At 38.2% G+C, this 288358-nt stretch overlaps 7 protein-coding genes across 15 annotated transcripts in view; 5 read left to right on the forward strand and 2 right to left on the reverse strand.

Moving 5' to 3' along the window:
- Positions 1–7229: 7229 nt before the first annotated feature.
- LOC113042227 (neuropilin-1a-like) lies at positions 7230–67351 on the forward strand. Of its 2 annotated transcripts, none has more exons than XM_026200887.1 (17): positions 7230–7842; positions 9844–10018; positions 25675–25856; positions 33948–34175; positions 37569–37724; positions 40396–40562; positions 48251–48406; positions 52196–52340; positions 55479–55810; positions 56824–56968; positions 58773–58874; positions 60770–60826; positions 62835–62978; positions 63053–63330; positions 63721–63817; positions 64634–64687; positions 64943–67351. In XM_026200887.1, the coding sequence occupies exons 1-17, from the start codon at positions 7776–7778 to the stop codon at positions 65227–65229; spliced, it is 2772 nt and encodes a 923-aa protein (XP_026056672.1). In that variant the 5' UTR covers positions 7230–7775; the 3' UTR covers positions 65230–67351. The 2 variants fall into 2 exon arrangements, with proteins under 2 accessions (XP_026056672.1, XP_026056673.1); XM_026200888.1 differs by having other exon boundaries at positions 7231–7842; positions 58773–58853.
- Positions 67352–70818: 3467 nt separating this feature from the next.
- Positions 70819–107494, forward strand: LOC113042228 (integrin beta-1-like). Of its 2 annotated transcripts, XM_026200889.1 has the most exons (17): positions 70819–71065; positions 92527–92593; positions 92897–92982; positions 94721–94934; positions 95029–95199; positions 95740–95978; positions 96098–96253; positions 96344–96439; positions 99174–99263; positions 99337–99477; positions 99571–99773; positions 100941–101179; positions 101293–101515; positions 102729–102958; positions 104082–104248; positions 105318–105395; positions 105793–107494. In XM_026200889.1, the coding sequence occupies exons 2-16, from the start codon at positions 92527–92529 to the stop codon at positions 105393–105395; spliced, it is 2400 nt and encodes a 799-aa protein (XP_026056674.1). In that variant the 5' UTR covers positions 70819–71065; the 3' UTR covers positions 105793–107494. The 2 variants fall into 2 exon arrangements, with proteins under 2 accessions (XP_026056674.1, XP_026056675.1); XM_026200890.1 differs by lacking the exon at positions 105318–105395.
- Positions 107495–111757: 4263 nt separating this feature from the next.
- LOC113042230 (F-box/LRR-repeat protein 7) lies at positions 111758–152166 on the reverse strand. Of its 2 annotated transcripts, XM_026200891.1 has the most exons (4): positions 151568–152166; positions 141591–141680; positions 117182–117775; positions 111758–114518 (listed from the first exon to the last, which is right to left on the reverse strand). In XM_026200891.1, exons 1-4 carry the CDS (start codon positions 151602–151604, stop codon positions 113782–113784), a joined length of 1458 nt encoding a protein of 485 aa, XP_026056676.1. In that variant the 5' UTR covers positions 151605–152166; the 3' UTR covers positions 111758–113781. The 2 variants fall into 2 exon arrangements, with proteins under 2 accessions (XP_026056676.1, XP_026056677.1); XM_026200892.1 differs by lacking the exon at positions 141591–141680.
- Positions 152167–167012: 14846 nt separating this feature from the next.
- LOC113042231 (ras-related protein Ral-A-like) lies at positions 167013–177055 on the forward strand. Its single transcript, XM_026200894.1, has 5 exons — positions 167013–167219; positions 174117–174305; positions 175269–175477; positions 176168–176342; positions 176562–177055. The coding sequence occupies exons 2-5, from the start codon at positions 174204–174206 to the stop codon at positions 176682–176684; spliced, it is 609 nt and encodes a 202-aa protein (XP_026056679.1). The 5' UTR covers positions 167013–167219; positions 174117–174203; the 3' UTR covers positions 176685–177055.
- Positions 177056–180077: 3022 nt separating this feature from the next.
- LOC113042232 (cyclin-dependent kinase 13-like) lies at positions 180078–192527 on the forward strand. Of its 3 annotated transcripts, none has more exons than XM_026200896.1 (14): positions 180079–181631; positions 182747–183181; positions 183889–184044; positions 184123–184262; positions 184406–184576; positions 184653–184842; positions 185188–185244; positions 185360–185461; positions 185537–185614; positions 185754–185870; positions 189206–189337; positions 190137–190336; positions 190503–190847; positions 191166–192527. In XM_026200896.1, exons 1-14 carry the CDS (start codon positions 180784–180786, stop codon positions 191591–191593), a joined length of 3399 nt encoding a protein of 1132 aa, XP_026056681.1. In that variant the 5' UTR covers positions 180079–180783; the 3' UTR covers positions 191594–192527. The 3 variants fall into 3 exon arrangements, with proteins under 3 accessions (XP_026056682.1, XP_026056681.1, XP_026056680.1); XM_026200895.1 differs by having other exon boundaries at positions 180080–181631; positions 183886–184044; XM_026200897.1 differs by lacking the exon at positions 191166–192527 and having other exon boundaries at positions 180078–181631; positions 183886–184044; positions 190137–190358; positions 190503–190830.
- Positions 192528–193456: 929 nt separating this feature from the next.
- napga (N-ethylmaleimide-sensitive factor attachment protein, gamma a) lies at positions 193457–201367 on the forward strand. 2 transcript variants are annotated; one of them, XM_026200902.1, is made up of 11 exons: positions 193457–193629; positions 193819–193886; positions 193987–194071; positions 194194–194211; positions 194306–194336; positions 195103–195212; positions 196276–196342; positions 196439–196509; positions 196613–196691; positions 196762–196971; positions 200158–201367. In XM_026200902.1, the coding sequence occupies exons 1-11, from the start codon at positions 193577–193579 to the stop codon at positions 200281–200283; spliced, it is 918 nt and encodes a 305-aa protein (XP_026056687.1). In that variant the 5' UTR covers positions 193457–193576; the 3' UTR covers positions 200284–201367. The 2 variants fall into 2 exon arrangements, with proteins under 2 accessions (XP_026056687.1, XP_026056685.1); XM_026200900.1 differs by having other exon boundaries at positions 193466–193629; positions 194194–194336.
- The window catches only part of LOC113042233 (piezo-type mechanosensitive ion channel component 2-like), a 101086-nt gene continuing 13965 nt past the window's right edge, over positions 201238–288358 (reverse strand). The window contains exons 3-54 of one of the 3 annotated variants that reach the window (XM_026200898.1): positions 282608–282703; positions 273952–274077; positions 263276–263318; positions 254731–254875; positions 246701–246983; positions 245672–245885; positions 241606–241774; positions 241198–241329; positions 240607–240642; positions 240406–240517; positions 239653–239804; positions 239333–239563; positions 237915–238029; positions 236982–237175; positions 236199–236347; positions 235942–236115; positions 234638–234837; positions 230752–230912; positions 229815–229991; positions 229606–229728; positions 228713–228913; positions 228311–228515; positions 227640–227741; positions 227405–227570; positions 223995–224238; positions 223049–223145; positions 222449–222614; positions 221610–221699; positions 221369–221460; positions 220499–220570; positions 219813–219916; positions 218343–218463; positions 216805–216864; positions 216451–216617; positions 215227–215393; positions 213989–214090; positions 210893–211111; positions 209699–209957; positions 208494–208676; positions 208258–208420; positions 207540–207687; positions 207304–207451; positions 206211–206425; positions 205971–206129; positions 205743–205890; positions 205470–205658; positions 204761–204853; positions 204500–204669; positions 204107–204223; positions 203945–204024; positions 203648–203861; positions 201238–202149 (exon numbers count right to left, since the gene is read on the reverse strand). In XM_026200898.1, coding sequence (XP_026056683.1) covers positions 201897–202149; positions 203648–203861; positions 203945–204024; positions 204107–204223; positions 204500–204669; positions 204761–204853; positions 205470–205658; positions 205743–205890; positions 205971–206129; positions 206211–206425; positions 207304–207451; positions 207540–207687; positions 208258–208420; positions 208494–208676; positions 209699–209957; positions 210893–211111; positions 213989–214090; positions 215227–215393; positions 216451–216617; positions 216805–216864; positions 218343–218463; positions 219813–219916; positions 220499–220570; positions 221369–221460; positions 221610–221699; positions 222449–222614; positions 223049–223145; positions 223995–224238; positions 227405–227570; positions 227640–227741; positions 228311–228515; positions 228713–228913; positions 229606–229728; positions 229815–229991; positions 230752–230912; positions 234638–234837; positions 235942–236115; positions 236199–236347; positions 236982–237175; positions 237915–238029; positions 239333–239563; positions 239653–239804; positions 240406–240517; positions 240607–240642; positions 241198–241329; positions 241606–241774; positions 245672–245885; positions 246701–246983; positions 254731–254875; positions 263276–263318; positions 273952–274077; positions 282608–282703 — 7946 coding nt within the window. In that variant the 3' untranslated portion in view covers positions 201238–201896. Of the gene's footprint in view, positions 202150–203647; positions 203862–203944; positions 204025–204106; positions 204224–204499; positions 204681–204760; positions 204854–205469; positions 205659–205742; positions 205891–205970; positions 206130–206210; positions 206426–207303; positions 207452–207539; positions 207688–208257; positions 208421–208493; positions 208677–209698; positions 209958–210892; positions 211112–213988; positions 214091–215226; positions 215394–216450; positions 216618–216804; positions 216865–218342; positions 218464–219812; positions 219917–220498; positions 220571–221368; positions 221461–221609; positions 221700–222448; positions 222615–223048; positions 223146–223994; positions 224239–227404; positions 227571–227639; positions 227742–228310; positions 228516–228712; positions 228914–229605; positions 229729–229814; positions 229992–230751; positions 230913–234637; positions 234838–235941; positions 236116–236198; positions 236348–236981; positions 237176–237914; positions 238030–239332; positions 239564–239652; positions 239805–240405; positions 240518–240606; positions 240643–241197; positions 241330–241605; positions 241775–245671; positions 245886–246700; positions 246984–254730; positions 254876–263275; positions 263319–273951; positions 274078–282607; positions 282704–288358 lie in introns of those variants that run through there. The other 2 variants (XM_026200899.1, XR_003275553.1) reach the window with 2 other exon arrangements.

Genomic DNA, 288358 nt, shown 5'->3' on the forward strand with positions numbered 1-288358 from the left:
CAGGTTGAGAATTGACAAGAATTGTACGGCTCTTCACAACAAACTGTTCTCGTTATTTGAAATAAACGCTAAATTTAATATTATTCATTTGTATATTTATTAAAATATTTTTTATATATTTTATTTCTATATAAAAGGAATAAAATACTGCATTATATTTAAACACCAGTTATTTTAATGTAAAATATTACTTGTAGCAGATATTATTATTATTATTATTATTATTATTATTATTATTATTATTATTATTGTGATTTTACACACACAAACATATATCAAATTTTTATGTAAAATATTATTAAGAAATGCATATGAATTCACATGATAATATATGATATATAATATATTGATCTATAATAGTTAATTATTTACAGTATCTATATACATATATATTTAAAGATATAAAGATACACCTCTTCCACAAACACTTATCACGTCCTAAAACACTAAGCTGTTTTATTTATGATTTTGTAGTGCAGCACTTTTCAAGTTAATGTTGCTTCATTTGTTGCTTTGGATAAAGGCATCTGCATGAATGATGTCATATATTCCAGCACAAGTCTGGCTTTCAAGGGTCTAGTGTTGGTCTGGGTCTCGGCAGGTTTAGTCTGATATGAAGCTAAAATACTTTTTTTTCATAGTGAAGGAGAAGTTGAGTTTCTCTGTTTCCAAATATCATACCCATTTCTCTCTCACTTGAAGAAAGATCAAAAGGGGATGCATCTCATTTGCAGCCGACTCTGTCTGCGCCACGAGGGAAACGTTCAAATGCCGATGCTCACAAAAGTGATGCTTGACACTCTTGAGTCGGACGGATTTGCAACAAAAACCCAGCCATCCCCTCAATCTGAGCAGAAACTGCTTCGTCTCAGCACAAATTCACAGACAGAACATTTCTCTCCGAGTCTTCTGTCAGGTGCAGCTCTCGCGTTCCCATATTTAAAAGTTCCTTTTGAGTTCTAGCTCTTGCATATTGATGTTTCATCCCGTCTGCCTCTTTTCACATGCAGAAAATGTCGACGAGTATGCTGAAATGTGGTGCAATGAAAGCAGTCTCAGTTTCTTGTGAGGTTTTGACTTGCTGTGTCTGCAATCCAATTAAAGCGAGGGTGAAGCTTCTGCTGTGTAATCCTGGGATGGATCCTTTGAGCGCTGATCGTTCCTTTCAGGATGAATCATTTGATTAGGCATCAAAGTTTGCATGATGCTGACAACCTCCATGACAAATTCGGGTCATTTGAGTCAGTATTTGAGAAGCATTACTGCAGTGAAACGTGTATCTTTTACATCTATGCCTCTGTGAGATCCATAGGAACAATGCATGACAATGGCACTGCTCTGCGATGTAAAACTAAACAGATTCCGCTCACACTTCCCTTCATTTTGGCTGCTTTTCTCTCAGGATGCCCTGATTTTGCGAGCACCGCTCTTCATCTTGAACTGCCGGGGTCCCAGTGGATCAATAGACTCAGGAAGTGTTTTTTTTTTTCCTTCTTGTTTCTAATCAAGGGATTCTCAGTAGACTTTGCATCTACGCTAAGAGCAAAAAGCTGAAAGGATGAAAGGGAACAGCAGCCACTGTGTGGATTTTACTGATAGCTCTGATGAAGCACTGGGCCTTAAAATAGCTCTTGGAAGTTTGTGATATTAAATGAGTTTTGGGGATGTTTGCTGTACTCAGATCACACAGACACGCACATATAAACAAACCTCTCACCGAAATGTAATTAGAATCAAATGAAGTGCACAGGACTGAAGGAAATGATTCTTGTTTCCTCGAGACATGTCACAATTTAAGCTTTAGCCAGTACGAAATCAGTCCAATTTTAAGATTCCCCCAATACAGCAACATGAACGTTTAGGGGTGACATTACAGGTCATGCATTTTTCCTAAAAACCATGCATTTTGGGACATTTTTATACAGTCAGCACACTGTAAAATAGTTATGTTTCCAATGAAATCAGGTTGGCCATAAACTGCATACACACTGTATGATGGAATGTCTTTAATATGAAATATCCAAGTATCAAATTAGTATTAAAAACTTTTTACTTAAACTGCATTGCATGTTTTTTATATGTGGTTTCATTTGTTCCTAAATGTTTTGTACATTTAGAAGAATCTTCAATACGAAAGATATTGATGAGTCATGATTTGTTTGTGAAATTGTTCATGTCACATTTCATTCACAAAGACTCGTTGGCATTGCCAAATGTGGGTTTTCATGTCATTAAACAGCAAGAATCATCTTTTAAAGCTACAAGGCAATTTTTTTAACATAATTTCATCATAATTTTGAGCAAGCCAAAGGCGATCACGTAGGGTTGTACTGTGTGTGTGTGTGTGTGTTCTGAGGCAAATAATCACCTACAGCTGGCAAAGGTGTGAATTATGTAACTAAATTTTGACTGGTATTTTAGATGCATAATTACTTTAACAACATGTGCAGATATAAAAATGGCCTTTGGTGCAAAATTTACAAGTCTAACATAACCTCAATATGATATCTGCAGCATTTGCCCTTCCCACGGTAACAGTTTCTGCAGAATGATATAGTTATTGGATCAGCTTCAAACTGTGTAAAAGCATTTAGAACAATTACCGATACTGCTGTTTGATTGGAGCAAGAGTGACTGTGGTGTTTTGTAATTTTATGAAAGATTATGAAAAGTTATTAAAATTGTAACATGTCTGAATACACAGAGGTCATGCTTGCAGATCCAGCTCATGCCTGTGCCGTCTGCCAGTCACTTACATTAGCTTTTATGGTGGCGTTTCATCCCAGAACATTAGAGACTTCATGCGGTAAATGCTATTTTATTAGCAATAGCCGTCCAAAACCTCAAAAATAAACAAACCCAGTCTTTCATGTGGCTTCAGCTTTGGCAGAAACGATATGAGAATCGGCACACCCTCTCATTTAGAGGCAAGGCTAAAATTATCATGACTTATTAAGTCATTGACAAGCTTTCCAATTGGGTGGCCGTTTTATGGTAATGCCAACTTTTCCAAATGTATGTCACCACACTTTCAATTAATATGCAAAATGCTATATTAATACTAGGTTCATAATCATCAAATGAAGGGCTGTTTTTGCCTTTCGAGTGGTTGAAAATGAAAGAAAAGATGCATTAACGAAACCCAACTGCACTCAGACAAACGTAATGTGTGCCTTTGTTAGCTGCTAATTATTCTTCAGGAATGTATGAAAGATAACTCAGGACAGGAAGGAACAAATTTGTTAAATGGACTGTCCATTGTTCCCGCAAAACCACCATCCTTTAAGATATGGCAGCCGTAGACTCTGTGAAATTACTCAATCTCATTGTTATAGAGCCTTATTACCCCCTAGAGAATAGAGTCTAGTCAAATACAATTTTATAGAAAGGCTGCCTCGCTCTCCTTCCTTCTGTGCCATCCACAGAAGTGGCAGGGATTCCTAATAGTGATTGGTCATAAACTGATGAGGTGCTTTGGTTTTTTAAGAAACAGATCGTTGCTGAAGCCTGAGTGTGGAATGCGTAAATTGAAGTGCTCTCCCACATTTTATCATAAAATGGACTAAATGGACATACTGTGTGTTTTCCCACTTAAATGCATGTTGTGTTTCTGCAGAGAACGCATTCAGTATGACCCTGACTGACATAATCACAAAGAAAGCTGATTTGTTTATAACAGCGCAGTTCCCTTTAGTGGCACGTGATTAGCATATGCTGAGCAATGCATTTACACTTCCTTTCTGTCAGAACAACAATAGGTCAGTGAACCGGACACACGAGGTCACATCTGATCTTTATAATGGGTAACCAGTGAGGTCAACACTTCTGCCAAACATCAATGATAACCTAATTATATTAGGTGTGCTGCATGCAGCATATATGAGACGCTGTGACAGTGTAGTCTGTTTGATATTAATATTTATTAATGAATAACATGCACTCTTTCATGGAAAATTTTCAAATCACTTTTATCTCATAATTATGATGTTCCATCTTAAAATTTGGCTTTAACCAATATTTTCAACTTTTTTCTATATTTTTTTACTGTTTGTAACACATAATTTCACATTTTAAGATCATAATTATGATTTAGTATCTTAACATTATGACTTTTATCCATATATATATATTGTATATCTTAAAATTACTTTTTAACCGATAATTTTAACTTTGTACCTCATAATTTTGTCTTAATATCTTAAAGATGTCTTTTTGACCTATAATTTATCTCATAACTATGAATAAGCATCTTGAAATTGTGTCCTTGAATGATGAATTTAACTTTTCATCTTGTAATTCTGAATTAATATTTAAATTTTCGAATCCATAATTTTTACATTTTATCTCATAAAACTACTTTTTTAAATCTTTAAGTTTTGGTTTGCTGACCCATAATTTGGGCTTTTATCTAATAATTCTTACTTAATATCTTAAAGATGTCTTTTTGACCTATAATTTATCTCATAATTATGAATAAGCATCTTGAAATTGTGTCCTTGACTGATAAATTTAACTTTTCATCTTGTAAATATGAATTAATATTCAAATTTTCTAATCCATAATTTCTAATTTTTATCTCATAAAATTACTTTTTTAACATCTTTAAATTTTGCCTTTTTAACCCATAATTTGGACTTTTATCTCATAATTATGACTTGATCTCATTAATTTGACTTGTTACGTCCTTATTATGATTTACCAAAGCATGGAGATATATATATATATATATATATATATATATATATATATATATATATATATATATATATATATATATATATATTCATAATACGTTAGAAATTGGCTTCTATAGTAGGCTACTGTACAAGATACAGTGGCAGTAAGTATGCTAGCATTGCTTCTCGAACATAGCCTTGTCATGTTGAAGGTCTTGACTTATAAATATTAATTAGAATACGTGACTGGACACTGCAGAACGGTTACCAAGCAACGTCAGCGTGACCTAGTTAATATTCAGAAGCTAAGCCCTTCCCCACAGTAGTGCATCGCTGTGGTCTGTTAGCAGCGGAGACAAAGCAAAGTTGAGCGGCTTGAGCCTCGGTCCAGCAGCACGGGGTCCCTCTGAGAGCTGAAGCCCGCTTAAGTGCTATATGTGGTGGTCAGGGGACGCGAGGAAGGCATGTGTCTCTAGAGGTCTGGTCTCATATGAAAACACTGACACTGGAGCGCAAATAATTTTTTCCAGCGTTTGAAAACTTCTCATACAGACTTGGGCTAGTGGAAAATATAAAATCCGATTCAATGAATTAACATTGGATGCATTTCAATAGGATGCAATTTAATAGACTCGGAAAAGAGAAGTTTAAATTGACTTGCCAGTCACATAAAGTTTGTAGTTAACAAAAAAAGAAAAAATAAATAAAAACACAAAGCTTGCAGTTGATCAAAGTCACTTTCATGTCCCTGAGGAGAACACTGCATGGTGAATGGCGTCAGGAAATATTATGCTCTGAATCTGTGGTATATTGCTTTATGATGATAAAACAACCAGCAAAATATAGACAGAAAACACTGAAAACCAACAACAACCCACAGAGCAACTTCTAGTGCCACATGTGAACGCCTGTTTCCAAGTAGACTGGAAATATCTAAACGCTGTATGTTTTTTGATTTATGATCATAAGTCTTATGTGAGATGATGGTTAAAACGAACCTTCACAAGCAAGTAACCTTAATGCAGTTTGTCAACAATATAAACCTTTTAGTCCTCCAATGATATCACTGAAGAAGCACCATAGAAGCATGTGTAGGGAGGGTCTTCCATCATGTGCTCGCTCGGAATCACAAAGAACCTTGTGACATTATTATGAATGACTGTTACATTTGATTATCTCCTGATAAGGGCAATCTGTCATAAAACCTCTTTGTCCCACTTTAATTGATGGTCCACTTTTGCTAATGGTTCAGATCAGGCAATATCACCCGAAACAAAATGCATTTTTAGTATAATCTCCAGGCTTTGTTGAAAACAAGTTGTGATATGATCTGCAAAAAAAAAAAAAAAAAAAATAGGATTGTTTTGCAAGAAACGTCCATGCATTGTAGTGCTATAGTGGATGGAGTGGATGGTGTAGGCGGCTCGCCGGGGCAGTCTCGCGGAACAAGGCAACCTCTCTGAGATTCCTCAAGAATGAAGCGCGCTTTCTTCCTTCTCTCCGGACCCGTCCCTTGTCCTCGAGCTCTCTGACTCTGTGGGCTCCGTCTGCTCTCGGTGTTTCCTCGCGGTGGCTGGTTGCTGTACAGAGCCGATTGAAGGATACAAGCGGAGCTGGAAAGGACTGACTGTGTTTGGAGTGGGAGACACGATCGGATCCGAAGCTGATGTTTATGAGGACCGTAGCGCAGCAGAGCACAACGGGCTGGGCGATCGTAGCTACTGTACAGGCTACGGGACGTTAACGGATTTGACAGCTTGTAGGCAAGTGCTGATTGTTTGTCTAAGCAGAAAGGATTCGGTTGAAGTGACCAAATGAGGACACCGTTGTGCAAAGCGAAGTCGATGCGACTATGCAACTTGTCCATCCATATACTGCTGCTGCGTAACGCGCAAGTCCCCTCGCTCAACGCTCCTGCTGATGGATGAAACGCGCGTTTTAACGCACCATGCAGCGTAAATGGTTGCAACATATTTCAGTGTGATAAACCCTTAAAGAAAAAAAAAAAACAGGTTGCCCCTATACGGACATATTTCCATATTTGTGTAATACATCCTCCTGTTGATCAGAATTGTGCAATATTGAACGAAGTTCTGGATTGCATTGTAACAACAAGAATAATAATGCATACTCATGCTGGTGGTCACTATAATGTTTCGTCTTTAATTTTGTGTTTGCATGCATGTGTACAAACAGGCTACGCAAAGACATGCAAATGCATACTAAAATAATATAGATAAGATAGAAGCGATTCATATAAGAAGCTATCGATTGAATAAAAAGCTGTGTTAGAATACGCTTTTGCGCTTTATTTGTGTGAAATATATACAGCGGCTTTGTGCTCTTCTCATTTTGAGAGCTAAAAGTGGCTGGTGTTAGTTATTTTATTGAATCTATTTATTTATTTTGATCAGCAACCCGTGCCACACTTCCACGGCGCGCGAGGGCTGGACAGTGTCTCGCAGAGGTCTTGGGCTCTTATACGAGAGGTTGGGCTCCGTATAGGTCGGGCTTTGCATATGTGTAATCAAACCAATGAGAAAGCCCTGCGCGTCTGGCACACGGCAGAGCAACACACTCTGGGAAGAAGGGAAGCGTAATTTAGGGGGTGTATCCCTTGTTTAAGACGCTGTTATGGCAAAGCCAATCGCCAGATGTTTGTGCTCCTCACTCAGATTTTGAGACGAAGCAGAACGCCGGGTTACTACGCGCAGGCTGATTCGCGTCTCCAAGCCACTTTTAGCCAAAGTCTATCTACACGCGGTCTCTCTCTCGCTCTCACTTTACGCACAGGATTACGCACGTCTGCTCGTCTATTTCGCGGAGCTGCAACGTCTTTTCTGTCATTCTTTAACAGGCTGAAGGGAATGGCCAAGGAGAGAGGAGCGCGGCTGGGAGAGCGCAGAGGAAACCAGAGCTGAATGGCAGGATGCACGCGACCTGAAGACGCACACAACCCCGCAGTTCAGACGCGCTCAGACCCTTTTACGCCTTCTTTTGGTTCCCTTCCCTGCGAACGAGAGGAATTACCCCTATACGACCATTGAAGGATTTTATTTTTTTCTTCTTAAATTTTCTTCAGAACTCAAGGAATCGAGGATGCATTGTGGATTAGTGTTGATCCTCTTCACGGGAATCTTTCTCGCCGTCAGTGCTTTAAAAAATGGTGAGTGTTGACTGAAATTCAGTGACCGGGGTGTTTCCTGACTTTTCTTAGGAATTAGATGGGGAAGCCTAAAAATGAGGGGTTGCGACTGTAGACCGGTCACCTGCTCTCACCTGCCGCCGGTTTCTGACACCGGAAGAGCGGTCAGATCTGTTAACCGCTGCGATATTCAGTTGTTGTTTTGCGCTGTACAACACACGCACCGACTGTGGTCAGATGTGTTCATGTGGTAGATATATTTTATAATAACTTCAAATAATAGCATTAATTTTTATCAAATGGCGAATATTTATTATATATATATATATATATATATATATATATATATATATATATATATATATATATATATATATATTATTTTACATTAATATTTTTACATGTAATATAATAAAAAATTATAAGATTATTGTGTTATATTTCTTAATACATTAAGCTAACCTTAATGTGCGTTCAAATATTTCAAAATATAATAAACTAAAACAAAATCTTATTTTAATATAGATTAACTACGCATTAGTTGAGTATTATCTTATGTTGTTATTAAAAAAAATAAAAATAAAAAAGTTATTATAAAGTGCTACCTAAAGTTTTCTGTTCGCCTGAAAAGTTTTGTGTTGCTGACTCTAATCTCGGCCACATTTGAGAGACTGCATTTGAACATTATTTCAGATAATCTGACGCCTAACTGTAACATTAAGGGTCTGGTATAATGAACTGCAGTCATTAATAATATCTGTGTCCCATTAGTCGTGTTCGTGAATAAGTTTGGTTAAGTGTAGGTGTAATTATCTTTATAAACTTCGGTAAAAGTGTTGTTTAGTAGGCCATGCTCGATGTTTTATCGTAATCAGTCCTGTATTTTTCAGTCCTGTTTGCGCACTCGTCCGCCTGTTTTGTTAATTCACATAAAGTCACATAAAGGATCTCATGTCTGTCCGGAATGAAGTCTAGAAGTCTTCAAGCGAGATTTCATCGGGTCACTTGCATGTGGTTTTGTCACTTCAGTTTTTATGAGCTCATGTGCAGATAATCATGTGTTTACTGTACAATTATGAATTTAAATAATGACTGAGCATTACAAATTCTGTTTTTAAGAGTGATTTAAGGGTCATGATTCGCTCTCAACAAGATTAACCTCGCACAAAATCATCTTACAATAAAGTTTTTTTTTTTTTTTTTTTTTTTTTTTTTAATGCAATATACTTTACTAACCCTTATTTAAAACATTTAGTTCGTTCTGTTTGCCTAAAATATCTTGAGTTGTTTTGGCGTATATTTTATGCTGGCAGTTTTTCATTGAAGCCCTTTCATATTTCTGTCTGAATGTGTTGTTGTTTATTAAATAAAAAGTTGTTGTTTACATGTAAACATCTCCGTTAGACTGTGAGCCATGTGGTGCTCCTTGAGTTTGTTTGTTGATGGATATGATGAAATCCAGTGTTGATCAGCTGAAAAGTGTTTGAAAGAGCAAACAGATCAAATATGGGAGACACACAGGTCATGCTTCCCTCCCACATAATGACATTAAATATAGGCGAAAATATCAAGCCTTTATTTAGTGCTTGGAAATAGGTCAGAAAAAACTAGAGGAGCTTTTCTCTGTTCTAGTGAATGCTTGGAGAGAAACGGCACAGTCATTCTTATGTCAAACTATACAGTAGTGGTATTGTATTATGTGTTTAAAAATAAAAAAATTCAGGACAGTGTCACAATGAACATGGAATGCATTTGCACCATGGGAAACCATGTTAAAACTGTTTTCATTTTCTCATCACTGGAAGTGCTCAGTGTATTCACTGTATATATAGCTGTAGCTGTGTATTGTTGGTTGGTTAACTAACTCGGATTGAGCAGCTGGGTGATCAGAAGGTTATTTCTTAAAAACCTTCTTCAGGTAGTTCCACACTGGGGACAATCTTCCAAAACACAGCATGGTGTATGTTGGTGACCAGATTTACTGCATGAATCAAAGTTTTCTCTTCTTTTCTTTTCTTTCAGACAAATGTGGGGACAATATCAGAATCACTAGCGCAAATTACCTCACTTCACCCGGTTACCCGCTGTCTTACTACCCGTCTCAGAAGTGCACATGGGTGATTACAGCTCCAGGTCCGAACCAGAGGATTTTGATCAACTTCAACCCACACTTTGACCTGGAAGACAGAGAGTGCAAGTAAGTGTTCAGTGTGCAGTATTTGGTGTGGAGGTGCGCCACCTGCTGGTGCTGCTTGAGTGTGTGAAGACGTTCAGCTGGTGTGGAGCAGACACCATCATGTGTGCTTGGCTTCCTTTAGTGCTGATTTCATTTACAGTTGGTTTTCCAAAAGCATTTATTTTTTACTTTTGTGTAAATGTGTTAAAAATAACACAATTTAAGTCAACACTTGTATGTGTTGGAGTTTGCCCTACACATTGTGCTGGCAGATGCCAAAAGGTGAAACAATAAGGTAGTTTTATATTTTAACATCATGATTCAACAATGACATGTGGTTTGGTTGGTGCAGCTTGTTTCCACTGAGTCCAGTCCTCTCTCTCTCCTCTCTTTCTCCTTCTCCATCCGTCTGTTTCCTTTGTTTGTGCTGGCGGTCTGAGGGATGTCATTGTACTGTCAGAGTGTGGCTGACTCTGTGACTGTATCCCCTCCACCCAGATAGTCTTCCACCTGGAGTCCTTTGTGTTCGCTGAATGCCGCTTATTAATGACACCGTTTATCAGGATCTTTACCTTTTTATGTCTCTGTAAACCTACAGAGATTTACAGCCCCAGATGACCCCGTGCTGTCTGCTCATAGGGGGTCCGTCTCTTCTGAGAGTTCAGGTTTCGCTGCCCAGAAACGACCAGACCCCCCTCCAGTCACAGATACGCATACGCTCGCAAATCTCCAACCAGGGGATACTTAGAGTGAATGGAGTGTGGATAGACACATGGTGAGGACATAATGAGCCCTCCTAATGAAATTATCCAGCACTGGTTTGCCTGTGTTCGAACAAGCCAAGTTAAAGAATGTGCATGTTTAGCTCCCGAGGCAGTCAGAGGATAGAAACGAGTTTAACGTGAGCTCTTTAAAGTGTGCTGGGAACTGTTTGGGATTATGAAGTTGTAGGGAAAGCAATTGAGGATTATCGAGTGCTTCTGGCCTTTGGTAATTTTTGCACAAACCAGCTTTTTTCTTTGCTGATTAAACCTAATGCCTTTAAAATCTATAAAAATATATTAGCTTGCTCCACCCCTAAAACAACTTTTATTTTTGTTTTTATTTTTTGCCCATGCAAACCACCAAATTAGCAATACAAACGGATTGCTAATGTCATTTTGTGCTTTGCTGTTTTATTAATTTTTTGTCTTTGCAGACATTTTTTGCCTTGATCTGTAACTCCGAAATGCTTTTTGTATAATTTGGTTTTGCATTATGCCTTTCCATGTGGTCATGGTTCATAAAATAGCAGTACCATTTAAGTGTAAGTGCTAACTTGAAGAAACACTCAGTCCCCTCAGTAGTGTGTTTTCTGCTAAAACTCTGCTTCAGCGCTTTCTTCCCCTCCTTAAAATGTGTTGCGGTTGTACCCCCCACCCACCCCCGCCCCCCAAGGCAGCCACTTGCATTAAATGGCACTATAATCTACCCACTTCAATCTATCATTTTAAATTGCTGTGGAGAACAGCCATTTAAGCAAATATAAAGTTGTTTAGTAATTTCGTTCGTGATTGGCCGAAAGTTATTGGCCAGAGAGATAGAAGCCCCACCACCTCTATCGCTAATTCAACTCGGAGACCAGATAGACATCTGTTTGGTGGATCTGGTTTCTGCAGATTAGGGGGTGTTTTCTTGACTCCCAGATTCAGCTGGACACACATTAAGGGCCTCGTGCATAATGGGAACTGTTGATGGCCGAAATGGCTTCTTTATCAGATGGACTGCCGAACGAGGGAAGCTACAACGCACGCTTCAGTGCGCCGCTAGCAATCTAATTAGCAACAAATGGAATGCACATGCTCAGCATAACATGTCCGTTATCAACAAAGCAAACAAGAAATGCTTCGTGTCCACTTGTGAAAAGAAACAGCTGCCGGATCAGAGTCAACACTGGGTGTTGCATGCATGTGATGATCTCTGGCATGTTTTGTTTGTGACTGGAAAAATTGACAGATTAAGAGAGGATTTTTTTATTTACTTTTGATTGTATATTTAGATAAATATGATTATTTTTATTTAAATTTTTTTATATTTAAATACATTATTTATTTTACAGTTTGACCAAATAACTGGATTGCACATAAAAAAGGGATGGCAGCATTGTAGGTTGTCACACTGGTGTATTTAATGTTATTAACGCAGATGGACTTCAGTGAGGTCATAGTGTGTCTCTGTGTGTGTGTGCACTGTGTTGTGTCAGAGGCCGTCCTCTCCTGATAACACATTCCTCTGACAGTACTATGAATCATTGATGAGCCCCAATCCGCTGACCAAACAAAAACTGGAAACATTTCCTCCCGATTGTTACATTCCTGTCTTGAAGTGGTGAGGGGATGCATTGGATGGAGGAATTGTTGAAACGTGGCAAAGGACAGAGTGTAGCTTTGCTCTCAAAAGGGATAAGCTTTACTGATTGAAGCAATATTTTTTGTACATAGTCATAGAATGCACAACAATGGCCGGTCTGTTTGGATTTGTGCATGTGTTTGCACTTGTGAATAGTCAAGATGGCATTCAGAGAATGCTTGCTTAATATTGGTCCCAGTGGAGGCCACTAGAAGGCCCTCGGCTAGTGTGAAAGCACAGCTTTGCAGTGACCATCCTTCAGCGCCGCCCTGCTGGGTCAGCCCACAAAGTGCCACATGTCCTGCGGAGAGAGCAACTACATCTTGGCTTTCCAAACAAACCACACATCCTGTATCTGTGTTGCTCGGAGACTGGGACAAAGCTGATTAGTCATGGAGACTTTAATCTAGTAGATGCCTTTGATTTAGTTATGGGTTTAATACTCAGTAGCTGCGCTACCATTCATTTGCTCAGATGCCCTGCTGTTGATTTGAAATAATGTTGTGGCTGACAAACGGAGGTGAGAAGAGAGAGGGTAAAACAGTAGATCTCACCAGTGTTTAAATATCAACACAGCCTCTGGGACTCTGGGATGGACTTGATCCATTGTTTGCGTGGGCTCCATTGGAGCAGGGGCCCATGAGTCTCCTCTCCCCCACTGAGAGCTTCCATAGCCAGGCTGGGAATGGCCGTAACTCTCCCTGCTTCTTCCAGACACCTAACGCTGGCCCTCTCCACTCCTCCACAACGAGTAAACACAGAGAGAGCCGTATGGCATGAACATTCATCAGCGGTTGTCACGGAAGGGAAAACCAAAGAAGTATGGAATGCAATGGACCTCCTTTCATCCTAAACGATGAGGTTTTTTAAAGGGTTTAGGGAATGCTTTGACCTCTGGGCTGTGGAGGAGGCTTGGGCTGACAGAGATTGTTTTAAATACTTATGGCCCCTGTTAACAGACATAAACACGGTGATCTGTTCTAAGGGATGGTCAGGGAAGCAATCGCACGATCAAAAGCGTGCTGGGCAAGGCACAGAGGCAGAGTCGAACTCAGTGCTCCTAAAACAGGTGTAACGCTCCTGTTTCATCTCACAAAGATGGCATTTAATGGTAGATGTGCTTTGTGTCGCCCAGCAGACAGAAAGCAGATCGTAAAGTAGGGGCTTTTGCCTCTGCACTGAGCAGTTTGCTGTGTTGGAAGGTTGTTTCTTGTCCCTAGACTGCTTCTAAATCACATTTGTTCTGGCTCTGTGCTGGATTCTGGGTACAGGGAAAGGAGGCAGCAGCTGTCATATGGAGCAAGAGCGAGGTGGTGTTACTAAAGCCATTCCAGACGGAGAATGAGACACAAACATTGAAAAACATACACAACAGTGCCCACATACTGTTGAGAATAGAAGATTTCAAAAACTGAGCTGTAAAAAGATGATGTATGTAATTTCTCTCCTGACGGTTGATTGCCTGCAGGTTCTGTGGTGCATTCAAAACATTGCTGTTTGTTTGAGAATCCTGACCAGTCTAACAGCAACAGTTTAACCAATGACATGAGTTTGGGGTGTGGCTATTAGTTGTTTTCACCAATAAGGTATTTTTGAAAAACCTGTTTGAAAACAGTTATTATTAGACCATCTAATGAAAAAGGCCTTCTAGAGGAGACCTCAACAATGTTGCATATTATGTCCAGTAGCACATCAGAGCTATGCTATCCACATTAGTTTTATAGTTCTGAAACAATTGTTGTTGTTCTGTATTTTCCACAGTCCCTAACCCTAATGCCTTTTTCACTTTTTGGCACACGTTTCCTAACCCTAACCTAACCCTAACCCTTATTTTCTCTTTGGCCCTCTAACCCTCTTGCATGACACTGAGGAGCCTAAGGTTGTAAAGTGCTCCGGCTAATGAGAAAGATTAAAGCGGTGTGTATATTCCTGCATGTGTGTGTCAGGGCAAGGGGTTTTCCGCCACTGAAGCGCTTCACCTTGGCCCGTGTGTTGGAAGGACAGGCTGATTGAAACTCTCTCTCTCTCAGTGACATCTGCTGTCCTCCCTGCTGTTCTGTCACTGGCTTGATTCATGTCCTCCTCGTTCTCTTGCGCTCCGTCTCTCTCTCAGAAAGCCTAGGCACTTCGCCGCTCAGCGTGAGCTTATCTATGAGGGGAGGAGAGAGTGATGGAGTAGGGAAGTAGGGAAGAAAAGAAAGGGAGTGTTAGAAAGTGAGTAGATGAAGAGGAGGCAGAAGGGCAGACAGGATAAAAAAGTGGAATATTAAATAGGATGTTTGAGTTGTATAAATGGTGCTTAGAAGAAGGAATAACCAAAATCAATTAGAAATTAAGAAAGTTGTAGCAAACCTCCACCATTGTTGCAGTAAAGCACAGAAGCAAATCTCAAAATTTGCCCACTGACAGAAGAACGATGAGAAGATTATTAAGAGAACCTGGCAAACATCTCTCCCACTTTCCTTACAGAACAGGTTTCCTGATATGGAAGTTTTTTTATTAAAACTAAAGTTTCAATTTTCTGCTGGGATCCATGAGTAAATAAGCTGAGTAAATCTTGTTTTGTTTTGTTCAAATCTTGTTGTTCATTTCTGTTTTGTTACAGCTCAGATGTTCCTAAATAGAGGTTTACAAATTGCATGATTAAAGAACAATTTGTTAATCTCACCTCTGGATTAGGATGTGAAGATATGACTTTGTAATGCGATAATCTAACATAAGAAAAAACGTTGTAAAGGAAAACTGCATTTAGATAGCTTTGAGGCCATATGTATTTTAGTGCACACCTAAAAATTTTAAATTTAAAGTCACAAATATTGATGACTTATCTTGCATGCATGGACAGGGCGAGATGTTTCAGTTAAGAGGCCCATATATGGAATCCGAGAATTTACGAGAAACACACAGAGAGAGTGAAGGAGGGATAATTTCCATTGCTCAGGAACCAAGAGTTGAGGTTCTCAGCAAGACTGGTTAAAGATCTGTTTTGAGACAACCTGTTTTTTTAAGATCCCCTAGAGAACATCAGAAGGGCTTATGCTTTTAACTGATGTGGTCCTGTTGGAGAGCTAATGCACTGTCATGTCTGCACATGCTGGCCTTGTTTAGTTTGCTGCCAGAGCCGCAAATGGCCCTTTATTTTTGATTGATGGGGCTCCTGCACAGCTATAGTTCAGCCCACACTGCACTGAGCTTAAGGGACCAGTTGGACTGGGATTTAGGTTTGACAAGGTTCAGCTCCACTTGGTCCCCATGTTAAAATGGCAAACTGCGTTTTTCAGCTTACGTTTTTTTTTTTTTTTTTTTAGGCTGTGAGATCTTGTTTTAAGAACTTAACTTTCATCTCACTATCATTGGTTTGCTCCAGTTTAGGTGCAGCCGAGGGCTGTCCATTTTCATTTTCACTGCGATACTGTTGGTAGTGACTTTGATGGCTGGAAAAGAGACATTGATGAATGGGGCAAAGGCTCTCTGATTGAGAGCCTTTGCCTCATTCGCCTGCCCATTTTGTTTGCTTTTCTCTTGGCCTTGTCTTTCAGCAGGCTGGTGTTTATTTTAGGGGAATTGTTGGAGTGCGAATGTGGTACTTTTCTCACACTATAATTCACAATTAAATATAACATGTTCCAAAAGCAGCAAACTGACCTGTTTTTAAATCAACCCCTTGGTGAGATGTTTGTGGTGTTGTAATGTTTCAGCCTTTATGCCAGCTTAAGTCTATCAGTCCCTCCTTACCTTTCCTCTCCTCCAGTTTCCAGCAGGTCTGCTGGTCATAGCATGCATACTGAGCTAATTATCTTTCAAAAGGTCTCCAAGTTGGCAGTGGCAGTGTGGATTTTTGAATGGAGAGGTCACTTTGCCCTCCAAACATTGGCATCAGCGCTTTGATCAAACTGCCGCACGAAAAGACACCACACATATGCGTGCACACACTTTGATACAAGCACATTGCCCAGGCCACAGCAGAATGCACAGGAATTGCAATGGAAAGAAAACAACACACCACCTGGCTGTCTCAGTGTGTGCCCTATGGAGTTTGTAATTCCAGGAACTTGCTTTTCTTTTTAAAGATAACGGAAAGGAAGGAGATAAAGTGAGAATGTACATGATAATAAATTAGGACACAGAATGAGTAAGGAAACAAATTGCGAAGTGTTGAAACAAATGTCTCTTTTTGAATTATCTTTTGTGCGTCGTCTTCCTCTTATGTAATCTGAAATCGGCATCTAAAGGGTGTGTGTCCCAATTCCTTGTCTCACTGTTGACCATGACACTGTTCCCATGAGATATGATGCTGACTTGGTCAAAGGCAGCACTTTGTAAATTCCCTGCCCCCATCTGCTGTCTACATTGTACAAGCCTGCAGGAAGGGGGCAAGACACGCAAGGAAAGCAAGTTAATTGAATTACTCCCAGTGCAGTTATATGCACAGTTTTCCTCTAAAAGAAACACAAGACATTAGAGGAAAACTTCAAGTGACCCATGACGTAGACCTGGGGGACCTCCCGCTCTCATCCATGAGCCTGTAGCACAATCTCTCTCAATCTGTCTCTTTCTGTCTTCCTTTCTCTTTCCCTCATGAATGCCACCCACTGGTTTACCTCTAGTTGACCCCCTTAAGTATTCTGTTAATTACTAACTTGAGAGTACATATTAGACTGCAGTATGCATTTGGGACAGAAAATTTGGTAATAGTTGTTTTCTTTACAGAAGCTCATTGTCTCATTGCACAGTCTTCATTTGTGCCTGATTTTAACCCTACTCTGAAAGTCACTAGAGGGCCTTTTGCACCGCTTTAGTTCCAGAACTAAATGTACAGTACTAAAATACCGGGGCAATTTTGTGCAGTACTATTTCCCAGTACCATTTAATGGGTTGCATTTAAAACGACCGTGCGTACTAGGATGTGACAGAAGCCAGTCGACAGTGACACTATTGAATTGTTATGTCACAGTTTGTATCCTAATCCTAAAGAGTAGGAGCTAATTTGGTTCTTTAAAAAGGCAGTCTGGTACTAAAACCGCACCTTGTTCCTGCGGTGCGAAAATGCCCAAAAGTGGGTAGTTCCACAATTAGTTCTGGTACTATGAAAAGGTTCCTGCGGTGTGAAAGGCCCTTAGGTCATACTCTTGCCATCAGTTAAACACTATGCCAAATTTGATTTGTGGGTTATTTTATTGAACAATGCATCAGAGATACATCTATAATAATTGTCTGTTTTATTTGGTTTTTGTTGTTGGGATGGTGACATGGGTCAGACATCCTAGCCTGCGGGATCTTGTTATATACAGGTATCTCAGAATAATTAGTATTGTAATTAGCATAGCAAATGGTATTACCTTTAAGCTGACCCTGATTATCTTTGCAGATAATAGGAATGCATTTAGCCCTCATTAGCGGAGGCTCACTTCACCCTTTACCATTGCAGAATCAGCAGCAGCCCAAAGGTGCGAGACACTGGTTGAATGGGTGCATTTTAGGTGTGTGTGTGTGGGGGGGGTATTTTAATAGAGGATAGTGCACATCTGCCCTTGACCCCCACCAGCCACCTTCCTCCCTCAAACTCAATCCACGTCTTTTTCTATAGCTTGACTTTTCATCTTCTTAACCATGGACCCATCTCCAGAGGGCTGGGGCCACTCTGGCTCAGTAATAATACCCCCTATCAAATGTCAAGGTGGGACAAATGGTGGCTATTCTCTTAGTAATGGCCAGTGAAATGGGCTCCTGACAAAGACCGAATGAAGACCTGTGTCCCTTGTACACCATATAGTGCAATTTCTTTTTCCATTGTCCTGTTCTTGTACTAATGGGGATTTTTGTTCGCTCTTTCTCTCCAATGTACAACAACAGAGACTATATATTATTTAAATTGTATTTTTAGCTGAATACTATGCAAACATTTTATATCACACAGCACTAGTTCTCAAAACATTAGACATCAACACGTCAAGTGGTGACCTAACCCAAAATTTAAGTACTGCCTTAGATGTATGGTTATGCATTTTGTAAAAAAAAATAACAAAAATAATAAAAAATATATATTCCTCCACCATGCCATTGCTACACTCTAGTTAAACTTTTGAGGAGAAGTTAAGCCAGTTTTAGTGCAGTTCCTCATCATATCCTGTCAGTGGATGACACACAGATATCCATCCTGCCCTGCTGGTTGAATACAAAACTTCCTCAAGCTCCTTCATCTGTGTTTATATTGAGTCATTTGGGAATTGTACATTAGCGAAGAAGTGAGACACTCCGATGTAGACTAACTGAGCTCTGTTCTGTGGCTCGCTTAGTGTATGTGTTTCACTTAATCAGTAAATGCATATTAGCCATTTTGCCTCCTGGGCACAACTCTAATTAATTGCTCTTGCTCCTTCCTCCAACGAGAACAGGATGTTAGATTCTAAATGAGGGCATTTTATGGTCTAATATGCCTTCTGTGTTTCTTCGAATTCTAACCCATAAAGCTTTCTGTTTTCCAGCAAAATTGCTTTAATGGATAATGACAGATGATGGAAAGAGGGGAAGCATAATTGTTTGCTGACGTGCACTGTTGTAGAGGAGAATTAATAATGTAGTGGTAGCACAGTGGCCTCTTTGTCTTGTGGTCCTCTCTGCTTTTTCCTGGCAAACATAAATCTCCAACAAGTTTGGATTTGGTTAAGAGGAAGAACAAGTGCTTGTCTCAGAGTTGTAAACAAAAAACTGGAAAGCTTGCTAATGGTGTTTCAATTTTTAGCCAGAGCAATCTTGTATCTTATGGTATACCTTTTCTGCATTTACTGTAGCCTCTTTCATCTGATTATTTGCCTATTATTGAAGACTATAGTGAAACTGCTTGTAGTGCAGTTCGCAATAATTCCCTCAAAATACTGGAATTCATTAATTTGATTGTTGGGAATCTGTGTCTCTCCGAACAGCCTAATTAGCAGTGCTAATGAAAGCAGACACGCTAAATCCATCAATGATAATCATAATTGCCATTTATGAAAGCGTGTGGTGCGATCTCCTGCACTGCACCCATTCAAAATTGATTAGCATCTAAAAATATGTCTCAAAGATTAAGCATGATGCTTAAGACCTCTCTGCAATTGTGGCCACTGGGGCTGGGTTGGAGTAATTTACTCTCATGAAACTGAAAAGTATTGAACTGCTTGACATGTCCACACCCTTCGCCAGCCCTACACCACATGCACTGTGTGCCACCCATTATTAAATGGTTCTACTCTAATCACTTGGGTTTAGGGATGAAGGGTGGATGTTTGGATAGACACATATGTCACTGGGGAACATCAGGCATTCATTCTGATGTTGACAAGAACTTGGGAACAGATCAGAAGACAAAGTCTATTTGAGGTCAACAGCATACATGCATTTTGTAAAAGTGTTTTCCCACCTGAGATTAAAGGGTTTTGAATTTGTATAAAGACCCCCTGTAGTGAATCCATGCATTTTTGTAAGATAAATATCCAGATTTCAAATGTAGTAAACTGTTTTTTCTCACTTCTGCTGACTGTATGGAACCGAAACTATACTGTATTCTTTCGAGACAAAGGATAATGTAATTCTTAACTTGTTTCAACCAGTCAAAAGATATAGTAAAAAATAAACAAAAGCACCACTAAGCCGTTACTCAGTTATCATAAAACTCAGGGCTAACTTCTTAGCCATAGCCTCAAGTCATGGGCCCTTCCTCTACACACTGCAACAGCCGCATGTAAGCTAATAACTCCATCAGGGAGTGTTTTCATTCTCTGTACTATTGCAATGGACTCTGGTCCCAACCCCATCTCCTTTTTTTTTTTTTTTTTGTCTGTCTCACCAACATTTTGAGTGACAGCAGTGAGGTTATTATCGTTCCAAATGTAGCTAGTGGCTGCAGAGCCCATTACAGAAGGATTGGTTAACGCTTGTCACATACTATGGAGAACGGTGGATCGTTATGGTGAGCGAGCTGCTACCTTGTCCCCTAAAGGCTGAGGATGTTAAAATAAAAAAAAACCCAGCTTCCTTCATAGGGAATTTTAACCTTGTTCGACATGGGCATCTTTGTGACAGTTTGTTGGTGTTATTTTTTGCACATGATGTTTGGGTCAGAGTCCCTCAACAGCTTTACTTGTTTACACTTTCTTGAAGACAACGATGACTTAAAGATCCTCTCAGCCATCTCCATCTCAAAAGATGAAATAAAAAAGAGTGATTGTTTTGAAAAGGGCACGTCAAACCTCATCTTTCTCTATGGCGATGGGTAAAGTGTATTGCTCTATTGTAGACCACGCCGAAGATTGGTGTCACCTCTGTCATATTTATTTATATGATTATGGGGGGTGTAAGTAACAGACACTATCAAACCCTGAGTCTGCAGTACATTTTTAGCTTGTGGTTGATTGTTTTAACCATTCTGAATTGCGTAGCCATTACTATCCCCCCGGACTGTCTTGTCTGTTAACATAGCAAGGCAGTGAAGTGAAGGTCTCTGAGAATTAGATTCATCCTTTTTGTTTTAATTTCCCATTTGGATTGGTAGACTATTTTCACCACTATTATGGTTGGATGTGTGTGTGAGTGAAGGGGCTTCAGAGACTTCATGGAGGTTCACAATCCCTAACAACAGCCCAGTGGTATAGGCCCAAAGATTTTGTAGAATTGAAGAGGGCAAAGATAGACAGAGAGAGGAGGGGAATGCATTAAAACAATCTGTTCGCTGTCTCTCCCGGAGTGGTAAAATGAAGCAGGCGGAAACCAGGAGGAACGAGGATATGGTTTAAGTCCTGGGGCAGGTGGAGAGGTGTCTGGTCTGAGAAATTGGGACTGTATACTTGGTGAGAATGCTTTACACCTCTCTTCTTTGCTTCAGGGTCCAAATTCCATTTTAAAATCGGTCCCTGCTGTTTTTTCTTGATCTGTTAACGGCGAATTCCGTTTCGCATTTTCAGACCCCCGCAAGTTCCCAAAGAAATAGATTATCAAATACTGCTCTCCACAGACCTCTCTGGGAAAAAGTCTTGTAAAGTCTTGAATGTAAAATGGCCTCTGCAGTCAATCCCATAATGCCCTGCACATGATTAGCAGGGCCAAGTTGGCACTGAGGATCCACTGAGCTTGTGGAATGGTATGAAGCTGTGCACAGTCTGTGTAGATTCGTTTTTAAAAACAGAGATGAGAATGTGGCTAGAATGTTTTTTTACCTGAGCAGCACTGGCCTTGAGGCGACTACTGCAGTTCCATCTGCATCTTATTCTAATACCTCCCACTCCATCTTTACAAGGTCCATCTGTGTTAGGGAACAAGTGCTGTGCCTGACTAAAAAATGCAATAAACACGATTTCTGAAGGTGCTAAGACTTTATGTGCAGGCAGGAGAAGCCTGCTGTTTTTTCATAGCCGCAGCAGAAAGGATGTTTCGAGGAGAGCTTGTAGTACAGTATAATGTTACCTCCGTTGTGACTATGGTTGTGAAACGGTGACTGTGATTCTGTGACAGACTGCCGAGATCCGATAACACACCTTTGATTCTCACGGCACCACTGAAGAGGAAACAACTTCTTAAACCCCCAAATCTTTGGATGGATAACGCTTGCATCAATTTTTCAAAGGTCTGGTCACGCTTGGCTTTACCTAGGTGGGATTTAAAGTAGAGAGAAAATCTGTGCTTGCGTGTGTGTTTCTCTCTAGGTGGAGGTATCATTCAGCAAGACATAAGAGCAGGGAGAAATTACCAGCTGAAAGAGGAAGGAGAGAGAGCAGAACAGACAAATCTGAACAAGACCGATGCTCTCCATCTTGAGCTTGAATGCTACTGTCAAAGATCTTCACACATTACCGCACCAGAAAGACCAATCCAGAACAAAATCTGATTTACGACAAAGTGCACTCCCTTTTTTAAAAGAGAGAATTTGGTTAGGATTTTCCAGCAACTTGGTCTCACATCTGCCTATAATAATAATGTGTTTTACTCAAGTACAGCATGTTACTGAAACAGTATACTGGTTGAAACTGGAATAACATCCCTATCAAACAAATTGAAAACAAATCTTACCCCAGCAATAATCTAGGCCTAAAATCTAAAAGAAAGTTTTAATCCCAGTCCTTACCCATCCCAAACAAAGGCCCTGTCCCGAAAGTCACCTTAAGTTATTTCTATTTATGACGTGCTGAGACAAATTTCTAATGATTTTCAACAGTTTATTTTCACGTCCAGTGTAGAAGTCTTTAGCTGATGTGGCACGGCGCCACGCGACAACTGTCATGTCTGCTGTAGACACGGTGTAAGGAGATATGACAGATGCTCAGTATCACAGACAAACATATGATCTTGTAAAATGTGTGGTAAGTACTGCCGCTCCATAGTATGAATGAGTAGTGTATTCAAAAGCGGGGTGGAATCACGATGCCGTCTAAACATTGTGATATCTATCAGCCATCTGCAATGGACAATGGCATCGTCTATCGGCCCAACCCTACTGTTGGGTAATGTGGATTAGTGTATTCCCAGCAAAAGGCCATAACATTCTTATTATGGCTGCGAAGAGACTGTTATGAAACATTTCACAAATGGGATGAAATGCATAATTTGAGGCCTAAATATCAGGTTTTTCTGCCACTAGGAAGGAAAGTAATGTCTATGTCGAGAACAACCATTCTATCAACCAATCAGTTTCTTGTTTTAGAGTTAAGGCTGGGGCCTTTAAAAAGATTCTTACCAAATAATGTTATCCCTCTGTGTTTTAGGGATCGAGTAAGTCTAAGTTTATTTTGAGGGCAAAGGATGTTGCTCCAAGAACATGTTTCGACTTGAGTACAAGGGTCTATGTCCAAACTGCACCAAAATGTTGTTGACGGTCAGCATAACTATCACTCTAAGCATTTCTTCTTTTCATCTTCCCCTCTTATCTTGACAAAACAGTCTATCAGAACAGCATTTGGCCTAACTTAAGTAAGTCAAGCTCACCAGAATGCTAGGCAAGCCAAAATGATGACAGAAAACAAAAGAAGTCTTTGGGAGAGTTAATGCCTGCTTTTTATGGCCTCTGTGCTGTAAAGGCAGTTAGTAAAAGCATAAGTGCATTGGCAGGATTCCTGTGTAAATGTACCATGATGGGGCTGAAGGTAGACTGAGGTCTCCTGCTCAGACTGATAAAGAAGAAGAGGAGAACAGAGCGTGTTTGTGTGGGTGCAGAAGTGCTGTTTCCACAGCTGGCCTTGAGAGGAAGAGGGCAGGGAATGAAAAACAGAACAGGGTGCAAAAAAATGGCACCAAGCACATAACAGTAGACCCAAGCCAAATAGAGTGAGGTCATAGCTCTGCAAACGTCATCTGTGAACAACAAAGATTCTGTTTATGTGTTTGCACATGGTTTTATTTGTATTGTGTTGATATTTGTGCCACTTACAAATAAAAAAGGCAAAATACTTAAAAAATAATAATAAATTCAAACAATAAACTTTAATCATTCAAATATTTACGTGACAGTAAAGTTAGTGTTTTGGACTTTGGACTTTCTTTACCTTTCAGTTTCAATGCATTTTCAGTCTATATGTAGCGTTACAGCAGTTGCACTCTCTTCTGCTGTGACTGATGGAGTTCTAGGCCTCTTCCATCAGGCCAGCCAAGCGAAGAGACACGGGTGAAGTCATCTCTACATTACCGCCCCCTCAGGGGACCCGATTTCAGAGAGCGGCATACTTCTCATATTCCGTCCCTTCCATTCGCACACATACGGTATCATGCCACCCCCAATGATGTGAAACAAACCAACCTTTATATCACTGAACACTAACACACAGAAACACATTTTGCTGTCTGCGATACCTATGTTAAATTTTCACCCATTTCCTCCAATACGTGGCAGGAGCAGAAGGCCATTGTCTTGAGTGGGGAGGTCTTCTGTTGCATATTTCAATACTCTCAAAATAATGAAATTAGATTATGCTCAAGCAAGATTTTGGTTATGCATCCCTAACAAGCTTGGAGAAACCAAACTGCGATTCTTTGAAAAGAAATAGAACGTTCTACTCCCCATGATGCTTTGCTCTCCTTTCCTCCCATCGTTCCCGCAGTTTATAGTGTCAGGGGTGATTAAATGCCATGGAAACAAGACCCTGCTGTCAGTCATATTCCACGCTGAGCCTATACCCAATTGAAATTCAGCATTATTATATCAGTATGTGTAGCGAATTGTCCAAACAGACTTAAAACAGTGGAGAATTCACATCAGCTTTAGTTTTTTCATCCCATCTCAATTGCTAGCTGAGGCAGGACCACCCACCCACTCTCGTCTTGTATTACAGACACAATATTAGTGTGGTTGTGTGTGTGCACATGGGTTTTTGTGTGTGCATTGCTGCCATTTTTGCAACAGTCTTCCAAACTCTCGCAGACTCAATTATGTGGTGGCACAAGCCAATAGCTTTAGGGTTGAAATTCTATTTTGAGGAGAATTGGAGCGTGCATGTGTTTGTGTGCGCGCGTGTGTGTGTGTGTGTGTGTGTGTGTGTGGAGGCTACACCTGTTTTTTCTCATACTATAACTGTTGTTCCACTCACATACTGTCAAACCGACATGTAAAAGGTATCACCATCTTCTGTCATTCATATGCAGCAGTTTGTCTGCCCCTTTATTAGCTCTATAACATGCACACTTCATGATACATTACTCATCATTAGAGCACAGAAAAAGAAACAACAGGACACTCTTGTGGATGTAGAGTATAATAAGTGCATAATAAGGCTAGTAAGGTTGTCCCCTTGGCATTTGAGATGTGTTTGTGCTTAACTCCTAGTATTGATAATTTTACTTGGGCAAATCACACATAAAGCTGGCTATTAATTCCCGGTGATATATAATTTAACATAATAATATTACATTGTTTTATTTATTATTCTTATATTGATTCAGTGTAACTGATTAACAAAGTCCTTGATAATTTAATCAAAATTGATGTTATTTTCCTCACAAACTGCATAGAATGCCACACAGGAACACCTCCTAAATCAAATGATTCTTTTGAATGTTTTTTTGTTGATATTTGTGTGATTGGCAAAAAATTATAAAATGGAAAAAAATCAAATACTTTTAGGTTTAACATACGCAGACATTCATATAGTTTCTTTTTTAAATGCTTTTCATTTTTTTAAGTATAAATATTTATTATATTTTAAATGCAAGTAACAATATTCAGAACCTGGCAGTTCATTGAAACAAACTGAGTGAACTGACTTTCTAAAGTACACAGAGTTAATGTTTAGTTGACTGATCATTGTCTCTTTCGCTCTCTCTCTGTTTAGATATGATTATGTGGAGGTGAGAGATGGAGTGGATGAGAGCGGCCAGCTGGTCGGGAAGTACTGTGGGAAGATCGCTCCCTCTCCTGTGGTCTCCTCTGGGAACCAGCTCTTCATCAAGTTTGTGTCTGACTACGAGACTCATGGCGCTGGCTTCTCCATCCGCTACGAGATCTTCAAAACGGGTGAGTAGAAAGAAAAAGAAAGTGATAGGTGAAAAGAAGCTACAACTACCCCACAGTGGATTTTAGAGCCATAACTATTGTGCAAGGTAGGAATTAACAGTAGGAGAGCACAACAAACATATAAGGAGAGATGTAAGCGAGGGAGAGCACTTTCTGTTTTCTCTTTGTCAGTCCCTGTGGGTGAGCTGCTGAAGGGGAAAAGATCAGTAGATAATGTGGACTTGTAGACCTTCAGGGTCTATCGTTCTGGCATTGTCTGGCCTACAGAGACACACACAGATACACACTGAAGTCTTATCTGGAGATGTCACGGCAATAAGCAGAAATTTCCTGTTGTTCGGATCTGTTTCCTGTGTTTGAGGTTGGAGGCTGGAGACTCAGAGAAAGCGAGAGAGAAAGCATGTTTGCGTAACCTCGGACAGGTGCAACACACAAATACTGACCCTGTGTGTGACCTAAGGATGAGATGGATGATCCAGGGGGTTATTTTAATCTTTATTGTCCGTTTGTGTCTAGTCATTCCCATATACAAGACAAATCATAAAGGAGATCTCTTTAAAATGTGATAAAAAGCATGAAAAATACAGTAAAAACAGTAATATTGTGAAATATTACTACATTTTAAAATAATCATTTTCTGTGTGAATCTGTGTTAAAGTGTAATGTATTTCTGTGATGCTCCGCTGTATTTTCAGCATCATTGCTCCAGTCTTCAGTGTCACATGATCTTCAGAAATCAGAATAATATGATGATTTACTGCTCAAGAAACATTAATGATTATCATCAATGTTGAACACAGGATGCTTAGAAGCGTAGAAAGTTAATAAAAACTGTTTTTGAATAAAGTATAAAAAATTGACCCCAAACCTTTTTTTTTTTTTTTTTGCAGATGTTTTTTATATATATATTTTTTAACCTAATCAAATAACCAAGCTTTCGTTTAATTGGATTAACTGGAATGCACAATGAAAAAAGCATAATAAAAAAAAAATATATATATATATATATATATGTAGTTAACAGTTATCTGTTTTTGGAAATTAACTCTTCATACATTAACATATTTGAATTTATATTTTTATTATTTATTTTACTTTCAGGATAAAAATCTGAGACAAAGTTGATAGGTCATAGAATGCATCTGAGAACTCCTGGGCTATAAAAGAGTAACCCCGGAGTAATAGACGTTCCTCTGGGTTCCCATCCCACTGCTGCACCTCCACACACTTTGCCTCATCAATAACATCAATAAGTCTCCCACAGTATTCCATTATCTCAGTGCTGCTTTTCCTAAACTCGTCTTCTTGATGTGTCTGATTGGAAATGAGGATCCTCTGGAGAGAGCAAAGACGTCTGAAACGTATCGACTCAGTGCAGTCAAGGGGTCGAGCAGACGCTCTCGGCCGGGATGGGCGTCCTCGCCCTGGGTGTGTTCCTCCAGAAAACCCTCTTAGTGTATCAGCATGGGTGGGCCACAGGATCCTGTGTGAACAACAAATACTGTTGTTTGCAGTCCAGGACATGGGAATTTGTTGTGGCTACGCAAACTCTGCAGAGCGTACGTCAGCCTTATCAATTAAAGACAGAGAAGGACGGTGAGAAAGCAAAGGAAAGAATGTGAAAAGCAATAGGAAGAGTAATGAATGGTGAATAAAGAAAGGGAAACTGATTGGAAAACCTTGTCAACACCATCTGATCTGCATGTTTAAGACACAAGCACAAGTCATGATTACACACAGGTGTTGAAACAGGTGTGCAGGTATTCAAATGTTGGATGATTATAAGAATGTAACATTGTTTAAAATGAGATTATACTCATTTCAAGCTGCTGCTGCTACATTTGGAGAGGTAAGCTGTGGATTAGAGCAGGTTTCACACACATCCGCAGCGTGTGGGCTGAATCGCTGGAAGCAGCAGTACAGCACAATGTCTAATTATCTCTAAGGTACACAGTGTATTTTGTGAGTTTTACAGAGCTCTTAGATGGCTAGACTGATTTCAGAATAGGCATCTTCAACTTCAGCTGCTTATATATGTTTTTAAAGCAATTAGCCACGAGAGACCATGCGTTACAGTAATTTTACTCTGCCCTGTCCTTAAGAACACCACTTAAGTGTGCTTAAATCTCTTTAACATGCATATTGAGTGGCTTATTGCTTTTATAAAATGCCAGCAACAGCAATATGATAAAAATAGAAGTATTCAATATAAACAGTATAGATAGATAGATAGATAGATAGATAGATAGATAGATAGATAGATAGATAGATAGATAGATAGATAGATAGATAGATAGATAGATAGATAGATAGATAGATAGATAGATATTTTTACTCAAAGTGTGGTTACAGTAATGCAAAACAATGACGGATGGAGTAGCAGAGTAGTGAAATGTTCCCAATCTTTAATATTTAATACTCATTCTTTTGGAATGCATGTAAAGAATAATGGGAGAGATTTTAGACAAGCAAGGAGAAAAAGAGAGAGAGAGAGAGAGTACTGTAGAGAGCTAATTCAAAGACTACAAGAGAAAGAGAGAATAAACAGAGAACACAAAAGAAGAGAAGAATCTATTCAGGGAAAAAGTGTGAAAGTGACAAAGAAAGTGAGGGAGAGAAGATGAGGTGAAGAGAGGGCGAGAAAGCCTGGGAGCTACACACACACACACACACACAGATGAGAATCTCTCCACTGCTATCTATGAATGCAATCAAGCCTGACCCAAGCACTAACCCACACTGGACAGCATGGATCTCTAACGAAGAGCTGTCCTCAGGGGGCTTTCAGTTTCACAGACACCGTGTTCTTTCTCTCAGAGTTCCCTTACACCATCCTTAACAAGGGGCTTTTAGATGATTTTTAGAAACTTGTGTATCCCATCCGTAAAGAAGAGGAGTCTATAGTTATCATGTCATCCTGTCTTGCCGTGGCATCCCCGAAATGGCCTTTCTTAGGGTTGAAGGAGACATGCGTTTTTAGTTAACAGCTCTGCAATTTTCAGAGCCACATCAAGTGAGAAGAGAGGCTGATGTTTCACAAGTGGGGCGGAAGACGTGGGTGTGGGAGAGAAGGATGGAGAAGTAATTTATCCTCGCTCGGAGACAGTGTAGAAGGAGGGGACTGTGGAAGCCTGTTTCCACCTCGGAGTAAAAAACGTAACGTAACTGTGAGAATACATTTACATAAAATCGCAATTGCTAGAAATAAGATGAGATAAGAAAACGGGCTTCCATATGTGATGCACCACTAATAGAAAGATGAATGCTTCATGTCGCAGTCAAAATGTATATAACTGTTGCAGATTTTATTGATCTTTTGAAACAGGAAGTCTTCTTGTGAATCCAACCCAGGTTCATTGCAGAAAACATGCTAATGGTGACATTTCTGCAAAATGATATTACACTGGTTCTCACAACACTTTTAGAGTGGTTTTAATATTCTGAAAGTCTTTAGTCTTATGTGAAATAGATGAATGTGAATCTGGTAAAGCGCTTGCATTTGAAAATATTAAACACATAAAGTAGCAACCATGCTACTTTATGTTAAGGGTTTTCGGTTCATAAAATAGTATTGTGCAACAAATCGTATTAAAATATCTTTGTTTATTAACTGATAACCTGCACCTGTAATTATTATTATTATTAATTTGTGTGACAAGGTATAAAAGTTGTTGATGTTTTACTGCCACTGGTGTTAATTTCAGTTGAGAACTTCAAAGAATTGTGTGTATAAAGTATATAAGTACGCTTTTGGTGTGCTACATTTTCAGAAATGTAGATAGAGGCACATTCATGCAATAGTTGCATAGCCGTTACCAGTGAACTGCCTTAAAGTCATGCTGAAAGTCTGCCTCGTCATCGCTAACTCATGTCTGGCTAGGACATTCATCACCGAGATGTTATCTGAACGTCTTTACGATGGCACCTGTGTCAACACAGTAGGACCAGGCTGTTTTTTTTAAGGAGGGAAGCTTGTTCATTGTGTCCAGTTTAGTTGTCTTTTACAAGTTTAGTTGCTTTTTACAGGCCAGTGGCATAGGTCACATCTGGCAAGGCAAGCATGTCTCTCTTCAAACCCGTCTTCTAAATAAACCCCTCTACATTAACACTCAGAGCTAATGAAACCCTAGGCAGAAACTATCTTTCTGTGCATTGCCCATTCTCGTTCTCTAGGGGAACCATCAGCCGTGCTGGCTGGCTAAATGATGTGTCAGCAACTGTAGATTGTAAGTGTGTGTGTGTTTGTGTGTTCAGGGTAACCCCACAGCTGTGACTCCAGATTAATGTTTGTTGGAAAGTGTGGCCAAATTTTGCTTCTCAAACTCTCATCGCGCCCATTAACCTGTCTTAGCATAGCGGCAAGGAAAGGTGTGTGTGTGTGTGTGTCCAGATTAATTACTCTCCCTGCAGATATATGCAATGTAAACAAAAGCGATTAGCTCACTAGACCCAGAACACCTCCAGCCATTTCATTTCTGTTTCAGCATTACATAAATATTTGTGCTATGCCAAGGGATCTAGTAATATAGATCTCTTAGCGTTAACATAGCTGTGTCAGCTCAGTTTCAGTTCTGTGTATAGTGTAGCTAACAAACTACGAAAAAGAAAATAACATCGTCTATAGAGAACCCTTAGATAAAGTAACAAGAATGGATACAAATGTATTTTAGTTTTATTTAATACTATTATAGTATTTAAACTTGTATTTTTTTATTTGCTATTGAAATTTGAATAGTGTTTATTTATTTTAGGTATTTTTATTTAGATTTATTTTTTTTATTTAGGTTTTAGTTTTAGTAATTTTAGTACCTAAACTTAGTTTATTTCGGTTGGTTTCAAAGGCAAGGTATAGAATATCAGCTTTATTTAAATTAATTTAAACTATAGATATTATTAACAAAAGCAACATTGATTCGAAAATATAATGTCTAAAACAGAGGGATACAGCTTCAGTAATATCTGGTTTTGATTATGTCAGAAGAACTAAAGATTAAAGGTTCATTTCTAAATGACGGCAATGTGTAGACATGTTGTATTGTTAGATATACATCACTGAGATCTCAAGGGGAGACCCCAAACGTAACAAGAGTAAAGTTAATCTCAACGGAACATGGGGATTAAATCTCGGACGCTTTGCTGGGTTTGTTTGCACTAAGGGGAGACCTGCAAGCGATCATTTTAACAAGCATTGCCTCTGGCCTGTTAAATAAACAGCATATTCCACAGAGGCGAAGACTTCAGCCACTTGAGCGCATTGAAAAGATAAGCCCTGTGTATATACGTTAGGGCGGAAAAGCAAAATAAATCGTACAAAAACTATCCGTTAATGTCAGAATTAGCGCTTAGCTGCTATGAATCAAGCCTGTGTTTTTTCAATACCACTTCACTCCTCTCTCATAAATTCTGGTGTTTAAGTGTAAATTTAGCTCAGAACGACTTGAAAGTATTTGTGGCTGTGAGCGGGAAGAAACTGAGAGAGAAAGCTGGATGACTCTCACAAAGCTTTATTTGTTTGGCTTGAGTTTACAGGCTTGAAGCTCCCTCTTGTAAAGATTTTTTTTTTTCAACTACTTGCAAATAACTGCAGAAACAAACCAAGAGACATGGAAATGTGTGGATGTTTTAAGCATTTGCTGTTAGCAACAATAGCGACTGTCTCTGAATCAGTATGAGACATGCATAATTGCAAATGCACACACACATATACAGTACACAAACCCTAGCATCCCACCGCAATCTGTAAACAGCAGTGAAGCATTACAAAACCAGTCACAGTCAAGAGCAGCAAAGCTACACAGTTAGTGGACCAACAACTCTCTATTATACATAACACTCTATATTTAAGTCATCCGCAGAGGCACTAAAACTACACAAGTGTGCCAATAACACATTGTAAAAAAAAAATAATAATTACTTAATGTGTATTTTTGCATTAGAATTCAATGAGACGACTGTCATGATGTCATCGAAAATAACTAAACAAGCAAACTGAGCAGTTATACCAACTATAGTGCCCCTTTATGGTGATGTTGTCAATAGAAATGGATTCTGACATATTTCGGAACTCAACGCATTTGTTTTCATGTTCTTGCTTCGAGTATGTTCTGGGTTGTTTTGCTAAAAAGATAATGTCATAGCATGCACTTTATAAATAGAGTAAGAACTGATGCAGAGGAAATGTGCTCTTATCTTGCTAAAGGAAAACGCAATTCCTTCTTGCCCGTGGAACAGCCACGGAATTTCTTCCTCTGTGAGAAGATTATCTTAAGAATAGTCTACAGAAATTGAGTGTGTCTATCTGCAGAAACTGCTGGAACTTATGCAAACTTTCAAAAACTTAAGATGAAAGTTGAACGTTTTTGGCTCCATCATCAAATCGTTCCTTTGAATTTCTTTATAAGCCTGCTAAGCCTAGTAACTTTTATTTCGACTTGGAAAGTTTCAGAGATACTGATTGTTCACCATTCAGCTGACAGTTTTCAATCCTAAACCCCAAAGTGTTTGTGCAATTGCCCTGTCCTGTCCATGTGACACCTTCTCCTCGTGTGACACCCAAGGCTTCAGTAGATTAGAATGGAGGCCTGTAGAGTTTGGGAAGGCCACGTTCATTGACTGCAACAGTTATTTTTTTTTTACAAAAGAAACTGTAATATTAAATGTCTGGAATTTTAAAGCTCTGTGAAAGGACTAAAAGTGTGGAATTTATGTCCTGCTGTTTAAAAACCCACCAAGTAGTGCACTAAATGTCAACTCACTTTAGCTTCAAATTCCCGGGCTGGCCATTTTCTTTAGAGCACAGGAAAAATGGAAAAGAAAGATAAAAAGAAGCAGTTAACAGGTTTTGTGGTAGAGTTTTTGATGACATTAAATTATGCACCTAAGTTTCCAAAATAACTGGAAATGTTCTTCAACATTCCTTTAAAGCTGTGCAAAATACCTTTTTGTTTTTTTCAATAATTGTTCCGTCCTTTCAAGAGTTGTTTGTTAGACTGTCCATTCATAACATTTTTTAAAAAGGTGTAGTTCACCTAACAATGGAAATTCTGACATAGTTTACGTTCCATTGTGTCAAAGCCCATATAACTTACTTTCTGTCATAGAACAAAATAGGAGATATTAGTAGTAATATGTTCAAGTTGCACTCTTAGACATAAGAAAAGTATGTTTTTCGATGAGTAATGAGTTTTGATCTGTGGCTTGAGAAGATGATGTAGAACAGAAGTTGTACAGACCATTTTAATGATGCACCCTGGTCCCCATCTAATTTTTAAGCAAGCAAGCACTTTGAAAGTTCTTCAAGAGTTACCCTTTTGTCTTCCACTTTTAGTTAGTTTTTTTTTTTGGTTTTTAGCCACAGTGACATCCTTATTTGTCATCTCTGCTCTGGTTCATGATCTTTAAACTTTTGCACCCACAGTAATAACCTGGAGATCCCACACTTCATTAGGTGCAGTGCTGACTTAATGTTGATATTTCAGCGTTGACGATCCAGAGGTGATCCTTTATGCATCACTCTGTAACAAGAGCATATTTACTCTTCGAGCTCTGACCCTATTCATCACACAACAGCTTTAGCTGAGCAACCGTTGTGTAAGTGCAAAGTAGTGATGCATGTGTGAACTTCACAACACACTGCATCAACAATATAGTCCACCAGGGAGTTCTGGGTAAATGTTATGACTTGCTGCATGATATAAAATGTGTGTGCATTTATAAAGAGTGTATAGAGTGAGTTTTTTTAAAGTATGATGGCCACATTTTGCTATTTCTTAATTGTGTTGTTTTAAGCACCAACCATACAGCAGAGAGTGCATATGAAACATTTAATAAGCACAAGCTCATATGTGCTTTACGTTCTTTTTGGTCTTGTTTCGTCTTCATTATTAGCCCACACACCCAAGACATCATGCAGCAGTCGTATCCCGAGCAGGGTGGGCCTCCACCACGGCCCATAAACCATGCAATCATTGAGCAAAACAACACAGACCACCATGTTCTTTCTTCAATGCTTGTTTGTTCCCCCTACTCCATCTGCGTCAGTGAACAAACAAAATATCCTAACTTTTTCCTTCCTCTCGGTGTCCACCTCAGGTCCAGAATGTTCCAGGAACTTCACCTCCAGCAGTGGAGTCATCAAGTCGCCGGGTTTTCCAGAGAAGTACCCCAACAACCTGGATTGCACGTTCATGATCTTTGCTCCCAAGATGTCGGAGATCGTTCTGGAGTTCGAGAGCTTTGAGCTGGAGCCAGACACGCAGCCACCCACTGGAGTGTTCTGCCGCTACGACCGCCTGGAGATTTGGGACGGCTTCCCTGGAGGTGAGTCATTGGAGAGATCTGCTGCTCCAAACAGGAAAATGTTTGAAACAAAAGATCATTTAGCGAATAATGTTTGCACAAATGGTTCTCAAATACTCACACTTCAAAGGACCAGAAACAATAAACTTTAATCTACAGAAACATGACATAACATCAGATAACAAGAATGTACTAGATCTTTACCTTGTAAAACTACTCTTAAAAGTGTCAATTTTGTTTAAACTTAGATTTATACATTTATTAGGAGGATGATATTTGGCTGAGATACGGCTATTTGGAAATCTGGACTCGAGAGCAAAAAATATCAACATTTTTAAGAAAATCACCTTTAAAGTTGTCCAAATGAAGTTCTTAGCAATGCGTATTACTAATCAGAAATTACATTTTGAAATATTTACGGAATAAATTTACAAAATATATTCATGCAACAAAAACTTTACTAAAAATCCTAAAGATTTTTAGGCATTAAAAGAAAAATCGATATTTTTGACCCGTGCAATGTATTTTTGGCTATTCCTACAAATACACCCCAGAGACTTAAGACTTGTTTTGTTGCCCAGGGTCACATATAAGGACTTTAGAGTAGTAATATGTACCCTTAAGGTACAGCTTATGAATCTTAAATATATTGCAATGTCATTCCTTTAAGCATACTGCCACAGTAACAGGCTACTGCAACCCTGAAGGAACTATTTTTGCACATTTTATCTGAGATGGCACCAGGTTCATTTCAGGATTGTAAATCTGAACGTATAGAAAAGTAATAGCAAACATTTCCTCAACAAGCTGCATAAATTGAAATAAAATACAGTTCAATACTTAAGAAGGCAGTCTGGAAAATGAAACTAAAGGATGGAGGTACTCAGAGCAGAGGTAATTGGGAGGGTCTCATCTTTGGCCTTCTGGAAATGGTCTTAAACAGATAAGCCAGATGCTATGACTACAGTAAATAACAATGGCGTATGATTGATCTCTAGGGGAGAACAGACGCCTGACCTCGAACACAAGCAAAACAAACCTTTCCTAGGCATGGCCAAAGATATTTGGACTGGCGCACATACTCTTACATCCCCAAACGTAATGCATAAGTGTATTTGAGAACATGTTGGTATGAGCTCTTTATCCCATCTTTATCCCATCTTTATCCCATCTTTATCCCATCTCTCTGGACATTAGACTGTGGTTTGTCTCAGGCAGTTCAGGGTGAGGGACTTTGGAATGTAGACTATTGTCATAACACCAGAAATATTCTGTTCTCCAAGATAATTACTGTTTTTATTTGTGTGTGTGTGTATTTGAACTGTATATACACACCTAGAAGCCCAAAAGGAAGACTTCAGCTCAAAGCAGGAAGGAAGTCTGCCAGGACCAGAGGTCTTATTCAGTTTCCACTTCATTATCGACTTTGTTCTGTCTTGACGGAAGAGAGAAGCCGTGAACAAATGACACCTTTGATCTGAGACCGAGCCTTTTTAGCTTTCTCATCAGTTAAATTTTTTTAAATTAGTTTCAGCATTCTTCTGAGGATGTTTATGATTAAAAGAAAGTCTGTTTAAATAATTGTTATTTAAAGTATACACAAAGTCTTTTGTGGACAGGTCCAGACATAATTTGCAATCATTTTTGGAATTTGTGGAATTTTCGGGATGGAATCCTATGCTGTTTGTTTATTTTAGATTTCCTTAATTTTTGTTTTGTGTTCCACGGCAACAACATGTAGGTTTGGAACAAGATAATTGTGATTAATGCTGACAGAATATTCATTTCTGAATGAACTTTTTATTTGAAAAGTGCTGAAAATCCTGCACTCTTATTGAAGTCTTAAGCAAACTCAAGAAGTAAGGGGTGTGTAGAGCTTTTTGTGAATCCAAAATCCATGTAGACCTGAGGAAAATGTAGAACCTGGGACAAAGGTTAGACCCAACACCCTCTGTTGAAACATCTACAATGAAAAAGATGTCCCACAAGTACACGGCGAGAGAGAAAGAGCCAAGAGGGAGGTTGAAGACAAGACTTTAAAGGGAGGTCCCTGGTGCCTTAGGGCCTCAGAGTAACTCCTCTCTATGGTTCAGACACTAGCTGCATTACCTGTGGAGCCACACCAATCAATAAGTGCATTAGTGTGGAAAGGCTGTGAGGCGTGAGACAGAAGCCTCTATGCCCACCCCTCCATCACCCACTGGCGGTCCACTTTGAGGCAGTCACAGCCTGGCAGGGGTTTATAAAGCCCCCTCCTCCTCCAACAGGGCAGACATGCTGAATGGGTTCATGGAGAGGCTCTTTAAAATTTCATAGCCCTGTTGAGTCATGCAGATAATCCGGACGCTTCACCATACCCAGCTCTGTCTCAACACACAAGTGCACAAATTTATGCACACTTGGATGCACCTGTTTCTATGAATTCTTATGAAGATTAAGATTCGTGTAAACCCAAAGAGCTGCTTTATATAATCACACACACACACACACAAAGCTGTCAGATCTGTTTAATCTCTTGTGCTGTAATGGGCATCTTCTCAGAGAGCCAATCACAGTTTCTTCTTAAGTCAAAATTTCAGTGATTTGTGGTCAATTTTAATATAATCCTAGATTTCGTGTGGTTCTTATTTTGCATTGGGTCAGTAATTAGACCTTTTACTCAGGTTTTGAGATTTCGTGTATATTTGTAAACCATGGGTTAATCTTGCTATTTGCATTTTTACGAGGTTATTTTTATTTATTTATTTTTTGACGGTGTGCAAAAAAAAAAAAATGCACAAAAATGTGTAATTTCAGTGTAATTTCTGTCAACTCGTACATAATTAATAAGGCAAGCACTGGAGCTTTATAATTGGTTGTCTGTTGCCAAACAACTTGCCTTTACATTTAGCCCTATAATCTATAATGGTACAAGTTTGCTTAAACCAAAGTGCCCTAAACCTGGAAAGGGATGTACATATAGTATGAAGAGCTCTTTTTCAATACATCTTTAAAGCATTTCTTCCTCCCAGCTGATTGCATTGCATACCTCTTAATTTACAGCCTTAGTTGTGTTTGGTTCCTTCCTTTTTGTCCCCTTCAACTCCTACACATTTCTTTTAAAGTGGCTTCTGGGAAGTCACATTAAAGTGGCCCTGGAATAAACAATAAGTGCAGGAATTTATGGTCGCCACTGAAAACAGAAACCCAAGGTCATAGACACTTACAAAACAGACACTGCCCTTTTCATTTCCATCAACAACAAGGTGTAAGAGAGAGAATGTTTTGTTCAGTCAGTGTAGTTACACAAGGCCAACCAATCACACTGTCCTTGACGTTCACACAGGATCAGCTGTGATAGAATGGCTTGAATGGTAGATTATTAAACTTATCTAATCATGCCTCTCTTTCCTCTATCTCTGTCTCTTTCCACAGTTGGTCCATACATTGGGAGATACTGTGGACAAAATACTCCAGGACGGATCATATCCTACACTGGAATCTTGGCTTTGACAATCAACACAGACAGTGCTATTGCAAAAGAGGGATTCTCAGCTAATTTTACTGTGCTGGAAAGGACAGTACCAGATGGTAAGTCAATACTGCAATGTTTAAAGCGCATGAAATAATTCATGAAATGAATACTAAATTCCCATGAGTTGAAGTCTCCAGTAATATAAGCATCCTAGAAGAGGTTGTTTATTGTGCATAACATGGATCGCCATGTTAAGATCACACAACCATGCTGTGTGATTAAATAATTCAGTATGTCAATCTTGTGTTCAGGATTTAAGATTCTGTAGTTAATAAACACAAACTTTAGATAACCTTGTCTTGCCAAAAATGTATAATTTTTTAAAAATAAAAATAGATTTTAATTTTATGTCAAAATTAGCATATTAAGTAAAGATTATGTTCCATTAAGATATTTTGTAAATTTTCTTAACTTAAATACAGTATATCAAAAAATCAAAACTCAGATTCCAGCTTTTTTTTTTTAAATGTATCTCCACCAAATATTGTACTCCTAATAAACCATACATCAATGGAGAGATTATTTATAAAAAATTCAGAGAGATTGACCCTTATGACTGGTTTTGTGGTCCAGGGTCACATATGTTACAAACCAAGCAAATGTACAGTTTTCTTAACCAAAGTAGTATAATAAAAAAAAAAAATAATAATAATAATAATAAAACTTAATTTGTGAGCTCTGATATCATTTTAAAAATCTAATTCTAGAAAATCAAAAAAAAAAAAAAAGGGTTAAAGGACATTATGAGAACTTTACCTTGAGAAAGTTATTGAAACACACCCTGTTGATAAGGGTATAAACCCATATACAGATGTGTACCCACATTCACCTCCAAATACAACATGATACGACATGGGAAGTTATTAAATCAGCTCTTCCCGCTCAGCTGTGGCCCTCTTTCATTAAGTGATTGTGTTAAGAGTCATGACCCATCTGCCCTTCTTTATGGGGATTGGTTTACTCTTTTTTTCCAAACCAGGTCCCCCCCAGATGATTCACCTCTTCACCCCAATTTAAGAAATGCTCCAACTAAACATTTAATTTCAGAACACACCCCCAACCTCACCCGCAATCACGTTATGCATTCAAAACTCTCCTTAGACACTTTGTTACTCCTCCTCTGGCTGTCTACCTCACCTACCCTTGAGAACATACCTGTTCAACATGACAAGTAGAGGTGCTTGTGATTCGACACAAATGTCCAGTATAATTGCAGTTCATACCAGTTTAAGGTGGATACATATTGTATATTTCATAAAGTGCATATTAAGGTTGTGAACTGGTGTACCATGTTATATTTCAGCTTGAGCTCTCAGAACACATCAAGGTGTGTACTACATCTCTGCCATCCCGGCTCATGCTCAAGAATACATTCAGTGTGTTCACAGCAGGGGCTCGCCGAACACTCGCAGTCTATCAATTATTTATTGGCTCCATAAATTTACATTCTGTGGCAGCTTCTCTCGCAGTTCGACATGTTTACCAGTATATTGTGCTTTGCAGGAAGGAAGGAGATCGCCATTGGCAATAAGTCTTTATGCGAAGGATTTTGTCAGGGATCCGTCGTAGATTTATGATCTGTGCCGAGTCGGACCGAACAGTGACGGATGCCAGATGTAATCAGACGAGAGATCTGGTTGTTTTCAGTCATTGTTCTAAAGAATGAAAGGGTGGAAAGTGGATAGATGGCTGGAAGAGATAGATAAAACATAACAAAAGAGAATGAGTAATGTGAAGATTAAGTTGAGCTGAGGTTTCAAGGGTAAAAGAGAGACATTCATGAGAAGCACATAAAAGACTCAACAATCACTTTTGATTTTGAGTTTAGTGTTAACATGAGCTGCTAAGCTAATTAAGTGATTTTTTTTTTTAATAAGCACAAAAACCACTGTCTATCTAACATCCATGTTTTCTCCATCTGGTACATGTTTATTCCTGGATGTTTGGGCTGTGTTGTGTGTGCATGTGCATATCTGACCTGCTTGAACCTTACAATGTAACACGAGCTCACCCTGTTTCAACAAATTTTCTTACATTTAAAACTGTGTTTGTTTGGAGTCTGTGACCTGTTGTAAATAGATTAGCATTTCTCCCAGCTCAGCCCTCAACATTTCCCTATCCTTCACTGTCTCAGAGTCATAAATTCTGTGCAGAAGCGTCTGGAAAAAGACCCTTGGGGGTCAAAGCATGAACTTTGCTTGTTTCAGACACACGGACAGCATGCCTCGAAACTAGTGCCCCATAACATCACAAAACAATCAGCAATGCCCTTATACTGGGTGGCATGGCATGAGAAGTGATATACAACCTGCTCTCCTTCCATCTAAAAACACAGACATGCTAGAGGCGTCTCTGACTTCCCATTCCTCCAAATGCTGACGCTGGGGAAATGGCCTTACCGCGTGCCATTTAACTGTGCACCTTCAGAAGGCATTTCTTTTATGAACCTCAAGACTTCTCTCGCTGTTCGACTTAAGAGCTTAAACTGAATGTTTTATGAATAAAGGTTTGCGTCCTAATGTGGTACACTTCCCACAGTGCTTCCATTAAACTGTGGGAAAGAACAGTGCATATGTTTTATTCTGGTGCTAAGAGATGGAAACCTATGGTACCATTCCTGAAAGGAAGGCCTTAGTTTGGGTCATGATCTAATGTATTCTTTATTTAGATTGTGAAATGACATTTTAACAGCTCCCCCACCCCTATTTTTCTCTGTGCTTTCCTCAGACTTTGACTGCACTGAGCCTTTGGGTATGGAAACTGGGGAAATCCATTCTGACCAAATCATGGCCTCATCCCAGTACAACCCCAGCTGGTCCCCAGAACGATCTAGACTCAACAACCCTGAGAATGGTTGGACCCCTGCAGAGGACTCAAACAAAGAATGGATCCAGGTACTGTATGATTCCCATGCGTATACTGAAAATAGCAGTCTATTAATCGAGAAATGATTCTGCTTAAATTCTGAGATTTTCTCAAGGCATCGCAATTCTCTCTCGAATCTCCACTTCTCCACTTGAACCTAAATTAATCATTCAGAAAGTTTGAAAAGGTTGAAGCAAAAACACAAGGATGTTCACAGTGGGCTGTGTTTACATAAATCTTGCATCATAAAAGCCGATGTGCAAGTACAGTGAACGTACAATCACTCTTCTTCATGAGCATTTGAGTCTGCAGTTAAAAACTAGTGTACAGCGCCATCTGCTGTTAAAATCTAAGCTCAGAATCGATTCGAGAGAGAATCACGATGCATTCCGAAAGTCTCAGAATCGATCCACAAATCACCATGCAGCGATTCATTGTCCCAGCCCTATAATGAATGAGTAATGGAGGGATTTATCCTTGGAGGAGAATAGAAACTTCTGTGATATTTTTTTGAAGAACGGAGAAGTCGAGTCTACAGACAAAAACTTTGAAACTCCCTCATGCTTTTAAGAATTTTGAGTTAGAAACTTTGTCTAGATGAATTCGAATTCAACTCGATCAGGCAGCCTTGCAGATGCATTTGCCCTTGGTTCTCTTTCGGAGACCAGCAGTAACATCTGTTGAAGTTTGCCCTTTTGTCGACAGCCATGGAATGTTAAAACCCAAATGTACTGGTTTGCTTTGGCAGCAGTGAGTCTTCCTGGCCAACAGATGCTTGTAACCTTAACAAAGACTGTCTATGAGATGCATCTGGGTGTATCTAACATGATCTTAATGTCCGAGAGACAATACGAAACCTGAAACTTATTCTAAGGAATGTGGCCACACACAAGGACAGTGGCATGGACAAAACATTATTTGCGCGTCTATTTCAGTCACATGCATTTGTGAAAAACTTTTGGCAGGAGTCATTGTGTTGATTTCACAAACATTGCAGCAACTCAGCATGCCTTTTCTTGCACTTAGGGGCTTTTCTGTGACCCAAACCTCAAGGGTACCCTCAAAACCCAGACTTTTTTTTATAATCTTTGCCTGACTGGAAAGTTTGGGCCAAAAAGACTCCTCAGGAGGCTAATAACAGATGTGACCCACGGCCAAGAATTTGCTAGGCTAGGCCTGTTAAGCAGATTTTCCTTATTGCTATCAAAATATTGTCTGTGTTCTAAACCAGAAACTAATTGAATTAGAGGACAGTCCCTCAACTTAGCAGAGAAGAGGAACCACAACGTTTACTTCTCTATTTCGATGTAAAAGCGAGACATACGCATTTCCTGAGGAACTGGAGATGACTTCCTCCCCAGTGGCTACAAATTTTGATCCACGTTTTAGGAAGAAATTCCACAAGGAGAGCCCTGAGGATGCAATGTGTAGTCTGATCCAGTTGAGGATTGTAACTGTTGCCGATTTCTTGAGTGCTTTTGATCATAGTTATTCAAAATTCTTCTCTGTTTAATGGACTCATTATACTTATAGATTACCAGTCTCTGTCAATATGGTATTGATTGGGAACTGTTGTAGAGAGCACAATGAACTATCTGAACACTCTACCAGGATGTTCTTTGAGAAGCAGTCGATGATTCCCCTCTACTCATTTTACAGACCATCACTTTAAGTGAAGGATTCTCATGTTTGTAAGATGACAGTATATTTATCAATGCTTGGTGTGCAGTTTTGACATGCTGTTGTGCTATTTACTTTTATCTTGTATCCAACCAATGGGAAGTCATCAGAAAAGGAACATTCCGCTTATGTGGCTTAAATGAGTCTGAAAGATCAGAGAAAATGTATTTTCTAGCACCCAAACCAATCGGTTCCACATCATTTCACAGTTGCCACTTCATATTTTATTTAGGATAATTAAGGAGACTCTGCAACTGTTCACCCTCTTGGCTTTGCTGAACTTGTTTAGTCATTTCAGATATTAATGAAACCCTAACAGACTCGCCTCCCACAGTGCAGTATCGAGCTGAAGAGAACACAATTTGGCAGCCGCCTGGAATTCTCTAAAGGGTATTGATTAGAGGAAGGGTACTCTTTTTGGTGGGAGAAATTTCAGCAAATCAAACGTATTCTGTTTCAGCCCCCATGTACCGTGCCCCTGTAAATCCCTTTCCGCCAATCAGATGTCAAAGTTGAACCCCGCACATCTGTTTCCAAGGGAACAAAGGCGGAACCCTGCCGAGGATGAATGATTTATAATTTGGAGACGTCCTGCGCTCGTTCTCTCTCTCGTGCCCAGCACTTGTGGAGGAGTTTAATTATAACAAGCGTTATTAAAAGAGTGGAATTCTTCATTTCGCTTCCATTAAGCAACATGACCCACCACAACAGTATTTCTCCATCTAATGGCGCAGTCCACTTGGCACGCACAACTCGCTCACTCCTGCATCCTCCAACGCATATTATCAGTTCATTATTTATTACATTTACACTCTCAAATGTAATTTGCAGCCGACATTTATATTATTCATAGAGGCTGGTTCTTCCTTGTTAAAAATCCCCATTTCTTGCAGGTTTTTTTTCTACCCAGAAGGTGTCAAAAAGACAGCATTTGTCATGCATCTTAATGCGGCTTCAAATTAGATTCAGGGTCTAATGCTCCCAGCTTGCCACTCCTGATAATTAGTCGAGGGTCAGGAGATCTTGAGCGAAGCCAGTGAGCTACAGAGGCTTGTCCGTTTACAAGGTTTTGTGCCATGCTGAAAATCAAATGTCCGTTAAGGTCTTTTTCAGACGTACTGTATGATGAATGAAAGAAGGGCCCAATCTGGCTCTGAAAACTTCCAGTCTACTATGTTTCTGGATATGGACTGGTTTAAATCGGAAGACTGTGTTGAAGCATGACAAACCGAGATACATACATCTGTACAACACATTTCACCTCTCTCTCAGGGAAAGACTTCCGATTTATTGAAGACCGTAACCTAAAACAAAAGATGCTGTGAAGGTCCTTATGGATGGCAGATTTTCAGTCCCGTGGAGAGCTTAGCATAACAAAGAACAGATCCTGTTTTGGTAGACATCAATGCAGTATGTGGCGTATTGCAAATGATGCAATAAATGCATGCTCATCCACTCCAGGAGCATCAAAGCACTTTTATGAATTATGCATTTTGATCTGGGAAAAAGTCAACTGTCAATAGTTGAAAGCCGCTGTCTAGCTCCTAATGGCTGAATAGAAGTTGCTCATTATAGATCATGTTCTGTTTCATTAATCTTAGCCTCACAATCTTTCTCGTCCTCAGGTCTACTGAAACGCATCAGCCGCTTGCGTTTATGCAGCGGTGCTTGGAATACGCAGCGATTCATTTATAAACCGCTGCATACGTCTGTCCTGCTGTTCTGCTAAATGCTTTGATCAGGGCTTGATTCACACGGACGCGAAAGGCTTTTCTCTTTCGCATCACTGGAGAGGATGTTTACCTTCATTTTGTACATTAAAGAATCTATGACAAGAGGTCAGAGTGTTCAAAACAATAAGGGCAATGTTTTCAAGTCTGGAACTGTAGAGTGCCAACCAGGTTTTGTGTCGGCAGTTCAACGGGAAGCTGTCGGCTTGATTGATAGAGGTGAGGAGGGAATGTGCCAGGGTCGTAGATGGAAACAATGACTGAGACACCACCCCACCCTCTTATTCTTGTCCCCTGTGCCACTGCGTTAAGTCGCCGACCCATTTTGCTACAAAAACAGGTTGGAATTGCAGGGCCTTCAAGCAGGCACTAATTACAGACTTCCTCTGAGAAAAAAGTTCCTCTCAGACCCTTGTATATACATAGAGCAAGGTAGAATGTAACGAAGGATAGAGACAGAAAGAGGGAGACTTAGGGGCAAAATGTCACTCCAGAAACAACGTTCTTGGCCATATCCTGTTTGCCTTCGCATGTCATCTACATATGCTTTCCATTAGCCATGGTCATCTAGACGCAGCTATGTCCGCTCTCCATTGTTTTGCTTAGATTTTTTTTTTCACTCTTCAATTAAAGGATTAGCTGCTGCTATTTTGAGACGGGTGCTGTTCTCCTGCCAGCTGATGAGTAATTAGACAGTGGGACTGTAATTAACATGAGAGTCTCTACTGACAAAGCCTGCAGAGCTGGTGTCAAGCTAGGCCACCCTGCTAGCATCACACCTGCGCTAGCTGCATTCTTAGGATTTAGAGTTTAAACTATCTTCAGTGCCTACATGTGATTACCTGGAAACATGTTTCCAAGTGAAACTGTATATTCAATGAGAAACAAAAAAATGTTCTGGGCGTGTTTAATCCGTTAAGTTTTATCCGTCTCTGACCGATTTGATTGTTAAAAGTATGCATTATATCAAGAATTTTTATTTGTATTTTTTATGTGAGTTGTTAGGTTAGGGTTCATCTCCTCGACTACATTACAAATTATATTAGTTTCTCTCTCTCTGTCCACTTTCAAACCATCCAACTATTAGATTAAGGTAAGGAAAGAGCAGCACATGATCATCATTCAGGCACATGCATAACTTTAATAATAAAATTATAAAACAGTTCTAAAAATAACTCCAGCTAATTCCACTTGGTAAATTGGGTGATGAATGTGAGGTCTTCGAGGGGCCTATAGATCTCTCAGCTGGCAGTAATACAATTTTCATGAAAATGTGAATTAATTATACCTGTGGTTAATGGAATTTTAAAGGAGCTTTCGGCACATCCAGGTGTCGTGGGATGGGATGGTGGGAGGAAGCTTCGGTTTGATGGATGAAGTAGAACTTTGCCCTGTGAAACCTGCCGTCCCACACTTGTGTTTGCTTTGATTGAGCCGTCGCGCATCTGTCTGCTCAACGTCTAAGTTCCTCCTGGCTAACCTGCACCAGATGGCTTTTGAGCCTTAGATACACAACATCAGTTGAGCTTTTAATGATTGACCAATTTGTGGATTTTTGTTGTCCACTAATATGCAAGACATGGGTGAAAAAGACAAGAAAATAGAGAAAAATATGAATGCACAATGCTTTATTTGTGCAGACCAGAAAACGAAGAACCACAAATGACAAACTGTTTTAAGAAAAATGCTGAAAAAGATCCTGTGTAATCAACTTCCTAAAAGCATACAAAGCAAAATAAACAGTGTTGAAACAGCCACCAAACACCATAACAAGCCCATGCTAGGATGAACACAACTGTCACAGCTTTAGGAAACAGGCAGACGTGTTTGACGCTTGTTTAATTCAATGCAATTAGCACGAGAAGCTTCAGTGAGTTTTGCACTAGGTTTAGGCAGATTAGATTTCTGCCACTTCCTTCCATGCAGGCCAAGAGCAAGACAAGAACTGTCCCCTCCAACACACACACACACACACACACACACACACACACACACACACACACACAGGCTCTGGTGTAATAAAACACACACTCTTTGTAAATTTAATTAGCTCTGAAAAATTAAGCTGAAGTCCATACTTCACAGATGGACTCTGGGCAAAATGAACAAGTGTTAACGTACCAGATTTTCCCATGACAGAATTATGAAAACGTAGTTACATTTGGGTTCTTGCCAGCAAGATAAATTCATGATTTAACTTCACATTTTAGATAATAGGATGTGATAAAATAAGAACTACATTATTTTATTAGTCTATTGAGTGAGATATATTCAGACACTTAAACAACATGCAACATTTAAAAAAAAAATAGAGATAGAGAAGAATTATAAATAACAAGCAGAGAATATGATTTGCAGAGTCAGCTGTCTTGAGGACACATGTTCCTCTGGAGTCGAATGGATTCCAGTTTGAACATTTTCTCACAGTGGTTGCAGCAGACTTTAAATTGGCTTGACTGTTATAAAACTGCACAGTCACACTAGTGACTAATATAATAATTTGGCAACTTCAGAAGTTCTCGAATGTCAATTCAAATGTCTGTGTGGTTGCAACTGTAAAAATATTTTCTTACCAAAAATGATATAATTCATCATTGTTTTTGCTTTTGTGGTCATGGTTTTTTCAGATGAACTGCCCACAGTCAAGTCTGGTGCGTCTCCTTATTAGGAAGTGTGATACACTTTTGGAATGGCTTGTTTTCTGAAAGCCAGAAACTGCAGTTTCTCAGCCAGGGAGTTCCCACGAGGAGCAGGGGCTTTCCCTTAATCTCCTGTTTGCTTCTGTGATTATTATAATTTTGTTTTCATTATTATTTTTTAATTTTTTTCATGATGTTAAAATATTCTTTCCTAGTCTAATAAGCAGAGACAGCTATAAGTAAGTCATTCGTAGGTTAATTTCTTTAGAAAGTATACACTTTGTGGATCTGTGTTGCATTCAGAACATTGCTTTGTTTGTTGAAGAATCTTAACCAGCCTGACATAGCAACAGCTTAACCAATGGCGTGAGTTTAAAGAAATTTGTCAAACCAATGGCAGACGGAGAGTATTTAGGAAACCTGTTTGAAAACAGTTACATTTTTTTGTAGAAATTCATGTTTGACTGGTTGTAATAGATACAAATATAAAATAATACATGATATATACACGTATATTAAATAAGCACTTGCATATTTGGGAAAACAGTGCTTATATTTTTTCAGTACACTGCAATATATGCCTGGACCATGCTGATACATAAAAAAAATATATAGCAATGAAGACAAAAACTATAAAACATTTTTACATTTAACAGCTTTATAAAATACTGAAGTAATTTCTCAATCTATATTTATTTATTTGTTTATCTATTTATTATCCATGTACATCTGTATATTATGAAGTGCATTAACATAAAATGTCATTACAATATATTAGTAAATATATGTAGAAGTGGCAATTCCTTATGCATCACACAATATGTATGGAAACCCATTTATGACACATAAGAAACAATTCATGTCTTAAAAAGTCCAAATTATGACCTACAAAGATACATTATGACAAGATACATTATGACTTAAGAGTGTCATAATTGTTACTCTTTTTTTTTTTTAGCTAGTTTTAGCTCTGACGGCTATGTGCCGCTGACATTGTCTCAGCAGTACTGTAAATGTTGGTTCACCAGTGAGATTTTTTGAAAATGTTGTATGCGATGACATCAGTTTCCAATTATGACAGGTTTTTTAGCCTCTCCGAGCACTAAAGTGTCTCCCCAAAAACCTCTGCTTGGCATTTTCAATGTCCATTTGCTCAGTGTATGCTGTGGAAGCAAATGGCTGAATCCTTCTGAAAGATCTCAGTTTTCTCCATAACAAAAATGAGATATTAAATAAGACACCCCACCACCACCACCACCCTATCCTGTGTATTACAGCTCTGATAATCCTGGATTTGACCAAATCACACACATCTCTGTCCACAGTGTTCACGGGAATGACATCACAACTCATGACTTCTTTATGAAGCATTCATTTTTCAATACGGCACACGTCTGAAATACACGTTTCCTTTCAAATGATATTTCCCCCAGACACAGGCTCTATGAAGTTAAATATCCTTCCTCATCCAATAAGCTCTTGTCTCCCGTTCAGGAAATTAAATAGTCACATCGAATATGCTTTATTAAATTGGGATTCATTAAAATTAATCTTTCATTCTTATATTCACCTCATGAGCTCAATATGTGACACCTGATAAGCCACTTTTAAAGTGATACTCCCTCTGTTCAGAGTAATATAGGAGTAATAATGTCCGTCTCTCCTCAGGTTGATCTTGGATTCCTGCGCTTTGTCTCGGCGATCGGCACACAGGGAGCCATCTCTCAAGAGACCAACAAGAGATACCATGTGAAGTCCTACAAGGTGGATGTAAGCTCAAACGGAGAAGACTGGATAACTATTAAAGAAGGCTCAAAACAGAAGGTGACTTATTTGCTTCATTTCATGATCCTCCTTAAAAGAGCAATGCATCCCTTTTCTGATTTAACCCAGTGCTTTTCAACCTTTCTGACTTCAAGATCCACCATCGTCCACAACAATATTCAAAGCCCCTTGACTTTTGTTCATGATTTAATGGATTGGATATTTAAAGATGTTTTTACTGTACATTTTAAAAATATTTTAGAGCTTGGCGTAACAAAATGTATTTAAAATGTCAAGAATTTGTTGAATTACATGACTTTTACAGGTCTACAGATGACAGTTTTCATATATCCAGGTTTTCCACGACAGTGGGAACCATGATTCAATCAATCAAACAATAAATAAACTCGTTGAGAACCACTGATTAAACCAATGTTAGCATGACGGGTCTCAGAAACAAACAAACAAACAAAAGTCATATGGAAGAATTGCTATAAGGACATCTATGCTTTTAAACTCACCAAAATTGTATTTGTTTTATTTATTTATTTATTTATTTTTATTTATCTATTTTTATTTTTTACTAAGCAACAATCGGAAAGGACTTCAGTGGTTTATTAAAGCTTAACTTGTTTTAAACCTGGAACATTCTGTTAACAGTTAAACGTTTCATTTTCATATAACAATGAAATGGTGTTAGAAAGTCCTGGTAGAAGATCAAGTTTGGTTCCGTACAGCTCACTTTCCGCTAAACGATAAAGAAGCTTTTATTTTCTCAGCCTAACATGGAAGTAATCCGTAACTAGGTACATTTCCAGAACTCCTTGGCAGGAAGCCCTGTAAACATCTTCCTGTATTGTAGCGCTGTCACCGTGTGCCTTCCGTTACACCAATCCATGCTCCAGATCCAGATGGGAATGCAATGCTCATGTGTTCTGCAGGGCTTGTGTTTCTCTGACTCCATTATGTGTCCACTGTGGTATGTTAATCCACTCTCTTAAAAGACTGAATTTGCAATCCCTGTAAAAACTCAAACTCCAAAGCCACCACAGTAGTCTGACTGATTTTCTTTTTTCCCTTTAAGGAATGATGTCAACACTTGTGGTAGGGCTTTTTTCCTTTAAAGGAAGAACAAAGGAGTTAATAAACAGAGAGTGGCAAATGGAGAGCGTGAGAGAAGGAGAGGGTTTACCAGGTTTAGAGTGTTTGAACAGCTGGTTAGACGCACTTGAGCACGTGAAGGATTGAATGAGGACCGAGGAGACGCTGATCGATTAGCCATCGGTTTAAATGTGTCCCTCAGCACAGAAAAGTTAACTAAAGGGAGACATGGCTATTAAATATGACACATATGATGGTCATATGATGCGATATCAGGTTTTCCTTTCTCTTTGGAGTTTTACAAGCTCTTGGTGCATAAAAAAGATCTGTAAAGTTGCAAAGACTAAAGTCTCAGATCCAAAGAGATATTCTTTATAAAAGTCAAGAGTCAACCACGCCTACATAAAATGGCTCGTTCTAACACACCCCCTCCCCCGATGTTGGAAGAAGTGCATAATGCCGGCCAAATGTTCATGCAAGAACAGCCTGTAAGTACGTTTTTATATTTAAAGAATTTGTCACTGTTGATTCAAACGCGTGTTTTGAGCAGTGTAGAGTAGCGCTTGTTGTTTGTTGTCTCTCTGATCACAAATGCAGAAATGTATTTTGTTTTTTTTATGCAACATGTATAAGTACAGTATAAGTTATTATAATAAGTAATTACGTCCCCACTGGATGCAACAAAAGTGCCTCATTTGTAATGGGTTTTATTGTTTTTTGTCTCATCGTACCGGGACACACGGCATCACAGTATATTTAGGGGAGTAACATTTCCGTCACACGCTTGAGGTATTCAGGCAATCACAACGCACTGTATAACTGGCCAATCAGCGTACAACTTGCTACCCAGTTACTTACCCAGACAGCATTTTGGGGATCATATAGCCAAGACAGATTCTAATGTGAACTGGGCATTGTGAGGTTTACCTGAACCAAAGAGTTTGTCTCTGTAGGCAGCTTCATAGATTTTGAGATACTTCCAGTGTATGAAGTTTATGACTTTGTTTTACTCATTTGTGAGTGCAACATGCGCTCATATGCATGTTTATGTCAGCTTGGCAGACTCTAACATTATACGTTTTGAAATAGTCCTGTCAAGCTCAGCAACCCAATTAGACTCTTGTGCGTGTTATGTGTGTGTGTGTGTGTGGGTGTGTGTGCGTACACATCTTCATGCCTGGAAGTAACAGTAAGCTTAAAAATACCCAAAGGAACAATTTCTGTGTCGACCCTCAACTAAAGTACACTGTTCTCTTTTTAGAGCTTGCATTTTTAAGGTGCGGTGCCTTGTTTCTGTCTGCCTGGCTCTAAAGTGCTTTTGTGAGGTGAGGGCCCATTTACAGACTGCTGAAACTGCAGTTTCGGCTGTAGGGTTGTTGCACAAAGGAAAGCCTTTTTACTACTTAGAGCAGTAGAGCAGAGCATTGGCGTGACATTTAAAGATAGTGGATGGCTCATCATGTGTCTCCCTCTCAGACACACACGTTTTGACAAGTAGTGACCAGGGACACGATTAGCAGCATGGATTCTGGGATAGACGGATGACTGTATGCCCTGATTCGGGCTTAGCAACACTTGGCCATGCTGTACAGCTTACAGTTTGACCTTGTCTAGTTTACAATTGTGTTGACCGTATTGATATTAAAGCAATATGCTAAGAGATAGGCTGTGCATTGCAGGTATTTTACCAATCTTAGATGATTAGCCCCCTTAACCAGGGTAAAATCAGTACCGTAGCAAGTGACCTGTTGCTGGCAACCGCAAAATGAATTTAAGTACATGAATACTTGAAAATCAGCTTTTATTTTTTTTTTTAACCAATTAAAATAAATGCAGAATATGCACGTACTGTATGTAGGAGGAACACAAGGAACACTGAATAAACAATAATACATTTTCCAGAAATCAGACTCTGGTAATGCCTAATTGTTTCTTTGAAGTAATGTCTATAAGGACACTGAATAAAAGACAACAATGCTCAAACAACTGTAAAATAATTGTAAAGCTTTATGAAGAATTGTGTATTGAAAATGATACATTTTTCTAATCACTAAAGACAAAATCTTACATAACGTATGGGCTTTTTACCCAACAGGTAAGAAGTCAAATTTGCATATCAGGGATCAGAATCAGGTGATAAAACAGCAAGGGCAATTCATTCTTAACTATCACCTCTGTTCAGAAAATGAAAAGGAAAAAATCTGAAACTGGGGAAGTAAAAGAGACATCTTTCATGATGTACCTGTTGACCTTTACATAGTGAACTGTGAAACAAGATACTATGAACAACAAGGTTGCCTTTGCTTTAATTTGTCTTTCTTGTAACAGTTGTGTCTTCCTTCAACACATTTCCAGTTCCTCCCTTCACAGAGAACATGTGCTAGCTGTCAGCAAGAATCAGTGCATGTGGACATAACACAATCTGATTCATCGCTATATCTGTTGTAACAACAGTAACCATTGTGTAACTGAAGCGTCAAAAACATTCAGCACTAGTTGTAACCCAGACTGTGACACCACAAAGCGGCCTTTGTATTACTACCAAGTTGGCTCCAGTGATAATCTAACTCAGCCTCTATTTAGGTTGTCACATTTGTAGCCACTGATCTAAACACATTCCTGTCATTTCACTCTTTTTCTGGGGCACAGTGTTTGGTGAGTCCCAGACCTCAAAGGTCTGTCCTTGGTGACTCTCCTAAACAAACCATGTCAATAATTAATGTGTTTGTTTTTTTGTTTTTTTGTCAGATTTTCCAAGGGAACACCAACCCTACTGATGTAGCGAAAGCCATTTTCCCCAAGCCCACATTGACGCGATACCTCCGGATCCGACCCTACTCCTGGGAGGCCGGCATCGCCATGCGGTTTGAGGTGTATGGATGCAAAATCTCAGGTTGGTTCCAACACAATCTCTCAACAGCACAACTGGCATACATCAAAATGTTTAGAAACAGAGTGTTAACTCAGATTTAGAAGCAGTGTTTTGTCAACACACAACTCCATCATGATCTTTCAATTAAATAGTTTACTTTTTGCTTGCTTTGGAGGCAGGCATATGGTGAAGTGTTTATTCATGCCCCTGAAAGCCATGTGCGAATCATGCTTGTGCAATATTGGAGGAGCTATTACGTTATAGACAAGTGTTAACGTCAATGGAAAGGACCGTGTATTCATGTTTCCCCATGTTTGGATGTACTTCATTCAAAATGAATGGCGAGCACAGCGTGCACTGCTGTTGCTGCAACCTATCCACTTCTACCCCAATTCTGCCTCTACCCTCCTCCCCCGAGCTCTAACCTCTCAGCCTCTCTTTCAAACACACACAGATGTACATATTGCACACGCTGTTGCACACGGCAAGATCTACACCCACCAGCCGCAGTCAGGCCCAGCTGGCCCTGTCTTCATTTGCATACTCATCTGCATGTTTTGGCATGGCTCCACCCTACAGAGCTTTGATTGCAAAGGCTTTCATATCATCAGCGCCTCCCCGCTGAGAACATTTCCTCATATGTGTAGGAGGAGGAAGAGCATGTTTGCCATCATGAGCCTTCTATCAACTTTACGTTCAGCATGCATAGGGGCTTATTTTTAGAGTCTGTGTGTGTACACAGATTAAGCACTGGTTGTACATTTGTGTGTGTGTACTGTATGTGTGCGGTTCACCGCAGTTCTGGAGCGCAGCTGTTGCAGTCATGTTTTGGACAGGGGAACAGACCGCATTCTAAACACATCACAAGAGCAGAGGCCTCCCAGTGACATCATCAGTGTGCATCGGGCTCCCTTATGATGATACTGCCAAGAATCTTAATAACAAGTACCATGGTATTACTACCGTATGTTTATTGGACATATTTATAAGACATACTTTGATACATTTGTGCACATTTACCATGGTACTACTAAGAATATCATGATACATGTCCAAAAACATTGAAATTACCCGATGAGTACCAAAAAAACACCATCATTTTAGATGCAAGGTACAAGTACTATTATCAAGGTACCAAAGTATTATCAAGTGATACTATTGCCATTTTACAATGGTTGCACCAAGGCATTCCTGGGCCATGTACATGATGTGATTTGATGTGATGTGATAACCATTCATTACCATGGTAAGTATTAAAAGTTCCATGGTATTACCATATGATACCACTTAATCAAGGTGAATATCACATTATCAAGGAATTGCTGCAAGCTCTATTCCTTGGCAATATGTTTGAAAGCGATGTACCTTGACACTACCAATAGAGGATGCCTGCTGGCAGTTAGGAGGTGGTCTTGTGCACAGTTCAGGTCTGATAGGCTTTCCACATCCATTAATAAACTTCCTCCCGCTGTTTGTAAATAAAACCATCTGTGTGTGGTCATCCAGCCTTTATGTGCTGTGCACAGACCAAACCAACAGAGGAAACACGCGATGCATATGGACCAGTTCACCCTCAGGGTGTGTCTGTCAGGGTCTACCACACCAGGAGCTTCTACCATGCATCCCCATCTGAGATCCATAAACACTTCCTGATGACAGTGCCAGCCAGTGGATTGAAAATAAACATGGTTGACTTCCAAACTCTGAGGTCCAACCACCTCAGTGGAGATCTTTTTCATTCAGGTCCCAAAACAATTTGGCATGCATATAGCAAAAATTACACGCAGAGATATTTTCCAAATTTGGCAGGGTTACAGTAAACCTAACCCCAGCTGTACATCTACAAACAAACAATGGAAAAATCAAAGTCACAAGCAATTTGTTGTTTTAGGAGACTGGAACTCACATTTGGATTCTCTGCAGCTTCTGAAGGGGTCACAGACAAGTGCTCTTTCCATTTCAAAACTACAGAGGAAGTTCCCTTCATCAGTACAAAGACATTGTTGTGAATGAAAACTCTGTTCTGGTGGTATTTCACGGGACATTTCACGGGTTCATCTGTGACTAGTCCAAGATTGTCTCTGATGTTTTCCTGCTGAACGGGTGCTGATCATAGATTATTTTATCGCTGGAAGGTCACAAATTCCACTGCTTCAGAGAAGGTACGAAAGTCATGACAGGCAACACACAGTCAGTGCTGCACGTCTGATCATTTCCCTCAAACTCATTTTTTTTCTTTGCAACACAAGTTTGCAAAGCCTGAAAAATCCTAGTATCAACCCTAAAACAAAGGAAGCCAGTTTGGAGAGATGAAGACAGATTACAAGATGGATGAAGGGATAGATTTGAGGAAGGTGAATAAGAAAGCATAATAAAAACAAAAGGTAGTTAAGAGTGGAGCAGAACTGAGAATAAGAGTGAGCAACTTTTCAGAAATGAAAGGTAGCTACACTAGTGAAAGGTTTTAATTTGGTACCTTGAGAAAAAGAAAGCAGAATAGTTAATGCACAAGGTCAGTGGTGAAAGGAAGATGGAGAGAGAGAAACAAAGAGAACAAGAGGTTTCTTATCTCTTCTGTCCACTTCATCTGTCTTTCCTTTGCAACAAATGTATTTCCTTCTCTCTTTGTTCAGCCTCTTTATGGCCCGTGACCTCTTTAGGTTGTTGGTAAGAATGTTTCCCAGCTCACTGAGATGTGACCGTTTCTACCAGGTTTATCAGCCAATATCATTTTTTTTCTTTCCCTTTCTTTCTCTTCCACTCAGACTTACCTACTCACAGCTAATCTAATCTTTTGTAGACACGTCCCTCAATTATCATTCAACTCTTCCACTATGTTCTCAAACAACCCTCTCTTTCTCGGCATCCATGTGTTTTATTAGCATGACAAATAAAGGTACATTTGTTTTTCCAGCAGTGGCAGGTTAGATAAAAGTCTAACCGAGGGATCAAGGTTTGACTTGTTAGCATGGCCCTGTTAGCCCCTGCTGGTGGGTGCCAAAACTACACAGTCCATTTACGGTTCTCCTTTGATGGCCAATACATTTGACTGCAAATACATTTTTCTCTGTCTGCTGCTTTTCACGTCACATCTCAGGATAGTGACTAGTGAAGAGTTCGATCTTCCTTGAATCTAAAACTCTCTTTGTCTTTCAACAGAGTACCCATGTTCTGGAATGTTGGGAATGGTCTCAGGCCTTATCGCAGACTCTCAGATCACAGTTTCGTCCCACACCGAGCGCACCTGGGTGTCAGAGAATGCCCGTCTGCTGACCAGCCGTTCGGGATGGATGTTGTTGCCACAGCCCCAGCCGTATGTGGATGAGTGGCTGCAGATAGATCTGGGTGAAGATAAACTCTTCCGAGGGTTGATCATCCAGGGAGGCAAACACCGCGATAACAAGGTATTCATGAAGAAGTTTCGGCTGGGCTACAGCAACAATGGATCTGACTGGAAAATGGTGATGGATGCCACTGGCAACAAGCCCAAGGTAAGATATAGGGAAGCTGGAAGGTGGTTCATAAACATAAACTGGTTTAACATTTAGAATAGTTTTGAATCACTTTGAGGTTCTTAAGCACTAATCTGAGATTAGTTTAGCCTGATTTTAGGAAATGTGTTAAGAAATGTGGAGCTATAATGTATTCTTTCCGATGCCTTTTAGATGGACAGAAAAGAGAATGATAATAAATAGACTAATTCTGTGAGCACATTATTGGGGAAACATCCCAAATGCATTAAAAAATACTAATAATAATCTTAATCCTAAAAACAGTCATAATAGCAAAACAGAATAACAGTATAGTGTTCATTTGCGATCATAGTGAAAACAGACAAATTTCTTAAGAAATGATACAGTATGTGAAATACATGAAATGCGTGACTTTTTTTTAGAACATAGCCTATGTGCCTTATCCCCTATCAAAAAGATGGATTGGATTATAAATCCTAGAAGAACCCTTTTAAAACCCTTATATCTCTACCTTAGTTTGAAGGACAAAAGGAGACGCATTAGCTCTGATGGCCATTAATGTTCTTTCATGACTTCTCATCTTGTTCTGTACCTTTGGTACCTCTGGCGAGTGTCCTTTCGTTTTTTTAGTTTTTTTTTTGTCTGTCTCCTGTGGTTCCTCGTGTCTGGGTTTTAAGGCTTCAGAAGTGTGAAGTCAAAGGCAGATGCTTTTGAAAGCCTGTGCATCCTGCTGTCGTAGACTACAGTGTTAGCCCGCAGCTTTCTTTTTTTTCAGCCATACAATGTCAGAAGTAAAGTTGAAGACTTTCTTTTCTCTAGTGCTTTGTTGCATTAGAAATACAGCAGTGCCCAAGTTAAGAAAGGTGTGAGCTGGGTGCCCTCTCACTCGTTCTCTTTCATTAAAGCTCTGCTCTTTGCTTTCCCAGTCTGTCGAACTTTGGAATACTCTTAATAAAGATTTCACTTTTATCTTTTTCCATTTCTGCTTGACTGCTAACTATTGTCTCTGACTCTGTCGTTGTTCTCGGCAGTTATTTGAGGGGAATTTGAACTATGACACGCCAGCATTGAGGACGGTGGAGCCTATATTGACACGCTTTGTTAGGGTGTACCCAGACAGAGCCACTCCTGCTGGGATGGGACTTAGACTGGAACTCCTGGGCTGTGAAATGGAAGGTAAGTTGAAAACTCATTCACAGACACACACATAACCCCACACAGGAGTACTCAAGAAAGGACGCTACTGACTTAAAGAGATATTTCACCCAAAAAATAAAACTTCTGTCATCAATTTCTCGCCCTCATGTAGTTCTAAACTCGTAAGACCTCAGTTTTATCTTCAGAACCCTCCATAGACACCAAGGGAACTACAACATTTAAAACCCAGACACATAGTAAGGACATCGTAAAAATAGTCCATCAGTGGTTCAACTGTAATTTTTTGTAGCTACAAGAATACTTTTCATGCACAAAGCCACCGTTGAAGAGAGTACCAAGATACGTGAATTTGTGTCGAAGACTGACACAGAAGAGAAGAAATAATTTGTCTTACATTAGGGTATTTAATGACAGTTAAAATTTTTGAGTGAACGATCCCTTTAGCTACATTTTCAGTCGCATTAACAGTTGCTCTGTTGTTTTCCAAATAGTGTAACTTTAGGCAAGTGTAGTGTGTTGCTTATTCCAACAATATTTTTCAAAGAAACCGTGATTCATACACATAATGGACACCCTTGCAACAAGCCAAAGACAGATTGTTTAAAGCAAGTGAACAAGAGGCAAACAAAATGACAGACCTTTGATCTAAACAGAGTTTGAAGGTCCTCAAGTGTGTGGTCTTATAGTACAGATGCTATATGATTGAATTTGGACTTATCCACTCAAGAGGACAGGATAGGGTATAGCTTAGCTTTCTTCATAATTACTTGTCCGGCAGATGCGGCATCAAAGGATGTCTCCAACCCAGAAAACCAGGGGCCTGTGACACTCCTAAGTAACAGGGCCCCTCACAGCTGGAGATAATCTTTGGTCCACCTGCCTTGAAGGATTACGAAAAGTTCCTTGATGTCTTCCCCTCTGTCTTTCTTCCTGAATTAGTTTAGCTCTGATGGGGGGTATGTGTGTTTTCTGTTGAGGCAGCGTTAAGTGGATTTACATATTGGATTTCTTTGAGACTTGCTTGTATAAGCCACAGCATCCCACCGGGAGCTTTAGTTGGATGATAGTGCTTGATTTTACTTTTAATGCCAGTACATGAAGTCCAACACTATGTATATAAATTTACCCCATTATTTCTCTTTCTTAGCTAAACCCTCACAATCAAACAACTGAACCCATACACATTCCAAACAGCAGGACACTTAAGTCCTAGCAAGAGTGTGCAATGCGATCAACAATGCTGTCCAGAGCCAGCACAGTGACCTCGCTGTGACCCCTCTGCTTTAGAGACTCTTCAAAATGCCCTCACCCGCACAACTTCCAGCACAGCTCCCGTTTCCCCCTCTCCCTCCCTGCTCATTTTTCCCTCTCCTTCTATCCCGGGAAAGCCCTACAGGCTTAAGGGCAGCTCATTACAAGCTGAGAGTAAACACAGGGTTTTAGGCAGATGTAGGCAAAGGCCACATCCAAAGGAGCACAGGCAGATAATGAGAGGATACAGCCGAGAGGATACCGGCCCAGGGTGGAGCATAACATCCTCAACCCTGCAGCCAGAGTCACGCACAGGCCCGTATCAAAGGGCTACAGACTTGGAAAGATTACAGAAAGAGCATAATCATTAAGATGATTTGTGGAATGACGTACAAAAAAAATATATACTATAGTACTACGTGGTTTTGGACTTTCAGTAATCACCTTTAAAAAATGATGAAAATCTACCTTGGTACCTTGGGAAGAAAGGTGATTCATCACTTTATTTTGTGAAAGCTGTGTCACAGTCATGAATAATGGGTATCTTTTTCTCTCTATCTCTGACTCACAGTGCCCCCTACTACACCCGCTTCCTCCACTACGCCATCAGACGAGTGTGATGATGACCAGGCCAACTGCCATAGTGGAACAGGTGATGACTACGACCAGACAGGTGCTAACACCCGCCTGCAGAGACTGCAACCTTACTTACTGCACTTGCTCCTTTTGCTATGCTAATCCCAAAAGACTAACTGCCTCCCTTGCTTCCGCAAATATCAGCTCTTCTAGCATTTTTTTTTTTTTTTTTTGGGTGCTAATACAAATCACTCCTCACACTATGAATCTCATTGCATATAACCACACTTACCACACTACTCCTACTAGAAGTGAAGTATACTGTGCATGGACTGCAAATGTTCTGTATGCATCTAATACTGAAATAACCTTCTACATTTGCCAAACGAGCTCCATTTGGTCTTCCATTTCATTACAAAAGCCAGACAGTGATGAATGAACGGCGAGCGATATCAAATGCAATATCTGCGATATCTACCTTGAGGACTGCCAAAAGTTAAAATCGTTTATACAAAATTGGATTAAAAATGCAATTTTTTTTTTGTATTTAGTTCTGAGATGGTTATGTGTCGAACTAATATAAAATGGCAAGGTCATGTCACAACATTGTAGCATACTACAGTAAAGTCACAAAGAGCTTTATTGACAAGTGCACACACAAGGAATTTGTTTTGGTGTCACAAGCTATAACAAGTTTTTGTATAAATGTAAAGTAAGTACAGTTTAAATAGTCCATTATGACTGATTACTACATACTGCTTCACATACAATACATTTAAAAAGCATTTAGCAGTATGCAGTATATAATGTATGGTATGCATAATTTAACATGTACATACTAAAATCAACTTATGCCTAAATTGCTAAATTGACTTACTACATACTGCTTTATTTTAAGGAAATAGTATGCAGAATACAGTATATACTGTGTAGTATGACTCACACTGTTTCACATACAATAAAAAAAAATGGCATCGGCTATTTACACTAAGTGAAAATGATATTTTCTTAGCAATATGGTATTTACACTAAGTGCAAATAGTTATAGATTATATTTACACTGTTAAAATAGCAGGATTTTGTGCCATTTATACTACTTATAGCAAATAGTGGCAATTTTTGCACCCCGGTATTGTTGTACATTATCAAATAGTATGCAATAATAACGTGTTGAGTGTAAATATTTTTTTTAAATTCAAATTATTAAATGGATTCCACCTTATTGGGATAAAATAAGCCCTCCTTACACCTACCCTAACCCTACCCAATACTTTATTTTCAACTTTTCGATTATTTCCTTCATTTTTATTGAAAATAAATGCCTTTCCGATGTGAAAAAAATATGTTGGCAAAAGGCGGATTCATTCCAGGGTCGAAAATGACTTTGGCACATGCTTTTCCAATCTGCGTCACTGGAGCTGATTTTATACAATCGTCTTTTGTAGTGTTGACTAGCCCAACCACACGTTGCTGGGTCGAGTTAGGGTGAATAGCTTCTACCAACAAGGTGGTGGGTTATATGCATTTAGTGTAAATAGACACTCAGAGAAACAGAAAGAATGGTTTTAAACAGTAACACTACCACACAGTAAGTAGTATACAGTAATATAATACTCCATTGCAATCTAGCTTGCACTTACCTTAAGTTATTCATGTGTGAAAATGTCTTCTGCTCTCCGGCTGTTAATACTAACAAAGCATTATAAATTCTGCCTCTAATCTCCTGTGTGTTGACTTCAGTGCAGTCTCACAGAGTGTGTGTTACACAGAATTGCACCCCCCTCTGCTAAATGATAAAAGTAAAGGTTCCAACGTTTCTGAACGTATTTGCATGTCTCATCCGGCAAAGCTCATTTTAAAAATGCTAAGCAAATACAAAGAGGGGAATTAGCACAGACAGATCCTTACCTCCTGATAATATCCAAATAAAATATTAGCCAGTGTCTCACTTTAACTTTTCATCTAATGGGCTTCTCTGTGTCCACACTACAGGTGGAACCGCAGCTCCAGAGACGACCACAGAGACCAGCACCGTTCCAGATGAGAAAGGTACTTACCTCTAATTCTACCCATAATTTCTCTAATTATTCAGGATTGTACTAATGCATACTCCCTTAAAGGTGCGGCGTGTCATTTTTGCAGTGTTAGCATACTTTCTCTATTCCAGTCCAGTGTGCACAGACAACTCTAAGTAAGCCAGTTATAGCTAATTTCCCCGAATAATGTGCACATTTAAAATATATTTTTTATGAGTTTCATTTAGGATTGCCTGTTTTATTTCTGAAAAAGAGGGAACTAGATGCACTGTGTCTGATGAGCACCAGTAAGCTATTTTCTTCTTCGAAATTTTTTTTTTGCAGTTATGTACATTTGCTGTCTCTAGCAGCACAGAAATGACGCACTGCACCTTTAAGAAAGAAAATTCTTATTGTATGTTTTCTTAGTTCTCTGTTTGATTATAAGTGTGTGAACTCAAAGATGAGTATGTAATCTCGTTTCTGTAGTGTTCTAGTAAAAATCTGTAAAGAGCTTCTTTGATTTGCTAATTCAGCGTGATGACTGATTAGCCATTCAAGACTGTTCACTAATGGGCAAACGAAAAATCCCCCTTAACTGACCTTGTCTAATTAGCCAGTGTGTGTGTGTGTGTTTGTGTGTGTGTTTGGCCCTGTCTGAGCTTCATCACAACAAGCAAAACAGCAACACAACTGAATAGATTGAAGGTCCTAATAAGCATGTGTCCTTGTGTGTGAGTGTGTGGTCTTGGCTGGTTAACATTGAGTAGATGTGTGCACTTTCTATTATTGGATGTGGTTTATTTGCTATGACAAGCATTCAAAACTGGTAGAACGTTCTGTACTGCGGTGAAACGTATCCGTGCACTGTCCTCCACTGCGACAGCCCCAATCCATTTACAGATGGAAAAGAAGAAATAACTTTTAATTGGAAACTGGCATTTTCTGAAGCTGCAGTGGCTGCGTGCCTGAGCTGCGGCTTTTAATGGGAAATTCTTTCCTTCGCATTCAGTGAGCAAATACCCTGTGAAACTCGTGGAGAATCCTGGCTTTATTAAACTGTCTATAAAGCAGCGCTGAGGCTGTGCAGGCACCGGCGTAGCTGACATCCTAGACGTGCTTCTGCTTTTCTGTCCGTCTCAATTCTCTCTGCTTTCTCTCTTTGGCTTTCTATCTCTCACTCAATCTAACATCGTTTAATCCCTCCCTCCTTCTTTCATGTCAATCTCAGTTTCAAAGCCTCATTGTTTCGTTTGTTCTGTATTCTCGCTCTAGATCTAGCTATATTTGGTGTATGAATTTGGCTTTGGGATTTGGAAATGCTCGTGCTTAAATGATGGTGTTTTCTGCTGCTTGTAAAATAACTCTTTGTTGCCATCAAGTGGACAGTAAATATAAAGCATGTAGTTTAGAGATTTGTGTAGTCCAATCAATAACACAGTAGCTTCAAAACAATTAAACAGTTACAATGTTACAAAAGATTCTGTTTCACTCTCATTAAAAAATAAAAAAAAAAGTATAAAACATGTCACTTACAAAGCGTACTTTAATGTGCTCTTTAGATGTGAATATGAGCATTTAAGGTAATAATATGCATATTTTAGGAGTAAATAAAGTACAAAAAGTACATTTTGGAAAGGTACTTTTATTATGAGAGTGTTCAAATAAATGCTGCAACATTGTTTCAACATTGATAATAATCAGAAATGTTTCTTTAGCAGTAAATCATCATATTATCATGATTTCTGAAGATCATGTGACACTGAAGACTGGAGGAATGATGCTGAAAATACAGCGGAGCATCACAGAAATACATTACACTTTAACACAGATTCACACAGAAAATGGCTATTTTAAAATGTAATACCATTTCACTGTTTTTACTGTATTTGTAATCAAATAAATGCAGTTTTCAAATACATGAAAAAAAAAGAAAAGAAACTTTCATATAAAAATAATAATTCTAAAATATAAATAATATTCTGTATGTGTCACTGCTTTGGCTCTGTTAATGATCTTCTCTGTGTGTGTTCTCTGTGCAGCGTTCCTGTGGTTCGCCTGTGATTTCGGCTGGGCCAGTGATCCTTCCTTCTGTGGCTGGATGTCCGAGGACAGCGGTTTCAGGTGGCAGATCCAGTCCAGCGGCACCCCGACTCTGAACACCGGCCCAAACATGGACCACACTGGTGAGAAACTGACCTCACAGCACGAAAACTGTGAGACACTGTGAGAAACTGTGGTTTCTCTCCGTCTGCTGCAGGCGGATCAGGGAACTTCATCTACACCCTGGCCACAGGTGCTCAGGAGACAGAAGTGGCTCGGTTAGTGAGTCCATCCGTGTCGGGCCAGGACTCGGACCTGTGCTTGTCCTTCTGGTATCACATGTTCGGCTCTCACATCGGCACGCTTCACATCAAACAGCGCAGAGAAAGCAGCCAGGGCTCAGCTGACGTCCTGCTCTGGACGGTCAGCGGTCATCAAGGCAACCGCTGGAGGGAGGGCCGTGTGCTCATACCCCACTCCAACAAACCCTACCAGGTGCTGAGACAAGTGTGTGTGTGTGTGTGTGAATAAGCTTTCCATTGATGTATGTGTTTGTTAGGATAGAACAATATTTGAAAATCTGGAATGTCTGGAATGCAAAAAAATTTAGAAAATCTCCTTTAAAGTTGTTCAAATGAAGTCCTTAGCAATGCATATTACTAATCCGAAATTATGTTTTGATATATATACATGGTAGGAAACTTACAAAATATCTTTACTTAATATCCTAATGATTTTTGGCATTAAAGAAATCTGGATGATTTTGACTCACACAATGTATCATTGGCTATTGCTACCAATTATACCCCTGCGACTAATGACTCATTATGTGCTCCGGGGTCACATATAGTTCAACTTTTATCTTGGTGTTTGTCTTTATTTCAGGTGGTAATTGAAAGCGTAGTGGAGAGGAAGAGTTGGGGAGACATTGCTGTGGACGACATCAAAATCTTAGACAATCTGAACGTGGATGACTGCAAGGGTGAGTCAGTTAACCCTTCATAGTGCAAAATACACTGAGATGAATTAAGATTGTGTTATTTTTGATATTTCTGCTACTACTTCTGTAATGACAAAGTTGCTCATTTTCAAGCATGTTTATGTACAGACACTGAGGATAGACCTAAGTCAGGTTAGACGCATTATTATACTTAATGCAAATGAAAATGAGGCTGTGAAGGACAAACGTACGGTTTTACACACTGTATGAAAGTCCTAGATATGTCATTTTCATAACTCCTAACTTTCAACAGTATTATAGAGTTTCATTTTATTTTATTTGTTCACCCACTCACAGCCTTGTTTCCATTCCTGCCAAATATTAAATATGGTGTGATCTATGTATTGGATATTTAAATAACATATTTATCAATCATTAAAATAATTATATTTAAAAGAAAATCCAGAATTTTCTTAATTCAGTAACTGAGTTTACAGTTTATTTATTTACTGATTACTTTACCGATTACTTTATTGTGATTACATGTATGAATGTATAATTAATACATTAATTTTATTATAATTTCATTTTTATTTATTTTACTCCTAAATAGCTATTTCTGCCCAGTAAAATATTATAGAGTTTAAAAAAAAAAACATGATTAAAAAAAAAAATCCAGTACTTATTAGTTTCTATACTATATCTCATATATCCAAAATCATAACAACCATGGTCTTTAAATGTAATGGCAGTTGAAGGAACAAATTAAAATTACAAATATAATTTTGACTTACAGTTTGATTTTAAGCTGTTAGATGAGATTATTGAATTATGTACATTTCCTGACTGTTTTTATAGACCCAGATGTCCCAGCAGAGCCAATTCTACCTGAAGACAACTTCAACGACATCAGTAAGTGCCTTTCTCAAATATAATGCATGCAGATGCTGAAAACATGTTGGTACCCATAACAACATTAGTGACTAAATAAGATGTATGCAAAGCAAATAAATAAATAAATAAATGTTTTGAGTTTTATCAGAGTATGTTTTACAAGAAAAAATAATATGCAAAAATATATATCTGGTGTCTGAATAATTTTAGTTTTGACTGCATAAAATCCTAAAGCAATATCTAAAACAGGTTTTCTGGTCTGTTCTCTTCCAGTCGTGGACATCACAGACTTCCCTGAGATCGTGGAGAACCACGAGATCAACGGCGCTGGAAACATGCTGAAGACGCTGGACCCCATCCTCATCACCATCATCGCCATGAGCGCGCTGGGGGTCTTCCTCGGAGCCATCTGCGGCGTGGTCCTCTACTGCGCCTGCTCCCACAGCGCCATGTCCGACAGGAACTTATCCGCTCTGGAAAACTATAACTTTGAGCTGGTGGACGGCGTCAAGTTAAAGAAGGACAAGCTCAACTCACAGAACACGTACTCAGAAGCGTGAGACCAATGAGAGGGGACCTCTCCTCAGGGAGGGCGGGGCTAAACGGACTGCCGAAGCCTTCTGATTGGAGGAGGACAAGGCTCTGTGGTTCAGTGAACCAATGGGAGGTCTGGACTGAGCCATGCTTTTCTCAGGAGCTGCAGTGAACAGAACCTACCAGTAGGGGACACTGTGTACAAAACATTGAATTCATGGGAAAACAAAAACAAAAACTAAATGAAAAATAAGAATATGTACAGATGATTGAAATTATTATTTTTAATTTTTTATTTCGTATTATTTTTGGTTGATCATTTTTACAATCAGATGCTGGTGTTGAGACCAATATATAATAATGTTATAAAGTATTTATCTTTTTTTTGTTGTTTTTTGGAAGGAGGATAAAAATCATTTATTTTTATTTTAAAAGAAAAAAATAACCCAAATGAACCATATATGGCCAAGGGAAGGTAAATACCCCGTGGGAGGGCAAGGATCAAACAGGGTGGAGAATCATCCAGCCCCGTTGCATTCTGGGTATGGTTCAGTCAGTGCCTTTGGTACATCTTTTTTTGTTTTTTTTTTTTTTTGTTTTTGGGGCCTCCTCTGTTGTTTTTACGGTGTTTTTAACCCTTTAGTTCTTGAAAAAGCTGTCGGTCGATTCTGCAAGTCAAATCCCGGTAAATTCATAGCGCTTTAACATTGAAATCCTGCATATTGTACATACATTTTAATATATTTTAATGCCCTTTTCAAGGAAACAAGTGAAAGGACAAAAAAGAAAGCTGCAGTATCCCTTTTTTCTTGGGTTGTATGTTGTAAATACAATCGTCCGACTGTTTTGTGAAAGTGAAACGTGTGCTTTTTCCGTCCTGTTTGGTTATTTTTTGCTACGTTTCCAAAAGATGCAGCCCTCGTTCAGAACAGATGCTGATACAAATCCAGCGCGCATTTCATCATGAAAACATAAATGCATTTCATAGGAGAGTTTTATTCACCTGGATTACAGATTTATAATCACCATATCCTCTATAATCACGTTCAGAATGTCTGTTTATCCAGCATACCAAAAAAAAAAGAGAAGAAAACATTGATGCTCATCCTTGCCTTGATGGCTTTGATTTGAGGATTCATCAAAGCGCTTCTGTCTCCATCCGTCGAGCTTGAATGCATGTGCTCTTGAATGAAACTCTGATTTTAAGAGTGGTGCTATTAGATGTCCTCACACATCGTTCTGTCGTTGGCCTTGTGTCTGTACCAAAGGACTGTTGCCTCAATCTGCAGGGTCCAATCACAACCAGCCCTTCTCTTGAGACGTCTGGAGACCATCTCATCTCATCTCTCATTCATCAGATGGATCTGATGTTAGCAATGCCGTACACACACAGTTTAACCGATAACAGGGCTTCACTGCTGACAATACTAATGTTTTCTACAGGTTTCTGGGTATGTTCATGTACTGTGTGCTGTATACTGTGGCCAACACTTCTGTTTTCCCCTTTCTCTCCGAGGACGTGGATCCTCGAGTCGATGCTACATGTGTGTCAGCTGAAGCTGATCCTGTGAGAAAGCATACTGTAGCATTAACGAAAAAGAAACATTGTTGCACTGATCGATATATTTGAAGAAGTTTATGTGTTTATAGCATTCATTTGTAAAAAAAGACAACTGAAATAAAAAAGACAGTGTTCATTTTTTAATATAGTTTCAGAATATGTGATACGATTCTGAAATGGTCAATTATGGAGATGTTTTCATTATTGAAAAAGGTATACAGATTTCCTATAGTAAAGCTCCCATTTACCTGACCCTGATTCTCTTTTGGTTTTTGTACTGTCGTTGAGATTTTGTGCTGATATTTTTCTTTTTTTTTTTCTTTTTTCTGTTTTTTGTTTTTTTACAAGAAGATGCGGAAGCAAAGAAATCTTTTATTTTCAATACTGCCTCTGTACGTTGCTGTAGTAGGAAGGAATAAAAAAATAATGAATAAAAAACAGCAAGGCCTTAAAATGGATATCAACGTTTTGTATTTGAACATCTGCATCACGAACAGAAAATCTCCTCCACATCTGCTCTGTTTCTGATCAAATCACATCGACTGACATATTCCAAAGATTCAGCTCCAATAAATGTGTTCTCAAACTTTTGCTCTTTTTAAAAGTTATTTTTCTTTGACATGAAGAGAACATAGACAGGACAGCAACTTGATGACAAGAGAAGTGTTTGAAGTCTACTTCTGACTTATGTACAGAATATTAATGCACACTTCTTTTGGTTTTGAGAGCTTATTTTACACAAAAGAAAAACTGGATGTATTCAAATGAAGCACAAAAGTGTCCAGGATCCTCTAGAAATATCAGTATATTTCTAACTCTGATAGCAATGTCTGTGAACTTACTCTAGTGTGTATTGTGTTAATTATTTGATTAGTTATAATACATAAATGCTTATTCATTCAAGTAATAACGAGCATATGTAATCACTGAAGATCTCCATTGAATATTTCTCAGGGCTGGATGTTAATTACTATGTAGAAACATGCTTTAAAATGCTTTTACTGCTATAATGAAATTAGCGAGGCATGTCATCACACTATTTAGAGTCCCTTGTGAAACAGTCATCTTCAAATCTTACAAGTATATTACAGAAAATTGTAATGCATTAGTTTAAAAATCAATTCACGATTAATTGGTAGCTTATTAGCACCCAATACCTAAACTTAAACTACTGTACTAACTATTAATAAACAGCAAATCAGGAGTTTATTGAGGCAGAAGTTGTAAGTCAGCAAAAAGTGAGAATTGATCCCTAAACTAAATTGTGACCCAGAAAAGACACTTTCAAAGTGATGTAGTTACACCTTACATGTACTTACTTTAGTAATAAGTGTGAATTATGTATTATTTCAACCCTAAACCTCAGTACTCAGTACTCAGTAACAACATTTACTTAAAATAAAGTGTAACCCTAATAATAATGAAATAAGTGAACTTAAAGGGAGACTTCTTTTCACAAAGGTAAGTTGCCTCTTAGAGAAACTATTACTTATTGACAAATGTGATTTGATATTTGACTCAAAGCTTTACTGTACAGTCTTTGTGGCAGCTGACTCTGTGTTTTCAAACTCTCCAAAGCCTTTCCTTGTGTGTGTGTGTGTGTGTGTGTGTGTGTGTGTGTGTGTGTGTGTGTGTGTGTGTGTGAGAGAGAGAGAGAGAGATACTAAAGCAGACGCCTGCAGGTTAACACAAGTTAAACACAAGCTCTCTTTCATTACACAGCAGAGCTCCTCAAGACTGCAGTTTATCCATCAGGACAAAACCAATCGATGAAGAGAGACCAGACATTATATATATATATATATATATATATATATATTCCAGCTCTGGTTACACATGCTTTGCTCTGAAATATATTAGTTCTTTGCTCGAGCTGCAACAAACAGACAGTTACACACAGAAGCAAAGGAAACATATGGGTGTCCTCAAAGTTTTTTTTTTTTTTTTTTTTTTTTTTTTTTTTTTTATGTACAAAATCGCTAAGAAAATATAAGTAAATTTACTTAAATTCAAGTCATTTTACATGCTTTTTAAAAAGGCATCTATTGTTTTTAAGGTATAAGCCTACAGTATATCATTCCATGGTTTCGATAATAATGATGACGTTTTATTGATTTATCTAGGCCAGTTTAAGCTTAATATCTGACTTTATAAGGTCTAACTACATAGGCATTTAAAAATGTTTACTTTATACAATACTCCACATATTGAATATGTTTAATATGTAACAGAAACAGAGGAATCTTTTAATAAAAATGGTAATGTTTGTATAAATTGTAAGATCATGTAACTCACATTGATGCACACTAGAGGGCAGTGTTGTGTTAATAACACTATATCACCCTAAAAGCTCTGCTAGCTTGAGTTTAAAACATCATGATAGATAGTGTATTGAGCTGTTTGTGCTGTGGTAAACTGGGTCAGTACACTGAGTTTGATCACTTGTTATATCAGTCATGTGATAGTAAGACCCTGTTGGTCCTAAAATCTAAAACTAAGTTATTTTAGTTTATTCTGCCTGACAGTTTAACGAAAAGAAAAGTATGATTTAAATGTATAATTATCAGTTGAAATAATAGACATTAATATGGTGTTTCATCTTAAAACCTGAAACATGTTTACACCGTTTCTAGCTGCTCCACAGCAGACAGTGAGGTATTTCAGTATTCAGGCAGGAATTCATTGCGAAAGCTGCATTGACTCTTTTGGGCGTCTTATTATTCTGCTTATGAAATCATAGCAAGGTTTTCTTCTTTTTTTTTTTGGCACATAAAACAGGATCTTTTTCCATCATTCCCTGTAATAATGCATCCACCCAATACTTTCAACATGAAGCTTTTTGAAACTCTTACAATTATTCGGTGTGAGAAATGTATTTAAATAAAATATAAGTAATTTGTATTACAAACAATATTTACAAGCAATCAAGTGCTTGAGACAGTGCCATTACATTTAGATACACATATAAGAGAAAGATAAGTACTTCTTTTCCTCTCCTTGAACATCTTATAAACAACATATTTTAAACATATTCTTTAACCCTAACTATAGACAATGTGTTCAACATATTGATCCATATTTCATCTAATTTCTCAAGCCCCTTTCTCGTGTCATGTCAGAAATGAAGCAGTCCTGTGAAACTTTATACCAGCTGAATTTAATCATTTATATACTTTCACAAAGAGCTCAAGAGTAAATACATAATTATTGTTTAGTCATTTTCAAAACTTTATATATTGATACTTATTTATAGGCAATGTATATATTTAAATTAATTCAAGGAAACAATGGAGTACAGTAAATAAGATGTTTGGTGTCTTAAATGCATGTAGAAATAGTGTTGTGTTTTTGTTGTTAGTTTGTGAAAAAATATACTGTATTGTCTGATAATAAAATTAATTGATCATGTATTTTGAGTATTTCAAATACAAAATATTGTCTCTAAAATGTCTCTTAATGTAGTTTTTATCATAGTTTTTATTACTTATTTATTTATTTTATTTTATTGTCCAGCAAAATACACAATTACAAAATACTTATTTAGTATTTAAATATGTATTTTAAATACATTTAATTAAAATAATGTTCATCTCTGGGTTGGGGGAATATTAATACACTTCCACATACAGTACAAATAATATTAGTAATTTTAATCAATTTAATTCATCATATGAATGTCTCCCAGAGACACAAGAGACCTCAAAACATCACTGGACTGAAAATAAATAATTTCTCTTATAAATATATATATAGATGACAAGTAAATAAGCATTTATAGATTTACTTCAAATATGTACCTTCTCATGTTAATATATGTTTATAACAAAAGTTAAATAAAATATAATAATAACAATTCATAAAATATATGGATTACACTTTAATAAATATGCAGGCAAACACATCGCATTCTAATTCATAATCTAATAGTTTTAACTTTTATTACTATTATTATTATTTTAGTTATTTAGTAGGCCTACTTATTTAGGGCTCGTGACGTCATAAGCTGAAGTCAGAGCTGATGACGTCGGTAGGTAGGGGCGTGGCCTGTTTGCGCGTCTGCTGACCTCATAGTTTTTCATCCAGCGTTCATCAACTCTTCTTTCCAACGCAAACACGTAGACGATAAACGCGGACTTTTGTGGAATAGTTCATTTCACAGCGGACGGACGCAGAATGGGTTGTTGAAGGATTTAAGAGAAGCTCTTTTAGGGTTAAAGGGAAACAGAAGGATACACGTTGACAAAAGACCCTCTATGAGGCTTCGAAAGTGAAGAGAGAAAACTAGTGATAAAAGGCAGAAGGTAAAGTTACCGTCTGAACGCTGGCCGCCGAGTGAAAGGACGCAGTTTTCATCAGGGTTTTATTCGATAGAAAGTGGTGTTTAAATCAGATGTGAGTGTGATTTAAAGCGAGGAATGTGTGGTGAATGTGTGACTTGAGTAACGGTCCGTCTCGCAGATATTTTAGGTGCTTTATAAAAAGGTGTTAGGTTACTCCTTAAAGCCTCTCGCAGACACCTCATTACTTGTTTTTTTTTTTTTTTCATTTTAATTTCTAGCACGCAACATATGGAACAAAAAGGTTCGATGGACAGTTTTCCCGTCGTCTTGTTTTATGTTCCATCTGTTTTTTATATCAATTTGAAAGCGGCACATCTACACATGTTGCTAGGGAGAATCATCTTTCCTAGCATTTTGTGTTTCTGTACTATCTTTATTTGAGTCGTTATTATTGTTTTTTTTTTTTTTAAGTAGGCCTATTTATTTTATTATCAATATTATCATTATTTAATTTCCCCAGTTGTATTTCTTAATCGAAGACGGAATGGAAAATGGAACGATGACGTAGAACGTTCGAAAGTGTCATTTTACATTCAAATCTACATTTCCGGCGGAACCTGGGTAACACTTTTCTAGTTAACATATTGGCTATTTATTAGAACGAATTATAAAGCACATATTCTACATGACCGTGTTCTACATTTCTAATCCTGAGTTTATTGAGTAAAAAGTCATAATTAATGGTTGTTAATAGTAAGAATTGGACCTCAAAATAAGAACCAGAACTTTGGACTTCGAAAATATGATTCTTAGAAATCATAGGAATTGTGTAAATAAGCAATGAAATGAGAAATAAACAAAAAGCACTTTGAGCAAGTAAATAGCTTACATGACTATGCAATGGATTTGCTCATCTGTTTTCTTAGGTAAATGCATCTATCCGCTAACCTGTATTTAAACACAGGCCATGGTGTTTATCTGGACTAACTACACAGTACAGAATGACTGTACACTGTATCTACTGACATTTCTCCTTTTACTGTAGGACACAAATGGAAAACATTTGTGAGAGAAACACACACACACACAAGATATCTGTCTAAAATCAATTTCTCAAATATGACTGAAACAAGTCTGCTTCATAAAGCTGACATGTTCCTTTACAAATGTCAATACTCCAGGAAACAGTCTGCATTGATCCATTGGATGCAGTGACACCCTTGTACCCATTTTAATCAGAAGAGGACCTCTGGCTGCTCTGTCCTTTACAACAACCTTGCGTCTAACACCAGAGGAGCTTTTTTAATCAAGTAAATGGGCGTAAAACGGTGGAATAAATCAGGTGTGTGGTCAGTAGCATCTGTTCGCTGACAGTATGTGACCTCTGACCTTCACAACAGCTGCTGGACAGAAGAAAAAAAACATATATATATATAATTTATTTTTGGATCTTTAACCAGTGACTCCTTATGACAAATAGGTGCTGAGAAGTTGTGTCATCTCTGAGAATGGATACACAGTCCTGTGTTGTGTTTCTGGTTTGGTGGTTATAGATTCTTAAAATAGTTTTCATATGAAGATATCATGATTCTAACTTTAAATTAGTGGTTAGCTTAAGTGCAAATGCAAAGGAAAGTGTTGGAGTTTCGGTTTATGCTGGACACTTGATCAATAGCTCAATCAGAAGCATACATTTTGTTGAGTGTGTCCACACTGTTCATTGGTACATTGCTTGTGTATGATGTTGTTAATAATGCTTTAGTGTTAGTATTATTCAAGCACTCTTGTCAGTTCTGATCTTAGTGAAACATTCATAGGAACAGATGCAGTCATTGTTTTCCAGACCTTGTTTGGCAGTCGTCCTGAATCCAGAAATAGGACAAACCCAAAAAATATAAAATCCAGATTAAAGGATTAAAAAAAAAAAATGTACTTTTGTTGTTCTAAACCGATATGCACCTTTTTCCTTCACCCCATGATGCTTTGCATGAATCATGGAAGTAACTTTAAACATTAAACATTAAATAATAAACAAAAGTTTTGCTCTGTGAACACAATAATAAGCATTTTCAGAAACTGAGTGGGGCGAGGTTATTCTGCCCACCCTTTAGCCAGCTAACATTAAAAGGAAATTTAAAAGTGTGAAAGCTTTAACGAATTAACTTCAGCATACCATGGATAAGTCTTAAAGCTAGATTTTGTCTGCAGCAACATTAAGAACATGTTATATATCATTGGAGTGATATATGTCTACAATCAAACCTGGAAAGAGACGTCAGGATTTAGGAAGAAAAACTTTTTAGTGCATTCTAGTTAATTATTCATCGATATATTGTTGTCTTTTTTCATATTGTTTCAGCAAACTGAAAAGAGCTATCGCCATAGATATTCTTGTTATTTTATGTCACATTACCAATAGCAAGTGTTGCGTTATTCTTTTCTGAAAATAGAACGTGAAGGACAATGAACAGCTCTTTCAGTCAAACTGTCAGAGAAGGATTATTTGTAGCACTACCTTAAATTAAAATGATTTGTTTCAGTCATTCTGAGTGGACCGTCCCCAAACCAGAAGTGCTATTGGCTCATTGGACAGAAGGAGGATCATTGTCTTTCATGGAATACAAAACATTTTTTTTGTTACTCATGTTCATACAGTGACAGTGAATGGTGGCCAGGGACTGTCGAGCTCCCCAAAGCAGTCTCTATGAGCCATGTGCTGGATTATGAGTCTTCATGCAAAAGCTTTAAGTGAGGAATAGACTTTATTTTATTTTATTTTTACATTTCTGGCAGTCTGATCACCATTATTTTAATGAATGGATGCGAGTTGCTTGGACACTTAGGAGACACTTTAGTTTCTCTACCCATTTCTTCTTATTGTCCATTCTGTGCTGCCTAAAAATGTTACAAAGGTTGCATGTTGTTCTCAGTGTCTGTTACTTTACTGTAGGGCCGTTGTAAAACTGTCAGACTTAAATCTTAAAACACATGTGTCAGCTCTTAAATGCCCCTTTCTTCTCAACACATTTGGCTTTTCAGAGAATTACTCTTTAATATTCTTAATGCTTATATTTTAGTTTATAAAGGTTTGGGATCTGTGTCTGTGGGCACATTTGTTTTTAAACTCTGTTCCCAAGTTTATGTTTTCATGTGGCGATAAAGGAGCTCAGAATGTGTCTATCTCCTTTCCACTGGTACAATCTCTTGTTTGATGTTGGTCTGCAAACAGGCCCCTTCTAATCTGATCTACTTTTTGCCCCTTTCCTATTTTCTTCGAGCTGTCTGATCTCGGTTCTCATTGCTCTTACCGGTCAGCCAATGAGAAAAAAACCTGTCTTCGCTGGTGTACAATGTAAGCAGTATTCATGTGAGCCAGGGAGGTCACACAGTAAATTAGCTTGAAATTGACCTGCAATGGCATGTGCTCAATGCAGTACTGTGTAGCTGGTCTCTCAACCGTTTTAACCAATCTTCTTGCCAGTCTGTCATGAGTATAAATGCTAAAAAACAACTGTTGTTGTTCAAGGTGAGTGAAGAGAATAGAACTGAAAACTATTTTACCCCCAAAAAAGTGATTGCACTTAATGCATAATTTCAATTTGTTAGAAGCTACATTATTCACATTCAGTTTTAAGGTGTACCATTATTCCTACCTTATAGTGAGCGTGAACTGGCTTGTTAAGGTCTGTGGGTAAGTAGATGGCATATAATATGATTAGTTTGTGAACGTTTGGAATCAGTTGTGCACAGTGAGCAGCTGGTGTTGTACAGCTGTGGGTAGAAATGTGGAACCATTTAGACACATCTGTCAAAAAAAGAAAAAAAAGAAAAACAGTTCACAAAGTGCGACATTATATTCTTCCTCGTCTGGGATACATTTTTACCAAATAGGAAGGTTCAACTAAATTCAGTTACCCTCAATTGAACTAGTTTCAGAAGAGTTTAATGTCACTGGACGTCATGGTCGCCGTGATTTTGCCAAGTAAGACATTTTGCTGGATCAACATCTTTTGTTGATCCTGGATCATGTCCAAAAATTTAGACTTAACCCAATCCATATCCCTAAACCTAACCCTACCCATAATCTATTCCTGAAATCAGAGGGAAACGATAGTTGATTAACAATGGTGTGGAATAGGGATGTCAACGATTAATCGATGATCGATTAATTGTCGATAAGAGATGCAATCGATTAAGGCTATGGATGGTCGGTTAACCGATTCAGTGTTGGGCTGCGTGCGGCTCATGCGCACTCAACACGTGCGAGCGTCTGTGAGTGACGGTGACGATATATAAAAGCATCATCATTCATTCACAATGTACAAATTAAGCTTTTAATGTGATTTAAACTTTAAAGTACATTAAAATAGAAACAACATAAAAGTTCTTCAACATTAAATGCAATAGAAATGTAGTTACTAATCATTTCATCAGATAACTGTTTTATATCGTGCGCTTTGCAGGGCTGCGGGACACAGTGACAGGACAGATAGTCTATTCATTCCTACAACTTGTTAATTCATTCCTACGAATTATTAATGTGGCAATTGTCCATGTTTCATTAATTTTGTTCCCTAAATAACCCATGATTTAAGTGAAATAAGGGAACAAATTAATAAATCGAACGAATTCTTAATTCATGAAATCTTTAATTTCCCTTCCCATTTTTACCACTGTAAGAGATGCGAAAACAGTTATTAAAAGCGAAAGATAATAAAATAAACCTGGGAAATTAGAGGGTTAGACTATGAAGATTTAGGAAAAGAAACAATGCCTAAATATACTGAATTTGTGGAAATTCGTGACCAACCGGCAAACCAGAACAAAGCCGCGTAAATGAAGACTATGGGGTCCAAAAGCATGGTCGCGATGTAACATTTTCCAGTTAACCTATTATTCCTCTAATAAACAAAGCTTTTATACCACAATTGTCATAATCAGATCTTATCATTTCTAAATAAATAATTGCTGGATTCAAAACAGCAATTCATAGGCGCTGTGACCGACACATTCCTGGAGCATTCAGTTTAAATAGACCGTAGTACCTGTCCACTCTGCTGTTATGCCAAGGACGTTTTTGCTCATATGAAGAGGATCATCTTTTCCGTCTATATGCGAATGCGTGTTAAGTACAAGCCTAGTTTACATTATAAATAATAGTTTAACATTCAAATACATTGCGAATATGGAAACATTTCGATTTGTGCCGAATGAGACATGAGCAATAACCTCCAAATAAATCTAGCCAAATCCGCGCTCACTCATCCTCGACTGCACGCATGCACTGTCACGATCTAATGCGCTGTATGCCGGATTTTAAAAAATCTGACATTTTCTAGGACAGAATCCAGCAGGATCAAATTAATGTGAGCAACTGTGTTTTGGTGCAGCAGCGCCGATGTAGTTCACTTAATGTGCAGCGCAGTCACACGCGCTCCACATTTCGGATAATTTTATACAATAATGTCAGTTGAAAACATCGCAATTGTGCTTTAAAATACAACAACGAGCACCACAAAACCATTTAAAGAGGCGCGTTCAGCGTTCTCCGTGCAGGATTGGAAACTGTCAACAAAGTAAAATGACCTCAAAAGTATGGCGCGCTCTCTTCATTTTATCAAATGATCATAATCGCATCTATTCATTTTATAATCCTGCTACTAGCATTTTATTCAGACTAAAACCTCTTTAATTCAAGTGAGAAAGCGTTTTGTGTGTGTGGCTTTTGCACATCCTGTCATACCGCTGACTGTGTGCCTGCAATAGACGCATTTTGCTGTATTATGGTTAACGATTAATCGATTAATTGATCGTTAATTTAAACGACGATCGATCATGGAAATAATCGAAATTTGACATCCCTAGTGTGGAAACACCTTATCCTGATTGTAAGCCTAAAACATGTATTTCCTGAAAAGCTGTATCTCAATTCAGATTGGTGGATTGGAAAGTTTTTCCAGGATCAACAAGGATGTTGATCCAGGAACATGTTGTACTTCTCACTCACCAGAAGTCATTAATATCACATTGAAACTGATTGGAAAGAAACCAATCTCTGAACAACAAGGTAGGGCTTTTGTACTTGGAAAGTTGCTATATCGAGAATGCTGCATTACATATATAATTATTCAGTCTAGTCTCATTGTTTATACATAGCTAATTATATGTAGCCAGGTACAAATGCTGCTTTTTGAATGAATTAATCTTTGAATGAATCTTTTTATGCATATTGTTCTTTTACCCCAATATGTCTTTTTTTTTTTTGGGGGGGGGGGGGGGTTGCTGAAAGCTAAAATATGGAAGGATAGCATCTAAAAAGTAAACAGTGGAAAAATTAAATATTTATAAAACATTTACATCTCAATTATATTTATTTAGCTACATTTGTATATAGGTATACAATATTGCACCTCTTAAACCAAAAGACATAACCACTCTTCAACAAACAAAAATAAATAAATAAATGAATAATAGGCAGAACAAATGTACAGTGGCAATCATTTGTAACCATGCATATATATATATATATATATATATATAGATATAGCAACCTAGAAGAGGCCACTCAACTGAGACTGTCCTGCTCTCGGTAACTGAAGCCCTGCAACTGCTAAGAGCAGCTTCCAAATACTCTTTCTGCTGCTTTTGACACAGTTATTCACCAGATTCTCCTGTCCACCCTCAGAAAGATGGGCATCTCTGGAACCGCACTCCTTTGGATCAAGTCCTACCTCTCACGTAGGTCTTGGAGGGGTGAAGTTTCTTAAGTCACAACTTCTTGCTACTGGGGTTCCTCAAGGCTCAGTGCTTGGACCACTTCTCTTCTTCATCTACATGATGTCATTAGGATCTGTCATTCAGAAGCATGGCTTTTCTCACTACTATGCTGATGACACTCAACTCTACTTCTCATTCCAGCCAGATGACCCGAAAGTAGCTGCTCGCATTTCAGCCTGTCTGAGTGACATTTCTAGCTGGTTGAATGACCATCACCTTCAGCTCAACCTTACTAAGAACTGTTTGTGGCTCCAGCTAACCCATTGTTTCATCATAACTACTCTATACAGCTTGGTTCGTCAACCATAACTCCTGCCAGGACAGCCAGAAACCTAGTTGTGATCGATCATCAGTTAAGCTTCACAGATGATATTCCTACAATGACCCGGTCCTGCAGATTTGCCTTATACCACATTAAGAAGATTAGAGCAAGCCACACAACTTCCTGTCCAAGCTCTTGTTCTCTCCGGACTGGACTATTGTAATGCTCTCCTGACTCTTCCTGCATGTGCTGTCAAGCCTCTGCAAATTATCCAGAATGCAGCAGCGAGGGTTGTCTTCAATGAACCAAAAAAAGCTCACGTTACTCCTCTCCTCATCAGGTTACACTGGCAACCAGTAGCTGCTCGCATTAAATTCAAGATATTGATGCTTGCCTACAAGACGACCACTTGCGCTGCACCAATATACCTAAACTCACCTTGTGGTGCCATCCCAAAGAGATTAAAAATCACTGTCGTGGACCCTTTCCTGGACTGTGCCCAGCTGGTGGAATGACCTCCCAATCTCAATTTGAACAGCTGAGTTTTTAGTCATTTTTAAAAAACAACTAAAGATGCATCTTTTTCACCAGCACTTGACCAACTAATACTAGCACTTACCTTTTCTTTTTTATTTTAGTTACATGTTTTAGGCTTACAATCAGGATAAGGTGTTTCCACACCATTGTTAATCAACTATCGTTTCCCTCTGATTTCAGGAATAGATTATGGGTAGGGTTAGGTTTAGGGATATGGATTGGGTTAAGTCTAAATTTTTGGACATGATCCAGGATCAACAAAAGATGTTGATCCAGCAAAATGTCTTACTTGGCAAAATCACGGCGACCATGACGTCCAGTGACATTAAACTCTTCTGAAACTAGTTAAATTGAGGGTAACTGAATTTAGTTGAACCTTCCTGTTTGGTAAAAAATTATCCCAGACGAGGAAGAATATAATGTCGCACTTTGTGACTTGTGTCATGGCACTTTTATACTGTTGTTGTTCTCTCGTTGGTCTGATTGCTTCTGTTGTTCTCATTTGTAGGTAGCTTTGGAAAAAAGTGTTTGCTAAATTATTAAATGTAAATGTAATATAGAAGCATTCAATATAACATCACCTGAAATATGGCATCTCACATGAAAACCAAAAAGCATGCGATGACATACATTGGTCATAACGATTCTTGAGGCAGCTAATAGTGAATTTTTGAAAATTGCATGATTTACAGTTGCTACTGAGGTTGTAGTTGAAGATCTTTGTATAAAAACATGACATGGCTTCATGTGGATTCTAAACATTTGGATTGCAGTGCAAGAATATATTATTGTTTTTGATCCTTTAATGTTGCTTTTTGGACATTTATCATGGTCATTGTTGAGTCATAGCACTTTAAGAAAACTGCAGTGGATAATAAAGTATTACATAAATAATAGTTAAATTATTACTAGGGGTGGTTAATCTGTCTGATTTCCCGATTCGATTCGATTACGATTATTGAAGTCCCGATTCGATTACAGTCGATTTTCGATTATTAACGATTCTCGATTAACGATTATTGATTTTCCATTTCACAACAGTAAGTAGTAAACAAACTGTGTAAATCATTACTAATAAATGGTAGAAACAAACCGAATGCATGTAGCGGTTGGGATTTTCAGTTTACTACATGCAGCAGGCACTCTGATTCCATGTATGGGGCACATATATATTATTCATATGACACACAAACACAAGTAGACAAGACCTTTTTAGTTCAAAATCTATGCCCCGTGTCACATCGCCTCTGCTTCTGCTATGAGCAGCGCGGCCAGATCTGCCTCGCGCACGCGCCGAGTGTGCACAGCTCGGACTACTGTCAGGGTCATTGCGACTCCCCACCTTGCCTCCTAACTGTCCTATGAATACTTCGACCTCGTTTAACATACCCACTGGCATTAGACAAAGTCTTCAATACAATACTGTCACCACGATTGCGGAGGGGTGCGGTCAGAAGACAAATATACATGTCTAGCGCGGAAAAAATCTCCCGCCTCGTCCCCGCAACACTAACACGCCTGCTAATTTCGCAATGAACACTCCGACCCCTGCAAACATTGTTCACACCTCTGACATTTGGCAAAGGACCATTTACATTGGGCAAAGGATTCACCGTTTGTGCTTGGTGTACTTTCACTTTCAATATCACCGTCATCTTCTGGATACAGATATTCCCCTTCAGAATCAGTGTCCGCGAATAGAAGTCCCAACACTTCATTGCGGGTTTATTGAAGCTTTATTGATGCCATTAGATAATAATAAAAATAATAATGATAATAATAATAATAATCTAATGCCAATACTCGCTGACGTTGACAACATTGGTCAGTTATAATGGCTCACTCTCACACTAGCTCCGCTTTTTTTTCGCACTGATTCAATGCGCTCTCGAAGATTTTGTTAAGGAGCATTACGTTTTTTTGAGTCAGAGATTAAGTATTACATGTCTGCTATCTGGTGCAGGGGAGGTCGCGTGAAATTTGACACCCTATTTGACAAAATCGGCCGTTTTATTCAGTGCCGCATCTTGTCGAGTAAACTCGACCATGGCGCCAAGAGGGTTAGAGCTCCTGCCATGAAAACCAAAATAAATCCACCCGCTTGCTTTGAGCCCAGATGGAGCTGGGTGGTTCGGTTGGTTGCTCGCTCCTGGTTTTTCCATTTTACACACCTGTTCTGGCTGCTTGCTAACTGGAACTGGGCGCGTTCGTGACGTTCAACTCCCGGTATAATTTTTTTTACAAAATAAAATAATGCAAAAAAAAAACAAAAAAAATCGATTTTTGAAAATGTAATAATCGATTCATACTCGTCCATAACATACTCGCGATTAATCAATAATCGATTTTTTTCACCACCCCTAATTATTACAGATTTTTAATTCAATTTATGGCTTGTGTAATTAATTTAAGGGAGATGTGTAGTCTTGTTTACTATGTAATCCTTTGAAATAAGTTTGCACCAGATGTCTAACTTAACAGAATTAAGTGATATAATTTCAATTCAAGTAAATGAGTCAACTTAATTTAATAAATCCGAATTAAAACATAATCTCAGTGATAGTCAACAATGATTTCAACCAATTATTTGCAAGAATTAAATATTTGACGGAAAAAAATAAGGACCTGCTACATTTGTACATTTGCAAATATGTACACGATTTATGTTTTGCTGTCAATACATGAATACTGTACATTTTATTGTCTATGGTATGAAAATGTAGTTCCATAGGTTTTAGTCAGAGGCTCAGACTCCAGTTTTGAAATACTTCAAACACTGGTCTAAATAAATAAATAGAAATTACAGTAATTACTGTTGTCCCAGGAAACCAATTCCCTACATCTTTTATCTTGTACATCTTGTATCCTGTTTAGCCATGTCACAAGATAGATAATGTGTGTGGGTTTATGATTTGTGATAATGGCCACATGACTGTACCCTTACTTGTTCAGTTTTGTTTTACTGACCAAGACAGATCTTAGATAAGAACCGTCCATTTCTCTAAACTATTATAAGCCTCCCTGTCTACCAAGACATTGACAGCTCTGCTACGCTTGTAATGGTAACACTTTACAACAAGGGTTAACTTTAGTTAATGCAATAAACTGTGAAATACGATTGAACATAAATTTGAAATGAACATTAGTATTTAGCATTAAACATTAACTTACATTAATAAATGTTAGACATTGTTGTAAGTTTGATAAATATACAGATGTAGCCTGTTGGCTTGACATTGAACTGCTTTACCCTTGTATGACTGAAAGGTTTTGTTCAGAAGGGTTATAGTCCTCTGAGTCAGACCCTCCATTACAGTGAATTATTCATTCATATTCAATAATAAAAATGATAGATGAGCATGTGACTGCGTCATTTTCCAACCACTTAAATCATGGGATTGACCTTAGCGATGCATCAAGCAGGTGGAATATAGATCAGATCAATTCAAGCCCGATGGGGATTCACTATGAGAGAAATACGGTTTATAAAATTGTTAATTTGTTATTTTATTGCACATTTCTCAGTTAAACGTGTTCATATGTTCAATGCCAACCACTTCCTCTTATTTACATTTACATTTAATCAGTTAGCAGACACTTTTATCCAAAGCGACTTACAAATGAGAACAATAGAAGCAGTCAGACAACAAGACAACAACAATAGTATACAAGTGCCATGACAAGTCTCAGTTAGTCTTGTACAGATTTTTTAATATAAGAATATGATAGACAAGAAAAGAAAAGGTAAGTGCTAGTATTAGTTGATTAAGTGCTGGCGAAAAAGATGAGTCTTTAGATCTTTTTTGAAAATGAGGAAAGACTCAAAGATTTAAAATTGGGAGAAAGAATTGAGATTGGGAGTTCATTCCACCAGCTGGGTACAGTCCAGGAAAAGATCCCTGAGAGTGATTTTGAACCTTTCATATAGATTGGTAGGTATGACAAAGGTCCTGATAGTTTGGTTTTCATGGGCAGGGCTTCACCTCGAGGGGTTTGTGGCTGTTTGCCAAACTGCATGCTGGTTTCATGTGTGATAGGGGCGATTCCTGGAAAGCCAATACAATGGTTAAAAGGGTCTAATCAGGCAGAAGCAGTAACATTACAATGGCTCTGCACCCTGTAACGCCAGCTTCAGGTCTCATAGGCGTAGTACAGTATATCATGATCTGTGTAGTCTAGTCTATGCATTATTCCTGGTATGTTTTTAGCAGGATGGTAGAGTTTGTGGTGGACTACTGAGGGTAGAGAAGATTAAATTAAGGGGTTGTGCTTAGGGTGGATCCAAGATAGATGAGTTAAGTCATATATTCAACCCTGGCTCATTGGGGGGGATAAAAAGGTGGCCAAACTCTAAAAAGGATCAAATAAACACACGTGGCATTTAACACTGTTAAATTAAATTAACACAGGTTTATTTATTACTTTTTCTTTACACAAATTGTTATTACAATGGCAGATTATTGATTAATAAAGATATATTCTCACATGGTTAGTAAACTTGCTCAGAAGCCCACCTGGTACAGCATTGCACTTGCAAAGTCCAGCTAAAAACAGCCTCAAGTAACATGCTTACTTCAGTAAATGCATTTTATTTCACAACTGCTTAAGTTAGTTAACACTATTGGTTACATTTAAGTTCAGAAAGTACATTGTCTTCAGGCACAAACCAAAAAAAAATATATAGTACCATTTACCAGACATTTATTTTCGAAACTGCCACAAAATGTATTACAAACAGTGTAATAAAACATTGCCAGATTCACATTCATCTGTTTTGGATAAAACTGTAGCACTTTTATTGCCAGTGACTGGACATATTGTGAAATGTTTAAGATGCAATGTAATGTAATTTTGCAGAAATGTCACCACAGGCACTTTTTTTTTTTATTATTAATTTTAGCATCAAGCTAGTTGCTTGAATTACAGTACAACAACATTGTAGGCAGTTACTGTAGTGCTATTGATTAGCTATTCTTAGAGGTGCTAAGCCAAAATGACAAATGAGAATGAGAAAACTCCCACTGATTTACATTGAAGGAGGAACCCAAGCCTTATCAGACTGACTTGTGTCAGTAACACCCAGAACCATATAGCAACAAACTAAAAGAATAAAAACTCTGAACACTTTTAGCAGTCACCAAAACACCCTATCACCATAGTGTTTACATTTGTATGAGTAAAGGATGATCGCATTATATTTGGAAATGTAAAAACCGAGTAGCTTTTTGTAGTAGCTCGCACAATGAATGATCTCTCCTTGTTTCTCATGCTGGTGTCTCTCTGCTGCTTGGTGATTATATACATCTTGATCTATTTGTGTCGTTGTTGAATTGTGGTTGGCTAAGTAATGTCCAGTACAGCAAAAAGTGGTATTGATCCAGTATGACTGTGTTGGATGGGCTTGAACTCGAGCATTAGCATGGTCAATACCCTAAAGGTCCACCTTAGAAAGAGCATTACTCCTTGATATTTAACAATATTCCCAATCGATTTTGTTGTTTGAAAGTCAAGCATACGGTCAGTTTTGCAAATGCAGGGATTCAAACAGTTTTTGGTTATTAATATTTGTTTACAGCATACATGTAATTTATTGTATTCACAAGAAAATTTAAATAGTCATGTTTCAGCAAAAGTAGGGCTCCTCAAATATCTATATTTGCATTCATAGTAATTCATATGCATTCAAAAGCAATAAAATAATATTAATTATATTTTAGTAAGTATTGTAAATATATAGTCAAGTCAAGTCACCTTTATTTATATAGCGCTTGAAACAAAATACATTGCATCAAAGCAACTGAACAACATTCATTAGGAAAACAGTGTGTTAATAATGCAAAATGATAGTTAAAGGCAGTTCATCATTGAATTCAGTGATGTCATCTCTGTTCAGTTTAAATAGTGTCTGTTCATTTATTTGCAATCAATTCAATGATATCGCTGTAGATGAAGTGACCCCAACTGAGCAAGCCAGAGGAGACAGCGGCAAGGAACCGAAACTCCATCGGTGACAGAATGGAGAAAAAAACCTTGGGAGAAACCAGGCTCAGTTGGGGGCCAGTTCTCCTCTGACCAGACGCTGGCTACGGTGACCTCAGAATAAGAGAGAAACAGACTAATATTAGCGTAGATGCCATTCTTCTAATGATGTAGCAAGTACATGTTATATGAAGTGTTCCCAGTTCCGGTTTACCTAATTAATGCAGCCTAAAAATCCTTTAACGGATTTGGATATTAAAAGCATATTAGTATGTTATGTGTAAGCCAGGTTAAAGAGATGGGTCTTTAATCTAGATTTAAACTACAAGAGTGTGTCTGCCTCCTGAACAATGTTAGGTAGGTTATTCCAGAGTTTAGGCGCCAAATAGGAAAAGGTTCTGCCCCCTGCAGTTGATTTTAATATTCTAGGTATTATCAAATTGCCTGAGTGTTGATAATGTATAATATAAATTGCATATCCCTACATACAAACGAAGGCTACATTCTTTCTTAAAAAAAAACCCCTTGATGTCAACCATGTTTACACGGATGTCACACTATGGCCTGTGCGTTTGCTTCATCTCATACTCTCATTTACTGTCAGAGTCAAGGGTTCGCGCTTGGTAATGATGGCTGCGGCTGCAGTAAACTAAATGTTCGCGGTCACTGTTCAAAGTCATACAGGTTTGAGCACCATAATACATCTAAAACATTCATTAAAACAGCTCGACACCACTTTAACTTGGCACAAAGTTCTGTAAAACCTGTGCTCAGATCTTTTCCCATGATCCCTTCTCCCGTCTAGTCTAAAACTTTGAAAATCTATTGCACGAAACAATTGGACCAAACCAACACGAGTTTCGAAAACGAAAATAGGAAATTAATTTTAACAACCTTCTTTTGGACTGCATCCAGATTTTTTTTTTTTTTTGGAACACGCGTCACACAGCAACTGCAGCTTCAGACACACACACATAACAGTAAATAATACTTCTGCACACTGTTTCTGTTCTTACAACAGAAATGTGAATTCTGCCGGTATTCAGACAATCTCATGCATACAGATACAGATTCGGGCTAGAATCGGCTATGCACTCTGCTTATTGTTTTTCGAGAATGTTGCACTCCTGTTTGTCATTGTGCACGTAACTTCACACCAATAAATCATCAGAAATATTGGTCTTTACCAATATATTGCATTGCATACCTGCCTGTTGTCTGTGGATTTACCTATAGTTGTTGTTATCTGCTGTATGAAATGCATCTAGACATGCAAAATCGATTTTACAATCGATTCAATGAACACTTATCTATCAAATCAAGCAGGATTTTTTTTACAAAAGTGACAACCCAAGAAAGCAAAGTAAACGGTCTCTCATTTGTAGGTTGCATTGATACGTAGCGGTGGCAGCAAGTAAAACAGTACCTCATTTTTTCTCACCTGAAATTCATGCAATAAACATGTTTTTATCAAAGATTTCAATTTGTTTGTGGTCTATATAGCCTGCATCAAAATTAGGTTTGCAATGATGCGCCCGAAGGCATGGGTTGAAGAACCAGTCAGTGACGTCACAATATGCTAATTTGTTTAAATTCATACCTAAGTAATCACCATCACCATTTTACATTGAAACTTGGAAAAAAAAAAATATATATATAGACCTACCTACTGACCTTTTTTTTTTTTTTTTTTTTTTTTTTTTTATAAATACTGTTACTGCAAACCAAAATATTTTTAAGGATGGTCTCACACAGATTTTAGAAATAAATTATGGATAGGGTTACGTTCAGATACAGGGATTGGGTTTAGTCTACATTTTTGGACCGTAATGTTGATCCAGGATCAACAAAAAATGTTGATCCAGGAACATGTCTTACTTGGCAAAATCACAGGAATTTCGTTTAATGACAGGAGCTTCCAGTTCAGAAAAAAAGTACTGACATAGTGCAGACATACATAGGAATAACACAGTAGGGATGGAATATAACACTTATATAAGAAAAAACATAATTAAATAATTTACTATATTCAGAGTAGAAGTATAGGGGGAAAATTTAGTTGTTTAAATAAATGTGAAAATATGTTATTTACAAAGTGAGCACAAATTCTGTGTTTGAATATGTCAGTTGTGGATGATTTATAATTATGAAAGTTAATTTTTTTTCTGGTGGTCAGTGCTCTGTAGCGCCGGCCAGAAGGCAACAGCTCAGAGAGAGAGTGGGCTGGGTGTGAGGGGTCCAAGGTGATCTTCTTAGCCCTTTTCATCGCTCTGGAGATGCAAAGATCTTAGAGGCTGGGCAGCGGAGCACTGATAATCCTCTCAACAATCCTGAATGTCCATTCTAGTCTCTTGATGTCTGATTTTGTAGCTTATCCAAGCCAGACAGTTATGAATGAACACAGGACAGAGAACCGAGCCTGGTTTCTCCCAAGGTATTTTTCTCCATTCTGTCAACGATAAATGGCTGCCCACTGCTCCTGGTGTGTTTTCATCTCTGTCTTTGATGAGGCAGGTGACTGCTTGAAAGAGGGGTCCTTTGAAGTGCAAGTAATTCGTGTAGAGGGAGAAGAGCAGTGGTTAGAGAACAGATCCTTGAGGGACACCAGTGCTGATGGTGATAGTTCTGGATGTGAGTTTGCCCAGGTTCACTTTGAGAGAACCTTGTGAGTTTGACTGAAACAAGGTCCACAAATAGGACCTGTGTAATTCCCAGGTCTGTCGAGGTGTTGAAGAATGTAATGTCCCATGTTGACTGCATTGTCCACAGACCTGTTTGCTCTGTAGGCACACTAAAGAGGATCCAGCAAGGGTCCAGTGATGTCCTAGATTTCTGCTTCCTGAAGAGGAAGCCAAAGAAAATTACAGTAGGATCAGAGGAAAGTTGACTTCTGGTCAAAAATAACAAACTTTCAGCAATAGCTGAGTCTTGTTGTGACATTATCTGTGTCTTGGACCACACAGTTTTAACCGGAGCTTTGTGTAGATAGCAGTATCACTCCCATGGTGTTCTCTGTTTAGCCTCCCCCCAGCATTCCTTAGTCCTGTGAAACCTCATTTAACAGAAACAGAGTAATAGCCATGTTATTTTTTTGTTTAACACCTAAGTGGTGTTTTAAAAGCTGGTTTATCTTCACACTCTTAATTAGGACCCAAAATTCATTTTTCTTGACTGGATCAGGGTTATCATTATTACCTAACACTAAAAATTGAAATAAAGTATAACATAGGAAATTCAAAACTTCAGCTAAAAAATAATTAAAAGTAAATTCACTTTAAAAAGTGAATTAACAATCAAAACTGAAATAAAAATAGTTTAAGCTAAAATGTTAATATTAAAGAAATAAAATTAATAAAACGAATAACAAAAGCACATAACGTCACCATTTTTTTTTTATTAAAACTAAAAATATAAAAAATACAACCTACATCACAATGCAAGTAAAAACTACAATAGTGTATTAAACATTAAAACATTCAATATTTAACTAGCCTGGGCTGAATGAATAAAAATAAGTGTCGACTTAACTGACTCTTTGCCACTGAATTAGTCAAAAAAAACAAAAAAAAAAGGACAGAATAAGGCTTATGTACACTGTTTTGAGGCATATTTTGTGGGAGAGGGTTAGCTTATTAGCAGTTATTTTGGTGATATGCTATTTACACTGCAAATAAATAGCTCAATTCTACTCATACACAGAGGCGTAGCTTGACGTTTGAGCTTGGGGGGAGCAAACCAAGCCAGTCGATTTGGTCATACTTTTAAATACATTTGATCATTTCTGTAGTTTCTGTAGATCATTTTGGGTTTACTATATTTAGAGTAGCAACAGCAAGCGCTTGAGGTTACGTTGATACCAGATTCGTTGCACGTGAATTACTTTTAAAGGCTGCGCTGTCTGCATTAACATGACATTTGGATGTTAATGGTCTTTTTCTTGACGGAGCGTCTAATGGATCACCATTATGATGCCGTCTGGGTCTGGAGGGCATCTAGATTCATCTGTCTTTATTTTGGTTAGGTTCAGATTCCTCTGCAGTTTTTGTACGTTGTAAAAAAAATATATAAAAAATAAACCATTCATGTCATGTAACAGCATGCAACAAGCAAGCATAGGCTATTATCCGCCAAAAAGCAGATTCGTCACGTGCCAACTTCATACGCAAATAAGATTGGGAAAGCTTATTAGTAAGTCCGATTTTATTTATTAATTTGCTTACAATAAATAACAGTAAAATATATTAAGAATAACTAAATTGTGAGTTGAAAACATTATTAATTAACAAATATTTAGTCAAGTCTTTCAATCGTTAGTGGGGCAACGATTATAAATAGTAGGTTATTTTGCTAATTACTTATTGCAAATAGTTGCAATTATATGCACCTCAGCATTCTAATGTATTATAAACCAGTGTAAGTTGAGTATAAATTGAGTGTTAACTTCAATTCAAATTACTAAATGGATGCCATCTTATTGGGAAAAAAATCCCTCCCTACCCAATATCTTATTTGAAACTTTTTTCACCATTTTCTTCATTTTTATAAAAAATAAATGCTTTTCTGATGTGATCTGAAAAAATGACACGCTTTACCATCTACTCCACTTGATCATTAGCAGCTGTCTTTTGTAATCTTAACTAGCACAATCACAATCCACCAACAATACCAGCTACCGATTTCTCTCCTCCAACAGTTAAACAGTTCCCCTCAACACCCCCACCTCCCGTGCCTATGTCTGAACGGGGATCCCATCTGCATGCAAATCTTTTTAAAAAGCAAAGGAAAAACCTTTCTGTTTTTAGCACCTCGTTGTCATGTAAACGTACCCTTGCAGTCAGTGTAATGGGAAGCGTTTCATGTGACCTCACAGAGCTAAACTCTCAGAGACGCGGTCTAATCTGGTCTCTGTGCCCGACATGCTGTCTGCACACTGTGTATAAACGGCACACTGAGAGGAACTGTTTTTAACACACACATACTTATTAACTATTAACACTGAATTACACAAGAGCTAGTTTACTATACAACAGACTCCCAGCATAACAACTTTCAGAGGTGTTACCAAGTTACTTGTGATTTAATCTGGGCTGCCGCAGTTCCCACAGAGGCTCGCATTATTGTTTAAAGGGAGGAATTCCTCTAAGCCACCTCATCTCTGCCCATTGAGTTTAATGGAAACCACATGCATTACATTCAGCAGGGAAGTAAAAGGCATTTCAGCCTCACCCTGGACGCCCTGCATGAGCAGAAGGGTGTTTTCGTTTCCAGCAGTTATATTTGTGATTTCTTTGGAACTGCCATCAATGTAATGTGTAATTCAGTGGCATCAGACATGTCTTACATCTGTCAACACTTTTGGATAATGACGTACTATTTTTAGACCCTGCTGAGTGCCAGAATGTCTTGATGCTTCACTAGATTTGTGCAGTTTTACTATGGTTTTTGTACATTAAACTATTGCATACAGTAAAATATCTGTCTGTTTACTTTACATCTCATAAAGCTTTTGGGGGAGAAATTTTGTAATGCTAAAAATAATGTGTGTTAACTTTGTAAATATTTATTTGTAAATACACATTTGTAATTAAGAAGTAATTTAGTACACTTGAAATATATTAACTTTAAAATGTAATCTGAAATAACACTACAGTAAGAATTATAACAAGTTCTTTAAATGTGTAGCGTGTCTTTAAAGCATGAATACAATTAAACCAAAGACTCAAAATGTACTAAGTACTAGCATTTATACAGTTTATTAAAACAGTTGGTTAAAAAATACTAAAGTGGCCTTTTGTTTCATTTAATTTAATATTATGTTAATTGTAAGTAAACTTTTTTTTGTAAATATATTTGAGATATGAAGTACACATACACTTTTTCACAAGGGTTGGTATGTTCCTCTCCAGGAAGTTCTTATTTAATTATTTAATGTCCTGTTTTTATGGATATGTCAGTACAGGAAAGAAAACATTTGTCAAGCCTTCTACTTCAGTATGAGAAAACTTATTTGTGCTTATTATAATGTTAGCCGCTCATACTTTTCAAAAGATTTCATTGTGCTGAAGACATCGCTTCTGAGCCGCTCACTGACATGTGGAGCCAAACAGAGGATCATTTATTAGCCAGACACAGCACACAGTCTCATTAATCAATAATGCTGTATGTGTTCTGGCAGGAGGACAGACTACAGCTATTTGTGCTTTCAGCAGTCTAAAGTGCTCTGACTCTAATGAGAGATCCCTCTTACAGAGACATTGTAGCTGAACTGAATCGAAACTTCAATTTTTCATTATCATTATAGATTAAAATAACCCCATTTTGAGGTAGGGCAATATCCTTGAATTTCAAAGATATTGTTTGCCTGCTCGAGTAGCACCCTTTATCTAAAGGAGTGGGCACTATTTCTGGCAGGGCAAGAGCTACTAGGAAACGGTCTGAGCAGTGAATGATGGTTACTCTTACCCAGGGATGGCATCTGAGAGGCGGTATTTAAATGAACCCAGCAGTTCCTCTTGCAGGAGCTGAGAATAGATGAGCTCGGTTGGGTGATGAAGGTTTATAAATTCCTCAATGCACATTAAAAAAGTCATGTGACTTTACACAGTAGGACGGCATAACATGACTAAAAGCAAGATAAAGCATGACCGCATTTATTGCATTTGGCTTGCATGCTCTGAGGCGCTAGTCAATTTTTTTAGATGAAAAAAGACCCACAGTAACTTCTCCAACTGCAGAAGATGACCTTTTTTCCTTAGTGATATTTAGTGCTAATTGATCAATAAGTGACTATTTTGTTCTCTTTGTCTCACTGGATGGAAACAGTGCTTTATTTTAATGTCATATTCCAAATTTGTACAAACTGTTAAGTTAAATTCACAATTTGAATGGAAACACAGCTAGTGAGGTTGTGAAAACAAGGAGAGTTGGTAAATGCACTATGATGAGAACAGACAAAGAACTGAACAAACTAGCAGTAAAACTACACAAAACAAATTAGGGAGGAAATGATGAATAAAGGGCTAAGTAGAAAACACAGAGAATATGTGATTTGTGTTTTCCAAAAGCACAGTTAGACAACTGTGTCTCAAGTTGGTTCAGTGATTTTGTATTTCCTGAATACAAAGTTCCAAGAACATTTGAAAAAACATTCTGTGGTTGAACTACTGCCCTCAAACGGTGGTTAGAAGTGTAGTTTCTTGTTAGTATGACGTGGACTTGAGCAAAATAAGCAAGCTAAAATCTAGTGCATATACACATTTCATTCTATGTCTTTTAGTTTGTTAACAGAATTAAAGCCATATGCGTTCGTGCTCTAGTACAACTGGGAAACCTGGAGTGATGTAAGAAAACCTGCGAAATAACCGGAAACAAAAATAGGGAAGCAGTCGTAAGGTGAAATCTATGTTATTTATATTAAACTGATCAATTAATGGAAATAATCACTGCCTCATTAACAACAGTTGTGGTTGGAATGGTGGATGTCTTCCAGTGTTTTCAAGAAAAAGCCACAACTAGTTTATCCAGCAATGCATTATATCAAAAGCATTAAGTTATCCAATCATATTTGATTGTAATAGTTATGTATGCTATTCATATAGTAGTGAAAGATATTTCAAAAATACTATAATATTAGCATGCAAAAAAAATAATAAAATAAAATAAAAAAATAAAAAAGCAAGAAATAGAAAGAAAGAAAACAAAGCATTACTATTATACCATGTCCAAAAATTATGGTAATGCTCTGTAAACAGTAAAAGTGTTAAGGGTCGATATTTTATTTTTATTTATTTATTTTTTCCTAGTCCAGTGATTTCAGTCTAATTCAGTAATGTTAAATCATACCGTTTATATAACAGTTTATACTGTTAGCCTACTGCTTGTTTTGAAAGTGAATGCACTTCTTATAATTGTTGTCTTTTTGTTGTAGATGGAGCTGAAGCTACTTCTCATATCCACATTATTAGGGATGGTATGTTGCAGCAGCGCACAGCAAGGTAATGTGATGAACTCTCAGATCACTGTTGTTTCTAATGCTAATGCAGTGTATTTGACTCTGACTCCTTCAGAATTAATAAGCGCTGGGTTTCTATGAGGATAACGAATCGTTTTCTCTTCAGAGCGAGTGGTTAAATACTGATGTCATTACTCAGAGCTCACTCCACCCAGCGCGGTCGGAGCATTATCCGTAATGGAAAACACAGAGTAGTCATCTTTGACTCCAGTTGCAGCGAGCCCGAGTGATGGAAATGAATGGAAGCTGTAGATGTGAAATGCTCTCCATCTCTTCTGTTCTGCAGAGGGAAACGAGTGCATCAAAGCCAATGCTTTATCCTGTGGCGAGTGCATACAAGTGGGGGCTAAATGTGGATGGTGCACTGATACAGTGAGTAGCATTCGAATACGACGCTTGTTCTGTTCTTTATCCCTTCAAACACATTTCTTGACACAGTATAGCAATGCAGAATTACATTCACATTCATGCTGACTAATCAGATCTGATGCATGATTATATGTCTGAAATTGTTTATTATTAGGAGGTTAATGTGAAGTAACCAGCAGGACCAAACAGACATGATTTTAAACAAAATGACTCAAACTAAGACATCAGACATTAATAGTAATGGCAGAGTTGCCAGGAAACAGTAATGATGGATGAATGTTGATTCCATTAATTCCAAGAAACCTCATTCCAGCTGCTTCTGCACGGAAACAAAAGTGTTTTTTTAATTATTATTTTTTAATTCAACGTTAATTTCATTTAAAGCAACGGAAATTACTTTTTATGCTTTTAATTTTAATTGCAGTTTTAGATAACTATAATAATCCTACTAACAAGTACTGCAGGTACCATGGTACAGAGATTATTTAAGATAATGTAAATAACTAAATTCATTAGTTAAATTCATGTAACTAGTTCATTAGTAAATTCACTGTGTGCTCCGTGGCTGAATTTTAAATATCAAGTTGTCATAACACAGGTATTTCTTTATTAACTCTTAAGGTGATATAATTTTTTTTACTTTTTAGACGTTCTCAGGAAACATTTTTTTTTTGTTAAGTTAAAATTGTTCCTGTAATTTTTGCAAAAAATAAAAAATAAATAAAATTCTGATAGTTCATGTTTTTTAATTGTAAAGGATGTGCTTCATTTCTTTATTGTTTTCTATGAGAAATGTACACAACCATTAATGTTTTAAAGAAATGTATAATTTTATTAAACAAGGACAATTTTCCCCCAAAAAATAAATACATCAGAAGTGTTTGTTGAGCAGTAAATCATCATATTATTCTGATTTCTGAAGATCATGTGAGACTGAAGACTGGAGGAATGATGCTGAAAATACAGCGGAGCATCACAGAAATACATTTACCACAAACAGATGTTGAAGGAAACAAGAAACATGACAAAATAATTACAACTGTAAGACATGCTTAAAGGGATACTCCACCCCAAAATGAAAATTGTGTCATTAATCACTTACCCCCATGTCGTTCCAAACCCATAAAAGCTTCATTCGTCTTCAGAGCACATTTTAAGATATTCTGGATGAAAACCGGGAGGCTTGTGACTGTCCCATAGACTGCTAAGTAACTTACACTGTCAAGGTCCAGAAAAGTATGAAAGACATCGTCAGAATGCGCCACAAGGATGCGCTGTTTCGTGTATTTAGCTTTGATTTGAAAGAAAACAGCACATCCTTGTGGCGCGGCTGACACAGAAGAGCGTAGGCCGTTTGAGTGATGTGGAGTGACACAGAGGACACTTTTGACAAAGGAATTGTTGAATAAAGTCGTTATTTTTGTTTTCTTCACTTACAAACAGTATTCTCGTCGCTTCATAACGTTACGGTTGAATCACTGATGGCAGATGGACTATTCTGACGATGTCTCTCATACATTTCTGGACCTTGACAGTGTAAGTTACTTCTCGGACAGTGTAAAACCTCCCAGTTTTGATCGAGAATATCTTAAAATGTGTTCCGAAGACGAATGAATCTTTTACGGATTTGGAACGACATGGAAGTGAGTGATTAATGACAACATTTTTAATTTTGGGGTGGAGTATCCCTTTAATTCACATAACACAAGCAGTCACAGCTGTTATATGTTCTGCGCATCAGGAGTTTCTGAAGCAGGGAGAGCCGACGTCAGCACGCTGTGATGAGCTGGAGTCGCTCAGGAAGAGAGGCTGTGGCCAGATGGAGAACCCTCACGGGAGCCTAAAGATCCTCAAGAACAAAGCAGTGACCAACCGCAAGAAAGGAGCAGAGAAACTCCGACCCGAGGACATCACACAGATCCAGCCTCAGAAACTCAGCCTCAACCTCAGATCTGGTGCAGACTCACAATCTGACATCCGTGATGGTTTTTATTGATCTGTGCGAGTAATTTTGGGAATACTAATGGATTTGTTGTGCTATGCCTATAGGGGAACCTCAGAATATCAAACTGAAGTTCAAGAGGGCTGAAGACTATCCCATAGACCTGTACTATCTGATGGACCTGTCCTACTCCATGAAGGATGACCTGGAGAACGTCAAGAACCTAGGGACGAGTCTGATGAAGGAAATGTCCAAGATCACCTCAGATTTCAGAATAGGTGAGAGTTTTATTTTTGATTACAGTTTGAATTGCAATATGATAAGCATTTCTCATATCTCATAAGAAAATGTGTATTATGCTTTTGTAAGAACACTCATGCAAAAAGATCAAAGAGATCACTTGTGATAATAATAATAACATTTTAGAGTTAATATAAATTAAAATAAAGTAATAGAATCATTTGACTAATTATAAAAAAATATAGAGAGACAGATATATGCTAATTGTGTTTTAGAAATTGAATATTAGATCATTATAATAATTTTATTTTTACAATATAAAATATATAAATGTATAAACATGTAAATATATACTGTATGTGTGTGTGTGTGTGTGTGTGTGTGTATACATAATAAATACACAGTACATATACATATATAATGTAAACAGAAACTTTTATTTTGACAGCACTACTAGAATATGACATTATTAAAAAATGCTAAAATAAAACATAATCAAAGCTTTCCAAACACTGCCAAAGAGACTAGAGCAGGCATGCATTTCAAGCTAAGAAGCTGCTTCGCTCGTTTCTGGACAGGTTTTGGCTCTTTTGTGGAGAAGACGGTGATGCCGTACATCAGCACGACTCCAGCCAAGCTCCTGAACCCCTGCACAGGGGACCAAAACTGCACCAGTCCCTTCAGCTACAAGAACGTGCTGAAACTGACCAGCAACGGGGAGCAGTTCAACAGTCTGGTGGGAAAACAGCAGATATCTGGCAACCTGGACTCTCCTGAGGGGGGGTTTGATGCCATCATGCAGGTGGCCGTCTGCGGAGTGAGTTATTTACAATGCACTGACAATATGAGTCCTTACTTGGTTGTTTTCAGTGGAGATATTGAAATGCTTGCAGTAATGTGGTCATTTGTGTCCTCCTTCTTCCTGTTGTTTCTCAGGAGCACATCGGCTGGAGAAACGTCACCCGTTTGTTGGTGTTCTCCACAGACGCAGGTTTCCATTTTGCTGGCGATGGCAAACTAGGTGGAATCGTGCTTCCCAATGATGGGAAATGTCACTTAGAGAACAACATGTACACCATGAGCCATTATTACGTGCGTATATGACATCTTCAGCAGATGTTCAGAGCAGATTATCAGATGTTTGACAGATTTAGCAGAGCTTTCATTTCTTTTCTTGACTAGGATTACCCCTCCATCGCCCACCTGGTTCAGAAACTGAGTGAAAACAACATCCAGACCATCTTTGCCATTACAGAGGAGTTCCAGCCGGTTTACAAAGTAGGTCCAAAGATGATCATCCTAATGATGTGTATGGAACGGTGTGTGTCTGAGCAAAAACTCTCTTATTTTTTTCTGTTTGGGGTCTGTAGTTTCTCTCTCTTCTTTGCATTTGGCTAATTTGTGAAGGTTTCCACCTGGCCTCTAGTCTTTTTCCACACTAGTCTAAACGTAGGAAACTTTGTGGTGCTGGTTGGATGCGAACCGATCATGCTCACAAATCATAAAAGTATTAAATGTATCATGTTGATGCTGTTGCACGATTTGAGAACTCAAATCATCCCACACAGCCAAAATATTATTTTTTTGCCTGTATGGGACTTTTTGAGGCAAGATATGCCATTACATTTCTAAGTGATCAGCAGTGTTGGTCATCTTACTTTAAAAAAGTAATTAGTTACAGTTACAAATTACTTCTCCCAAAATGTAATTGAGTTAGTAACTCAGTTACCACATTGTAAAAGTAATTAGTTACTCAGCAAAGTAACTGTGATGCTATTTTTTATGTTCTATAATGCTTTTACGTCCTATAACATCTTTAATATATAAGATGTTTATATTAACTGATTGAAGAATAAAAACACTATAAGTATTTTAGAAAATGTTGTATTTATTTGAACTCAATAGATTACACCCTGCCATATGATATATATATAAAAATAAAAACATATAAAAAATAAATATTGAAAATAAAATTCAAGTGCAAAATTAAGACAAACAAATGTAAACTTGGGTAAAAAGAAACAATGGGAAACCTGGCCATTAGTGCAAATCTCTGTAACTGTATATTAGGCCTAAAGTTACTGCACAATAAACAGAACACTATCCAACTCTTATGGTGCGTTCACACCAGACGCGAATAGAGCGCCTGGAGCGAGTGATTTCAATGTTAAGTCAATGCAAAGACACGAATAGACAACCTCCGAAAATCGGCGAAACACATTTTTAAATAGACGCTGTTTAAAACAACTTCCTTAACACATGAAATACTTTTAAAACTAAATTTCATGACACAATGAAAGTAATATTTAGAAAAGTATCCGAATAAAAATGCTGCTTGAACTCAGAATTCGCGTCTGTTGTGAAGTTAATTTAATGCGCGAATTAAGCAAGTTTCACACGCGAATGAAGCGTATGAATTGGAAATGTTCAAGCGTCCAACTACGCACGAATAGTGCGATTTAATCGCGCAAGTCGCATCTGATGTGAACACAGCATTAACTATTCAGTACAGTAACATGTTAGCATGTGTTGATGTGAGGTGGTTCATAAGATTTGAGTTGCTTTAGGCAGACGTGGATAAAGTCTTTTTTCCTGGGCATATAGCGGGCCTTTTACAGAAACATTCTCGCCTTTAATTTTAAATTAACGAGAAGTGTAGTGCCGGTGACAGGTACTTCCAGGTCGAGTATGCCATTATCGCTGACACCGTCTTGTGTTTAGTGGTTGTTAGAGTTTGCAGTGAGACAGCGTGAGCAGGGCACCGCCCACCCAGCCAATCATCATCAGCTGATGTGTAGCCACTATCCAAAGCATGACACCTCGCACTTTATTCAACCAAATTGTAGTCGAATACCGAATACCGATACCAAATACATATTGGGTCAGTATTGCAGATACCGATACCAATACGATACTTTTTACTAAAAAAAAAAAAAAAAAAAAACTTTTGTGTAGGGGTGTGCAGTAGGTCTATGTAATTATTTCTGGGGTGAATGATTGACCAATTATTTAGGCAATATTTTTTATTAATGTATTGAAGTCCACTTAATTATTAGTTATTAGGCACTGTAGAATGAATTCATTATAGCCTTTAAAAAAAAAAGTTTTTGCTTTTTCTGGTTTTAAAAGCAAATGAAATAAAGTGCACACAAATTATTACTGAAGAACAAACAAACAAACTGATATGTCTGTGCATTTACATTCCCTGAGACCCCTTCTGAATGTGCTATCAGCTTCGGTCACTCTGTTCGCTGCTCCTCGGCGCGTTGTGTCAGTGAGTCACGTGACGACACAACAACGAATCACAGCAGAGCAGCAGGAGGGGGAGGAGTAGCAAAGTGGGCCCGGGATGTGAAAGCAGCGTTTGTTCAGGATTGTAGAGGTAGAAGACACGAGCAAAGTATAATGAATGTAGATGAGAGATATTTAAATTAAAATATCTATTCAGTTACAATTGTATCGATCCGATACCAATATCAGTGTTGGCATCGATACTATCGGTATTTAGATAGATCCGCCCACCCCTACTTGTAGTAACGTGAGACTTTACATTCTCAGTAAAGATAATGGTGTTGCAACGATGGGAAAATTAATTAATTCGATTACTCCGTTACTGAAAATTTAAGTCCGTTAGTAACGCCGTTATACTTAAACGCCGTTACTCCCAACACTGGTGATCAGCTTTATAATATTCATCTAATGAGTGATAAAACAGGCAACAGAATCGCATTGATTTGCACTAAATGAGCCACAGATGGAGAAAAAACTGTGTTACGAACTGATGAACTGTAACTGTGAGACTAAAACTCTCATGCATCTGAACAGTTTGAATCCAGCTTCTCTGTATTTGGAAAGCCACAAGCCCAAAATAGTTTCCAGCTTGGAATGATCTGAACACAGAGGTCATAATTTCAAGTTCCTGTCTGCCGTTTAAAAAGACTCTTGTAAAACAAACACCCCGAGTCCCTGTGCTGAAGATCCATGAATGTTTTTTCTCTCTCTTTTTCCACAGGAACTTAAAAACCTGATCCCAAAGTCTGCAGTCGGGACGCTTTCAGCCAACTCCAGCAATGTTATCAATCTCATCATCGATGCCTACAATGTGAGCCCATGACGTTTCTTTAGCAATATCTGCCGTGTTTCAAGGAACTGGCCTGATTTCTGTTTCCTCTCAGTCTCTTTCGTCCGAGGTGATCCTGGAGAACAGTAAGCTTCCTGAAGGAGTGACCATCGGCTATCAGTCGCGCTGTAAGAACGGAGTGGTGAACGAGGGAGAGAACGGAAGGAAGTGCTCTAACATCTCCATCGGAGACGAGGTGAGGCCACATCAGCACAGAGCAACATGCATCATCCGTCATCCGTAGCAGAAACCGCTAGCCTGTTGTTTTCTGTTTCCAATGCATTCCCAGGTCTCATTCAACATTAACATCACGGCTCAAGGCTGTCCCAAACAAGGCAAACCTGAGAGCATTAAGATCAAGCCCCTGGGCTTCACTGAGGAGGTGGAGATCATGCTCAACTTCATCTGCGAGTGTGAATGTCACAAACACGGCATCAGGAACAGTGAGATGTGTCATAACGGCAACGGGACGTTTGAGTGTGGAGCCTGCAGGTGAGACGCTCCTCACACAACAGTCCTGCGTCTGCTCAGAAGAACACACGTCTGTGTTTCAATGCTAAATTACATTTGATGTGTTTTCCTGGAAGGTGAAGCAAGTTGCAAATACTCATCTTGAAGGGGGAGTTCACCCCAAAAAAATTTTTTTATTAATTACCGTATTTTTCGGACTATAAGTCGCACCTGAGTATAAGTCGCATCAGTCCAAAAATACGCCATGTTGAGGAAAAAAACATATATAAGTCGCACTGGACTATAAGGCGCATTCATTTGGAACCAAGAGAAATCATTACCGTCTCCAGCCGCGAGAGGGCGCTCTATGATGCTCAGTGCTCCCGTAGCCTCTCCCTGAAAACATAGAGCGCCCTCTGGCGGCTGGAGACGGTAATGTTTTCTCTTGGTTCATTTCACTTGGTTAATGTCAAATTAATTTTTATAAATAAGTCGCACCTGACTATAAGTTGCAGCACCAGACAAACTATGAAAAATAGTGCAACTTATAGTCCGGAAAATACGGTACTCCCTCTCAAGTAGTTGTTAGGATCACTGCAGGGTCAGAGAGCTCTCGGATTTCATCAGAAATATCTAAATTTGTGTTTTGAAAATGAACGAAGGTCTTATGGGTTTGAAACAACATGACGGGTGTGATTAATGACAGGATTTCATTTTTGGGTGAAGTAACCCTTTAAAACAATACTGTAATAAATGTTTTGTGTACTTTTGTCATTTTTAGTTCAATTTCTAATTAGCTTTAATTAATTTTTTTGTCAGATTTTAGTACTTCAATCTAAACAAACCTATGCAACATTTCTAATTTCCATCTATGTTTTTCATCCAAGATTATATTAGATAATTTTATTTAAAATATTATGCATAAAATGAAGACCATTTTTATATCCTTTTTCTTTTTTCACTGAATATCAGCATATTTTCCCACAAAATTATTATTATTATTATTTTTGTTCTGTAGGTGTCAAATCATGGTAAAAACAAATGATAGTGATGTTGCTCAGAAAAAATTTAACATGACACATTCTAATGCACAGATAAAAATAAAGCTATATTAAACGTTCATTGTTTTGATGCTTGAAAAGCCCTTTTCATCTTTGACCCGTAATCATGTAAGCGAGAGATGTCTTTATGTGAGCTGTGTTCTCTCAGGTGTAATAAGGGACGTGTGGGCAGGCAGTGTGAATGTCGAAAAGATGAGGTGTCCACCGAAGACCTGGACAAGAACTGTCGCAAGGACAATAGCACGGACATCTGCAGCAATAACGGCGAGTGTGTGTGTGGCACCTGCGAGTGCAAGAAGAGAGACAATCCTGAAGAGCGCTACAGCGGCAAATTCTGCGAGTGTGACAACTTCAACTGCGACCGCTCCAATAATAAACTCTGCGGAGGTACGCATGTCACCAATACATCACTCGACAGATCCTTAATAGAAGAAACCCAGCTTGGGTAGACGAGGAAGACTGGAGGTCTGGAGGTGTTTAATGTGGTATTTTCCCTGCAGGACACGGCCGCTGTGAGTGCAGGGTGTGTATCTGTGATGCTAACTACTCGGGGAGCGCGTGTGACTGCTCTCAGGACACCTCCACCTGCTTAGCCTCCAACAAGCAGTCCTGTAACGGCCGGGGGACCTGTGAGTGTGGGACCTGCAAGTGCACCGACCCCAAGTTCCAGGGTCCCACCTGTGAGATCTGCCCCACCTGCCCCGGGGTCTGCACTGAGCACAAGTCAGTGAACACATGCACACGATATATGACACATTAAACTACATTCAGTACATGCACAGCTTCAGTGATAACACAGCATACGATATACTGGGTACCACTTTTTTCTGTCCAAAATAGATATAATATATGCTAAATATATAATGTAAACAGCATGGGTTATAATTTTTTATTTAATATATTCTAGAATTCACTGCAAGTGGTAAGAAAATACATTCCCAATCTTAAAAGACATTTGGCAAAATATGTTTGTTTTTTTTAATATATAAACTAAACTCAGTTAATTCAAACAATTATTTATAGCATGCATTATATATAAGACGATAGATTGTCAATGCCAGAAAATTCATTATGGTTTCATTTTTCTTTATTTTTAGGGTAAAAATCCTTTATTCGTTGGGTAAACATAGATTTGTAAAAGTGTGACACCACTTGTCAAAAGTTTAAAAATAAGGTTGAAATTAAGTTTGTAAAGCATAAATAAATGAATAAATTAAAGCTACAATATTGTGAAATATTATTATAATTTAAAATAAAGAAAGAGGTAAATAAATAATGTGTGTGTGTGTGTGTGTGTGTGTGTGTGTATGTGTGCTTTGCCAGTGTTTTAATATTTAAAAATATATTTTCAGATTTGTATTCATTATTATTTTTTTAAGTATTATTATTTGCTGTATGGCCAGCTGTTGTTGTATTAGTTCAGAGAGTAGAATTTTTGGTAACACTTTATGGTAACCATTTATTTTACGGTGTCCTTATTACACGTATTACATGTGCTTACTATTGCAATCACATGCAAGTAACCCTAAGCCTAACCCTAACCATATAGGAGGTACATGTAGTTAATTAATATTACTCAGTACAAGGACACCTTAAAATAAAGTGTAACCCACTTTATTTTAAGGTGTCCTTGTTACACGTTAAATGTACTTACTATTATAGTAATAATGCGTTATGCAAAATTACATTCAAGTATCCCTAAGCCAAACCTAATCCTAACCCTAGCCATACAGTTAGTAATGTAGTCGAACTCAGTACATAAATATGTATAATTACACTGTAAAAAGGCCACTTTAATATTTGTCAACATCAGCCCTGTTTCTTTGCAGAGTTTGTAAGGAATGCAGTGTTAACATTTATATATCTTTGCCTTTTGCTCTGTGGGAAAACCCCCCAAAACTTAAGTAGGTTTCACAATCCACTCTTCCTGTCTCAGGGAGTGTGTGCAGTGCCGAGCGTTTGGCACAGGAGAGAAGAAAGACACTTGTGAGAAAGACTGCAACTACTTTAACCTCATCAAGGTGAAGGACAGAGATAAGCTCCCTCAGCCGGTGCAGGCCTTCCCCCTCATGCACTGCAAGGAGAGAGACGCCAACGACTGCTGGTTCTACTACACCTACGCCGTCAACAACACCGAGAAGGAGGTGCATGTGGTGGAGACTCTAGGTGAGGCTTCGTATCAGTACAGAGAAGAGACATGCTTTAGATATCTGAGTTTGTGTCACTTGTGTTGTTACTTTAGCAGATGAGTGTTATTTTTTTTAAAGGGGTCATATGATGCGGTTTCAAGCTGTTGGTGCCTACAGTATATAAGATCCGTAAAGTTGCAAAGACTAAAGGTCTCGGTGTCAATCATGTTTATACACTGCCTATGAAACTTCGTTCATCATAAAAAAATTCGGATCAGTTTCGAATTTCTGCATTTTCGCATCCATAGCCAGCATTTTGATAAGAAAGGATCACGAAAAAAAAACAACTAAAAAAAACGCATAGGAAGATTTCGTACTCTGTGTGCAAGGACCTTTAAGTCTCAAACCCAAAGAGAGATAGACTCATCCACGCCTTCCTAAAACGTCTCATTCAAACACAACCCCACAAATCTATATATCTGTTTCCAACCAAAGAGTCAAATTAAATTTATGCGCAAAATTGGAATGTTGCTTTAAATATTTGCAAATAAAGCACTGTTTTCATCCAACGATTCGATTTGATGGAGGAATTTCAGTAAATGTGTTTCCATCGTAGTTTATGCAAATGTTTTCTTATTGGATAAAAAGTGTATCCTAATCAAATATCCTAAAATGTATGCGCATCTTGTAGTTTCCATTCAGCGTTTTTTATGCGATATTCCGAAATGCACATAAAAATAGGTAGATGGAAACATAGCTACTGTGTGGGAAGATTTGCATAACTCCGCCCCCAAATGTTTATCAAAGAAAGAAGGCTTAACTTTTATTCTCGCTGTAGTATTGTTGTCGTGGAGATGATGTGTGTTTCCAAATATGGTAATGGGCGTAACATTTCCGTCACAGGCTTGAGGTATTCAGCCAATCACAACGCACTTGATAGCTGGCCAATCAGAGCACACCTTGCTTTTCAGAACGTTGAGCCTTGTAAAAGTCAATGTGTTTCAGAAGCAGAAACAATAATGTACAGTATGTGGAAAATAAAGTGTTTTTGTACCTTAAACCACATAAACGCATTGCATTACACCACATACCCAACACAATGTTTTTTTAGCATCATCATATGACCCCTTTACTGAAGTGAGGTGTGCTTGTTTTGGCAGAGTGCCCGGCGGGTCCTGACATCATTCCCATCGTAGCGGGCGTGGTCACAGGCATCGTTCTGATTGGTCTAGCTCTGCTGCTGATCTGGAAGCTGCTCATGATCATTCACGACCGCCGCGAGTTCGCCAAGTTTGAGAAGGAGAAGATGAACGCCAAGTGGGACACGGTATGAAAAAAATTGAAATAAATTAAACTGGACCAATAAATATTTTATTTGAGCTTGTGCTTTAAAACTTTCCAAAATTCCAGGATTGTTTCATCAGAAGTGTGGTTTTCCTCTTTACGAGTGCTGCGTCTGGATTTTAGATCAGATGTGGAAGTAAAGCGAAGGCTTCTGGAGTTTCAGGGCCTGGTTTTTCTGGGTGTGTCGTGGGTCAGTCAGGAGGATGCTCTGCTGCCCTCTGCTGGCTCACTTTCTGAGCAGATCTGTGAAAAAGAAGTGCACTTAATTGTACTGCACGAGCACTGATAACAGAATTAAACTAAAATTGACAAATGGCAAATGGTCCAGCCAAGATCGAATGCAGGATGGTCTTCACAAAGGATCCAGGTCTCTTAAATATCCAGTTTGTGAATGAGAACAGGTGGATCCTATTAACCTTTAAAAACAGAACCATAACACTCTACTTCAGTTCTCAAAAGAATGTATTTTTAGTTCACATAATTAAATTGTATTTAAGTAAAAGACACACAGAGACACTTTCATGACTGTTTAACACACTTTTGTAATCATGTCAAATAATGCACGATTTAAGTACATTTTAAATTATTGATTTAAACATCTTTTTGTCATGCTTTTACACTTGATTTTACAAATATATTAAAACACACAATATTCATGTTTCATTGCAGTATTTTAGTTCACCATTAATGTTTGTACACGTTTAACCATATTTCAAAGGCAACAGATGTAATTATGAAATTGCAAATAAAGATGTAAAAACTTACTCTTAAGTTCAGCTAAATGCATGTAATATACATTTAATCTGTAATACATACCGTTCATTTCAGAATTAAGTTAATCAAAGTGGAAACCTTTTATTCCATCTTCATTTAAACTCCATATGCATGCTTTGGTTCATTTTCCCTTGATGTTGATGACATCTTCTTCCCATCACTCTCAGACCTCCATCCTTTTATTCTCTCAATGTGTTGTCATGATTTCAGCTCTTCTGTTTCTTCATCTGTCTCTTCATCTGTTTCTTCATCTGTTGTCTGTCCCTGTCCACTCTCAGACAGACAATCCAATTTACAAGAGCCCTATTAATAAATTCAAGAACCCAATCTATGGACGTAAAGCTGTGGCTCTCTAAGTTTGTAAACCTCTCCTCTCTCTGCATGGCCTTTTTTCAGAAAGTGTTGTTTCAGTGTGTGTGTTTCTGTACCTGACCACCATTTGTTATATATTCCATCCTTGAAACTAAATATTGATATATTTATTAATTGAAGTGTTCGTTATAACTCACCAATCGGCTACAGCATGTGCATCTGACAGTGCTGTGTCATATCGAACGAGCGTTTCACATAACATTTTGGTTTTCTTCATTGGATATTAATATGTTCATCAAAATATATATGAGTAATGTACAGCTGCATGTGTGTTTTTGGGACTTTCTTGGGGTGTAAATGCATTTAGATGACATCATGAAGTTAAACTGGGCTGTATATTTGTTTCTTAGTTTCAAAATCTGATTTTTGTGTGTTTCACAGGGAGAGAACCCCATCTACAAGAGTGCAGTCACAACGGTTATCAACCCCAAATATGAAGGCAAATAATGGACATGGATATCTCACACAGGAATGTTTTGGAAGGGATGGGTTTGCAGATAGCCTCAGTTTTCCTTTGCTTATTTCCTCGTTGTATGTCATTCTATTAGAACAGTATTGTAGGTCTGTAGTCGTGTACATGTACAGTCTGTGTAGTCTTTATATTTACATCAGTTTTCTTCTTTCCAACCCTGTGTACTTTCACACATTCACTCTTTTCAAACTGAACAGATATCTGTGGCTTTGCATCAAGTGCTGCAATGCAAAGGGATCCTTGAGTCCCACCCAAAAATTGCAAAAACTCATCAAATGCCGTTTAAAATCATCTTATGATTTTTGTTTATCATGTTCTTTCTGCATTCAATATTCATGAATAGTCATATATTGGCATAAGAAACTATCTCATCGCTGTATATGTGATTTTATTATTTTTTTATGTGGGGGGGGGGGTGTAAGTTTGGTTTGACATGCTAATAATCTATGCATATTCATTTACTGTCAGACGTATCTATGCCAAAAATGTCTTTGATTTTGGTGTTTGCAACTTATTGCCCGTTTATTGTTGCTCTTAGAGAATCATTATGGCACGTGTCTTGTGTTTAACTGAAAATGTCTGTGTATTTTATGTCATGAAGGATTATTTGTTGAGTTGTTATGTGGCTCTTGATGAGTATCAGTGTATTCAGGTGATATCCTGTAGTTTGTAGCCAAATGTCCTTAAACCGCTCATGAAAACATATTTGAAATCTGTAGGTATGAATAATTGTGCTCATTTCTAATTAGAAATTAGGGTAATTAGAAATGAGCACAATTATTCATACCTACAGATTTCAAATATGTTTTCAGTTAGTAGCTATATTTAAAAACAACAACAACAAAAGATGTTGTAATTTGCATATTTTAAATCAGAGATAAAGCTCTTTGTTGTTAAAACAATTATCTGGAATAATAATAATAATTAGAATGTAGTTTTGTGTTCACATGTTCATATCATATGCTCAAAGGTACAACGACCCATATATTTGTAATTATTTTAACTGAATGTAATCAGGAGAAGCAGGCCTTTAAATCTACAGGAATGCTCAACGTAATTACGGTCAACACCCAATCTACTAGCTTGAGTAGCTTTTTTAATGTGCCTTTTTCTGGTTCTCAATATTGCAATTTTCAATTTATTTATTAAAACAAAATCTAAAAGACTGTGATCATGTCTTTTGTTTAAAAAAAAAAAAGTAGTAGACATCAAATAAGGTTTATTTTAGCATTTTTTTAGGGTTACCGATCGTGTGCTTATAACAATATTAAGAATTATATTACTTTTTTAAAATGTGCTTTTCTGAATTGAATTGTAATAATTGCTATCATTATTATTATTATTAATGTTACTTAATAATAGCATACTATGCCATTTTTGCTCTGTTCATTACATTTTGTATAAGCAGCAGGATGATGTAAGATATAATTAAATTACAGCTTAAGTCTTTATACAGCACATTATTTCCCACATATGCTCGACTGAGGGTTATGGATTTGTTTTTGTTTTTGTTTTTTTATGAATTTTAACATCTTTCCTGACTCATTTGACTGGATTACCAAAAATGTGCATTTATTAAAAATGTTATTAAATAAAAAATCTAAATATCCATATTAATTTCTGAGATTGCCACTCGTTGCACAAAACATGGCACATAAAGAGGTTTAATGACAACAGTGTAACAAATTATCGTTCCATACCATATGTTGTTAACTTATAAATTCTTGTACATGGAAGTAGTACACCAGTACTCCTTTATGAATGTAAATTAAGTGCAGAAACAGACATTAACCAACAGAGGGCAGCAGAAAATAATAAATACAGCTGCTTAGGACCAACTGCAGCCATAGAGAGAGACAGAAACACACTAAATCAGTGAGATGGACTCATTGTACCACTAACCAACTCATTCATAGCACACTGTAGACTACAGAACAATAATTGACAGCTATATAGACAACACACACTAAGCTGCGTCTCAGGATGTGTCCTATATTCATTTCAAGAGGTCATTTCACCAGACCAGCCCCATGTGATCACGAGGAAACCACATGACAGCCAACTGATTAGCTTTATATTAGACACAGCCTCTTACTAATTGTACTAATCTTTAATGAACAAGCACTGGCATGTCAGCAAGTTACTTTTTAATATATAAACATATAGATTTTCCCTACCCATGCACACTGACAACACTACACTTTTATCATATGCCAAATTCTTCCCATGCAAGCAGAATTAGGTTTTGTGTGACACAGCTGCAACAACAAATCACATTTTTACCATCTCACCGAGTAATTGATTTAATCTTTGCTTGTATAGTAGTGATTCATACTAACAACTGAAACAAGTTACGATTATGGTTATCCTGAGGGTAATGCACATCTGACTTGAGATGTTCCTAGGTTAATGGATCTCGCTAAGGATTTATTTGAGGGGAAATATCGGTAACAATTTATAATAACTGCATGCTATTAATCATTAGTTAAGCATTAGGAAACAGTTAATTCATCATTTATAAAGCATTAATAGACATTTATAAGCAGTTTATAAATACAGATATACATGCTTTATACCTGATTTAAGAGTATATCTATAATGTATTTAATAATTGTTTTTTCATACTTTATTAATGATCAATTTATCATTTCTAAATTAAGTATAGCATTATTTACACACCAGTTATTAAGGAGTTGTCAGTGGTTCATAAGATCACTTAGAAATTGTAAGTAAATGATTAATAAACTATTTAAATGTTCATTCATACATCTTTTTATTCAGACATATAGTAATAGTTACTTATAGTGTTAATAAATGGTTTATTAACATGTATTTCTACTGTAATTCTGGGTTAATTCAGGTAGTTATAAAACATATGTAGTTGTTAGTTAACTATTTTTGTGAGCTCATCTAAAGTGAGGACTATTTATGCCTTGTAAAGCTTTTACAAATGAGATTTAAAGGCTGTTAATATTTCTATGTTCTGTATCACTGTGTTTGTTTCCGTTTTTTGTTTAGAAGATAAAACTGAGCCTTTAAATATCCTTTATAAATGCTTTACAAGGCATAACTAGTCCTCACTTTAGATGAGCTCACATAAATAGTTAACTGACCACTACTAAATGCTTTATAACTACCTGAATTTACTACATTTCTTGTGATCTTATGAATCACTGGCAACTCCTAAATAACTGGTTTGTAAATAATGCTATACTTCATTGAGAAATGATAAATTGATCATGAATAAAGTATGAAAATACAATTATTAAACACATTATAGATATGCTTTTAAATCAAGAATAAAGCATTTATATCTGTATTTATAAACTGCTTATTACTGTCTATTAATGCTTTATAAGTTATGAATTATCTGTTTACTAATGCTTAATTATTGATTAATAGTGTGCAGTTATTATAAAGTGTTACTGAAATATCTATTAAGTGCCACTGTGGTCAATAGTGTGAACAAGACTTTGGATCCTCCTGAAGACATATCTCATTCAAATATAGCTAATCTCTCAAAGAACTGACATCTCTGGTGGATGCTTTAACGTTCCTGTTTTCTTCCAAGTCTAATGTTACTATTCTCTGCACTACATCAATCAAAGGAACCTTCTTTTGTTTTGTATGTGTTATCCTTGTCACTTTCCTTATTGTTCATAGATACAACAAATGAAAGAAGACATTTGATTGTAAATAAGTAGCCCTTTATTGGGTGTTTTTAGCAGCAACATATTGCTTTCACAAAATGAAACAATTTACAAATCTCATGTAATCCTTCACTAGCGTTATCTGAGGGGAATATCGAATAAAAGACTTAAGACCTTTGGGTAATTTTGGGATTGTAAGTAATGCCCTTTAAAGTGCAAATGCCCATATTTTCCTAGTTATTTTGAACAGAGATGGTCTCTTGAAATCAGATATAATTTTTCTGAAGTAAACTAGTAAGATTTATTAGTAAAAGAATAGTTAACCCAAAAAAAAAAAAAAAAAAAAAAATCATCTTATTCACCACTTCTATGGAAAAAGCAAGTAGTTCATTATTAAAAGTTTTAAAGTTTACATTAAACAATGTAATGGGACAGACTCTGGACAACCAGCTAAAGAGCTTTTGTAGAAAACACAACATGAATCAACCCAAATAAACATAGTTCAGACCCTTAGGAAACATCAGCTTACTGGTGACGTACAGTAATATAATACATCTCTTCCATGTGATAAATATTATGCTATATGTCATGTAGGCAATTTTTATTTATTTATTACAAAAGTATGGTACAGCTCTGCAAGAAGCAACATTATGCACCAGATGTGTCTCAAAACCTAAGGACCTTCCTTCGACATGCTACTGCCAAAATTGTCACAAGGTTAGAATTAATATTAATATCCATTAATATCAAACCTCGCTCCTGTAAGGCCTCCAGCACACCTGTCCAGAGATTCTTAGTAATCCTGAAGAACTGGTTTAATTAGGTTTACAGCTTCAAACTCAGTGACTGCTCAGCAGAGCTTAGCCTCAACCAGCTTCAGTTCACACCTGCTTAGAAGTTTCTAGTAATCCTGAAGGCTTTGATTGGCTGGATCAGGTGTGTTTGATTAGGGTTGGAGCAAAACCGTGCAGAACTGTGGCCCTCCAGGAATTATGTTTGAGAACACTGAGCTAGACTCTGCAGGGAAGGTGTCCCTTTATGACCAGAATTTGATCTGGCTCCTGGAGGGCCACCTTCCAGCAAAGTTTAGCTCCAACCCAAATTAAAATGAAATCTAAACAAGTTCATCAAGTTCCTTACAAACTTCTAAGCAGGGGCCTGTTTCACAAAGCAGGTTAAGTGAAAACTCTGAGTATGTTAACCTTGAAATGAGGGAAACTCTAGGTTTTCTGTTTCAGAATGGAAGGTTTGTCAAACCCGAGAAAGCAGGATAAGTCGTGCCCGTTTCTGAAAGAGAAGTATCTTATACTCAGACTCAGTTACCATGGTAACTTACTCTATGAACCTAACCTGGTCAGGAGCATGTTTTCTTCAGTAAACCCAGAGTTTCTTTCGGTCTCCTCCCCCTTTTTAAACACTCAATTGATGCACGTTGGAAAAATGCTCTTCTTACTAAGGTTTTTTTTTTTTTTTTCTAGCTTGTAATGCAATTGATCCGGCTTTTGCCGAGCTCGTTCTTCTCACTTTTCCCATCACATGTCACATTAGAATTTATTTTCACTAAAAATGAACAAAATGTTCTAAAAGTGGAAGTAAAGTGCCTAATGAGTGTTTAATAATGATGCAACTATTTATAATTGTAATAAATATAATAATTTATAATCTTGTTAATGTATAACAATACTGAGGTGCAAATGTATCCTCCAGTATAAAGTATTATTAGCATCTAATTATTATTTACACTTAGCCTGTTGCAAAGAACTGCAACTTTTACATGGTAAATAGAATATATCACAATTTTCACTGTACATTTTTTTCTGTAAATAGCATCTAGAGCTACTTGCACTTAGCCTACTGTAAATAGGATCTATCAGTAAGAAAGTATGTTAATCCCACTTAGTGTAAATAGCCACTGCTGTATTTTTCTTACTCTATTGGCAGATAATTTGTAAAATAAGAAAAATGCACTTAAAATATTATTATTAATATGATTATATATATATTTATATATATTTGACCGTGAGATACCATAAAATGATTAGCTATTAGTTCATTAAACTAACATTCTGCCAGTTTTCACCTGTGATATAACACTGAGAAGAATTACATTTGTATTGAGACTGAAGATTGATAATGGCTTTTTATAGTTGTGGTGCACGCGCTTAACTCAGAGTCAGTCAATTTAGAGTTGATTAAACCAACTAATTTCAACTGTTCTGTAACCGAAAACTCAGAGCTTCTCATCTCAGGGTAAGTCAACTAAGAGTTGGTTGAACCTCCTTAGTGACACGGGCCCCAGGTGTGTTGGAGCTAAACTCTGCTGACAGTCTCCCCTAGGAGCAAAGTTTGAGACCCCAGAGTAGGCAGGAACCAGTGTCTCCCAAGTCCCCAAGGGAGACATCCAAAATTGCACTGGTGGTGTGCCTTAAGGAACAATGTAAGAAAACACTGTAGGAGACAGCAAATTAACTCAATAGGTCAGGGGTGTCCAATCCTGCTCCCAGAGGGCCACTTCCCATTAAAGTTTATCTCCAACCCAAATTAAATACATCTGAACAAGATAATCAAGCTTGTCTGCTAATCAGCTCATTAGTAGAGACTCCAAGACTTGAAATGGATGGTCGGATAAAGGAGACATCCAAAATGTCTACTGTTGGTGTGCCTCCAAAAACAGGGTTGGGAAACACTGCAGTAGACAACGAACTGATTCATAAGGTCAGAGGTGACATGTCTGCTCCTGTAGGACCACAGGACAGTGATCCTCCAGAAGCAGTGAGTTGCGCCAGAATTTCAAACTCTTCCTAATCAAAGATCTCTGAATAAACTCATCAGCTTGATAGTAGTGACTACTAGACTTGAAGGGGATGGGTCAGATAAAGGAGACCCCCAAAATGTTTACTGTTTGATTGCCACCAGAAACAGGATTGGAAAACACTGCAGTAGATAACAAGTTGACTCACTAGGTCAGGTGTGACCTATTCTGCACCTGGAGGGCCACTGTCCTGCAGAGTTTAGCTTCAACATGAATTAAACACAAGCTAATCAAGGTCTTTAGTATTACTAGAAATGTCTGGACAGGTGTGTCGGAGCTAAACTCTGCACAACATTGATCCTTCAGGAGCAGGGGTTGACAGAATTTCGGCAGAAGACCAGTGTTTCCCATACTTGTTTGTGAAGACACGGAACACATTTTCAAACTCTTCATAATTACAAATCTAATTCAAACTCATTTGCTTGTTAGTAGGGAGACATTCCAAATGTACTGTCGGTCTGCCTCCAGCAACAGGGTTAGGAAACACTGCAGTAGACAGCAAATTGATTAACTAGGTAAAGAATGTCCAGTCCTTCTCCTGGAAGGCCTCTGTCCTGTAGAGTTTAGCTCCAACCCAATTTAAACACATCTGAACCAACCAATTACAGTCAGGATTACTAGATTACTTTTGGTCAGGTGTGTTGGAGCTAGACTCTGCATGAGTGGCATTCCAGGGCAAAGGGGTCCTTATCAAGTCAGGGGTCACCAGACTCGGCCCTGGAGTGCAGGGGTGCTTCTCAATTCTTATTTGTGCATCCTCTTTCCTTTCCTCACTTCCTTTCCTTGTGTCTTAGCTCCAACCCCTCAGGATGAGAGAAGGACAAGGCTGCATTCCAGTTCACTTTTAGACATGCACTAACAAACTTCCCTATGCACTTGCCCTCGAGGGAATCCCTGCAACCATTTTTGAATTTTTTTATACATATAGAATTCTTCACCAAACTATTTTGTAAGGGGAAACGTGTTAACAGTAAACCAACTCCATAGCATATTCTAAGTGATGAAGGGCTTAGGATGTTCCAATTCAGCCCATTCCATTCAGCCGGTAGTGGGTACTCGTGCAACGTAATCAATGATGTTCATCCGAGTAATGAGCTGGAAGGAAGTTAGCGAGTGAAGGTTATAACAAAAGTGAACTGGAACGCAGCCAAAGTCATAGGATGGAGGATGAAGGAGCAAGAAAAAGAGGAGTTTTAGCGTCAACCCTAACCTGAACAAGCTAATCAAGGTCTTACTAGGTATACTTGAAACTTCCAGGCAGGTGTATTGAGGCAAATTTGGATCAAGTTTGGTGACCCCTGGACTAAGCACCCCAGTACCATGTTTTGAGACATATCCACCTTGTTGCATCTCATCAGGCAGTCATAGGAATACAAAAAGTATAAACATCTGTTTTTCTAAGAGGTCGACCCCTCTGGCGTCCCCAACCTGTCCCCTCAGTAGAAAGCAGGTATAGTGTGTTCGATAACACAGCGTCTGCAGTGCTGTCGGACCAGTCGAAGTGCCTCAGGTGGCACCTCACACTCCTGTACATTAAGTAATTGCAGCTCGGGACATCCCACTGCTAGCGCCATGAGCCCTCTCCCTGTCAAACTCTCACAGCCCCTCAGACTCAGCCTTCGTAGCCCTTCACAACAGCGTGCTAACACCTCCAACCCGGCGTCTGACACCAGCGGGCAGCGGCCAACATCTATAGACCGCAATCTGGAGCAGTTGCGAGCTAAGTGGCTCAAACCTTGGTCTGTTAGCCCCTCGCATCCCCGCGCGTTCAGGTAGCGGAGCCGCGGACAGTAACGTGCTACATAACGCAGTCCAACGTCTGTTATGCGCATACAATGCGCCACACTCAGATAGCGTAAACGGCCCTCAAGGCGAGCGACCTCACGTAAGCCAAAGTCTCCAATCAGAGGGCAGTCGCTAAGGCTAAGCTCACGTAAAGCAGTGCAGTGCAGTGCTAGCTGTCGCAGGGCCTCGTCTGTTAGCCGGCTGCAGCGCCGCAGGTAGAGGTGTGTGAGACGCGGACAATGAAATGCAATGGTCCTCAAGCCTTTATCCTCCAGTGATACACAGTCTGTCATGTCCAGGTGCTGCAGGCCGATCTGCTGTCCATGTAGAGGTGTGAGCTGTAGAGTCGCCTCCTCTGTCAAGCTGATACAGGTCACTTTAGGGCAGCCTTAAGAAATGGAAAGAGATATTATCATAACTAGAACAATTAAAAGGATAGGTCACCCAAAAATGAAAATTCTGTCATTAATTATTTGTCCTCATGTCGTTCCAAACATGTAAGAACTTTGTTCATCTTTCGAACACAAATCAAGATATTATTGCTGAATTCCATATGCAATGAGAAAGCCTTGCTTGACGACTAAAATAGGTTTATATAAAGTTCAGAGTAGCGACAGATATTTTCTTCCATATTGTGACATACTGTGTATTAAAGTGAAATGGAATATCGAAACGTAATAAACGTATGGCAGGGACTTGGTTCCGTATATAAATTTTTAATTGGATGACAGCAGAACTGAATGGAATTTTGCAGTTGATCGTAAGAAAGGGGCGGGCTTTAGACACACAAAATGACTAGACTCCGACATACAACAATTTTTTATTAAAAAAATAAATAAATAAATAAACGAATTAAAATAAAATCCATTTCACGTCGACTTTAAAGATAATGGACATACGGTAAAATAAATAAGTGGGGACTTCTGATTGCTGAGATTTCTGAGCAGCACCTATACTTACTTGACAGCAACCCATCAAAATAAAAGCTTGCTGATTTTTTGTTTGAAAATGTTGAAAATTCATAAGAAAAGTATTTTTAAGTCTACTATATATATATATATTAATACTCCCTTTTTATTTTAAAATATAATATTATTATTTTGTTTATTATTTATTTATTTTTAAAAAACTAACTAAATAAATGTAATATTACCATCACTATTATTAATTAATTTGTATAGTTATATTTAATGGGTCACAAAATGGCAATGTAAAGACCAAACCCAATCTCCAGGTGCTCCATGCTGAAAAACTTATGTGCACACCTGGTTATTATGCTAAATTAATACAAATTATAACTATAAGCTGTGTTCTGGCCACTGTACAGTTTACACTATGTTCTGTCCACATAACTGTTATGACCTTTTAAAACAGGGGGCCATTATTTACTCTTCCTGTCTTATATAAAAGCCGTCAGACCATTTCTTGTTTTTTTAGATGTCTTTAAGCATATGTCTGAGCTTCAGTTCCTGTTGTTTTGATCCTTGTTCAAGCAATAAATCAAGATCTTGTACTGGAACTGCAAAGACCGCTGAGAAAAAAGGAAATGTCTCATGGGAAACAGGAAAACAGTCTAATAAAATTACTTTAAAATTCTGAAATTTAGAGTCTACATCAGGTTTCAAATCGAGGTGAATGAATGTAATACAGTGAATATAGGCCAAATAAAATAGGACAAAACAGAGAAAAATAATAAAGAAATAAACCCCAGAAATATAATATGGAACAAAAAGCAGCCAGTATCTGTTTTTACTCCTATTACAGTTATACTACCTGCTTTTAAAAGTAAATGTAACCTCAAGAAATTTAGGATATTTTTGCAACAAACGGTGTATTGCTTGTGGAAAGCAGAATGCATGCTGTGCCCTCTACATGATGAATAACTGTACAGTACAATGTGTGACTCGCACAATGAACTCAGCAGACAGACTCTTGCTCTTTGTTTGAGGTTAGCAGTCCATCTTTCAAAACTGAGCAGAGCTTCCTCCAGAGAAAGACTGGCAGCGATTCCTGGATCGCATAATGTTTTTCCCAGCCTTCCCAGAAAAACTTTACCACATTGAATCACTCCCTGAATAAATCCACAACCAAACATGGCTTTCTGATGCTTAATGGCAGCTAATTAATCACAAGAGCTCTTGAAAGTAATCAAGAGACAACATGTTTTACTCGTTGACCATGTAATGGATGTGCCATGCCAATGCATATGAGAAATAAACACGATAATACTTGAAATTAAAAGAAAATACATTTCATGCATACCTACAACAATGCATTGCATGAAGAAAGTTGTTTCCATAACCCAAAGTGATTATAAAATAGGCTTAATTTTCTTGCAAAATATAATTTCTAATTTTCTCTTTTCAACTGAAGTGAGATATTTTTCTCTTAGCATATATTCTCTACCGATTATTATTAAGAATATTCAGAAACCATGCATATTTCACCACAAAATTAAAAGGCAAAAATGAATTTCAATAAAAAAAAAAATAATTCCCCAATTCTCATTACCATAATGTAAATTCCCAGCTGAAAAGCAACCCCTTTTCAAAACCATTATCATTTATTGATGTGCATACATTACATATTACTTAATATATAATGTATAATGAATACTTACATAACAGATAAACATTTTTCACTAAGAGAATTAAAATAAATTGTCATAAAATGTAATTATATAGTAATATAAAAATGTTTTTTTTTTTGTTTTTTAATTGGAATAAAATATTTCTTATCACATATTCTGGCCACATGTCATGAGACTCACCCAAGGAAATATTCAGAGGTCATGTTTCAACCCCCCACCCCCCCCCCCAAAAAAAAAAAAAATAAAATAATAAAAAATAATATATTTTTATAATAATTATTTAATCATGCATTTTATTTAATGATGTTTTTTTGTTTGTTTTTTTTAGATCCTAAAATATGCATTATTTTCTCCCAATTAAATTTTTTCAACTAGAGGGCTAGCAGCTGGAGCCTGTTCTTGACAGGTTTCATGAGATTCACCCAACTGGCCTCACCCACTGCAAAGTCTGTCAATATTACCTGACACGTCTAGATGTTCCAGATTGGGACACTGGGAAACCACATCAAACACTGCTTCGTTGGACACATTATAGCAGCCCGCAACCTCCAAACGCCGCAGCTCTGGACAGCACTGAGCGACCACACGCAGCCCTCGATCAGACAGTCTCCGGCAGCCGCTGACCACCACCGTCTCCAGGGTCAGACACACGTTGGGAGTGTCCTGACACAAGCGATGGGTGAGCACTTTGAGGGCTCGGTCAGCGCTCAGCAGCTCTCCGGTCAGACGGATGGTGCTCCAGAGCCGCGGGTCCCAGGCCAGGTTATACCAGCGGCGGCTCACTCGAGCGCAGCGGCACAGCTGAGGGGTGCACAGGTAAGACAGCACCTGTAATAACACGGGGTCGGGCAGGGCGTCGATGAGGGCGCTGGGGGGGACTCTGGAAGGATGTGAGCGAGATCCTGGAGGCGCGTGTACCAGCGCCACTGTTTCGCCAGTGACGGTAAAAGACGTGGACGAGGTTTCATGGCCGTTTGGGACTGTTTGAGGAGGGTTTGGCTTCAGAATGAGAGCGGGACTGGGAGTGCTAAGCGTCCTCATGCTCGGGTCCGAATCTGAAAGAAAAAGAACAATCACGTCTCTTTATTTCAGTTACGCTACCTGTCGAAAATTTTTGAACAGTACGATTTTTGATGTTTTCTCACCAAGCCTGCACTTATTTGATCCAAAATACAGCAAAAGCAGTAATATTGTGAAATATTTTTACTATTTGAAATAGCTGCTTTATATTTGAAAATATTGTAAAGTGTAATTTATTTCTGTGATGCTCCGCTGTATTTTCAGCATCATTCCTCCAGTCTTCAGTGTCACATGATCTTCAGAAATCATGAAAATATGATGATTTACTGCTCAACAAACATCTATTATTATAATTATTATCATTATTATTTAAAACAGTTGAATATTTAAAAAAATACTCAGCTGTTGTCAACATAATAATATGATTATAATGATGATGATGATTTTGCGCAGCAAATCAGAATATTAGAATGATTTCTGAAGATCATGTGAATTAATGATGTAAAAATTCAGCTTTGAAATAAGTTAATTACTTTTGAAAATATTTAAATATTAAATATATATAATATTATAATATTATAATATTAAATATATTTAATTCTGTAATGTGCAGCTGAATTTTCAGCACCATTACATTAACATGTATTATTATTATTATTATTATTTAAAACAGTTGAGTATTTAAAAAATACTCAGGTTTTTTAAACATAATACAATTATTATTATAATGATGATGATGTTTTTGCGCAGCAAATCAGAATATTAGAATTATTTCTGAAGGATCATTTGAAATAATGATGTTAAAAATTCAGCTTTGAAATAAGTTAATCAATTACATTTGAAAATATATTCACATATAAAACAGTTAATTTTAATAGTGAAAATATTCACAATATTACTGCTTATTTTGGATCAAATACAAACAGGCTTGGAGAGCAGAAAATAACTTAAAAATTTTTATCTTTAATGATAATGAAAACACATTTGACTCTCACTATGATCAATGAGATTAAAATCTAAAGCAAATGCATATCAGATTTGAGAACGACCGAAGTATTCTCACATGACAATTTCTATCGAATGCTGTCTTATACTCAAAATAAAGATTGAAATGAATGTAACATTGGTAAAAGAGATTGTGATGATGCATTAAATGTGTAGAAGCTCAAAGGATCTGAAACATGGAAGCCATCAGCTGGTTTGAGAAACATGTTTAGCACAAACGGTGTTAACTCAAGCGACGCTCTCGGGCTCTTTGTTCTCAAAACTGTTTCTGATGTCTCGTTATTGGACGCTGATAAAAGTGTCAAGTTTATCTCAGATGCACTTGAAGTGCTCGCCACGCTTGAGTCTGCATTAATGGTGAAGCTTTCATTCTTCGCAGATGTTTGACTGATTTGGAAAAGATGAAGAGGGAGTCTGGGTGGCACAGTGGATAGGGTTATTGTTTTCTATCTGACCCAAACTAGCTCGTGACTGGCTGAAAAGTATTAGCTCAAAATGCTGTCCTGGGTTTGATTCCTAATGTTAGACTCAACGTGCTGTAATTGTTTTGTATAAAACATCTGCAAAGATTTAAGGTATCCCACAATGCATTGCACTCGACTTCACCTTGCATGTCCAGTGTGACACATGTTCCTCTCAAAACCAACATCAACCACAATTTTTAACATTTTTTGACTTGACATTCCACACTGATTATGCATAATGATTGTTTTTTACTTACAGATGCTAATTAGACGCCTGACTAATTTAAGTTTACCCATACTGAGATGACATCACATGATGAACATGACGAGGTCATGTGACAAAAGTGCAGTTCACCCAGAATTCATTCTTTCTTTAAACACAAAAGAAGGTTCTGAAGAATTCTGGTCATCAAAGGGTTGACGGTAGCCATTGACATCCATACAAACCATATTATGGAAGTATATGGTTACCGTCAGCTTGGTTTGGTTATCAACATTGTTCAAAATATATTCTTTTATGTTCAACAGAAGAAAGAAATACATTTCAAAAATACAAAAAAAAACCAAAAAAACATGAAGGTAAATGAGTAAATTATGACAAAATTTGCATTTTTGGTTGAATTAACCATTAAACGCTGTTCAATAGAAATTCATGCAATGGGGAAAGTGACTAATGCATCACACACACACACACACACACACATATATAAATTAAAAGCCACCACTGACTTACAATTAATTACAATCTTTTCTCCTTAGGTCAGTGTGGGGCTGAACAGTTTTACTGTGTAGATTTCCGTTTATGAGCCAGTCATGAACTGAAAGATAATGAGGAGAAATATTAAGGGGGAAAACGTTTATATTAAGCTCTTGTCTTCCCTCGCTCTCTATTTCACGTCCTTGTCAAGCCTCCTCCACAAAAATGAGCACAAACGCTGAAAGAAATGGGAGCAAAACATTTCCTAAGGCTGTCTTTAGGAGTCATGGATTCCCGTCCCTAAACTCTCGATTAATAGCTCTGTGTTAAGCTTCACAAAGGTGCTTCTGAGGAAGTGAGGGTTTATGTGAAATGATGCTTTCTGTACAGGAAATTCTCTTTAGGAAGGAACTTCGGTGGCTCAGATCCCTCACATGATGGATTGGTCCAAGCTGAATTTTCCTCCGCAAGCCATTTTTTTTGCATTTATAAACGCTACATTAACAGTCTTCTGTGTATATTTTTTATTCCAGATGAAGCGCTGCAAGAAGAATTTAATACACATTATATGGCTGAAAGTATGTGAACGCCCATTTCTAATTTACAGGTGCACACACTCCAGCGTACAGCCACACACACTCCTTACACAAACATTTACAGCACAAGGATCAGAACTAAAGCACAATGATTATGAATGCGTCTCTATCACAGGAAGCCACCAGCAATGTACTGAAAGAAAGCAGGCCAGAAATGTAACAAGTACCATGAAACCAGTGCACAAATCTTAAATATACAATTATATGTTTATGTATATGTTGAGTGACGAATAATTCTATTACATAATTTCAATTTTTTTTCCTGCAAGTTGTTCACACTACAAAACTAATTAGCAGTGAAGCAGTTTTATAAGCAAGACATATTCTATTAGCAAAAATATTTAACACAACTTTCATTCTTTTAATGAGGCTTAGTTCTCCATTATTGTATTGATATTGTATCACCTTGACCAACTTAATTCATGTGCAAACTCTTTATATACAATTATTTTAATGCTTTAATTATGCCTTGTAATTCACCTTACGAAGCATTTTATAATACTTGTATTGCATGCTTAACTGTTCATTGTGACTCCTTTCAACAAAACAACACATTTTTAGAAATCTACGAAAATTATAATGCATTTCAACCGCGGTTACAATAGTTTATGAAATGACTGCATTACACATTCGGATATTCATTTTAATAAGTCTTTAAGTAAACTGTAAAATTCAGACATGTAAAACACCTTCATCACACAAAAGGTGTATTAAACTCCATGTATATATTACTTACATTTCTTAATGCATTTTAATAGATAGAATATGTCATGCCATTGACCCATAAAGTGCATTGGTTATTTTAGGGCATCTTATTGACCGTGGTTCTGCGAATCAGAGGACATCGGTTATAATAAAAGTAGAGGTTAGTGTCTCTGAATGCATTTGCTCCAGACAGTGAGACCGTGGTCATCCCACAGTGATTTACAGTATGTTCAGGGACAGACAGACTCCTTCCCTTCTTCTTCACGTGAGAATGAATGACACGCAAAGCCCTCTGCTGTGCAGATTTGTGTTACTGTAGTTTTTTCTCTTTGGGTGTGTGTGTGTGTTTGTGTGTGTGCAAGTGCAGCAAGTCGAGGAGATTTGTATTCCAGACTTGACCTGAGCCGGGTCATGATGACATACACAGACTCTCACTCTCGAGGGAGCTAAATGTCTTCGTCCTGACAGAAGACTGCTCCACAATCCCCCTCCAGACCCTCACACAGCGCCTCCTGTGACATATACTGAGAATGCATCACACACTCCACCTTAAAGTCCTAATATAGCGTCTGTTTTAACATGATGAATATCAAAATCTATCCCAGTGTCTCATCTATTAGTTCATGTTAAGGTTTCTTTTGGAGAGTCATAATAAATGGAAAGTGTAAAAGCTGGCACAATGCATTCATTTCTTCTGATTATTATTCCAGTACTGCGTCTGTGACAACTGGAACGGCTCCCGCTTTTTCTCTATAAATACACTCAGGCTGAGTTGTTTGCATAATATCCGTATATTAAACCAGGGCCGGTTTTGATTGTGCAACTGCTGGCTGTGCAACGGCTCTAAAGAATCCACTGCAGGACAAGTTGACAGACCGAGTAAACAGATTACTTCTCCTGTGACCTTCAGTACAGGCTTTCTGAGCGGCCACAACCGGCAGCGGCTCACAGATTCAATCAGCTTCAGGCTTAAAGAGGAAAACAGCGTGAAAGATGAAGGATTCGAGAACGGCACCGAGGGAATTCGCTGTTAGATCCCCTGCTTTGCTGTGCAACCGAACCGGTGTTTCTGGGTGGTCCGTTCATATTTCGGTTCCCTTGGGACTGTAGCGTGCAATACAGTCGGTGCACACAGCTGGAGCGAGCCCCGGGAGCTTTGGTTCCCGCCGTGGTGTAATGAGTCATTACCAAACTGCTCATCAAATATCCCAACCACTCAAAGCCCTGGCTCTATTCGGCTCGCTGCAGAGCACTAGCTTTCATACTTGGGATTCCTGTCAAAAAAACATAATGATGACCATCGCTCCCACAAGCCCATGTGTTTATTCAAGCGCTCCACAAATAATGGAGCAGACTTTGGCTAGAATCCAGTGTTTATGGATGTGTCCTTTGTTTAGGCAGTGTACTGACCCCAAGCTAATTCGGGCTGACCGTGGAGCGCTGATGCTAAATGGACCGCTCTCTTGAAATCCAGCGTAAGACACGATGCACAGCGTTCCTGTGCTCTTACGCCGCGGGGCATTAGGGCGATTCAACACACGTCTGTCACAGAAACATGCCACGATGACATTTAAATCTGTCCTTTATATATGTTTGAAAGTTTACTTGACTTTTTGACCTTTAAAGTTGAATTTTTTTAGGTACAAAAGCCTACCTTTTCAATAGTTACAATTCCGTACCTTATTTACGCCTAAAAGGGTGTATGCTAGTACATTAAAGGTACATATATTTAGTACATCTTGAACATACTTTTTCTACTTTGTTTTATTAAAAGTCTGTTCCAGTATTATTTTGGTATTGAAATAGCTAGATTTTAATAGTTTCAGTATTCATTCTTATTTTCACATTTGAGTAATTTTGCTCTTTTTGTTATTTAATTTTTTAAAATATTTTAATTTTATTTTTATTTCAGTTTTAGTCTTAGTAGTTGTAGTAATTCACTTCAACATAATCCTTTTTTAGTTCAGTTAGATTTTTTTTTTTAGGTTTTGTTTTTTTTTATTTAATATTTATGTTTTACTTAACATCAGCTTTATTTCAATTAATAACAAAAGTTTTCGTTAACAATAACTACACTGCTCTTTTTACAATATAGAGGCATTACAGTAAAAAACTATTATTTATAAAATAATTGCTTTATATTTATTTGAATTTTATTTATAAACTAATAAAACATGATACATGAACACAACTAAATTAATAATTTGGTAAATACAACTAATACAAACTATAATAATTTATATAACTAACATTATTGTACATATTACACCAGTATACTGAACATATTTGAATGCAAAACAGTAATAAACAGACTTCAGACTTCAAGCCAATTCAGTGCATCCAAACTAATTCTTCCACTAGAATTAATCATTAATTCTAATGCTTCGGATAAGAGAACTGTTTATTAGTGCATCAAACTCTCAAAACTGGTAGAACACTCAAGATAGATTAGAAATTAATAGTTTTGCAATATTTCTTACAGTTCTTAATGAATACAAGCCTCTGAAAACAAGATCCACTGCTAGCTGTTGATAGCAAATAAGCATTTAATAAGCTATAATTACATGTGTCACTGATCAAAGGAATGCGATATAAAGCCAAGCAGGCAGAGTTAATAACATCCATTTTTCCAGATGAATTTCAATTGAATTGTGGCTGGCCTCACATTCTTTCTCCTGTTTGATCCAAAGCCTAGAGGCCAGAAACTAAGATCAACTTTATTCGCAGTGTTGGATTTGGAATCGTAATCAAAGCCGCACTATCTGTTCAATTCCAATTGCCAACCGTAGACTAAACTTAGAAGTAAAACAAATACACACACGCTAGACAAAACACAGAGGAACAGCCAAAACCGTTCAGACAAAACATCTTTCAGGCCTGGAAAAAGTGTTATATGTTTAGCACAGTAAAACCTGGTACAATGCTATCTGACTGTAAACTGCTCATCTGTAGGACAGTTTTCGGAAGCACGTATGATGTTTCATACTTGGCCAGTTTCTCCACTTTTTCCAAGCTGTTTTTGAATGTACAGTATTGTTCAAAATAATAGCAGTACAATGTGACTAACCAGAATAATCAAGGTTTTTCGTATATTTTTTTATTGCTACGTGGCAAACAAGTTACCAGTAGGTTCAGTAGATTCTCAGAAAACAAATGAGACCCAGCATTCATGATATGCACGCTCTTAAGGCTGTGCAATTGGGCAATTAGTTGAATTAGTTGAAAGGGGTGTGTTCAAAAAAATAGCAGTGTGGCATTCAATCACCGAGGTCATCAATTTTGTGAAGAAACAGGTGTGAATCAGGTGGCCCCTATTTAAGGATGAAGCCAACACTTGTTGAACATGCATTTGAAAGCTGAGGAAAATGGGTTGTTCAAGACATTGTTCAGAAGAACAGCGTACTTTGATTAAAAAGTTGATTAGAGAGGGGAAAACCTATAAAGAGGTGCAAAAAATGATAGGCTGTTCAGCTAAAATGATCTCCAATGCCTTAAAATGGAGAGCAAAACCAGAGAGACGTGGAAGAAAACGGAAGACAACCATCAAAATGGATAGAAGAATAACCAGAATGGCAAAGGCTCAGCCAATGATCACCTCCAGGATGATCAAAGACAGTCTGGAGTTACCTGTAAGTACTGTGACAGTTAGAAGACGTCTGTGTGAAGCTAATCTATTTTCAAGAATCCCCCGCAAAGTCCCTCTGTTAAAAAAAAGGCATGTGCAGAAGAGGTTACAATTTGCCAAAGAACACATCAACTGGCCTAAAGAGAAATGGAGGAACATTTTGTGGACTGATGAGAGTAAAATTGTTCTTTTTGGGTCCAAGGGCCACAGGCAGTTTGTGAGACGACCCCCAAACTCTGAATTCAAGCCACAGTACACAGTGAAGACAGTGAAGCATGGAGGTGCAAGCATCATGATATGGGCATGTTTCTCCTACTATGGTGTTATCGCATACCAGGGATCATGGATCAGTTTGCATATGTTAAAATACTTGAAGAGGTCATGTTGCCCTATGCTGAAGAGGACATGCCCTTGAAATGGTTTTTTCAACAAGACAATGACCCAAAACACACTAGTAAACGGGCAAAGTCTTGGTTCCAAACCAACAAAATTAATGTTATGGAGTGGCCAGCCCAATCTCCAGACCTTAATCCAATTGAGAACTTGTGGGGTGATATCAAAAATGCTGTTTCTGAAGCAAAACCAAGAAATGTGAATGAATTGTGGAATGTTGTTAAAGAATCATGGAGTGGAATAACAGCTGAGAGGTGCCACAAGTTGGTTGACTCCATGCCACACAGATGTCAAGCAGTTTTAAAAAAACTGTGGTCATACAACTAAATATTAGTTTAGTGATTCACAGGATTGCTAAATCCCAGAAAAAAAAGGTGTTTGTACAAAATAGTTTTGAGTTTGTACAGTCAAAGGTAGACACTGCTATTTTTTTGAACACACCCCTTTCAACTAATTGCCCAATTGCACAGCCTTAAGAGCGTGCATATCATGAATGCTGGGTCTTGTTTGTTTTCTGACAATCTACTGAACCTACTGGTAACTTGTTTGCCACGTAGCAATAAAAAATATACTAAAAACCTTGATTATTCTGGTTAGTCACATTGTACTGCTATTATTTTGAACAAAACTGTATAATTAGACTCGTATCTCTTCCAGCTGACTGGCCTTGATGTGAACTGCCAAAGGCTGCATATGGTGGAGGAATCCACAGGCATGAGATATCAGAGAAACAGGTTAACCATCTGGTCTTCAAATTGGACAAAGCAAAGCTCGCGAATTTCAAGTGGGAAACCACAGCGAGGCCTTTTGGCTGAGGATATTCCCCAGTGATGGACAAAACAGGACCGATCAAAAAGTTCAAAAGAAGTGATCATCCATTAGCTAATCATTGGCGTGTGTCTTCAGTGCTGAAGACAGTGAACATCAGTGCACTTGTATGGAACATCAACTGAACAGTAATGGGATAAAGTGGCTCCGAATGTTTAAACACAGTTCTATGTAGTTGTAACGGTGTTGAGGTTGATTATTGGTCCAAGTTTATTTAGTCCATCCCAAGTCTCAATGATAATTTGTAGCCAGATTTACATTTGCTACATGTCAATATGATCTGGAAAGGATTTTATTTTCCCCCAAAATGCTATTTAATGTTATCAGATTGGACTACAACTTACTAAATTTGTTCACACAGAGTATAATGACTTTTTTTTTTTGTCATTTGTAATTTTTTTTTAAGGATTTACCCAATTTATAACACTTGTGGTGTTCCCGGTCAAAAATGACTGTTCTACAAAGAACTGCCTGTAAAGCTCTCATTATGCTATTTTACTACCAAATCTTGGATTCAATCAATTTCTTTTCTTCTGGGATTTGTGTTTCTTTTTGAAGTAGATTAATATAGGCCTCAGTTTTTGAGTGAAGATTGCCAAAATTAAACACAAATAATGTTTTTTCACTTAAAAACTGAAGTGCGTTAGCTTAGGTCAATGAGGCCTATGATCAGTCTGCTCCAGAAAGAAACACAAGTTGATAAAAACAGATAGAATCCAATATATGGTAATAATTAGGGCTGTCACTTTTAGTTTGAAAATCAATTGCACAATGGATCGGACGGACCAAAAAAAGTTTCGAAAATGAAAATAGGGAATCAATTTTAACCAAATATGTACACAATTCGTTTTAAAAGAATTAAACAATATAATGTAACAAAACTCACAAACAATCAGAAAAATAAAATAAAGAATTCGGAAAGTGCAGTATTCGTTGCAGTAAGCTAGATATAAAATACCAGCAATTTTACGCACCTATAAGAACCAGTGACGTCGAAAGCGACCTCTTATGCTGCGTTCACACCAAATGCAAATAGAGCATCTGGCGTCTGGCGTGAATAATTTCAGTGTTAAGTCAATGTAAAGAAGCGCTTACGCGTGTCTATAGGTCTCGTGGCGCGGTAGAGGAAAATTTGCCTCATTCACGCATCTAGTTACAGGAGATTCTGAGTTATGAAAAGGACCATTCGAAGCTGACAGCGACCAGCTTCTGTGGTGGAGAATTGGCAGTAATACCCCCACCTTGGGCAGCTGTACCTGAGAGTCCCTGGGACATCAGTGCGGTCAGAGCGTGTCTTCTCAACAGCTGCACATATAGTGAAAAAAAAAAAAACGCATTTCATTATGCCTACCTAGTGCCGCCTAGCCTAAGTGTTGGTTACGTTCAATAAAAAAACACACATGGCCTGTTCTCAAGTCCATTTAAAGTTTCATTTTTTGAACAGTTGTTTGAAATGGATTGATTGATTATTTAAAATAATCTTGGAGATTTTTGAATTGCCAAAATCATAAATGCAGCCGGGTTGAAGCCTGCAGTGATGTTTTTCTTTTCTTATGGCAGCCGTCCCCACTGCATATATATTTTTTAGAGAATGTTGCACTCCTGTTGCTGTTTGTTATTCTGCACGAAACTTCATGCCAATAAATGAGAAATATTGCTGACTTTCGTCCGTTATTTTACGTTGAAAAAGGAAAACGTCTTTTTTATGGAAAATTATTTACAAGCAATTTTAAAAGACCAGTAATTTTTGAGAATTTGCAGCAGAACAAAAGTGTTAAAGATTAAAAGACGGGAAAAATTTTTTTTACTTAAAAATAACAATTTAAAACGTCAAAGCCTCTCATTTTCATTTCCAAATTTGAGTAATAAATATAGATGTTATTAAGATTTTTTAAGACCTTGTAAATGTTTGCACTTGTGATGTATTGCAAGTTTACCATTTTGAGACTATAGAGAGCGTCAATACATCACAGCACTCTTACAAACATTCTAACAAACTTAGAATTTATCTTAAGAAACTAATCCATTATTTTCTAAGAAGATAAGAAGAGGTACACCCAGCTCCTGATCTCTAGACAAGATGTCTATTGATTTTTTAAAGCTTTCTAATTGTCCTCCAGGTGAAAACTACTGGTCTGACTGCTTAGAAAAGCAACTGAAGACTTCTCGTATCAATCATGTCAGTATCACTAACAGTGTGGGCAGATTAAGTCGAGGTTTAATACCTAAGGTTAGGGTTCATAACAAACCTCTAACCTTAAATATGACCAATAATAATAGTGATTCTAGCCTGTGCAAACAGCACTGAATACACACTGTGAAACGTATCACCTGCACACGCTGTGAGGAAATACAGGACGGTAGAACTGAATGATAGAGCAGGGAATAGAACAAGTCAGTGGTAATTATTAAAAAATGCAGATGATGAAGGAGAGAGAGTGGGGGAGGCTAAATTTGGCTCTACAAACCTAATTTTCCCAAGGTCCAGGCAGCAGTTAAATATCTGTTAAGTTATTCTTCAGGGAGTCTGGTGATGAGTTAAAGCTCTGGAGCCAAAATGACTCAAGTGTGTGAAGGGCAGCCGGTGTTTCACTGCCAGTAGCTTAAAGCACACAATCCACATCAGCAGCACCTTCAAGTGCTTTTCTGATGAGTTCCTTTCCATCAGATCTTTCCACATGTGCAGCGCTGCCAAATGAAAGCTGTTGGTAGAGTGTGAGAAACACTCTTTCTATTCTGTACTCAAATGGCATTGGCAAAGTCACGCCGCTTATTCAGAATGAGGGAAGTACATTGTCTGGGACATGAATGGTAGGTGTAGCACTGATTTAAACCCCTTTCTACAATAAATGAACTCATTAAAGGAATATTCCTGGGTTCTGTACAAGTTAAACTTAATAAATAGCACTTCTGGCAAAATGTTGATAAAAAGTAATAATAATAATAATAAAAATCTGGGTTCCAATAGTATAGCCAAAAGACATAATGTGTTTTTGTGTAATTTTAGTGTGCAAACATCACTTACTCTGCTTAAACTTGTGTGTAGTTTAACATCTCTGTCGCCTAAAACTCTACAACTCAAAATGGTTGTAAAAAAATATGGTTTAAACTGCTTTACAGGTCAAGTATGTTTTATGTAAGTGCCATATCAACATGTCCTCCAACCCATATGACCATATCAGTTGTTTGTTACTTCCCTGAAATTCAACCTATAGGAACATTTACTAAATTAGTGCCCCTACCGATAGTAGGACATGCCACAAAAACTTTCTTATTAATGCATTGTGCACTTTTATCAGCATTATACTTGGGGATCTGTGTAGCTTGCGTGGTAGAGCATTGCATTATAGCAGCACAATCATGGGTTAGATACACTGTACATTTTTTTTCCAAAGAGTCTGCCTAATGCATAAATGTAAATGTTGCAAATTGGAAATAGGAAGATGGTGGGTAAAAAAGACTACACGCTGCATTCAAATGAACCTGTATTTTCATTGGTAGCAACAGTCATACCTCATTTCATGACAACACACGCAACACTGCCAATACTTTTGCACTAGCTAGAGGGTGCTTACATTTATAATAAAACCATAGGTCATGATAATAATAAGCTGTTTGCACAATATACCTATAGGAGGAGGACAGTCTCTTTTAAAATTAATTTAAAGTGATGAGCTTTACATTTTCGGTCCCACCAATTTCCACTGTAAGTGCCTCAAAGAAAGCTGATACCACTTGATGTAGGTTCACAACAAGCAGGAACTCTTGACAGTAGGTGGCACTGATAGAAAAACATTACTGCAGCGTTTACCCCAGTTACTCCTGGTTTTGCAAAGGGGTGGAACATTTCTGGTAAATTTCCTGATACTTTAGAAAAATCCATGGAATATTCCAAAAAATCCTGGAAAGTTTCGAAAATTTCTGGAATATTTCTGAAATTTACTGCAAATGTTCCAACTTTTTGCAACAAAGCATTGCTGCACAACTTTATTGTTGCAAAGAAAAAAGGAAGTCAAACATTATTTACATGTTTTCAAACTTTGCTATGAAACAACACCAAATCTCCTCTTAACAAGTAGCATGATTTGAAGACTTTCATAAGTTTGAGCTAATAATTGACCTGGAAAAGCAGTTGCCCACTGCCCAGGTCTTCAATGAAGTCCTCACCCAAACACAGTCAGCATCTCCCTTCTATCCTCAATTGAGGAGACTCTGGGGGAAATGGGTCTTTACTGAGCATGTGCGACCACAGCTTGTCCTCCTTCTGGAGAGTCCACCAAGAAAAACAAAAATACCCAAAGGACCTCCTCCAAGGCCTACAAAATCTGCTGCAAGGACATTCGATCCGTCCCATTCTGCTCTCCACAGCTCATAGATCTTAACATGCAGCAGAAATATAAGGGTAAAAGCAACTCTACAGCCAGACTAGTGTGTTTTACATCCCTCCCAAGCAGTATTTCAGCAGTCAGGCCCAGCCCAGCAGATCTGGTCCGTTTTACACCTAATCATTGGCTTAACACCTCAAACTCCATCCGATTTCCATCATGGCACTCTAGTATCATTTAGCACCTTGAAATATAGGCTATCAAAAGCTCTCGAGCAACTTGCCTGGAATATTAAAGATCGAAACTTAATGACATCTACCCGACATGTGCACAGCAGACACAGTAAAACACTCGCAGATCACACAAATCACAGACAAACAGTCATAATGGGTTGCAAGATGTTCTGGAAAGGCCCCCTGCACTATATAGTTATGACAAGAGGCAAATTGTGGCAACTGCTGTAATGTGGTCATGGACATCTGGAGGGCTGACTGACTAAGCCCTCTGATTTGGAAAGAGAGGGATTGATGAGGTAATGCTATGCTGTCCAGATTCGGTCCGTGGATTCAGGTTTAACCAGAGAGAAAGCCACGCTCCAACATTCCATGAACTATTATCCCCAAGCACATCGTAAAAGTGTGTTGTTTAGGAACCTCGCAGTTAAAATTGCGTTCCTCTACGGAGAGGTGTTGAATCATACGTTGTGAAAGGGTTAGGCCCCATGAAGTTCTACCAAAACTTGGCTCCGTCAAAACCTAGCTCCTGCTCGTGTGACGGTTCAGACAGAGGGTAAGGACTTACATATTTTCTCAGTTGTGTTGAGAAGTGACTGAGAAGTTCATACCACCAGGGTGCCTCCTTTGAAGAGCCCAAACACAACAAGACAGGTCTAGGTGAAACAGAGAACATAAGGCACGATTCTTGACTGAACCAGGTGCACCAGGAGAGCCAAAACCACAATTTTGACTGAAGAAGTCTTTACTTTTCATTGCCCAGTGCATTCATAACACAAACTTGACAGCTGACAGCTGTCTGAAGATTGGTGCACTTAGAAATTAATGTTCTGTCGTCATTTACTTGTTCCAAACCTGTATGACGTTTTACTTCTGTAGAACATGTCTCAGTGTTTTAATCCATACAGTGGAAGTTAAAGGGTTCCAATGTTGTTTGAACTCTGATGTTCCTCAAAATATCTCCAGAAGAAAGGAAGTCATAAATATCTGGAACAACATAAGGATGTGTATCCTTTAGAGTTTGAAATTGCTTGTTGCAGTAAAGCGTGGAATTAAGATGCGTCAGTGAATGGGGAGTTATTTTCCTAAATAAAACTGTCAGTAGAATTGCATTAAAACAGATCACGTCTGTTCAGTCTGTATCATGTCAACAAAGCACATTTAATATTTTCTGATGTTTCAGTGTAGATGAGAAACTTTTGGAAAATGCTTGAAAATGCTAGTTTGGACAGAGAGTGTTTTAAATCGAAATATAGGTGGAGAAACTGAATTGGCAACACCTGTAGTCCATCAGAAGCAAATTAACAGCACTACATAAAAGGTGAAATATGGCGAGCTAATATTTCTTTATAGTATAGTAGATGTTTTGCCAGTGACTGATATTATTTGGAGGACCCTTAAAAGTGCAAAGCTGAATTTTTTTCCCATCTACTGCCTTTTATGGCACTGCTCAGGATAGTCGCTAGTTTTTCGTGCAAGATTAATTACAAACATGGCAGGCTCATTCGTCCATGCACATGAACACATTTAATCTAAAATACATACAGATTCTAAAAAAAAAAAAAGCCATAATTGAGTGGTCTTTCATTGTCTTGTGTAAACATGACTGAAACCTCAATATCTGTTTTCCATCAACTTCAGCGAACATGTTTGTAGAATTTGTTAGGGTATATTCGACAGAAACAGATCTTAAGAATGCACACATAGAAACTGTTCCACAAAAAAAACTACAGTACAAATATAGTTGGGCACATTTATAGATAACATCAAAAAGTTTATAATTAAATATTTGTTATAACTGTTGTTCTTTGTGCAAACAGATCAGACTTAAACGAGAAACATTAGACAAGTTATGTTAGTAAGGCTACAGACTAAACATTAGCTTCAACCTCTGTTTTACATTTGATGTATCAAGTTTTAGCAGGGTATCTTGAGTATGTGCAAGACATTTTTAAACATTACACCAGTAGTGGAGAAAAGTCATCGTTGACTCAACTGATTCATTCAAAACCACTGATTCCTTCAGGAACTAAATAAATTATTTGCATACTACTATACTCTTACCATTTCTGCCATAAAATAAAATGGCAAAAATGGTACAAGTAGTATGTGCTTCCAAATTCAGCAACTGTCTTTGTGAGTGAATCGTTGAATAACTCACTTGATTTGATCATGCATTAAAACCCATTTTGTTGATGGAGAAAGATGAGTATTGTGTCCAAAATAGTGTCCAGAACTGTTAAATTAGGGTGACCATATTTTAGTTTGGTTGGGTTTGATGGATGGGTTATTGTTGGGTTTAATGGGGTTAAATTATCCCCCTTAGTAGCGCAATGACCATATCCCCAACATCAAAACTCAAAATATGTCATTTCCAGAACCTAAAATAACTATTTTACAGTCATCGTTATGCAGATTGATCATAAACCCAGCTAAAATGTTTCCTACCAGTGACTGTCCTTCATAAAACTTAACATCTAGTTTTATCATAGGTAGAATGCAAAATGTTTCAGTACAATCATTTCAGTCAAATGTAATTTATACAATATTTCAAACCTTTAACCCAGGGGAGAAAATCAACCTGACACAACAGTTTAAAATCAGACCAATTCCGTACAAAAAAACATGTGCTTCATCCAACGTGATTTCAATATTCTGCATGTTGATAGTGGCTCCCTAATGTGTGAAAAAGATGTGAAATATTATAAAATTTGCAGGAGCACACAGTAATTATCAGAAATTCAACTGGATCAGGATTAAGAAAACGATACAAAAATGCAGGCAATGAATAGCGACATTGTGGGCGATTTAGAAATCCTGGCAAGACACTTTTTTTAGGTCCAAAAATAGGATATTTCCAGAAAAAGGAGGACGTATGGTCACCCTAGTTATATTAAAGCAATATCAGATTTGCAATCATGCTGGTCTGCTGCAAACTAACAAATACACATGCTTCAAAATTCTGTCTGGATGGAGAAAATTATCATTTAACTGTTTTTGAAGACAGAGAGATAATTCATTAGCATTTGAAATAAGCAATAAACCATCAGAAGGTAGAATGCTGTAGCCAGTTCCCAATGAAAAATCACAAAGGAAATGTCACAAAGAAATGAATATACCAAACTGCATCTGCATAAACCGCACACTCTTGTGCGCCAGGTTTAAGTTACGACATTTGACATTGGCGATGTACCATTTAATCCACAGCAAAATAAATCTGCCGTACTCTCCCACATATCTCTTTATGCAATAGGCCGAAGGTCTTTGGCAATGCAGTCAGTCTGAATCGGGAGAAACTGATTCATAGGTTTTTCTTGGGCTGAACTGTCCAATCTGCTGTTATTTAGTGCTAGCCATCAGTAATCAGTTCTGTCACTTGGCTTCACTTAAAACCCCATTACTCCTTAGTGCAGGTCTCTGAAGCCTAGTATAACAAATTTCCACTCATGCTTCCATTATCTGCACAAGAGAAGATTGACAATGACACCTCGCACATTTAGCAAAAATATAAAAAGAGAATGTTAGTAATCTAGAAGTTTACAAACGTCTGTTAATAACCGGGAGCCCGAGAAGAGAGAGAAAGCTTGAATACAGCAGAGACGGACTGAGCTGCAGTGCTCGGACTGTTAAACTTCACCTCCGCTGACCTCACAGCACGGACGGAGAGATAGAAACACGAGTCCACACATCACTCATGCACGGGAGGAGGGTGATGATCCTGCTGGGAATCCTCCCGTGCATTTGCTGAGGAAAGTCCATCTATTTGAGATAAACTCGTTCTAAGGAAATTCCAATATATGGAAGGATTTACACTTTACTCCCGGTGTGTAACAGTGATTTGAATCTCTTGATGACCACTACAGTAACAAATGGAAACAATCGGAACTATACACTATAAATGTAAAGGACCACTCAATATACATCTATGTAATATATCTCTCTATATATCAATATATATATATATATCAATTTTATGTAATAAAAATAATAATGTAATAAAAGGTTTGTTAGGGCAAACTCTATTTTGATTTGAGACAGCAGTTTAAAAAGCTTTAAGAGTTTGACCGTTTTCAAAATTTGAAAGTTTTAACCCTCTAAGATTTTATTTCATAAAACAACTCCCCTCCCCCACCCCCGCTCCCAAATAAATGTATTTTAAATACAGGCTATACATATTTTGCTAAATTTAACCTTTTAATTTTTAGTGCCTCCTGTAAAGCACTCTTGCCATGTGAAATAAGAAAACTGGGCGACATTTTAATATATCTTACTCCTATTTTTAGATTAGAAATACAGAATTTCTTGTGATTTTTTTTAGGAATAGCAGTAGTCTGTTTATCCATTAGTACTGTGACTGAGCCGAATCTTCGATAAATTGTCCTGTTGGACTAGGGAGGAAATTTTCAATTTCGTAAATTTGCAGTATATTTACATAGTACATTAAGTCTTTAAAAAGAAAACTTCAATACGACTCTTTGAAAGAGGTAGAAAAATATGTTTAATTCCTCTCTGAAGAAAACTGACCAAGAGGCACCGCGGAGTGGGTGAATAATCCTCCTGCGCTAACAGCTCTGGTCTCATGATTTGTTATTCGTCCTTGAACAATCTGTAGAGAAACCACACCTTAAACACACGGGGAGCCAAAGAAAACTATCCGGGGACAACCATTCCTAGGCCAGACCTGAACTTATACTGTTTATATTGAACCACATCCCAAACAAGGAATGTGGACTTGTGAGCATTTTAACTACTTTAGCTAAGCACCTCGTTAAATTCTCTCTCATATTGACCATTTGTAAGGAGCTAAATTTAGCTATTCGTAAGCTGAGAAATCTGTGTTGTATTTCTCTTGTAAAACAGAGACAGGAGACTCCTTTTAAGAGTGTGCTCCATTGGAATATCGTCCCACTTTTAAATGTTTTCCATATAATAGGAAGATATTTGAGATGTTCCGTTGAGCATTATCTTTCGTGGGCTCAAAGAGGTTTTATTAGCATCATGGTGTTCTTTGAAATAAACTCTCAAATATCCCCTGAAGTTCAGATGAGTGAGGGTGGTCTATCTACTGTTCCTCTTTCCAGCTGAACAACCAGATGCCTCAGAGATTGTGGAAAACAGATGAAGGCTGCAGGTGTTTAAAATGTGTGTTTGTTACCAAACCTCGACAGCACTGGATCTGAGAAGTGCAGTCTTTCAAAATCAACCAGTAAGGAACATCTTTCTTCTTCCATTCAACAAAGTCAAAAACTGATGGACCTTGAGGCCAGATTTATATGAGTGGTGGTAGGATGGTTGGCACGAGACATTCTCAGCATTTTATGGTTTGGTTTGAGACTTTCCCACACTTTGAAAAACCAGTCAGTGTTCAATAATAAATAGAGAAGAAAATGTTCCTGCTAAGTGTACAATATGTTCCCTGTTACGCTGAGCTGGGCATTATTATCCATCTGCAGACATGAAACTGTATTTGGTATAAATGCATTAAAATATACATATATTAGTACGTTTTAGTTTTTAGTTGTGACAGTAGTTGTGTATAAAAGCACAAATCATGGCTGGCATACAATAAATGAGGTCATTATTTTATTCCTCATACTTCAATTACATTAATGTGTTGTCAAGATAAAACTTCTAATAGTACATTTTCCACTGAGGGATCATGCAACAAGAAACCCTTTATCTTATTCTTTAATTCAATCACTTAAGATTTGATTATCTTTTTTACATTGCGATTCCTTAAAATGCAGGGTTGGTTCTTCTATTTTATTTACTTTACTAATTGGCCACATACTTTTATTTTAATTCACTTTTCTGTGTGTGTTTTACTTTTGTGTGAGAGTGTTTATTTTAGACCCCTGTACTACCATGGGATCTTGTTTAAATATAATGCAATCATAGGATTTATATTTATTATGTTTTAGTAGAACCCACAAAGGCAAGTTCTGTCTCGATTAATGAAGACGTATATTTGCAAATATCACCGCACCCAAAAATATGGTGAACTGCCTTCACATAATACACATGTGATTTCCCACTGTGCATAAGTTGGACATTCACAATTCCAAGCCTTTGTCACTCGTCCAGGCTTTATGTGTGTTTGTGGCATATCCATTCTTGGAGAAAGCACATCACTTTGGAAAAACAGTCTGCTTATTGACAATATGAAATATCCTGACATTCCAGACGCACTCACATGTGTTTGTTATCCTGTGGGAAGCAACGTCCCACACAAGTGGATTTCATCCTTCCCTGAAGGCATAAATATAGAGGGATTCAAGGTCTTTACATTGTGTGTGAGTGTTTGTGTATACACACACTGACCTTTATCTGTGACAAAATAGAGATCAGAAAAAAAAGTCAGAGTTTATGGATTCACCAAAGACAACAAAAGATACTTTACAATAAATGAGAATGTTTATAAGCTCGGACTGAAGAATTTTACTGCTACATTTTTATTATGCTATCAGTGTTTAGAAAAGTCAACATGAAATCAGAACTGAAGCAGGAAAGCTTATTTTCCTGGTTAAGAATTAATCACATTAATATAAAAAACTAAATAAATAAACATTTCATGAATGTTTATCTAAATCTTGGATAAAAATGCAATTTCTTGTACACTTTAAAATGACTTTTCTATTCAAGTAACGTAACTTGTCGAAGGTTGTTTTATACAGTATTTTCTAGCACTATCACCCCAATCAAACAATCAAATACAACCCAATCAAAGTTCCACCCTTTTTTATCTCCTTGAATATTCTGTTTCATTTGTAAAAACTTCACATTATAAAACTTAAATGGATAGCGAATACATTTCATGTTGACTTTAAACAGCAGCTAGTTCCTTAGCAACTACCTTAGTTCCCGTTCTGGCTCCCTATCGTTTATAAAAGCCAGTGCCGTGTGCTTAACATTTCAACTTTTTTATGTGATCACATTATTTCTTTGTTAAGTTTAGGGGACAAGAGTTTCCAAGTTTTTCACACAGCTTAAACATCTAATCATAGCTCTTGATATTGACTTTAACCTCATTTTCATTTCCCTCATGTTTAAGCTACCCTCACTAAACCACATGAATTGGCAGCTTTACACGCACACTATGTCGCCCTCATTAATGCTGGGCGTTGCTTAGTGAAATGTTTGTTGATATTCATTATTCCACCTGTCTGAGCCAAGAAACTATGAAATACTACGAGTACAACCATAATCACGGGTCACACTCTATTAGCGCCTGGCTCACTCTTTTTCACACACACCAGATGCTCCATTTGGGGACAATACGGAGTTGGACCCGACTTCCTTGGCATGAAGCCTGAGTAGGGTGGGTACAACAGCAAAACAACAACAGTGCCAACCTGGAAAACAGCTTTCCAGGGAGGTGTGGTGCTTCCCAACCACATACTGAATTTACAACTAAATGTTAGATTTTTAGCACGCATCTCAACCTAGTATGTTGTTTAATCTAAATATCTAAATGATGTATTGCAAACACACACTCTATAAAAAACCTATAAGAAACCTCCTGTACTCAAAAGGGTGATAGAGGGCAATGCTATTAAAACACAGTCTTATATTATATTATTAAGGTAGCTATTTAACTTTAGCTTACTGAACCTTAACTAGCTATTAATGTCAATAGTTTTATTAACTTTTTCTAGTTCTAAAAATGTTGACAGTTTAACTAATGATAACTAGTTAAACATAGACCGTTAAACTAACTTTAACTAGCTACAAACGTAAAGGCAGAATAACAATAGGTTACTTGCTGAGCTGCAACATCTAGTTTATAGAACCTCGCAAATGTGTGTGGTGAGAACCAACTCGCCGCTTCACAGATATCTTGTAACGTAACCGCTTTAAAGAGGGCCCATGTTGTTGCCATTCCTCTCGTTGAATGAGCACGTAAACCAGAGGCATAAGACCCTTACTAGAATGCAAGAGAAATTGCCTCCACTATCCTGTGGGATAAACGCTGTTTAGTAATCGGCTTCATACGCGGCTTCGCCCAAGACACAAACAGCTGATCAATCTCTCTGAACCCTTTATTTCTCTCTGTGTAAATGCATAAAGCACGCACCGGAAATAACGTATTCAACCTTCGCTGTTCTGCTGAAGCAAAAGGCATTGGGTTAAAGGCTCTTAACTTGAGAAAAACAATAGAACAGACCACCATTGGCATAAAAGCAGGATTAGGTTTCAAAGCACCCCTGCGTCCCCTGGCATAAATTGTGTACACGCTGAATTCACAGAAAGTGCGTAAATTTCACTTACAGGCTTCGCTGAAGTTAAATGACAATCATTTCAGGTCAGCTTTGTCCAGTGGCTCAAATGGAGTCACAGAAAGCACATCAAGCACCAGAACCAGATCCCATGATGGAGAGATTGGTTTTGAGACTGGCAAAGTGCTACGCGCACCCTTCATAAACCGGAATGCCAAAGGGTGCTGCCCCACAGTTTTGTTATTTAAACCTAAATGACAGACAAATATTGCGGCCAGAAACACATTTATTGTTGAGAGTTCTTTACCCTGATCTATCATATTCTGCAGAAATGATAGAATAACTGCCAATGAACCCTGAAAGGGGCTTACGTGTCTAGCTGTGCACCAATACTCTAACACGCCACATTGACATTCATTGACAGGGCCCTGTAATTCTGTATAGTTCTGATGACAATGTCTAGCAGAACAGCCACATTCATATTTAGCCACTCACTCAGCGGCGTTGCATAAGATGGCCGCCAGCCCAGCGCCACGAGACAAGATGGCTGCCAGCTCAGTGCCACAGCACAAGATGGCCGAAAGCCCATAGCCACTGCCCAGGATGGCCGCCGGTCCAGCGCCACGGCCCAAGATGCCCGCCAGTCCAGAGTCATGGCACAAGATGGCCGCTTGCCCAACGCCTCTGCACAGGATGACAGCCACAGCTGACCTTCCAGAGTCAAGTCAGGTTCCCGTTGACCCTCCAGAGTTGAGTCAGTGTCCGGTTGTCCTTCCAGAGTCAAGTCAGGTTCCGGTTGACCATCCAGAGTCGAGTCACGTTCCAGTTGATCCTCCTGAATCAAGTTAGATTCCTGTTGACCTTCCAGAGTCAAGTCAGGTGCCCGTTGACTTTCCAGAGTTGAGTCTGGTTCTGGTTGACCCTCCAGAGTCGAGTCAGGTGCTCATGGACTAGGGCTGCACGATATTGGGAAAAAATGACATTGCGATATTTTTTTTTTCTGCGATATATATTGCGATATTTTTTCTTACAAACAAAAATGAGGTGAGCACAATTAAATTCTCATTTTAAATAATTTAAACATCGACACCATCATGTCAATTGATTAATATGCACGAGGGTGAGAGGGTGAGAGAGCAAGACAGCGCTCGTGTTGTTTGAAGATGACTCGCTCTCTCTCTGTCTCTTTCGCGCTCTCTCTCTCTGACTCTCACGCTCTCTCTATCTCTCTCATGCGCTCCCTCTCTCTCTGCCCTGTTAAACTTGCATGTGTTTTTCAGTCCTGTCAATGATAAACTTTCACTCTATGATGGTTAAGCTGTGCAATTACAATCACATTCGTCAAGGCCCGGGGAGCAGCTGGCCCGTACAGTTAATGAATAACAGATGAACTACGACAGCCTACATTGCACATCCTGCGATGTGACTATCGTGGATTCGTACATCGCGATATCGATGCTTAAACGACATATCGTGCAGCCCTATCATGGACCCTCCAAAGTCAAGTCATGTGCTCGTGGACCTTCCAGAGTCAAGTCACTGGGGATCTTCAAGGATCTTCAACTAATTTCACTAGTTATAAATATGTTACAGTAACTAGTTAAAACAAACTGACAATTCAATTAACTTAAACTAGCTTTAAACAAAAGACAGCTGGTCTAATATAAACCCTGTTGACAATTTAACTTACTTTAACTAGATATAAACATGTTGAGAGTTTAACTAATTTCCCTAGCTATGTTGACAGTAACTTGCTCAGCAATTTTCTTTTCTAATTTATATGTAAATGATGTAAAAAGACTCTAGATAAAGACAGTTATTGCATTATCAGTCAGTCTCTTACACATTTTGTAATGCAACGACGTGTGAAATCAAACCTGAGCAGTAAGAAGTGTCTGCGTGCACATACTTCTGTAGAGTATGTTGTGGTGAAAAGCATTAAATAGTCCAGAGACAAAAACAAACACGTTGAATAAATGTTTCGTAAACATGCGTATGTGGTTGGCGACGAGGTGATGGTTGAGCTCCGTTCTCGGCACCCAGCAGAAGGGGATCCCATGCCAAATACACAGAAAAAATATTTACAAGCTTTTTGCAGACATGATTTATGCTAATGAAACTAAAAAGGCTATGGAACCAGTAAATGAACGAATTTGTTTAAACATGCACAGATAAATATAACAACACGGGTCAAATAGTTACCCATAATGGAAAGGAACACAAGAGCAACGTCGTAATTGTTAGCCCTATCATGTTACAAAACAGCAGTGAAGTAATCTTATATGTGGAATATAACTGCGGGAGAGGTCATGTGGTACATGAGAATCTATGATGCATAGGCCAAGAGAAACTTACACAGGGATTAACAGATTTACTGTCTTTTTTATAAGCTGTTTCCACAGTACAGCACGGGGATGCAAAGGGTGCAATCCACACCACTGTAATATAAAAACATCTCGATGATGTTTTCCTAATTTCAAGAGAGCCTCTAAGCACAACAGCCACACACGCTCTGCGGTCCTGCAGCTAATATCCAGATATTAACCTGCCCTGGGGATTGCTCCTCTCCGCTGGCTCACAAGACAAATGGCCCTCAAGTTAGCTCTGATGGGAATGTCAAGTTTTTTTTTCAATTGCCAGGTTGTCCTACGAGTACGCTCCAAATTGTTAAGCATTTCATAAAGGGAGAGAGAGGGCAGAAAGGAAGGGGCGAATGGGAGTTAAGCAGGCACTTTGGCTCATAATGAAGACCAGATGGTTTACCTTCACTGGTAGCCACATTCTTGGGAGCTTTGGTGGGCGTGTGATCAGTGCTGGAGCTCACATCGGAGGAGATACTGGAGCTACCCTTGCCTGGGACAGAAGGGAAGAAGGAAATAACGTTTTGAGAAAACAGTTCATTTTGGAGATCATGCACTCGCGATCTGTACGGTCAGCTCCATCGGCCGACTGCTGTGCAGTTTCAAAGAAGGGTGGGGTGCAACGGTTCCCAATGTAAGTCAATATTATAACAGATGCAATAAAAGTACGATCATACATTTTGGCCCCATCACTCATTCACTTGCTGAACCATTTCTGAAAGCAAGGAAACTCCTCTTGTTCTTAATCCAAAACGAGGTCTGAGGTTTTCATGATTAAAGATTTGGAGAGGAACTCATTACTCAGTGCTCATCAGGAACGCACTGAAGCTGAGCAAAACCCTTCGGTTTACGTCTTCCTGCCAAGACAATATCCGTGACTGGAACAATAGATGGAAGAAATTACTTTAGTATCTCCAACACTGGCAGAGTCTGCAGTTTCGCTAAGATCCTCCAAGACAGATTTATCTATCATACATTAGGACATAAATATGGCCACTGTGCAAGAGAATGAGCGGAGACCATTCATGACGACTTGAGGTTATTTAAGAGGGCGAATGAGTTCGATACTTGCACATTAGCTCACATTTGTGGATCTGAAGGTTGGATCGGTGTTGTAATAAAAGTGTGGTCATTCACAGCCTGGAACGGAGAACCAGACATAAATCAGCATCACAACCACCACCCTTAAGATTATGGTTCCCTGTTCGCAGGAACAAGCCAGTGTTAAGTGCCTGACTTGCATTTGGATTTCCATGTAGGCTGGCATGAGTAAGTGCTTATTTGGTGCTAGCCTAGCTGCTATGCTATTCACCAGCAAAACCCTTGTTGTGTTCAAACTGATCGAAATATTTATGCATGCAAAGTTTTGACTCATGGATGTTACAACTATTGAGTAGGGGTCAAACCAACTGTCCCATATGTTTACACCAATTTGCCACTTTTAAAAACTCCAAAGAAACAGAAAACTTTGTCAAACACATAAAATACGAAACACATGAGAACTTAGGACTCAATTTTTACTTGAAACTGAGACTTGTCTTCTGAATCATCCAAGGTGTAAGTGTGTGCATGTTTGTTAATTTGGCAGGGTTGGTTTATGGCACGTCATCCTCTGTCAGGTCATAAACGTGAACCACAAGCAGCTCCATGTGAGCAGAGCACAGCCTTCATCCCACAAACACCATTCCCTCTGTAAACAAGTTCCCTTTAACACACATCCATACAGGAATAAACACTCTCTCTAATGCTCTTTTCACACATATAAAAAGGTCACGGAGTTGCTGTATTTAGTTGGTATTTGCAAATCGCTATATGCGAGAACGCCCCTTCACATGCTGCCAACATACGTCCACCCTGAAAAGCTGTTGTGTGAAGGTCTTTCAAACAAGCTGTCAGATTACCACTGATGCATTGAACGACTCAATGAACTCTTATCACCTCGGTCACGACAGGAAAAACAGCAGGATAACGTGAGCTGCACTGGACGCAGCGTGACGACGTGTTGCAGTGACATCAGTGAGCCAGAACATCTGCTTCATGTGACTCATTCGTCAAGTGGACCCCATGTGCTCTGCACGCTTTGAATTACAACCAGATATGGACGCTGTTATTATGATGTTGCTAGGCAAAGCTTTCACAAAGCTTAAAGTCTTCAGTTTAATCAAAACGGATGATGAAACTATTACTTTGCTGCTAAAAGAGACACAGCAGTGTTCTTACTCAGAATCAAGAGCTAAAACCACAGATATGTGCTGAAAGATCTGCTTTTGTAATTTTTTACAGGCGATTTTCTCATGTATAGCATACAAATGTGGCCTAAAATGTATAAAGTATATGATATGATATGATATGATATGATATGATATGATATGATATGACATGATATGATATGAAACGATACGATACGATACGATACGGTAAGATACGATATCATATATGATGTGATGCTCTGACAGATTTGCATTTTCAGTATAAAGATAAACATAGAAGTTGGTCATTCTCAAAATGTGGATTTTAAGACTTACTTGAATTAAGCTGTTTTTTTGTCCTGTAAAAACCTTAGATCTTTCATTTGAATATTAAACAGTGTAATGCTGATTTAAATGAACCTTTTATAGTTTATTATTAGACCTTGTGCTAATGCACAACCCTGTTAAACAAAGAAACAATAAATAAATAAATGCAAAACAATGTAGAACCAAACCATTTCATGTTATTTTTTTTTATCAGATCATTGATTTGAGATCCTTTGGACGGGTGCTGAACTCTAACTGAACTCTGACCTGTAAAAAAGATGGCTGGAAAATCCAAAAGTCTCCACTTTCTCCTACCAAACTAGGAAGAAAGAGCTCTGCTTCACTCTGAAAATAAATCTGAATCATTAAGCTGTCAGTCATTTGCCATCCCGAGCACGTCACGTAAAGGGAGAAATGACAAAAGAGATTTCCTTCAAATTTTCACAAACGGTTCATCACTCATGGCCTGAGTGGCCAGTGCTGCTTTTGATCCAGTGACCCTAATCCATAAATCATATAAGAGCTCTTTTCCTCCATGATGGAAATTTCAAATACTCCTAAGTATTCCAGATGGAGACTAAATGAGGATTGTCCTAAGCACACATTTGACTTGATTTATACCCATTCACTGACAATACAGGCCCTGCATTTATAAAAAAAAAAAAAAAAACAATCTACCCAGCGGCCACAAAACACATCTGGACACTTAAGTGAATCTTAAAATTGCATGAATGCAAAGCAAAATATCAAACCAAGTGGCATCTGCAAACAAACGATGGTAATAGTAAAGGTGATTTTATCCAAATCATTTTTGGGTGTCACATAGTTTAGAGCCTTTGAGCAATGTTTAGAGCAATGCTACATTTCTCCAAATCTGATGAAGAAACAAACTCATCTACATCTAAGATCATCTGTGGATGAGTACATTTTGAGCTAAGTGGAAAAATAACAGTTTGATATTTGTTTTTATTGTTTTGCATTGTGAAATTTCGTTTGGAATGGCTGTATTTGGGTTTTTAATAGTATATTATCAAAAATATCCATTTATTTATAAAGCCCTTAACAAAACTCAAGGTGATTAAAGCGCTTTCCAATAAAAGCAAAACAAAACAGTTAAAAAAGCATAAAACTACAACTAAATAAGTAGAATAGAAAACAATAAAATACACAAAAAAGTCACAACATTGCTAGGTATTAAAAGCCAGTCTGAATAAATACAAGTTAATAAAATAAAATAAAAGTCCTGTTTTTGTCATTCTGCTAAATGTTTGGGCATACAGTAGAACGAAATGTTGTGACTCACAGGACCACGGTGCTACATAAATACAAATATACAACAATTAAGTAAAGTAGGCCACCTGGGATGTGTCATTGTTAGCTCTGCCTCTTTGGGCGTGTGGGTTTCCACCTAAAAGGTATGTTTTTAGCTGTTGGGCTAATGTAATTGTGAACTTGTGCATCTCAATTGATGTTATTTACTTATTGTAGTTTGAATTTGATCTTGTTCGTGACCTCGCGCTGGTGTGTAGGATGTCATTATCTGCTACCTGGTTTGTTCATCTGATTATAATTCAGTCATTGAGTAAACTGCTAAAATTCATTCTTTGATCAGCTATACAACTTGACTTGCTGACCAATTGTTGGTTTGTATGATTCATTTCTTTTACTAATATGTTATTTAAATGAAGTAAATTGTAATAGTTTGTTTTTAGCAGGACAAACCATTTTTGTTGGGAGTGTTCCATCTTGTGGTGGTTGGGATGATCCTTTCCAACATGGAGCAGGATTAAGACGGCACTGCTGTTTTATTGCTTCGTTTTGCTTGCTATTATGTGACAACTGTCTTGTTGATTTTAAGCATTGTGCATGTTTTATAAAATGTGGTGTTTTCTGTGTGTTAGACCCCTGTGTCAGGAGGCTGGCTGTATTAACCTTGGTGGTGGTGTTTGAAGCATTGAGATTGGATTGCCGCTTGTGACCACATGCCACGTGCGTGTGGTTTTAAGAATCACTTTACAGCTTGCCCACCTGGCCACGGGTAAGTTTTAGTCATTTTTGTCTTAAGTGTTCTGACTATTGTAACCCTAATAAACATTTATGTACACTAATACCTTTTTGTCTCTGCCCTCCCCTGGTAATGAACCTGCATGTCTAAAATATGTTAGATGGTTAGTTCCCCTCACTATAAAGGGGTGGCGTTGTCCGCATTATACTTCACATAATACTGTACATGTGCAAAGAGAAACATTGTAAGTCAACCAGTTGGCTGGGGAACAGTGCAGGATGATTTGTAGTGCATGAGCTAGTAAACACACATATCACTGAGTATTTGGTGAGATTATGTACACAGCAGTGCGTATAAAGTGTCTAGTGTGCATAGAGGACAGATGCACCAAAAAAAAAGTCTCGGACAGTTTTTCTGTGATGTGGTATGTCTGGGGGGTGGGGAGAAAGTGAGATGGTCCATGTTTCAGGAGGTAGCTGGTTAATGTGGGGTTTCAGAGGAGGGCAGGGTGATTGAGTTCAGGGCTTTTGCTGATGAGATCTACCACAATTGTCATCCGCAAACTTGATGATGTGATTTGGAGCTGAACTTGGCAGTGCTGTCATGGGTCAGCAGCGGGCTGAGCACACAGCCTTGTGGGGCACCTGGCTGTGCTCAGTGGTTGGTAGTGCTCAAGGTTTTGTTGCTGACACGGACTGACTGAGGTCTTCCAGTTAGAAAGACCAGAATCCAATTACAGAGGGAACTGTTAATGCCCAGTTGTTGTGGTATTATTGAGTTAAATGCTGAGCTGAAGTCAATTAACCGTATTCTAACATCAGACTCTTTATTCTCAAGGTGGGTAAGAGCCAGGTGGAGGAAGTTGCATCGTCTGTAGAGTGGTTTGGACTGTATGCAAATTGTAGTGAATCGAGTGTGTTGGGGAGGCTGGTTCTGATGTTGTGCATGACTAATCTCTCAAAAAACTTCATGATTGGAGTCAGTCCTATGGGACAGTAGTTGTTTAGACAGGACACTGGTGATTTCTTTTGTATTGTTGTGGATTTGATGTGGGGACAACTGATATCTGTTAGGACATCTGTCAGCTGTTCAGCACAGTCTCTCAGTACATGGACAGGTGTGTCATCAGGACCTGCAGCCTTGGTGGGTTAATCCTAGATGGGGTTTTCCTTACGTCGGCTGGAGACAGACAGAAGTTTTTGTGCAGGTGTGTCGTTCTGCATGTCAAACCATGAATAAAAGTGGTTGAGTGCATCCGAGAGGGATTTTTCATCATCACAGGCCTGTGGCGGGAAACATTTTAAAAAGGCCCAGGTAAGTAAAGCTGCACATATCAGGGGGAAGCATGTTCCAGAGTCTGGGCCCTGGCCATGGAAAAGACCCGATCACCCCAGTGTTTGTTCCTTGACCTTGGGACTTCCAGCAAAAGTTGATTTTTGTTGACCTCAGAGCCCTATTTATCTGACGAAGTGCCAGCATCTTAGTCAATAAGAAGAGGCGAGGCCATTAAGAGCTTTGAAAACAAATAATACTATAATAAAATATAATAATTGATGTGCTAAAATCTGCGTGTATTGTTTAAAAGGTAGAGCACAGCATTCTGCAACAACTGGAGAAGATTGAGGGACAACCAACATAAAGTGCATCACAGCGATCTATTCTTGAAGTGATAAAAGCATGAATAGTCAGGGAAATTCAAAATAATTTAACGCTGGCCAAAAGACATAACTGAAATAACTTGCTTCAACCACGCTGTCAATTTGTTAATCAAATTTCAGACTACTATCAAAAGCCACGCTAAGATTTTTGACCGCTGGTCCAAGCTTTGAAGGCAGTGCACCAAAATCAGAAGTCACAGACTCTTCAAATAAAACATTCAGTATTTTCTTCATTTTAAGTGAAGGACGTCATGCTCTAACAGTTTAATGTCATAAATGCAATCAATTAGCGACCCAACGGTGTCAACATTTTTTGGCCTCATAGGCATTGTGCCTGGCCATAATTGACCCAAGAGGCACATATAAAGTAGAAATAAAATGAGCCCGAGAATAGAGCCTTGTGGCACCCCTCAAAAGAGAGAAGTAGAGGAGGAGGAGTCCTTGATCACTACAGAAAAACTTTTAGGCCAAAAAAGTTAAGGCAGGGCAGCAGGACTTCATGGTCCACTGTTTCAAAAGCCTCTGTGAGATCAAGTAGTACTAATATAACAGGGCACTTAGCATCAACAGAACAAGCTATATTGCTGTACACTTTTAAAGTGCATTGCTATGTTGAAATATAAACCCAGACTTGAATTTCTCAAATATTGAATTATTTTTAAAAAGGACTGTAATTGTATAAAAACAATTTTTTCTAAAACTTTTGAAAGAGAGGGCAGGTTGGAAACTGGTCTAAAACTAGATAAGACGGATATTTGTTCCATGCTACTGTCCTTCTCCAGGTGTGTTTCAGTGGTCAAAGATCAGTGGAGCCTCACTACTTCAGGCCTTTCTTTAGGCTCTATGTCCTTATCCTAAATGAGAGGGATACATATTCATCTGTTAATTCTAGAGGGTGATGTCGAGGGAGTTTAATGAACATGTCGCTTGACTCTCCCACTGAGCTGAAATCAACATGAGCTGCAGTAGAAACAGAGTAATCAAAAGAGCCAAGGCGGACCGGAGACATAATTGTTTTCTGGTCTGGAAAACAACTTCTCAAAAGCTTTCATATGTTTCCTGTCTTGTGCTTATGCAAAACACAAGGATAATTTTGCCAGGCCTGAAGAGAAATTCAAAATCGGGGTCAGATTGCAGAGTCCCAGATGCATAATGTAAATCTTAGCATTTCATATGCAATAAAAGTGTTACAGAGCCAGAATGATACACTTGGCATTGTTTAGATGATTAAACGATATCATCTTCACATTTGTGCTTTTGCACAAATAAATACCTTAAATAACTTATGATATTCTGTACAGTTGCAGGAAACAGAGTGTGATATTGTGTTTAAGCAGTTCAGTGAGCAAGTAAAAAATGTAGCCAGTTGTACTTAAATATTATTTGTTTTCCAAATATTCTCTGCACCTGCTTGGATCACGGTGGTCCAAAAGAAAAAAACAAAACAAAACACTATGCATTGAACTCCTTTTACAAGTCTAACTTATTCTCAGAATTACAAAAAAATAAATGCACAATTGCATATTTATGAATCAAAGAGTGTGAGATAAAAACTCACAATTCAGAGTATAAAGAGTTTATAAAATAAGAGTTTATAACTTTCAATTATGCAATATAAACTCACAATTTAAAACTGTGAGATGCAAACTTGCATTTGCAAGAAAGAAAGTCAGCATTGTGGGAGAAGTAACAAATTACCCTTTTTTCACTTATTCCATGGTGGAAACACATTTCCATAGTAACTGCTTCACACTCTATAAAAGAAATGCAAACGTGCTGAAGGCAGCACACTCGTACCTCCATTTACTGGTCTATTAAAATTAGAGAGACACAGCAAAGGTGCTGATCTCAGTTAAAACAAGGGGTTTATTAAATTTATATTCAGCTTGAGTTGTTATGATTATGGTGAGGTTAAAGTAGTAAGTAATCAGACATCTTCCCACTAAATCAAACCACAAGTGGTGACAGGAAGTGCATTTGAGACACATCACTGTCAGGTACACAGTGATCTGTTTCGCCTGACCACTTATGATCACATCACACAAGACAAATATTAATGGCAGATATAAACAAAGCTGGAGAAAGCTGACTTTGAGCAGTTTCACACACCCACAAGTGTTGAGATTTACTCAAGACTACATAAAGTACACACATCTGCACGGCACCATTACACAGGGCTGGAGGAGCACAAGACTGTTTGTAAACATCAGCGGTTACTTCTGGGATTAGAACTGCACAAAAACCTCTATTCTGTGCTGCTAGTGGTACCATATGAAGTTACACAGATGATTACTGTTACCAAACAGGTTTCTCAATTATGGTTAGGAAGTGTACAATACCTGGAAAAACTTATCTGTTTGCATTTCCATTCACCTCAGTAGCTGTTGCTTATTTGTAACAAACCCCCTAGATGCCGTCTTTGCTTCTTGGGGACTCTGAATATTTGTCATGTGACCAATGGCTTGTCGAAAGCAGCGGTGGGAAAAAAGTACATATCCAATGCTACCGAGGGTTATTATAGTTAACTAAACCATAAACAGTTATTTTAAATAAAGTAAACATTAATTTAATTTAGATTTAGGAAATAAGATTAGGAAACATTTCTCATTTTAATTTAGCTTAACTTTATATTCTAAAATCTAAAAACTTTTGGGTGATTTCTGTCAGATTGAGAGTCGCCCCGAGTGCTCTCATTGACTTCCATTAAAATTAATATAAATGTTTTCGATCTGCGGGCACTGCAATGAAATCTCAATTAGTACCAGGGAGGGCTAGCCCTAACGTGCTTTCGTCATCATGCATAACCTTAACCTGTTCAAGGATTGGTGGGAACAGTGGCATCCAATAATATTTAAAAACTATTTTGAATTTTAACAAGATATAATGAAATACTGCTTTAATATTTTTATCAAATGGAAAAAAAATAAATAAAAAAAAAATAACAGAGAGAGACGAGGACAGCTAAGCCGACTCAAATTCAGTTGTCTGTGCAGATGAAGTGAGTAATGTAAGTAAGCACTGTAAGATAAGGGAAGAATGTAATATAATGTGATATAAGTGAGTAATGTGATTTTAAGTGAGCAGTGTAATACAAATGAGCTGTGTAATAATACAAGTAATGTTGAAAATAAGCAGTGTAATATAAGTGAGTTGTCTAAATAGTGATTTGTTTAAGTTTAATTATTATTTTATTAAACTGATTTTGAAGTCAAATGTTTTTTTTGTTTTGTTTTGTTTTTTTTTTTTTTTTTGTAAAACCACATCCTGGTGTCAGTCTTCATTTGCTGCCGAATTGTGTTAATACACATATAGAAAACATAAGGAGAGCACGAGGTTGATTGTTGGATTTTTAATTAATACTATAATAGTTCAGTTTCCTTTACATCTTTAACTAGCAGTTAAACTGTCAATTGAATGGGTGACCCATCTTCATTACTCATACAAACATTTGCCCCCCTGAATTGGCAGGAGCCACCACTGACTCTTAGTGCTGCTAATTGTCCTAAAATCTCTAGCAGAAAGATGTTAGCAATTTAAAATAAGAGGCTTGTTGGAAGAACAAAGTTTTGGCTTCAAAAACTGTAAAAGTACTAAAAAGTTGCATTATTAAATTGACTTAAATCCAGGAAAACTGGCTTAAAAGAGAATGCCTTAGTGTCGTGTTGTATCTGTCGCGGTGGAATCGCATGTATTAAGGAATGGGCGTGGTCTGTATCTTTCTAGTAGGCGTGATTAGTAGATAATATCCTGTGGGCGTGGTTTATTATTGATGGACGCAGACACTTTTTCCAGGTAACCCCACCTCCAACAACACGCAACTGGAAGAAAGCAGTATCTCTAAAATATTTTTGCTGTTTGTAGGATTTATTTAATTTTTATACCACGTTTTATGGTTGTTACCAGGTTCACTTATACTTTATATTCGACCAGCCACACCCATCGATTTCGCTGTCTTGGTGCAACCAGTACTATTTATTAATTAACAACTTTACCATTACATTCCAGATATTTAAAATCAACAAAGCTGCACAAAACAAACATTTCGACTTCATCAGAATGTGCTCAATTTATTGCAACTCATCCAGGGCAGCTCTGTATCAGTATTTCAACAACTAAAAGTCAATGGCAGTCACTAAAAAACATTATTTGCAATGCTTAACGAATTGAAGGTGAAGTGTTTTAGGTCTTGGAGATCACGTACCTTCACTTCCACACTGTTTGCCATTGTTCGCCCCCATCCTGAAGAACACATAGTCTCTCCTCACAAGCACGGATCTAAAGCAGTGAGGTTACACGGGAAGTCCTCGTGCACGCACAATATAGCTCCGTTACGGGAACAGACAGACTCTTCTCTGTAACGCAGCATTCAGAAAGCAGCAGAATCCTGGTAAAAGCTGACAACGATCTTCTCATTACTGGAGAGAAGCTGCGCGGGTCTCTAGCGGACTCCGACAGATGTGTGAAGAGAAACTGAGCTGAACTCCGTGTGACTGACTGATGGAGGGGCTGGACCACCTTTAAAGAGACCCTCTGAAGTTTAGAGCGTTTCGAGGAGAAGAACAATAATACAAAGAATGCATAATATGATATCATTATAGCCAATTGGATACTTATGTAGCACTTTTACAAACTTTTTAAGACCGAGTAAAGAAAACTGAAGTAGTAATAAATAAAATGGAACACAATAAGTCAATGTGAGATCTAGGCATAAATGTTTTAGCAAAGTTTCAGAATGCAACTTCCATTAAATCTCCTTTAGGGTTTCATTTATTTTATTTTCTTCTCATGACTCTGCAAAAAAAAAAAAAAAAAAAAATCTTCTTCAGGATTTCTGTCTTGTTTTGCATGTAGTGCATGTATAAAGATTCTTCAATCAATATGCATTTTTTTTTTTTTTTTGAGAAGCAAAATTACAAAGTTTTAAATTTCTATCACTCAATCGAAAGGTAATTGTTCTTGTTTTAAGCATGAGCTCACATGTGTGAACCTTTTCAGGAACAAGACTTTGTATGTTACATTTTTGTGTTTATATTGGAAAACAAAACAAAATACTGAAGTACAATGTATGCAACATTTAATTGCAAGACTTCAAGACTTTTTGCACAAATTTAAGACCTTTTTTTCTTCATTGCAGAAGGGCGAATTCAGACAGAAAACCTTGATTACGTGTGCTTGCGGTCATCGAGGTTTAGTGCACTAGGTTCATAGTACATCGTGCCATGTGAGAGAACTTGTGGGAAACTGACTTCATGTTCACTTAAATCTGATGAAAATACATTGCCAAAAGTATTTAAAAGAGGAAAATTAGTTTGCATCTACGAGCACAGATGTCACTTTATAAAACATTTGGATTAACAAACTGAATTGAATACTGCAGCATTTCAGAACTGTGTTATATACTCGAGAGGCCATTAATAAAATAATATATTAATATCGGTGGCACAACATGTTTCCTTTTTAACCAAACTAGTCTGTATCTTTACAGTGTGTTCTATTGTGAGTTAGGCTTCCTGTGCAGAATAAATCCATCTGGGACTATTAGCGGAAGCCTTTCACTCTGAACAAAACAGGAATCATACACAAGGGTATTTTAGTCTAGGAATGACTTCCATGAAACTCCCATCAATTAGTAAATGCCTGTGACCTTTCTGTTGAAGCGACAATACAGAGTTCCTTATTGTTTGAGCGTGCTGACATTGTGTTTTTGTGCTGGTGGCCCTGAATGGGTGGACATGTATTGTTTTAGACATGGACATGTATTGTATTGTATCACATTCCTATTATGACAAAGGTGAACACGCTCTTCATTCAGGGACTAATGACATGTCCGGACCACATATTTTAATAAAGAACTTTCTAAATACCAATGGCTGTTGTTAATTATTATTCATTTATTATCAATCTATCAAACACAGATCTGAGGAGAGTCTGTAAAACATGCAGAGTTGCACAAAAGTTATTTTTCTTGGAGCAGAGTTTGAGAAAACTTTTAGCGTCTACTTTTGACTGGTGTGTTTGGCTTGCATGGTACCAATCAGCGGTCTGTTGGCTGTCTGGACTGAGGTCAAATGCCAAGCCAGAGAAAGCCTTTAGAGCCAAACGCTCTGCAACCCAAGAACGCTATCTACTTCCTGTCTCTGATGCAGGCTGGCACACACACACACACACACACACACACACACACATGTGCAGATGTGATAGCACAACAACAGGAAGAAAACCTTGAGCCAGCTGCTCAAAATGTGGTTTTGAAAACGGCTGTGAAACCTGAGACTTGGAGAGAACTTTAAAGGTCAGATATTGAAGTTGCAATCTGAGGTTTTAGTCATGTTAAATATTTCTTCCTTTTGGAGGATGGGGTGCAAATCATTAAAAAAAAAACAACAACAAAAGAAAACACTCAGTTTAAAGAAAGCATTTGACCAGAAGCAGAAGGCCAGGTTTATGCTCCAGACTCCCCAAAGCTAGCATTTGTTTACTGCCAAAACCTTGATGACCTATGACCTATGATGTCACAATGTCTCGGTCATCACATCACCTGTTGGGGGTAATACATTGCTAATAATGAGAGTTACATAATCAGATTACCTTTTCAAGTAACTAGAAAAGTAATGCATTACTTTTTTTTTAATTTTAAAGAAAATTAAAGAGTTATTTTTTTCAAATAAGTTACGACAGCTCTCGTGTGGCCATAAAATCGGGAGAGGTGTTGTTTAAATACGTGATGTTACTGTAGCTCTAGACCAAATCAACATGCATTTACTCATCTCACTCGGATAAAAAAAAATTGTTTCAGTATTCCTCGAAATGAATAAATACAGTCGAACTCAGAGTATGACGAAAACCTGTAAATTAAAGGTTAAATAACACAATTGAGAAAGATGGATACAAACACAATTGGATACTTTTTAAGGAAGTAACACAATATTGTAATGAATTACTTTTTAAAGTAACTCTCCTCAACACTATTCCTGATCATATGGACAGTGTTCCTTGAAGCTACGTGTATTAATGGGCCTTTTAAAAAATATATTCTTAGTTTAAATTGGCACTTTGTTTGATGTTTTATTTGATATAATTAGATTAATTCATTGTGTGGCTTAAGCATTGAAACAAAAACAAAATATGGACCTCAACATACAAGCAGATTTTTCTTATGAAACTGTAGGAATTCACAAACAGATAAAGGGCTCTTTTGGTGGAAAACCACAGGGAAATCCTTGCCAAAGCAGATTTTTACACATTAAAATGTGGTTCATTTTGGACCCTGGCAGAAATGCTAAGGGTGAACCATAGACAACCACCAGCCAAGTTTCCATGCATAATTATAAATAAATGCATTTCAGAATACTGCATTTTAAAGTATATTCTGTGATTCAGTGAATAATGAAGAGAAGTATTTTTTCTCTTTAAAATAAGTGCAGCAAGTGAATGATAGATCATGCACACTATGACCAGGAACAGCTCTGATTTGTTGTTGACTTTCCTACGTATGGCCCTCATCATGATGGGAATGGACATGCATCTGGACAGAGAAAACGAATGGGTGAAGGACGATTGATGAACAGAGGGAGTTTCCAGAGAACAGGCAGCTCTCTGGGACAAGGCTCACTTTGAATCATTAACATTTTCTGGGCATTTTTGGGGTAAAAATCTGCAGAGTACATACAATCTGAGAGCACTACACACTTACAGGGAGGTGGAAGCAAACTAGTTAGTAAACAGGGAAGGTCTGTGTTTAAATTCTGTGGAAATCTGCAGAGTTTTCCGAGGATTACGTCGGTGCATAACCTCATTGTTTATTTCACCCGTTTAAACCCACTGGCAACTATAATTGCTGCAGTTTACAGTTGTCATTTTCATTTGTAAGTATTTTTCTGGATGTTATCTATGTTTTAATTCTCAATGACATGCAAGAAAACAACCAAATAACGGATTTGAAGAAAAAGAAAATGGTATTCACTTCCTTCCTGTCACATGAGGCTTCCTCTTCCAGGAAGCATGGCCAAGGCAAACCCTCCCAAAGAAATGTCATTTTCATGTTACTAAGAAGTATTTTTTGTTGACATTTTATGTAGATACATGCATATATATATATTACATAATCATGAAAGTCTCTAGAATAATCCAAATTCTGTCATCATGTTGTTTCAAACCCAAGACTTTTGTTAAATATCTTTAAAATATCTTAATTTGTTTCTCAAGCATCTTATGAATCTGGAATGACATGAGAGTGAGTAACTGATGCCCTTTTCATTTCTGGATGAACAAACCCTTTAGGTTTTGAGTTTTTTATCGATATGGTAAACAGACCCTTATGAAACAAAAATGTATTGCAGTATATTGGAAAATAGCATGTAATATATTAGGCATATATTCTTATATATATATTTATTTTTTTCCAATATATTGCAATATATTGAACGCGGCAATCATTTGTATATTTTGCAATATATTATATAATATATGTGTCGTCAATATATTATTAAATGTATTAAAATATATAAAATATTAGAAATCAAAAGGAAAATAATATATTACAATATATTTTAAGAAATATATTGGTAAATATATTTTCCTTTCATAAGGGGAACCATTCTCAAATGCAAAAATTACATCATAATTAGTGAGGCAATGCAAAAAATGTTGGACGCACCCCATAAGGACCCTGGATATGTAGATGTTTAATTTATGAACCACAAAATCATCAGAAGTGTCATGTCCACTGTCTGATCACCCCGTTCTTGTGTGTGTGTGTGTGTGTGTTTCTGTATATGTCTGCATTTCGTGCGCACATGGTGTTTTGTTTTGGTTTTGATCGCTCGTCTTGCACCTATCTTTGGCGTTCCTCCCTCCCCCTCATTATCACAGTTTCCGTTTCTAATGGTTTGACCTCGCTCACCTGAATTCAATGTCTGTTCATCTCTTGCTCTATTTATTCCCGTCTGTCGCGCCTATCGGTGCCAGATCGTTGTTCGGCAACAATCCCCGTGTATCCACTTTGTCTGATCCTGTCAAGCCGTGTTCTGTCGTGCCTCTGTTTGCTGCTATTGGTTTGTTTTGTTTTTCTTTTTCCCCCTCCCTCATTTCCTAGACCGGGCACCGGCATTTCCCAGAAGAGTTTTTGCACGGTCGCTGGCTCGCTCGTGGCTTCCTCCCCTCTCCGCTATCATCGCGGCCGCGCCGTTGAGCGCCCCCTGCCGGGTGTTTTTGCAAGGACATTTGAAGTCTCTTTTTCTGTTGGACATTTTTCCTAATTTCCCGGCCTGTTTTTGTTCATTGGAGGAAGTTTTTTCTTTTGAGGTTTTTGAATAAATTGGTCCTGCACCGTAACCTGCATCTGTGTCCAGTTGTGTTCCTGACAGAACGATCTGGCCAAGATGGACACAGCAGGTACAGACTCTGTCAGAACCGCAGTCACCCAGCAGGGTGTTCTTTTGGGCCAACACGAAGCCAGACTCACGAATACCACAAGGGAGATGGAGTTCTTAGCCAACCAAGTGGCTGAGTTGACCAACCGGATCCAAGAGCTGCAACGAGAGGCTCCTCAGGGTGGTGCAGTTCACCATCTTTCTCACCATGAGCCTGAGCCCCGATGCAATAACCCACCACCCTATGATGGGGACCCCAATTCCTGCCGGGCCTTCTTGTCCCAGTGTTCTGTGGTGTTTGCCTTGCAGCCACGCACATACGCACTTGAGATGTCCAAAGTGGCTTTTGTTTTGACTCTTCTGACCGGCAAGGCCAGAGACTGGGGAACCTCCGTCTGGGAGACCAAAGCTCCCTGTTGTGCTTCTTTTAAAGATTTCCGCCAGGAGATGGAGAGACTGTTCGACCGCTCTGCAAGAGGTCAGGAAGCGGCTGACCAGCTAGCACGGCTCCGTCAGGTGGGTCGCTCAGTGACGGACTATGCCATTCATTTTAAGACTCTTGCAGCGACCTGCGACTGGAATGAGGGGGCCTGTCGAGCTATGTTCCGTGCTGGGCTAGAGGATGACATCCAGGATGAGCTGGCCACTCAGGACCTGCCTCGTGACTTTGACGATCTGGTTAACATGGCGTTACGCATCGAGGGTTGCCTTCACCGCCGTCGTCAGCGCCTGGCAGTTCGTGCACCCTGGAGGACTGAGGAGTCGTCATCTGTCTCCCCCACAGAAACCACTGAGCCTGAGCCTATGCAGGTGGGGCGCCTTCGGCTCACTCCTCAACAAAAGCAGCAACGCCTCGCCCTAGGACTATGTCTGTATTGCGGCAAATCAGGTCACTTCGCAGTGGGCTGTCCACTAAAAGTCAAGGCTCACCAGTAAAGAGGGGGATCCTGGTGAGCGCTACCCCTTTATTACATCCCCCCTCCTCTCGCACTCTCCTTCCTGTCTCTATTCAGTTTGGTGGTGTCCTTAACTCCTGTACAGCACTGGTTGACTCGGGAGCTGAGGGCAACTTTATGGACCTCTCTCTAGCCACCCGTTGGGGAATTCCTTCCATTCCTCTTCCCAAACCTATTCCTGCCCGTTCATTGAATGGCACTTTAATAACCACTGTCTCATATGCCACTCCCCCTGTTAATCTTATAGTCTCGGGCAATCACCGGGAGGTGACCACGCTGTACCTTCTTGAATCCCCGAGTGCTCCCATAGTTCTGGGGCACCCGTGGTTGGTGCAACATGGCCCTCACGTGGATTGGTCCAACAACTCTGTCCTGTCTTGGAGAAAGTTTTGTCTTGCGTCTTGTCTGGGTGCTGCCTCTTTTCCTGTGTCTGTGTGTCCTGTCTTGCAGGTGGAGGCTGCTGATTTGAAGGGGGTCCCGGTGGAGTACCACGACCTGTGCCAGGTGTTTAGTAAGTCCCGGGCCACCTCCTTACCTCCACATCGCCCTTATGACTGTGCCATCGAGCTCCTCCCAGGCACTTCTCCGCCCAAGGGTCACTTGTTTTCCCTTTCAGGCCCTGAAAGAGAGGCCATGGACAAATATATTAATGAATCCCTCAAAGCCGGTCTCATCCGACCCTCTTCATCTCCTGCAGGTGCTGGGTTCTTCTTTGTCAAGAAGAAGGTTGGCTCCTTGCGTCCTTGTATAGATTATCGAGGCCTGAATGACATCACTATTAAAAACAGGTACCCCTTGCCTCTAATGTCATCTGCCTTTGAGTTATTGCAGGGAGCCAAGGTCTTCACCAAGCTAGACCTTCGGAATGCCTATCACCTTATTCGCATACGTGAGGGGGATGAGTGGAAGACAGCTTTCAACACACCTACGGGACACTTTGAGTACCGGGTCCTACCATTCGGTCTGACCAATGCCCCAGCTGTCTTCCAGGCCCTGGTTAATGACGTGTTGAGAGACATGGTGAATCGCTTTGTCTTCGTGTATCTTGATGATATCTTGATATTCTCCCCATCTCTGCAGGTACACACTCAGCATGTTCGCCAGGTGTTACAACGGCTGCTGGAGAACCAGCTCTATGTTAAGGCGGAGAAGTGCGTCTTCCATGCCCAGTCGGTTCCGTTCCTGGGGTTCGTTGTTTCTGCGGGGGAGATCAAAGCCGACCCCTGTAAGGTAAGGGCCGTTGCCGAGTGGCCAGCTCCTGACTCTCGTAAAGCTCTGCAGCGGTTCCTGGGGTTTGCCAACTTCTATCGGCGGTTCATCCGGAACTTTGGTCAGATTGCTGCACCTTTAACGGCACTCACCTCTCCCAAGGTACCGTTCAAGTGGAATACTGGGGCACAGGAGGCCTTTGATAGATTAAAGTCCCGTTTTATCTCTGCTCCTGTCTTGTCTATTCCAGACCCTGAACGGCAATTCATTGTTGAGGTGGATGCCTCCGATGTCGGAGTGGGCGCGGTCCTATCTCAGCGGTCGCACGAGGATGGAAAGGTGCATCCCTGCGCCTTCTTCTCCCACCGCCTGAGTCCCCCAGAACGGAATTACGACATAGGTAATCGGGAGTTGTTGGCGGTCAGGCTGGCTTTGGGGGAGTGGCGTCACTGGTTGGAGGGCGCGGCTCAGCCCTTCCTGGTCTGGACGGATCACAAGAACCTCGAGTATGTCCGTTCGGCCAGGAGGCTGACCTCTCGACAGGCTCGCTGGGCCCTCTTCTTTGGCCGGTTCAATTTCTCACTGTCTTACAGGCCCGGGTCAAAGAATGTTAAGCCTGATGCTCTTTCTCGTCTCTTCGAGGCTCCTGGGGGAGGGGAGTCAGCAGACACTATCTTGCCCAAAGGGGTGGTGGTGGCATCCCTCTCTTGGGACATCGAGAGACGAGTAGAGGAGGCCCTACTTAAGGGGCCTGTGCCGAAGGGGTGCCCAGCGAGTAATCTGTTTGTTCCCACCAAGTTGCGCTCTGAAGTCATCCAGTGGGGTCACTCATCCAGGCTAGTCTGTCATCCAGGAGTCCGGAGGTCGCTGGCTGCCATCCGTCAGCGATTCTGGTGGCCATCCATGGCCAAGGATGTCAGGCAGTTCGTGGCTGCCTGCTCGGTGTGCGCTCAGAACAAGACTTCCAACGCGCCTCCCGTTGGTCTGCTCCACCCATTGCCCATCCCTTCCCGCCCCTGGTCACATTTGGCCCTTGATTTTGTCACTGGCCTTCCGGAATCCAAGGGTAACACCGTCATTCTTACGGTGGTGGACCGTTTCTCTAAGGCGGCCCATTTCATTCCCCTTCCCAAGCTCCCCTCAGCCAAAGAGACTGCTCAGGTGATGGTTGATCATGTATTCCGGATTCATGGTCTTCCGGTCAACGTGGTCTCTGATAGGGGTCCCCAGTTTGTCTCTCGGTTTTGGAGGGAATTCTGTCGGCAGATCGGGGCCTCTACGAGTCTGTCTTCAGGATTCCATCCCCAGACCAACGGGCAGTCCGAGCGGGCAAACCAGGATTTGGAACGTTCTCTTCGCTGCCTGGCATCCCACAATCCCGGCTCCTGGTGTCAACAGCTGTCCTGGGTAGAATACGCCCATAACTCCCTTCCTGTTTCTGCCACAGGTATGTCCCCATTCCAGTGTTCTGTCGGTTATCAACCTCCCTTGTTTCCCACACAGGAACCCGAGGCTGCGGTCCCGTCTGCTTTGGCCTTTGTCCGACGGTGTCGCCGCACCTGGAAGAGGGCCAAGGCGGCCTTGGCCCAGGCTAATAGGCGGACTAAAGCAGCGGCCGACCGTCACCGAACTCCTGCTCCCCGCTATGTGTGTGGTCAAAGGGTATGGCTCTCTACCAAGGACCTGCCTCTCAGGGTAGCCTCACGCAAGTTGGCACCCAGGTTCATTGGCCCATACCGGATCACGAAGGTCCTGAGTCCGGCGGCGGTGCAGCTCAAGCTCCCTACCACGCTTGGTCGGGTGCACCCTGTTTTCAATGTTTCCAGGGTTAAACCTGTGTTCTATTCCCCTCTTGTTCCATCCGCCCCAACCCCCCCTCCCCCCCGTCTAGTGGATGGCTCCCCGGTCTATACGGTGCGGAGGTTGCTAGATGTCCGACGTAGGGGTCGGGGCTTTCAATATCTTGTGGACTGGGAGGGCTATGGCCCAGAGGAGAGGAGCTGGGTTCCGGCCCGGGACATCTTGGATCGGACACTTGTCGAGGACTTCTACCGGCGACGAGGTGAGCCCCTTCCTGCGGCGCCTGGTGGCGTCCGTCGGAGGGGGGGTACTGTCATGTCCACTGTCTGATCACCCCGTTCTTGTGTGTGTGTGTGTGTGTGTGTGTTTCTGTATATGTCTGCATTTCGTGCGCACATGGTGTTTTGTTTTGGTTTTGATTGCTCGTCTTACACCTATCTTTGGCGTTCCTCCCTCCCCCTCATTATCACAGTTTCCGTTTCTAATGGTTTGACCTCGCTCACCTGAATTCAATGTCTGTTCATCTCTTGCTCTATTTATTCCCGTCTGTCGCGCCTATCGGTGCCAGATCGTTGTTCGGCAACAATCCCCGTGTATCCACTTTGTCTGATCCTGTCAAGCCGTGTTCTGTCGTGCCTCTGTTTGCTGCTATTGGTTTGTTTTGTTTTTCTTTTTCCCCCTCCCTCATTTCCTAGACCGGGCACCGGCATTTCCCAGAAGAGTTTTTGCACGGTCGCTGGCTCGCTCGTGGCTTCCTCCCCTCTCCGCTATCATCGCGGCCGCGCCGTTGAGCGCCCCCTGCCGGGTGTTTTTGCAAGGACATTTGAAGTCTCTTTTTCTGTTGGACATTTTTCCTAATTTCCCGGCCTGTTTTTGTTCATTGGAGGAAGTTTTTTCTTTTGAGGTTTTTGAATAAATTGGTCCTGCACCGTAACCTGCATCTGTGTCCAGTTGTGTTCCTGACAAGAAGTCTGCAGCTCATCTGATGAGAGTCCACCGCTGTTACCTGAACTAGCGCAGAAAATTACATTCACATTGCACATACGCTGACTGGTTTCTACAGCATTCAACATATGATGTAAAACATTTCAGACAGCATGCAATGAATTTGTGTTATTCATCAGTGAGGTCTTACGAACAGCCAGATGGATGCTATCATCAGACGTAACAGAAAGGCAGTGGTCTGAAAGTCTCAGGTCATACAGCAAGCCGGCATCTACAGCTTATGAAGAGTGAGAAGGCAAAATGAAACAAACCAAACTTCTGCATATCCCGTAATCTCTGGCTGCACTGGAGCTCAGTGTTTCGCTGGTGTTCATGAGACGTTGAGGTAGAGGCTCCACCTGCTGGGGTTTCTCAGCTAGAACTCCATCTGAGTCATGTTTAGAGGAAGGTTTCTTGGCTTTGGTACATGATATGCTCCAGCCATAACGTCTCAGTGTTTGATGCACCTGACGCTGCCCATTCTCTCTATGAAGGGAATCAGCATGAGTGACGGTGGTTTGAGAAGAAAGGTGGGATGGAGTAATTCAGAGCAGGATTCATGCTGGAAACCTAGAGCACAGAAAACATGAAGATTTCATCTTGTCTGATATAATAATGGTCAGAATGAATCGATATTGCACCCACCCTTCTTCTCTCTAGAGCTAGACTGTTGTAAAGGGTCAAAAGCATTTGTTCAGGGAACAACTATTGCCCATTTCCTTGTCAGTCTCTATTCAAACCTGCAACTTTTTGTGTTAGCTGCACAAATCCATAACCAACACAATTAATAAAGACAGCTGGTGCTCCACTACTCACTATAGTCACTCCTCGACTATTCAATCCAGAAAAGCATAAGGCTCAGGGTTATTTGAGTTAACAAAGACTACAATTAAAACCACAAAAAAGTGAACTGAAATAAAATAGATGTCTAAAATATTAAATTTTTCAACTTTTCTTGATGTCCTAAAATATAGTAGTCAACATTTGAAGTGGATCAAAACCAAAAACCCAAAACCTAAATGTGTTCTTGTCTCAGGACAACTTTAATGGACTTTTTTGATCCACTTCAAATCTTGACTACTGTAAGTAAAACTAAAACTGAAATTAAAAAGAATTATCTGTTATCCAATTGGACTTACTGAAAAAATGGCCGTGATTTTAACGGTAAAAAACTGTGAAAATGCTATAGTTGTATAAAATTTACAGGGAAAAACCGTGCGTTGCATTTCAAATTCTGTTTGAATTTGATTTATTTTTTCTTTTAAATGACTATGTTTCCTCTTTTTTTTTCTTATCTGTTATGTTTATTAGGGTTGTATGTTACATAAAATGTTGTTAAATTAATGTTTTTTGCATATTTCAGTTTAATGAGTCTCACCATGATGATTTACTTCTAAAATTAATGTAAAACTGTAAAACCTAAAATGGTGTTACCGTATTTTTTACGGTAGATTTCTGGCAACCACAGCTGCCGGTTACAGTGTAGAACTTGTTTACTAAAATCAATACTATTTAAAATAAAGAGTTTGTATTATTAATAAAAAGTTTTGTGTACATAATATATGTGTGTGTATAGGCTACACATAGAAAATAATGTATATATTTACAGTCATATAATTTATAAATATATTTAATATATAAACATAACACTTTTCTTAAATATAATATATGCATGTGTATGTATTTATATATACCTAATAAATATTACTACTCACTACTCATAATCAGAAACCAGAAGGCAATCCCGGTCTCCTGGGATGCTGTAAAAGGAGAAAAGATCATTAACTTTAGAGCGACTCTTTTAATGTCTTCATCCTGCGGGAATGTGATAACCATTTTATATTTCAATGCATTTTTCTCTTAAAATAAAGAAGCTTTTGAGTCACCTCAAGAACTGGAGGAGTGATGGGCTGGACTACAAACAAAACCAAACCATGTTAATGCATTTCACAGACTCTTTAAGCACAGTATTAGAAGCAGGTCGTCTCACCACGGGAGCTTCAGCAGCACCACCTCGATGTAAAACAGGTCTGCTGTCAGGTACACACGGTCTCTGTGGGGCTCATATGTGACCCCAACCTACAAAAACCAGGAGTCTGTCAGCTGAAATGATGAGAGGCAGCTGCAGGGGGTTTTAAGGAACAGCAATGAAATCTGAAACTCATCCAAGGTTTTCAAATGCTGACAAAGTATTAAATTGTGAGGAACGCAAACAAGGATACCTCTGTCAATACTGAACTTCAGATGGATGTTCAATTCATCACAGCTTTAAGAGTCATTTCCATCTCAGCTGGCAGGGTGCAGAACTGCTAAAATAATGACTGTGTTCAAACTGGTTTTCCAGGGTAATCCTGCAGTTTTTCCATTGGTTGTATATATATATATATATATATATATATATGTTGCGATCTAAGTGCAATATCTGCGTGTAAGAAAAGTTCAAACTTGGCAATCATCTCTATTCTGGACACCACTGCTGTCAAGGAAGACACTTCAGACAACACAAAACACCAAGGAATATAAGAGAAAGAGAAAAACAAATTTTTTTATTCGCAGAACTATGTTAGAGTTGAATTCAAGGACATCGTCACCGCTGAGCGCCTCGTTGATCTTCTGAAGACATTGTGGGTTTGTCTCACAGACTCCGCCATCTCCTTGTGTTTTTTCCTATTAAGAAAAATACTCCTCACCTGCTTGTTTCAACACAGCAAAACTGAGAAATGCTGAAAAGCCCCAAGGAATGACATTCTGAGACAAAAACTATAACCCCGAGCATATCCTGGAGTGACTTTCCAACCATTCTGCACCTTACAGCTGCTCAGAGAAACTCAGATTTAATCATCTCTCTGGAGAGCGACCTGCTGTTCGCATATTATTCTGGCACTGATTTATGCAATCCGCAACGGTCTTAAGCTAAACATCTGGAATAGATTTGGAAGGTTGTGCACACACATAATGGCAAAAATCTGAGGCTGATCTCTGTGAGACTTAAGTTTGGACTCTAACGCACAATAATTGACCCAGCCTTGACCTTTTCACCCTGCTTTAACCCAAACATGCATATATTCCATTTGTAGTTATCAATATGACGTATATTAAATATTATATTAATGTCAAGGTTCCCCAAGGTTTGTGAAAGATCTTCAGGGGGATTATGAGTTTACCTGCATTTCATGCGACCATTATCGAGGTCAGAGAACCATGAGCATTCAAATGTGACCTTTCTATATGAAAATACAGGGGCATCTCAACAAATTAGAATGTCGTAGGAAAGTTAATTGAAGTAATTCAACTCAAACTGTCAAACTTGTGTGTATTAACTAAAATCAATGCTCACATTTAACTGGAAGCACAGGTTTCATCTGCATTGTTTGTTCTCTTGTTTCTCATCTTCCTCTTGACAATAGCTCATAGATTCTCTCTGGGGTTCAGGTCTGGAGAGTTTGCTGGCCAGTCAAGCACACCAACACCAACAAAATCAGCATCTTCAGAAAGCTGGTCAGCAGAAGGAAGCATGAAGTGCTCCTAGATTTCAAGATTTATATCAACAGTGACTTCGGTTTTCAAAAAACACAGTGGACCAACACCAGCAGATGACATTGACCCCAAATCATCACAGACTGTGGAAACTTAACACTGGACTTCAAGCAGCTTGGGCAATGAGCTTCTCCACCCTTCCTCCAGACTCTAGGACCTTGGTTTCCAAATGAAATACAAAACTTGCTCTTATCTGAAAAAAGGACTTTGGACCACTGGGCAACAATCCAGTTCTTATTCTCCTGAGCCCAGGTTAGACGCCTCTGACGTTTTCTTTGGTTCAGTAAATTCTTCAACACGTCTGTGTGTGGTGGCTCTTGATGTCTTGACCCCAGCCTCAGTCCATTCCTTGTGAAGTTCATTCAAATTCTTGAATTGATTTTGCTTGACAATCCTCATAAGGCTGTGCTTCTCTCTGCTGTTTGTGCATCTTTTTCTTCTACACTTTTTCCTTCCAGTCAACTTTCTGTTAACATGCTTGGATACAGCACTCTGTGAAAAGCCAGCTTCTTTGGCAATGAATGTTTGTGTCTTACTCTCCTTGTGAAGGGTGTCAATAATTGTCTTCTGAACAACTGTCAGATCAGCAGTCTTCCCCATGATTGTGTAGCCTAGTGAACCAAACTGAGAGACCGTTTTGAAGGCTCAGGAAACCTTTGCAGGTGTTTTGAGTTGATTAGCTGATTGGCATGTCACCATATTCTAATTTGGTTAGATAGTGAATTGGCATGTTTTTGTAAAATGTGAGCCAAAATCATCACAATTAAAAGAACCAAAGACTTAAACTACTTCAGTCTGTGTGCACTGAATTTAATAACACACGAGGTTCCCAATTTAAATTGAATTACTGAAATAAATGAATTTTCCACGACATTCTAATGTATTGCACTTGTGTAATTATGTAATCCTTCAAAAGGTAACTGTATTTTGATTAGGAGTATTTTAAAATGTGATTTAATCTAATTACAAGTAGCCTACTTGATTTTTGGAATCTGATTATGTAATTCAGAGAACATGTAATCAGTTATAGCTATGCAAACATGACACAGGAGTGAATACATTATTTTAGATTTTTGGATATTTCTTGAATGCAATTGTCTCCCCATATATCTCCGCACCAGGTGACAAAAACATCCCGTTATGCCTGATATCACAATCTGGTATTTCTTGCTAGCATATTATTTAAATGTATCATCATAATCACAAACACATTGGTTTGTAGCACAAATTGTTGTACCGTTTACTGCACTTTGTTGTTCTAGTTGCCTAGAGAATGAACCAGTCTCGCACATTCACAGGAAATACATTACTTCTGTGTTTCAAAATACTAATACCATCTAAGAATAAAACAACAACAACAAAAACATATCTTAAACCAGCCTAAGCTTGTCTGGACTTTGAGTCTGTTTTGGGGCACTTGACCATTTAGCCAGCTATACATTGATATTTAGTCACGCAGTAGTACAGGTAGCAAGGTTTCTTTGTTAATTATATAATAGATAAAATAAAGCATGTGTCTTTTTAAAAAAAAATCCAAAATAAGCAGTAAGAAAACAAAGAGTGCAAGTCTCAAAAGAGTCGTTCGAAAAATAGATGAAGTAGAACTAGAATAGAGAGTGATAGAGGGTCAGATGAAGAAACTAGATAGCACAGACTAGTTTAAACCATCTATGACCAGCAAAACTGCTTTGAGATATTTTGTCTTGAATAGGAGTGACTCTATAAAGTGCGCGCTCCGTGAATGTGGTGGGGTCTTCTGCGCATGCGCAAACAGATCCATGTGATCCTCTGACACACACCCAGCTCTGACTGCTGCCCGCCGCACCGGAGACCGGAGACACCCGCTTCAGCCGAACACAGAGCACTCGGACCGGATCTGATGACCTCGCTCGGGATGTGGAGGCTACAGTGACGCCAGAGATCAGGGAAGAGGAAGCTCTCCCTTCCCAGAAGCCCCTGTGTCTCTGGATCACCTTCAGCTGAAGCAGACACACAGGTGAGATCAGTACCTCCGCATCAGTACTGGTATAATACTGCATCCAGACCGGTGCTGATGGAGGAGAGCTAGTGTGTGTGTGTGTGTGTGTGTGTGTGTGTGCGCGTGCGTGCGTGCGTGCGTGTGAGAGAGAGAGAGAGAGAGAGAGAGAGAGAGAGTACAAGAAGTGACTCTCAAACACTACTGATAGCACAGTGACAGATGCTAATACCATGGTATACAAGAATGATTCCCATAGTATGACTCTCATGAAGATTAGCATAAAATGATCAATGTACTGTACATATTCAAAATAATCACTGGATTGGAGTGTGGCAAAAACATGAACCCTGGCTAGGGATGTGAAATCAAATCATATCATATCATATATCATATCTCATCATATCTCCCAGGTCTCTCTCTCTCTCTCTCTCTCTCTCTCTCTCTGAGGATTGTGGGTAGCGAGGGTGTTTGCAGTAGAGCACGTTGTTTTTGGCGTTCCCTGATAGTTTTTTTCTATTCCATTTCTCTTTAATTATAAACTGTTTTTGAAGTTAAATTGCCAGATTAACCTCGGAGCGCTGACTGCGGTCAGCGCGGGTTCGCGCGCAGGTATGGAGCTGGGCGGTGATTTCTCTCGTCTGACCCTCGATCACGGCTGTAAGTGTACACCGGATGACTCTATGTCAATTGAGGACGTACTGATAGCGATCAGCGAACAGGTCGGTGGTTTAAATATTAAATCTGCCTCAAGGATGAACAGAGCACTCGTTATATTTCTCAAAGAAGTTTCAATGGTTGATGAACTGTTAGAGAAAGGACTTGTTGTAAACGATACTTTTTTACCGCTACTGCCTCTGTCAAATCCTTCTAAGAAAGTTGTACTTTCAAACGTACCACCCTTCATAAAAGAAGGAACTTTAAAAGAGATTCTTGAACGCTACGGAAAATTAACTGCTCCGATTAAGATGATTCCGTTAGGTCTTAAAAATCCAAACTTTAAGCATGTAATGTCTTTCCGACGTTTCACGTACATGATACCCAATTCGCAAAATGAGCCGCTTAATCTGGTGCTAAAAATAGCAGTAGAGGGTAAAGATTACACAATCTTTGTCACTTCGGATAACATGCGCTGTTTTTTGTGCAGTGAATACGGACATCAGAAACAGGCATGTCCCAAACAACAGAGCGCTAACAATCCGGCAGGTTTACAAACATCTCCCAAAATAAATGTTCAGGAGAATAATGTGAGCGTTAAAGAAAGTAACGCGGCTGTTCATGATGTGACAGATGAAGCTGTTGAGAGAAATGTGGAGATAAACAATGTAAACACGGTAGATGATACAGTAGATGGTGCTACAAGTGTTAATGCTGTAGGGGAGGGGGGAGAAAATGAAGAATTACAGAAATTACAATCTCAGACTAAAAACAGAGATGAAGATCTATTGATGGAGTGTGCAGAAACAGATGACAGAAACGATGATAAGTCAGACGAAGCAAATGAAAGTTGTAGTCAGTCGTTTCCAAGCGGCTCTGGTGTGGTCCGGTCTGATAGTGATTCAGATGAATGTGAGAGTGTAGGGAGTTTCCTAGAAATGGGAGACATTGATTCCCAAATAGGCACATCAGAATTGAGTGGCTGTGAAACTAAGTTATATTCTACGAGGGAGATTAGTGCTTTCCTTGATGAAACTAAAGGTGTACGGAATCCACAGTTTGATTTGTTTTTTCCAGATTTAAAAAGATTTTTAGTGTCTTGTAGAGATGTAATGATAAATGCAACAGTTGAGGAGTTTAGTAGACAAAAACGGTATCGTCTTAAAAAAATAATGACCAAAGTAAAGAAAATGATTCATCAAGATGGAAAAAAGTAGCTGCCAAGAGATTGGAAAAGATAGTCTTGTGAGATATCACCTGCTGCATTAAGATATAATGACATCCTTAAATATTGGATCTTTAAATGTAAATGGATGTCGTAATAAAGAAAAGAGAAGTGCACTTTTAAAGTTTTTGGCTTTTAAAAAGTCAAGTGTGATATTCTTACAAGAAACACACACAGATGTATTTAACCAGGCAGAATGGCTAAGTGAATGGAAAGGACAGGCTTTTCTCAGCCATGGTTCCAGTGTAAGTGCTGGAGTAGCTGTTCTCATATCAGAAAGTGTTCAGGGTAACGCTTCTAATATGATCGAAATTATTCCTGGAAGAATGCAGCGGGTGGATATCACTTTGCAAGATCTGTCTTTTTCCTTCATTAATGTATATGCTCCTAATGTTGGGTATGAAAGAGGTTTATTTTTTAAAAAATTACAGGACGCAATGATTAATATTCCTCGTGATAACTTAATCATTGTGGCTGGAGATTTTAATTGTACTCTTAATAATATAGTTGATAGGAATCATGACGAACCGCATCCCAATTCCGCTGAAGCTCTTAAGAAAGTAATAACTTTTCATTCCCTTGTAGATGTGTGGAGAGAATCTTTCCCCAAAAGCAGGCAGTACACATGGATGAAAGTAAATTCCAATACAATATCAGGCGCTCGATTAGATCGAATATATGTTCAGAAATGTCGAAGAGGACAATTTTTTGATAGCAAAATTGTTCCTACTCCAATTTCTGACCATTTCTATGTCTCTGTTACAGTTACAACATCGAGTAATACCTTTAAATCATATTGGCGTTTTAACAACACTCTGTTGCGAGATCGTACGTTTATACATCTATTTGATTTCTTTTGGAGAGCTTGGAGAGAGAGAAAGACAGATTTTAAATCCCTAAGTCAGTGGTGGGACATTGGGAAAATCAATATTCAGTCTTTTTGCCAACAGTATGTACAAAATAATACAAAAGAAATTCAGAAGAAAATTGAAGAGTTAGAACAAGAAATCATGAGACTGAACAGCTCCATAAGTGAAAGTGGTGGAACAAGTGTGGATCTGCTTGAACAATATCATTTTCTCCTGAAAAACTTGCATGAAGAAAGAGATCAAGGAAAAATAGTACAACAAAGATTTACTCAGCTCAACAACATGGACTCTTCAACATCATTCTTTTTTGCTTTAGAGAAAAAAGTCCAAGACAAGAAATCAATAAGTCATCTTAAATTATCAAATGGAAGGGAGACAACCGATAAGAGAGAAATTACTTCACAAGTTTTGTCTTTTTATGAAGAACTGTATAGTGCTGAACCTTGTGATTCCGAAGCGACAGCCTATTTTCTTACTGGAACTCCAAAACTGAAGGAAGAGGAGAAGACACTATTAGAAAAACCACTTTCACTAGAAGAGTTGAGCGAGGCTGCTAAACAGCAGTCAGTGGGACGATCTCCAGGATTGGATGGACTGACTTCAGAGTTCTACAAGGCTTTGTGGTCATTGATTGGACCAGATCTGTACTCCGTGTTCCTTGAATGTGAAAAATCAAGACTACTTCCTCTCAGTTGTAGAAGAGCAATAATTACGCTACTGCCAAAGAAAGGAGATCTAGGACTTTTAAAGAACTGGCGCCCTATCTCCCTTTTAGGGATAGATTATAAAATACTTTCAAAGGCACTAACGAACCGCTTGAAAAATGTTATGGCTTCAATAATTTATAAAGACCAATCTTATTGTGTTCCAAGACGTTCTATTTTTGATAACCTTTTTCTTGTGCGAGATTTATTGCATTTTACTGAGATTTATGGACTTGATGTGGGCCTTTTATCCCTTGACCAGGAAAAGGCGTTCGACAGAGTCGATCATGGATACCTTTTTAATGCCTTATCAGCTTTTGGCTTTGGAGAACAGTTCATTTCATGGATCAAGATACTCTATACAGATGTTTTTAGTATGTTGAAGTTAAACGGAACACTAACTAGAACTTTTCCTGTGCGTAGAGGCATAAGACAAGGATGTAGCCTCTCAGGACTTTTGTATTCAATATCCATCGAACCTTTATTGAGAGTTCTCAGAGAAAAGCTACAAGGTATTTCAGTCCTCAATCCCAGTATATCGGAAACTACTGTAGTAAGGCTTATTGCCTATGCTGATGACGTTACAGTCATAATAAGATCTCAAGAAGACATTTTTCAGTTGAGGAAGTGTCTAGACTGGTTTCAGAAAGCATCTTCAGCGAAGGTAAATTGGAACAAAACGGAAGCATTACTTTGTGGCCAGTGGCGGGAAGAAGTTCCACCTCATCTCCCACAACAGTGCCACTGGAACACAGACGGATTGAAGATCCTTGGAATCTTTTTTGGCACTCAGCAGTATATGACAAGGAATTGGGATGGAGTGGTTGAAAAGATTTTAGGACGATTGAAGAGATGGAACTGGATTCAGCCACAGTTATCATGTAGAGGAAGAGTTTTAGTGATAAACAACTTAGCTGCTTCAATGTTGTGGCATCGACTGACTGTTTTAGACCCTCCAGCTGGACTTTTACAGCTACTCCAGAAACACTTTGTGAATTTCTTCTGGGGAGGCCATCATTGGGTTCATCCAGGGATTCTGAATTTACCTGTGTTTGAGGGTGGTCAGGGTCTCATTGATCTAACCGCTAAATGGAGAGCTATGAGACTACAATCAGCTCAAAAACTGCTGTATAACACTGATCCACAACCGTGGATTATGTATGGGTTAGCAGTATTACGAGCAGTTAGTAAAATGGGACTTGATAGACATTTATTCCTTATTTCTAATGATGCAGTCAAAGCTCTGGGTATAAATGGATTCTACCAGTCTGTATTAAGAGCATGGAATATTTTTAAAATGGAAAGAGAGAGCCATTTTGGACTTGAAGAACCAATATTTCATAACTCATGGCTATGTCATCCGTCTAACTTGCCAAATGTTGGAATTAACACTTTTATTTCATCGGGGGTTTTAAAAGTGGCAGATTTAGTTGATACCGAACATAGTACATGGTTTTCAGCACTAGAAATAACTAAACAAATGGGTAAGAAGTCAGAAAGGATAGTGAAGAATGTTTTAAGCAAGTTAAAATCATCATTTCCTATATCATTTAATAAGTTTCTTGAAGATTATTTTGTTAATGGTTCAAATCAAATGTTTTTTCCTGAATTATTTGTAACACCATATAATTGCCAGGATAATGAAGATAAGAGACAACTTCTTTCCTTAAAAGAACTTCAACATATGTCTTTTTCAGAAAGCAGTAAGCGACTTTTGTATATAGCTTGTGTGAAGTCAAGATTTCGTGAACAACTTAAAAATAAGACGGATACAAAATGGAGGAGTTATTTATCTGTCCCTGACGTTCAATTACCTTCATGGCGTTTATTTTATAAAAGTCCATTGCCCAAACGATCAGGAGATTTACAGTGGCGTATCTTGCACTGTGCTTTAGCAACAAAAACATTTTTGTTTAAGTGTAACTTTAGTACATCTTCAGTTTGCAAATTTTGTAATGTATCAGATACTGTTTTTCACATTTTTTCTGAGTGTTATAGAATTGTACCTCTTTTGGATCTCTTAGAAAATTTATTTAGAGGTTTTGGTTGGAATTTTTCAAAAACGGTATTTATTTTTGGGGTTAAATATATGAAGTCTCAAAGTGAGTCCTGCACATTTTCCAATTTTTTAATTGGGCAAGCGAAGTTAACCATTTGGAAAGCATATCAAATTGAAAATGAAGACAAAAGAATTAATATAGTAGGATTGTTCAAAGCTTTGGTAGAGTCCAGAGTTAAAATAGAGTATGAATTTTATAAAATGAACAATAATATGTTAATTTTTATAAAAAAGTGGTGTATAAATGCAGATTTTATTTTTGTGAATGATGATGATAAATTAGTGTTTCAGTGGTACTCTTGAAATTTGAAAGAATTAATATTGAATTTAAAGTGTTATTTATTACTCATTGTTTATTAAGTATTGTCATGAATTTTGGAAACGTGATGATCATTGTATAATATGATAGAATAATAAAAGTGGATAAGTCTCTCTCTCTCTCTCTCTCTGTTTGTGTGTGTGTGCGCTGTACTGAAACCTGCAGACTGTGAGTGTGTGAATGTAAAAGCAGACCCAGCCCTGGCCTCTCGCTGTCTGTACACACACACACACACACACACACACACACACACATGTGATATGCTCTTATGTACTAATGTACACTACACTCACGTGTTCTGAATCGATCCTTTCCTCCAGTCGTTATGGATGTCCTTCGTCTGGGAGTCGTCTCTTTCTATTCTGTGTAGAACTGATGCTTGCTGAACTCTACAGTAACACACACACACACACACACACATCTGTCTGATGTTATTAGTGTGCTGAGGATCAGTCTGATGAACCAGACCAGTGTTACTTTACTATTATCTCTGCACTATTAGAGCATGTATGATCATTAGTACTTTGACTACTTGAGCTTATTTTATTTGAGTAAGTTGCCAAGGCAATATTTCTAAGTAAATTTGTTTATATTGTTTCAGTTTAGGGTCAGGTTTAGGCTTAAATAAAAATATTATTTCTATTCCTTTTATTTCAGTTTTAGTAATCAATACTTCACCGTCGACTTTGCAACATTTCTAATCTTCATTTTCGTTGAAGTTTTAGTAATTTATTATTTTTTTATATCTGTTTTATAATATAAAAATAATATTTGTATTTATAATATTTCAGTTTTACTAATTAGTACTTCAACTTATTTTGTAATTCAAAGATCAGTGATTTTCTTGAGCTTGTGTTATTTTTTTTATTTTAATTATCCTAATTTATTTGCTTTTCAGTTTTATCAATATTAGTACTTCACCATAAGTTTTTCATCAAATCTTGCTTTATTTTGATGATCAGAATCCATATTTGCTAGTTTTAGTGTTGGTTAGCAGTAGCGACGCTGCCCCAGATGTGCAGAAGCTCACAGGAAGTTCCTCTGACTCAGGAGAGACGTGAAGCTGTTGTCTTCATCTGCTCCAGGTGCACAGCAGCAGTACATGATCTTCTGGAACTGACTGACCCCTGACCCCTGGCTTCAGTGACCTCTGACCCCTGGCAGCCGTGACCATGGCAGCAGCCAAGACCTCGCTGGCTCTGCACAAGGTGATCATGGTCGGCAGCGGCGGAGTCGGGAAGTCTGCGCTCACTCTGCAGTTCATGTACGATGAGGTGAGGATGGCTTCCACGTATTAGAACGATACTGTGACCCCGCGGTGACCCTGTCATCAGCAGCACAGCTGTGTTTGTAGATCAGTAGACAACAATACATTCTATGAGCCACAATCATCAATTTTTCTTTTATGCCAAAAATCATTAGGATATTAAGATCATGTTCCATGAAGATATATAGTAACTTTTCTTCAGTAAATATATCAAAACTACATTTTGGATTGTAATATGCATTGCTAAGAATTCATTTGAACAACTTTAAAGATGATTTTCTCAGTTGTCCTAACAAACCATCCATCAATGGAGAGATGATTTATTCAGCTTTATAACTATATTTATTGGATTTTGCTTTTGGAAGAAACGGGAACACAAAACAGAAATGTGATATTAAATAAACCACAATTCAGTTTGTGACTGAAGGGGTTTCAAGAACTATTTTTTCTTCTGTAAAAAAAAAAAGAAATAGATATAATTTTTTTTTTTATCTTTAAAATATATTTTTTAATACAATTAGAATCAGCATTATTATTGTTAAATTAAACTGAAACTAAAACTAAAATGATTTATATAATTGTTAATAAAATGTAATAAAACAATTAATTAAAAAATCTAATATATTGTCTATTCATTCTCATGTATTTTAACTTGTACTAAAACAACTTAAATAAATCAATAAAAACAACATATCTATAAAAAATACAAAAAATGTCCACCAAAAATTCTTTAAACAAACTAAAATGAAAATGAAAGGGGTCTAAAGTAGTAACTCAGCTCCACTGATTATAATGTAAAAGAAGAAATAAACATCACATGTCTTGTTTATTATTATAATTTAGATTATTTCATAAATATTAAATATTTGAGTTGTTATTAGGCTCAGTGGATGTTTGCTGAGTGTGTTTTTATCGTTTAGGGGTCATAAATGGGTTGTATGTAGATCAACATCTGTCCTCTTCTCCTCAGTTTGTGGAGGACTACGAGCCCACGAAGGCTGACAGCTACAGGAAGAAGGTGGTTCTGGACGGCGAGGAGGTGCAGATAGATATTCTGGACACCGCCGGTCAGGAGGACTACGCAGCCATCAGAGATAACTACTTCCGCAGCGGCGAGGGCTTCCTCTGCGTCTTCTCCATCACCGAACTCGAGTCTTTTACAGCCACGGCTGACCTCAGGTGATCCACAGAGCGGAGCTCGACTGGTTTACACTTCAACTGATCATCTCGCTCATCTCGCTCATCTCGCTCATCTCATTGTGTTAGTGCTTGATCATGGTTCGACTAGTTTATTTATTTATTTAGTTGTGACACTTTAAATAGTTATTTAGTTCAAGTTTAAATGCAAAAAGGAGTTGCATGTGATGCGTAAACGCTTAACGATACACAAACCTGACGTCACGGTTCAGTATGGTTTCTCTACAGCAGAAGGAAAAAAATTAAGTATATATATATATATATATTAACAATGGTTTACTGAACAAATCTTTAAATAAATTAAACTATAATAAAAAGGTTTTTGGGGATAAATCTACCTCCGCTTCTGCTCTTAACTATAGAGAGCCCTTTCATAAGGTTACAATTAACAACAGACAAACTTAAATTCAATTACTAGTTATTGTTAACTATAATAATCAACGCTCAAAAAAATTGCAAACATGTTAATTGTTTTTAAATTTAAATTTCTATCTGTAATTGAAATGAAATAATTTGGCGTTCATAAAATATTTATCTAAATATACATTAAATAATTAAGACATCACTAACAGGTCAAATGAAATATAATGAGTATATTGTCCTGAATTTCCTGAAATAATCTGATGATTTATTTGGCACACGTGTGTACCGTTACACCCCTCTCTCGCTCAGAGAGCAGATTCTGCGGGTGAAGGAGGACGAGAACGTTCCCTTCCTGTTGGTGGGAAATAAGTCAGATCTGGAGGACAGGAGACAGGTGAACGCCGACGAGGCCAAAGCCCGAGCGGATCAGTGGAGCGTGAGCTACGTGGAGACGTCTGCCAAAACCAGAGCCAACGTGGACAAGGTGAGAGACACGGAGTCAGTGGTCTACATCCTGCTCTCAGAAGGGCTTCAGCACGCTTTCTTAACCTACTTCTGGGCTACAGTGTCTACACGTTTAATTAAACCGTATATATGTGAAAATAAATAAATAATAATAGTTAGAAATAATAATAATTAATAATAATAATAGAAATACGAGCAGTCTAGTATTCATCTGAAGCAGGTTTTCACTTGATTGCAGGTTTTCTTCGACCTCATGAGGGAAATCCGCGCTAGGAAGATGGAGGACAGCAAGGAAAAGAACGGAAAGAAGAAGAGGAAATGTCTGGCCAAACGAATCCGTGAAAGATGTTGTATTTTATAGTGTCTGCGATCCTTTAGTGTCCTGTGTGTTCTCGTCCTCGGCTGCGATGTGTCCGACCAGACGAAGCACAGCTCACTGAGATGGAGAGGACTTCATAGATTCATGCACTAGAGGGTGGACTTCCTGTGTGAGAGATCTGGACTTCCTGTGTGAGAGATCTGGACTTCCTGTGTGAGAGATCTGAGAGATGTGTATTTGATTTCATTCATGTCAGATGTGTTTGAGTTCTCAGGACTCTTCCTGTATATGAACACATTTCTGCTTTCCTGATAAAACCACTTTGGGTCAGTAAGATTTCTAAAAATGTCCGTTCTGCTCATCAAGGCTGCATTCATTTGATCAAAAATTGTTAAATATTATTACAATATCAAATTAAATTTTCTGTGTGAATCTGTGTTAAAGTGTAATGTATTTCTGTGATGCTCCGCTGTATTTTCAGCATCATTCCTCCAGTCTTCAGTGTCACATGATCTTCAGAAATCATTCTGTCGTTGAAATGAACAACTTTTGTAACATTTTACTGTCACTTTAATGCATCCTTCATGAATAGAAGTACTGATTTCCTGAGAAGAAGAAAGTCTTACTGAGACGAGGGTTTTACATTTATGTTTAGATCACCTGAAAACAAAGTTCATTCTGGTGTAAAGAAGTCTTCTTCTAGCCTTACAGCTAAAATGAGTGTGTGATGTATTACTTTAATGTAGGTTTATATGCATTACATGACACTTTATTGACTTGAGGGGTCTTGAAAAACTGAAAACACAAGAAGAGCTAATTAGCAGGCTTTCAAGAAGAAGAAAAAAAAGACAAGCTTTATGGTTAAATTATTAACAAAACAAAAAAAACCCGTCAATTTGTTGGTTTGTGGCTAAGCAAGTAGTAATTGTTATGCATAAAAACTGCAGTACACTAAGAAGCGATGAGATCTGTGTAGTTCCTTAACATCTGTAGCAGCTCGTGGAACAGGAAGTTCCTCTGGCTGCTGCGGTTCAGTGTGCTTGACTTCCTGCTGCCTTGATGTCCATGGTGAATGTGACTCTCATCCAGTCCCTTTACTCTCGATGCGTCTGCATCCTTGCTCTCAGACCACGACACGCACATTAGTTGTGGTGCAGAGTTTGATGACAATCTTATGTTTTTCACATGTGATGTGTGCTCCTGCCCCACGGCTCCAGTCTCAATCATTTCAATGTATATCAGTGACTGTTTCTTTTCATTCTGCCTTTCTGCTTTTTTATATATGTATTGTTATTGTGAAAGCTTATTTCAGCTATTACAAAAAATATTTTTTTCTAATTTAAATGTGTTTTATTATTCGCAAGAATGTTATTTATATTCAGTACTAACTTTTATTCCCATTATACCTCTGTAGTGCATGGAAGCCCATTTCCGGTCAAAACTGAAATTTTTATCCTACAATTTTTTTTTCTTACAATAAATGTTACATTTATTTTGTGGTTAAAAAATATTTTTATTATTATTATTTAATTTTTTTATCCAGTTGTGGAAACAAGCTTCTGTATATTTGTATTTTAGTACAAAATAAACATATGGCAGATTGTCGAGATCATCATAAGCACTTCTAGCAACTTGAAGGGAGAACAAAATAAATACATTCATCACTTAAATTTAGTTGCTTACAAAGACTTTACCCTTCGTGTGTGTGGGCTGTGTGTGTTCAGAATTTACATGCATTTTAAAAGGAAGGTTGTTCTGTTAAAAAACAATTATGATTACAAAATAAACTATACAAAATATATAGCTAATTCTCAGTAATCTGTAGTATTTCAAGTTTATATATTAACCTGAACTTTAAAATAATGAACTGCATTCAAGTTCCTAGATTTCTGACTGTGAAGGTAATATTTGGAAGTAACAGAAATGAAATTGTTTAAATTAAATTATTTAAAGGTCACCTATCATGCCCCTTTTTACAAGATGTGTTATAAATCTCAGCTGTCCCTAGAGCATGTTTGTTAAATCTAATCTCACAATACCCCACAGATTATTTATGATACTATTCTGATAATGTATATTTTGAGTGGAAGCAGAAACAGGGTGTTTTTGTGCATGTATCTTTAAATGCAAATGAGCTGCTGCTCCGCCCCCTTTTCCAGAATAGAGCTGTGCTATTTTCACTTACTTGTCTGGACTAAACAACTTCTATAGCACTAATGTGAAGATGTTTCTTACTTGAATGCTACTTTTAAATGCTCTGAGTCTGGTGTGAAGATGAACATTATCAGAGCGTGTGTGGGGTGGGGTCACGCAAACACAATCGTCAATCAAATATTGTGGGTGGGGCTTGTAAATTGTGACGTCACACTTTGAGACACTGCTCATGATTTTTAACATTGTAGGGTGTTTGTGTACACATACTGCCAATACACATATATGTTTAAACAACATGTAAAAGTGGATTTTGCATAATAGGTACCTTTAAATAAATAATGAATGACAAACATTATTTGTGTTTTTTTTTTTTTTCTCAATAATTTTTGATCCCGCTGAACTGAGGTCAGGTTATTTTGGTTTATTAACAACCCTTATGAAACGGTGACCAGTGGAAATATTATCGCTACTACAGTTAGTTTTACCCCTGTATATATCCTGTAATTAGCCAATAGTCATTATTGTCAAAAAAACAAAAAACAATTTGTCTAAATTATAGATTTTAAATCAAAATTCTAAACAAAAATAGTTATATATATATATATATATATATATATATATATATATATATATATATATATATATATGAAATGCAATGATTTGAATTTTACAATCCTTTTTATAATGCTCCATTACTTGTTTTCAAAGTATGTTTTCTCTATAACTGTTATAAATTGTCTTGCATTACTTTCTATATTAATTATTAACTTTGTGTGACCTTCAATTAATTATGAAATCATATTAATGCTCATTAAAAGCATATCCTGTAGATGTGCATTGACTTATTTACTGAAAACCATACATTTCTTGATCTGCTAGACTTTTTATATATAAAAATCCATTTATTGCAAGTTTTTTTTTTTTTTTTTTTTTTTTCTAATCAGCAAATATTGAGTAACTTTTCAGGTTTTATTTCAATTACAACATTCATTCGGAACATTTATGCAGCAGCTGATCAGCCAAAGGTCAGTCTGTCTATAAGACCTCAGGAAAACCTCTCTAGTTTTCCAAGAGATTAATCCTATTGATGAAAAATAACAAACATTCAATGCACAAGACACTGTAAATCACCGCCACGTGAAACAAGAATGCTAACACTTTCGTTTCCCAGCTGTTATAGAGACCAGCCACACGTGTACACCAGGAGCCCGTGGTGGCGCCCCCTGGCGAGCTTTAGGAGTTAATAAGTGCCCGAGCAAATCTATTGTAGGCCTCAGAGAGCAAAGGCCTACTGCGCTCGATTCGCTACTTTTGTTTTTTGCTTTGAATGATTGCAGCTTAATTCAGTCCTATAACCAGAAGCGGTTTATTCAATATTTTATTGAGATGCTATTTAGATGAAAAATGCAACGTTAAATCAGACTCCCAGGACTAAACGGGATTTTGATGTTCTGCGTAGTGTGGAATCTGCCGATCTGAACTCCGCGCTGAGCCGCATGTGTGCTACTTCCGTGTTAGTGAGTCGGTGTGAGAGGACGAGAAGTTTGAGCCCCGCGTCAGTGTGTGAGGATTTATCTGACATTTTCGACGGGATCTTCTCTTCAGAAACTGCAGGCGAAGAAACGAGCCGTGTTTACCTCGTCACCGGGAGGTCCGCGCGATCCGAGCCATGGAGGCGGATTTAAAGGCGGTTGTTAGGCGGATCTGATAGATTAGCACAGCTGCTAACACAAGCTCTTCATCAGATCACAACTCGAGGCTTTTATTGACGACTCTTGAGGCTTTTTAGGGATTAATGTAACGTTAATCGGTGTGCGTTAGGATGGTTGTGTGCGGTGGATTCGGTGTGATCCGGACGAGATCGGTCGCTGTGTGAACACACAGACGGTTAACTTAGCTGTGCTAGATTAGCGCTCGAAGAGGCTTCAGATGTGTTGTTTTGTGTAGCACCGGGATTGAGACGCGAGCGATAAGAGCGGGATCTTCAATGCCGAACCCGGAGGTCGTGTCCCGCGACGGCCGGGGGAGAAGCCCGCCGCAGAGGACTCCGAGGGGGGCGAGACGGAGCAAGAGCCGCCGAGAGAGACACCGGGGGAAGCGGCGGGCCTCGTCCTCCTCCTCCCGGAGACAGAAGCACCAGCACCGGGAGAAGCAGCAGCACGAGGCGCTTTACGACGGAGCTGTCCGGACTTTAGTGGAGTACGACGACGTGAGCTCGCAGTCCGAGCGCTTCTCCGGGAGCCCGTCGCCCAGAACCGGCACACCGCCCGCGAGCGAAGCCGAGCTCCGGGACAGAAGCGAGCACGACTCCTCTCGGAGGAGAGACGAGAAGCAGATGAAGAGGAACCGGTCCAACCGGGAACGGGACGCGGCGTTAAAGAGGAATCACGACAGCAACTGCAGGAAGCCTTCCTCCGCGGCCCAAGCCGACAAAAAAGACTCGAAACGACTTAAAAGCAAGTCCAAATCCGAGAAGGACCCTCCTTCCGCGTACAGGGATCCGCCACAAGCTTACCGTGACGAGTACCGGCGGAGCAGCCCGAGCTTCAGAGCGGCGGGTGACGTCAGTCCCTTCGCGACGTCGTACCCCTACGGACACCAGTCTCCGAACACGAACTACCCGTTTATTTCCAGGAGGAGCCCGTCTAAGAGACCGTCTCCGAGCTCGAGCTGCTACGCGCGGGATTCAGAGCTGTACGGTAACTACACCGTGTCGAAGAGGAAGCGCTCCCCGAGCAGCCCGCGCTGGCGCCGGTCCCCGAGCCACGAGCAGAGCGAGGTCCCGCGCTCCAGGAGCCCTTACCGACAGAGCCCGAGCCCCAGCCCGGAGCCCAGGTGAGTGACGGCTCCTCCGGCCACAGACTGCAGTCTCCTAGTGTGTGTGTATATCGGCCGATATTTGGCATTTTTACAAATATCGGCATCTTCCGAGAAGTTTTTCTGATTGGTCAATGTGTTTATATATAATATAGGCAACCCTATTTTCCAAGATATCGGCTGTCAAAAAACACAATATCGGCTGAACACTAGTCTTGTGTAGAGAGTCTAACTATATGTTATGCGTTGGTCAGTAACTTGGGCTGCACGATTTATCCGAATTACATTGCAAAGAGGATACAGTACGATTAGAAGCTGTGATTGTCCTATCAAAATTCACACTCCTTCAGATTAAATGTAGATAAATGAATGTAATATAACATCTGAAATGAGAAGCTCACAATCAGTAGAAGTGTCCGATTGTGCTGATGTTTTCTGACACTGTTTCACTGCAGTTAAAGACCACACAACCTTTATTTGCTTCAGCTGTTTTAGTTCTAGTGAACACAGAGGTGTAGAAGACATTTGATTTGATTGGTTTGTCCTCATAGTCGTAGACTCCTTCCTCTCTCTGGAGGATGATTGCAGAAGCAGACAGCACAGACTGTGACCGTGAACTCAGGATTATTTCCCCTTCTCTTGTTTATAGTAAACTCTACAAGTGTTTCAGCGTTAAATGCTGTGTTGTGTAGGATGAAGACAAAGCACATTTGCGGTTTCGGTTTTAAATCCTGTTTGGTGATTAAATATGTTTTATGTTGATGATATGACTTTATTGTCAGACGAGGTTTGGAATTTGTGTTGCGTCACAGAAGGTCCACTCTCAATTACAAAACTTTATCACATGGACCGCTTTCACAGTCACAGAAAAGTGTAATATAAGTTCTGTCTTTCCGACGCTCAGATCACTGAAATGCAGCTTGTACTGTAAAGATAAAAGCCTTTGGTATATTACGAATTAAAATGATATAGTCATGGTAGGAATTTAGCTAAATATCTTCATGGAACATGATAATTGTGACCCATGCAATGTTTTGTTGGTTATTGCTACAAATATAGCTGTGCTACTGATGATGAATGCACTAAAATACAAACGTAAACTGTGTGGGAATGACTTGTGCTGTGTCTCTCAGGCGGACGGGAAAGTCTGGCAGCAGGAGCCCGTACCAGTCGTCACGTCACTCTCGCTCACGCAGCCGTCACAGACTCTCACGGTCCCAGAGTCGGCCGTCCAGTCTGTCCCCCAGCTCCCTGACCCTGAAGAGCAGCCTGGCCGCCGAGCTCAGCAAGCAGAAGAGAGCCAAGGCCGCCGAAGCCGCCCGCATCAACGCCTCCACCCCTCAGCCCAGCCCCGTCACCAACCACACCACCAAGAAGACCAGACCCCCGTCACCGCCTCCGCCCGGGGCCGAGAAGGGCCCCAGAACCCCGCAGTCTCCTGTGGAGCGACCCGCCAAGAGGAGCTCAGACGCCTCTCAATCCGGCAGAGAAGCCAAGCTGAAGGAGCGAGAGAAAGCGTCTCTTCCTCTGACACACAACCATCTGGATCACCTGGACGGAGACGACAGGTGCGTCTCCAACACTTCACCAGGGCTTCTGCAGGTCCATTGAAGACTTTTTAAAGACCCAAATTGAGGGCAAAATAAAGTGGAGTTCATTGAGTCATTTGATTTGAATAGAGAGCTGAAAATTAGTTGTATTAAAAATACAGCTTCTAACACACTTCTTTTAATTGTTTTTATGGAGAAGCAGCATAGCTAAAACATGAAAAGGGCTTTTATTATATCTTCTGATCAGATTCAGGTCTGTTCTCTGTGTTTTTGTCTTGTTTTCCAGTGCAGATGTCTAAAAGTGTCGTAAAGACTAATAGAGAAGCACATTTATGTTAGAAGTTTTGTTTTCTTCGAAACGGATCAAAGTCTAGCGAGTTTATTATTACAACGAATATCTGTCAGCGGGTTTAGAAAGTCAACGCTTCATTTTTATAGCCCATTGACACATGTTTATTCTGGGTTTAAGCAGAGACGTGCTTAGCTTTGTTTAATTTCTCAGAAAACAAGACATCAGCTATCTTCATTTTACTTCTCAAGTGCATGCATCTTGTGTTAAGGGTGTTCAGATATTTGTTCTGGAAAACAAGACTGTGCAAAGACCTTTTTAAGGTCTTAATTTGTGGAAGGGTGAATATTAAGTCTTTAGGACCTGCAGAAACCTTGGATCCACTCTGTGTATTATTTTCCGTAGTTCCACTAATGGCTTCTTTTTTCAATAGCAGTGTCTTGAATGAGTCTTCAGCGATCACAGGGAAGAAGAAACCCGAGAGGAAAGCCCGTCAGCTCCTGGCAGACCTCCCTCTTCCCCCTGAGCTCCCTGGATCGCCCCACAGCCCGCCCGATGACAAGAAGACGCCCGTCCCACGCAAGAGACCCAAGTATGTAGTCACACACTCCTCCAGAGACATCTACTCTCAGGTTAGCAGCGTTAAACCTCACCTGCGTCTGTTCTGCAGAATATGTGGCCCACGCTTCGGAGAGATCAAGGAGACGGAGATCGATTGGGGAAAGCGGTGCGTGGACAAGTTTGAGATCATTGGGATCACTGGAGAAGGCACTTATGGACAGGTGTACAAAGCCAAGGACAAAGACACCGGTGAGATGTTCTCAAACGTCTGTATATACCTTAACAGTAGTATTGAAGTCCGTGCTCTAGTGCTTTAATTTGATCGCTAATGCATTCTCAGACCTTTAGTCACTTAATGTAGCTCATCTATCTTTCTGGTTTTGTGTATTCAGCCGAGTTGGTGGCTCTCAAGAAGGTGCGTTTGGACAACGAGAAGGAGGGCTTTCCCATCACAGCCATCAGAGAGATCAAGATCCTGCGGCAGCTCAACCACAAGAGCATCATCAACATGAAGGAGATCGTCACTGACAAGGAGGACGCCCTAGACTTCAAGAACGACAAAGGTATCGCTTGGGACTGACCCATCCTTTGGCTCAGAGTTTCTCCTCGCCGTGTGATACCTGTGTTGTCTTCTCTCAGGGGCGTTTTATCTGGTGTTTGAGTACATGGACCACGATCTGATGGGTCTGCTGGAGTCCGGTCTGGTGCACTTCAACGAGAGCCACATCAAGTCTTTCATGAGGCAGCTGCTGGAGGGACTGGACTACTGCCACAAGAAGAACTTCCTGCACAGAGACATCAAGTGCTCCAACATCCTGCTCAACAACAAGTCAGTGTTTCACATTGGGTTTGTTTTCAGCCTCTGGGATCATTTCGGCTTATATGTGAGTGAAACGAACCCGGAGCGCTTTAAAATAATCCCAACTTTCCATGCAAAGAAAATCAGCCCTACGAGATCATTTCAGTTCCCTTGCTGTCTATGGAGGGTCAAAGATATTTGATCAGAAATATCTTAATTTGTGTTCTGAAGACTAGTTAAATTAATCAGCTTTCAGATTCTGTATTAATCTCAATTTCTATAAAATGACCCCTGTGACTGGTTTTGTGCTCAAGGCTCACAAACTCTCATAACCTGCCGGATCTGACTGATGTGTACATGTGTGCTGTCCTGCAGGGGTCAGATCAAGCTGGCAGATTTCGGACTGGCTCGTCTGTATAACTCTGAAGAGAGGTACGTCTCTCCATGTGATTCAGCAAGCCGTTATGATTCGGGTGAACCGAGCAGACTCTGACTGTCCCGTGTGTGTGTGTGTGTGTGTGTGTGTGTGTGTGTGTGTGTTCCCCAGCCGGCCGTACACTAATAAAGTGATCACTCTGTGGTATCGTCCGCCCGAGCTGCTGCTGGGAGAAGAGCGGTACACGCCAGCCATCGACATGTGGAGCTGCGGGTGAGTGAGGAAACTGAGCTGTTAATACACACGTCCCTCCAGACTCCACCTGTTTACACCCTCCCTGTCACACAGGTGCATCCTGGGAGAGCTTTTCACAAAGAAGCCCATCTTTCAGGCCAACCAGGAGCTGGCTCAGCTGGAGCTCATCAGGTAAGAGGAGCTGGATGCAGACGGGATGTTCCCGTTCACAGTCTGAGATTCAGCTGACCTGTGTGTGTGTGTGTGTGTGTGTGTGTGTGTGTGTGTGTGTGTGTGTGTGTGTGTGTGTGTGTGTGTGTGTCCGATCCAGCCGTATCTGTGGCAGCCCGTGTCCCGCTGTGTGGCCCGACGTGATCAAGCTGCCCTACTTCAACACCATCAAACCAAAGAAACAGTACCGGCGGAGGTTAAGGGAGGAGTTCGCTTTGTGAGTAGCCAGAAATGAGTCGCACCAGTTTAGTCTGTTTTAAAGGCGTTCTAGCTCATGACTACAAAGGGTTAAATTAATATACAAGGTTTTAAAAAGTCTTAAACTTGCCCTTTCACAGTTAAGACCAAAAATGTCTTGTTTATTGGTGCAGAAAGTCTTAAATCATGGCATTAAATGTTGCATGCACTGCAAAAACATGAATATCTGCCTCAGTGTTTGAAGTACTGTCAAACTATTAAATTAATCGTATTCAAAATAAAAGTTTTTGTTTAGAAAATGTGTGTGTGTGTGCTGTGTATATTTGTTGTGTGTGTGTGTGTGTATGTATGTATGTATGTATGTATATATATATATATATATATATATATATATATATATATATATATATATATATATATATATATATATATATATATATATATATATATATATATATATATATAAATTCATCTGTATTTATTATGTAGATAGTAAATATACACAGTACACACACATATATCCTGTGAGCAAAAACTTTTATTTTGGATGTGATTAATCACAAATAATCATTGGACAGCACTAGTATTTTTTCTTCCAATTCAAATATCTAAATATCCTTAAATTAAGATCAGTTTACTTGTAGATGCAAATTAAATATGAAGTTGATTGTTTTCTGAGAAACTGAACAAAATCAAGTGAATTGATGAATTTAAAACAGGAATAAATGGCTGTCAGTAGAGACTGAAAACTTTTAATTTAGTAGATTTTTCTGAAGCTATTGCCAGATATTTCCTCATTTTCATAAATGTCTCATAAAACAAGACTTTTTTTTTAAATTAAATGTACAATTTAAGAATCTTTGGACATTTGCACTGGGAGGACACACCAAACATACTAATAAGATGATCACTTTCTTTGCAGTGTGATACAGTGATTTAATTCTTGAAGAGTAATGGATATCTCTTGCTTTTACAAACTTTAGTGTTGCTGATATGTTTGCACTTAGAGACCATATTGAATATTGTTTCCATACAATTTATTCCTTAACTTGTCTTTAACTGGTCTTAAACATTTTATACATTTATTATCATAAACTCATATCCATATACACCTTATTTCAGTGTTTGTACTGGCTTTGTTTTATTTGACTCTTATGTTGCCTTCAGGTGTTTCTGGGAAGTTTTTATCCGAGAGTTCTGTCAGAATTGTAATGTGAGCTTGTTATTTCTGTTAGTTTACTGATAAAGATGGGAATCTTTTAGTGCTAATGTCATTAAATGAAGAGGATCTGATCTGCAGTGAGTGTGTAATGGATGCTCTCTCTGAGGATCACAGGGAAAGTGTCTGTCGTCTCATAAACCAGCAGTGTTTTGTGGCAGGATTTAAGGCTGTTGTTAATCAGCGTCCTCATAACTTATTGTCTTTCAGTTTGCAGTCGTGTCATTGTGGCGGTGATTGTTTTGATGTGATGTGTAGGAAGTAGGGATGTCAACGATTAATCGATGATCGATTAATTGTTGATAAGAGATGCAATCGATTAAGGCTATCGATGGTCGGTTAACCGATTCAGTGTTGGGCTGCGTGCGGCTCATGCGCACTCAACACGTGCGAGCGGCTGTGAGTGACGGTGACGATATATAAAAGCATCATCATTCATTCACAATGTACAAATTAAGCTTTTAATGTGATTTAAACTTTAAAGTACACTAAAATAGAAACAACATAAAAGTTCTTCAACATTAAATGCAATAGAAATGTAGTTACTAATCATTTCATCAGATAACTGTTTTATATCGTGCGCTTTGCAGGGCTGCGGGACACAGTGACAGGACAGGTAGTCTATTCATTCCTACAACTTGTTAATTCATTCTTATTAATTATTAATGTGGCAATTGTCCATGTTTCATTAATTTTGTTCCCTAAATAACCCATGATTTAAGTGAAATAAGGGAACAAATTAATAAATCGAACGAATTCTTAATTCATGAAATCTTTAATTTCCCTTCCCATGTTTACCACAGTAAGAGATGCGAAAACAGTTATTAAAAGCGAAAGATAATAAAATAAACCTTTTTTTTTTTTAAATAGGCTATGCGAAATATATCCGACTTAAATAGGCTAATTAAGATTAACGGATTTAAAACAGAAGTGTGGGCGCACCATAAGTTCACAAAAAAAAAAAAAAAAGGATGACAACGCATTCTGTTTGTTTGCTTTATTTTACAAAAGCACAAATCTTCTGTTTTTATTGTGAGTGTGCACAAATGAAAGTAAACACTTTTGCGGAAAATATATATATTTTTTAATGTCTCAGCTGTTTCGATCGCCCCGGAGCCTGCTGCACACGTATATTCTAGCGATTCAAACTTACATCGCAGTCTGTTCATTATCAAAATAAAATGTCAACTAAACATTTAAAAGGTTACACTGGTCAGTTTAAATAGACTGTAGTATACCGGTCCACTCTGCTGTTATGCCAAGGACGTTTTTGCTCATATGAAGAGGATCATCTTTTCCGTCTATATGCGAATGCGTGTTAAGTACAAGCCTAGTTTACATTATAAATAATAGTTTAACATTCAAATACATTGCGAATATGGAAACATTTCAATTTGTGCCGAATGAGACATGAGCAATAACCTCCAAATAAATCTAGCCAAAGCCGCGCTCGCTCATCCTCGTCTGCACGCATGCACTGTCACGATCTAATGCGCTGTATGCGGATACGGATTTTTAAAAATCTGACATTTTCTAGGACAGAATCCAGCAGGATCAAGTTAATGTGAGCAACTGTGTTTTGGTGCAGCAGCGCCGATGTAGTTCACTTAATGTGCAGCGCAGTCACAAGCGCTCCACATTTCGGATAATTTTATACAATAATGTCAGTTGAAAACATTGCAATTGTGCTTTAAAATACAACAACGAGCACCACAAAACCATTTAAAGAGGAGCGTTCAGCGTTCTCCGTGCAGGATTGGAAACTGTCAACAAAGTAAAATGACCTCAAAAGTATGGCGCGCTCTCTTCATTTTATCAAATGATCATAATCGCATCTATTCATTTTATAATCCTGCTACTAGCATTTTATTCAGACTAAAACCTCTTTAATTCAAGTGAGAAAGCGTTTTGTGTGTGTGTGTGGCTTTTGCACATCCTGTCATACCGCTCACTGCGTGCCTGCAATAGACGCATTTTGCAGTATTATGGTTAACGATTAATCGATTAATTGATCGTTAATTTAAACGACGATCGATCATGGAAATAATCGAAATTTGACATCCCTAGTAGGAAGCATCAGAGGTGTAAAGAAACCTGTATTCTTGAGCGATATCTTTATCACATGAATGTTTCAGTATTCCTCTGATGGCCCTGGATCTGTTCGACCACATGCTTGCGCTGGACCCGAGCAAACGCTGCACTGCAGAACAAGCGCTCAGAAGTGACTTCCTCAAAGACGTCGACCCCACCAAGATGCCCCCCCCAGAGTATGACGTCATGCTGTTCTTGCTCTTATCATTCACTTTACTATACTTTTTGCCCTACTATACCAGATTTTATTTCATTTTATTATTTCAGTTAATTTCATTCGTCCAATTCATTTTTATTTCACTTGGATTTCATTTTCATGTCTTTTTTTTATTTTCATTTCTTTTCATTTATTAATTTCATTTTTGTTACATTATTTCAATTCATTCGTACATTTAATTATTTCAGTTGTTCATTATTTTAATTAATTTCTTTTCATTTCAGTTTGTTTCATAATTTTTTTTCATTATTTCAGTTAATTTAATTTCAATTCGTTTTAATTTAATTTTAATTTAATTTAATTATTTCAGTTCTTGTATTTCATTTTTATTTCATTATTTATTTTCATTTCTTTGTTTTATTTCATAATTTCATTATTTAATTTTATTTAATTTCAGGAAAAAAATAAGATGTTATAAGAAACTCAGAATTCTGAGGCATAAAGTCTGAATTGTGAAATATGAACTTGCAAGATAAATTTGCTTTTAACTATTTGAAAAAAATATATAATAATTGCATGACAGGGAAATATTGAAAAGTCATATTTAACTATTATTAAGTAAATAAAACACTAATAAACTAAACTTAAAACTTTTTTGTTTTAGTTTTTCTGTCTGTGCTTAACTTTTCTTAGATAGTGATAAAAAAACAACAGATTGCATTCGATTGGATTAGAGTCTTCTCCTCTGTGTGTGTGCTCTGATATGGTCTCTCTCTCTCTCTCTCTCTCTCTCTCTCTCTCTCTCTCTCTCTCTCTAGTCTTCCTCTGTGGCAGGACTGTCATGAGCTGTGGAGTAAGAAGCGGCGGCGGCAGAAGCAGATGCCGGAGGAGCTGAGCGCTCCTAAAGCCCCTCGGAAGGAGCTGGGTCTGGACGACAGCCGCAGTAACACACCGCAGGTTCTCTCCTCCGCCGGAGCACACAAGGGTCCGAGTGCTGCTGCCGCTGTGGCCCTGCTGGGTAAAACCTTCATCCTCCTGCTGTTTGTCGCTCCGTGTCTGTCACACTCTCTACACAAGAACCACAGTCCAGACTCACGCTAGTATTTGTCTCGTTGCAGACATGGAAACTATATCAAATCAGTTTTCATTTGATAATTTAATCTTCACATGTCTCTTGCTTCTAGACCCCAAAGCCCCCGCCTCACAGCTGACCCCCGAGCAGCTGGCTGTGCTTCTGAACCTCCTGCAGTCCAAGAGCGCTCCGGGGGGATCCAAGCTGAGTCTGGAGACGCTTCAGCAGCTGACACAGGCCTTGCCCCCCGCACCGCTGGAGTCTGAGAGACCCCCGGAGCCGCCTCCGCTCCCCAAACCCCCTCAGCCACCCCGAACACCACCCATGCCCAAGCCTCCTTCACCTCCATCCCCGCAGCCGCTGGGAGACACACAGAGCGCCGTCACCATGCTCCTGGCTCAGCTCCTCACGGTCCAGCAGGAGGAGCCTCCGCCGGAGCCCAGCCCTGTATCTCCAGGTAATGTCTCATCTACAGCTGCACGGTTCATCAAACAAGAGTCATGCACGTCTGAAGCACGGTTCTGGATTTATAATACACAACCACACAGTTAGAAGTGTAACCTGTAGTTTTCTTTCACGCTGTCACGGTTTGAACTCAATGAAAGTAATGCATGGTGTTAATATGAAAATGGTGCTGTCCCTTTAAGAGCGAGAGCTCGCTCACACGTTACTCTGATCTTTGCATGCCGTAGTTCACACAAGATTAGCGGAAAATTACAGTTAATGGCCAAATGAATGTCGACTGATATTTCGTCCTGCTGTTGTGTTTCTGCAGCGTCTGAAGTCGGCGGCTCGTCCTCCAGACCTCTAGATCCTCTCTCTATTCTCCCGCCGGACCAGAGACCCCCAGAACCTCCAGAACCGCCCCCCTGCGCAGACCTGGACTACCGACAGGCTCCCGAGCCCAGTCCGGCTCTGACGTCCTCCACGGCTCCGGAGCCGGACTTCAGCTGCCCCCCGCCGCCGTTCGGCTTCGCTGACAGCTACCTCGGTCACATGATGCCCCCTCAGCCCCCTCTCGGCCCCGGAGCCGGATCGCTCTTCAGCGGAGACCAGGACCATCGCTTCGAGTACAATCACAGCGCAGCGCCTCCTGTTCCCCCTCCAGGACAGGCCTGGACCTCTCCCTCACAGTCCCTCACGCTCGGGTACGGTCCTCACGTCAACACAGTCGCACTTCGGGGCAGAGGACTGCCTTTCTGACGAGATCCCGGAGGTTTCCCAGATGCCTCGGCTGGTGATACACGAGGCAATGTTTTGAGCAATGCTGTCGGGCAACTTTGGTTTAAAGGGTTTGTTCACCCACAAATTAAAATCCTGTCATTGATCACTCGCCCTCGTGTCGTTCCAGACCTGTAAGACCTTCGTTCATCTTCAGGACACTGATTAAGATATTTCTGATGAAATCCGAGAGCTCTCTGACCCTGTAAAATCAATCAATAAAGTGATCAATGACAGAAATGATATTTTTGGTTGAACAAACGGCCCACGACCGAACTACAGTGTCCTGATAGAAATGTGCTACTGCTTCTTCTCAGTGAGAAAGTGCTCAAGAAGTTGTGCGGTGTATCATCATCAGTCTTCGACCAGCACTAAGACTCTCAGACCTGGGTCTGTGATGATCCCGAAGCGCTCGAGGAACAGCTGGTAACATCCTCTCACAGCTGTTCCCCTCCCATGGTGTTTTTGTAATCTATTCTACTGCTGTCTTTTAAATTAAACCGTACCTTTGAGTGTGCAGGGTAAGTGTTTTTATCTGCGTGAGGACGGTCTAGTGTTATAATGATGTTCTGCACTACTGAATGAAGTATGTGGAAACAAGCGGAGGTGTGCTGTATCTGCACACGTACTCCACCAGTAATGGAAGTCCTTTTCTTTTTTCTATCCTCTGGTTTTTGTTTCTGTTTTCTGCTCTGATGGTTCAGTAATGAAGGGCTCTGTCACGAGTGTGAGTTCACCAGCACTTCTGAACTGAACAAGTGAACGGATCAAAGCGCTGTTTCCCACGCAGACATTGTAAAACTGAAAACTAAGAGACGTTTAACTGACTTCAAGGAGATTTTTTTTTTTTTGTATGAAGATTTTTTTTTCTCCCCCTTTGGCAAATGTTTATTAAAGAAATGCCAATCATGTAATATGTGCTTGTATTTGTGATTCTTTGTATATTTGTGTGTTTCGTGTACATCTCTTATCGAGTATACACAGCAGTGCCTGTGTTTGTAAGTGTTCATGTTTCAGATAATTCAGCAGTGAGGTTTTGAGCTGCCCGATCCACAAACCATGAAGTAGTTCAGTGAAGAATATTGTGATCTCAGTTTACTGGTTAGTACAATTAATTTGAACCCAATTGAAGCAGTCTATTGCAGTGTGACATACTAAATGATTTTATTCCTAAATATAGAAAATAAGCTCGCTCAGTGTATCTAGATTGTTTTGTTTTTTTTGACAAAATATGATTTAAAAGCGCTCCTGTAGTGCCTCGTCTGGCCGACAGAGGGCAGCAGAAACAACTGGATCACCTTCCTGGCGTCTGAATAATAACTCATTAGTCAGTTCTGATGTTTCTTAATAATTCTGAAATTCATTCGTCAGTTTCCGAACGTTAATTTAATTTGATATTGAAGTTAAGTAATTTTGTTCAGTTAAAAGTCTGACGAACAGAAGCGCAGCGCACAAGCAGTGTCACGTGGTAACTGTTACTTTTCTCAACGGTCAAAATGTAGACCAATCACTGTCTTTTGTGATCGCGGGAAAATTATTTTAAAGCGTTTTGTTGTCGAGTTGAATTTCCATTTATGTATCAAGTAAAAGTCTTCTGAGGTTTTATTTCAAACCTCAATTGACACCTAAACGTTTTGAGGTATATTACAACCATTGGTTGTCATATTACAACCAATGAAAATAAACGTAATTTCAACATATTTTATAGAAAACAAATATTGAACCTATATTATTATATGTAAATTAATTTAACATACACTACAATATGTAGAATATAAGAATATGGAGTAAAATTTTGATCGCCGAGGGCTGTAAGGTGACGTACGCAGATGACGTAGTAACCCGGAAGTAAGCGTTAGCTTCGTCATCATCAGGTGACAACAACAACAAGCAGCGTTTGATCCGCAGAAAACCGACTCATTTATTAATCTTAATCATTCATGTTTGAAGGGCTTATTTAACACAATGGCGCAAAAAATCAACGAAGCTCACGAGCACATCGCCAAGGCTGAGAAATAGTAAGTAAAGCCAGTCTATGTTTACTATAACGATAACATCAGCTCGTGTTATCATCGAAACATGATTATTACAAGCGTCTTGTACAAATGATAACGTTTCTATATATATATACTAACACGCTGTTAAAACGGAGAGACGCGTGGATGTGAAGTGAATGTGTAAGTGATGTATGAATGTGTTAATCTCAGTCTGAAGACGAGTTTGATGAAGTGGAAGCCGGATTATGACAGCGCTGCTGCAGAGTACGCTAAAGCAGGTGAGTGATGATGATGATGATGAGGATGATGTCCAGAGATCTGAGCTCATGATGATGATGATGATGATGATGATGATCTTCTTCTTCTCTTGTTCTCCAGCGGTCGCCTTCAAGAACGCCCGACAGCTGGAGCAGGCGAAAGAAGCGTATTTACTGGAGGCCGAGGCTCACACCAACCACAGATCGTATCCTCTCTCTCTCTCTCTTTCACTGATAGAATGATTGATTATTCTGTCTATTCAACATCATCAGTTCATCTATAATAACTGAACCGTGCCACTGTGTTTGTCCTTGACTCTCTGGCCAGTCTGTTTCATGCTGCCAAGTGAGTACAGTCATGTTGATTGCAGGTATCTGGTTGTTATTTGGCCAAATCCTTGTTTATGTGTGATTTTGCTCTTTGTTGTAACTGTACACAGGGCCTTCGAGCAGGCAGGAATGATGCTGAAGGTGAGAGAGGCCTGTCTGTCTGTTTCTCAAGAGTTTCTTCAGTTCGACTTGTTTTACAATCATTCAGATTTGCTGAGGACTATATATATATATATATATATATATATATATATATATATATATATATATATATATATATATATATATATGTATATGTATATGTATATGTGTGTGTGTGTGTGTGTGTGTGTGAGAGCAGAAAAATAACACATTTTCCCCTGATTTACAGAAGAGACCCACTAAAATATAATTTGGTGTAACAATCTTGTCAGGAATATTTACAACAAAAATCAAAAAAGAATTTTTCTACTCCTTTAAAACACAATCAAAATTAATATGCTCCCTTGTTATTTTATATATATATTAAGAAGAATCAGCATGTTGTTTGAAGTTTTATATAGATATTGTGTTACACTGAATGACAATGTGACGTTACTTAAAATTTTGTTCTCCTAAAACGTATTTAAAACCTTAAAAGTAGACACTTTTCTTACATTTAATGTGCTTTCTATGGACATAAAACACTTTAGTAAATTTCTTTTGATGTGGAGCTCTTAACGTGTACTAACGTGTAACGTGTACTCTTGACCCGTGTATGTGTGTGTGCGTGCGTGTGTGGGTGTGTGTGTGTGTGTGTGTGTGTGTGTGCGTGAGTGTATTTGTGTGTGTGTGTGTGTGCGTGAGTGTATTTGTGTGTGTGTGCGTGTGTGTGTGTGTGTGTGTGAGAATCGTGAGCTCGACTGAGATCTGAGATGTTTGTGTGCAGGACATGCAGAGGCTGCCCGAGGCTGTGCAGTACATAGAGAAGGCCAGCATGATGTATGTGGAGAACGGCACTCCAGACACCGCCGCCATGGCCCTGGACCGAGCCGGGAAGTGTGTGCTTCTCAAACCTCTCACACACTTGGGAAGATTACTGTGCAAACCTCATGGGTCACAGATTACAAGCTACCCTATTTAAAAAAATTATAATAAGTAGTGTGATTTTTTTATTTTTATTATTACTTTATTAAAGTAATGCAACTGATTACGAGGGATGCACAATATTGGATTTTTGCAGATATTTTTAAACTCTTTTGCCGATAGTAGATGCCGATACTGACATATTCCCATTAGCTGGAAACAACAACAACACCAAGTCTCCTGTGTGGAAATTATAAGAAAATTGTTTTTTAATTTGGTTTTCTAATTCTATTTGTTAGAAGCGAATAACCAATAATGAAGTTCTTTTATAAGGAAGCTTGGAAAATAGCTATAAATGAACGATAGAGCTATCACTATATTTTAATTTTTACTTTTGTTTTCAGAAAGATTCAGAGGTAACCTTATCATTAAATTATGAGTGCTGAAATAGTTTCTGAATTTTTACACCATGTTAAATTTTAAAATTAGTTTAAAAAATATAACATTACACGTAAATGAATAAATCAGTATATATAGAATTATTACATTTAATTTAGTGTCATGTTTGTGATTTTTTTTATATACATATAAGATATATTCTGACCTTTAAATCAAATCATGCCAATGATTTTCTGACTTCAGTTACTGCTTTAATTAATCAGAAACGCAGTCTAGATGTCATTTGACTATTTTACTTTTATTAAAAGTAGACAGACAATGAATAATTCCTCTTATGTGTAAGACATATTGGCATAATGGAGCCGATGCCGATATATACATTTTAAGCCATTATCGGCCGATTACAATATTGGTCCGATATTATCGTGCATCCTGACTGATCACATTTGATTACTTTTCCAAATTTGTTAATGGTTTAAACCATGTAGGGTTAGCCTTACAGTATTTTGAGATCATTCTGAGGTTAAATAAAGATAGTAACCTTTTTTTCTCCGTAGCTGTAATTGATTAGTTACACTTATTGTGTAATACGATGGCGTTCTGTGTAGCTGGTTATGGGTGATCTCGTTGGTTGCAGGTTGATCGAGGCGCTGGATTTGGCGAAAGCGGTGGATCTGTACCAGCAGGCAGCAGGAGTGTTCGAGGTTGGTATCGGCTCCAGCGAACAGCGCACACTTTAGGAGCAGCTACATACACACACACACACACACACACACTCCTGACCTCTCCTGTTTTCTCAGAACGAGGATAGACTGAGACAAGCTGTGGAGCTCGTCGGCAAAGCTTCCAGACTTCTCGTTAGACAGCAGAAGTGATTGTTGCTTTCTTCTTACTTGAATTTCATTTTAATCATTCATCTAGTTTGCATTAAAAATGTTAATTAACTGTAACGAGATGAATGATGCTCGTTACAGGTTTGAAGAAGCCGCTGTGTCCCTCCAGAAGGAGAAGAACATGTATAAAGAGATCGAGAATTATCCGACGTGTTTTAAGGTGCGTCTTGGTTCGGGAGCTGTAAAGCCTGTGCGTTCCCACACGTGACCGTGTCCTGTTGTGTGCTCAGAAAACCATCGCACAAGTGCTGGTGCATCTGCACCGAGGAGACTACGTGGCGGCGGAGAAGAGCGTGCGGGAGAGCTACAGTATCCCAGGGTTCAGCGGGAGCGAGGACTGCGTGGCCATGGAGCAGCTTCTGCAGGGATACGATGAGCAGGACGAGGAGCAGGTGTCTCGCGTCTGCACCTCACCGCTGCTCAGATACATGGACAACGACGTGAGTCTCCCAGCATGCATCACCCCAGCACCGTTCATATCAATAGTGTGAAGTGACAGGGACAGAACCTGTTATACATCAGATAGCATATTAAAGGAAGCGCAAGGGGCTCCAGTTAATAGGAAAACTATGCATTTTATTAAAGAGAAACAACTTGCTCCGAAACCCAGTTAACCCTTTCTGAGAGGCTTCATTCAATGTAAGTTAATTTGAGTTAAATTAAGTTTTATAGGGTGAATATAGACTCGTAACTAATACATGTAACTGTATCCTCTCCAGCTGATTAATCACGACAAATTAAAGCTTTGGTTTCTGATAAGTTGTTTGAATATGCAAATGGGGCATTGTTTAATTATTTATGCACTAATTTGCATACGTTTCCAGAACAGAAATCTGAAGATTGGTTGAAGTCAGGTTGATAATTCTTGTTTAATGTTGTTGATATAGTAAAGGCTTTTACAGAGGGGATTTTGGATTCCGGTTTTAATTACTCCATAAATCAGAAAATACTGTAAACACACACACACACACAAAAAAAAAATCAGCACTTTTTTTTATTTGTATAAAATGTTCTTTAAGTCAGAGTGTGTATATATATTTAAATCTGTAATGTTTTGTATAAGAGAGAAAAATTAAATCTGCAGATGCAAATAGATAAAAGTGCAATCATAAAACCAGGCAAAATCATATATGAACAAATCCCTCTGTTAAAACCTTAATAATATAGATATAGTATTTTTTATGTAAGTGTAGATTTCTGATTCATTTTGAGAAAATGCCTTTAAATATATTTATTGAAACTGAAATCTACAGAAGCGAATCGATAAAGTTCAATAAAATAAATGCTTCTGTATTTTGGATGATTTCTTTGCATTAGTGAAAGCTTTAAAAAAAAAGAAAACATTAGTTGCGCCTGTAGTGTCTTGCCTAAAAATCACATAACAAAGGTTATTATTTATTGTGTTATTGTTAATAAGATTTTTGTCAGTTTGTTGTATATTAGCGGTCTGTCAGAGCACACTTACCTTAGGTTACTGTTTGTTTTAGTTCAGTCTTTCTAATCTTCTCATTATCATCTCTTATTAGTTTCACTCACCCTTTCAAGATTGTGGCAGGTTTGGCCTCTTTTGCATATTACAGTAGTGTAGAGAGTGTAAGGGAATCAGGTCAATTTAGCTCAAAGGGAATCATTTAAGATTTTAAAGGGAATTTGAACAGAATCACTGTTTCACGGCTGTTCACAGAGACGCGCCTGCGGTTCAGTGAACGAGCCGTTTAACATCAAATCTGCGCTGGATACTAATATCCAAACTATAGTGAAAACACTATCAATTAGCACAGTAACAAGATCGGCAGTTTAAGACATTAACTTGTAAGCACAAAACACAAGATACTTCTCTTTTCAATATGAATAAGGCTTTATTAGATAAATCTAAGACATGTAAACTAATCTAACACATAAACGCACGCACACACACATTCACACAAGTTGCAGGAAGGTCGAAAGTTAGGGAAAGATGAGTTTAAGAGAATGGAAATATGTAATCCCAAGTTTACAGCAATACGTTAAATTGCATAGACATGAACAACCATCAATCACGTAATTAGCCTTTGCATTGAGTTCCTCAATGTGACTAAAATTATATTAGATACACCAGTACAACAAATATCTGGGGATACGTTGCCTTAGTTTCCTGTGAAAGGGACTCCCGTTGAAAGGGGTATCCCGGTGTCGCTGATTGGCTGGAAGTTCAGTAGTGAAGTGACGTCTTGGGAAGCCCGTGGTTGTTGGGCGTTGGCTGACAGTGCAGAGTCGTGTGCGCTGGTCAAAGTTGAACGGGCATCCGAGGTCAGGCGTCGGAGACTCGACATTACAAAACTTAACTCAGAACACGAAACTCTCAAACGTAAAAGAAAAGAAATAAAGTTTGACGAGACTAGGTTGTGTTCCTTCTCATAGTAGCAGCAGGCAGGCACGCTGGAACCGCGCTCAAAGAACAATGATGACTACCGCATGGCTAGATGCTACAAGCTAAAGCTAGGTAGCAAAGCTACAAGCTAAAAGCTAAGAGCAGGCATGACTGATAGCACGAGCAAGGCTGGAACTAAAAGCCGACATGGCTAATAGCAGCAGCTAGACTAGAACTAAAAGCAAAATTTCATGGGATCCAAAGTATTTAAAACTTCCTTGTTGGCCACCCCTCAAATGTTGCCTTGACCAATCAGATATGTTCTTGGGGTGGGTATCATAAATCATTTGTTTATCTTACCAAGCATGTGGTTCTTGCCTCACAGGGTCTAATTTTGGACATGATTCCTATAACATGATTATGATATATTTTACAAATAAATGATTGTCAGGACAATATCAAGCAAGAAAATGCGATTATTTCAATACTAGACATGACTAAGTATCCTATAGTTATCAAAAGACATACACAATAAGTGATTATACATGATAGTCAAATGTGTGGGTTACACGTAAATGAATATGGAGTTAAGCAATGGAATGATTCATTCATAAGTCTTTTTTGAGTTCATTCTGGTCCATATATAATGTATAAAAAGGGTTTCTTTGCCATTCTCTGGCAAAGGACTTTTCTGTGAAGACAAAGGTTTAAAGCCCTTCCCCCTTAGGAATTTCAGTCTGGTTTCACTGGCTGGGGGGGGAAGTCAATGCAAGTATTTAACTTGATCTCCTGGGTTTACATGTGATGTCCAGCGTTGCATTCCAATCACGAACAATAAATTTGACAATCTCTTCTTCGAATTAAAATTGTCAATAATTGTTCTATTGGTGTTAATGTTGAAAGCTGTTGTGTGAACAAGTTGGTTGGTTGGTTATCTTGCTTGGTTCCTGTGGCACTAGAACTGATTTATGACTTCCTTGAGGAATTCAGCTCATGTTTCAATGCACACAGCTCTGATAGACTCTTTGATTTGTCTGATTTGACTCATTTCTGCTACAAGAGCATCTGTTGTAGTGTATTTCCCTTCAGCCCCCCCATAATCTCAGTCATAATTCATCATTTCATCCCTGCTTCTGAACCCATCAGTCTGTGAATGATCTCTTTCATACTGTCATATTAACTAGTTTAGTTCACATGCTTCAGTCAGTGCATGCTGAATACTGGAGGTGAAATCAATGCCTTACTGATTTCATATCTCGTCTGGCCTGTTCTCCAGTACGCAAAGCTTGCCATCAGCCTGAAGATTCCTGGAGGAGGGAAGAAGAAATCCTCTGCTGGTGGAGATGCTGGAGCCGCGGCGCCGGAGGAAGACGAGGATGAGTACGCTGGAGGCCTCTGTTAAACCCCACAGACATATCCCACACCACGAAGGAGCAAGCATGATCCTAAACATTATATTCCTGTGCTGGAGGGGTTTGTGTCTCAAGAAGCTTCTGGAGAAGAAAAGCCTCTTGATTCTAGGCCTCTCTTAAGTGTGCATATTTATTTAGGTTTGATTTCCAAAACTCATGGACATTTGTTTTTCATAAAAGTTTTCCTTCCCATATTGAAGCTTGCTTCTGCCACGTGACACAACAATTAAAGACTTTTTATCTCACAATTCAACTCTTTCTTCTATATACATGAAGGATTGCTAAACGTAGTGAGACGTCATTTCAAAATCTGTGAGATATAAATGCAGAATTGCACTTATAATATACACTTGCACCAATTCAGACGTTTTTTCATGCAATTGCAATAGTCCCTTTGAAAATACAACAACAACAGAGAACAAATGGCAGAATTGTGAGATGTAAAATGTTGATTTATGAAGAGGGAAAAAAGTAGGAATTGGGAATTGAAAACAGAATGTAAAAATAAAAAAATTAAAATTAAAATTTGAATTGCGAGGGGAAAAGTCCAAATTGTGAGGAAAAAAAAAAAACGTTTTTTAATTGCATGGTGGAAACGAGCTTCACGACCCACAGCTGACGGACAGCTGTACGGTTCGACGGGAGTAAACCAGGAGCTCAGTCTTTATTTGTGCAGTGTTTCAAACATTTTGACTAGTGCTGGAATACTACACAAGTCATTGTTTTACTTTATACTGCATATATTCTATATGCTGGAAATGAAATAACAGTGCCTGCCTTACCAAAAGAGGGAATGTATTTACTGTACATTGTGTTTGTAGCTTCAATATTGTTTAAACTCATTCCAATCAACTGAGTCTTGTCACGTAGACCATCAGCAGAAAATGAAGCAGCATGAAATGCATGAAATGCCTTAAGAATATCTGAACATGAGAAACCCAATCTTAGTTGATTTTTTGTTTTAATGGAGAAAGTGTGCTTTGAAACTGCAGGGAACAATTTCTGTTCATTCTGGATTTGCATGGTTTCCCAACGCCACTGAATAAAGAGAATCTGTGATTTTTGCATATTTAAGATCCGAGTTTCTGTAGACTTTTACATGCATACAAAATGGTCATTGAAACACATGTAACGAAGACTAAAAGTGCAACATGTAGACGGACAAATAAACCAACAGTTGGTTTCTAGAATGTGCTTTATACTCATTGATCCACAATCACACTGAAGAGCGGATACTCCTCCTGAGAACCCTTCTGTTCTTCGTTCAAGCTGTTATAGATCATGATTTCAATGCTAAGTAGTCTTAGAAACCCAAGCACTTCTGGTGTCCAGTTGTCTCTTTAAGAAAAAAGTGGCTAGTGTTCAGTCACCGTCTCCTCTCTTTCTTCAAGTTTACGGCCAGCTTCCAGCACAGCGTATTGCACAATGCGCGACTAACCAATCTCCAGACAGACAGGTGGCGCTAGAGCTCTTTAAAAGATCCCTCTGGTAGCGGCAGCTTCTGAATCAGGGCTCTTTGGTACAGCTGGTTCACCTGTAGGTCTCGTTGAATTGCATCATCCTTCTTCGGGATCGTTGGGTTTTTTAGTCAATCCCAGGAGGCTCATTTGGTCTTCTCCCTCGTCCACTTGATCATGGTCTCGGGCGAGCGGTAAAGGAAGATGAGCTTGGCGTACAGGTCCTCCTCCAGCTCCAGCTCGCCGGTTTCCCGCACCAGGAAGATGTCTGTGCAGAGTTTGAGGATGCGGTCGACGCACTGAAGCTCTTCGAACATGATGGAGTGTGAGATGCCGCTGAAGAACTCGCGGACGAACTTCCCGATCACCAGCACCACGGATGCGTAGAGGCCCATGATCCTGCAGGAGACACTTGTGTTACTTACATCCGCAGCCGCGATCACAACACAACACTAAATATACAAGCAGCTATTCATTTACTCACCACCGTGTCATTCAAGATGTTCGTGTCTGTCTTTCTTCAGTCGCAAAGGAATTACGTCGTTTGTTTTTTGAGGAAAACATTCCAGGATTTTTCTCCATATAGTGGACTTCAATGGTGGCCAGTGATGGTGATAGCTTCATAGGACTCTACACGATCAAGTTTTTAACTGAAGTGGGAAGATGAACTAATGTGTGTGACCTTTTCAACATGATTACGTAATGCATGCACATTGCAGAGCTAGTCCAGTATTTGGGTGAAAAGGAAAAATATGACCATTTCGTAAAATGAGACCCTTATTCCTCGGCTGGGATCATGTAGAGCTCTTCGAAGCTGCATTCATTGGGTCCCATTGAAGTCCACTATATGGAAGAAAATCCTGGAATGTTATCCTCAGAAAACTTCATGTCTTTCTTTCCTCAGTCACAAAGAAATTAACATCTTGGATGACATGGGGGTGAGTAGATTATCAGGTCATTTTAATTCTGGAAGTGAATTATCCTTTAAGGGGTCAATGCAAAATGAGGACCTAAGCATGGCAGGAAGCACTGCACCAACAAAAATGAGCAATTAAATAGATTTTGAGATGAAATCATGAATCACTAGTGATCTGATTGAATGTTTTATTATTTTTGACCAATAGGTCTAATTTCTAAATTGATGTGGTGTGGTCTCAGATGCAGTTTTTGCATGATGCCATCAAATGAGTTGATGTGGTAAACGAGAACTAATTTGTCTATCGACACGAGATCCTTATGTTTTTGCAGCTATGGACTCAAATTTGGGGAAAATTGGACAAATGGTCCAGGAGGAGTTAGAAAAAGTAGGTTTTCATTGCCTTGGCAATATATCGGTTGCCCACTAATAAACATGCATGAATGAGAAAATGCAATGCTTCTTTTACAACATTCAAGCTGCAAAAACAACAACAATTTGTGTAAAAATGTCTGTCTTGGTGAGTATTGACATAAAAACCGTAGGCTGCAAGTGAATGTAGACAGCTGTGTGATAGGTCTTAAAGTGACAGCAGCCTTTATAATAAGGATTAATCTATATTTAAATGATACAGTGAAAACTATGCAATGCTTTATTTAGATTTGATTAATTGCTGTACTATCTTATACCTGGATACAGTTCCTACCTTTTGTTTGTCATTTGTGTCTTTGTTCTTACTTTTAATATCTATAATCTTTTTTTTTGCCTTTTGAAAGTCTGACACATGTTTCCAAAAAAAACAAAACACTTTTTTTGTAATGCATGACAACTCTGCACATCTAACATTGCATTAAATGGTCAATGTGATGCAACCACAAAATCTGACGTTTAAAAAAAAAAAAATCAAAAAGTGAAATTGGTGATGATGTACCTCTTTATCTACGTGCTCCGAGATGTTTGGGAGCGTATCCCGTGACTCACCCATATCCTGCCAGGAAGCCCAGGCTGGGAGGACTGACTTTATCACTGAAGACGTACAGCTGCAGTCCTGCTCCTCTCTTCTTCTGCAGCTTGGACTCGGATCTCATCTGGATCTCCGCTGCCGACGGCTGGTCCACGATCCACCACTCCTGAATGTCCTCACTGCCGGTGTGAGACCTCTCCAAGTCCAGCTGGATGCTCTTATAACCCTCATCTGGCGCAGAGGGATCGATGAGATGTGTGAGTTACAGGTGACGGCAGTATTCATGGAGAGCAGTCATCCTGGTTCTACAGTACCTGTATAGAGCTGATCCACGGGTTTGGCGTTTGAGTCACTCGGTGCTCGAATAAAGCAGGGAAACACTTGCTCTATGACCCTGAGAATCAGAAAATGGGCCATAAATATAAGCATTGATGTAAGTATGAAATGCACGATTTATATGTTGAATTTGTACTAACACAGGTTTATTTCTGGTTCCATTGAGTAACGCTATCAGCGCCTGTCTAGTGTTCATGTCCAGATATGTGATGTGTTTGTCCACTGCAAACTCAGCCTTTGCTCCCAGACTCAGATTCCTGCACAAGAGAGAAGTATTATGGGATATATTTACTACAATGCACCTGAGAATTGCATTAGAATAAATGAGCATTTATATGCATGTAAATGATATGCAGATGAGGCATGCATTGTCAGCTCCATATATGGTGATTTCAGGGAGGAGTCACAGGGTTCTGTCACACACATGGTTTTATAAATCTGAAACAGTTCATGTGTACACTCTTCCTAGCTTTTTGTTCACGTTTAGGATTGGTTTTCTAAACGAGACCCGAGGGGATGCTCTGTATCTGTACCTCTGGATGCTCCAGGACATGGTGACAGGAAACTGGTCCTCTTTGCTCAGGACGTCCATCAGGTTCTTCCTGCTCGGGGGGCTGATGGTCCACAGAGAGTTGGAGCTTCCTTCCAGCTCCGCCACGGTCACGTCCTCCGCCGTATACGCCTCCAAGAACTGCAGTGCACTCTGGGAAACACCTCACACATTACACGAGGACTAAAGAGCGGCGATGCTAGACCAGCATGCTTCTCCTAACATCACACTGAGAGTGACTTACAGAACTGTGTCTGTATGAATTCAGGAAGCGGATGAAATCTGTGTGAGCGACGTCCTTCAGCTGATTCTGCTGCGCACTCATAGTGAAGATGGGCTGGAAGACACAGACATCACAGAACCGTTACAATGCATTTACATGATGCGATATATATTCTTTCTCTTAGTAAATTATTCTTATTAAATTAAAAGTCATCTGAAAAAAATATGTTTGCATTACTATGTAAAAGTAATCATGTAATCTGTAATTAGTAATGAACTACAATTTGTAAGTCACTGTTCCTGTACACTTTGTATTATTAGTATCATTATTCATCTGTCTATATAGTTTTTGTGAAGTTTTAGATATAGTAACACTTCTAAACTAAAACTACAGGAAAATTAGTCTTTGCAGCTAGCTGACAAAGTAAGTTTATTTATTTTATTTTTTTAAGCCTGTATATGTCGCAAAATAAAAATGTTTTTTTTTTTTTTTTTTTTTTTTTTTTGGGTTTTATATTTTAAAAAATCAGAACAGTAAGATATAAACTTTTTAAATTATGTATAAATGATGAGATAAAAATGGCATGTTTAATTTGTTTATTACGTGGCAAAAATAAACATAATTGCAAACTCAGAATTTAGATTAAATTTTATTTTATTTATTTTTTCCTGAGGTGGAAATGGGTTTTGTTGTTGTGATGTTGGCCTGATGTCAGCAGTGTCTCGTGCACCTGAAAGCCGCCCAGCGTGATGGTGACAGACACGTCCAGCGGTTTGTTGACCACTCCAGCCACAGACTTGACCAGAGACATGAAGAGCAGAGGAAACCAGACGATGCAGATGAGTAGCATCACGATCATCCCCCCCATCCCGTACTTCACCACCTTCTTCTTCTTCTGTCCTCGAGGCTGGGGATACCTCTGAACACACACAAACACACACCTCCGTGAATCCTGCGTCTGAACGCCGCTCGGACAGACACTGGACGTCTGGACGTCTCTCACTTTCTCCGACTCCCTCCAGCACTTGAGCACGAAGATGTGAGCGTAGATGTCCTCCACACAGATCCAGCTGGACAGACTGAGCGTGGTGTCGGTCCAGACCCAGTCCATCACCGCCCGCAGCTCCGTCAGGAACGGCACCAACCGAAACCTGAGCACCGTTCACATGAAGAGTGACTTTAATATGTTGTAATGCTCTCTGTGTGTAATGAGTGCAGCTGAAGGTCTTACCCTTGGAAGAGGAAGAGATTGAGGTAGTTGTAGCTCTTGGTCAGGAAGTTTCCCAGCACGCGTGTGGGGTAACCGCAGCGGATCTGATACGCAGACAGACCGAAGTAGATGCACTTCACGAAGTACCAGAGCTGGGCGACTTTGTTCTGACTGAAACGCCTGGGAAATCAAACCCAGTCACTCGTTAGATGACCTCCAGCATCTTCAGCCGGTTCAATAGTGATATCATTCCTCATGTACCTCTCGGTGACTCCTGGGAGGATGAAGAACATCCAGAAGTGAATGCCGAAGACCAGGATGACCTGGAAGATGACCTTCCCCATCACGGTCTTCCTCAGGTACAGCGCACGGTCCACCACCATCGTCCCAAACTGGATCAGCACCATCACCAGGAAGGCCTCGGGAACCTGGTCCTCCGACAGAGAGGAAGTGATGTCAGCGGCGGCAGAGTGCTTCTGTGGAGGAACCAGTTTCACTTCAGTGTTACTGCAGTTACACCAAACAAACAGATCTGTTGCTACTTCTGATTCATGACAAATGTAACTGCTTTTTCAAACTGGATATATTATATGAAAGGAATATTTCACCCCGAAATAATATTTTGCTAATAATGTGTTCATCCTCAGTTCATCAGAGATCAGGATGAGTGTGTTTCTCCATCAGGTTTGTAGAAATGTAGCACTGCATCAGAGTCTCATCAATGGATGCTCTGCAGTGAATGGGTGCCGTCAGAATGAGAGTCTGATAAAAACATCACAATAATCCACAGCACTCCAGTCCATCAGTGAACATCTGGAGAAGACAAAAGATGAAACCCATCCAGCATTAAGATGATTTTAACTCAAACACATAGAGTCTATAATCCAGAATAACACTTCCTCCAGTGAAGACGTGCATCTGCTGTTGTCTCTCACAGATTAGTTTAGATCTGTTTAAACGCTGCTTGATCTGTGCAGATTTCTCTCCTGATTCAGACCAGAACACTCTTTCACTGGAGGAAGTGTTATTCTGGATTATAGACTCTGTGTGTTTGAGTTAAAATCATCTTAATGCTGGATGGGTTTCATCTTTTGTCTTCTCCAGATGTTCACTGATGGACTGGAGTGCTGTGGATTATTGTGATGTTTTTATCAGACTCTCATTCTGACGGCACCCATTCACTGCAGAGCATCCATTGATGAGACACTGATGCAGTGCTACATTTCTACAAACCTGATGAAGAAACAAACTCATCCTGATCTCAGATGAACTGAGGATGAACACATTTTCAGCATTTTTGGGTGATCTGTTCCTTTAAGCTGGTTTGTGATGGAGCGGGTGAAGCTCTACAAACCCCGAAAGCCCAAAATCCGAAGACGATGATGATGAAGTCGACGGTGTCGGCCAGAAACATGAGCACGTAGACGTCGGTGACGGCGCTGTACTCCGGGTGGATCAGGTTATAGAAGAACTGCCGGACGGGAAGATAGATGTCCAGGATCCTGAAACAACACAAAGCCAGCAGATGGAATGATATAGGAACACAACACGAGGATGTGAATCCCTCTCAGATGAGCGAGTGAGCCTCACGTCTCGACAGTGAAGCGCTGTGCTCTGATCATCTGTTCTCTGAGCTTCTCTGTGACCAGCTGCTGGTGGCTCTTCTGTCGAGCGCTCCGTGAACACAGACTCGTCCTCGTGCGGCTGCTGTCTGCGGAAACAACATCACCATCTGCATCTGAGACGACAACAGACTGAAGAAGTACACGTGTGCACACACAGTGTTTAAAAACGCCTTAAACTGAGCCACAGACATCTTAATCACCATCTGATTAGTAACTTCAGGTTCTGATTTCATTAAATAAACATGAGGTGCATCAGCTGGTCATGCGAATTTGTGACTCTTTTGCTTTGTGTGGTGTTTTATTATTATTTGTTTTTTTTAAGCAAATGACAAATAGCAACTTATATCAATTAAAAAAAATGTAAAATGAAAATTTGGAGCTTGACAAGAAAAAAAAAAAAAAAAAAAATATATATATATATATATATATATATATATATATATATACAATTTAAATGGCTTTCTAAGATTTTAGTAATTTCTAAAATGAATTAATTTAGGGCAATCACATTAAAATAAGAAATATGTCAGCTAACAGCAGTTTTAGTATGTTTTAAAGCTAGTTTTGTCCTATTTTAGATAATTTTAAGTTCTCTTGAGGCTCAATTAGGAGTTTCTGGTTAGAAACCACTGCAGTTAGATCAAATTTAGCAAATGTAAGTGTGCAGGCAGACGTCTGAGCACCTGCTGTGGATCGGGCCGAGCGCTGCGAGACGCTGGAGCTCTGTCTGCGGAGCCGGATGCGTGCGGGGCTCTTCTCTTTCTCTTCACTGTCTGAATCAGAGCGCTGAGAGACCTCCGTCTGACCTCCTGACCTGGGCTCATCTTCATCCCACAGACCGTAGCACTGAGGAAGAAGAGCAGTCTCAGAGCTCCTGTTCACTTCAGACCCGTGACACACGTGGAGGAGCGTCTCCTACCTTCAGGATGGAGCGGTGGAAGAAGAGCGCCAGCAGCTGGATCAGGTCGTAGTGGACGTAGCCCTCTTTCTTCTCCACACCGATGATGTTGGGCGGGTGGAAGGGTTTGGATTTGTCCAGCTCTATGCTCTGGTTAAAGGGAAAGAAGCCAAACTGGAAGAAGTACTTGAACACGACGGTGACCTGCAGGCAGAGAAGAAGAAACAGAGTACTTTGAGAGAGAAGAATGCATTAAGTTGCACCAAAACAGGGACATTTTATTAGGATTCAGCACTATGGGGTGTATGGGGTAAAAAATTAAGCATAAATCTCTCATCTTGGAAAATGAATCTCCTTGCAAACTTGTATTCTTTCAGCAAACACATGTTTTGTGTTTCTATTTGGAGCTGATTGATTGTAGTAAAAAAACTAACAAAACAAACAAACAAAAAAACATTATTTGTGGATGATGTTGATGATGTCAATATTTACTCATAAAACTGCAATTAATCAGCTCCAGAAAGAAACACTAGATCTGTGTTAACTGAAAAAAAAAACAAGCTGATAAAAAGATTACATCCAATATTTAGTAGTAATATATCATAATGAAAAATGTACAAGCTATTTATGTAAGTCATCCATCTCTGACTGGGAACACTACAAGTGTAACAGGGTGGGGAAAAAAGTGCAAAAAAAGGAAACCTCCATGACTTTTAGTCCGATGCAAGAAATTAAACTAGTGTTTTCATGAAAAAGAAAATCCTCTGCCAACAAAAACCAAGATGATTGGTTAAGAGAACACATTACAGCAAAGTTTAATTTGTTCACATTAGTGAACATGAACAATAAAAAATACTTCTAAAGCATTTATTAAACGTACTTGTTAATTTCAGCCTTTACTAATACATGATTAAAATCAAAAACTGTACCTGTAAATATTATGCCATGCATCTGAGCTGACATGAACTAACAATGAACAGCTGTGTTTTTAATTAACAAACATAATCAAGGATTAGTAAATGCATTGCTCGTTGTTAATGAATGTTAATTAACTAATGCAAACTTGTTTTGGTCTGAAACCTGGTTACGCTTTATTCTAAGGTTTCCTTGTTACAAGTACTGAGGAATATGAACATTACGTGCTTACTGTAGTGTTTGTAATTCTGTATAATGTATTGTTATTACTAGCTAGTGCATTAGACAGTAAATCAGACGATCGGAGATACCTCTGTGTAGATGATGGCGGTCATCCAGAAGCGTTTGCTGGGCCGGGGAACAGACAGCATGGCCCAGAGGAAGATGAGGATGGGCAGCACCAGCGTGGCCACCGATGCAGAGATCATGTGGTTGAGGATGATAACCAGATAACACACCGTCTCAGAGTGAGCCACCAGTGTGTTGTAGAGAGCGTAGCAGAGCTGGAGGAACTGTGGCTGAGAGCGATAGAAGAGCTCCGACGCCTCCAGCTCCTCGTCATAGAACATCCTGACGGAGAACAACATCAGACGGGGATTAACAATATATAAAACAGACACAATCAAGTGAAGTATATATATATATATATATATATATATATATATATATATATATATATATATATATATATATATATATATATATATATATATAATTAACAAAAGTTAATTTTATTGTATTATTTTATTTTATTTTTGTTTTTTAACATTTTTATTGTTATTGCCCAGGAAATATTTATAACATTTATTTTGTTGTCACAATGCCATCCACATGACGTAAATAGCCTTGTTTTAACATAATTTTAAATAATTTAACCAATTGGACCTTAAAATATTTTTGTTGCTGTTAAAGATTAATTTATTTAATTTATTATCATTTTAAGTACTGTTGGAAAAACTAATGTATAACGTGTTGCCACATATGAATTAGACATTTTTTACATACACTACTGTTCACTGGGTCAGTAATTATTATTATTATTTTTTAATCAGTTAAATTTAGCAAAAGTTACAGTAAATCATTTAGAATGTTACAAAAGAGTTATATTTTAAATAAATGCAGTTCTTTTGAACTTTCTATTCATCTGTGAATCCTGAAAAAAAAAAATATTGGTCAGCATAACTGTTTTCAACATTGATAATAATCAGAAATGTTTCTTGAGCAGTAAATCATCATATTAGATTTTTTTCTGAAGATCATGTGACACTGAAGACTGAAGGAATGATGCTGAAAATACAGCTGTGCATCACAGAAATAAATTACAATAAGGAATTGTTTTCCTGCATTAATGATCATATAAAGGCAGTCTTGGTGAGCAGAGAAGACTTCTTTAAAATTACCAGTCTAAACCTACTGAATGCTGATGCTTTTAAACAGAACAATAAACGTGTTCTGTAGACGGTGTAGATGTGTGTATCAGTGTCACATGATGTGTGTGTGGTCACCTGCTCTGTAGCAGCTCGCTGGCTGTCAGCTGATGGCTGGAGGACAGCAGAGTCTCTGCACTCTTCCCATCATCAGGTGTTTGGATCCTCAGCCTCCTGCCCTCGGTGCGTCCCGCTGAGTCCAGGCCTGTGGCTGTGCTGTACGAGGGAGGAGGCAGGTCTGAGGCTTCTGGATCCTCCTCGACGGTGTCACTGGTGCCCTGCTGCAAGTACAGCTCACTGCCAGAGGAACACACACAGTACAGGTCAGGGAGGAACAGAGAGGAACAGTTCACACAGATATTCAGAGTGAATTCCGTCACAACGCTACACAAATTACAGGGAACAGGGAGGAACAGAGAGGAACAGATAGGAACAGGGAGGAACGAGGAGGATCAGAGAGGAACATGGAGGAACAGGAGGAACAGGGAGGAACAGATAGGAAAAGAGAGGAGAGGAACATAGAAGGACAGGGAGGAACAGAGAGGAACAGAGAGGAACAGGAAGGAACGGGGAGGATCAGAGAGGAACATGGAGGAATGGGAGGAACGGATAGGAACAGGGAGGTACAGAGAGGAACAGAGAGGAGAGGAACAGAGAGGAACAGGGAGGAACGGGGGGACGGGGGGGCAGAGGAACAGGGAGGAACAGAGGGGAACAGGGAGGAACAGAGATGAACAGGGGGGACAGAGAGGAACAAGGGGAACAGGGAGGAGAGAAACAGAGAGGAACAGAGAGGAGAGAAACAGAGGAACAGGGAGGAACAGAGAGGAAAAGAGAGGAACAGATAGGAACAGAGAGGAGAGGAAAAGAGAGGAACAGGGAGGAACAGGGATGAACAGGGGGGCAGGGGGACAGAGAGGAACGGGGGAACAGAGAGGAGAGGAACATGGAGGAACAGAGAGGAACAGGAGGAACAGATAGTAACAGATATGAACAGAGAGGAACAGAGAGGAACCAGGAGGAACAGAGAGTAACAGAGAGGAGGGGAACAGGGAGGAACAGGGAGGAACAGAGAGGAGAGAAACAGAGAGGAACAGAGAGGAACAGGGAGGAACAGAGAGGAACAGAGAGTAACAGGGAGGAACAGAGAGGAACAGGGAGGAACAGAGAGGAACAGAAGGAGAGAAACAGGGAGGAACAGAGAGGAACAGGGAGGAACAGAGAGGAACAGAAGGAGAGAAACAGAGAGGAACAGGGAGGAACAGGGAGGAACAGAGAGGAACAGATAGGAAAAGAAATAAACAGATAGGAACAGAGAGGAGAGGAACAGAGAGGAACACGGAGGAACAGGGAGGAACAGAGAGGAATGGGAGGAACAGGGAGGGACAGAGAGGAACAGAGATGAACAGGGAGGAACATAGAGGAAAAGGGGGGGGCAGAGAGGAACGGGGGGAACAGAGGGAAGAGGAACATAGAGGAACAGAGAGGAACAGGGAGGAACAGAGAGGAATGGGAGGAATAGGTAGGGACAGTGAGGGACAGAGAGGAACAGGGAAGAACAGAGAGGAACGGGAGGAACAGAGATGAACAGGGAGGAACAGAGAGGAACGGGAGGAACAGAGAGGAACAGAGAGGAACAGAGAGTAACAGGGAGGAACAGAGAGGAACAGAGAGGAAAAGGGGGGGGGCAGAGAGGAACGGGGGGAACAGAGGGAAGAGGAACATAGAGGAACAGAGAGGAACAGGGAGGAACAGAGAGGAATGGGAGGAACAGAGAGGAATGGGAGGAACAAGGAGGGACAGAGAGGAACAGAGATGAACAGGGAGGAACAGAGAGGAAAAGGGGGGGGCAGAGAGGAACGGGGGGAACAGAGGGAAGAGGAACATAGAGGAACAGAGAGGAACAGGGAGGAACAGAGAGGAATGGGAGGAATAGGTAGGGACAGTGAGGGACAGAGAGGAACAGGGAAGAACAGAGAGGAACGGGAGGAACAGAGATGAACAGGGAGGAATAGAGAGGAACAGGGAGAAACAGAGAGGAACGGGAGGAACAGGGAGGAACAGAGAGGAACAGAGAGGAACAGAGAGGAACAGGGAGGAACAGAGAGGAACAGAGAGGAAAAGGGGGGGGCAGAGAGGAACGGGGGGAACAGAGGGTAGGGGAACATAGAGGAACAGAGAGGAACAGGGAGGAACAGAGATGAACAGGGAGGAATAGAGAGGAACAGGGAGGAACAGAGAGGAACGGGAGGAACAGGGAGGAACAGAGAGGAACGGGAGGAACAGAGAGGAACAGAGAGGAACAGGGAGGAACAGAGAGGAACAGGGAGGAACAGAGAGGAACAGAGAGGAAAAGGGAAGAACAGAGAGGAACGGGAGGAACAGAGATGAACAGGTAGGAACAGAGAGGAACAGGGAGGAACAGAGAGGAACGGGAGGAACAGAGACGAACAGAGAGGAACAGGGAGGAACAGAGATGAACGGGAGGAACAGAGAGGAACAGAGAGGAACTATATATAGTTTTTTTTATTCAGTAAATTTCATGTAGTAATGCTTTACTTAATTGTTTATTTATTGCCATATCAATATATAATAATATATACCAAACTTTGTAGCCCTAAAAACCTGGATTTTAAAATAATTAAATTCATTGAAAAATTACATTACTACAGCACTAGTCAAATTTATGCAATTTTTATGACTATTATGTGGGGATATTTATTTTTACAATTATACAATCATCTGTACAGTCACAATGATCTGTTCAATTATTTTTTCTTGCAATAAAATACAGTCCAAATAGTAAGATAAAAAGTTGCAAATACCATGATTATTTGTGTTATTCAAACTGTGATGCACCAAGCAGTATGATTTTAATTTGTGTGGCGTTGTGACGGAATTCACTCTGAATATCTGTGTGAAGAGGCATTGTGCTTTGGCTGTGTGTGAGCAGAAGGTTCTGGAAACACTGTCTGTCTGTCATCACAAGCTATAGTTACCATGGACAGCTCTGTGTGTGTGTGTGCGTGTGTGTGTGTTAACGCCCAGGATAGATTCATCTACACACATTCTGGAGTCACCTGCCTCCTAGCAGGTAATGACAGAAAGCCCTGGAGCTGTAAGTACACAGAAACACAGCCGGTCTGAAGCAGAGCGGATGCTGGAGGCTCATACCTCGACGACTGCAGGTCTACACTCGACAGGCGGCACAGTCTGACTCGAGAGCGCTGGCTGGTTTTGAGAACGTGGTCGCTGGTCTCCTCAGACTCGTACACACTACAGAAAACACACAGACAAGAACCAGATTCAGGATTCACTTACAATAAAGAACATATCAGTTGCAAATTTTGTTGAATATGGCAACAGTACGGTAGGAGAAGTAGGAATATGGTAATAATTGCCTGAGATTACTTAACTTAAATCATGCTGTTATGTTTTATACCACCGAGTTTGGCCATAGTTAGACAGCACGTTTAGACAGTTTTTTTGTGATTTGGCATGTGTGAGCTGGTGAATTATAGTTCACAGACACTAAACAAGCTGAAATTCAAAGGAAAGTGCTGCTCAGGTCATACTTTTTACTAGTAGACATCTAGTCTTGTGCAGACCCTCACTGTTTTGAGAATCATCTCCGAGTTACTTTGAGCGCTTATATAGACTACCAAAGCAGGGCTGGGTATCAAGGATCAGCTCAATTTGAGAACCGGTTCTGAATTTCCAAGAACAGTAGATTCGATAAGACATGCACATTTCAATTCTGCTTATCAGGCACATTTTAAAGTGCAAAAAGATGTAAAAGAGAACTCAGTTCGGCACTCATTCAGTTTTCACATCCACAGCATGAACATAGAAAGCCTCTCATATATTGCACTGAATACCGAATTGAGTTCTCTTTCACGTGAACCAACAAATACACACATTATGATATTGAAATATCCTCATAAACACTGTCGGTCTTAAGTGTAAGCAAGCAGCTGAGGAAAAACAAACGTGAATCAGTATATTAGACCAATGCATTAGGTCTTAAAGTGACAGCAGCCTAATATTCCTGCTGTTGTCTGTGTCATTAATGTTTATTTATTATCATAGGATTAATCTAAATTTTACTTATGAAAGAAAACTATGCGTTTTTTTTTTTTTTTTTTTTTACTTTTAATTACAGTTGCTGTACCTAAAATTAGGTATCTCTGAAATAGCTAATTGATTTGTTTGCAGTATTTATAGTAGTTTAGTTGTTTTTGCTGTGGTATTTTTATTAAAAACATAAGCAAAGTTCCTCTTGCAATATTCTGTAGGCTGCTGACTTTTATTGTATTGTATCTTATTGGAATTGAAACTAGGAATCGATAAAATTCAAGCAATACCCAACCCTAGTCTCAAACAGATCTAGAACACTGATGGAGTTTCTTCACCTGGTCAGGTTTTCTCGGGGGAGATTGGACTCGTAAGCCTGGCTCCGCAGTGGGCTGAAGTCTGAGTAATCGTCCTCAGTTCGGTCCAGGCTGGACTCGGCGGATGCTGGGCTGCACATCTGTCTCTGGTAGTACGTGTGGATGCTGTCCCGTGATGGAATGTTCCCCTGCAGGGCAGCAGACGAGGGGTTAAACCTCAAGGTCTACAGTGCTGTCCGTTCCAAGCATGAAGCTCATTATTCATGTCAAGTGTAATTAGAGCATTGTTGCTAATACTGATTCTGCATTCAATCTAGATTCAATGAGACTTGTTATTTTAATGTTATTTATAGACTTTTATTACACGGCTCTGAAATGCTTGATTCTGATTGGTCAGTCGTGAAATTCAGAGGTCATCTATCGACAGTATTCACTGTAAAAAGGAATCAGAGAACTTAAAATTATTTTGCAATGACAACCAGCTGGAAGTACATTATCCTTTACTTTAGGACTAATTAGCTTTTATTTTTTATCTAAAATTTTAGTAATTTTGTTACTTGCTTTTGCCATTTCTTTTATATTTAAATCATATTTTTTACATTTTCTTCTAAGAGTGTATATATATATATTTATTTTGGTTTAAGTTATTTGACTTAATACTATAATTTCTACTTTAATTTCTGATATCTCATTTTATTAAGATATGTACAGTATTCTTTAGTATTTGACATTTTCATCTAATATTTTACTTATTTTATAACCGAATTACCAACATTTATTTGTAATTATTTGTTTCCCAAGTAAGGATATATCCACACTTGAATGAGAAGCTCATTTAAATTACACATTTTAAAGCTTGAAATGTATCGTGGAAAATGTATGTATTAATTAAAAAAAGATTATATTTATTCATATTTTATATCTTATTTTATAAATAGATTTATTCATATTTTACATTTTGCATGCCATTTCTAAACACTGGCATATTAACAATATCTGCATTGTTAAATTATTACATCATTACATAACGCGATACAGTTTCTTAATTTTAAGTTGTTGCTAAAAGCTACAAAACAGTTAAAATAAGCATATGTTAAATACTAAATAATAATAATAATAATAATAAAGACTTATAAATAGGAAAAAAACAACAACAAGAAAGATCACGTGTCATATGCAGCCAATAAGGCATGATCAAATAGAAGTGCAGATGCACTCCAGATTGATTTGTGGTGGCAGCACTACCTTCTTGACCTCATGAGTGAGCATGCAGCGCTCGATGCGCAGGACGGTGGAGATATCGATGTGCTCCTGGCAGATGGAGTTGAGCCAGGCGGTGAAACTGTCCAGCAGGGCAAGGAAGAGCACCCAGGAGAACTTCAGGATGTTAAACACTCGCTTCAGGATGTTATCTGGAGCGGAGAGATACAGTCAAGATCAAAAGTTTATTGATATGTTATTTAGGCAAAATAAGAAAACAATTACACATCTCCATTCGGTTCAAAGGTTTTCACCCCCTTTTAACCTCAACTGTATGCATACTGATGCACATGATGATTGTAACTCATAATATGAGGAGGCTCTTGAAGCTGGTCTCACCTGGACCGTCAGATACCTCCTCCTCTGTGACACCTTCCTCAATGGACACATGCTCTGCAGCTGATGAAAACAATGACAGTGTTATTACAGTGTAATAAGCACATGATAACCACTACCCCACATTTGTTCCTAGGGATCGATGTCATAAAATCACAAGTCTACAATTGTAAAAGTAGATAGACTCAGCAAAATGAATTTTGAGAAAAACATTTTTCTTAATAATCATTACTATATTAATAATCAAAATATAATTTTTTTTTTGTTATAAATAAGAACAGATGAAAAAAGAACAAAATAAGAAAGTTTATTTTGTATTACTTTTGTTTTATTTAGCATCTAAACGAAAGCATTCAAGTAGGAAAAACTAACTAAAATGAAAAAAACAAATCACTTTAGTGTGTTCATTACAAATAAATCGATTATTAAAACTACAAAAGCAATTAAATCAAGTGCAGCAAATTATTGCCTCTTTTCTTTTGTCGTTTGATTAACATTATTGTAAATGCGACAGACGGCCTTTATTAAGACTTGCTCTATGTATGTAATATAGTGTTACACATGCAATGTCCGACTCATTTTTACAGCACGGGTCAGTTTTATTATTATTATTATTATTATTATTATTATATTTATATAAGGAGCTCTAAAAGATTTTTAGACTTTTTACAGCTCTTTTTGTTTAGAGCATATATTAATGTTAAATCCACAAATAAAATGTACAGCTTTAAATTGCATCTGTCAAAGGAACAAAACAATTGATTTTATTTTCAAGGCTTCATTATAACCTCATTAATAAAAAGAACTTTAATAAAGATTATCTTTAATTAAACTTTAAGTTTTAATTAAAGTTTAAGGATAAACTTGGTGTTGTTTTAAAACAAAAGGAAATATATATTGTATTGGCACTGGCTTTTAGCCAAAATAATTTGGAGAAATGTTTTTATATGTATATGTGTATATGTGTATATATATATATATATATCCATCCTTCAATCCATCCTTCAATCCATCCATCCATCCATTATCCGTCTGTTCATCCATCCATCATCCATCCATCCATCCATCCATCCATCCATCCATTATCCGTCTGTTCATCCATCCATCATCCATCCATCCATCCATTATCTGTCTGTTCATCCATCCATCATCCATCCATCCATCCATCCATCCATTATCCGTCTGTTCATCCATCCATCATCCATCCATCCATCTATCCATCCATTATCCATCCGTCCCTCCATCCATCCATCGAGCCATCCATCCATCTGTCCATCCATTTATCCGTCTGTTCATCCATCCATCATCCATCCATCCATCATCCATCCATTTATCCTTCTGTTCATCCATACTTCCATTCATCCATCCATCATCCATCCATCGATTATCTGTCTGTTCATCCATCCATCCATCCATCCATCAATCCATCTGTCCAACCATTTATCCTTCTGTTCATCCATCCTTTCATATATCCATCCATCCATCCATCCCCTGATCGCAGAGCAAGAGAATGGTTAATTAATATCAATGTGTAATCGTACCTTCCTTCTGATTGCTCTTGTTCGTTCTGTGCTCTGTGTATCTTTGCCAGAATCTCCGTCTTTCCTTACTTCGCTCTTTCATGGCAGTTTTTGAGTCAGTTATCCAGGCATGATACACAAACTGAGAAGCAGAGGGTCTCATCAGAAAAAAAGTTATCGACAAGTAAGATAGTGAGCAGCTTTGCTGTTTATAATCCGTGTCTAATTTCTCTCTAACTACAGTGGTATTTTGAACCAGTTTTTGAGCCCAGTTTAATTGTCCCATAGTGAAAAACAAATATACAGATGCAGGGTATAAACTTGCACACCGTTCCAGAGTTTAGCTGAGCAAAGCAGACTGCTTTAGGAAAAGCTTCAGATATTCCTTTCAATCACAGACACTGACACAATACACAAGACAGGGAACCCGCTTTAGGGGATGTTTTGCTCCGAAGAACACACATTCTGATTGTGGTGTCAGGTCTCGCCCAAAGAAAGAATAATTACACTGTTCACAAAGGAGAAAAACACAGCCTTTGTGTAACTAGCATAACTAAACCCCAGAAAACATCTGCAACCAAGGGCTGGATGATTAAGTGTAACATGTTATATCTTTAGATATCCTTTTAGTCCCATCTTTCTTTCTTTCTTTTAAAGAAATGTATAATTTTATTCAACAAGGATGTGTTCAATGGATAAAAAGTGATATTAAAGACTTAAATTGATAGAAAAGATTAGCATTTTGAATAAATGCTGTTCTTTTTAACTTTTCATTCTTCAAAGAAAAAAGTATCAAGTTCCATTAAGCAGCACAGCAGTTTTAAGACTGATAATAAATCATGTGACACTGGAGGAATGATGCTGAAAATACAGCGGAGCATCACAGAAATAAATTACAGTTTAAAGTACATTAACATAGGAACCCGATATTAGAAATTGCAATAATATTTCACAAAATAATTTCTTTCTGCATTTTTTATCAAATAAATACAGCCTTGATGAGAGACTCCATTAAAGGAGTCATAAAATGCTTTTTTTAAAGATCATTATTTGGTGTAACAGAATATGTTGACACATTTCCTTGTCATTCAGTGCACCGTATCTGCTCCGTTTGCACAGCGGCCAGATGATTCACATGTACACCTTTCAGCTCTGTTTGCTCTCCAGTCTCACGTGCATGCCACAGATGCATGGATATTGTGTAACTGGAGAGCAGGAGAGAGCAGAGGAGCACTATAGAATCACCACAGCTCTCTACAAGAGACGACAGGGCAGGGATGGGTTAGTCAGGCCGCTAGTTAAGATTAGTGGTTACATAGATAATAAAACATTGCTGAAGAAACAGTAGAAGAATACACTGAAACATTTGCGTAACACCGAGACATTTAGGTTAAACACTGGTTTGTGTGGGAACAACACAGTTAAGCACAGTGATACTTCTTAAAAATGGGTGCACATGTAGTAAAGCACTGAAGCTTCTGGAATATTGACCTGGAACGCTGATCTTTTGGGAGGTTCCTCATCCTTTTTGTCCTCGTCTTCATCTTCTTCCTCACTATCGGTCTCAAATAAGTAATAATTGCCACTTCGGACCACTACAAGAGACAACATATCACACATCACTTTTATATTGAAAAAATTAAAAAATAATGTTATTTTAATAATTTAAAAAAGCGTATTATTTATTTATTGCATTTTATTTTTCTAAATTAATTTTTTTTAATTATATTTTGCACATTTATTTTTTAAAATATTTTTTCATCTTTTTTTTATTCTTTATATAATTTATTCACAGAGTGCCCAGTCATGTTTCACTTATATTTCATTAAATTTTTTTAAGTAAAAACAGAAATAAATTGTGCTAAGATGTGAAATATTGAGTTCACATTGAGATCTCTCTCTCTCTAATGATTGTGTATGTTGGTATTTTAGCAAATCTGAGCTGAATCCTAGACATTGTTAAGATCTCTGAGCAGACATATCTGAGATTATTAGAGATTTTCAAGGGAAACACATTTGAGAAACGAGTCTCACTGTTGTTTAGAGGAAACACTTTGAGACATCAAAGAACTCTGATGATTTTCCCTTTCAAATGTGGATCTGAGTTGCAATATTTATCTGAATGACGTCAGATCAACATTGGGCTCTTGTGAAATGAATATGAATAAGAGACTAACTGGACGCATGATCGACCCAAGGCCTCCTCCAGTGCTTCCTTTTGTGTCTCTTCTTCTCTTCGCTCTTCTCTCCTGTAATGTAGAGAAACGCTTCGGTGAGGACATCACACACAACTCTTTAAAACATTTCAAAGAGCGCACATTAACTCAGATCTCTGCTTATCTGTGTTTCATGTGATTGCAATGCATTTAACACCGATGATTTACTAATATTATTATTAACTGGATACTAAAATATACTTATTTTATTGCAAATCTATTATTTGATGAATTTAATTATGTTTTATTGTTTAATGAGATATAATCAGCATATAGGTATAGGTTTGGGGTCGGTCTGAATTGTTCTGCTCACCAGGGCTGCATTTATTTGATCAAAAATACAGTAAAAATAAAAAAAATATGAAATATTATTTTAATTTAGCACAGCTGTTTTCTATGTGAATCTGTGTTAAACTTTTTTTTTTCTGTGATGCTCCGCTGTATTTTCAGCATCATTCCTCAGTCTTCAGTGTCACATGATCTTGAGAAATCAGAATAATATGATGATTTACTGCTCAAGAAACATTTCTGATTATTATCAATGTTGAACACAGTTGTGCTGCTCAATATTTCTGTGGAAACAGTGATGTATTTTATTTCTCAGGATTCACAGATGAACAGAAAGTTCAAAAGATCAGAATTTATTTGAAATAGAAATAGTTTGTAACATTATAAATGTCTGTACTGTCACTTTTGCTACATTTAATTCATCAATGCCACGTAAAATCATTAATTTCTTAAAAAAATAAAATTCTTTCTGAACCCAGACTTTTTCAACTTTTTACTTTGGGCCTGAGATGTGAAAACATGATGTTTCTGAGTCCAATATACCTTCGTCATCATCCTCTTCCTCCTTGACCAGAGACAGCATCCTCTCTTTACCTCTCTTAAACTTCTGCTGTCGGCTCTTGATGCGGTCCATCCTGAGAGAAACAGACGGAGGAGAGCGGAGAAGTTGTTATTTTGATTCCTCAGTCTGTCTGCATGAGCTGATCTAATTTATCTGTTCTCTTGAACACAATTAGAGTCTAACTGAAGATCAAGAGTCTTCATGTCTGAACTCTGAACTCACTGTCTCTTCAGCAGATCCATGGACTTCTTCTCTTCTTCTATTCTGGCTTTAACCACCTTCACAATGGTCGCCTGAAACAACTCCGCTCCTCTGACAGACAGACACAGAGAAACAGAGACACGAAACAGAGAAACCACAGTCTGAACACGTCTGGAATAACACAATTATGACATTTTAAAATATGAAATCGCTTCAGATGCACTCTGTGTAGTGCTTTTTATTCACATATTCATTTATCACTATCATTTTGTCTTTTATCATGCGACAATTAAGAAGATCTTTCGTGAACATTATGTTAAAATAACTCACAACATAATGTCAGGCGCAGGGTTACTATAGGCAAATAAAATACACTAAAAAAACACTAAATTATTATTTTTGATTTTATTTCAGCTACAACATTTCTCATTTTAATTTGGTTTAACTTTAGGAACTAAAACAACACACACACACACACACACACACACACACACGTGTATATATATATATATATATATATATATATATATATATATATATATATATATATATATATATATATATATGTGTGTGTGTGTGTGTGTGTGTGTGTGTATAATAATAATAATAATAATAACAATAATATTAAATTAAATTAAGAAATAAAACTAATAAAACTAATAAAATAAAATAATAAATAATAAATTTAATTAGATTTAAAAAAATAAAAATAAATAAATAAATAAAATAATAAATAAATAAAATAAAATAAGTATAATAGTACCTGAATGATAATAAGATAGAGCTGAGCTGATAACATGCAGGCAAACATGAGAAGCGAATGAAAGCGGACAGCAGTAGCTCGTCACGTGTGTGTGTACCTGGAGGCGAGGAGCTGCGAGGAACGGATGTCAGCTACGACGTGCAGGAAGTAGTAGCTCATGAAGACCCTCCTCTGCAGCAGCAGGAAGGTGAAGCAGATGCTGTCCCAGATGATCCCGGCCTCGTCACTCGGCAGCTCACACTGTTCATTTGAGCTCTGCTCCGCTGCGAGAGAACCATCACAGTCTAATCCAGCTCCGTCTGACACAGCTATTATACTGCAGCTTCAGTCACTAAAACGAGTTCATCTTTAATGCTCATAAAACTGTTCTGTCCTATTTTATAAGTGGCTTTCCTTCAGATTAACAAACAAAAAGCAATCGTTGAGTCTAAGTGGATAGTTCAGCCAAAGGATCAGGCCACCAGAGATAGTTTGTAAATGAGTTGGTTTCTTCATCAGATTTAGAGAAACGTATTTTTTTAAAACCTGATGATGAAACAAACTCGTGTGAGTGCATTTTCAGCAGATTTCATGACATGATTTGTGGCAGTAAAGCTTAAAAAACAAAACAAAAAAAGCACTGGAACATCAAAGTTTATAAAAGTAGTAGGTATCCTTCAATTCTTTAAACCACAGAGTAAATGAAGGCATAACTTACGCTTTGAATATCCTTTAATAGTGCAGGCCAGACTGAATAACTGGATCAGCCAGCAGTGATTGACCACGAGCGCTTTAATATATCCACACGCGGCGATCTGAGAGCCAAGAGAACAGAAACCACAGTCAAAACCTTCTCTCTTTTCCTTCAACTGCTAATAAGCATTGTTCAGACTGCATTACCAACATGAATCTTGGCCAAAGATACAAAAATGTCTCACAATCAACAAAAACTTAACATAGCTTTCAAATCAAGCTTGTTTCACCATAACACTGGCAACAATTCATACATTTAATTCATAACACATGGACCTAAAAAAACACTGGGAGCATTAAATTAAAACTTGGCACAAAAGTATTTCATTATAGGAAAAGAACAACATCTTTTCATTTTTTTTTTCATTTTAATTAATTAAATTTATAATAAAATATACTGTGTAAAGAAATGGGGGGTGCTGCATTTCTCATTAATTATTTGTGCTGAAAAAAAAAATAAAAAAAAATAAAATAAAAATGTTTTCTTTATATATATATATATATATATATATATATATATATATATATATATATATATATATATAAAAGAAAACTGATTAACATTTACAGTGGTATGTCAAATTCCTGAAGCAATAATAATAATAATTAAAAAATTAAAAATAAATAAATTTATCCAACATATTTTGTTAGTGAGGCAGGTGTGCATGTGTTGTGTGTAATTTGCATTATTGACACACTTTTTTCCTATGTAATACTGTAAAGCTGCTTAGACACATTCTGTACTGTTAAAAGCGCTGTATAAATAAAAGTGACTTATCTTGACATGGCTTGTAATTATTAATTGATTCAGACCTACAGAAATGCAGAGCGCTATAAACAGATTTTATAACCTGGCTGTCCAGGACACATCTCAAGCTGATTTTCAGCTCCTCTGAGTGAAAGATACTCACCGAGAGAATGTTTTTCATGGTGATTACGAAGACGTTGTATGCTATGAGGAAGTCCCAGTAATGAAGGATGCTTTTGATTGGCTTCAGTAACAGCTCGCCCCCAAAGATCAAGAAGTAGAAGCAGGCAATCAGGTATCCCATACAGAAGATGCTGATGCGTGTGGTGCCCGTGATGAAGATGATGGTGAGGACGAACCAGAACATGTAGCTGAACATGATCACCTTCAGCATATCCAGATACGACCTGCAGGAGGAACAGTTTTGTTCATTTGCAGAACGCCTCACATCTCTTGCACTGCATTCAAAATACACATCTCAAAAGCAGACATTTGCAAACACATTTGCCACAATATTATTTCCTTGTTTCCTCAAAATTAACCATAATGCATTAGCAGGTTGTTTGGATTTACTGGAATCTGCGAGTATAATAATACGTATAATGATGAAGAAGTGGAAAAACTAAGTGTACATGTGTCCTCCTCTAAATCTAACATGATCAGAGCAGCAGACAGAAAATCTCCAAATTCCTCCATCATCATCATCATCATCATCATCATCATCATCATCATCATCATCGTCTCTAATTGTTTGGACTGGCTGAAGCTGTTGAATCATAGGGTTTTTCTACAGCTGATGGATGACCTACTCAGAGATAAATGGCCCTGCCCTGGTCCACAATCACTATTCATCGTCTCATTTTACTCTGCAATAATAAGCAGAGAAAGCTTAGCTGATCCTGAGACCACAAACTAAGACTGCAGTCTTGAGAAATTAGCCTTGTAATTACGACAGAAGTGTTTTCTGAGGCCATATCAGATGACAGATAAAGTAATCAGTGTATAACAGCGGAAGGAGGTGTTTCTTGTCTGTAACAGCACTGCTGACTTCAAGATAAAGATAAATTATATAAATATTACCCATTTAAAACATTTTAAACAATTCTTCGGCCCTTTGAAAGTCTATGCAGGGGGGAAAACACTAGAAATACAGATTATTAATAATATTTTTCTATTGGTGACTGACTAATTGGGATATCACTATCTACTTTGAGTGTAAACTAAATGAGCCAATGCACATTGGCACAATAATTGCATCCAGCTGTCGCTGATCACAGCGTGAGCATAAGAAGGCAGCAGGTGCAATGCATAACAGGTGTTCGCTGAGGAGACGGTGACCGACTAATTGGGATCCCCACCAAAGCACCATGGGTGCTGCCTCTTTTAGCCGCCTGCGCCCCTATTAGGAGTAGGCCAGGGCTCATAACAAGTAGTTCCACTCACCATTGTTAAAGCAATAACTCACTGGGTGAGATTCGATAACACTGGGAAAATATACCTGTTCAGCTTGGAACAGGGACTCTGCGGAAGCCCCATTCTTCTCGAAGGAGGTCTCGGGGGCAAATACTCCTATAGTGTACGTTTAGGTGTATATGGAGAAATTTGAGGTGATTAAAACCCTCTTGGGAAGGCAGAAGTCTGCCGTGGAAACATAGGCTCTAAGGCTATACCGTGGACTATAGACATACGAGTACCGCTTAGGTCTCAATAAGGAACCCAGCCTTCCACGGTTCTCACGGATTCATCATGAAGACCTGGCACCGGACGTTTGGCTACATCCAGCTGCCTAGGGTGATGGAGGATCTCAACAGGGTCTACAGTATGGACACTCTGGAGCAGCAAGCTGACACTAACCGGGGCCTCTCAGTGCCACTACCCGTCTGTCAGTGAGACGCCACGAGCCAGTGCCCAGGAGGATGCAACACTTCTAGTTGAGTGAGCTCATAACCTGAACAGGCAGGGCACACCCTGTGCCTGATAAGCCAGGGTTATGGCATTCACAATCCAGTGGGCCTTCCTCTGCTTAGAGACGGCACTCCCCTTCTGCTGGCCTCCGTAACAGACAAAGAGCTGGTCTGAGGTCCTGAAGCTTTGTGTCTGGTCTACATAGCATCTCAATGTTTGGACGGGACAGAGCAAAGCCAGGGCTGGGACTGCCTCCTCTGGGGGCAGTGCTTGTAGGTTCACCACTTGGTCATTGAAGGGTGTAGTGGGAACCTTGGGCACGTAGCCAGGCCATGGCCTTAGGATTACCTGGGAGTAGGGGTTGAACGACTAGAGATTTTTTAAAGTCGACTTTTATGTGATGAAAGTCGAGTCAAAGTCGACTAGTCACTGATGACTTCATTTATGAACATAAGCTTGGAGCTGTAAAAAAAACCCCTTGTGCATAGTTATGGTATATGACACGGCGCTGCCCACATGGTTATTGGTCCTATAACAGCTAATTTTTGTCAGTTCTTTTGTCTTTGGGTCATTATATTTCTCATAAAATTTCTTTTAATTTTAAATCAGATACAGATAAAGTAGCCTAGTAAAGATTACATTTATATGAATGCATCAGTGAGATTGCATGTGTGAATTAATTTTACCTGGCAGCGTCTCTCTACTAGTGAAGCTGTGGGATTTAGTTATAAAAAAATAAATTATAGAACTTTTCAGTTTCCAAGCTTCCATTTTATTGAGAAATCACTGATTCTGTGTGCTAGTGATCTGCACATGACATACAAGCTACTGTCTGTATGTGTGTGCGTTACAGTGCAGCAGCGCATTAGATTAGAACAGTGATTAACTTACCTGTATAATAAGTGGTATAAAATGTGCTTTCTCCCCTTCAATTTCGAGCGTCCAGTAATATAATCACACATGCATGTCGAGTGCTTTCATAGTATGTATATATTTGTTATTTTAACTGTTTGGAAATGGAACGTAACTGTGGAAGTCCTTCAAAGGTTTATCCTGTTGCGCCCTCTATAGGACAGGCGACTAGACTAGTCAACTAATCGATTAGTCGATGCAACCCCTACCTGGGAGTCAGCCGGTCCAAACTCTAGGCACAAATCGTAGAATTAAAATGCATCCAGGTCCCCTTCCCTCTTGATGGAGGTCAGTTCAAGCAGGAGCAAAGTTTTCAACGAAATAAACTTTAGCTCAAATGAATGCAAAGGCTCAAATGGGCCCTACTTTAGTGATTTAAGCACTAGAGTCAGGCCCCAAGAGGGTATAGAGGGTAAACAAAACAGAGTTATTATGATGTGTTAGTGTAAGTTTAAAAAAAGAAAAAGAAAAGCAGTTAGTAAATGAATTGAGTGCAATTCTAAAAGGGGCAAGTTTTTTTTTTTTTTTTTTCGTAATGGAGTTGGAATAGAGAGTGCTAGAGTTAGAGGATCAAATAAAGATGGAAGAAATGTGTTTTTAGCCGATCCTTGAAGATGGCTAAGGACGTATGATACTGAATCCTGAATGTTCATTCTGGATTTGGCCCAAAAAATGTATTTTGGTGCATGACTTATACCAATTACCCCTAATGAAATGTATTTGCTCTGGTCTGGGATGTTTGTGTGAGATGTTTACCTGCAGTGTATGAAGTCGGGCACAGGGTTGTGCTGGCTGAAGCTGGCGGCGTCCAGGTCTCGACAGATCTCCTCATTATCCCCCGCCAGCAGCTGCACGGCCGTCACGCTCTCCTCCTCAAACACACGGCTCTGGAGCGACGCACACAGCAGCAGCATGAAGTCAACTGCAGAGAGAGAGAGAGAAGATCAGGTAACGTGATGAGAGAGCGTTTAAGCAGATCAACGTCACTCACAGAGGAGGAAGAGGGAGTTGGGTTTGGTGTGGAAGTCAGGGAAGTAGAGCCACTTGATGACGTTTGAGTCCATGCTGGAAGACGGCCGTCGCCACGGATAATCTGAACCAGAGGAGAGATATTAATCAAATTCAGAAATATAGTCAAGATCCTTCTTCAAGTGTCAATTTGCTGTTTACTTAAAGAAATATTTCACCCAAAATTAAAAATTAAATTGCTGAAAATGTGTTCATCGTCAGTCCATCCCAGATCAGTATGAGTTTGTTTCTTAACCAGGTTTGGAGAAATGTAGCACTGCATCAGTGTCTCATCAATGGATGCTCTCCAGTGAATGGGTGCCGTCAGAATGAGAGTCTGATAAAAACATCACAGTACTCCACAGCACTCCAGTCCATCAGTGAACATCTGGAGAAGACAACAACTGAACCAAAGCTCCAGGGGTGATTACTTCTCGATTATTGTGATGTTTTTATCAGCTGTTTGGACTCTCATTCTGACGGCACCCATTCACTGCAGAGCATCCATTGATGAGACACTGATGCAGTGCTACATTTCTCCAAACCTGATGAAGAAACAAACTCATCCTGAGATAGCCTGAGTTTGAGTACATCTTCAGCACATTTTCACTAATGAGTGAACTGTCTCTTTAAGCAGACACCTGTGTGACTCACCTGTGCAGGCCGCAGGCGGGATGCCGATGCACATCAGGTACTGGAAGGCTAACATACAGGCCAGGAAGCAGCAATACTTGGACCAGACGCGGGCGACGGCTTTTCTCCTGCGCTGATACATCACCGCTATCAGACCGAACGCGTGCAGCATGGCATAGAAGTCCATCCGCTGGCCGATCACATTCACCGCTAACAGAAAACAGGTCTGGAGGAGCAACATTCAGCCACGGGTTTCAGAGTAGGACAATAATGAGTGCATTTTATAGCATCACTATACATCAATTAAACTATACTGTATTTTTGATCAAATAAACGCAGCCTCTGTGAGCAGAAGAGACTTGTTTAAAAACAGTACCAACCTCAGTTTTGTGAATGGTAGTATATAGTTAATACTGATATTACCTCAAGACCAAATTTGTAGAAGAAGTAGTTGGTGAAATATTTGGCGCAGTTGAGGATGCCGTCGTCCAGATGTTGGCGTGTGATGTTGTGAAAGATGGTTCTTGTGACCGGAGGAGGGAGGTTGTTCTTCATCCGGGAGAAATCCTGGTGACGGTAAACGGTCACCTCAAACGCCAAGAGAGCCAGCATCAGTAGGTTATTCTGTGTGCCGAAAACAAACCAATATACAAACAAATCAATCCATGGAAAAGGATGCTTTAAAGGGCAAGAAAGGAAAGCTGTCTATTGTCAATAGTGTAGATATGCACTATGTTAAGCACATTTTTACACAGAAATTAATGCTTTCGGTTGATTAACAACGAATTTGTGTGACCAAAGTTAACCAAAATTAATACTGAATCTAAAGCCATAAAAAGATACTTGAAATAAAATAAACATTAACTGAAATGAAACAAAATATTACTAACTTACTTCAACTAGCTACCAAGCTAATATTCAAAAATAACAGAATAAAAATGAATAAAAACTACAAAAAAGTAGCCTACTAGAAATGATAAAAACATCAAAACAAAATTGAAATAAACAATATATAAATATGTTATAGTATCTCAAAAATACTAACTGAACTTGCTAGGCTTTAATTTTAGTTTCACATTTAGTTTCGCTAACTGTACACTCTTAAAAACAGAGGAGCATCACGATGCCATAGAAGAACCTTTGTGTCTAAATAGTTTCAGTTTCGAACAAGGTTCTTCAGATTATAAAAGCTAAGAAAGAGATTGGAAAGAACTTTTGACAGAGTGTTTCTTTGCTGAACCAAAAATGCTTCAGGCGACCTTTTAAGCACCTTTATTTGAAAGTGTGTAATAACTATAATAATCAGCAGGTCTCACCCTGAGGTTCTCCAGCAGCGGAGAGAACTTCCTGAGGCCGATCCAGTTCGCCGGATCCAGCGGGCCGCTGTAGAGCAGAGATCTGGCCATGTCTGAGCGCTGAGCATCCGTGTAGTTCTCCGGCTGGAGGAGAGAAGAACAGACTGAGACCAGAGCGTGTGTGTGTGTGTGTGTGTGTGTGTGTGTGTCGTGAGTGTGTGAGGACTCACCATACTGCAGTTCCTGGAGTACGAGGACGGGTTGATGGAGGTCAGCTGGTACAGCATCTTACAGACGATGATGACGCAGGTCCAGACAGTGCAGACGCTGGAGGCCAGAGGTCTGAACTGACTGAAGGGCAGAGCGAAGGCCCAGCTCACCAGGAACACAGAGTTAAACACAGACACCTGACAGAGAGCAAACAAGCTGGCTTTACACATCTCTCTAAATGTTGAGAGAGAGAGAGAGAAAATAAAATGTAGAAAAATAAACTACAATTCAGAAATAAAACTAATAAAGAAATAAAAAAATGAATAAGATAAAAAAAAATCTATATTAACAATATAATGAATATAAGCAAGCACACAAGCTTAATTGAAACAAAATATTTTCTAAATTGTATTTAGAAACACATTTTAAAAAAAAGAAAATACTGTATAAGTTGGTCTTTAAATTATAAATAATATAGATGGCATTTATATTCAGTGCCAATGTTATTTTAGTGTAACCCCTCTCACCCAGGTCCTCTCTGACGCTCCTCGCACTCGCTCCGAGCGGGGCTCGAACCCGGGTCTTCCGGCATGGGAGGCGGACGCACTAACAAGGAGGCTAAATGGCTACAGCCACTAGCGTCTGTCGCTAGTGCGTCTCTTGAGATCGGGGAGTGAGGTTTACCTGCACAGCACTACTCGCTGGCCTCCGTTACATTAGCATCATCGATATACTAGCACTAGTTTTATACTATACTCATTTTTTCAATAATACACATTTTCATTTTATATCTATATTTTTTTCTGTTTTAATGTTAATTTTAGATAATTTTCTTTTATAATTGTACTGTGTGTTTTGTCACTTTTGGTTGTTTAATTATACGGTTATAAAACTAGACACCGTGTGTGACCTGCTACTACTTTGCTGGATTGTCCAAAAGCTGTGATTGTTCCTCACCTCTCTGACTGAGACCCAGATGATGTAGGACGAGACGATCTTGATGATGTGGAGCTCCAGCAGCCACCAGATGAAGAGCTGCAGCTTCTGAACACACTCCAGGAGCTTGAGGAACAGCACGGTCAGACGCTCCAGCACCAGATGCCACTTACTCTTCAGCTCTTCACACCAGAGAAACACACGCATCACTGACAGAAGCAGCCTGTCTCTCACATAAAGAGCTTCAGCATCTCTATTGCTTTGAACTCAAAATACTAGATGAAAAAAACTTACATTAAGAAAAAAAAAATTATAATAATATCAATACTGAAAATACAAAAATATTAAGTTAAAGTAATAAGAAAAAGTATTAAATATATAAAGTATTAAGAAATAATATAATGGTACAGAAATAATACTAAAATAACTTGACAATGCAAACAAAAGTGATTCTGCAACCCAAAAGTTATGCACCTCTATTAATAATAAGTTAAATAAGTTTAAGCATGAACAAAAAATTAGAAATGCTAATTTTATTAAAAATGGCTTATTAAAAATAATAAAATAAAATAAAAATAATGTTTTTCATTCATACTTAAAAAAGGAAATCGGAAATGTTGCTTTGGCAAGTAATTGAAATAAAATAAGTTTTGGCTGAATATTACAATAACTAATAATGTAAATTAAATAAAAAAGAATAAAGCTCAATAGATTATAAAAACTTCACAAATTTGACTAAAATTACTAAAACAAAATAAAACTCAACACTGAAGCTAAAAGTGAAATCTAAATATTAAATACATATTTTATTAATTTAATAAATATTAATAAATAATTTATAATAGTATAGAAATAATACTAAAATAACTTCATAATATTAACAAAAACCTTAAAAATATGCATTTATATTGTTAACGAAATTAGAAATGTTGCCTTGGCAACCAACTGAAATAAAAAAGTGAAATACTAAAATTAATTTTAAAAATAATATTTAATAAAGCTAATTTTATTAATAAAGAATATAAAAAAATCACAAATTACACACACACACGCACACACAAAACTGTACAAATAAAAGTAGAATTGTAGATATTGATAAATATTATATCAGTACTGAAAAAGCATTAGAATACATTTTAGATATTAGAGGATTAGAGAGTCACATCAGGATTTCGGGGAATGCGAGCAGCTGATTCCAGGACAGTAAAATAATGACCCTGTGCACAGCAACACTTACAGAGCCGTTTTTCAACATTACAACGCTGAAACAGCCAATAATGGGTAAAATAGCTCAATCTCAAAACAGTCATAAAACACAAACACACACAGATGGATCACAGCGACGTTCCAGACATTTTTATGAAATGCATAAAGCACGAGCAGTGGAGTAACAACAGTTTAAAGAGCAAAGTTAGACTCGCAGCTGTTCTCTGGTGCATGCAGATCACAGAAAACACAGTTTGAAGATCGCTAAATAAGGCTAACAAGAAGCTACACAACCAGTACTGTTAAAAATAAGATAGGCCAGACAGTTTTAGGTCTAAAACAGTGAGGGAAAATTCATAAAGTTTGCCTCTTCTATGGGGGGTACCTCAGGGTTCGATTCTTGCACCAATATTATTTTCCCTTTATATGTTTAGTATCCATTTTTCGTAAATATAATTTATCCTTCTACTGTTTAGATTTACTTTCCAGTGAGACAGCAGAACATGAACATCATTAAAAAAAATATTGTAAAGTGTCTACAAGACATGAAATCCTGGAAGGCTGCAGACTTTTTGAAATTAAAACCGAGGTCATAGTGCACGACCCTTGGATTGAGAAAGAGGCTCAATGCTTAAAATCTACCCATCTGTCTAGTTTAATTACAAATAGTGTAAGAAAGGTAGGATTTGTTCTGGACACAGATTTAAAAATTGATAAACAAATACATTTGGTCGTCAGGTCAAGATTTATTTTAGCTAAAACTAAACCTTTTTGTAAACTGCTGATTTTAAGAAAGCAATCACAGTGATAGTATTCTCACAAATGGATTGCTGTAATCTGCTTTATTCTGGAATTGATCACAGAGCATTGGCACATCTTCGAGTGAGCCAAAACATTGACACCACTTTCTCCTTCTTTCTGTAAGGTCAGTAAAGTCATAACAGAAATTTAAGGCCATGTTCAAAGCACATCATTTAAAGACTTTTTGGGCATCTTCGTGATGGGGAGTTTTTGATTGTTTACCTTTGCTTTGACTTTGTGTTTATGCATTCGTTGTTCGTGATTGTGAAGCACTTTGGGCAACAGGTTGCATTAAGAGTGCTATACAAATAAATCAACAACAAAAAAGGTTTACTGACTCTCAAATCTCACGTCTTTTGTTTAAAGAGAGAAACACTTGGAAATCAAATGCCTGACTTCGCAGTGTTTAATGCACTCAGTCTTCATTCAGTCCAGTCGTAAGCAGCACTGAAGTGGCTCAGACAGCATATCAGCTGACTGTAAAAGTGTTTACACATTAAACAAGTCTAGAAGTTTTTATTCTGGTCTGTTTGCTCTGCTGGAATCGTCCAGCTCCATCGGCCTGTAAAAGCCTCTTCCAGTTGCATCGCTCCAATATAAATTCAGATTTACATTCTGTGTTTCATTCAAGCCAGGATATAAAATATGATTTGGTCTTGTAAATTAATTACTTATGCTTAAATGACACTTCTGATTTAGATGATACCATCTGCAAGGATATGATCCTGTTGTATTGCACTGCTCTTTACTGAACATGAACTGTGTATATTTTATTATTCCAACATTCGTTCTTAGTTTAGGTCTTAGCAGAAATGAAATATGACACAATGCAATTCTGTTTGATGGAAGCAAATTTTCCAAATCCATTAGTTTTTCTCAAATTATATTTATGGGTTTGTTCAAACCCAAAATTTTGATTTAATATTCATTATTTTCCTAATGACAGAAACTGTCATGATCCTGCCCTCGTGTCCTTGATTTTTCCTAGTCTTGAGGCAGGATCATGACAGACCCTTGTTTTGTGTACAAGCGCATGGCCTTGTCTTTGGGCCATGTGCTTGTGTTGTCTCGTTCCCTTGCCCCGCCCCCCTTGTTAACCTAGTCGTGTCTTGATTGTCCCATCTGTGCCACCTGTCGTGTCTTGATTGTTCCCTCTATTTAGCTTTCCTAGTGTGCTCTGTCTTGCGTCGGTTCATTGAGATTTGTACCCTAAGATTTGTGACTGTAATTGTGATTGTCATTCCTGAAGAAGTCTTTGTAATACCGTGAGTGTTTGTTTATAGTTAGTGTTAAGTGTCTTTATCTTGTCTGCCCAGTCTTGTTTTGTTATTTAGTCTTTTCCCTAGCTATTGTTTTCCCCCTCGTGGGTTTTGTTTTCCCCTTTTGTAAATAAACCCTTTTGTGTTGAGAATCCTGTCTGCACTTGAGTTCCTCCCTTACCAAAACCTTGACAGAAACATTCATACAATGCAATAAAAAAAAAAAATGTTTTCTTGACATAAGCCAAAGATTTGACTAAACGCAGGTCAATATAATAATTTTCACTCAAGGTAAAACTAAATAGACTTTGTCATTAAATGTTTCATTTAGTCTGCACTGTATAAATGAAGTAAATTTTCAAAGACCTTAATGTTTATTGCAATATCCTTTTTTTTAATGCATCATATTATATATATATATATTCTTTTTTGTGGTTTACTTAAATAATACCCACAATCAAAACAGCTATACTAATTAAATAGTATGTAAACTATTATATTTCTATATATATTTCCTTTCATTATTTTTTCTGGGGAGTATTATTTGCTTTTTGACAAACTGAACAAAACAGGTTCTACTTTAAGTAAACTAGTGACAGTTTTTTCAGTGCATCCAAACCCATTCTGCCGGTCGTATCTACCTGACTCCTGCTCCGGCTCAGCGTCTGCTGTCATCGAGCAGCTGAAGAGTGGCTCAGAGATCTTCTCTTCCTCACTTTGTTGAACATCATCTTCCTCTTTCTCCAGGTCTACTCTCTCCTCAGTCTCCTCCTCATGTATGGAGTTAAATGAAGGTTTGATCATGGAGATATCCACCAGACTACCGTCCAGATGAACGAGTCTGACAACGAAAGAAACGACAGCTCACTGATTCACATTCATTTTTAGCCAATAATGAAAGTGTTACACATAAGCAGTGCTCACAATGCAAAAAATCAACATTTTAACATCCCTCTGACTTTTCACGTTTTCTGGATTTACAGCATTGAATCACAAACCTCATTTGGATTTTTATTTATTTATTTTTTTGCTACAAACTGATCTATAATAAGTAAGGAATTCAGAATTAATAAATTATATTATCATTATTTTGTTACAATATTTATTTATATTACTTAAATTGTACATCACCATTTACAGCAACATCAATAGACAAGGCAAGATAGTTTATTCATATGGCACATTTTGTACACGACGGTAATTCAAAGTGCAAAGTAGATAAAATAAAGTAAAATAATCATTAAAAAAGAATAATACTTTTAACTTAAGAAGAAATAAAAACGTTAAAACTAATTTAGAAATGATGCTTTGGCAAATAACTGAAATTAAATTATTTTAAGTTAAAGTACTTGCATTTCTCAAATGTAAAGTTATATATATATATATATATATATATATATATATATATATATATATATATATATATATATAAACTGACAGAAAAGCACAAAACTAAAATTGACTAAAAGATGAAAAGCTAATTTAAAATATTAATGGAAATTATCATATCAGAGAAATAGTATAAAATATATTTAAAAAGATGCATTTGTGTTATGCACCTTGTTATGATTATATCACCATTAATTAATAATAACAACAACATATTACTAACAACTATTAACTAATAACTATAATTATTATTGTTGTTGTTGTTTATTATTATTATGCAAGAATGGGATCAAAACAGATGCCATGCACGTTATCACACAAACACTGTGATGTACGGTGGTCACAGGATTATTTCCTCCAAGGAAATCCTGTCGGAAAAACCTGATGGAGTCAGAAACTTCTGTTGTTCAGCTTCACAGGAATTACAGATCTAAATCCAGTTTATGTGAAGACTTGAAAAAGCTCAGCAGCCAGACATGCAAAGCTCAAAGAGACCGTAAGGTGCATCTTGAAGATGGAGAATACTTTCATTTTGTGCTTTCAGTAACCACTGTACCTGGAGATGGTGCTCTTCTGTTTGTCGGCCACAGATTTGATGTCGGTGAGCTCCAGGAAGCGCTCGTGGAAGTAGTGCAGATGCAGGATGCAGACCAGCAGGAACGAGGCGGGAATGAAGATCCGCGTGAACAGAGCAGGAACAGAGAACTTCTCCAGACCCAGATCTTCCAGCCTGCACAGAAGAGGAGCTCACCTATCACACCACAACACCTGAGACACTGCTCCTGCTTCTTAAAAGACATCTTAAATGCTTACTTCTCTCTGCTCATGCCTGTCATGTTGGACCAGACGTTTATGGAGGAGTCAAACTGGAAGGTGTAGACCAGGATGAGCACCAGCATGGTGTAAACCACCACTGACATCCAGAAATACTTCAGCATCCAGCGCCATCTCTCATAGTGCAGCTGGAACAGACACATTAACTGTCTGTATAAACAGATCTAACACGAGATGAATACTGAAGAAGTACAGAAGACAACTGCACCACAAAAAAAGGAAAGAAACAGGTAATAGCTACTTCTTATCTCAAATTCAGGCTTCAATTCTGAGTTTATATCTCTTGATTGTTTGCTCAAATATATTTTGTCTGATATAAAATTTCTTACAATTCTGCCTCCTTTTTTTTTTTTTTTTTGCAATGCAAATTTTTGCAAGTTCATAAATCGTAATTATGACTTCTTCCCATAAATGTCTTTTCAGAAATGTGAGTTGATATCTCTCAATTCAGCATTAATATCTAAATTCTGTGTTTATATCTTGCAATAAAAAAAAATTTTCTTCAGAACTGCAATAAAAATTTGGCAGAAACAATCTTTGTCAAATAAATAAATAAATGGATAATAATAATAAATAAACAAAAACAAAAATGGCATACAAACAGATGATAAATAAACCAAATGACAGTATACAAACCACACCGTCAAACAAACTCCTCATTAATTACTGTCTAATAATTCTGTTACTGTGTCTAGAGCGTGTTATTTGTGGAAGTGGAAGTGATGTCAGAAGGTCATCAGAGCTACAGAGTCCAACACAAACCTGATAAAGTGCAACGCAAAAGAGAAACATCATCATGTAAATGATCTTGTACATGACGATGCGTCCCTCAAAGCTGACGAAGAAGAACATTCCTCCACAGATGTAGATCCAGTATTTGTTGAGCATAGCCATGACTGTACGGCCCAAAACATCCATCACCTCTCTGTGTCCACCGGCCTCGTCCTGCAGACCCTCTGTAACACACACACACACACACACACAGAGAGAGAGAGAGAGAGAGAGAGACACACACACAAACACAAACACACACACACACACACACACACACACACACACACACACACACACACACACACACACATACACACACACACACACACACACACACACACACACACACACACACACACACACACACACACACACACACAGGTTTAAACAGCATCTGTCTCTGAAAACAAACCAGCAGTGATCGATTTGATCTTATTGTTATATTATTGAGATCTTATTGATCTTGTTGTTATTTTCAAAGCTTCCTAGCACAATGCACTTTTGAAAATCTGAACATTTAATTATATATGAAAATTATAGATATTATATATATATATATATATATATATATATATATATATATATATATATATATATATATATATATATATATATATATATATATATAATAAATCACATTTCCTGATATTAAATTGTTTGTGAAATGTGTTAAATTTAATTAATTATTTCCTAATTTGAGGATATTTAATATGCACAAATGTTTTCTGGAAATGTTCAAGATTTAATTTGTATTAAAATTGTAAAAAAAAAAAAATGTTTCAGTTATTTTAGCACTATTTTAGTATCAAGTTAAACCAAAGGAAATAGGAAATGGTAAATAATTTAATTTTAAGAATTATTTTATTGAACTTTTTATGGTTTTAGGTTTAGTTAACAGTACTGTTTCAGTGTGTCTCTCACCAATTGTGTGTCCCTCCACTTTTACATCAGACAGCTGTGTTTCTACTGTCTGCTTCTCTCTCCTCTCCGTCAGAAACTGCCTCAGCAGCAGCCAGAAACTGAGGAGGCACAACGTCTGCACAAACACACAAACACACACAAACACACCGTCATATCACAATCTGAATCAGAAACAGAAAGAGCTTTATTGCCAAGTGCATACAAGGAATTTGTTTTACTGACATAAGCTTCCAGTACACAGAGAGAACAACACACAGACAAAAAAGAAAAAAAGACAAATAATGCAAAATAAATCAGAAAATAAATTAATTGTATGAACAGTTGTGCTATAGATTATAACAGAATAGAGTAAGATGCAAGGATGTACTAGGATGGAGGGCTGCCAGATAAATATAAAGATATTGCACATTTCTATTGCATAAGTGGGGAACATTTAACTGTTGATGAGGTAGATTGCCTGGGGGAAGAAACTGTTCTTGTGCCTGACTGTCCTGGTATTTGTGGCTCTGAAGCGCTGGCCAGATGGAAAAAGTTCAAAGATGGGGTGACTTGGATGTGAGGGATCCAGAGTGATATTCTGAGCCCCTTTCCTCACTCTGGATGGAGTCAATGATTCATTCAAAAGAGGATATGTGTGTTTAGTGCCTAAAACTCCCTCAATCAGCATAAAATCAGTGTACTGCACAGTGTTCAGTGATTCCAGCAGCAACGCTCAATAAACAATCACAACAAACAACTCAAACAAGAATTACACTGTGTCCTAATAAGTCACAGCCAATCAGATCATCGTATCTTATCATTTATTTATTTACTTTGTAACATTAATGGAGAAGGATATTTATTTTCCCCTACATTCTGTGTTTTCCATTTTATTTTATTTAATTTTTCTGGATTTTTTGTGTTTTATGAGTTACATTACGTTAACACAAATTCATCATCAAAAATTAAATGGATTAATAAAACCTTAAACAAATATATATAAAAGTAATTTAATGAAAACACTACAAATAATTTCAAACAAAATATTGCGTTTTTTATCTTTTTGTTAAATAAGATTCTGCACAACAGAACTGTATAAATTAAAACCTGGATGAACAAATATCTTGGTTGTATGATATTCTTTAAAATAATACTATTATTAATTATCACTACTACAAATATTTTGAGAATTATATTTTAGTATACAAAAGAGATATATTTTTGTCATAATTTCTTCAAGTTAAACCAGACTTTTATTTTGACGGGTTGTCATGAAGGTCTTCAGTTTTACTTTCCTTTTTGATGTGTATTTGACTGTATTTCTTTATTTCTGCTGTGTGACTAATCCACATCGAATAAAAATGTCCAGAACGTATCATATCATTCATCACACCGGCTCTAGTAGACACAAATAAATGCAATACGTGATGTGTCCCTACTTTCGATCCCAGTTCCCGGAAAGGCACTTCTTTCTTCAGGAAAAGTCCAGGAACCGGCTGCAGCGACTCGAAGCTCCAGATGTACTGCAGGACGATGAGCAGGTTCCCATAAAACACCATGAACGGAGAGGTGATCATGGAGTATTTCCTCCGGTCCCTCACCATCCACAGAACACAGGACCAGATGAGGAAGACGAAGGTCAGCCAGCTCACATACGTGATGCTCCAAGCCTGGACGGATCGACAGGAGAAGAAACAATGCCTTTCCACACAAGACTTCAAATGATGTCTTTAAATGAACGTGCTTCGTACAGACTCACCATCATGGCGATGAGAGCACAGATGTAGCTCTGCTTCATGATGAACCTGAAGGCCTTGACTGCCGCGTTCACACGAACAACACTGAACGGCTGAACCTCGGGAAGCTCGACATACACTGAGTCAATCTCGTAAACACCGCAGTCCACTTTCTCTGGAAAACCAGCATGTATTTTAAGCAAACACCAGGGTCAGATTCTGTGAATCATCTAATATCTTCGCCCTCGAGCATGAATGGAGGCTTTACATGTGTGTATCTGGAAAAAACAGACTGCATTTCCAAGAACCAAAAAAAACAAACATCCCGAAATCTATGGAAAATATATATGGAATATAGGGATGTTTATGGGAATAGTGTGAGTGGAAAACATCCTATTTCACTACATATTAACTTGCACCTAAATCTAAAGAATTATTTTTGTCTTAATTTCAATGAATATATCTAAATAAATAAATAATAAAAAAAAAAAAAAATATATATATATATATATATATATATATATATATATATATATATATATATATATATATATATATATATATATATATATATATATATATATTAACCAGATAGATTTATTATAATTAGTGACATATCAATTAATAAAATAGCAAAATAATATTTTAAATCCATAAATATATAATTCTCTTTCCACATTATACATGTATGAATATATAAAGTCAAACCAAAAATTATATATATATATTTTTTTCAAACACCTTGGTATTAATATGGTATTTAGTGACTGACTTACGCGGATCAGTCTCGGTTTGGCCGGGTCTGTAAAGAGGGCTTGAGTAGAGCTCCACAGACGTCGGTCCGTTGGTGAGGTCCAGCGAGGCTCTGTGTGATGTTTCCATCAATACCTGGGACAGAGTAAAGCCACAGTGTTTCCTGACAGGCTCGTGTATTCATCTATGATGCTCATTAATGACAGTCGATCTGAAACACAGACCTCAGGTGTGCTGTAGCTGTCTTGTGTGGTGAGCAGCTGAAAATGCAGAAGGAACGACTATTTATCTACCAATCACATCTTGAAACAAATCATAGAAAATATATGGTAAGTGCATGCATGTCTGCTACACAAACATATACAAAGAAATTATCTTGAATAAATAATAGTGCATAGTTATTGACGGAAACTACACACTTCTGAGACAGCCTTGGTCAAAGTTACTTATGACTTATTATTAGCATCTGACGCTGAACCTCTGCCAGTTCTTATCCTTCTGGACATAAGTGTAGCTTTTGCTACTGTTGACCATACTGTATTATTAGTCGACTCAAATCTGTCTTTGGGGTAATAGAGATTGCTCTGGGTTGGTTCACAATTTAACTGATCATAGTGATATTGTTTTTATGGATGGTCACAGATCTGAGGTCGGTCCTGTTAGTAGTGGTGTCCCTCAGGGCTCAATACTGGGTCCCTTGCTTTTCAGCATTTATATGTTTCCTCTTGGGCAGTTGTTAAGATCTCTCGAACTGAACTACCATTTTATCCACTCTATATTTTTATATAGACATATATTTTTGCTTGAGGTCCTACGTGTCTCTCATCTGTGCGATAATGAGCAATTCGCCACAGCTGCCTCTTCTTCTCTGCAGTGTAAACGGTCATATTGCTCTCAGAAGATTCTGGTTCCTCTCGTTCCTCAGTCTCTCCCTCGTTCTCTTTGACCTGCCGATGAACCACAATCACACATACATCACATTATACTCAGTTTAACACTACATCATCTGGATACTAGTTTAAAAAAAAAAAACACAATTCCTAAACCCTCAGGTTGTGCTCTGGTCACTTTTTTCTTTTTCCTGAATATGCTTTTTAATATCATCGCATTGGATTAACACTTAATCACAGAGGAGTATAACAACTTCACAAAACATTTAGATGTTCGCTGTTTAATCTTATTTGACTTCTGTAATCAGATGAGCAGGAAGACTGTAGTCTGACCGTGTCTTCTGACTCCTGCAGCCAGAGGCGGATGAGCGTGGCCAGAGTGTAATACAGCACCAAGAGCATGATGGGATTGACAAAGTGATGCCACTCCAGATCAGGGTTGACTCTGAACATCCAGGTGTGAGAGCAGTCCGTCTGAACCACAGGAGAGATGCCAAACAGACTGAGGAGAAGATGAGGAAATAACATTCATTCATTAACCCATCCATTACATTCCAACATGCTACAGTGAAGGTATCTGATATTATAACATATACACTGATGTGCAGAAGTTCAGGACCAGGAGGACTTTTTATGCTTTTTAAAGGCTGCATTTATTTGATAAAAAAAATACATAAATATTGTGAAATGTTATTACAATTTAAAATAGCCGTTTTCTATTTTATAATGCTTTAAACTGTAATTTATTCCTGTTATGCAAAGCTGATTTTTTAGCATCAGATGAATAAAAAGTAAAAAAAAGAACAGCATTTATTGAAAATCTTTTGTAACACTACCATTCAAACTTTCCTTCTTTCTTTTTCTTTTTCTTTTTATTTAGCAAAGATGTTAACATATTTTAAAAAAGTGATAGCAAATACTTATGTTGTTAGAAAATATTTCTATTTTGAAAAAAAGCTGTTCTTAACTTTTTTTATGGATCAAAAAATTCTGAAAAAAGCATCAGAGATTTAAAAAAAATACTAAGCAGCTCAACTGTAATAAATCAGAATGATTTCTGAAGAATCGTGTGACACTGAAGACTTAAAATAACAAAACAGTTATCTAAAATTGTAATAATATTTCACAATGCAGGTGTTTTATTATGAATTTTAGATCAAATAAATGCAGCCCTGGTGAACAAAAACAATGATGATGTTTCACCATCATGTTAAAAAAAAATATATAATACCATATTTTTGAAAAGTTCAATGCATATATTCAAATAACAATTAAAGAGATATAAATGATATGAAACTGGAATGATTAAGTTTATCACCAAATAAAAAAAAATTGTAAGAGAAGAGCTTCTAAGGTTATGCTTGTGTTTATATCCATCTATTTTTTCTTTCTCTCTTTCAGTGGAACCAAAACCGGACGCCCAGGGAACAAAAACAACAGCCAGTGCCTTTAACCAGGGAATAAAAGTTAAAAAGGGTATAAATAAACAGAAGCACAGCCCAACACTTCCAAAAACACTTCTGAAGCATCACATCCATTCAGAACGAACACATAGCTTTTTTTTTAATGCAACCTGAATGCAATGTACTTCACATTTAGCTGATGAAATCAATAAAACGGTAACTTCTCGCAGCCAAACCCCTGAAAGCGTATTAGGTGACGAATGCATGCTCCTTGGTTTTTATAGAGAATATGAAGTCAGAATATTTGGCCTTTCGCAATTCATCCAAACCCAGAGCGTGACGTCCAAGTCCTAATACCACGGCTGAAAATAACGACATGTTTCTGGATTGAGTTACTGTTTATAATGCGGCCAATTCATAATAAACTCACTGTTAAGAGGAAAAAGGTGCCATGAGGACATCAGAGCATAAAGATAAATCAGACATATTCAGCAAACCTTTACAGAAGTCCGTGTTTCTCATTTTGATCTAAAAAAATCTGACGCGCATATCCTCTGAAGATCTCAACCTCTCAAAGGATAGAGATGACAGCACTCTGGAAAACAAAGGTGCTTCACAGCGATGTCATTGAAGAACCATTCAGTCAAAGGTTCTTTAAAGAACCATCTCTTTCTTAGCGTTTTATAATCTGAAGAACCTTCTTTTGCCACAAAGAAGGTTTTGTGAAACTGAAAGGTTCTTCAGATGTCATTCAGACACAAACAAAGGTTCACAATCACATGTATCAAGAGAGATTCAGAGACTTTTTATAGCACTATACTCTTAAGGTTTTTTAAAGTTTTTTGTTTCTGAAATTATCTCTTCTGCTCATCAAGGCTGTATTTATTTGATCCAAAAATTTTTATTTATTTTTTTGCAATTTCAATCATCTGTTTTCTGTGTGAATCTGTGTTAAAGTGTAATGTATTTCTGTGATGCTCCGCTGTATTTTCAGCATCATTCCTCCAGTCTTCAGTGTCACGTGATCTTCAGAAATCAGAATAATATGATGATTTACTGCTCAAGAAACATTTCTGATTATTATCAGTGTTGAACACAGTTGTGCTGCTCAATATTTGTGTGTAAACCGTGATGCATTTTATTTTTCAGGATTCAGAGATTAATAGAGTTAAAAATACATATTTGAAATAGAAATCTTTTGTAACGTTATAAATGTCTTTACTGTCACTTTTGATCAATTTAATGCATGCTTACTGAATAAATGAATTTATTTAAATGACCTTAAACATTTGAACACTAACACGCTTAAAGAAAATACAGTGTGATATATTGCAATGAATATTTCCAGTTATAAACGAGGAGCGTCTGAGCAGAACTTGGGTGCACCCATCGACAAACCAACAGAGAAGCATTTTCTTTCGATCTCTGGGTTTGCTAAATTAGCATTTTTTTTCACCCAAAATAGACTCTTCCCTGGCATTTCCACAGATTTAGAGCTCAGCTAGTGTGCAATCAAGAGTGTCATCCCCACAGAGCTGTTTATGTGATGTTCAGAGAAAAGCTCTTTGTTTTAGTCTCAGAGACTAATGCTTTTCTAAGAGAGTGTTTCTCAGGTTTGGTTTGAGGAAGAAACCACTAAATCCTGAAAAAAACACTTAATTCTCTGTGGCTGAATGAAGGGGTTTAGTAAAGCTTGTTTTGTGCTTTCTCTGCACGTTCGCCACTTTTATTCTTCTCCCACACATTGTGTTTCTGAAGGTAACAGGGTTTGTATTTTTTCACGTGTGTGTGTGTTTGTCTTGGCCCTCGCTGTGTTTTCTGAGCTCGGTTTCAGACGTGTGTGTAGTATCGTGTCTTTTATAGAGGCTCTGAATGCGTTTGAGGTTTCAGGATGTGGATTTGCCCCAAATGAGCGGAGTAACAATTTTAAAACTGGCTTCTTTCAGAGGTCAGCATGATTGTTTATTTGTAGCGTTTGGTTATGGTTTTGCCGTTTTGAAATCTTGTTGAGCAGCTACAAATCTACTGTAACAGAGCAAACCCACACAAACAGCCGACGCAGGAGAGAGGCTTTCAGACCTACAAGACTTCTACAAGACTTCAAGCTGTTTTCTGCTGCTTTTATTTCATTACACATAATAATAATAATAATAATAATAATAATAATAATATTAATAATAATAATAATAATAATAATAATAATAATTTTTTTTCTTTTTATTTTATAGAGTTAAAACTGTAACTGGCTGTAATTTTGTACTCTTTGCTAAATTTTAACAATGCATTTTTAGAAGTTAATTTCATTATATGTACTGTAGTAATAATAATAATAAAATAACAACAACAATAATTAACATTCATACGTTTATTTTTATTTTTACAGTGATTAAAATTATTATTTCCTTATAGTTATTTTTTGCTGTTTTTACATTTTATTAATATTTTTTTAGGAACATATTTATTTAATTACATGTTTGTTATTATTTTTATTATTATTATTATTATTATGCTGTTACATTAAGAAGAAAAATAGCGTCGGTTAACTTTTTAAAGATGTGTGAAAATCTTTAAAAATCGTAAATATATAAATAGATAAATAAGAAAAGAAAAATCATAAAGATTTTCAATAAAAAATATTTTAAAGGGATTATAGATTATAATTTCACTTTTTTAATGCTAAAATGTTGCTGTTTTAGCACAAACAACATCTGCAAAGTTACAACGCTCACAGTTCAATGCAAAAAAACAAAATAAAACGCTACTTCCTGGGTTAGTGACATCACAAACCCTAAATTTGCATAAACCCTGCCCCCGGAAACATGCAACTTCCTGTTATGGTAAGAGGTGTGATGTTTCAAATCAGGGAGGAGCCAGGGAGTCAGCAGACCGTTTTCAGGACAACAGAGAAGCAGTGTAGAGTAAAGGTGAAAATGAACATGTTCACTCAGTAGAGAAGAGGTCAGCAAGAAAAGAACAGAGAGGGACACTGGTCTCACCTGGCGTAAGTGTTTCCAGGAGGAACGGCCTCCTGAAGGAACTGGAACTGGTAGAGATAGAGCATGATGAGGTGTCCGGCGCTGAAGATGGCCATCAGGACACACAGACAGCTGAAGAGGAGCGGGTCGAACCTGCGGCAGAAAGACCACCAGGTGCACAGCCCCAGGAAGGTGAAGAAGTACACCGTGGAGGTCAGAGACGGCAGCATCATCCCTGGAACAAGGACACATTGAGAGAAGGTCATTTCCAGAGCCTAAAAGTGCAGAAAATGTGTGTGCAAAAAACGACCAATGTTAAATTTCAATACCAAAGCAATGTTTAATTCAAGTCCAGGCATGCAAGGGTAAATCTTTCTCAATTATTTGGATTCCTATTGATATTAATATATTTTTTGCCCCTTAAAGGAATGGTTAACTCAAAAACAAACATCAGAATCTGAGTCCAAACAGCTGATAAAAACAACACAATAATCCACATAGAGTCTATAATCATAATAACACTTCCTCCAGTGAAAAAGTGTTCTGGTCTGAATCAGGAGAGAAATCTGCACAGATCAAGCAGCGTTTAAACAGATCTAAACTAATCTGTGTCTGGATTGTTACTACTTTCACTGGAGGAAGTGTTATTATGGATTATAGACTCCATGTGTTTGAGTTAAAATCATCTTAATGCTGGATGTGTTTCAGGTTTTGTCTTCTCCAGATGTTCACTGATGGACTGGAGTGCTGTGGATTATTGGGATGTTTTTATCAGACTCTCATTCTGACGGCACCCATTCACTGCAGAGCATCCACTGATGAGACACTGATGCAGTGCTACATTTCTCCAAACCTGATGAAGAAACAAACTCATCCTGATCTCTGATAAATTGACGATGAGTAAACTTTTGACTAAACTTATCCTTTAACTGTGCACTATGTTTTATTTATTTTAGTGTGATCTTTGGGATATAACAACACACTTGATCTTGTTTTCATCTTCAGTTGATAAATGAATGATTATTGATCCTGTGTCTCAACACGACCTACCTGTGAGCCCCAATAATATGGTTACGACTACTTTTCCTGCCGTGGTAATCAGATGGCCAATGATTTCTTTGAGTTTGGACGCCACGTCTGCTATTTGCTGCAGGATCTTCATTTTGGTACTTTCTTCGACGTCTGCCTCCTCAAGCTCTCCATCCTCTTCTTCCACTTCCTCCTCCACAGGAAGTTCACAGTCTTCATCGCCCAGCTCGAAGTCTTCGAACAGCAGCTCATCCTCAAGCTCCAGTTTCTCACTTCTCTTGTCTTCTTCCTCATCCTCCTTTTCCTGAAAACATGATGACGGATGTTTATCATAAAAAAGAAGTGCATGTTTCATTTCCAGTGGTTGTAATCCAATGGTTATGGGTAGACTTTGATGTTACCTACAGAAACTCCACTTTTTTTAAGAAGCATTTGAGTCTGGTTGCATATTATACATAATCCAATAAATGCTATTATTCTGAACTTGTAAATCCTTTTTTTTACCATTTCCACAATAATATTGTGCAGCACAACTGTTTTCAACATTGATAACACATTTTCTATTAACATTAGTGTAAGAGTGTTGCTCATAACTTTGAGAAAGACCGATCTAGGTCTTTGCTAGTCTCTCTAACGCTAATGCTAGGCCGCTCTGCTGCTAAATATACCCAGATTTAAATAATACAAGCCCTGCTGAGCTAAATCAGCTGTTTATTTGAGCTTCGCTGTGACAGCGTTTCCCTGAACTATATTTACCACATTACCACGATGAATGAGTGCTCTGTGCAGCTCCATTAAAGAGCTCATCTTAATGGGCAAAACGCACAAAAACAGCCTTCAGAAAAGCCACGCTACTTTAAAACCTCTAGCTGATCATCCTAACTGACAGAAACAGTCACTCTTGATGAGACGATGAGGCTTTGTGTTTGTAAAGCACGGTCTTGTATTTTGGCAGGAAGCACTGGTTTAAAAGATGTGTTTCATCTTGTGTCGTCTCCAGATGTTTACTGATGGACTGGAGTGCTGTGGATTATTGTGATGATATTATCAGACTCTCATTCTGACGGCACCCATTCACTGCAGAGCATCAGTTTTTGGTGAAGTATTCCTTTAAGATGATCATGTCCATCTTTTCTCATATTGTTGTCATATATTGGAAGGTAAACTAAAATATTTGGTAAAAAACATGCACAAAGAATCCACGGCAAACATGATGGAATTTGCAAACCGTGATAGCACAGAATGTTGTTGTTTATTTAATTATTTCTGTGTCACTGTACTGGAAGCCCCGCCCACTTCAAAACCTCATTGGACAAAACTCATGACTGTAAAACTGCAGTCAGGGTTATTACAGTTAACTGAAACTAATTTAGTTTAACTCAATGTACTAAAATAACTAAAAGACAATTAGAAATGAATAAAAACTACTAAAAATGACACATACTATTAACAAGTTAAATGGAATTACTAGAACAAATATATATATATATATATATATATATATATATATATATATATATATATATATATATATATATATATATATATATATATATATACAAAAACTGATTCAAAGGATTATTAAAAACTATAATAGTATCTGTAGTATCGTAAATTATTTTATTCACCCAATTTCAAATTCAATTCATTTGTAAACAATAGTTGATTTAAATAAAACAACCCAGGATGTGTTCTGTGTAATATTTACCCAGCACTGGGTTGCCAAATAATCCAAGTTGATGCTTTTAACCCAACATTTTTGTGTATTGTTCAGTATACTGTACATGGCTGATGAGTTAATTTCAGAGACTCACTGTGATTAAATATATTACATACAAAAGGCTAGAATACTATGAAACAAATGCATATTTGTCTATCAGCATGATATCAGCTATTGTGCATCATGAGTCAAACACTTTATCAGTAATTCTCCTGTGTTTATTGCTCATAAATCTATAGTTGGTGTTACAGGGTCAGCTGGTATTGTTTATGTACACGCTGGCCTGTTGTTCTTGGGAGAGCTACTGCTAGTTGTTTTCTTCTTGGTTTCTTTTGCAAGACTAATAATATTAAAACAACTCGACTTCATTCGCACACCTTTAAGCACTTACAGCGTGGTCTTAATTATCTGCCTGCCACGATCCATAAAGGTCTGAGCGTGTGGGAAACCATTCCAACATTTTACCAGCAAACAAACTGACCATCCCATCCAACAATAACAACTGTTTAAACAACTATGCACCACCTATATGGCACGTCACCAAAACAGAAGAGAATTTAACTCCTGAGAAAACATGGATCAGAGAGAGAGAGTGAAATATAAAGAAAAAGAATCAGTGAGAGGAGAAAAGGCAAGGTTGGGGATTGGTAACTTTAGCACCGCCACCGGATAAACAACACCAGCAAATGTATTCCAGATGTGAACCTCCTGCACACACACACACACACACACACACACACGTGTTGGAATGTGAATGCATCGTTAGTGGCATTGAGAAAGTGAGTGATTAGGAAACATGTGGGCACTAAATGTCCAGTGACAATGCAAATATTCAACCAATGATTAATGCTTCTTACATCTAGTTTATGCATCTGAAATCTGCTGGAAATGTGCTCACCATCCCAGATCAGGATGAGTTTGTTTCTTCATCAGGTTTGTAGAAATGTAGCATTGCATCAGTGTCTCATCAACGGATGCTCTGCAGTGAATGGGTGCCGTCAGAATGAGAGTCTGATAAAAACATCACAATAATCCACAGCACTCCAGTCCATCAGTGAACATCTGGAGAAGACAAAACCTGAAACACATCCAGCATTAAGATGATTTTAACTCAAACACATAGAGTCTATAATCCAGAATAACACTTCCTCCAGTGAAAAGTGTTCTGGTCTGAATCAGGAGAGAAATCTGCACAGATCAAGCAGCGTTTAAACAGATCTAAACTAATCTGTGAGAGACAACAGCAGATGCACGTCTTCACTGGAGGAAGTGTTATTCTGGATTATAGACTCTATGTGTTTGAGTTAAAATCATCTTAATGCTGGATGTGTTTCATCTTTTGTCTTCTCCAGATGTTCACTGATGGACTGGAGTGCTGTGGATTATTGGGATGTTTTTATCAGACTCTCATTCTGACGGCACCCATTCACTGCAGAGCATCCGTTGATGAGACACTGATATACATTTTCAGCAAACTTTCATTTTTTGCTGAACCCTTCCTTTAATTGCACTATATAAGTAACTTTAGAAGATAAGTTGCAGCACATTTAAGATGACAGATGACTAGACATATATGGAAAACACAGTAAGTATCTGGAACTGATTTTGACTGTCAGGTGAAAAGTAGGATAGAAATAGCACACCTCTAGTCAACCAGCTCTACTCAAACACTACTAATTAGAAGACACATCATTCGCTACGTGACAGGGTCTATGCGGTCTCTGTGCGGCTGCCCAAACCTGAGACAGGACATTTACCTGAATAAACACTGGACTGATTGCAACGGAAGCTGAGAGGAGCCACTGAAAATAAACCGTTTTCTACAAGTGTTGCATGAAGAGGCAAAGATGCCAGTTTGAGATTAACCAGAACAAAACGTCACACATGAGCCAGCGCTGGCGTGAAGTTCAGCCCAAATACCACCTGATCCGTCCTTAAAATCCAAGAACCGAGCGGCACGTTTAATTCCAGGAGAAATTGAAGAGAAAAATGGGTTGTTGTTTTGGTGATTTATTTTTGTGTAGCTTTTTGTGCTTAATTTTGTAAGCAATCCAGAGTAATGCTATTCCTATTGTTTTTAATGTCCATAGTGTTTCTTATTGTATTGTAGTTCCCTTTCAAGGGAACTTCAAACTGTGGGGAACACCTCGTCGTGACCTGTGTCTGAAGCATACATTGAAAAAACACCAACTTGTTGGCCGGAGACAGCCTCTGACGTCACTACCGGCGCGACTATAAACCGGCACCAGGAGAACACGTCATCCTCTTCTTCGTCTTCACTGACTGTTCTGTTTGAAGCGTGCATCTGAAAGAACTGGTAAAAGCGATCTTTCTCTGTATATCATGGCGACTACTAGCAAGAGTTTAGACAATGTGTGCATCCGTGTCGGCGTTACTTGACACCCAAAGACACACGCAATCTTTGTGTCATTTGTTTGGGTTTAAAGCACGCACGCGATGTCTTTGAGGAAGCAATCTGTGTGCATTGTAAGTGTTTCTTCAATGAAAAAGCTCTGCTCTCGTTCATCTCTCTTTCAGAGGAAAAAAAGGAAAAAGGGCAGCCATCTGCTTCCCGCGGTGCAGGACCTGCCGCTGCTGAGACACGGAGGAGAATACAGGTGGATCTGTCTGGATGGTTTAAAGAGGGACTTTCCCTTTAATGTCGGGGGACGAGAGAGAGCCTCGAGAGGATGATGTTATGATACTGAGGTTAGTGCTCTGCTGGGTTTTTACCCAGGACAAGCAGGAGATATTTGAGGATGGTGAAGAAGCTGAGGCTGAGCCTTCTCAATCCTCCTGCCCTGTGTATGTAGAGCTGTTGGAGGTTATGCATCGCGCCACGGTAAAGTTGGACTTGCCATGGAAGTGCACTAACAAGGTGACGTGTGAGGCCGCCTCCATGAGCGTTATCTTTCTGACCATAGGCCTCCAGCTCAGGTGAGCCCTCCATTTCTGCCTGATAGCTATACAGAGATCTAATAGAAATGGAAAAGGCCTTTTTCTCTTCACATCCATCGGTTTCGGCATTAGAGTTGTGCTGACATCGAGGCGATGCACAAAAGCGGCTATGAGAGCATGCCCCTTGTAGAAAAAGCTTTCTTTATGTGGGGGAGACATCTTCTCTTAATCTCCCTCCTTGCCATCTAAGCCCCTTGAAGAAATATTCTTGCTTAAATGGCAAGGAATACAAAGCAGCAGGTCAGGCTGTGGCTTTATTAATCAGACTGATCTGCTAAGAGACCTGGATAGAGGCGAGGGCCTTTCTCCTGATCAGGTAGCTGTGCCACACCACAGATCTCTCTCCATGCTACCAAGCAGAATTCAGCCAGTGTGTATTAGTTTATACACTTCAAGCATCACTTCCCTCAACATGAGGGGCTATTTTTCTCGTGGTCATTTAGCAGCACTCCGCTTTTACAAGAAGGGTCGCCTATGAGCATGCTACTCTGAGCTACTCTGAGTTCTGCTTTCATATGAGACTGAGTTTTCTGTTTTTTTCCCCAGAGCGCTCCAGTATTATTTCCACAGATCGAGTTGATGACTCTCAAACATATTGTTTTGGGATGCACCATTCCTTCTATGAGCCGCTCTATCAGAGTGCCACGAGAGACTCTCCTTAGAACAGTATTTTAAAATCCGTGCTATGGTAAGTGTGCACGTGAAGTCTTTGCACACTTCATGAAATTCAGACTGTGGTAAGTTTGCACGCTAGTATTCTGTGTTCTTTCTAAAATCCTATATGGTGATGGTTTCGCACGGTTGCTTCTTGCCCTTTCTTAAGTTGGTAAAAGCCCCATTCATCTTGGGCGCCACTCCACCTATGTATCCTCGGATATCTATCTAAACAGACCGCTCTTTCAGCAAGCTTATGCGTAAGCTAGTGGTAGCCCCTGTGTGACAGGCAAGACTTGGTATAAAATGCTAGGCTCTTAGCCTTATCCTTTTAAAGGAATCTTTCCTGATTCCAAGCCTTCAGCTCTACCCCGGGCCCTAACAGTTAAGTTGGGTATGAAGCTTAGGCCTTTGGCCGTAAGGGGAACTGTCACATACAGCCGTCTAAACGTCCCAGGGGCAACTCCCGTGGAAATGGTAGAGTTGGTACTTAGTGCTCGCCATGATTCTGGCCTGCACTCCCCTCAGCATGGCGGCGTGGGTGTACTGTTGCCCAAAGAGAACGCAGTTCGAAGTTCCCTTGAAAGGGAACATCTCAGGTTATGAAGGTAACCATGGTTCCATGAGTAGGGAATGAGACACTGCATCCTCTAGCTCCCTGCTATGCTTCAGACGCAAGCTTCAGACGAAGAAGTGAATGACGTGTTCTCCCGGTGCTTGTTTATAGTCACGCCAGTTGTGACTTCAGAGGCTGTAGCAGGCCAACAAGTCGGTGTTTTTTCAATGTATGCTTCAGACACGGGTCACGACGAGGTGTTCCCCATAGCGCCCCCTAGAGGACGCAGTGTCTCGTTCCCTGCTCAGGGAACCATGGTTACATTCGTAACCTGAGACGTTTTCTTATTTTTCTTCAGTTGCCTACTTTGACGTGTGTGATCATTTATTTTTACGATTTAATTGGGGAAAGTTTAAATAAAAAGTCTCAACAGTATTGTCATGTTAGGTTAAACTATTAAATAACAAATGTATTGTCTAATGAATCAATCACAAATTAAATATGATGTGACAATCACCTATTTACAGTATAAAATACAGTATTGTTTCAATTTTGTTTCAACTTTTTTACAGTAGCTTCTCAAATGCGCTTGATTCTGGTCATTTCTGCTTCTATTTCATCATTCTAGCTAGTATTTAGCTACATTATCCATCTTTTTCTTATTGTCTATAGGCACAAAATAACCAAAATACATCTTTAAAAAAACATCTCCATCTGCTCAACGTATGTTTTTATGGGAACAGCAGGGCCTTATATGCCTGTCATATTAATCCAAGAATGTCATTTAAATAAAAGCTCTTTGTTAAACAAGTGAATATTTCATCAATGTCATTATCATTGGATTCGTTCATCTGATGATTTCCTAATAATCAAGCACAAGGGAAACAATGACAGACTGTGGAGAAATTGCACAACTGGTATTCATCCAGATAGTTATGTGTTTTCAGTATTTTCCTCCACAAAGCTGCGCTTCATAATTATAGCCAAAACGTCCTTCAGCTGGAAGTGAAAAAGTCTCCTGCTGCGAGGGAAGAAGTGCGAGGATGAGAGAGATATGGATGTGAGATGACATACAACTCTTTCTACACTACCGGTCAAAAGTTTGGGGTCAGGAAGACTTGTAATGTTTTCTGTTTCTGCTCATCAAGGCTGCATTTATTTGATCAAACATACAGAAAAATACAGTAATGTTGCAAAATGTTATTACAATATAAATTAATGATTTCTATATTAATATCCTATAAAATGTAATTTATTTCTGTGATGCTCCGCTGTATTTCCATCATCATTCCTCCAGTCTTCAGTGTCACATGATCTTCAGAAATCAGAATAATATGATGATTTATTATCAGAATTATCAACAGCTGTGCTGCCAAATATTTCTTTGGAAACTGCAATACTTTTTTTTCATGATTCTGTGATGAATATAAGTTAAAAAAAGAAAAGTATTTATTCAAAATATAAATCTTTTCCAACAATATAAATCGTTGCTATCACTTCTTAACAATTTAACACATCCTTGATGAATAAAAGTTTTCTTTTCTTTTAAAAAAAATACTCTTGAGACTTTTGAGCTGTATTTTATATTGTTAGAAAAGATTTCTATTAAAAAAAATGCTCTTCTTTTTAACTTTTTATTCATCAAAGAATACTGAAAAAAGCATTCACATGGAGTGCATTTGCAATATTTTATTTTTATTTGAAGCATTATATAAACTATATATTATTCCATCCATGTTTTGATTTGAAAAAACGCCTTAATTAATTAACTGCACATTAATTTTTTATATTTTAAATTCTAAAAGATTATGGTTTATTCTATTCTACCATTTTAATGGTGAAATCATGCTGATGACACAAAACAGAGTTTGCGACAAAATAAGACACGTTTCATTGAGCCAAAATGAAAAGAGTCTCGGGAGTTTACGTCATCACACAACTTGCATCTTTATTCATTCTCCAGGTCTAAACAAATGTGGATAAGCATTTCCTTCTGTATTAATGATATGAAATGATTATTTTGAGAAATACTGTTATGGAATGATACTGCGATTGTATTTTTGATCACGTCGCTCAGTCTTGGTCTCTAGTGTTGGCTTCAGGAGTGTGTGTGTGTGAGTGTGTGTGTGTGTGAGTGTGTGTGTGTGTGTTGTGTTTCCTCACCTGATCGTCCAGCTCAAAGTCACAGTTGTGCTGAGACACATCCTTCAGACTGCGACACAGGAGCCACGTGACCAGACCCACCACGAACATGCCGATGTCTGGGATGAACACTCGGATGCCGTTCCCGGCGTCTGCTCCTCGGACACTGCAGCGAGACACACACACACACACGTACAGTTATTACCGTTCGGTACACGGTCACCGCTGCTTGAGCCAGGAGCTGACAGCTCGGACCGCTCAATAAACAGAGGAGTGTTTAGATAGAGCCACAGAGACTCGGTGTTTACACGCTTTGGGAAGTCAGGGTTTACTCACTGTTGTCTCTGCATATTAAACTGCGACAGGAGAAAATACTTTATCATAAAAAAATATGCCAGATAAATATACACTTCCAGTCAAAAGTTTTAAAACAGTAAGAATTTTAATGTTTTTTTTCTTTCTTTTTTTAAAGTCTCTTCTGCTCACCAAGCTTGCATTTATTTGATTAAAAATAGAACAAAAGTAGCAATATTGTGAAATAACTTTTCTGTGTGAATCTGTGTTAAAGTGTAATGTATTTCTGTGATGCTCCGCTGTATTTTCAGCATCATTCCTCCAGTCTTCAGTGTCACATGATCTTCAGAAATCATGAAAATATGATGATTTACTGCTCAAGAAACATTTCTGATTATTATTATTATTATTAATAATAATAATATTTAAAACATGTTTTTATTTTATAAATAGAAAGATCCAAATATCAGCATTTATACAGTATATATAATTTATTTCCGAATGTATTTTACAGTAAATTAAAGTTTAAAATTATATTCAAATAGAAATGTGTTTTTTTTTTTAATAGTAAAAATATTTCACAAAATTACTGATTTTGCTGTACTTTGGATCAAATAAATGCAGGCTTGGTGAGCAGAAGAGACTTTTATAAAACACATGAAAAACTTTTTACTGGTAGTGTATGCATAACTTATATACAGTGTAAGTAAATAAGAACAGTGTGTGAGTTAAAATAACTTTTAAGATTAAATGAGTTGTTTGAGTGCTCTTAGTGCAACAATGAGCTGCAGTGCCTCTTAAAAACACAAAAACACTCCGCTCTACAATAAAAGCCTGTGACTCCCAGGATCTGGATCTCATTTCTGCGCTCGGCCTGGAGACATTCATCATGAAACCAGCTCATGCAAGCCTCGAGAGCAGCGCGTCTCCCTGCGGAAAACTGAAACGCCACTTATCTCAAACTCACACATCTGTAACGACACTTTTCTGCTCGTTTTCAGATCTTTAATGGTTTACGAAACAGACGTTTGCGCAAGTTTGAAATCCAGTGCTTTTTATAAGCTGTTAGAGAGCTGCTTCAGCAAAAAAAATAAAAAAAATAAATCAAGTTCAAAAACTGTGAACACAACCATTAACATAGTGTGCAGATGGGTAACACTTTATTTTGATCGTCCACTTTAGAGATTCTAACTGCAAATAAGTTTTGATCTACATGTCAGCTAGCAGTCATTAGTAGACCATCTGCTTAATATCTTTATTACAAAAAAAAAAAAAAAAAAAAAAAAAACTAAAATGCACAGATTTCAAAGGAAAACCTTGACTACCCTCATGAAAATTTTAAATACCAAAATCATGGTAACCACAAATCAACATGGTTTTGCTACACTGACTATAGTTAAGTCAATAATAATAATAATAATTACTATTATTAGTATTATTATTATTATTTTATTTTATTATTATTATTTTTTTTTGTAAGACTGTGGTTATACAAATGGCAATCAAACTACAAAAAATAAATAAATAAAAAATAAATAAAACTTCACTTTTATTATTAAAAATTGACAGTTTTCAATCTGTATAGAATGTGATAAGACACCGTAACCTAAAATAATATTAAAATGCCATCATCAAGCTATACACACAAAAACAAACCCTCCACACAAGTGTAACGATTCACGAACAAATTACTCTTAAGAGCTGGCTCTTTTAAGTGAATCACAAACTCCACAAGCAAATGACTCATGTATCGCTCTTTTAATGAATCGTTCAAAAATAAATTTGCTGTTTGTATCAATCTGATACATTCAACAAAGGTGGTTATTGAATCAAATAAAAAAAAAAAGGTTTTATAATGTCTTTATAATGGTATAATGACTGATTCTTCATATGACAACATTATGTATTTATATGCCCAATATCCAGTCAAACAGCAAAATCGAGTAACTTACTTTTTATACAGAATATTTTAAAGTCCTCTGTCTAATTTTGTCCTGCCAACAACAAATATTTAAAACTATTTATCTTAATTATGTACTATGAATGACTGTCGCGACTCCAAGCAACACAGAAGTAGTGTTTGTTTCCTGAATGAATCAGTATTTTGAACAAATCATTTGAACGAATGATTCAATGACTCACTCGTAAAACTGTCACTTGCTGCCACCTGCTGGACTCACTGGAAAATCCCCATCAATCAATTAATAATAATTCATATTTATTTTTTACATTTTAAATATTTATTTTAAAAATCAGCTGTAAGAGCTACTTTTGCCTGCTCGTAGATTGCTGTAAATAAATGTTTAGGCAGACTCATGACAAAATCCCAAAGCTTCCCTGAAGAGCCTCAATGAAATGGCTTTGAAGTGTGTGATATTTGCTTCATAAACTGTAATAAGTGGCAGACGTTATGGTTAACGTAACACTCTGTGATTGGCTGACGGCGCAGATGCACTTTGTAATGACGTCCGCTGTCTCTAAACAGTTTACAGCATTGCTCAGAGAGACCTTTCATCTCGGCGAGCTCATTAAGAGAAAACTGTGAGCAGACGCAGCTGAAGACAAAGGAGAAGGGCCACAGATGGCACTGATTTGGGTAAAAGCAAAGAATTACGGGAACCACTGAAGTGCACAAAGCAAACCTTCTACTTTCACTGCTGGACACTGAGCGAGCAATTAGGCGATTGAATTCGATTCAAGAACAAACCGAGACGCTGATCTGCATGGATTGGTGGTGAGGTTAGGGTAAAGGCGGTTTTGTTTTAACGAGCGGAGGAATGTGGGCCGAGGCTGGCTGGCGTTTCACCAGGTGTCTCAGCAGGAGGCGGCGGATCCCACAGACCCAACCGGAGCCAAGTGCTAGACATTACTCCAGTGCTTAAATACCAGTGAAATGGAGCAGAGATCAGCTGCTTCCAGACTGAGCCAGCGAGAAACTGTCCAAACAAACTCAAGCAAAGGAGCTTTCACAAAACAAACCCAATGGAGCCACATTCCAGCAAGACGTCTAATTCTGATGCATTATATATGACAAACAGCATGCACAAATACTGCTATAAAATTAAACTGCAGCAAGTCGTAGATTTCAAGGGACAGGGTTGCAAACTTTAGAAACAAAACTCTTTTGTTCACTGGATTACGAAAAAAATAAACTGCGTCATCATCCAGAGCGTTTTCTGCTGAGCCAAGAAATCATGGAAAAAAAGACCAGATAAAATGCATTTGTTTTTGATCAATAGCAGAATTAAAGCTTATTAACAAAGACTGCATCATTTTATAGTTAAATGGCACTGGGATTAAAAATTGGCATTTTAATGGTTTTCCATAAAGGTCCTTTTTTTGTCCTTAAGGTGCTGAATGAACTTTGTTGTTGTTGTTTTTATTTTACGTATAGTGTAAAACATATTTATTAAAATAAATGAGAGTTAAATATTAAAATGGCAATAAAAATACACACCTGTCCCAAAATGTAAGCAGTTGGCATTAACACAAGCAAAATTATTAATAATTAAATAAACAAATAAAAAATTTAAAAAGACAAAAATGTCCATAAGGTTGCTCAAGGGTTAATGTGTAAAATAAGTAATTTCTTCAGAAAATTGTTAGAAACAAATGTAATGATCAACAATGGACATAAATGTACCCTAAAATATAGACTGGCCCAAATAGACATTTACTTAATTCTGTTTTGCAGAAACTAAAAAAAAAAAAACTCTATAATTCAGGGATCAGGAGTGTCTTGACAGGTCTTCAAATCAAGCGATCTGAACTAAACTAAACACATTTCAAAGGTCCAGCAGGTCATCTGCTCACGGAGTAATCCAATCTCATCTCTCAGTGAGATCCATAACGACAGACGTCTGTCATCAGACTTACAAAAGCCTTCCAGCAGTGTGGGACGGCTGTGTGCTACAACAACAAGGCCTTCTGTGATGCATGATGGGATACAGAACGCTTACAGTATTTGCTGCAATAGCACTGAGACTCCCAGCGATCTGAGTCACTTCAGACAATCAAAAGAGGCCACACACACACACACAATACCCTACAGCAGGACACCGCAAACATACAGCGTCGAAAGCTGTAGTTTAGAAGAGTAGATCAGTTGGGTTGGAGCCGAACTGACCATTTGACCGTTTTGTCCCGTTTCAAACACAATAGATGCACTGAGGCCGAATCACTGAAGCTTTCTGTTTGCTGAGCGAGTCAAAGAGAAGCCAGATCCACTGCGGACAGGACGGCTTGCAAAGGGCCAAAGTGCAGTGGAAGCCATGAATCATAAGTACACTTCATTCTCCACTGAGTCATGAGAGTTTGTTCCTATAAACGCCTTGTTGTTGGCTTATAAAGTGGAGCGAGGTCAGTCAGCCTGACCGATAAACCGGCCTCCTCCTCTGATTACCTGCTTCCAAATCGCTCGTCTTCCTCACAAACCTCACAATCACAGCCTAATTATTTGTACAGAAAATAACAGTGAGCCCAGTGCATGCTGGGAGGGTCGCTTCCAAAGATGCGTTGGGTTTCTTCCGTCCAAGAGTAACACGCGGCACAGTGGTGCGATTCAGGCTTCGTGTGGCGATGCTCATAATGAAGCGTCTGTTTCCATCTCCCTTGTGTTTTAATGGGATATTTAAGAAAAACATGTCTGATTTATACCGTGCAAGTCCAATTTAAATAGAAAACACACAAAGGATTATTTTGACATTTCACGGTTTGTTGACCCCATTAGTGACAAGCTGCCAGAGGAAGTTGTGTGGGAAATCTGGTCAGATACGGTACAACAGAGAGAAAGTAAAACGAACAATAATCTATATTGGTGAATGATGGACTAGATCAGGCATATGGCTGTTGCAAGCATAATTTGTGAGTGTTTCTTCACATACAGTAGACTAAACAAAGCCTTGTCTGAGTTGGAAAAAAATCTTGTAAACTGGTGTTTTAAAATGGAAGGAAACTGATAAAGTTTTGACAACACTCCACACAGTTTAGTAGAAGAAATGAAATGTTGATATGATAAACCAAACAAAGCTTGAGTGCACATGAATCTGATTAGAGCTCCACATCTCTCAAATATTCCCGCTCCACATCACACATGAGGCTTTACAGCAGCTCGCTATCTTCATTCTTTATTTTCGTGTATATTCATTATGTTGAAAAGCACAATACTGTACAAATAAACTTCCTCATACATTACACACAGACTGATATATTTCAATATATCCCAAATTCAGTATCTCAGAAAATTAGAATATTGTGAAAAGGTTCAATATTGAAGACACCTGGTGCCACACTCAAATCAGCTGATTAACTCAAAACACCTGCAAAGCCTTTAAATGCTCTCTCAGTCTAGTTCTGTAGGATACACAATCATGGGGAAGACTGCTGACCTGACAGTTGTCCAAAAGACGACCATTGACACCTTGCACAAGGAGGACAAGACACAAAAGGTCATTGCAAAATAGGCTGGCTGTTCACAGAGCTCTGTGTCCAAGCTCATTAATAGAGAGACGAAGGGAAGGAAAAGATGTGGTAGAGAAAAAGTGTTCAAGCAATAGGGATAACTGCACCCTGGAGAGGATTGTGAAACAAAACCCATTCAAAAATGTGGGGGAGATTCACAAAGAGTGGACTGCAGCTGGAGCCAGTGCTTCAAGAACCACTACACACAGACGTGTGCAAGACATGGGTTTCAGCTTCACATTCCTTGTGTCAAGCCACTCTTGAACATCAGACAGCATCAGAAGCGTCTCGCTTCAGAAAGGACTGGACTGCTGCTGAGTGGTGCACAGTTATGTTCTCTGATGAAAGGGTCCCAGAGTCTGGAGGAAGAGAGGAGAGGCACACAATCGACGTTGCTTGAGCTCCAGTGTAAAGTTTCCACAGTCAGTGATGGTTTGGGGTGCCATGTCATCTGCTGGTGTTGGTCCACTGTGTTTTCTGAGGTCAAAGGTCAACACAGCCGTACACCAGGAAGTTTTAGAGCACTTCATGCTTCCTGCTGCTGACCAACTTTATGGAGATGAAGATTTCATTCTCCAACAGGACTCTGCACCTGCACACAGTGACAAAGCTACAGTACCTGGTTTAAGGACCATGGTATCCCTGTTCTTAATTGGCCAGCAAACTCACCTGACTTTAACCTCCTAGACAATCTATGGGGTATTGTGAAGAGGAAGATGTGATATGTCAGACCCAAGAATGCAGAAGAGCTGAAGGCCACTATCAGAGACACCAGGTCTCTCATAACACCTGAGCAGTGCCACAGACTGATCCACTCCATGCCACGCCGCATTGCTGCAGTCATTCAGACAAAAGAGACACAACTAAGTATTGAGTGCTGTACATGCTCATACTTTTCAGTTGGCCAAGATTTCTAAATATCCTTTCTTTGTATTCGTCTTTGTATACTGAATTTGGGATTTTCCGTAGTTGTCAGTTATAATCATCAAAATTAAAATAAATAAACAATAAATAAAATACATATATCAGTCTGTGTGCAATGAATGAATATAATATATACGTTTAACTTTTCGAATGCAATTAGTGAAATAAATCAACTTTATTATACGACCAGCACCTGTATTTACCAAGTTGTTGTAGATGGTTACCAGAGTGTTGCAATGCAATTGCTAAGGTGTTATGAGTGATTTTAGCATGTCCCTGGCTGTTACATTAGCAGTGTTGTGTAATGCTGTACACACATTCATGTAGTCACAACAGCTGCATAAGGCATTATTATGTAATCTGGCTCACAGCACATATGGTTCGTGCTAGACTTCCAGACACTGCTTTTCCTCTACATTCAGGTGAATTACAGCTGTCTGTCACTAACATAACACAGATCACGACTAACATGCCTGTTCTAACCAGATCCAGATGCTGTGAGCGGACTCAGTGTTCAGATGCTCTTCTCCCAAGCGTTTCTGCCAACTGGACCAATGAAACGCAAACGCTGGCCTTAAACTCTACAACACTAATGCAGTAATTGTGAGACCCGCTGTTTGTAAATCTAGCCAAATATTCAACAGTCTGCCAGGTTCACCTCACATTACACCGTGTTCCAAATGATTATGCAAGTGACATATCAGTAGGATTTCGGTACATGAAGAGTGCGATTTTTGTTTGTGTTGTTTTTCACATCATTTAAGGTAATTGTGTTCCTGTGGCTCAAGTGGTAGAGCATTGTGTTTGTAAGTGCAAGGTTGTGGGTTCGATTCCCAGGGAACACATGTTAGCCTGAATGCACTGTAAGTCGCTTTGGATAATTTAGTTTTAGTTTCATTTTAATTTAATAGGGCCTATACTAAATTATACTAAATGCATTACCATTGAAATAAAATGAAATGAAAACACAGCTGACAATGCTGAACAGTTTCTATATTGTACTGTACATCATCACATGCACATTGCATTGTGTTTGAAGCTTTTATGTTATAGAAGTCACTGATAAAAATAACATTTCAAATATTTCTGAAAAAAAAGATTGATTGATTTGTATGTTTGTTTGTTATTTTTGTATTTTATAGCTTGCATTTTATACACCACAAATATGCACAATTAAATAATATTTTCTCACTTTTTGTATTATTTTACAAATTTACAGACAGATAAACAATAAAAGTATTTAGTTCACAAGTGTTTCTGTCATTGTATTTTCTGTCTTTTAAACTCTCAAAGAACTATATTGGTGTTTTGTTAAGTACACATAAGCCTAGCATTATATTTACCCTAAATACACAATTTAATATGTCTCACTTTTTGCATCATTTGATTGTTTTTTTGTTTAGTTTTTTCGTGATAAGTACTCTTTTTAAAAGTATGCTAAAGTGAACTTATTTCAGAGCTCCACATGTTCAAAAAGATATTTTCTCTTTTAGTGCATTTTGTCATTTTAGTTATATAAGCTGCATCATTACAGTTCATGTTTCAACAAACACTGTGGTTGGAAGACAATACCAAGATACAGTTTTTCTGTTTTTATGAAAAACATTACCCAATATCTTTCATTGTTCTGTCATATAATATGCGAGGGTGGACAAATGGACCTGCCCTGATCATGTTTTATCATCTATATTATTTTCAGATACATTACTTTACTCAGTATTCAGTTCCTTGCTGCATTCTGATGGATCATCCATCGGATCCTCATCAAGCCTCGCTCAAAGCCTCCAAAGAAAACAGCACACACTCTACAAAGCCAGCGATGTGTTTGTGTTGCCAACATTAACACGGAGGAGTCCAGCTCTCTCGTCTGAAGAAGAAAACCTCTTACCTTTCAAAGCCCAGCTGCCGTATTGATCTCTCCCATGATGAACCTGAAAACAACACAAGAAGGAGTTCAAAACAGATCCTATCTTCTGATGTAGAAGCTAAAGCTCAAGGATGCTAGTCAAAAGTCTGCTGGTTTGAACCATGAATGTAGTCAACTAAGAACCACTGGCTGTTGAAATGTTGTGAAATAGAAGGTTGATGGAAAAGTGACATCATTTCAGAATCATTTATATTTCATCTTGTGTTGATTTTGAAACACTATCAAGACTTTTATTTTCTCGTTAGATTAACATGCACTAATAAACTATTCAACCTGATCTCTTTATTTTTCTTAGGAATGCAATCTTTCTGGGTTTTTGCTAAAACATACAATATGAACATATTTGCAAAAACTAAAATTTTAAACTATTTATGTATGCACAACTTTACAAATGTAAAAAAAAAAAGTGATATTGTAAATTGTAAAATATATATATATATATATTTTAAATGAAACAATCACTTTTATTCATCAAGGATGCATTAAATTAATCAAAAGTGACAGTATGATTAATAATGTTACCAAAGATGTTCAAATAAATGCTGTTATTTTGAACTTTCTGTTTATCTGTGAATAAAATGCATCACACTTTCAACAAAATTATTGTGCAGAATAACTGTGTTCAACACTGATAATAATCAGAAATGTTTCTTGAGCAGTAAATCATCGTATCAGAATGATTTCTGAAGATCATGTGACACTGAAGACTGGAGGAATGATGCTGAAAATACAGCGGTGCATCCTGATAGTATACTGAATCTGTGTCTGTTTACAGGGACACTTCCAGGTATTCAGAGTCTCTTCATCCTCCAAGACTGAAGCAGTTGTACAAGACTTGACAAATTATTACTGATGCAATTAATCTGCGGAATGCACGGCAACTGAATCACATTGGCAAAAATGATTCAAACCACTAATATATCACGTGACATCACTGAAAATGTGTTTAATTTCATATTAAAGGAATAGTTCAACCAAATACAAAGGAAAGAGCTTAGAGGCTTACACTTGACATTTATATGACATACACACTTAACTTCACTAAATACCTGAATCTAAATCAGCGTATCAGAAAGCATAGATAATAACTGTATTTAAGCAGGCCATCACTTTCTTTTCTCTGGTGAGTATCCAAATACTTTTGTTAAGCCCAATTACTAACAGACACCAGATGTTGGGGGGGTTATAGAGACGTTCTCAGATATGTCTAGAGTCTAAGATCAAAGCTGAAACATTAAAATCTTTCCCATCTACAGTCTAGCGCTGTCTCGCTGGATCTCAAGCCCTTCGTGATGACGCTCAGGAAACCGTTCAGGATGAGGCCGGAGGGACGTCTGCTAAACAAAGACTGCTCGATTGAAAGTCTGATGATTTCATAATATTTCTTTGTGGGAAGACTGAAAACACACAGAGATCATGCTGAAGACAGCCAGCGGGGAAATAAAGCAGCGTATCTTCTGTCTGGAGCACACATGAAGGTGTGGAGCTTCTCTGCTTACATGGACTTGGAGAGATTCGATTTAGATGTTTTCAGATGTGGTGGTCTTTTTCATTCTCATTTGTTTTCACAATATCATCCGAGGAGAAGTTCAACTAAAAACAAGCCTTCACAGAGATACAGTGGTTTTTTATTGTTGAAACTCAGCCATCCATCTGGTTGTTCACAAAACTGTTTGGAAACCATTTATTTTATTTTATTTTATTTTATTTTATTTTATTTTATTTTATTTTATTTTATTTTATTTTATTTTATTTTATTTTATTTTTTCACCACAGAATACTAAATAAACAAACAATAAAAATATTAATATTAATATTAATCATATTAAATTCAATGTGTGACCTGCCAATTCTTTGTAATTATTATTATTTTTTTAATTCAATAACCATTTCTGACTCATAATGATTTCACCATTTTAATGTGTATTTATTGCCTTTCTATCTGTAATGATCATTTAAGATTTTTTTAATGTTTCTGAAAGTAGTCTCTTCTGCTCAACAAAGCTGCATATATTTGATGAAAAAAATTAGTAAATATTGTGAAATATTATTATAGTATAAAATAACTTTTTCTGTGTGAATCTGTGTTAAAGTGTAATGTATTTCTGTGATGCTCCGCTGTATTTTCAGCATCATTCCTCCAGTCTTCAGTGTCACATGATCTTCAGAAATCATGAAAATATGATAATTTACTGCTCAAGAAACACTTCTGATTATTATCAATGTTGAACACATGCATTTTATTTTTCAGGATTCACAGATGAACAGAAAGTTCAAAAGAACAGCATTTATTATAAATAGAATCTTTAGTAAAATTATAAATGTCTTTACTGTAATTTTCGATCAATCCAATGCATGCTTGCTAGATAAATGAATCAATTTATTTAAGATATTGTTGTTTTTTTTGAGCCGAATGCACACACTGAAGCAGTTGTCAGTGTTAGTGAACTTGAGGAAACATCTATCTTTTGTGAGAAGTTACACTTAAAAACATGTAGGACAAAGAGTTGTATTTTTAGAGAGCAGGGATATCCACGTCCTGAGGAAGCCACAAAAATATTAAGACAAACAGAGCGGCGTTCTTATTGCTGGCGATGGTACAGTAAACGATGACAGATGAAAAGGCTGGCAGTGCTAGAGCTCATACACACGGGAACATTGCTTTATCAATGCACTCAGAAGGGAGGTGGAAATAAAGCCATGTGTAAGAAATACAGCACAAACACAACACTTTTAAAGCAAAAATATATGTAAAAAAAATTCATTTTTCATTTAATGTACAACAATAAATTATTATTGTTAAAAACAAATAAAAGAAAATTATTTGGCACTTTCTGGTTGTAAAACATTTATAAAATAAACCATCCAGCCACTAAAATCACTCTTAGGAACATTTGATTAAACACAATTGCAAAAATGCTTTGATAATGACACTTTGTGTAGTATTTTATTATGAATGCAATTTAAATGTAAATATTTTATGTGCTTTAAAAAGAACCCAAATACTTTTTGGCCACTTCTTGGAAAAATGCATGCAAAATTGAATAAATGGTCAATGCTCAGCTGTTTTCCAGCACTTTGTGAAAAGTTACATATGGATTGCAGTTGAATCTTAGGAATTGCTTGTTTTGCATGTGCATCTAATGCACACAATATGAGCACCAGGTGTTTCCAGATGTGCAGTTTCCTTTCTGACAGGAACACATTCAGTCTCAAGCAGCTGCTGCTGTTTCACAGTCAGTTCTTACACATGGCACAGCACAGGTGATGAGGACTAATGGAGGAAGAGCTGATCTCAGCTCAGGCATTACTAAACAATGCATGTTCATCTTGACTGTACACGCATGACCTAGACTGACCCGTATAAAAACAAAGGAAAGGGGATGAATGCTGACTGCTCAGATAAACATATGAACACTTCTTGTTTGCCCAACAGCTTCCTGAAGTATATATGTCATATGTCACCATCACGACACAATCATGTCTGAATTATAATCAGTAACAGAGCACATGAAAGTGTTATATTTTCCATCACTGTCACTGTAGAAGAAAGAGTTCATGCTAAATGTTATTTTTCTGTTGAACAAAAAAGAAGCATAATAGAATTGTTATTTTTTATCCCACAACGCTGACATTTTTCTTGTAATTATGTGTTTTTGTTTCACAATTCTGACTTAAGAAGTGCAAGAAAAAAGGTCTGAATTGTGAGATTTATTTTTATTAACTTTTTTATTAACAATATTATTTATTTTTTCATGAAAAAAAAAACAAAAAAAAAACAATTGCAAGATAAACTTGCAACTGGAAAAGTATATGTTCACAGTTTCAAGAAAAAAGTCCTAATTGTGAGATAAAAAGTCATAATTACTTTTTTAATTACTACTTTTTTAATTCCATTTTTAAATTTTGTGGCAGAAAAATATAAATAAAATTAAACAAAAAAATAAAACAAGCAAAATAATTTTCTAAATTGCAAGATTTTTGTCAGTGTCCAAATATATATGGACCTAACTGTTGGTTCCCTTTCAGTCGGTCACGTATGACGTTATGAATGGGATCTTGCCCGAGAGCCCAATGACCTTCGGGTGGTACAAAACGAGCCAATGGTACACAAAGTACATTGTTCTGAGGAATTTGCTTCACAAGCTCCGCCCTTGCAGAGCGGGGATATAAGGAGCAACACAAGCAACTCGCATTCAAGCTTTCGCTTCGGGAGCCGAGCTCATCGCTTGCTGCTTTCACCGGAGTGTTTGCAAGCAAGAGCTGGACTTGGTGTGACGGCGCGATTCAGCGGTTCGTCTGGGTTTCCTGCGACAGCTCCCGCATTCCCCTGAGTGCTGCAACACCCCTGAAAGAGCTTTTCTCTTTTCATAAAAGAGTAACAGGTCGATTTGCGTTGAAGACAGGTGGGTTACAGCCAATCCTGGACTTGCGTGCCTTGAACCGAGCTCTGCACAGACTCCCGTTCAAGATGCTAATGCTCAAGTGCATTTTCAAATGCATTCATCCGATGGATTGGTTTGCAGCGATCGACCTGAAGCACGCATACTTTCATGTCTCCATTCTTCCTTGACACAGACCGTTTCTTCGGATTGCTTTCGAGGGGCGGGCATTTCAGTACAAGGTTCTCCCATTCTGGTTGGCCCTGTCTCCCCGCGTCTTTACGAAGGGATGAGGGGGCCACGGCTCCTCTCAGGGAATGAGGTGTCCGTATCCTCAACTACCTCGACAACTGGATGATGCTAGCTCACTCTCGAGAGCGGTTGTGCGAGCACAGGGATCTGGTGCTCAGACACCTCGCCCGACTGGGTCTTCAGGTCAACTGGGAAAAGAGCAAGCTCTCCCCTGTGCAGAGGATCTCTTTTCTCGATATAGCAATAGACTCGGTTGCCAATTCGTGCGCAGTCACTGCTGAATTGCCTGAGACAATTTGAGGGCAAGAGAGCAGTTCCACTGAAACTGTTTCAGAGGCTCCTGGGGCATACCGCTTGGGCTACTCCAAATGAGTCCGATTCAGCACTAACTTCACGACCGAGTCCCGAGATGGGCATGGCAACAGGGCATGCTCCGAGGGACCATCACTCTGGCCTGCCGCCGAAACTTCACCCCGACATGTTGTTGTGTCAACAGATGCCTCTGCCACGGGTTGGGGTGCCATGTGCAACAGGCATGCTGCGTCGGGCTCCTGGACTTCAGTGGCATGTCAATTGCCTCGAGTTGCTAGCAGTACGGCTTGCTCTGCACCGCTTCAGGGCCCTGCTGAAGGGCAAGCACATTCTGGTCCATAAGAACAACACTGCGACCATAGCCTACATCAACCGTTAGGATGGTCTACGCTCCCGCCGCATGTCGCAACTCGCTCGCCATCTCCTCTTGTGGAGTCACAAGCATCTGAGGTCGCTTCGTGCCATTCACATTCCGTGCAGGCTCAATTGTGCAGCTGACGAGCTCTCACGGCAGCAGTCTCGCCCCGGGGAATGGAGATTCCACCCCCAGTCGGTTCAGCTGATTTGGGAACACTATGGAGATGCTCAGGTAGGCCTGTTTGCCTCTCCAGAAAGTCCCCACTGCTAGTTGTTTTACTCCCTGACCGAGGGCACCCTCGGCACAGATGCCCTGGCACACAGCTGGCCGCTGGGCCTGTGCAAGTATGCGTTTCCCCCAGTGAGCCTTCTTGCACAGATGTTGTGCAAGATCAGGGAGGACGAGGAGGAGGTCCTCATGGTTGCACCTTTTTGGCCTGGCCGGACCTGGTTCCCCGAACTTGTACTCCTCGTGACAGCCCCTCCCTGGCCAATAGCAGAAGGGAAATGCTGTCTCCAAGCAGAGTTTATCCCACTGGATAGTGGATGCTATTGTCCTGGCTTATCAGGCTCAAGACCTGCCATGCCCCCTAGGGGTGAGAGCTCACTCAACTAGGAGCGTAGCGTCCTCCTGGGCGCTGGTGCATGGCGCCTCACTAACAGACATCTGTAGAGCTGAGGGCTGGGCGACACCTAACACATTCACAAGATTTTATAATCTCCGTGTAGAGCCCGTGTCCTCCTGGGTACTCAGTAAGGGAACCCAGTAAGGACCTGCTCGGTGTCAATCCGCTTGCTTCGCCATTCCACTCCACAGACTGGATGCGTGCGCTATCCCCTCAGGTGAGTTCCTCAGTCAGAACCCTGGGTTCCTCCAGCACTGTTGATATCCAACACTTGCGTACATGCCCTTTGGTTAGCCCTGTGTGGGACTAGGTGCCTCCATGTGTTGTGATTCCCCTTTATCTGGGCAATCCCACATGCTTATGTCCACAATAAGTCTCTCCGCAGCATGTGTCTTTCCCTTGGCAAGCCCCTTGCCAGCTCTGTCGTTGAAACTTCCACCCTGCGGGCTGGGTACCTCAGAGTTCTTATGTATCACCACCTAGGTGGATACCTGCCTTCTGTAAGTCCTCCCACGGGCAGGCAGCCTGCTAGCATACATTATACCAGCTGGACTATGCTACCCAGTGTATTCTGTGTATGCTATAGGCCCTCACTCATGCTGGCCTCATGACAGGGTGCTATCACTCACACGGGTCGCTGGAAGACATCCATGTTTTGCTGGAAGACATTGGCGTTTTGTAAGGGACCCCATTCGTAATGTCGAACATGACCGACTGAAAGGGAACGACTTGGTTAGGTATGTAACTCTCGTTGCCACATCGCTGTTCCGCTGAACGGCCGGGTCCTCACCGAAGACTTGAATGTGAGTTGCTCGTGCTGCTCCTTACGATGCAAATTCCGCAGACCAATGTACTTTGTGTACCATTGGCTCATTTTGTACCACTCGAAGGTGATTGGGCTCTCGGGCAAGATCCCATTCGTAACGTCTCCGTTCCCTCCTTCAGGGAACGAGGGTTACATAAGTAACCAAGACGTTCTTTAATATGAATCACAGAGTTCTGGTTCTGAAGTTAACAGCTCCTTGGAATGCAAGACTGATAAGAATTTTATAAGAAAATTAAAGTCATAAAGAATACTTTTATGGCATTTTTTTTTTGCCTTGGGGTACTTCGCAAAAAGAGAGCATCAGACAAACAGGCATCATGAAAACATGTGGAAAGAATACTGAACTTTAAATCATGAAGAGCATGTAAGAAATACAGAGAGCATAATCAAATAATAGCCTTCAAGAGCCAAAAAGGCTCTCTGAGATACAACAAATACGGTTAGGTTTGTTTATAATAATGCCAGAGCATGACATTAGTAGCCATCGTGCAAAGATTTACAAGAAACCATTGAATGAAAGATTGACTAGTAGCTGGTTCTCATTACAGGGTTGTTATGAAATATTACTGTAATGCTCTCCTCATGTGCATTTTGCTATAACTCTTGCCACAAGTCTAAATCTGACTTATATCTGCTTGATATGAAACCATTTTCTGGTCATATTTATAAACAGATGAAACTATATAAGGCCAAATTTTGTGGCTCGATCTAAAACTATGAATATGGCTTTGGATAAAAGCATCTGTAAAATAAATATCTGTATGATTAGTTTCAGATGTAATGATTTTTAGAGCAAGTAGAGTTTGACACATGCTGCTTAAAATAACAGTTTAAGGTAAAACATAAAAAATAAATGAGGTTTTACAATCCTGGACTGTTGCCGGTCAAATATTTTTGGGTCTTTGAAAAAGTAGTTTTTATTAATATTTTGAACCAGTTTTTATTTATACATGTTCTGTTTTATTTGCATTTTTGTTAAAAGTTTAGGTATTTTATTTTATGCTTTTGCCATTTTTACTATAATTGTTGTTTCAGGTTTATTTTAGTTATTTTATAACTTTATACCTGTTCATTATAATTTCATGTAACTTTTTCTTATGATTTTTATTTACAATAACCTTGTTGCTAATACTGTATAATGCTATTAACCACCAAATTGCATTCCTTAATTACAAATTAAACTACATTTACATTTTACATTCCAAATTACATAAAATACAATATTCATATCAGAAATGTTTAGAGAATAATACTGAGAGAATATATGCATCCTTTAGTTTGCTTACGTGACTGAAATTAAATGAATGCAAGTTGATGGGACATTCTCAGAAATAATAATTAAAAATATACATTATAATGTACAACTATTAGTAAAACAAGATTAGATATTAAACCTACAGTAAGATGGAATTTATCTACAAAACATATCTTGAACGAAATCAGAAAAAAAAACATATTCCAAATGCACCGCTGCCTTACAAACACTGAAATAAAAGAAAGGACACTGAAGAGACAATGAAAAGTGAGTGTATGAATCCTGTTTGTTCACAGAGATCAAAGAAACACATTTAGAGCACTTACAAACATCTAAAGACATGTATGTTATAGTTTTAAGCTGGCACCCTCCTTCTCTTACAAAACTCAAGATCAGTTTTTCATTTCTTGAATGCTTAGTCATTGCTCTCCATGTCTGATAAAAGTGTTTATATAATTGGTTGGGTAAGTTTTCATGAGCCTATGGTTTGCGTAATGCATGGCATGAGCGTGTGTTTGTGTTCAGTCAAACACTGATGCAGTCAGCCTCAGATCTCCTTCAGATGCCTGCTGTTGTTTTTGGCTCCTATCAGCCCTGAGGGTTAGCTTCCATTAACATGTGTGCGCACCAATAAAAAAGTCACGATCACCCTAAATCACAAAAAAAAGGAAGGTTTGTTTATTTACTTATTTTATTCATCAAGGATGCATTAAATTGTTTAGAATTGTCAGTAAGAGCTTTATAATGTTAAAAAAAGATTTCTATTTCAAACAAATGTTTTTCTTTTGAACGTTCTAAAAAGAAATTCACAATTCTGATTTTCCTCTCAATCCCAACTTCGTAACTCTCAACTGTGAAGAAAAACGAATTGTGAGATCCTAAGACATACAGAAATAATTGCAAGAAATAAACGCTGAAATAATAAGATATAATTGAATGCCAGAAATAAAAGCAGAATTTTTAATATGCACAATAGTGAATTGCCATATTTTAAACGCTACATTTCAGGATTTAAACAATTGCAAGATATAAACACTGAATTGAAATTTAAATGAAGAATTGCAACAAATAAATGCAGAATTGAGGGATATAAATAAATAATTGGAAGGTAAATGCAGCATCGTAAGATATAAACGCTGAATTGTGAAATATAAACAAAGAATTCCAACAAATAAACACATTATTGAGAGATATAGACAACTCTGTGATATATAAACTCAGAACTGTTGAGATATAAACTCAGAATTGCCAGAAAAAGGCAGAATTGTGGGAACTACCGAAAACAAATGTCAGAATTTTGAATTTCTGTATCATAGCGCTAACATTTTCCTCAGAATTAAGAGATGAAAAGGTTACAATTAATGATTTAATTAAAACTTTCAGAAACAAGCTTCCCTTAAAATAATAAATAACAAAATAAATCAAATTAAATTAAGATTTCAAAATATTACGGTATTTTTGATCAAATTAATGCAGCCTCATTGATCAAATGAGGCTAAAAACCTTTACAAAACCCAAATCTCTGGACATACAGTATATAAAAATGTGTAAGTGAATACAGAAATGTAGAGTGAACACAATCCTTAAAATTACTAATGCATGAAAAAAGCCAAATATATTAGATTTACAGATTCTCTTTATTTAAAAGTGAAGTGTGTAGTTTATGTCACCAAATGTAGTTATTTGGACAGCAGAAGCTCAAGCATTTGTAAAGAATTCAATTTAAAGAGACGCTAGCAAATCAAGAGCCCCTTCTACAGTATCATGATTTTAGCAAAGACACAAGAAAGACAAGTTTGAGAGTCTGGCTCCTTCACTCTTCATAAGAAGTTACCTCCATCTTGAAGGCAGATGTTGTGGCCTTTACGCTTGGAGAAAGTGGCTCTGGTTGTGTGCAGGTCTGGTTATGGTCTGGGGTTAAGCATGAGCGCTAGTGTTGGGTAACATGATCCAGACATATGTTTGACCTCCGTCCAGCTCAGCAGCTTAAGCAATCGCACGTAGCTTGACTTATACAAATCAAACTAGCCTATCCTCACACAAACGTTCAACCATACATACACTTTTACTGGTTTCAGATCTTAGTGGCTTAAGTAGCTAATGGATGTTGTGAGCAAAGAACATTTTAGTCCTCATCTGAAACTAATGATGATGTATTAACGACACTAGAGTTATTATAGTTAACTGAAATTAAACCATTACTCTTTCTCCACCAGCGTTTTTGAAAAAAATTTGCAAGTCATGGCCCTCCAGAATATTGTACGAATAGCTGAACATGCTTTTCCAATAGCGCCACGTACTATCAAAGAGTAAATCTACATTTTCATTCAGCCCATCTGCCATGAACAGAAATCATACATGAAAATCTGACCATATAATGTGTTTTGATTCATGTAGCTTCCTGTAGATCTGGAAAATCTTTTGGAAATGTCCTTCTTTCCCATTAGCATACCAATACTTTGTATACTACAAGTGCAGGAGTGTTTGATTGGTTCATTATGTTTAACTGGTTAAATCAATTAACCAAATCAAACTGGTTTTCTTTACCACCTGATCTCAACCGGCTCCATCTAATGCATTAGTCTGGTTTAAGAATCTGCAGAGAGCTAGATCTAGTTAGTACTCACAGTTGAAGTCGGGCTCGAGGTTGTCTCCTGCTAACAGACTGTTGATTGTGATTTGGTGGATGATGTGCAGCAGCAGGAACGTCATACTGGTGAAGCACAGGGATTTCAGCAAACGCCCGGTGTGACCTGTTGAAAGAAAATAATTAATACATATATTGTACATACAGTCTGCAACATAAACAAAGTTAGAAGTATACAGTCATTTGCTACATAAGTGCGTGACAGATTTCCTGATCAGCATAGAATACATGTACAGTATGTGTTTGGAACTGATTAGTTGTTTCACAGTTTTAAAAAGAAACTTAAAAACCAGAACAACAACAAACCTACTGGAGATGACAAGAAGAATGGAAGCTTGCTGATGATTAGAGGATCAGATAAATGCAAATATAGTTTAAACACATACAAAGACATTTTTTTTTGGTTATAACTTCTGGAGAGAAACACTGCAGACACTGGACGATTTATAGAAATGTGTCATTGCATCACTGTTTCAGCGATGGATGGGTGCCATCAGAATGAGAGTCCGAACAGATGATTGTCTCTCACATCTGATGGCACCCATTCACTGCAGAGGATCCAGTGGTGAGCAAATGATGCAATGACACATTTCTCCAAATCTGATGAAGAAACAAACTCCTCTGCATCTCGGATGACCTGAGGATGAGGACAATTTTACAAACTGTAATTTTCAGGTGAACTATTCATTTGAGTTGTAACATCAAATCCTGCTGACTGTTACAGAGGAAGAAGAACTCAATCAATGACTTGTGATATTCCAGATGGTTTTAGTCCAAATACAAGCACTCCACGTGTCAGGGTGAAAGTTCATCGAGTTGAACCTTTAATAGAAAAGAGCTGCAGTAATCCACTGCTATTAGCGCACAGCTCTCTCTGTTTCTCTCTCGCTCTGGGCATTCGTTTAGCGCTGATGTTTTTGGCAGTGTTTGGGCTGTTCATCATTTAGGATCACGAGGCTCAGTGTGAGTTCAGAGCCGTGGCAGTTTCAGAAAAATCTAAGTGAAACAACGTAGTGAGTAATGCAGGACATAAACGGGTCAAAACGTTTGTTTTTTTTAAGTTCCGATTTCTGCATTTAAACACTGTTTATGAAAGAGGAGAAGGGTTGGGATGGGAGGGTGTTGGTTGATATTAAAATACACCCACAACCCATCCGACCCAAATATGCAAACCCACCAGTGCATAATTCAATTGTCAATTCCGGACAGATTATATCACAAATTAAAGATTATAAAAGTATCTGTAAAATATTTTACCCTACTTGAGGGTTTGCAAGGGCAAAAATGCTACGAAATGTGTTTGTATTTGATTTTTAAAGGCTTTGGAACTAATATCCTCTGTAAATGGTGGTCAAGGAAGTGGCTGAGGTAGAAACCAGGTCTGAAACATTACAAATAAAAGTATGCATAATATTAGTGAGCATAAAATCACAGCCAAACGTGGGCCTGCAAGCGCAAGAGTCCTCATTAATTCACAAGAGCACATTTACAGTCATATGTAAAATATCAGAGGTAATGAGAACGGATCGTTTGGTTCCCTGTGGATTTCGACGGAATATTATATATCGGTCCTCAGACACGGCTGTTTCCGTAGCACACCATGACTCGATTTCTTAAAAGCTTCCTCATTATAGAATTAGACAAATTTAAGAAAGGACTAGAAAAAACTGAGTTTGTAGGATGTTTTTTTTGTCTAATTATCCACTAGTTTTATGTCCAAAAAGTGAATAAAAAATAAACCTGTGATAAACTATACTGATCATAATTAAGTGTAATAAGCTAATCTTTTTTAGTTGTTGTTGTTAATAAATGTGTACTTTTTTTAATCAAAGATGCATTAAATTGGTCAAAAGTGACAGTAAAGACATTTATAATGTTCCAAAATATGTTTTTTTTTTTTTTTTCAAATAAATGCTGTTCTTCTGAACTTTCTAGTCATCCGTGAACCCTGAAAAATAACATATAGTGCAGCACCTTATTTCACTGGAGAGACTTTTATTCTATTTACACTTATTACATTCGTAATTGTACATTTCTGATCCCAGAAAATTAACCAGATAAGATCCACTCATATTATATAAATATGTGTAGCTATATTGTAAGCACAAGGCTATTTGATATTTATATCAATACAGGACAATTGTGTTGATCAAACCATTTTATGTGGTTTTAAAACTAATAAAGAAATGATTGAACAGACATATCTGTGACAATCAAGTTTCAGCTAAACACTGTGCGGAAATCAGAGGAACATGAATATCTCCATCAATGTATTAACACCTACCAATAGTAATGTCTAAAGCACCCGAGGACTCGGAAATCGCTGCCTGCCAAGATTTTACAATCTTTACAGTGGTGTACTGTTATGAAAATGTTTTACGGGTCTGCTCATGCCATCGGTTTTACTGTGCGTTTTATCCTAATTAGAAAACATTCTCTTCAACAGCAGCGAAGGCTCTCTTTTGACTTAGTGCATAGAGTGATGAAAAAACGCATTAGTCAGTCATTCGGTGGATTGAGTATGTGTCGATGATGACTGCAAGCAAACAGAGAACACAGGTCATGTACTGAAGACATTATGAGGTGCAGGAGGAATTTCAGTAAAAGCCGAAGTGAGTTTGAGCTCAGAAAGGAGAAACCAGCACAGGAAGTGCAGATATGGACCAGATGTGTTTGTTATTGAGCGGCGGAGGACGAAAGGCTGCTCTGCTGGCACATTCGGCCGCGCTTTCTCATTATTCTGTTCCACTGCATCCATTTGAGGCGACTGAACGAGTCTCAGTGTTTGTGTGCGGTGTGTAATGGTGAAAATCTGTGCATCTTCATTCTCTGAGAGCTCCAGAAAATGGGCCAGACTTCGTAATCGTATTCAATATTGCCAAATAGAAAGCTGGAGATGGTTTGGAGCGTCAAAAATCCCCTCGGTTCCTCTGGACAGAGATGCTAGTGTTGCAAGTTGCTTTTGTAGTTTTATAAAGGGACTTTCTGTGGATATAATTATTGATCAATTGACCACAACACACAGACAATGCACAGCATCACTGACCACAGCAGAACCTCGGTCCATACCATCACATCTCACATCATCACCATCACATTTCTGTGGAAACTGTGATGCATTTTTATTTTTCAGGATTCACAGATGAATAGAAAGTTCAAAAGAACAGCAATTATTTGATCTTTTGCAACATTATAAATGGCTGTACGGTCACTTTTGATGAATTAAAAGTGTCCTTGGTGGATAGAAATATAAATTTCCTACAAAAATAAATAAATAAAATAACAAAATACTGGCTGCAAACTTTTGAACAGTGGTGTACACACACACAAACAGTATATATACACACAATAAGAGATAAAATAACTTTAAAAAGGCACCTAAAATCAGTAGTACAGATATTATTTATTTTTATTTAAAATTATTTAAGATATATACAAGATAAATATTCAAGCTAGATTTAATATTATAATTGTAAAACAGATCATTCTGAATAAATGACCTGAGTTCACAAGTCAATGTGAAATTATTATAAACATACACATCTTGAATTATTGGGGTAAATGCAATCAATCTACGGTTGAGTTGGTGAACTTTATTCCTGATAAATACACAGAAATCCCCTGACGTGAATCACTGAGTGAAAACACGCTGCTTTACTTCACACTGAACTTTTTAAAACCAAAATGCTTGAACAGTTGTTTATTGTTCCCAGATACTTAGGTCAGTATTTCGCTCAGCATCTGCTTTCTGAGTTTACGTGTCAAGAAAGTGAATCATCACAAGCTCTGATTCATTTATAAACCCCAGACAATCTTTGTAGCGCAGGAACAGTCTGGTCTCAGCTTTTCTTACTGCCACAGTTCAACACAGATTCACACAGAGAACAGCTGGCTGAAATTATAACAATATTTCACAGTTTTTACTGTAGTTTGATCAAATAAAAGCAGCTTTCTGAAACATTAAACATCATACGGCTCCATGAAATAGTTCAGATTGCAAGTAGAGTCAAGTTGATGAACTTCCAACAGCAAGATTTCCTCGGTACTACAGAATAAATAAGTGAATAAATGAAAGACGACTGCTCATCAGGAGCTGTGAATCCTCGCTCGCTCTGTTTCCTGAGGAAGTGAGGTTCGGACGAGCTCTGTTTCCTCAGGAAACCGTCCTGCCTCGAGAGGACATCGTCTCTTTGTCTTGCACTTACACTTCTCTTTCTCCTGGGATCAGCGGGTTTCATTGTTCTCATTACATCACTGTTTCTCCAACAAAAACTTAAAGTGATAGCTCACTCAAAAATGCCCTGACCTTCATGTCAAACAAAACGAGAATCACTTTCTTTCATCAGTGGATGGAGAAGATTTCACAGTATATACATATACAAGCTCTAAACTTTCCATGTGGTATCAAAAAACACGCTTATTTTTCAGGCACATGTCCTGCTGTATTTTTGTGTATTACTCAATGTTTCTCACATGCAAATAATTTAAAACTGCCCAGTGAAAAGCTATATAGCGCTTCATGTTTGTCTGTGCTCTATGATGGATTGCAGATGCTGGAAGCGTGCAGTGGGGTAAAAATCAGCTGCACAGATGGGAAACATCTTCATCTGTGCACCGTCTGAACCCGTGACCCTCAGCCATCGGCCGAATCAGTGCTGTGTTAGAGATTCATGATCCCCACTCCACAGCTGTCCTTAAATCAGCTCCATGTGTGATGGTCGAGTCTTTCATCAGACTGTTAGAAGTAAAAAAAAAAAAAAAGTGTAGTGACACTTTAAATGCAATACAGAAAAAAAAAAAAATGCAATACAAGATTACAAATAAATAAATAAATAAATATTTAAAGAGTTTGAAGTCCTCATGTTTTTTTAAACAAAGTTATTTTTAAAAAGTGCAATTTTCTATTTTAATGTGCATTGTTACTTTTGATAATATTTACTCACGGAAAACTCGAAACTCATTAAGAATAAATAAATAATTAAACATTTAAAACAAAATGCATATATAGGTTTTGTACAAAAGTCCCAGTTTTAAGAGTAAAATCACAACATTATGATATTTAAGTAATACAATTTTGATAATAAAATTGTTATATTGCGAGAATAACACTAAAAGTCATGAAAAAGACATAAAAGCATAAAAATTATTTGTAATTTTAAAATTTTCATTTAGGTTAATTTGATGAACTAAAATAAAAAAATAAAATAAAACTGAAAAATATAATATAAAAAATTAAATAGTTTTAAAAATTATTTTAAAAAAGAAATACAGTTTAAAAACTGTAAAGGACAAAAATACAAAACGACTAAAATTGTAACTAATATTAAAATGAAAAATACAAAAATAAAAGCTTAAAAAAATTACAATATTATCTCAATGATACTAAAATAACAACAAATCTAGTCACTTATTTAATAAAATATTTGATCTAATTTTAGAATGTATCAATAATAAACTATAATATACAATATACCAATTTAAGAGCCTGTCTGTGTAAATATAGGTTCTGGATGTCTGGAATCTGTATTTTATTGTTGGGCAGGTGAAATCTCAGTCTAATCACTAGATATGAATCATGTCTGTAACACACATGAGAAAGAGAAGTATGAGCAATAATAACTGCGATGCTTGTTTAGGCAAGCAGCACTAATAAAGAGAGATCCGGCAGGTCATCTCAGACGCTGGAATCTCCTCAGACGAGCTACAAGCCTCCACAAGCCTCAGGTGCTTCAGTCACTGCCTCTGCGTGAACAAACAGCAGCCGTCCGCTTCGACTGAGCATTACTGCAGAAGAACATCTGTACTCTAAACTGATAATACTATAGCATTATCTCCAGATGATTCTGATCAAACCAGACTCCTTTCACTCTCACAGATGATCTCATTCTGTGGTTTAGAGGATTTATTCAAGCAACAACCAAAATTAGCTGGAAATGTGTTCACCCTCAGGTCATCTGAGATCAGGATGAGTGTGTTTCATCTTTTGTCTTCTCCAGATGTTCACTGATGGACTGGAGTGCTGTGGATTATTGGGATGTTTTTATCAGACTCTCATTTTGACGGCACCCATTCACTGCAGAGCATCCATTGATGAGACACTGGTGTAATGCTGCATTTCTACAAACCTGATGAAGAAACACACTCCTCCTGATCTTGGGATAGCCTGAGGTTGAGCAGATTTTGGGGAGAACTGTTCCTTTAAGTGAACAGCTCAACCCAGAAGAGAGGAGTATTTTGTCCAAAGCAACACATAAAGCCAGTGATTCAAACTTCTGGCTTGACGCTTTTATCAAGCAGCGAAACATCCTTCCAGAGGAAGTTTTTATTGCTCACAGGTCACTCTTTCATAGTTCAGGAGACCTAGAGACCTACGAAAGAACCGCTGCCTTTCCTGTTTTGAAAGGAAGTCTTTCCCTGATTCTTCTGGGGCGGGACATTGGTCAAGGTTTTTCGAATTTTTGTAAACAGGCAATAAACTTTAGCTCACAATCATATGCATTTATTCAAGCAAATCATCATATTATCATGATTTCTGAAGATCATGTGACACTGAAGACTGGAGGAATGATGCTGAAAATACAGCGGAGCATCACAGAAATACATTACACTTTAACACAGATTCACAAAGAAAACAGATTTCAGTTTTTACTGTATTTTTGATCAAATAAATTCAGCCTAGATGAGCAAAACAAAACAAAAACAGAGAAATCAGACGTACGTACAGTAAAAGAGCTCTGAAACTGAAGCGAATAGCATGCAGCTCATGTAATTTGATCATTCAAGATTTTGAAATCATGTCAGACTCTGGTGTGATTAAATCCGAGCTCAGTTTAGAAACATTACTGAGATGTCTCATGAAACTCTTGGTGTTCATTTACTATGGTCTTTTCCACATGAGAACAAAAATCTTAAAAGTTTCCTTTTACTCTCCTTCTCTATGAATCTAGGTGAAACGTGTGATATCAGAGAGATGTGAGGCTCTGGTTATCAGGATCAGGATCTCCAGCAAACCATTCATCAGCCTGGAGATACGCAGAAGAGCGTTCAGTGCAGAGCTCTTTAAACGTCAGAACTCACAGAACTAGCAGCTGAAGAAGCAACACAGAGGTGTTTCTGAAGAACAACCAGAGACACACCTTAATAACAGTGTGTGAAGCTCAATCTGGAGGAAATAGCACACACTCCCCGGATATTTCTCATGATATTCATCCTGAGGCCTTAAAGCTGGATTTAATGTCAGTGAGCTGCTAAATCAATCTGTAATACAGCAATGATGTGAACTGTCCCTTTAACTGTTACTTAGAAAGTTTAGCAAATGAGATTATCAACTAAATATCAAGATTAAAACTTTGTTCAATTTGTCCAAGAAACTGAGCCATCCTGTGCGTCCAATGACCTAATCATTAAAAAAATAAAATATAAAAAAATATATATATAATATATTATATTATATATTATTATACATTATATTAATATTGATATATTATTTATTGTTGAAAGGTTTACTCACACTGACCATTTTTTTCTTAATGGGTTTTTTTCTTCTTCTTCTTTTCTTTTTTGTGACAGTAAAATAACTTTCAATATAAAACTGTTATTTGATTTTTAAATTAGATTTTTTTCAATTAGTTTGTTTAGCTGCTTTCCACCTATTCATGACAATTATATTTCAATGGATTATCTACAGTAAAAAAGAAAAGGAAAAAAAGAAAGAAATGTAGTAATAGTCAAAATTATAATTTAACTTAAAACTTTTTTTTTTTGGTTTGTCACCTTAAATAATAATAATAATAATAATAATAATAATAATACGTAGTAGTAGTAAATAATAATAATAAATAAAAAAAAAATTACAGTTACTGTAAATTAATAAATAAATAAATAAATGTTTTAAAAGAGCAGGGTCATGTTTTATTAATCTATAATTTATCAACTATGTATTTATATATTTATTAAAATGCTCAAATTGAACAATGATATCAAAATGTACTAAGTTATCTATTGTAATTACATAAAAGTTTAAACTATAACAAACTGTAGGAATAAATTAGTGTTAATTTAGTATCATTGCTATACTCTTTTGTTAATATTTAAAATTATATTTTATGTTTTTTAATTTTTTTATTTTTTTTAATTTTGATGTGTGTGTTTTTTAATCTATTTTTTAATTTATTTTGTATTGTTTAAAAAAAGAAAATTTGTATATAGCTTTTAATTAAGTTTCAGTTTTGAGTTTATTAAGTTTTAGTTAGCCTCTTTTAGTACTTCAGCTTAAACAAAATAAAAAGAAGAAATTTTGACTTGCCAACTATCTGAAATAAATTAAGTAATAAATAAATATAATAATTAAAGTTTTTTATATATTTTATTTTATTTTTATATATTTTTTTATTTCTAAGATTAATTTTATTTAATTAGTGTCATTTTTATGGTTTTAGTTTTAGTTCACTGGTATAAGTTCTAAATTAAGTTTCTTAACTCTAAACCCATATTTGTTGACCACTGATCTGAATATCTACTGTATCTTACTTTAGCTACTCACAGAAATCACACACTTCTACAGTCAACTCCTGAACAGATGGAAAGCAAGTCATTACACGGGGAACATTCACTGCTGAAGGGTCTCAGAGACTCACCCTGCATTGTTGTCTTTGTCGGCTCGGCGAAAAGTGGGATGAGTAAGAGGTAGATGAGGTAGACGAAGGACAGCCAGTTGTACCGGAACAAACATGCTGTGAAATAAAGAAGAACGGGAGAAAATGATGAGCCTGATTGTCTTCTGTCTCCAGACTGTGATAACAGCACATAAATCAGTTGCTGGTTCTGGTAGAGTCTTTAATTAAAGAGAACGCTCTTCATTCATTAAAGGACTGTGATACGGTGCATGCAGCCGCAGGGTTTGGTGTGTGTGAGCTAACATGAATCCTGTCAAACAGAGCCACTGTTTTCTGCATTCCAGCAGATCCACTTCAGATCATCACAGTCACTGTCAATCAGTTACATTCCTCTACAAACAAACCTGCAGGCCCAGCATAAAGAGCTGTCAACATAGAACATTTTACCATTCAGTTAACTGTCTGCTATAGTAAGTACAATAATGGAACTGAATGTAAAAGGATTTGCAACATAGCTTGAAAAAAGCTGTTTTGCAGTTGCCACTTTGTGTGATATTTCGATATCTGATGAAGGGAAATTACTTATTTATTTTTGTAAAGTATAAATGTCAAATGCTCAATGCTGATGGAGAATGAATGGACAGAGATTAAAAAAAACAATATCTAAAATAAAATACACTATATATATATATATATATATATATATATATATATATATATATAGACAGAGAGAGAGAGAGAGAATATATATATATATATATATATATATATATATATATATATATATATATATATATATATATATATATATATATATATATATAGTTGTAGATATTATATATGATTTTAGATATTTAAAAAAAAGTGTACTTTGAAAAATAATTTCAAATGTAAAGAACGTAAGTTGGGAGAATTAATGGATGAAGGTAAAGTAAAGCAGATTAGAGTATAGCAGAGTAGAGTAGAACAGAGCAGAGTACAGTAAAGTAGAATAGAAAAGAGTATAGTAGAGTAGAACAGAGTAGAGTAGAAAAGAGTAGAGTAGAATACAGTACAGTAAAGTAGAGTAGAAAAGAGTAGATTAGAAAAGAGTAGTGTAGAGTTGAGTAGAGTAGAGTACAGTACAGTAAAGTAGAGTAGAAAAGAGTAGAGTGGAGCAGAGTAGAATATAGTAGAGTAGAAAAGAGTCGAGTGGAATATAGTAGAGTAGAGTAGAATATATTAAAGTAGAGTAGAGTAGAGTAAAAAAGAGTAGAGTAGTGTGGTAGAAAAAAAGTAGAGTAGAGCAGAGTAGATTAGAAAATAGTATAGTAGAGCAGAGTAGAGTAGTATATAGTAGAGTCGAAAAGAGTAGAGTATAGCAGAGTAAAAAAGAGAATATATATAGATATTATATATAATTTTTTATATTTAAAAAATGTGTACTTCGAAAAATAATTTCAAATGTAAAGAACGTAAGTTGGGAGAATTAATGGATGAAGGTAAAGTAAAGCAGAGTAGAGTATAGCAGAGTAGAGAAGAACAGAGCAGAGTACAGTAAAGTAGAATAGAAAAGAGTATAGTAGAGTAGAACAGAGTAGAGTAGAAAAGAGTAGAGTAGAATACAGTACAGTAAAGTAGAGTAGAAAAGAGTAGATTAGAAAAGAGTAGTGTAGAGTTGAGTAGAGTAGAGTACAGTACAGTAAAGTAGAGTAGAAAAGAGTAGAGTAGAAAAGAGTAAAGCAGAGTAGACTAGAAAAGAGTAGAGTAGAGCAGAGCAGTGTAGAGCAGAGTATAACAGAGTAGAGTGGAGCAGAGTAGAATATAGTAGAGTAGAAAAGAGTCGAGTGGAATATAGTAGAGTAGAGTAGAATATATTAAAGTAGAGTAGAGTAGAGTAAAAAAGAGTAGAGTAGTGTGGTAGAAAAAAAAAGTAGAGTAGAGCAGAGTAGATTAGAATATAGTAGAGTAGAATATATTAAAGTAGAGCAGAGCAGAGTAGAAAATAGTATAGTAGAGCAGAGTAGAGTCGAATATAGTAGAGTCGAAAAGAGTAGAGTATAGCAGAGTAAAAAAGAGAATATATATAGATATTATATATAATTTTTTATATTTAAAAAATGTGTACTTCGAAAAATAATTTCAAATGTAAAGAACGTAAGTTGGGAGAATTAATGGATGAAGGTAAAGTAAAGCAGAGTAGAGTATAGCAGAGTAGAGTAGAACAGAGCAGAGTAGAGTACAGTAAAGTAGAGTAGAAAAGAGTAGAGTAGAACAGAGTAGAGTAGAAAAGAGTAGAGTAGAGTAGAGTAGAGTAGAGTAGAGCAGAGTAGAGTACAGTAAAGTAGAGTAGAAAAGAGTAGAGTAGAGTTGAACAGAGTAGAGTAGAAAAGAGTAGAGCAGAGTAGAGTAGAAAAGAGTAGAGTAGAGTAGAGTAGAGCATAGGAGAATATATTAGAGTAGAAAAGAGTAGAGTAGAGCAGAGCCGTGTAGAGCAGAGTAGAGCAGAGTATAACAGAGTAGAAATGAGTAAAGTAGAGCAGTGTAGAATATAGCAGAGTAGAGTAAAATATATAATAGAGTAGAAAAGAGTAGAGTAGAGCAGAGTATAACAGAGTAGAGTACAGCAGAGTAGAATCAAGTAGAGTAGAGTAGAATATATTACAGTAGAGTAGAATAGAGCAGAGTAAAAAAGAGTAGAGTAGCGCAGAGTAGAAAAGAGTAGAGCAGGGACGAATATAGTAGAGTAGAAAAGAGTAGATTAGAGTAGAGTAGAGTAGAATATATTAGAGTAGAAAAGAGTAGAGTATAAAATAGTAAAGTAGAAAAGAGTAGAGCAGAGTAGAGTAGAACAGAGCAGAGTAGAGTAGAAATGAGTAGAGTATAGTAGAGCAAAGCAGAGCAGAGTAGAATAGAGCAGAGTAGAAAAGAGTAGAGCAGAGTAGAATAGAAACGAATAGAAAAAAATAGAATAGAGTAAAGCAGAACAGATAAGAGTAAAATAGAGTAGAGCAGAGTATTGTAGAGTAGAAAAGAGTAGAGTAAAGTAGAGTAGAACAGAGCAGAGTAGAAAAGAGTAGAGTAGAGTAGAGTAGAGTAGAGTCATCTTAAGCCAATTAAAAATCATAAAAAATACAATAACAATTTTAGAACAGTTTTGGAGAATGAATCATGATTCATTAATGTGTACTAAATAAGCAAATTCTTCCTGAATCAGATGAATGGACGATAGTGATTATAGTGTTTTACATTGAGCTGAATGAACCCAATATTGCATTTAAAATCTCTGACAATTTATAATAATTTTACACTGAAAGAAAGCAAGTAAGCAAATCTGCTTGACCAGACAAGGCTCCTCTCATCTCACGTTTCTATTACTGTGGCTCAATTTACAGCTAAATGAGATGATTAGACATCATATTGCTGGGAAGTATTTGCATTCAAACGTATGCTTGCTTTATTAGTCATGTGGAGCTGCCCTGTTAGAAACACTAAATTAGTCTTAATTTAATCAAGTCTATCTGCTTTTCTGCTCCAGCAAACCCTGCGACTACAAGATCGCTGGACTCCATCCCACGAGCTTTAACATCAGATTCTGTTTTTGCAGCATTTCTTTGGTCTTTTTGAAGACCTGTGTACTGTGAGCCGTTGAGCTCCTCCAAACCATCTGACAAATTGTGCAGGACTAATGCAAAATGAGCTAAGGAAGGACAATTTGCTTTGGTTCGTCTCATTTGAAGCCACATCCTGGCTTTTCCAAATCTGGAAATTAAAAATGTTTTAACTGTACAGTGCAACCTCTTCTCCGTTCCCTCATGGACTAAACCTGACCGCAAGAAAAACGTTGTCTCCGGCAACATAAACCAAAGGGATTCGACACTTAAACGATCAACTCAATATCCCATGAAAGAAGTATTAAATTTTAATGATCATAATGCCTTTAAGTGACTACATATGACTGGATGAGCCTTATGAAAAATGACATTTCATCCCCAAAATAAAAAGAAGTAATAGAAGAAATCATGAAATAGAAAAGCCTTTTTCAGGACCATTAAGATTTTATGCCTTGTGACTTCATCTTTTGTAATAATAAAGCACATTGACCTGTAAATAAGAATGAAAGAAGTATTAAAGTATATACTGTATATCAGAAATAAATCAATACTTCTTATTCAGCAAGGACGCATTAAATTGATCAAAAGTGACAGTAAAGACACTAATGTAACACATGATTTCAATTTTAAATAAATGCAGTTCTTTTGAACTTTCTATTCATCTGTAAATCCTGAAAAAATAAAATGTTTCACACTTTCCACGGAAATATTGTAGTTTACATTACAATACTTTCATATAATTTATATGATATATAATTATGTTTATTATTTTCATAAATAAACAGTTTTCTTAAATATATACATGCATGTGTGTGTATTTCAATACATTATAAGTGTGCACCACACACACAAATATTATGCAAACAAAAACTTTTATTTTGAATGAGATTTATTTGCAATTAATAATTCGATTTTTTTTTTAAACCAAAGTTTTCTTTGTAATTCAAAACTGTGACTGCAGGTGAAATGCAGGCAATTATTGAGCTCTTTCCTCAGGTACATGTTGAGTTAAATGAGTCAGGTTTAATGCCTGTAATCAAGCACTATTGTTTCTGTCCGTGTGAGTTTGTGTGTTAGTTTAACAAACTGCTCAGGAATGGGAACATTAATCTCCACCATCCCATCTTCATCTTCTTCTCAAATGTGAAAGTCTGTCTGAAACTGTTGATCTAACACTATTTGCCCAACTGTCTGTTAGCACACGTGAATGAGAGCTAATTCTCCATTCAATGGCAGAAACAAATACTTTGTGCTTTATTATTACTACCAAGATTATTTAGTTCCATTCATTTAGTTTTTAGACCAAATTCTGTGTTTGAAAACGGCTGTTTGCTCTTGATTTCTCATGAAGCATGTTTTGTACACAGCGTTTTTCTGCAAGTAATAGGCTAAGAGTAAATAAATATTAGGTATAGTAGTATGATTTCAAATAAACAGAGAGGAGATCATCTTTGGTGAGAATAACTGTGACTCATGGGTAACATCTGTGATTAATGCTTCAAAAGCAATTCAATTAGCGTTTTGGATGTCAAATATAGTTAAATGTGGTGTTGTAAACCCGTTTGGTGCCCTTTAGTTGAGTCGTGGCGCTCATGTGGGCTTCTGCACTAAAACAATGTTTGAGAAAATCTCTGCGCTCTCTGGCAGCGGGACAAACCGCAGAGACCTTTGATTTAATGAGTCACTCAGCCAAGCTTAAAGTCAGGAATGAAAATATCCCAACAGCAGGCAAACCACTGACCATCTGATAATAGTGTCCAGCATGACGCACATCTACAGATCTTCTGTTCGGTCAGTTTGTGGAGGACGCAAATATGAGGAGATATGCAAACTGTGAGGACAGATCTGGTTAGGAGTATATACATATATATTACTTCTTAAAAAGCTGTATAAAATGGGATTAGAACCCATGACCCAAACCAATGAACTACAAAGTGGATCAAAACATTACAAACTTTGATTTGAAGCTTAAAAAAAGGTATAGGGATAGAATTACAATCCCATGATGCAAATGACATAAATAAAATGTTATGTACAAATATTAATAATTGATAGTTGATTTAAAAATGGTTAAAAGAAGTCACTGAATGTATAAAAACTGCAATGGATCTAATGAGACATTTCTTGAAATTTTACAGTAAAAAAAAAGGTAAAAGTAGAGTTTGTGGAAGTGAAAAAG

Source organism: Carassius auratus, chromosome 24, assembly GCF_003368295.1.
Source record: "Carassius auratus strain Wakin chromosome 24, ASM336829v1, whole genome shotgun sequence".
NCBI lineage: Eukaryota > Metazoa > Chordata > Actinopteri > Cypriniformes > Cyprinidae > Carassius > Carassius auratus.

Coding starts and splice junctions, on each gene's coding strand:
- LOC113042227 (XM_026200887.1), top strand. CDS start 7,776: ATGCATTGTGGATTAGTGTTGATCCTCTTCACGGGAATCTTTCTCGCC. Junction 10,019..25,674: donor CTGGAAGACAGAGAGTGCAA/GTAAGTGTTCAG, acceptor CTCTCTGTTTAG/ATATGATTATGTGGAGGTGA. Junction 25,857..33,947: donor CTACGAGATCTTCAAAACGG/GTGAGTAGAAAG, acceptor TGTCCACCTCAG/GTCCAGAATGTTCCAGGAAC.
- LOC113042228 (XM_026200889.1), top strand. CDS start 92,527: ATGGAGCTGAAGCTACTTCTCATATCCACATTATTAGGGATGGTATGT. Junction 96,254..96,343: donor ACACCATGAGCCATTATTAC/GTGCGTATATGA, acceptor TTTCTTGACTAG/GATTACCCCTCCATCGCCCA. Junction 101,516..102,728: donor GGGGTCTGCACTGAGCACAA/GTCAGTGAACAC, acceptor TTCCTGTCTCAG/GGAGTGTGTGCAGTGCCGAG.
- LOC113042230 (XM_026200891.1), bottom strand. CDS start 151,604: ATGGGGGCGAACAATGGCAAACAGTGTGGAAGTGAAG. Junction 117,776..141,590: donor GAATGTGGCTACCAGTGAAG/GTAAACCATCTG, acceptor TTTTTCTTTCAG/ATTCGGACCCGAGCATGAGG. Junction 114,519..117,181: donor GGAACATCTAGACGTGTCAG/GTAATATTGACA, acceptor CCATTTCTTAAG/GCTGCCCTAAAGTGACCTGT.
- LOC113042231 (XM_026200894.1), top strand. CDS start 174,204: ATGGCAGCAGCCAAGACCTCGCTGGCTCTGCACAAGGTGATCATGGTC. Junction 175,478..176,167: donor ACAGCCACGGCTGACCTCAG/GTGATCCACAGA, acceptor TCTCTCGCTCAG/AGAGCAGATTCTGCGGGTGA. Junction 176,343..176,561: donor CCAGAGCCAACGTGGACAAG/GTGAGAGACACG, acceptor ACTTGATTGCAG/GTTTTCTTCGACCTCATGAG.
- LOC113042232 (XM_026200895.1), top strand. CDS start 180,784: ATGCCGAACCCGGAGGTCGTGTCCCGCGACGGCCGGGGGAGAAGCCCG. Junction 184,843..185,187: donor AACATCCTGCTCAACAACAA/GTCAGTGTTTCA, acceptor GCTGTCCTGCAG/GGGTCAGATCAAGCTGGCAG. Junction 185,871..189,205: donor TTAAGGGAGGAGTTCGCTTT/GTGAGTAGCCAG, acceptor TGAATGTTTCAG/TATTCCTCTGATGGCCCTGG.
- napga (XM_026200900.1), top strand. CDS start 193,854: ATGACAGCGCTGCTGCAGAGTACGCTAAAGCAG. Junction 195,213..196,275: donor GCCCTGGACCGAGCCGGGAA/GTGTGTGCTTCT, acceptor CGTTGGTTGCAG/GTTGATCGAGGCGCTGGATT. Junction 196,692..196,761: donor ATTATCCGACGTGTTTTAAG/GTGCGTCTTGGT, acceptor TTGTGTGCTCAG/AAAACCATCGCACAAGTGCT.